At 40.8% G+C, this 288,358-nt stretch overlaps 1 protein-coding gene across 6 annotated transcripts; it reads right to left on the minus strand.

Annotated features, from left to right (window-relative positions):
• Positions 1-81,641: 81,641 nt before the first annotated feature.
• Positions 81,642-225,568, minus strand: LOC118630279 (transducin-like enhancer protein 4). Of its 6 annotated transcripts, none has more exons than XM_036262108.1 (20): positions 225,437-225,568; positions 224,458-224,555; positions 223,275-223,338; positions 222,031-222,075; positions 189,208-189,270; positions 175,316-175,390; positions 152,334-152,535; positions 151,056-151,072; positions 101,918-102,037; positions 100,675-100,728; positions 100,046-100,198; positions 98,727-98,859; positions 98,298-98,491; positions 97,518-97,594; positions 88,176-88,425; positions 86,862-87,109; positions 85,372-85,519; positions 84,820-84,970; positions 84,399-84,475; positions 81,653-82,364 (listed from the first exon to the last, which is right to left on the minus strand). In XM_036262108.1, the coding sequence occupies exons 1-20, from the start codon at positions 225,479-225,481 to the stop codon at positions 82,257-82,259; spliced, it is 2,322 nt and encodes a 773-aa protein (XP_036118001.1). In that variant the 5' UTR covers positions 225,482-225,568; the 3' UTR covers positions 81,653-82,256. The 6 variants fall into 6 exon arrangements, with proteins under 6 accessions (XP_036118003.1, XP_036118002.1, XP_036118005.1 ...); XM_036262106.1 differs by having other exon boundaries at positions 81,917-82,364; positions 152,334-152,538; XM_036262110.1 differs by lacking the exon at positions 175,316-175,390 and having other exon boundaries at positions 81,642-82,364.
• Positions 225,569-288,358: the final 62,790 nt, after the last annotated feature.

Here is a 288,358-nt window from a genome sequence, read left to right on the forward strand (position 1 = left end):
GCATTCATACAAGATCCCCGGCAGAATCATTTCGCAGATAGAAGCCACGTTCCACTCTGACTTGAGCCGGCAGTGGATCAAAGCTGGGAGTTGGTGGAGGAAGTAGCACAGAGGAAAAAAGTATGAAGGAAAAAATCATTCTGTCTTTAGATTTGCCAGGATGCCAGTTACTCCATGCCAGCTGTCTGGAGTATACAACATGTTCACTCCAACTCAATGGGGGAAAGTTTCCATCGTGAGCTTCCACATTCTGCCATATGCTCCCCCTGAGCCTTACACGAGGCCAATGCTTCCTTGCCTGAGCCCGGGCTGTCAGTTTCTCCCTCAGAATCCCAGGGGAAGCAGACCTCTGTTTGCCACGTGCTTATCCACGACCCCCCACCCCAAACCTGCAGTAGCTGTGGATTCCTTTAGCTTGGTGTGGCTACCGGAATCCTCCAGACCTGTGCCGGCGTGATCTCTGACAAAACAGTGACCCCAAAAGTTTCGTCTTCTCAATTTATTTTCTTAATTTAACTGCTCAAGAGGCAACACAAAAGTCCCTTGTTAACCACCATTTCCTGGTACATGGGGGCCACCAAGCAAAGATCATGGCAATCCTGGCCACGATTAAATGTGGTGAAATGAATGTTTGATCCTCCAACCCAAACAGCTCCGCAGGCAAAGACTAGAAGTTTGCTGAAACAGGCAGGTGGTGGGTGCCACCCAGGTGTACATGCCTGGGCATGGGATTTGAAAGAGGATGCCAGTCTGTTTCCAATGACAAGACAGAGTAACTCTACCTGTTAGTAAAAGATGAGCCACTGAATACCAAACTCTGACTCTTTGGATTGGCTACTTCTCCAGTGGGGAATAGTAAGTTGGGGCGGGGGGGGAGTGAAAGGGGGAGGGAGAGAGAGAGAGACTGAGAGATTGAAAATGGGAGAACACCAAGTGTTTACTGTAACATTTCCTCCTTCATTCAGAATGCCAGATTGAGAAGCATGAGTGTATCAGTGGTCAGGGCTCCAACAGAGAAACAGCACCAGCAGGGTATGTGTGTGTGTGTGTAAAATAATATGTATTGCAAGGAATTTGCTCATGCGACTGTGGGGCCTGGCCAGGCAAGTCTGAAATCTGTAGCGTGTCATTAGGAAGGCCAGGCTGGAAACCGGGGCAGGAGCTGACGCTGCTGTTCCCAGAGAATGTTCTTAGGGAAAACTGTTCTGCTTCTGGGCCTTTCAACTGCCTGGATCCGACCCACCCAGATTATCCAGGATAATCTGCTTTGCTTAGAAATAACTGATTACAGCTGTTAATCACATCCACAAAATGCCTTCACTACAACACCTAGATTAGTGTTTGAATAACCGGGGACTAGAGCGTAGCCAAGCAGACACATAAGACCAATCATTACAAACAGTGAGGAGAAATGTCTCCCCTCCTCCGACAGCGGGGAGGGGAGGGGTTCAGACAGTGAGAGCAGCAAGCACAGCAGGGACCTGGGAGGAACTCAGAGTGAGGGAGGAAAAGCTCGCAGAGGTGGACTGAAAAAAAAAGGCAAAATCATAAGTTTCCTTGAATTTTAGAGCTGGAAAGTTTGAATTTTATCCAGAGAGATAAGTCTTGGGATTTTAAGGTAGAACGGGATATGACAAGAAATGTGTGTGCAAAGATCCAGTGGGTGACTCATCGGAAGGGCATTGAAGAAGCAAAACTGGGGACCAGATGGCCGGCGTAGAGAGTGGAGAGGATCCAGGTCAGAAATGTGTTTCTAGGGGCAATGCTGGAGACCAGGATATAAATTCATCATCTCTTTGGAATATCTAAGAAGTTGAATTTACAACACGTGGTAAGGATTGAAAATGGGGTTGGGAAACAGAGAGAAGTCCAGCTGTCTGGGATTTGGGTTATGCATTTGCCGAATTAGGGAATTGGGAAGGAGCACAACTGGTGTGTCCTCTGCTCACGAGTCGTGTGCATAACGGATTCGGTCTGAGGTGTCAGTGAGCATCCACATGTCAGTAGGAGATTCCGGAGCCCTGGGTAGATGACTGAGCTAAAAACAAAGATCTGTGATCTGTGAATATGTATTTGGTAGTGAGTTTTGCAACTGGAAGAGATTGGTTAGGAAGTCTATGAGCAGAAGACCCCACAGAGAATAGGAAGAGAAGAAATGAGAGAATACATGAAGAGAAAAGGGCCAATGAGCAAATCCTCGGGGACAGTCACATTTAATGGGTTAGACAGAAAAGAGAATCTAGTGAATAACAAAAATGAGATGAAGAAGTACACACTCTTTCCAGCCACTCTCTAAATGATGATGTGCAGTGAAGTACTGCCTTTCACCCCCTTCCATTCCACTCCTCCAAGGATTTATCAGATGCCCTCTGGTGCGAGACACTGTTCTGGAGACACAGTCATGAGCAGCTATGACTTCAGCCCTCATGTTCTCCGCATCAGGGTTCTCTACACGGGCACTACTGACGTATTGACTCAGGTAATCCATTATTGTGGGGGGCCTACATTGTGGACTGTTTATTTGCAACCCCTCCACCCCAACTGTAATAACTAGAGTGTCCGCAGACCTTGTCACATGTCCCCTGGGGATGGAGCAAAATCACTCCCAGTAGACAACCACTGCCCTCAAGTCAAATGGCAGAGACAGAGACACAAGCAGAATAAAATTACATCACAATTAACGTTATAACAGGTTTACTGTTGTTCAAGAGAGTTTCAAAAGATTGAATACATTCTTGCTATGTAAGCAGGAAAGAAATGATAAATATTACCAGATATTAGGTAGCTTATGGACTCCGTGGAAGACTGCCCAGAACACTGCAGAAACATCGCAGCCAGAAAAAAAAACTCCGAGGCACACCTCCGCTTCACCCCCGTGAAACGCTGCCACTCCACCTCCACGTGACAGCGCGCGAGCCGGGTGCCAAAGCCCCCGCAGCTGCCCGGGGAGCCACGCTTCTGCCTCCAGGAGCCCACACGATCTTCCCAGCTGATGCCGCTCACTCCCAAATTTTCCACAGCTATGTCTGATTGGCAGAACCAAGGTTACAAGCCTGGTTGTGGGAACAGTGCCGGTTCTGAAGCGAGGAAATGAGACTTTATTCACAATTTTAAAATATCACATCCCTTTCCAGCTTATAACCTTTGAAATATATGTTCAAATTCAAAGTCATAAATAAATCTCCTTATTCCTTTGCAGGAGCCTTCTATTTCTAATTGACTTCCACAGCCTGGCCGGTTTGGCTCAGCGGTTAGAGCGTCGGCCTGCGGTCCAGAGAGACCCCGGTCCGGTTCCCGCTAAGGGCACGTACCTCGGTTGCAGTTTGTCCCCGGCCCTGGTTGGTCGTGCGGGTGGCAGCCACTCGATGTGTCCCTTTGACGTCGAAGTTTCTCTCTCTCTCCCTCCCACTCTGAACAAAAAATGTCCTCTGGTGAGGATAAAAAAATAAAATAAAATTGACTTCCACATATCTTCACTGAATGTCTCAACCTGTGTTGCAACTTGAGTTCTCTTAGTAACCACTCCATTCTGCCAGGTGTCTAGTCAAGAAAACTTGGCAACAACTTTGAGTATCCCTTTAGCCCGTGTCTGTTCGGCTGTCACACTCCATTGACTCGACTGTCCCATGCCCTCTGTCCTCACTTCAGATTTGGGACACTACTCTAATTTATGTGAGTCTAGCCACTGTCCCATCCAAGCTCCTTCTCTCCCTCCTTCCTGGTGCAAAAAGAAGGAATTAAATTCACTGAAATTCAATGCTGTGTCAGATGCCATGGCAGGGACTTTGCCTAACTGATCTTGTTTAGAAGCAACAGGATAGTGTGAGAGGAAGAACTATAAAGAAAGATAATTCTAGCCCTGGCCGGTTTGGCTCAGTAGTTAGAGCGTCGGCCTGCGGTCCAGAGAGACCCGGGTTTGGTTTCCGCTAAGGGCACGTACCTCAGTTGCAGTTTGTCCCCATCCCAGTTGGGGTTGTGCGGATGGCAACCAGTCGATGTGTCTCTCTCACATCAATGTTTCTCTCTCTCTCTCTTCTGCCTTCTCTCCCTCCCTCTCAATCTGAACATAAATGCAAAAAATGTCCTCAGGTGAGGATAAAGAAAAAAGTAAGATAATTCTAAAAAGCACAAGCAACCAAAAAATAGATCAATTTGATTTTACAAAATTAAAGTCTTTTGTGCCTCCAAGGATACTATCAAGGAAGTGAATAAGTCAACCTACAGAATGGGAGAAAATACTTACAAATCACATATCTGATAAGGGACTAGTAATCAGAACACTTAAAGATCTCTTACAAAGAGACAAGCTCAGCCTTGGACAGTTTGTTCAGTGGTTAGAGCGTCAGCCTATGGACTAATGAGTCACAGATTCAATTCTAGCCAAGAGCATGTACCTCAGTTGCCGTTCATCCCCAGCTCTGGTCGGGGTCATGCAGGAGGCAACCAGTCGATGTGCCTCTCACATCGATGTTTCTCTCTCTCCTCCTTTCTTTCCTCTCTCTCCCTCCTTCCCACAATATATGAAGATAAATAGAAAAATATCCTAGGGTGATGATTAAAAAACAACAACAACAAAGAGACAAACTTAATATCACACAGACAAATGCATTAATTAAAAAAATAAAGATATAATTTACTCAATCTAGGATACCTGAGCTTTCAGATCTTAAAGAAGAGTACGCTCTTATAATTTTCTTTTTAAACATTATAACCAACTAATAACTTCACAAAATGATGAGGGAAAGAGAAATCTGTAACATATATTCATCCTGTGCTCTTGTTAGTAAAACAAATATGAGAAGAGCGTGTGTTTACCGCATCTGCTTACCCTTGGAAGTTCACCACTTTGTTCACGCTTGCTTGGGAGTTTTAAATGGCAAAGTCATTCCTGGTTTCATTTGCAGTCCGAATGAGTAATTCAATAATAACAGTAACATCTGAAATATTTGTGGTTTTGTGTAACATTCCCTCTGAGATTTTAAACAAACCCAAAATATTGAATAATGCAAAGACCCTCCTTAATAACCATAGAAAAAAACAAGACTCAGTGAAAAAGACACATTTTTTTTTTGCTGTGTAGCCTCATTAATAGCAGAACTCACGTGACCCAGACTTGTCTTTTGACCAATCAATTTATAAATAATAAATTTCAGTGAACATCTTCACTTCTGAGCTAGTAACAACATTTGCTCAGTAATAGTAAAATGCAGGCTTTTAAAAATTTTTAGATTATGTAAATTCTACAATATGATCATAGACTATAAAATGATTATAAGATATATTATTACACATATATCTATTATTATCCCCCTATTTAAGCTCAAGAGTCGGGCTCCATATGTACAGTCGTCCCTCGTTTATCGCGGTTAATCAGTTCCAGACTCAAGCGGTTGCACTGGCGATAGGATTCCTGGGGTGCTCGAATACACAGGCCTACAGTTCATACATACAGTAATTTTAATTGTAATACAGGGGTGTATAATTGACTCAGACAACTGAGTGTGCACTGTATCATTTTCACTGTCTTGACCAAATTTTTAATGAATATATTTGAAAAAACCACAATAGAGTGAAGCCTCGAAAGTTGAAGCTGCAGTGGCGAGGGACTACTGTAATGTTCTAGTTAAAGGACATTTCAGCCCTGGCTCGTTTGGCTCAGCAGTTAGAGCATAGCCCCATGGACCTGAGAGTCCCGGGTTCGGTTCCCACTAAGGGCACGTACCTCGGTTGCAGTTTGTCACCACCCCGGTTTGGGTTGTGCGGGTGGTAACCAGTTGATGTGTCTCTCTCACATCAATGTTTCTCTCTCTCTCCCTCCCTCTCTTCTTCCTGCTCTATCTAAAGATAAATGTAAAAAATAAAAATAAAAATAAAGGACATTTCAGTTCACTGAGCCTAAATCCACTCATACTATATGTAGGCACATTTTTAAGGTATGCGCACAGTATGAATTGATCTCCCAAACTGTATATGTTTAGATTGTAAGCATTTATAGTAACTAAAAATCCTTTATAAATTAATTAGACCAGCCAAAATATCAAAACACTTCAAAAGAAACTTCATAAAAAAAATACCATGCTTAAGTTTTCTCTTTAGTTCTGGCTAAATGAACTAAAGAAAGAAAAAAGAAAGTTCCCCCCAAGCCAACACATAGGCAGAAAGCAAAAGACTTCAGAAGTCCAAGAGGAATGACACACATTTAAAAAATAATATTGGATTTTAAATTAAAGTCATAACTAAAGGTGGTTCTAAAAATCAATGTGCTCTTCTTCAGGGCCAGAGGGAGAATTTCAACACAGTTCTGAGCACACAGTAGACGCTCAATAAATCATTGCTGATTGATAGAAAATCAGTGACAAAGATCTCGTTTTTCTACACGAAGAGGCTGAATCGAGGTTTCTCTTTGTCTGCAACTCCACTGTTACTCTGTGCACCGTGGATGTGCCAGCGCGGCATGAAGGTGGCCGAGCGAAGGAAGACGAGACACCTCTAGGAGGGTATGGAAGAGGGACTTTAGAATTGGCAAAGACAGACTAGCTTTTCGTTTTCCTACCCCTTCAAAAACAATTTTTTTAACTGAAGGTATTGCGTCTGTTTCTTTTCCATGATGTGGAGAATAAATCTGGGGAAGGCCTACATCTCCCTAATCAATTCATCCTCATTTTTCTAGAAGGTGGATAAGAAAAATATGGCTTCCAGTTTTAAGAAATTATTGATTCCTTCACCTCTCTAGATCCTCCTCAATACCCAAAAAGCAAACAAAATTTTGACAGTGGGACCATCTGGGAAACTCTCCCCCACTGTTTCTTTAATCTCCCATTGAACGACACCTTGCAGTGTCTAGATAAATATTATTGCTTAGGGTGTTTGCACAGAAGGTGTAACCCTGAGGAGACTAAAGTACAGAGACACTGAATGATTACTGTTCTGGACAACACAGAGGATGACAGGTGGCCCTTCCATGAAAATTAAGGAATATTTTTCCAAGCGCATTGGTCAAGCAGATGAACATTGTAGGCACATTCATCAATCCTATGCAAAAACACCAGTGCTTCCCTCTCTTAAATGTGTTACCATTAAAAGGGAATTATCCTACTTAGGAAAGAGGGCTGTGTGTATTTAACTTGAAAACAAGATTTGACAAGGTGACCATCTGTTTTCCCGTTCCCACTTAATTACAAAAAGAAGGGTATTTGAAGCCAACCAAAATACCCAGGGAGGAATTGGGATTATGACGTATTCATTTTCTCTGCAAAGTGGAAACCTCACACTTGCTCATATGGCCACGTTGCAGAGTAGCAGAATTAGCACCCCTGCGACTCATCTCCCCCACAGCCACCTGGCTTGAAGCCAATCAACCTGAAGACAGTGACATACTCAAACCACTGCTAAAGCCTTCCCTGGGGAGGGACAAATGCTCCATTGGATGGCGCATGCATGGAATCATCTTCACCCAAGGTCAGAGTTTCTACCAGCAGAGTTTGTTTGGTGTGTGTTTGTTTTCAAATAAAATATACTTGAATGCCAAAGTGGGGAAATAGCTTCTTGTAATGGAAAGCACAACACAGAAGTAATTACTTCAGAATATTTGCCCTTGTGTAGACATGACTTTGCAAGAGCCAAAAGTAAAATCTGTGTCCCTTAACTCTTTGGTATTTTCCTGAAAACATAGTGATTGTCATTTTAGTGCTGCAATCTCTAGCATGGGAGCCACCAGCCACGTGTGCCCAATTAAAGTGAAATTAATTAAAATCAAGTCAATGTAAAATTAATTGCTGGGTCATACTAAACACATTTCAACTGCTCTATAGCCCCAGGTGGCTAGTGACTACCATATTGGATGATACAGATGGAGAACATTTCCACCATCAAAAGTTGTATTGGACCTCACATGAAAATTTAAAAAGGTAATGCGTTGCTGGGATGGAAATGGGGAGGTACAGAGAGAATATTCTTTCAAGTTCAAGCTTTGACTCAATTCTGCCTTTTACTTGGACAAGTGACTAAAACTCCCTGAGACTCAGTTTTCTTCATCTGTAAAATGGGGATAATAACAGTACTGTTTCATAGGATAATTATGAAGGTTCAGTATAATATATCTAGGCAAAGTATCTAGCATATTATACCACACCCTATAAATGTCATTTATTACTGTATTTCATCAAGTCTAAGATGCAGAACTTTTCACATTTAAACATATCGCAAATTCACATGTAATTTATAGTCAGTGCCAAAAGAAACTTGGCAGAGGAGCGAGCTGTGACATAGATGTCATGCCTGCACGCGTGCACGCTAGCATGTGCCCAGAGGTTACAGATTCATCCGAGTCTTACCTACGCCGAGAGAGAAGCCTTGTTAGCATGAAACGTATTTGAACTTTATTTTAAATTTGGACCCGAATTGTTATTTAAAAGGTCTTCAAAAAGATATGTGAAAATTGAACAGAGAAACAAATAATAATTGACTTTGCAGAATATTACCATGCTCTATGCAGTCCAAATAAAGGCAGTACAAATTGCCAAATCTCTTGGAATAGGCATGGGTTTCTCAAAACGGTGAAGGTTTAATGATGTCTATTCTTAAATGCCAAATGGCTATCACTCTGGCACTGTTATCCATCAATCAGAAATCCCTGGCTGACTTTTAGGAACTCTTTAATGTCCATCAATATGTAATTCAATTAAGAGAGGAAAATGTAATGGTTATTTTAACCACAAAAGAACTGTCCATCAAGCCTGGCATACTGTGATATGCCTTGAAATTAGTCTTTTGTTCCTAATGTGCTAAAAAGGAACAGATTATAAAAGACAGACTTTGAGGTGCAGTGGAGGAGGCCACCATGACAATATGGACAGTGTTCAAAATAGACTCGAGAGAACATTTGGACTCTGAACATAAAATGGTTCAAACCCAAACAAAACTTATGAACTGGAAGATTTATGTCTATCAGGAAAAAAACTTGTGCAATTTTATAGGTGCTGTTTTTTCTAAAATGCTGTTACAAAATTCATGATGTATGCCACAACTTATGATATCTGGTCGCATGAAAATGTGGGGATTATCAACAAGAGACACATGAGGAAAGAGATAAATCCCTAAATCTCTTAACTTTAGCACCAGAACACAGTTTATTTAGTTGTTCTTTTTTGTTCTATTGTTGGTAATATAGTTCATCAAATTTGAAAACTTAGTTGTAAAACACAATTATTTTGACAGCCACTAAGAAAAAAAACACGCTACCTGGCTGGTGTGGCTCAGTGGTTGAGCATCGATCCCTGCACCAAGAGGTCGCTCGTTGGATTCTCAGTCAGGGCACATGCCCAGGTTGTGGGCCCGATCCCCAGGGGGAGCTTGCAGGAGGTGGCTGATCGATGATGTTGATGCTTCTCTCTCTCTTATCAATGTTTCTATCTCTCTCTCCCTCTCCCTTCCTTTCTCTCTAAAAAAAAAAAAAATCAGTAACAATTTTAAAAGAAAACATGCCAATTAACCTGATAAAAGTATCTTCTTATCATTTAGGGTTTTTATTTTATACTATTAAAATGATTTCTGAAAACTTTTTTTACAGAGATTTATGTCATTCATCACTCCCCTGTAGCCACACAAATGAAGCATTAACAAAAATGTCAGTGATTAAGATATTCTAAAAATTCTCCACCTAAAGAATCCAACAGGCCTTGTACTCGAGGCTCATGAGAATATTGAACCTGAATACTCTGGAGAAAAATTAACAAGGGTTGAACAACATCCATCGCCAAATAGCACTAAGACAGCTCTGCAGTGGAGGGTGGGTGGGGCCTGCCAAGCGGGAGAAGTCGGTCCACACAGGGGCTGCCAGGGGCCTCCGCAGTCGAAGCTGGCGCCGCTCAAGCAGCCAGCCGGGGAACAGCCTCCGCTTCTCTTCCACAGGCCACACCACCGTCTCCACGTCACTTTTCTGTCGTCGTGTTTTTAAATTTTAATTTTCTTTCTTTCTTTTTTTAAAAACTGCAGTCTTGCCCTGGCCGGTTTGGCTCAGCGGTTAGAGCGTCGGCCTGCGGTCCGGAGAGACCCGGGTTTGGTTCCCGCTAAGGGCACGTACTTCAGTTGCAGTTTGTCCCCGGCCCTGGTTGGTCGTGCGGGTGGCAGCCACTCGATGTGTCCCTTTCACGTCGATGTTTCTCTCTCTCTCTCTCCTTTCCTCTCTCTCTCTCCCACTCTATCTGTACAAAAAATGGAAAAATATCCTTGGGTAAGGATAAAAAATAAAATAAAATAAAAAACTGCAGACTTTTTTATTTTTATTTTTTTCTTTATTGATTTTTAGACAGAGAGGAATGGAGAGGGAGAGAAAGAGAACCATCGCTGAGCCAGAGCATCGACTGGCCGCCTCCTGCACGCCCCCCACTGGGGATCGGGCCCACAACCTGTGCCTGTGCCCTGACCGGGAATCGAACCCGCGACCTCTGGTGCATGGGTCCATGCTCAACCACTGAGCCACACTGGTCGGGCTGTCATGGTGTTTTTACAAAAATAATATTTACTGGATTTTCTCCCCTTCTGATTTTTAAAGGTTCGTTATATTCCTTGTTCGTTATAAAGAATTCAGGAAAACAACAAGAAGATACCGAAAAAAAAAAAGTAGTGTCCCAGAATCTCATCAGTATTGGTAGCAATTTAATATATTTCCTTCCAATCTTTTCCCTGTGCATTAATTATGATAAGACTGATTATGCAATTTTGCTTATATTCTTTTCACGTATTTCCCAAAGCAATAGATGTTCTACCAAAAAACGCAAAAAGGAATCCAACAGGAATCACTTTACCATTCCAAGTGATTGATTTCTGTGTGTTTCCACAGAGTTTATTGAAAGATAATGTGTATTTTGCATGGAACGTGAGACGTGCTTGACTGCTGACTGGAATTTTCTTCCAAGGGGCTGCGTGCTGTTGGCTTCCCCGTGCTCCTCGGACAACAACGGGACTCACATTCGTTCTTCAAATGTCTTTACTTGGTTCGCTGTCAGAGCCTCAAAGGACTGTAGTGGTCCAGTCATAAATAAAGAAAATGTACGCCCGCTGCTCTGTTTCTGTGTTTTTCTACACACACGGTGACTTTTCCTTTCAATGCACAATCACAGTATAATCTCTTTGAAAGAAAAAATGTTTCAATAAAGATTCAACTCAACACACGTAATAGCGACAGTGCCCATAATTCCATTGAGGTGGTAACAATACAGTCATGCCGCACGCGGAGGCAATGACAGCGCAGTGTGACAGTCACCTGAGACGTTACACAGTGCTTCTGATAGCGAGAATCACCCTGACTTCTGTGTGTAGAAAATGTCATCTTACAAATCAATGATTATCAGTTTATAAGGAAATATTAAGGACGTGCTAAACTAATACTGCAGGGACCCAATCAGCAAACCCCAGACAGCAGGAAACTCTACAGGTCAAACAAGCTGGTTTCTTCAAATAAATGACAAGGGGGTGGACGGAGAAGGAGGAAGAAACAGGGGAAACAATAGATTATAAGAAACGTAGAAGACATTTAAAAATGTTTCAACCTATCTCAATGTATTACTATATTCGTGAGACAACTGGAAATTTGAACACAGATTGGATATTTTAAAATATTAGATAATTATGAAATTTAAGGTGTTGTGATGGTATTATGCATATATACATATATATGCATATATATACATATATATATATATATTTTTTTTTTTTTTGCAAGAGCCTTCATCTTTTAGGGATACATGTTGAAATATTTACAGAGGAGATGATATGAAATCTGGGATTTGCTTCAAATAATGTGGAAGCTAGAAGTGAACAAGGGCATGCATGTGCAACAGACAGGCGTCTAAAAAAGCCCCCAGCATCCGCACCTTCTGGCAGGTACAGCCTCATGTAATTCCCTCCCCTTGCGTGTGGTCTGGGCCTAGTGACTTTTTTCTGGAGAATGGAAGTCAGCACGGATGAAGAAACACCTCTCTAATGATTAGGTTGCAATAGACTGTGACTTCCGATCTCGCTCGTCTCGCTTGCTCCCTCTCTTCGGCGCTCTAATGAAGCACGTTGCCTGCCATGTTGAGATGCTCTATAGATGCCCACCTGGATGTGGACGGAGGGAGGTCTCTCTCAGGGGCTCAGGGGTAAATGAATCCTGCCTGTAACCACTGGAGTAAGCAAGGAAGTATACCCCTCCCAGATGAGATTTGAGATGACTGCAATCTTTCGGGAGACCAGAGCCAGAGAACCCACATTAGCCCTATGGGGAGACCCATTCCACAGAAACCGTGAGATAATAAATGTGTGTTGTTTTAAGCTGCTAAATTTGTGGGTAATTCATTTTACCTCAATAGATAACTAATACATTATGTGACAAGACTGGCCATGGTTTGTTGACTTTTGAGGCTAGTGAAAAATGTATGGGGGTTCGTTTCCTAGTCTTTCTACTTTTGAATGTATTTTAAATTCTCCGTAATAAAGGTTAGTTAAAATGCAATTGGTGAAATATGGTTGTAACAATTCACTGCTTCTCCTGTGCTCCACCACTCAACGGCAGGCTGGTGATTTTCCAGATGGCTAAGGTTTGTCTGTTTCTTCTGTCTTTGTGTGTTTCCTACTCTGATTTGTCTACTGGGCTCTATAAGACAGTAAATATTTACCGAATATCTGCTAAGTACTAATGAAGACATGACCTAATGCACCAATTAAAAAAAAAAAAAAACTACGAGAAGACTCTTCTTACATTACTTTTATAATCAGCTTGGGAAATGGCAACACAATAAATGAATATAAACTGAAGTGATGATGAAAAGAGTGTATAAATAGCCCTGGCCGGTTTTGCTCAACAGCAGAGCATCAGCCTGTGGACCAATGAGTCACGGGTTCGATTCCAGGGTAAGGGTACATACCTCTGTTGCGATTCGTCCCGGCCCTGGTCTGGGTCATGCAGGAGGCAACCAGTTGATGTGTCCCTTTCACATCGATGTTTCTCTCTCTCCCTCTCTCTCCCCCCAACTCTATCTGAAGATAAATAGAAAAATATCCCCCAGTGAGGATTAAAAATGAATGTATAAATAAAAAGGGGGTTGGGAGCTCTGGCATTAAACTGAGGAAACATAGACGAGGGCAAATTTATTAGTTCAATTTCTAGGCTCTGGATTAATTGATATCTCTGCTTTGGTTTGGTTTGGTTCTATTTTATTCAATCTGCCTGAATTTTGCTGATTTCACTCGTTTTTAACCCTCTATCAGCAGGGCAAGAGAGAAAACATGTAATGCAGCAGTCAGATATCCCCCTTGTCAACACATGTAGGAAACACGAGAGAAGATGGGCTCAACTAGCAAAAACTAAGTATTGAGTTAATTAACACAAATTAAATATTGAGTGGGGACTTGAATTCCTACTGAGCACGCAGCTTGCCGATCCGTTCTAGGTCTAAGTTTATAAGGTCACATCTCGATAAAATTTAACAAGTGTTTTAGAAGAGACATAAAATGTTTTTTATCAAACCCACATGTAATTTTCTTATCTTCTTTTGACAGGGATAATTTTAAATGAGCTATTTGCCACTTTGTTCTCATAAAGCGATTATAGGCTATGACTCACTCAGGCCTAAATTATGTGAAAATGCTAGAAAGACATCTGCTAAGCATCAGCTATTAAGGGCAGTAACATGTCAGTCCATGGGAGCAGGTTTCCCTCCTTTGCAATCTAGTCCACACAGGGAGAAACTGTACATAAAGTAGTTCAAATTCTGGGTGGAATCACCTGGATTTAAATACGAGCTCTCTTACTTACTCAGGTACAAGCGTGGGCAAGTGCTTTAAATGCTCCAAGCTTCAGGGTACTCACCTGAGGAGAGCATATGATAATGTCATTAACTTATCTGTGTGTTGTAGGGATCCAGTGAAATAGCACATGTAGTGACTTAGCACAGAGTGAGTCACCATAACTGTCCCTCATTGAATGGCAGCTACTATTGTTATTATTACTGAAACCAACAAAAGATAATCTGAGATGCCTGGCTACCCAAATCCATACTCTTCGGATATAAGAGTGTGAATTATGGTATAGAACACAATAAACCTCCCTCTCCTCTTCAGTTAATATTTTCATGTTAAAACTGAGGGGGTAAAGTTAGGAGGATAGTGGATACCTATAATTTGCTTTTTTATGATACTGCGATGTAATATACCTATAAGATCCTAGTATTGGCCTAAACTCTGTGGTTCTTAACTGGGGGCAGTTTTTCTCCCTAGTCGGTCTCAGGGGACATTTGACAATTTGGGATATCTGAAGACACTTTTGATTGTCATAACTGGGATGGTGCTACTGTCGTGGGTAGAAACCAGAGATGATACTAAGCATCCTACAGTGAACAAAAAAGCACCCACCCACAAAGAATTATCTAATCCAAAATGTCAGTATTACTGAGGTTGAGAAACTCTGCCCTTGCTAAAGCCCAGAACAGATTTCTCCTTTAGTTGGCCTTTAAATGTTGGGAGTAAGCGTTTAACAACAGCTAAGACTGCTTTAACCTCTCTTGCTTTCAGCCAATGGTACTACTCATGGTTCTTTAATCACACTTACCAAGACTTCAGAAGGCCTCTCCTGATGCTGTTAGCTAAAACAGACTTTACTTTGTGAAAAGAAAGAGAAAAAGAATAGTTATGCCTTGAATAAACAAAAATATCATATTGTTCCTCATTACTGTGACCTGGAAAATCCGATGTATGTTATATTGTATACGTTATAAATATATGACATATAAATATATTGCACCATTCCGTACTTTCTTAGACTAAGAGTTTGTGGCCCAACTGGCCCACCCCACTGTATGTTGAGGATGGTAGAAGAAGGTAGAAATTGAGCACCACCTACATTTCTTCAGTAGCTCTGATCATCCAACCAACCCTCCTCTCCACTTCAATAAAAGCATTTCTAACAGTCTCTGTGAATATTTGTCCACTAAAAACCAACAACAGACCCCAACCACCATCAGTTCACACAGCATTTCACACCATCTATTATTATTTGAATAGCTTAAAACCAGAAGTCATATTTTTCCACACCGAAAATATTTGAATGGGCTGTCAAAAAGTCTCTCAGAAATGTGCCCCATCCAACAGCAACAAACCCTGTGCAAACAAATCAAGTGGTGCAGAAATCCTTTGCACAAGATGATAGGGGAGGCCTCCATGCTGACACTGTAGGCGAGCCAAGTTTTCATGTACTTGGATGGCTGACCTCCAACTTCTGACATATTCATTATATTCCAGCATGTCGGCTGCAGATTGCATTGAAGTGATGACAGCTACAAGACAGCCAACGAGGAATATGGCCATTCTGGCAACAGGTGGCCTTTCACTTGTACTGGGAAAGTTAATCTAGTTTATCATCAAAGTATATTATGTTCAAGGAGTGTCATGTTTTGAGAGCTCTAGTGACAGATCAAATAGAGAAAGCATTCTTCCGTGGAACATGACATTTTGAGGAGATCAACCCTTTCAAAACACTTCGTTGTTTATGCTTGATTCAGATCTGTTAAGTTACTCCATTGTCGTCAAGGTTTACAATACAGGTTCCAAATTATGGTTTGTGTCCCTGTCAAAGGCTTATGGAACACAATTTCACCTTAAACAATCAAATGCCTCTACTGTGAGGGATTTTTAATGGCCTTAATTTGTCAGCAGAAAAATATATTGAAGAAAAGGTCAGCAGCAAAAGTATATTCGTATCCATGCAAATGGACTATCACATTTCCAGATGAATTTTCAAACTGTAAATTGTTCAAAACCAGTTCTGCCTACCCCCATTCAAAATATAATTTCTAAATATTATCAATGACATAATGTCCTATCCAAGGCTCATAATGGGTAAACAATGGCCCCTGGAGGGTACTAACTTCTCTTGGGTTTAACCTTGGATTTTGGCAGGAAATCCCCCTCCAACCTCTCTTCCATTCCCACTAAAGCCTGAGATAAATGATGCTACATGGTAATATTTATTCAGTCATCCATTCCATGGCTGCCTTCCAACTTGGATGATTACGTTTTGCTGCACTTTGGACCTCATTTGAAGAACTCTTAATACTTATAATACATAGGGAAGCAATCAAACTGCTCATTTGCCTTTTGGAGAATAATTTTGATTTGCTTGAAAGTCTTATAGCCTATTTGGGTCATTCTTTATGAAGAGTTTTAATGTGGGGGAAATAGAGTAACACTTTTTATATATTTTTTTCAATCTATGTGAACTCTTTTTTCCCCAAGAACAGTTCAAAACATTTAATCTCTAAAAGCAAATGAGTGTTTCTAATCCACAAATACTTTCCTTTACTTAAAAGAATAGCAATGGCCCCATAAACGTACATAGAGAAGGCTACCTATTCATAATACTTTCTCATGATCTCGGGCTCTAATGAAGACTCTAAGAGAAGGCATCAGCTGACTAATCTCAAATGCTGATGATTCTAGAGCATTAACCTTTCATCCTAGAAATCTGGCTAGTGCTTCATTGAGGGTGGGTCAAATTGAGTACCTTCAGGCCAACAGTCTTGTACCAGGCAGTTCTAGCTACTGAACACTTTAGAGAGAAAAAGAAATATTGGCACATGTAAAGAAATTAGACTAACATGATTTAGTTCCATTCTATAAATACTCCATCCACCAATTACTTGAAACACGAATTTACTATTTTATTTTATTTTAATTTGGAACAATACAGGTTCCATATAGTACTTAGTATATGCTAGACATTGTCCTCAGTGCTTTTCGTCTATATTAAGATAGTTAATCCTAATAAAAATACCATGGGCTAGCCCTGGCCAGTTTGGCTCAGTGGTTAGAGCATCAGCCTATGGTCCAGAGAGACCCGGGTTCAGTTCCCACTAAGGGCACGTACCTCAGTTGCAGTTTGTCCCTGGCCCTGCTTGGTCATGTGGGTGGCAGCCACTCGATGTGCCCCTTTCACGTCGATGTTTCTCTCTCTCTTCCTCTCCCTCCCTCCCACTCTATCTGAACAAAAAATGAAAAAATGTCCTCGGGTGAGGATTAAATAAATAAATAAATAAATACCATGGGCTAGATACTATAATTATACAGGGTGTGGATAAAGTATGTTTACAGTTGTGAGTATGTGAAACACAGGGTTTATTTTTGTATTATTATTTATAAATTATTGTATCATTTTCCATATGAACAGCTGTAAACCTATTTTTGCCCCACACTGTGTCCTTTTTACAGATGAGAAAACTGGGGCACAAGAGGATAAGTGAATTCCCATGAAAAAAAAAACAGTAAGTGGCAGGCCATGTTTGCGCTTCAGTAGTTTTACTATAGGGTCCATGATATTAACCACAATGTTATGCTATCTCTACCAGTAGCATAAGAACATAATAATAACATCTAAAAGTTAATGAACTATTATAAATGACATAGTTAATCCTCACCACAATCCATTGAGGGAGGTACAATTATCATCCCCATTATACATATAAGGAAACTGGATTAGGGAGGTTCAATCATTTGTCTAAAAACTCACAGCAAGCAAGTGGTAGAACTTGGGCTGGAGGTTGTGAAGGTAAAAAAGTGAAGCAGAAAGTAGCTCTGTGTCTTAAGTTGCTAATAGTTTATAAAAGAAGATGCTCATTGGTCTGGAAGCACTGGGGGCATTTTTGGAAGGGTGATCTTCACTCTCCTTAGAAGTGGGAAGTGAAGTTGAGATTCTGATGTGCTAGCCATCCTCAGACATTGTAAGTACTATTTCTAAAGGACTTGGAGATTTACTTGTTACTCCATTAGGTTAATAAAACCCTAAATCTTTAATAATACCCAAAGCTGATTCACTTATAAAAGGAAAGTAAAAAAAAAAAAAAAAAGTGATTCCTTTCACAAAGGTATCATTACATTGCCTTTAAGAATCTCAGCATTGCCCTGGCCAGTTTGGCTCAGCGGTTAGAGCGTTGGCCTGTGGTCCCGAGAGACCCGGGTTCGGTTCCCGCTAAGGGCACGTACTTCGGTTGCAGTTTGTCCCCGGCCCTGGTTGGTCGTGTGGGTGGCAGCCACTCGATGTGTCCCTTCACGTCGATGTTTCTCTCTCTCTCTCCCTTCCTCTCTCTCCCTCCCACTCTATCTGTACAAAAAATGGAAAAATATCCTCGGGTGAGGATAAAAAAAAAAAAAAAAAAAAGAATCTCAGCATTATCAGGCTTCTCTTTATTTATTTATTTATTTTTATCCTCACCTGAGGATATTTTTCCATTTTTTGTACAGATAGAGTGGGAGGAAGAGAGAGGAAGGGAGAGAGAGAGAGAAACATCGACGTGAAGGGACACATCGAGTGGCTGCCACCCGCACGATCAACAGGGCCGGGGACAAACTGCAACTGAAGTACGTGCCCTTAGCGGGAACCGAACCCGGGTCTCTCCGGACCGCAGGCCGACGCTCTAACCGCTGAGCAAACCGGCCAGGGCTATCAGGCTTCTCTTTAAAAATAATAATTGAAGCATAAGACACTGACTTAGAAAATGTACTGACATCAGGAAGTAAATCATACTAGCAAATGCCATTGTTTTTGTTTGTTTGTTTGTTTTGTTTTGTTTTGGTACGTGCCCCTAGCAGGAACCTAACCCGGCACTCTCTGGTCCACAGGCCGAGGCTACAACCACTGAGTCAAAGCGGCCAGGGCAACGCCATTGTTTTATCAGACAGAATAGAACGCTTTCATGAAAAAAAAAACACAAAAAAGAAATCAGAATAAATATTAAGTTTAAAATCCACACATACTGGAATATTGTGTAATCACTTAAAATTGTGTTTACAAAGATTTTTATGAGCCTGAGATAATATTTATTTATGTTAAGGAACAGAGTAGCATAAAGTCTGGATGTAGAGTATAAATCCAATTCTTTTTTTTTTTAAACCTATTCTTTTAGTTATTTATATGCATATAAATTTTAGGTAGTAAATACACCAGAATGTTAACAAAGGATACCTCTAAATTGTAGGATTAAAAGTGATATTTATAGTCTTATTTACACTCTTTACACTTTTTAAACTTTTTACAATTCAGCATATATTACTTTTATAGTCAGGAAAGAATAGTAGCAATTAGAAAACCATGGAATAACTGTCGCACTCTGCAAGAGCCCCATCTCAGGCATCTATCCTGAGCATTTTGCTTCTGCAGCCCAGGTCACAGGAGGACTAAGATAAGTTCTCAAACCAAACTAAAACTTAGCTAGAGGGTTATTTAACTGAGGAAAGACATGGTATCAAGAAATCATGAGGAGATTCCAAATGGCGGCAGAGTAAATGAAAGCTACACAGACCATCTCCCAGGACCAAACTGGAATTAGAACTAAAATAAAGACAAATCATTGGGAAAAACTAACAGAAAAGCAGCTGGAGAAGACTGGTATAACCACACTCAGAAAGAGGACACCAAATCAAGCTTGGTAGGAACAGTGGAGGCACAAGAAATCAGGCAGGGAGCCCACAGACAGCAGCTGTTTTAGCTGTGAGCAGCTCCCTTAGGGTCAAAATCCCAAGCCAGCTCCACAGCACAGAGGGCCAGGACAGAGCACTAAAGTAGCTACAGTCACTCACCTTGGGCTCTGGCAGAAGGAGGCAGGACTGGACTGGAACTGTGTGGAGACTTGGGAGCTTGGAGAGTTGGGAGGGCACTGGGAGTTTTGTGCTGAATCACTCCCTCACAGGACAGTAAACATCTTACTCAAAGAGCCCCTTCCCAGAGCCCCAAGGAGAAGCAACAACCCCTTCCTCAGAAATTTAACACCACTCAGCTGGGCCAGAGAAATGCAAACTGAGGCTCATTAACAGCCAGCATCTGCCTTGCCCTCTGGAAAACCTCTTACCCTGAACACTGGAGGAATTTTTTTCATTCAGCTGAGGGCTACAACCCAAGGCTTATCAAATAAGTGAGACTAATAGCCTCCAGGCAAGAAGCTAGAGGATAATTGAACCTTTCTTGGGCTTGCAAATCTATCCAGGAAAGTAAGACTTGACAGTGGTGTTTAACATGGGTCCTCCCACACTCATCCAAACCCAGTAGAGGCAGTCACAACCAGTGGAACACCAACACCCACAGGAAAAATTTGGCTGGCTCTAAAGTCAACTGAAACAGCCAAAATGGTGAAAAAAAGAAACAAATCCCAAATTACAGAACAAGACAGAAGATGAAAGGAAATTGAGCAAGATATCAGAGGGAGAGTTCAGAGGACTAATCATGAGGAAGCTCAACAGCATGAATAAAGATATAGAAATATTGAAAATCAACCAACTGGAAGTGAAGAATGACATAGCAGAAATAAAGAACACATTGGAAGGAATAACCAGCAGACTAGATGAGGCTGAGGATCAGATCAGTGAATTAGAAAACAGGGTAGTAAAAATGACCCAATCAGAAAACCAAAAAGAAAAAACAATTAAAAATCAGGAAGACAGCCTAAGAGAACATTTTGTGGGACAAAATGAAATGTAACAATATCTGCATCATAAGAGTTCCAGAAGAAGAAGAAAATGAGCAAGGGTCAGAGAATATATTTGAAGAAATAGTGACAGAAAATCTTCCTAACTTGGTGAAGGAAAAAAAGTATACAAGTACAAGACGCACAGAGAACCCCTAGTTAAGAAGAATCCAAACAGGCCCACACCAAGACACATAATAATTAAGATGCCAAAAATTAAAAACAAAGAGAGAATCCTAAAGGCAGCAAGAGATAAGCAACAGATTACCTATAAAGGAACACCCATAAGGCTATCAGCTGACTTCTCAACAGAAACACTACAGGCCAGAAGGGAATGGCATGAAGTAATCGAGGTCATGAAAAACAAGGATCTGAATCCAATACTACTCTATCCAGCAAGGCTATCATTTAAAATAAAAGGTGAAATAAAGAGCTTCCCAGATTTAAAAAAAAAAAAAGGCTAAGGGAATACATTAGCACCAAACCAGCACTACAACAAATGTTAAAAGGACTGCTATAATTAGCAGAAGAAAAAGAAAAAAAATATATAATCACAATAAACAAAAATGTCAATAAATAAGTATATATGAATAATAACCTTAAATTTAAATAGATTAAATGCTCGGATCAAAAGACACAGAGTAGCTGATTAGATAAGAAAGCATGACTCATACATATATTGTTTACAAGAGACCCATCTCACAACAAAAGACTCACATAGGTATAAAGTGAAGGGATGGAAAAAAAATCTTCCAAACAAACAGAAAGGAAAAAAGAGTTGGAGTAGCAATACTCATATCCAATAAAATAGACTTCAAAATGAAGGCCATAACTAGAGACAAAGAAAGTCACTACATAATATTGAAAAGATCTATCCAAAAGGAAGATATAACCTTGGTAAACATATATGCACCCAAACTAGGAGCACCCAGATATATTTAAAAACTTCTGGAGGATTCAAAGGAGAAATCGAAAGCAATACAATCATTAACAGGGGACTTTAACACCACACTGACATCACAGGTTAGATTCTCTAGACAAAAAATTAACAAAGACACAGGGACTCTAAATGATGGACTAGATCAAATGGATTTAATTGATATCTAGAGAATTATACCCCAAAACTGCAGAATTCACATTCTTCTCAAGTACACATGGGACATTCTCAAAGATAGACCACATGCTGGTACACAACGTAAGTCTCTACAAATTCAAAAAGATTGAAATCATATCAAGCATCTTCTCAGATCACAATGGCATGAAACTGGAAAATAATTACAGCAAAAACATTTAAATACACAGAGGCTAAATAGCATGTTATTAAACAATGAATGGGTTATCAAGGAAATCAAAAAGAAATAAAAATATTCCTGGAAACCAGTGAAAATGAACACACAACAATACAAAATCTATGGGGCATAGCGAAAGCAGTCCTGAGAGGGAAGTTCATAGCAGTACAGGCCTACCTCAGGAAATAAGAGAAATTTCTAGTTGACTATCTAACCTCACAAGTTAAAGAACTAGAAAACAAACAAAAAGAAAAGCCCAGAGCAAGTAGAAGGAAAGAAATAGAGAAGATCAGAGCAGAAATAAATGACAAAGAGACTGAAAAAAACAACTCAAAATATCAATAAAACAAAGAGCTCGTTCTTTGAAAAGATAAACAAGATTGATGGACCCTTAGCTAGAATCACCAAGAAACAAAGAGAGGACCCAAATACACAAATCAGAGCCCTGGCCAGTTTGGCTCAGTGGTTGGAGCGTTGGCCTGTGGACCAGAGTCCAGGGTTTGGTTCCCGCTAGGGGCACATACCAAAAAAAAATCAGAAACAAAAAAAAGAAGTAACAACTGACACCAAAGGAATACAAAAGATTGTTAATAAGTACTATGAACAATTATATACCAATAAATTGGACAATCTAGGAGAAATGGACAAATTTCTAGAAACACATAGTCTCCCAAAACTGATCCAGGAAGAGATAGAAAACTTGAACAGACCAATAACAACTAAGGAAATTGAAGATGTAACCAAGAGTCTCCCAGCAAACAAATGCTCAGGCCTGGACAGCTTCACGAGGGAGTTTTACTGAACATTCAAAGAAGATCTAACACCCATTCTCCTCAAAATATTCCCAAAAATTCAAGAAGAATGCAGACTCCAAACTCGTTTTATGAGGCCAGCATAATTCAAATTCCAAATCCAGAAAAAGACACTACAAAAAAAGAAAACTACAGACCAATATCCCTGATGAACATAGATGCCAAAATCCTAAACAAAATACTAGCAAATCGGATCCAGCAATACATTAAAAATATTATTCACCATGACAAAGTGGGATTCATCCCAGAGATGCATGTATGGTACAATATTCACAAATCAATAAATGTGATGCACCACATAAAAAAAAAAAAAAAAAAATGAAAGATAAAAACCACATGATCATATGAATAGACACTGAAAAAGCATTCGACAAAATCCAGCACCCATTTTTGATAAAACCACTCAGCAATGTGGAAATAGAAAAATCATATCTCAACATAATAAAGTCCATATATAAAAAACCTACAGCCAACATCAAACTCAATGGGTAAAAAATTAAAGCATTTTCCTTAAGAATAGGAACAAGACAGGGATGCCCATTTTCACCACTCTTATTTAACATAGTACTGGAAGTCTTAGCCACATCAATTAGACATGAAGAAAAAATCAAAGGGATCCAAATTGGAAAGGAGGAAATGAAATTGTCATTATTTGCAGATGACATGATATTATACATAGAAAACTCTAAAGACTCCATCAAAAATCTATTATATTTAATAAATGAATATGGCAAAGTAGCAGGATACAAAATTAACATCAAGAAATTGATGGCATTTTTATACATCAATAATGAACTCACAGAAAGAAAAAGTTAAAAAAAAATTCATTTACCATTGCAGCAGAAAAAATAAGATACCTAGGAATAATCTTAACCAAAGAAAGAACCTATTTGCAGAAAACTATAGGACATTGAGAAAAGAAATAGAGGAAGATATAAAAAAGTGGTGGCACATACCTTGTTCATGGATTGGAAGAATTAACATCATTAAAATGTCCATACGTATAGATTCAATGCAATCCCCATCAAAATACCAACAACATATATCACTAGAATAAATACTTCAAAAGTTCATATGGAACCAAAAAATAAATAAATAAATAAATAAAAACCCAAATAGCCACAGCAATCTTGAAAAAGAACAAAGTAGAAGGGATCACAATACTGGGTATCAGGTTATATTGCAAAGCCTTTGTAATCAAAACAGCCTAGTACTGGCACAAGAACAGACATATAGTCCAATGGAACAGAACAGAAAACCTGGAAATAGACGCAAGACATTATGCTCAATTAATATTTGACAAAGGTGGCAAGAGTATACAATGGAGTAAAGACAGCCTCTTTAATAAATGGTATTGGGAAAGTTGGACACTACATGCAAAAAATAAAACTAGACCACCAGCTTACACCACACACAAAAATAAACTCAAAATAGATAAAAGACTTAAATGTAACTCATGAATCCATAAAAATCCTAGAAGAAAATGTACGCAACAAAATTTCAGACATCACACGCAGCAGAATTTTTATTGCTACTATACCTAAGACAAGAGAAACAAAGAAAAAAATTAATAGGTGGGACTACATCAAACTAAAATGCTTCTGCACAGCAAAAGAAATAACCATCAAAATGGAAAGAGAATCTACTATATGGGAGAGCATAATTGCAAATAATATATCGGATAAGGGGTTAATATATAGATTACTCACACAACTCAACAAAAGGAAGACAAAGAACCCAGGTAAAAAATGGGCTGAGGACCTAAATAGACACCTCTCCAAACAAGACATACAAATGGCCAAGAGACATATGAAAAAATGCTCAAGTCACTAATCATCAGATAGATGCAAATTAAAACAACAATGAGGTATCACCTCACACCTGCAAGAATAGCTACCATCAATAAATCATAAAACTACAAGTGCTGGTGAAGGTGTGGAGAAAAGGGGACTCTAGTACACTGCTGGTGGGAATGCAGACTGGTGCAGCCACTATTGAAAACGATATCGTGTTTCCTCGAACAATTAAAAATTGACCTGTCATTTGATCCAGTGATCCCATTTCTAGAAATATACCCTAAGAAGCCTGAAACACCAATCAGAAAGAATATATGTACCCCTACGTTCATAGCAGCACTATTTATAATCGCTAAGATCTAGAAATAGCCCAAGGGTCCATCAATAGATGAGTGGATAAAAATGCTGTGGTACAGCCCTGGCCAGTTTAGCTCAGCAATTAGAGTGTTGGCCTTTGGTCCAGAGAGACCCGGGTTTGGTTCCCACTAAGGGCATGTACCTTGGTTGCAGTTTGTCCCTGGCCCTGGTTAGGTCGTGTGGGTGGCAGCACTCGATGTGACCCTTACACATTGATGTTTCTCTCTCTCTCTTTCTCCCTCTCTCTCCCTCCCACTCTATCTGGACAAAAAATGGGAAAAAAATGTCCTCGGATGAGGATAAAAAAAAGAAAGCTGTGGTACATATACACAATGTAATACTATGCAGCTATAAAAAAGAAAGATCTCATATTCATTGAGATGACATGGAGGGACCTGGAGATTATTATGCTAAGCAAAAAAAAAAAAACAATCAGAGAGACAAATACCACATGATTTCACTTATTTGAATATAAGGAACCAAAAATGCTGATGAACAAAACAGACCCAGAGACATAGGAAGGAGTATGGTTCAGAATGACAGACCTCAGAGGAGAGGGGCGGGCGGGAGGGAGGGATGAGATAAACCAAAGAACTTACATGCACTTATGCATAACCAATGGACATAGACAATGACGCTTGCAGGGGAGGAGGGGTAGGGAAGAAGGTGTCTGTGGGGGGAAAGGAGAAACTTCTGTAACAAATATTAATTAATTAATTTTTTAAAATAGAAAAAAAAAGGAATTATGAAAATCAGTGTCTAAAGAGCCAGAAAAACAAGTGAAGTCAATTGATGGATGCGGCATGGTCATATGCGAGAGCACAATAGTATCTTCCCGGGAGGATGTGTGGAACAAAATCTGTGGTCTGGAAGAACAGAGCAGGAGAGGAGAGCTGCAGCAGAATGAAAGGAAAGAGGACCCTCCATGTAACCTCAACAAGTATGAAATCTTTCTTTCTTACAGCTGCATAGTATTGCATTGTGTAGTGGGAAGCTACAGATCTTGACTTCTGTGACTTACGTAGCTTAAGGAAGGTGTGCAAAGCTGGACTCAAGTCAAAGAGAGAGATACATTTTTTTTTCCCCTTTCCCTGGGCTGGTAAGTGGCTTTGTGGTTTGTTCATTTGTTAGTTTGGTACCCACTGCCCCCATACTGCTGTCATTTACGGTGATTCCTTTCAGGCTCCTATATGTGGTCACTTGCGGTAGAGTTAGTTTCTCTTCCAATTCCTCTTCTTACACAGACCAGAGAAACAGTTTCTGTTTCCTGTCTGGTGGCCATTAAAATACTTGCCTATGATCTTCAGAATCAGCACCTCACCCCCCATTGCAAGGCAGACAAAAATCAACACATACATTCAGTTTCATTTCTATTTCTTATCTATCTTTGGTCTCTATAAGATTTTTAAACATTTTTGAATGTTCAGGTCTTTATTTAAAAATATCTTCATTATATTTTACAAGCAATTTCAGTGATTCTGTAGCCCAAGATGTTGTTGCTTGTAAGTAATCTAGTCTCCTGTATATTGCCAGCAATTTAAATTCTATTATATTTAAAATACAGTATTTCCCTTCCCTTTATAATCGGTAGCTACTACGAATTCAAACACCCTTTCATGTGTCATTTACTATTAATCTTCTAGAAATTGCTCTGGGTTTGTCCATCAACCATGGATAGAGATTTCTCAACACCCAGGAAACTACAGCTCTTCGCAGAATTATATACTTAACCATATCCAATGATGTCAACATCTATCAGTTGCCATGAAGAAAGAGGAACATTTTTCTCCATGGGCCAGACATTTCCTCACCCACTCCCCAGGCCAATGGGCTCCAGTCAGGGCATACCTGAAGTCTTCTCCGTTCTCACTATCCAGCTGTCCCACACCTCTGCCTGCCTTGAGTCTGCCAAATGCAAGTGATGGTGGCTGACCCCTTTGTGGTAGCAAGCACTCAATAAATAGCCTTTGTTTTTCATATTTGACTGGTCTTCATTGATTTCCACACAATGGAAGAACAGGGGAAGTGCCATGACCAACTGGCAGAAGAATTCATTCAAACGCAACACTATCTAGTTACTGTTGTGGAATGTATACCTAAATATGCCATGCAATGTAATAAACATACCTAAACATTATTAGCACCTCCTCTCTGAGGTTCTCTGCATCTCCTTTTAATATGAATTCACACAGTGATTTCCAAGCATTTTTAATTCTGTATGCTATTGATAAATTTTGGCAAGCGTGCGCAGAAGATGCACACTTAGTTATACATTTATACATGTAGCATATTTAGACAAGTTAAAGGATGAAATAAAACTACTTCGAGACATTTCGTGAATCATGATAACTTCACACTATCAATAGCTAATCCCCTTGTTGTGGATGTAAATTCACATGTGAAAAGCCTCCTTGGTCACTTCCAAGCATTAGGTCCAATAAATCAGATGATTAGATTGGTATTGTTTTTCCCTCTTAAATCGTGCAATGTGTACTCACGTGAGGGGTGGCTTAAATGTCAGTGCTGCCATGTTCTTGATGATTGCCTGTGCTTAATCACTGCTGTTATATTTTATCTGGGGTGTCATTGCAGGAATCCTTTAGTCCACTTTCCATCTAAAGACCGAGATGCAAACAGGATAATATTCCCTATAAAATCGCTTAAACAGACCCATCTAGGCTATGAAAGGTTGCAAGATGCTGAAAGTAAACAACTGGGCAACCATCTGGCAACATCCCATTTGTGTGGAACACCCCAAAATAAGGATGCCAGTGTCAACCAATAAAGTAAATATTAGTAAATGTATTTTTCTTCTTTGGTAATATGTTGACAGAATTAGAAGATTAGTAGATAAATAGAACTTTTAATATTTTCCTTCTATAACTCAAAAGATACTTTCGTGGAGACATGCTTTATGGGCTAGACAGTCTACTATATTATTTTCCTACATTTAATCAAGGAACAAGTTTTTTCCTTTTTTCAAATAAATGTGAGAAGAAAATCAAATGGCAAGTGTGCTTACATTTCATTCGCGTAAATTCACATTAGGTAAAGGAATGTGCATAAGTTTGTGTGTTACTATTGGCCTTCTAAGCTAAGGAAGGAGAAGGTCAATCTGAAAAATAAAACCATAGAGCCTTCAAATGTTTGTTATTCTTGCTCTAGAAAATTGGCAGCTCTAGAGTTCAATGCATTTAGATACTATTTAGTTTATGTTATATCAGCACAATTGTCTTATAAAAATTATGCATCATAAGTGGTTTGGCAAGCACTTTAGCTGACTCACATATTACCCAAAGGAGACATGTCAACCAGATGTGCTGATATATCTAAGTATAAAATTTTCAAATACAGTCACTCACCTGCATTTTTAGTAGCCATGTTGGCAATTTTATTTGTTATTTATTCGTGATCTAAACTTCCCTTCTTTATTTCTCTTGGTAATGAGAGAATTTCAACACCCTTATCTCAGCCATTCTAGTGCTTCTCTCTACTGGTTACCAAACTTTTTAAAAAGTTGCATCTACTCCTTCCCTGATATTTTTGTGAAAATTCCATTATCATTATTTTCTTCTGCTAACAAACTCCATTTGCTTTTTGACTATTATCTTTTCCTTGTCAGTCATAACTAATGGGCAGAATCTTGCTTAATTTTCCCCCATCTCTTCTATTCCTGTCATGCTTTTATTTCCCCCCTACATATAGATCTTAAAACAAGTCAAAGGAACCAGTTCATTAAAAAATTATTTGAATGCTTCTCACAGCACACGGGCTTTCATGTGGGTGTCAGTTTAGATTTTTCATCTCATTCTTATTCTCCCCATTGGATCTTTCTCCTAGCACAGAACACAAGGAAACCCTTTAAAATGATCTCTCTTAAAGACTGACATCCACTGTTATGATCTGTAAAACTAATTTGTATGATCGTCAGCCTTCAGTTAGCCATGGTAACTGGGAAAATATTGGCCTGTTATAATTAATTGAAAGCTCTTAAAAGCATCCAGAATTCATGTAAGACACAGAGCTTTACCCTCCACCAAACCTGCTCCCATATTCGAATAAATTATATGCATTCGAGAGATAGTATCCTAAGCTCTTCCATCTATTTTCCAATAAGCATGCTAATAGACATTAAATTAATTGAAGACAGACTATCAGAAACAATAACCAAAAAGGCAGTATAGAGTACTGATACCAATTCTTAAAAGCAATTACTTCTTGGAAGGAGTGTGTGATTTAGGAGTGAGAGAGAGGTGACAAGACATTCAATTGCTTCTATAACCCCTTCTGTAGCAATTTGATATTTTATAACAATCATTTAAAATAACATGAAGGAAAGAAAGGGAGTGTATAAAAAATAATTACTTTTTAAATAAATAAATAAATAACTGTGAAAATTAATTAATTAATTGCCTGGATAAATTATTAGCTATTTCCAGCAAATAATATACCCTAAAGTTATAGACCAAACACTTTATTTTTCTGAGTTAAAAATAGCTATATTTATGCATATATGCACAACCAATCCACACGGACATTAGGCTGGGTAAGGCAGGGGGGGTGAATGGGAAGAAGGGGGTCAATGGGGAAAAAAGGGGGATATCTATAATATGTTAAACAATAAAAAATAACTATATTTAAAATTCATATTTATAATACATTATGTATACTTATATTAAAATGTATGTTTATAAGTAAATACCTTTATACATCTTGCATGCTATGTTTTAAGACCTTTCTGTGGTTCAGGTCTGTATGGCAGTAGTTAGATGTCCAGATGCCGATTCTAGCCCAGGCATTCTGTTCAGTTCCCACCTGCTCCACCCAGGGAAAGATGAGGAGCTGTAGCCAGAGCACTTAAGCTGGAGGCTGAGATTCATTGCTCCCAGTCATCGCTGATCACTGGGATCGTGCAAAAATCTGAAAAGAGAGCAATTACAGTGAAATGTAGAAACTAAATAGTGATCTCCTGGTCCCTTCCCTGGTTACCTTTCAGAATGCCAGCAAACAGTCTCCTAAGCTGCCCCATGCTAACAGGAAAGTGGAAACATTTGGATGACCCAGTGAGAGTGTCAGAGACACCACCCAGCAATTGCCACAGTTACTAGAGCCCCATCACCCCCCACAGCTTCCATTCACCTGGATCACCTTGTTCTTCCATATGACCATTTTGGCCAGAGATCACCAGGGTTCGCCCACAACAAACATAAAAATCCAAGATCAAAACAAACAAAGAAGAAAAACTTCCAGGAAAAAAAGAGAGAAAGAAGAAAATTATCATAACATTTTCAGGACATTAGAGAAGCTCATATCCATGGAACAAGAACGAAATGCTATTTTTAAAAAGGAACATGCAGAGAGTGAGAAAAATCTTATAAAATTATAAATATGACAGAAAAAAATAAATGATCTGAAAGAACTTAACCTCCTGTGCTCATTTTCTCAGAAATCAACTGATGTATTCCACCGAAATAAAGAAAACAACTAAAAATAAGGAGTACCTGTGAGATAATTCATTTTTGTCCTGATTTACATGACTCTATTTACCTATCTACCTAGTATTTTATGTACTATCTTGCAAGAATGATATCATACTTTGCATATTGTTTTATTACTCCTGTCACAAAATTACAACATCTTCTCATAGCAAGTAATACAGATTTACATATTTTCATCACTATTTTCAAACCCTGTCTAGAAAGGCTTATAAGCATTATTGCATTTCATTAATCCCAATTTCATTTACATATATAAAAAAACTAGCATATGGAAATATCTTTTTTATAAATATTTTTAATTGATTTTTTTAGAGAGAGAGGGAGGGACAGATAGAAACACAGATCAATCAGCTGCCTCCTGCACGCCCCCCACTGGGGATCAACCCCACAATCCAGGCATGTGCCCTGACTGGGAATCGAACCATGACCTCTCAATTCATGGGAGGAGGCTCAATCCACTGAGCCACACCAGCTGGGTGTAAATTGGGCCTCCTAATGGACTAGAATGTTTGGGGACACAGGGATCTGCAATGCCTCTGCTCCATGACTTCCATGGCCCACACGTTGGAAACGACAGCATTACAGGGGAAAATAAGCTCATACGCAAGGAATAAAAGTCCTTAGTCATGTGAACCATTTATTCATTCAACAAATACATCTTTGAGGAACTACCGTGTGGCCAAGCCCAGTGTACATACTGAGGGCAGCAAAGCACTGAGCGACCTCGGGCAGATAGAAATCGGAGAGCGGGGGCAGTCCAAGAAAAGCTAAAATAATAGCCAAAATAGCTGTGTCCAATTTTGTGACTTGGACATTTTACTAGTGGCCAACCAAACTTGAGACTTGCCACAAAGCCACGCAAATAGATATGGCATTTCCTAGACATCTTTCTTCCTCAGAGGAGCCAGCCAGGTGTTTAGACCAAACCGGGAGAGAGAGGAGCCACTTACTGCTTTGGCCAACAAGACTGTGCATTCACGGGTTAAAGCCGGGACGTCTACAGTTCCTTTGTAAATGTTTTATGGGCAATTGGTATAATCATCAATATCATGGAACGTGATTTTTTTTTTTTTATGCTTCCCCAGATGTTACTATTCTCTTCTTGGGGAAAATTTTGCAAAGCCAATTCGAGTGGCAGAGAATGGGTGAAGTGGGGAGATGTGGTAAGAGAAACTCTCCCGCTGATAGTTGAGCTTCTGGAAAATGTTATGTCAGTCCTGGCCAAAGTCCCAAGACAAAAGTGCTTTGTAAACTTATTTCTCAGCAAGATAAAATAACAAGAATGAAACGTAAGTCAGGAGCACTGAGCAGCAAAAAGGGAAGCACTCCTTCCCTCAAAAAAAAGTTCACAACATGTTTGTTTTAATGAGTGACAAATAACATGCATTAAAGCAGAAATGTATGTACGTGCTCCTGAAAATCAATCGTTCAGGGTAAAGTATATGAGAATGTTAAAATGTGCATCTCAGCACCATGCTCTTTATTAAAAATGCTGCTAAGTTTGAAAACAACGTGCTTAGGTAAAACAAAAGGAGATGGGGGATTACACAGACGTGCATCAGGGAAGGACAACAAGCAATGTGCAGGGCTACCCTGGTGTATATAAAATAGAAATTGGAATAATGCTGCCCGAGCCACAATAAAAAAATCCTGCGTATCCAATTGAGTTACCTAAAAAAGGGACACTCGGATGAATAGAACGACATTTAAAGTAAGAGTAACTGAAAGGGTCGAGAGGCAGAAACACTTGATGATGATCATTTGAATTGAGATCACTCAAGGAGTAAAAATATCTATCTAATGGGGTCCGAGTTCTGTGCCTTCTTTCTCTCTTTCGGTCAATCATTCAGTTAGTTGGTCAACATGCACCACACCAAGCATTTTATGTCATCCTTATAAGTAAATGTATAAGCTAGGTTTAGTATCCCCATTTTAAAGATATGGAAAATAAAACCAGAGGAGCTAAATGAGTAACTAATTTATTGGATGGAGCAAACTCAGAAAAGAGCGATAACACACTGTCAGCTTTCTTTCCCTTTCCCTTGACAGTGTTTGAGGCAAGTTCCATAGCTTTCCTGTCATTTTTAGGCATCAAAAGAGTTACATTTTTAGGTGTTAAGAAGTCCAACACATCACAAAAAATTAAAGAGTTAAAGACTTGAATGTAAGACCTAAAACCATAAAACTCCTAGAAGAAAATACAAGTGGTAAGCTCTTTGATGTGGGCCTTAACCATGATTTTTTGCATATTACATCTAAAGCATAAACACCAAAATCAAAACCAGTGGCCCTGGCCGGTTTGGCTCAATGGTTAGAGCGTCAGCCCACAGTCCAGAGAGACCCGGGTTCGGTTCCTGCTAAGGCCGCATACCTCGGTTGCAGTTTGCCCCTGGCCCTGGTTGGTCATGCGGGTGGCAGCCACTCGATGTGTCCCTTTCACGTCCATGTTTCTCTCTCTCTCTCTCTCTGTTCCTCTCTCTCCCTCCCACTCTACCTAAACAAAAAATGGAAAAATGTCCTTGGGTGAGGATAAAAAAAAAAAAAAAAAACCCAGTGGGACTACATCGCAGTAAAAAGCTTTGCAAAGCAAAGAAACTATCAACAAAATGAAAAAAAAGACAACCTACAGGATGAGAGAAAAATATTTGCAAATTGTGTATCTGATAAGGACTTAATATCCAAAATATATAAAGAACTCTTACAACTCAATAGGAAAAAAATAATAATCATGCTCAAAGAATCTGAGTAAACATGTTTGCAAAGTAGATATTCAAATGGCCAATAGCTACCTGAAAAGATGTTCAACCGTCACTAATCATCGGGGAAATGCAAATCAAAACCACAGTAAGATATCACCTGTGCCTGGTAGAGTGGCTGTTATCCAAAAGAAGAGTGATGAGAACTGCTGGCAAGGGTGTGCAGAAAAGGAACCCTGGTGCACTGCTGGGGGGAATGTCACCTGGTGGAGCCACCACGGAAAACAATATGAAGGATCCTCAAAAAATTAAAAACAGAGCTACCAATTTCACTTTGAAGTATATAACCCAAGGAAACTAAATCACTATGTCAAAAAGATATCTTACATGCTCATGTTCACTTTGGCATTATTTACAATAGCCCAGACGTGGAAACAACATTAAGTGCCCATCAACAGACAGATGAATGGATACAGAGCATATATTTTATATATATTTTGTTTAGATAGATGATAGATAGATAGATAGATAGATAGATAGATAGATAGATAGATAGATAGATAGAAATCCTTTTATTTTGCCATTTGTGAAAACATAGATAAACTTCAAGGGCATTATGCTAAGTGAAACAAGTCAGATAGAAAAAGATAAATACTGTATTATCTCATTTAAACCTGGAACCTAAAAAAGAAAACGAGATCTGTGGTTACCATAAGGGGGGTGGGGGTGAGCGGGATGAAGGTGGTCAAATGTACAAACTCCCAGTTATAAGATAAACAAGTACTGGAGATGGAATGAACAGCATGGTGACTATAGATTAAACTGCTACATGTCATATTTAAAAATTTCTAAGAGAGTAAATCTTCAAAAGTTCTTATCACAAGAAAAAGTAACATTTTTTTTAAGATAGGAAGGGATAAATGTTAACTAAACTTATTTGGTAATCATTTTCAGTATACATACGCCAAGTCTTGCGCTGCACACCTTAAACTTACACAATGTTGTATGTCCATTATATCTCAATAAAACTGAAAGGAAAAATTAAAAATTAAATTTAAAAAGGTCCAGCCCAGTCCAAATTAAAACTTCAATCTCTCCACCTATTAAGAGCTTCTGCCTCCTGCACCCCTAACCCTCACCTGTTACTGACCACGGGTGGAGACGGGAAGCCGCATGGTCTCCTCTCTTCCTCTCCTCAAGCCAACCCCTGGCGCCTCCATGGTCCAGAGCAGCAGGTGGAACAAGTGGAAAAGGAGCCAAAGCATCTTTCCTTAGTTGGTGCTTTTTATGGTTTTCTTTTCAATGTCTAATGACCTTTGCAAAGCAGTCATCAAATTCTGGCTGTTGTAGGGGGTTTGCTGTGACTTTTTCCAAGTCCTCCTCAGACCTCCTGTGCATCCTTCCCTGGAAAAAGCAAGGCCAGGCCCACATTTTACTCCACCGCAGCCCCGCCCCCTGCACACTGCCAGCAACCTCTCTCTGTTAGCACTTCATTCCGGCGCACACTCCTCCAGGGCGGGGTTGTTCCAGCTGAGTTCACTGCTGGCTCTCCTGTCCCTAGTCCACTCGGCCCCTGGGAAACATGGCAAATGCTCAGCTAGCAAACAACTGAAGTGCAGGTCTCTCCCTGTCTCAGTCTAGGTTCCTCAAAGTTCTGAGACAAAGGCTAGCACATGGGTCACTTGTGGTTAGGGTCCCAAGAAGCAAGAGAGCAGGAAGGAAGAGAGAAACAGGAGGTCAAGCCAGTCCAGGTGTGCCCAATCCAGGTGGCCCCGGTGAAGGGCAAGGGTGAGGATCCTGTCGGGCTGAATACAGACCTTTATGAAGTGCACCTCTGACAGTAGACAGCACTTACGTGTTGTCTCCCATACCCCACTTCCCACTGGCATTAACTGCCCACAATCACAAGCTGAGTGTAGAGTTCAGGGCCACTACCACAGAGGACCCCGAGGGCAGGAAGGCTAGGCTGCGTGGTATCTCAGGGGACCTGCAGGGAACAGCAGCAGTGACTGGAGTAAGAGGTGAGTGGCCAAGAGGACTCTGAGGTGATGCACGAGAGGCGCCCAGCACACTGTCTCTAAGGCCTCTCTCCTTTCCTGCATGAGAATGATGAAGTCACAGATCTCATGCAATATAATATGAACATGTGTCAAAGATTACCTTCAGCTCGTCAAATAATGAGGGAACCAGTGAGATGTTAGAACCAGTTCAACTAGGAACCCAAAGGGCACATTCCCACGCATGCCCTTCGGAAGACGGAAATGAAAGAGTTTGCTTAAAGGATGTGAAACTGGCTTCTTGGAGGAGCAGAGGGAGGACTCCACGGCACCTCCACCAGACGAAGGTCCCTGCCGGCCCCAGGAGCCCGAGTCATTGGCACTCCTGTCAGTTTCCTATGACTGACCAAGTCGTGAAGTGGCTCAAAGGAAACAAAGGCTACAGACCACAGAGAATCACATGGCCGAGGAGAACGTTCTAGACAATGCCAAGCTTCCATTAAAAAAGACCCAGCTGTCGTTTTGGCCCATTTCGGTCTTTCACAATTTTTCTTGTCAAGGCCACGATGGGATAGTCTAGTCTTTATTTTCTCATAAGCCCATCAGACATTCTTCCAGGAATTCACTTGTGATCCAACCTAAGAAGTAAAGGGTGAATCACTAAGTCAGAAATCAGCAAACTGACCCACAGGCTACATCTGACCAGTAAAGTTTTAAAGGTCAAGATTTATTGGAAAACAGCCACATTACCTACATCTAGGACGCCTTTCACTTCACAACTGCAGAGCTCAATGGTTGCTTCACCAGGACCTTGCTTCATAGTGCCTAAAATGGTTCTTTATTTTATTTTTTAAAATCCTCACCTGAAGATATTTTTCCATTTATCTTCAGATAGAGTGGGAGGGGGAGAGAGAGAGAGAAACATTGACGTGAGAGACACACATCGATTGGTTGCCTCCTGCATGACCCCCACCAGGACCGGGGACTAAACCACAACCGAGGTGCATGCCCTTGACCAGAATTGAACCCTCGACTCTTTGGTCTGTGGGCTGATGCTCTAACTGCTGAGCCAAACCAGCCAGGGCCTAAAATTTTTTTTAAGCTTTTTAAAAAAATTTTTGTTGAATTTATTAGTGTGACATCGGTTAATAAAATTATATACGTTTCAGGTGTACAATTCTACAACACATCATCTCACATCATCTGTATATTGTATTGTGTGTTTGCCGCCCCAAGTCAAGTCTCCTTCCATCACCACTTATCCCCCTTTTCCCCTCTTCTACCTCCCCGTGCCTCCCTTTCCCCCTGATATTCACCATACTGTTGTCTGTGTCTATGAGTTTTTTTCCCTAAAATGTTGACTATTTGGCTCTTTACGGAAAATGTTCACTGACCTCTGCTTTAGGTCATCAAGCCAAGAGTGGGTTGTGCAGTGTTAGTGCTCCTTCCCATCAGCTGGTCCTGGTCTCTAACAATGGGTCTCCAGGATTCGAGGCCAAGAAGGAGTACAGGAGCAACTCCTTGACATTTTCCAATCCTGTTTATATGCTTCAAAGAACCCTCTTCTTGTCTACCACATCATCTACCTTTCTCTTCCAGAGACTGGTGCTGGGCAGTGGGGGCAAAGAGTTCGAAGACTGTTTTACCACTTCCTAATCTAGTCTACAGAGAGATATCTAGACCTCTCCTTATAAAGTATGAGCCCTCACCACCCATTGCCTTCCATTTACGAGCTTTAATTAACACTCCAACATCCTGGGCAAGGTCCTGTTCTATGTTCTGTCCCATCACCATCTCAAGACAAAGGTGCTTCTAAATGATTAGGGCTGAGGTTCAAATCCAGGCGTGACCCAGGCTGAAGCTGTCCAGCTCTCAGGACTGGCATGATTCACAAGTTTACAGCCCCAGGGGCTCACCTTCCTCGAAGGCCATGTACATTCAGTGCTGTTTTCCTGTTATTTCAAAAGACACTGAATGTGGCAAGAGCACTGGGGTGAGAAAAAACCTTCCAGGCAGAATGCTTGAGCCCTCCCACTTTCTCTGCCATTCAGATGGGGAGGAGGCATGGTCGGCTTCCACACCAGCCTGGCAGAGGAAACAGACATCTGTCTCAGGACGGTATTTCTTACTTATGATAGCAGCCAGGAGTCCTTTCTGATCCAAAAGAAAAAATGTGCCTCAGCTCAGAAATATGAGATTAAAATTCAAGCATATTAAAACTGAACTTGAAGTTTCTCTCTCTCTCTCTCTTCTTTCTTTCTTTCTTTCTTTCTTTCTTTCTTTCTTTCTTTCTTTCTTTCTTCTTTCTTTCTTCTTCCTTCCTTCCTTCCTTCCTTCCTTCCTTCCTTCCTTCCTTCCTTCCTTCCTTCCTTCCTTTCTTGAAACTGTTTAAACAACAACACAAAAAAATCTTCACATTTCCAAAGCACCAGTTCGGATGTTTCTAATTAAGTCTTGAGGGAAAACATTTAGAAGCCAATTAGCAGATGGGGAGGGGAGAACTGAACCATCAAAATACAGCATTCTACAATCACCCATCTTATCTTCCCCTTCAACACAGAAAAACCAGTGTAATGTTCCCCTTTACTTCAGTTATGACAGGAAAAGAAGCAACTCAGATGTTGAGGTGGTTGCTTTATGGTGTAGATAGGGATTGTCGATCTAACTTCAAGACTGATTCTTGGGCTGGTGTCAGGGGACCTTAAATGATTTCCTTCATTTTCTGTGAATTAATCCCTCTGGTTGCTTCCACTGAGGGAGGTTCAATGTCACATTGGAAGCAATTGCGATGATGTCTTGGCTCACTCTTTGTTTAGGCTTCGTGAGATAAAATAGTCCATGGATACATACACAGTTTGGCATTCCTAATACACTGGGGAAAAGGAAAGCCTTTGGGTGCAGATTTGGGTTTCAACACTGTTGTTTTCATTTACTGGCTATGCAATCTGGCACAAACTGGTTCACAGTTTTATTGTTGTTTGTTTTGTTTTGTTTTTAATTATTTTTATTAATTTGTTTTTGTTACAGATGTTTCTCCTTTTTCCCCCATTGACACCCTCCTCCCCATCCCCCCACCTCATCCCCAGCTTTGTTGTCTATGTCCATTGGTTATGCATACATGCATATAAGTTCTGTGGTTTATCTCTTTCCTCCCAACACACCCTCTTCTGAGGTTTGTCAGTCTGTACCCTACCTCTATGTCTCTGGGTCAATTTTGTTCATCAGTTTGTTTAGTTCATTATATTCCACAAATAAGTGAGATCCTGTGATACTTGTCTTTCTCTGCTTGGTTTGTTTCGCTGAGCATAATACTCTCCAGGTCCCCCCATGTCATGTCAAAGGATAAGAGATTTGTTTCTATAGCTGCATAGTACTCCATTGTGTATATGTACCACAGCTTTTTTATCCACTCATCTACTGATGGACACTTGGGTTGTTTCCAGATCTTAGCTATTGTAAATAGTGCTGTTATAAATATAGGGGTACATACATTCCTTCTGATTGGTGTTTCAGGCTTCTTAGGGTAGTTCATGTTTTTTAACTTGAGCTTTCTCATCGGTGAGTTAGGTATATAATCATTTCCTAATGATGTTGTGAAATTTAAACGAGAAAGAGTATGAAAATCATAGCACAGTCTCACACACGGTAGGTATTTCCATGCATGTCTGCTCCCTCCCACGCTGCTGTACCGAGCGGTCCTCACAGCCAGAGAAGCTTTATGAGTTTTGATATTGCCGCTACCCAGAGATGCAGTCCACTCGGTTCTGAATCTCTCCTGTTTTCTGTCCCATCTGTATTGCACATAAATATGTGTTTCTCCTCAGTTTCACTGGCAACTTCTTGACCAAGCAAAACATAAAGAAACTCAAACAAGCTTGTTCACAGCAAAACCCATCACTGGGGTTGGGTGTGATTTCATAATTGGCCTGTAAGTCTTTGGTATAAAATACCGGAGATCCCCTCGGGAGACAGCGGTGATGTCGATGGAGCTGACTAGGAATGACTGGCTTCAGTGAGCAGTAGAACGCGGATGTAAGAACAGGACGCTCAGCGTTGTAAAAGGTAAGCACTCCGTGTGTGCAACACACCGGCCCGCTGTTTCGTGGGGGCCAGTTTCGGAGCAAAGCCCTTTGGTGTCTTGAATTCAGAAGGAAAAGGAGTCTTAAATGGCAGGGTAATAAAAAACAAAATAAAAATACCCAGAAAGTCTAGAAGCACATAGTCTATGAAAAAAGATGTTGGCTGTTTAATTTTATCGAGATGGGATTTTTTTATTTTTCAGATGAATTGTTTTGGGGTTTGTTTAAAACAACACTGGTGGGGGGGGGGCACCTTTATGTTGACTTTTAAGCTCCTCAACGGATTGACAGTAAAAGCCACATGACAATTTAAAATGTGCTTCTCTGCATCTTTCCAAACCAAATAACCTTGCAAATTACATTAAGGTTAGAATTTGCTGGAAGCCAAGAATATGACCCAAAATAAGGCACCGTCTACCCAATATAAATATCACCAAAGACGTCTGTTTTCAACTGCATGAATGATTTTGTGGTATTTTTCCTAGTTGTTCCTCTGGAAAGTCCCTATGAACATTACCGAAGAACTCCAGTCCGAGAAAGAAGTCGGTCGAGATCATCTGAAGCCGGGACACCTGGCTCACAGTGATCCAGCACACTCCGTGATGCGTGGGAGCCCAGTAGCCCGGAGTAAGACGACACGTCCTGGTTCTCTCCCTCCTGGCATCCGCCTCAAGCAGGTTTTCTGCCATTAGCAGCCGTCATCATCGAGGACTTCCCAACTGCATCCTACCCAGTGCAACATGTGTCGAAGGAAAAATTATTTTCTCGTCAGCCTTGCTACCTTACTACCAAGACAAACACACACTCTTTCCAGGTTGCGAGGTAGGAAAGTCTGATGGCTGAGCCGCGAACCCGTCACTCGCTCTTTCCTAACCACTCAGCATCCTCAGAACACAGATGATCTGTTCGTGTAAACTTACACAACAATATTTGAGCTTCATTGGTGATTCCTGCCAGTTGAAAATCAAATTTGCGAGCATAAAACCACTACAAATGTTAGGCTGCACTGTAACCCCAGCTCCCAGGAGAATGCCTGGCACAGAGGCACTCAGTAAGCGTTGAATGACTGTCCACGAGAAACAGCGAGTAAGTCAACAGAGGAGATAGGATGATGCTTGCGGAGTGGGGGGAGGGAGAAACAAATGGAAAATAAGGTAAGAAAAAGGGAAGAAAATGGAAGAAAAAGGCCTTCGAAATAACCACGGAAAACACCTGGACGTAAGGGATGGACAAAGCAAAAAGAGGCAACACAAACCTGAGTAGGAGAAGCCAGAAAGATACAGAAAAAAACTCAAAAAAAATTTTATGGAAGAGTAAACATTAGACTATTTTAAGGTAGAGTATAACGTTTTCCCCTTTCACCAGCCTTTTTCTTTCTCTAGAGTCTTCCTAATAAACAAATGGATCCATTTTCACCTTTACATTTTATTCTGATATTTGTACAAACCAGTGTCACATATTAGAAAAGTACTAATATTAGAAAAGAACTAATTTCAATAGAAGCATTTTTCTCTCATAAGATAAATGGATAGATAGATACAGATTAGATAGATAGATAGATAGATGATAGATAGATAGATAGATAGATAGATAGATAGATAGATAGAGCGAGCTATGTGAGTGGTTTAGTTAATCCCCAACAGTATCAATACCATTTTTATAGAAGGTAGCCTGAATAAAACAAGCGTGACCCAGCAAAGAGAAGCTGACTCACGTTCTGCATCTTGGAAATCACAGAGCGTCCCTTCTGCACATTCTGTCGGTTGAAGCGTCACATGTCCACCAGCTTCAAGGGGAGGAAAATTAGACTCAGCCTCTTGACAGGGGAGTAGACAGCCCCACTGTAGAAGAATGTGGGGAACAAACGATACTGCTGTGGTCCCCTTTGGGAAATGCCATCTGCCACCGTGACTCTCCGAAGCTCCGGGTGCGGTCAGAGGGCTGCAGTCGTCTTTGGCTGCTGCCTTTCCCTGGGCGTGCTCCTTACCGCAGACGGAGAACTCTTCAATTGCCACACACTTTCCTACTCAGCTGGAGTTGCTATATTCAGTACCATCAACTGAACTCCTCCATCACTCGTCTTCTGAACTCAGTGAGAAAAATTTTTTTTTTTCATGTACTAGTCTTGTAGAAGAGAAATATTGCCATAGGTCAAAACTCCTTCTCCTTGTGGAGTTGGGAGACTGGACGAAAGCAGTGAAGGGATTAAAAGCACAGATGGGTAGTTACAAAATAGTCACAGGAAGTAAAATACAGTACAGGGAATATAGTCAGTAATATTATGATAACTACGTATGGTGCCAGGTTGCTACTGGAAATATTGGGGCAAACACTTTGTACAGTATATGATTGTCTAACCACTATGCTGTATACTTAAAACTAATACAAAATAGTACTGAATGTAAACTTTAATTGAAAAATAAAATCTAAATTAAATATTAAATAAAGGAAAAAAATTTCTTCTCCTAAACACAAGAGCTTGAACTTCCTCCTCTCATCCATGATGGAATGAGGCCCTCCTTCCTCGGAGTTTCATTCTCTACCTCTTACTACTGTTTTTATCAAATTGCACTGCAAAGATCTCATGACTTGTCTGTCTCCCAGCTAAACCTCCCAGGTAGCCCTTGAGAAGAGAGATGGTATTTCATCCATCTTTGTGTGTCCAGGCCTCCTAACCCTAACTAATTGATTCTGTCTTGAAATCACAATGCTCTAATGTAAAAAGTCAGGACAAGAAGACAGAAAGCCTGGATTTCTACCAGCAGAATGACACAGGCCGGTTCACTCAACTTCTCTGAGCCTCAGTTTTCCCATCATTAACATGGGGCTGTGACAACCTGACCCGCTCATATAGCACAAGGAGTATTTAGAGAATCGCTATGATGATAAACTATGAAACTACTAGGCTACATTTTCTAATATTAGTTTCTAAATATAGATTTTTACTCTTTATTGCCAAAGCTTATAAAATTTCAGTACTTTGCACTAAATATTTTCTCTACTCCATCAACCATACCAGACTTGATACACTGTTGACTTTAAGTGTTTAGGGTCATCAATCTAAGCGACACAGGATGATAACTCTTAAAATGCATTTTAATGAACCAAGCAAGAGTTTAAAACAGATATATCAAGTGATGGCTCCACAGAGTATTCCAACTCAAAGCAGAAAAGTTCATTTCTGAGTAAATAAAGAAAGGATTCCTAAGGAGCATAAAATAAAAAGGGGCCCTGGCCGGCGTGGTTCCGTCAGTTGTACCGAAAGGTTGCTGGTTCAATTCCTAGTAGGGAGTGTGCAAGAGGTGGCTGATCAATGTTTCTCTCTCTCTCTCTTTCTCTCTCTCTCCCCATCCCTTCTTTCTCTCTAAAACAAAAAAAGAAAGAAACAAAAAACAAAACAAAAAAATCAATAAAAACATTTTTTTAAAGAAATGGAAAGTGCACAATAGATCATTATGAACTTACTAAAGAAATACACAACTTCTTCCTAAGATTTTGCTTGGCATTTTACACTTAGAAATAGTCTTCTCAAAAGTACTTGTCAAGAAAACACATATCAAAGCCTCATTCATTTTATCATATTTTTATAAAGTAAAATAATCCATCCTCAAGTCAATAAGTATTTGCTACTTGGAAAGCAATAAAAATTAAATCATGCCAATAGTCCTTCTTTTTTCAATCCTCAAATCTTATTTTCACAAACAAATGCATATAATAAAAATTGTGAGGTTACTGCATTTAACCAAAACAAGAACCAAATTTCGCATACTCCACACTGACACGAAATTGGTATGATTTTTTCTCTAGGGGAATTAGCATCTCAAAATGTTAAGAAAATATGTGATGAGTCAAATACAATTTTTCTATTTATCATCTCTAATGCACAGTAAATTGACAAAATATAACTGAGAAAAACAGACATTAAATAATATTTATGTGCAATTAGTTTTTATACAGAAATATTTCCAAACCAATCTGAATTCTATCAAGGGGCATTATCCCACTCATACAAACATGTATCTAGATTTCTGTCTCTAATGTTGACATGGATCAGAAGTTCCTAGTCTACACAGGAAACGAAGGAATGTAGAATATCACCGGGTGGTTCAGATGACTGAGCAGGCTCGGAAACCGTGACCTGAGTTCCGTTCCGTTTGCCAACTCCTTCCTGCCTCTCCTTACATCTGTCTTTCAAATTCTCCAACCCTCATTTGGCCCATTTGGCTCTGTGCCTCCTTACTCCAGTTCACCTTGTCATTCTCGCAAGTGATTCTGGCACTATAATATCCAATATTCACAGTTAATCATTGTGGTTTTGACTCTTTAGGACCATGAAGGGCCAAAAAAGGTGACAAAATTGGTCGTGTTGCCAAAGTAATACTGTGAATCCTCTGCATTACAATGTTTAAAAGGTCAGGAGTCATTTTAGGAGGAGAGAGTGTACCCACTTCTCAGCTTCCCCTGCAAGCAGAAGCCAGAACTCAAACAAAAAAAGTCAGTGTCTACTGCTAGTAATGCCGGTGAAGGGAGCTTGAAGAGCACTGTGAATGTGATGGTCCTTAGCTGGAAAATAGAAGTTGATAAAACAGCTCAAGTGGTAGGTCGACTGCATTACTCTAAACATCCCCGGATCCTGGCCCTTTTCCAAGTGACTTGGCAAGGCCTCCCACTGTGGGCAAGATGATCTGCTCTGGCCCTGCTCTGGACTCAGCCATGTGACTTGTTTGGGCCAGTAGAATGAAGTATAGGGTTGCCAGCTTAAGCAAATAAAAAGAAAACAAGATATGCAGATTGAAAAGTGGTATGCCAGTTCCAAGCCTAGGTCGCAAGAGTCCTTGCACATCTCTAGCCTCTGTGCCTCTACCTGCCTGAACTAGCCTGTTATAGGAGGAGATGTATGTGCAGCGGAGCCAGATCCCCCCGGCATCTCCTGAGGTCAGCCTAGATCAGCCAACACCCACTCAATCTCTAGTCAAGTGAATGAACCCAGTCAGATCAGCAGAACCATCTGGTGGATCCCAAAGGACCCCCTGGAACATGAGCAATAGGCACTGCTAGTCATAGACCAATAAGCTTGTGGTTATTTTGTAATACAGCATCATTACATAAATAGATGGCCGATACAGCCCATAAGGGGAAATATGCTATCGTGGGGTTTGGGAATTTGTTAATTAGAGATTGTGGTTAGCGATTAGAGCTGATTAATGATTTTCCTCTAAATGCTAATGAATATGCACCTCTCCCTTCCCACCTCATCATTGAAACACCAGAGGGAAAAAAATATCTTATTTTCTGTTCCTCCCCTCATGGAAATGAGCTGAAACCTTCCTACCTGTCCATTATCCTCCCCACCTCCACCCCCAAGAATTGGGTAGAAATCCTGGCATTGTCTAGGGCAATATAAATAGAAAGAACTGGTCCCAACAAGCTTATTCTATGTTTTCCGAAGTTGCCAGGCCTGACTGGTTTACCTGACATCCTTGGGCAGGGCAGAGTAGCGGCCTGAGCTACAGAGTAGCCAGTCAGAGCTACTTCCGGAGCAGCAGCACATCAGAATTGATTCTTCCAGCCTCAGTATCGACTGAGATAAAACAACAAATACCATGTAGCAAAGTGAGAGTAAGACAAGACTTTCACCTCCATGTACACATGGCCAAAGGAACTGGCCTCAAAAACGTATCCCCTGATTCCTGAACCTTTCAGCCAGTTCAAAAATATAAAAGGCGATCAGAGAGACTAAGAACAGAAACTGGCAAAGGTTTTTATTTTCCTTCTTATAAACGTTCCTTTTCTTTTCTTTTCTTTTTTAAGGGTGTTGTTGTACTATGAACCCCATCTTCCCTGTTGTGGGAGAGTAAAAGGGAAGGTACCACCTTCTGTCCTCAAGGAGGGTAAAGAGAGTTTTGAGGACCCTCCAGAAAATGTTGAGGCTCACTGGGCAAAGGATCCTGGGAAGTGATGTGAGGCATGACAGCTCATCTTGTCCTGCCCGATAGGGTAACACAGCAGAAGGAGATGGAAGAACACCACTGGATACCTACAGGCTCAGGGAGGAGTTACAAATGAGCAACTGAAGTAGAGAGGAGTCCACAGAGGTCATGGAAGCTGCAGGAGAAAGAGTTCAGTCAGGTACCTCAAAGAGCCCAAAAAGGCAGTCATGGCGAAAAGGTCTGTTTTAATCATCAGCCACCTGACAAATCTGGGCAGCTTCTGCCTAGTGAGAACCATAATGTCCCTTCTCGCTTCCTCTCCTATCTTTAACCTTGGAAAGGAAACAACAGGTAAAGAAATGTTCGTGGAGGACGAGGTGACCAAGGAGGGCAAGGTGAGCCGGGAGGGGAGGGGCCGGGGGAGGGGAGCAGGGAGGGGCCGTGAAGACAGGAGGACCATGCCTGAAGCAGGTCAGAGCTGAAGAAAGGCAAAAGAGTGAATGTTGTCGTAAAGTTTAGATTAACATCTTTAACATGACATTCTAATTACTGGATTGAGATTATATTTGCGAACTCAAATGACCTTGGAGTATCTTGCATATGAGACTGGAGGCGCGAGTGGAATTAATCTCAGGGAACCAAGCCGAAAGCCATGCTGGGTGAAAGACGGACCCTGGTGCTGTGTTTTGTTTACGTCACAAGTGATGCTTGTTAAACTTGCCTGTTACATACTGTGGAAGCTGAGTTTTCTACTCCTGATGCTATACTCATTCTCTCCAGTCACTGGATCCTGGTCGGGGACAGAAAGAGACCGTAGAAGGTGAAACTTGTTAGGGACCCACAATATCGGAGTGTAAAATATACAAGGTGGACTGGAGGGATGAGGTACATGTGTCACCTCCTTCCAGGTTTCTCCTGACCACATGGACTGAATGAGATGTGTCCAGTCCAGCCTCTTCTTCCAGAAACCCCTCTTCTTCTGTGTCTCCCACAGTCTGCATGGCCCAGCTGAGTTGCCCAGGCCCTCCTATTTTATCTCCACGTATTTTCATAAGACTTACTTACCACAGAAATCTGCTAAATAGCCAAGAGCCAGTTGCCTTGAGAAAGTGCAGATGAGAATTTATATCCAGATCTAGAGATTATCTACTACTCCATTCAGCTAGGGGCCATAACAGATGACATCCCCTACATGTTAAAAACATATTAGAAAATAATAAAGTGAAATTTAAAACACTAGTGTAGAAAGAGAAGAAGAATCCTCTATTCACTTTTTTTTTTTTTTTTAGTTTTGAACTATGGGGCCCTGTCTTTAAAATACAGAAAAATGATCATAGGTTATTATTTTATTTTAATTTATTTATTTATTTATTTTTTATCCTCACCCGAGGATATTTTTCCATTTTTTGTACAGATAGAGTGGGAGGGAGAGAGGAAGGGAGAGAGAGAGAGAAACATCGACGTGAAGGGACACATCGAGTGGCTGCCACCCTCATGACCAACCAGGGCCGGGGACAAACCGCAACCGAAGTACATGCCCTTAGCAGGAACCGAACCCGGGTCTCTCCGGACTGCAGGCCGATGCTCTAACCGCTGAGACAAACTGGCCAGGGCTCATAGGTTATTATTTTAGAAAGAGAAGGCAAGCTTTGCCCTGGGGCTGATGAGACTAATCTTCAATTGCGATTTTTTTTTTAGAGGTAAATTATTGCTTACATGACCCCATCATCTCCTCATGTGAACAAGTCCAAGCCTGGTGGCCGGGTCAGAACTGCCCTGGCAGGGGGAGAGAGCACCTCACACTCCAGGCTAAACCAAGAGAGGAGGAGGGTTGCAGCAATCCTGAGGGAACCCAGAGAGAACCCACTTCGCTGATAAACCAATCTCTCAAAAAAAGCAAAGGAGATGCTAGTGGGGCCTAGAGCAAGCCAGAAAAGAAGAGGAAGAAGAAGGAGGAGGAGGAGGAGGAGGAGGAGGAGGAGGAGGAGGAGGAGGAGGAGACGGCGGCGGCTATTTAGTTAATTTTTGAAAATGCTAAAAGGACTAAGAGGCCATCCAGGAAAAAAAAAAAAATTGAGGATTGATTGTTTAGGGAGAGAATATAGCTGACCCTTGAACAACAGGGGTGTGAATTTTGCAAGTCCACTTATACACAAATTTTTTCAATAAATACTGTAAATGTATTTTGTCTTCCTTATGATTTTCTTAATAACACTTTCTTTTCTCTAGCTTACTTCATTGTAAGAAGACAGTATATAATACATATAACATATAAAATATACATGCATAATCGACTGTTTATGTTACTGATAAGGCTTCCAGTCAACATTAAGCTATTAGGAGTTAAATTTGGGGAGAGTGAAAAGTTTTATGTGGATCTTCAACGGCACGGTGGGGCCGGGGTGCCCCTAACCTCCATGTTGCTCAGGGTTCAACTGCAGACCTAGACTGGCTTGGTGTGGAAACATCCCAAACTGCAGATATCTCTCCTCCTTTGGAGGACTCATCTACCACTGCCTCAATCCACCACACAAATCTTTGTTTCCAGAAACGTTTGATGTTCTCAGTTTAAGCTGGACTACGGAGGGTTTTTCATCTACTTCAATGCAACAAGAAGTTATTAAGCATCCAGTTGGTACAAGGCACTGTGCAAGGTGATATGGAAGCAGCAATGATACAGCCCGAATCCTAGCCACAGGGGGCTTTTGGTCAAGGTAAGACATGAACAAATGCAATATAAAGAACTACAAGACCATCTTGGGTGCTTGTTACAATACAGGAAGCACAAAGGAGAGAAAGAGAAAACCCAGCTAACACAGCAGGACACAGAGTTTGGGGAAGCTCATAGACAAATCGACCTGTGAGATGCGCACCGCAGGGGAGGAGGGATTTCAAGAGGTGGTGGAGGGAAGAGGCGTGGCAGAGCCTGAGGATGGAGGGATCACAGCATTTCCACGGTGCACTGGACCAGCCCATGCTCAGCGCTCATTCCTGATGATTCTGCAATGGGGGGTGGAGGGATTGGAAACACACAATGTATTGTTGATAAGGTCATGGGATGAGAACAGAGCAGGGAATCAGGCCCTGCCCCTTCTCCACCCTTAGAAATGCCACTTTTCATGGATAACTAAGCATTTCGTGGTTCATAATGAGCTAGCCCAGTGCCATCCAGCCTAGTTTCCTGGTGGCCCCTCACCTACCACTACAGTTCCGGCTACTGAGAAGAACAGCACAGTGACAACACTTGGGATTAACAGTCTAAATTTTGAACCACTTGCCTTAGTCAATTCCACATCCTTTCTTACTTTGATTTTCCATATCTGCCAGCAAGCTCCCAACAATCCCGGTTTCTCATGCCACTGCGGTATCACAGGTGCTTGGATGACGCCAGCATGGCTCAGCCAGCACCTGGCTCTGGGCCTCCCACCCCAGGCACGTCTGCAGGCAACGCTCACAGCAGATCCCACTGAGTTCAAAGAACAAGACTTCTCTGATACCATGTGAGAGCTGCTGTCATCCTACCCAAAGTATTCTTCATTGCCAATGAATGGAGCAATTGGATGTTTCATTCCAGTTTGTAATCTCTCTCTCTCTCTCTCTCTTTTGTTTTGTTTTGTTTTAAAGTGTCCATGACAGATGATACAATATACAATTTGGATTTTGTTCACAGATGTATTCAAACTAAATGGGCAATTGCAACTCCTTTAAAGGGTCATCCGAGAAGGGATGCATGTTGACGCCTTTACTTAGGCAAGAAATGTGGGGTGTTCTGTAGAACCGCAGGCCTAAGGTCAGAGACGGATGAGAGCTCTGAACGCTACAGGTGTCTCCTATAGACATAAGCAGCAGACCACCTGCTCCGGGGCACCGACAGGTCTGATATCAGTGACCCCCCCACAGCCTCGTCCTCACTCTGGCTGCACAGTCCGTCACTGTCTGAAATAAACATGGTCAGTGCTTAGTGAGAAAATGCTTCAGACCAGATCATTTAGGGAAAAAGAAAAATCTCTGGAAATTGCCACCTTCAAGTCAATACCTCAAAGCCAAAAGGATGCCTAGTAATAGAAATGCATGAAGAAAGCTTCGCCTCTCTCCACCTCAGTTTCTTCCTTTGTTTAGTGGGGATAGAAACGGTGCCCACCTCATAGAAGTGCTAAGAGGAATAAATGAGTTCAGACCGGTAGAGCTCAAAAACAGTCCACGGCCCAGAACAAGCACTCAGTAATGTGCCCACAGAATGATGAACACAGTGCCAGCCGTCAGTCTCTCTGTGGCAGCCGTGGGCGCGGAATTAATACGGAGCTCCCTGCAGAATGCCCTGCCTGAGCAACACGGAGTGACGCTGGCTGAGTGGGATCCCATTCCCACCTCTACTGCTAACCAAAATCGTGCCAAGGGGGATCGAAAGGGTTTCTAAAGAAAGAATCCTTCCTTAGAACAGCTTCAGCTCTTTCTCTCACATCCAAACCCATCCGTCTGTGCCATTCCAGTCTCAACCACAAGAGTGGTCATGTGGCTTTTTAAATGACCACATGCCCCACCAATCCTTCCCTTGGCTTAACAAGCATCTCGGGTGGTTGTGTGCTCCATTGTCTCAGGTCACAATCAATAAGGAGGTGTCAGAAGTTTGGAGAAGCCTCACGTAAGTCCGTTCGCATAACTTCAGCGATCACTCCCGAACAGAATTACATCAGTCGGACTTCCTGCTTGAAGCGACACATACCAACACGCCCAGGAGAGAAAATCCACCTTCCAAACGGCTTGCATGCGGGTTGGATAGTTTCACCCCTCATCCCCAATTTCTTAGGGACTCTGCCCAGAATCTGGAGGTGAAAGTGTGTCCATCAGGCTCTGCTATGAGGGAAGAGAATGACCTTGCAGAGTCTCCACCACGTGGCCAGCTCTGCTGAGCTCTCTTCCATCAGTGAATCCAACTAACCCGCAACACCACATTATTAGAAAATCTCTAGATTTTGATCCTAATTTCCATTTCTGCTCTCTTAAAGGAATCTGGCTTTTAGCTATTAAACAGAACATGTGTGGCAAATTTTTAAAAGATGTACGGAGACTAAGTTGCAGGGACATCCCGGGAGAAGGGGTTTCTGTTGGCTGCTGCTGACTCAGCAGGAGCATGTGTACATCCATTTTACAGACAAAGAAACTGAGTCTCGGTGAGGTCAATGCATCTGACAATCGCACAGAGACTATGTTTGCGCACCAGGAGGACTGTCTGCTTTCAAGTTCAAAGCCCTCTTCATTCCGCTCTGTGGTCCTCCAGTCCCACGAGCATCTTTGCTTCTTGCAGGAAGTAAACAAAAGGCGAAACAGAAAGTGGTTACCAGAGCCGGTAGGCACGGGTCTGACAGGCAGAAGAAACGGGCTGGCAGCACCTGGCCCGCGGTTAGATACAGTTCTGCTGGTCATTTCTGAGGCAGAGAGAGCAATTGTTTAAATTTTTCTCGTGTCTGCTTTATCCAGAGTGAAGACAGTGGGAGGCAGAAGATGGGCCAGCAACTCAGTGGCAAGAAGAAAAAGCCAAGCAATTCTGAGGAAGCGAATCTGAGGGGGTTTCCCCACTTCCTTCCTCCAAGTGGAGTGCACTGTAGTTCAGCACCCTACACGAGGACCCCAGAAACCAGGCCAACAAAACTGCCTGTTCCGACGTCTAGTGGAGTCTCGAAGGAGTTCCAAGGGGATCCTGGCCAGGTCGGACTTGGGAGTGTAAAAGCCCCAGAGGCAGCCTTGGATGAGGAGCCCGGGAAAACCAGCCTCCTGCTTCCCAGAGGCAGAGAGTCAGGAGAATGGACCACAGGACAGATATTCTACTCAGAAAAGAGTAGTTCCGATCGTCCTATATAGTCTCCTTGCATGTATGGTTTTCCCTCTGCTAGCGGAATTTCTTTCTACAACTTGCATTTGTAGTACTGGTAACAGATTTTCCCGTCCCTGCCTATCCAGAGAAGACGTTCTCTGGGACTGGAAGAGAGATAATAATCCTGCTCGGGCCCTGATAGCTGTTATGAATGTTTACCTTGTCCAGGTATAACCCAGTGGAGGGCACTCCATGATCTTCAGAAGCGCTGGTTTTCCCGCCTGCTGTGTGGAGCCTGCTGTGTGGACTGGGACGCGCTGGGACCTGTCCCCCCGCGAGCGAGCGGCAGCGGCTCTGCCGACCTCTGCAAGCCGGGCCGGGCTGCCGAGCTGCGAGCTCACTGCTCACAGAGAGCGGGCTTCCCGGTTCCCGGGCGAAGAGCGACGCCGCATTCAAATCCAGAAATCGTTCTTCCTGAAGAAAAAAGAGAATAGATCATTAAAGCCGGTTTGGGTTTGTTTTTTAAGAACTCATAAGGAAAAGACAGCCCAGATGAAAGGCTGGTTTCCCTTGTAGGCTCTTTTTGTCTTTCTCTGTGTTATTAGAGGTGAAAGCTGTTAGGTGAAGTCTGGCCTGCTTCACACGCTGAAGGTCTTGCCTTAGGGGGTCATAATTATTTTAGTTCCAACCTTCCATGGTATCATTGCCACGGTGTAAGGAGAGAAAATGCCTGGAGTTGAGGGTTTTTTTTTGTTGTTTTTTTTTTAAATGACATTAAAAATATACACAGTGTAAACTATGAAGTACACAAGGTATAAACTCTAAAATGTAGGGGGGGAAATATCAGAACTATGATACAATATAACAGAAAGAAACACAGAAGGCTTGATCTTGTGTAAACTGGAGCACTGTTGTAATTCCCTCACTACTTCTTTAGAAAATGTTTCTTTACTATTCCTTCGGGTTATTCAGACTGACTGTTAATGTCAAAGCAGTAACATCGAGAAAAGAATGTTACACTGACAAAATCCCATCTATTTTATTCAGACCCAGGGTGTATGAGCAGGTGTATCTCACTTTATGTAACAGATGGATTGTGTGAAAGTTGGAAGTAATTTGGGCACAGCATTATAAATGTGTACGGAAATGTCACTACTTAAAGGTATTGATGCATTCAGCAATTATTAGGTATTCACTAAATTATTTTGTAAAGTGATCAATCATTTTGTAGAGGCATTATCACTCTAAACATTGCTGAATTTTCGCATCCTGAGATTTCCTACAGTGAGGCAGAACTGGATTCTCTCACTTTATTATTTCTGATTGGCTTGATTTTTCTTTAAAGAGTCTTGTACAATTTGCACTGCTAGTATAAAAGTATACGAGGCCTGACCCTATAAGTGAGAAGAGAATAAATTGGAGGCCACTTGGGTACAATTCAGCATATTAACTCACCCCTGATTTAAATTTTAACCTAATAGAGTGAAGTCACAGCTGGGTGGAGAGAAGAATGGTTTTCCTGCCAGTCAGTGTGGCTGCTGAGTCAGGGGAGAGAGACCCCTGGTTCCTCAGTGGGTAATAACATGGGCAGAAGGGTTCAAGTTTCCTTCACTCACACATAGCCACAGACACACACGTGCACCAGCCCTATTGCATTCTTTAGAATCTAAGTTGTTATAACAAAGATCCAAAATAACAGGGCTCTTAGGAAAGCAACATTATTTCTTACACATAAACGGAAAATTCAAGACTGTCTGGCAACCCCTCACTTATCTGGGACTCAGTCTGCTTCTAGACTGTCTGTCCTCCATCACTGAGAAGTGGCTGCCATCCTTGCCGTCCAGAATAGGGGACAGGAAATCATTCCATCTTCCAAAAAGTTTTAAAGAAGGAAGACTGTGGAGGGAATTTCAGACTGTGATCTAAGATCTAGACTCCCTTTCCAAAGTAATGGAAACCAGATGGCGGCCTGGAACGGAATTCCGTTCCCAGTGTGCCTTGCAGCTAGAACTCTGGCTACTGGGAGGTGCGGCAAGGAGATGGGTGCCACTTCCTGTTGTGTCATTCAAGGCCGTGGCAGTGTATCTCTTCTTCCTTCCTTTCCCCCATCTGGGACAACGAGGCCAAAGGTCACCAGCACACACAATGGAGCCACTACGCCAATCTTAGCCTGCACTGCCTACGTGAAGACTTTTACATGGGAGAGAAATCAACTTCTGTCTTTTCAGTCCCTGCTATTTGGGACTCTGTTCAATGCTGCTGAAACGAAAGCTTACCTAATACACTCATCTTAGGGGAAATTTCACGAGGAGAAAAAGGTCAGTGTTTTAATTTACTCGGGTGCAATGGTTAGCTCCAAAGCCTCGCCGATAGCCCTTTCATTTGCACATTTAATAACATTTATCTAGCATCTGCAGTGTTCCAGACGGTGCTCCAGGCCCTTGGGGCAATGCAAAATGAATGTGTCCTGATCCTTCCCTCAAGGAACTTAATATCAAATAGAGGAAAGAATTAAGGGAGCAAATACGGTTGAATGCTAATGTGCCAGGCGCTGCTGTCGTTGTTTTCACGAGTTTTATATCATTTGCATCTCACAACACTTCTGTGGAGTTCTCATTTTATAGATGTGGACATGGGAGCTCCGAGCGCTTACAGAATTTTCCCAGGATGACACGGGACAGAGATTTAGGTTCGGAATCCTGACTCATGAGTCAGCCAGTCACCAGGCTGCTTCATGGGTGTGTATACAAAAAGCAAAAATGCAAGTCTCTGTGTGACAAGGACCAACACTTCAAATGTTCCAGCTAATGTGTAACTAATTTCTTGAGAGGTCACCAGCCATTAGAGTGTTCCCAGTGTCACTGTGTCCTGGACCAGGCACTGCTTGTTCTTCCCCGTCCGTGAGGAAGACTGAGCCCACACAGGGCCATCACACCTACTTCATGGGCACTTGCTTTTCTTTCTTTTTCTTTTTTTTTTTTCTTTATTGATTTTTAGAGAGAGAAGAAGGGAGAGGGAGAAAGAGATAGAAAGAAACATCGATGAGAGAGAACATCGATTGGCCACCTCCTGCATGCCCCCCACTGGGAATTTGGCCCACAACCTGGGCATGTGCCCTGATTGGGAATCGAACTGGCAACCTCTTGGTGCATGGGTCGATGCTCAACCACTAAGCCACACTGGCCAGGCGCACTTGCTTTTCTTAATCATTGTATCTCCCATACATATTGCTTAGTTTTGCACATTATTTAACTTTGTTCAGATAAAATTCTATCTTTTAGAATTGCTTTTTTATCTAACATTATGTTTCTAAGATTCACCCACGTTGATGCATACAGCTATATTTTATTCACTGTTGCTGCAGTTGTATGAATATAATATGAACCTATCCCTTCTATTAGAGGGCCATGTGACTTTTCTGTTGGAAATTTTTACTATTGGAAACTACACTGATGGGAATATTCCTGTGTATACCCTAGTGTACATATGCAAGAATCTCCATAGGGTACACACCCAGGAAGGGAAATGCTGGGTTGTAGCATTTAAACACTCTGCTTTACTACGTAAGATCGAATTGTCTTCCAAAGTGGCCATGCCAGTTTACTCCGCCACCAGCTTGTGTGAGAGCTCGTTCCGCATCACATCCTCACCAACACTCGGCAGTGAGACTTTTTCTCCCCACTCTGGTGGGTGTAAAATGACATCTCATTGTCGTTTTCATTTGCATTTTCATCAGGACGTGATTTCATCACGTGTGAATTCAAAAAACCAAGATGAGAAACCATTCAAAGCGATTTGTCATAAATATTCTTTAAAACAGGGTTGACTTCACAAACCAGGGCCCTTCTTGTAATGGAGGCCAAGTAATTGGAAAAGGCACAATTAATCCATTATTGGACCTTAGAAAATACCAAAGGGCTTATGCTACTGATTTGTGTTGTAGGTTAAACAGCTCTTCCTTAAATGGCTCCTTTTAGGGGGTTAATGATATTATCTAAAGCCATGGGAAAAGCAAATACATTTCAGGGACATTATAAACACTTCTTTTATCTCACCAGATAAAGAGACTTAGTATAAATCTTAATGCGCCCAGTCGGCCATACACAATTTATAGCAGATGAAGAGTTTGAAACACTTTCACGTAAACAATCATCGTTTTTTTCTGAAGGTTGCTAAAAGACTGTTTGACACTCTTCGTAAGTGGGGAGCATCTCAGGCTAAGAACTGGTTCTGGCTAATATCAGAATTTATTTCCCACCAGCAAAGCGGCTCCCTTACACTCTATTTTCATCTCCGAAGCCTTTGCTTTATGTAATGTTTACATCATTGACACCTTCTCTTACGGAATCCCTAATATAAACAAGAGATGTAAGAAGCCCTAATGTATTTTAACAAGATTTTAAGAAATGTGGCTATAGGATGATAATAGCCAAATGGAGCCCAGATTAAAGTGAACATTTTATAACACCCCAAACTCACGTGACAGAAACGACTCTATAATTTAAGTCCAGGAGAGAAACATTCTCCCTGTGTTTATTCATCAATTAGAATGTGACGGGCTCCACTTTCCTTAACACGGCCTTTTAGCAGAAAAGTAGAAACTCAGTTCTATTCGGAAGAGAGACATGAAAATAAATTTACTTTGCTCCATAATATCTACATACTCATGACAACCGTGAGTTTCATGAACCACAACAGTAATATGTGCAAAGCAAACCTTTGTCATTCAGCCTCTTAATGCAATAACTTGAGATGATCCATCCATGACCCAAATTTTGCCTGATTTATTTTACCTAAAAAATGCTTGTTCTGAGGTGTGTTTAGTAACTGTCTGACCAACCTAGATGGAAGGTGCTTTCTAATTAATTCTCATTGCCATGTTTCGTGGGTTTGTTTTTTTTTAATTTTTTTTCTTTATTGATATTAGAGAGAGAGGAAGGGAGAGGGAGAGAGAGAGAAACATCGATGAGAGAGAACATCGATTGGCTGCGTCCTGCATGCCCCCCACTGGGGATCGGGCCCACAACCTGGGCATGTGCCCTGACCGGGAATCGAGTCATCAACCTCTTGGTGCATGGGTCGATGCTCAACCACTGAGCCACACTGGCCGGGCTCATCACCAAGATTTTATTCTCTGGGGGGCTGTGTGTTGTTTGTGACAGAGACCCACAGATTCCAGGCAGCAAGGTGATCATTCTGGAGGGGAAGGCAGGGTGTTGGAGACACATGGCTCAGTGCTGGGATGTGGTCGGCAGACTGGGGTCAGCCTATGAACTCTTATCGCCAGTCTTCAATAAGGAAGGTAAGCAAGTGGAGAGAAAGAATTAAAAGTTTTATAGCTGTGGCATTGCTGCAGCCACCCAGGGAGTGATTGCTGGATTTGTCTCCCTGAACAGGACGTTTTACAAAAGAATGGGTTAGTGACAAATTTATAAAAATAAAAATAAATAAACAATTACCTTGCCTTCACTATAGTTTGAGAAGCATGTTTCTAGGGGTATTGTCAAATGCAAATTCCTGATCACCAGCCCCAGAGAGTCAGATCCAGTAGATTTGAGGTGAGGCTTGAAGATGCATTTCTAACGAGATCCCAGGTGATGCCGTTGCTGCTGGTCAGATCTACACTGTACGCAGCACGGAGCTGGATCAAGCACAATGCTAGATGCCCCCCCACCTTTGCCACTATGACTAACAAACCTGGACGTTTCAATATGTGATCCCAAACATCACACCTTTCGGATATTTCTATTTGCACTTCCTCTGCTTTTCGGAGAATGTGGAAGCTGGCATTTGTTCACCTCAGAGGGTTCTGCTTTTCAAGGCCTTTCCGTGGCCCCACCTCTGACCTCTTAGAACTGGATGTGATGACATGCTCAGAGCTTCCTCTTGTACTGTTTGAAAGATTTGCCAATGTGTTAACAGCATGCAGCACGCTGGGTCTCGTGACCACAGCAGGCAATGCTTTCTGGAAATAGACGTGATTGTAACTGGCATCTGCACAGACCCGAACTTTTAAGACATATTCACGAGAGAGGGAAGGCTTGACGTCTGTCCTGAAGACCGACAGCGCCGACCCTCCAAGCTGCTCATTCTGATGACTCATCTGAGTTTTTTTGTTGCGGTTCCCAGAGCACCAGCCAATTCAAGTTCTGTTCAAAACGAACAAAGTCTAGCACTTAGGACACTCACAGCCTCTGAATGCAGTGGCCACCTTCTCCCCTCCTGTGAGCATCTAAGAGGACAACCCGGCGGCTCCTGGGCTCACCGAGACCTCCTCGAGCAGCACTGCCGCAGCGATGCGGGCATCTTCAGACAGCGAGCCGACTCCTGCAAAGTCAGTCGTCGCAGGGTGTGGGGTCTCGCGGGTGTGGCCGGCTCGCAGGGCGTGGGGGACTCACGGGTGTGGCGGGCTCGCGGGCGTGGGGGGCTCGCAGGGTGTGGGGGCTCGCAGGGTGTGGCGGGCTCACGGGCGTGGCGGGCTGGCGGGTGCGGCGGGCTCGCAGGGTGTGGGGGCTCGCAGGGTGTGGCGGGCTGGCGGGCGTGGTGGGCTGGCCGGCGTGGCGGGCTCGCGGGCGTGGCGCGCTCGCAGGGTGTGGGGGCTCGCAGGGTGTGGGGGCTCGCAGGGTGTGGGGGCTCGCGGGTGTGGCGGGCTCGCGGGTGCGGTGGGCTCGCAGGGTGCGGCGGGCTCGCAGGGTGTGGGGGCTCGCGGGCGTGGCGGGCTCGCGGGTGTGGCGGGCTCGCGGGCGTGGCGGGCTCGCGGGTGCGGTGGGCTCGCAGGGTGCGGCGGGCTCGCAGGGTGTGGTGGGCTCGCGGGTGTGGCGGGCTCGCAGGGTGTGGCGGGCTCGCGGGTGTGGCGGGCTCGCGGGTGTGGGGGCTCGCAGGGTGCGGCGGGCTCGCAGGGTGTGGGGGCTCGCGGGCGTGGCGGGCTCGCGGGTGTGGCGGGCTCGCGGGCGTGGCGGGCTCGCGGGTGCGGTGGGCTCGCAGGGTGCGGCGGGCTCGCAGGGCGTGGTGGGCTCGCGGGTGTGGCGGGCTCGCAGGGTGTGGCGGGCTCGCGGGTGTGGCGGGCTCGCGGGTGTGGGGGCTCGCAGGGTGCGGCGGGCTCGCAGGGCGTGGTGGGCTCGCAGGGTGCGGCGGGCTCGCAGGGCGTGGTGGGCTCGCGGGTGTGGCGGGCTCGCAGGGTGTGGCGGGCTCGCGGGTGTGGCGGGCTCGCGGGTGTGGGGGCTCGCAGGGTGTGGCGGGCTCGGAGGATGTGGGGGCTCACGGGTGTGGGGGCTCGCAGGGCGTGGCGGGCTCGCAGGGTGTGGCGGGCTCGCGGGTGTGGGGGCTCCCAGGGTGTGGCGGACTCGCGGGTGTGGCGGCTTCCAGACGGCTGACGCTACCCTTTCTACTGGAAGACAAACGAATCCTCAGATAGGACCCCTCTCACCCTCCACTGGCTCAGCCACAGGGCACTCCTGTTGGCCGGTTATCTGGTGTGATCCACATTGTTTGAATAAACGCTTTCGATTCTGGGAAGGGACGAAAAATTTAGTGAGCTGCTCGTGCGTGAGGAAGGGGGAATTGTTCTCAAAAGTCTGAGAGAATGAAACCAAATCCCTAAATCGAAGCCATTTAAGGAGAGTTCTGAAAGACTATGTTTTAAATTCTGAGTATATCCACATTACTGTAGTTTCTTGACTTTGAATTAGGTGCTTTTAAATGCCTGTGTTTGGGCCTCTGTGCCTCAGTTTCCTCATCTGCAAAATGGGGATGAGAAAAGTACCTACCTCATAGAGCTTTGGTAAGCATTAAGTGAATTAATAAATGTCAAAACTTGAAAACAGCCCCTGGTATATAGTAAGTATTACATAAAATTTCCCAGGACCTCACAGTTACAGTCTTATTGATTTAGTGTGCCCCCAGCCCACCCACTCTTGGTAACTTGCATCCCCTAGCCTAAATATGAATGTCATCCATGCTGAAGTATACCCCTCAAACAGTGTGACCACACCCAGCTCTCCCAGCACCAGGGAGGGTGGCAGGACCCCAGAAGGAAATAGCTGTGGGATCCTGGAGAAGCTGGGCTTCAACCACCAGGCTCCCACGTCAGTGATAACTTAGAGGAGTCCCAGCTCTGCAAGGACGCTGCAGCATCACCCGCCTTCAGTGAGTCACGTAGCTTAGGACACCCGGTTTCAGTGATCTGTGTAAGCTTTTGGATTTGTTCTGTGGCCCTAGAGAAAGAGAAAGAAGAGACTTCCATCCTGTGTGCTCCTTTGTAATGGCTAGGTTGGATTTCCTTGCTGTCTAGGCTGTCTAGGAAAGGTAGAGACTCGGGGTGAAACAATAAGGAATATTACATTCATTAAGCATTTGAGATGATGCAGGAAGATTTATAAAGACAGAGGACAGAAAAGGGAAATAAGAAGAAGAAATAATCCGGCCAGTGTGGCTCAGTGGTTGAGCGTCGACCCATGCACCAAGAGGTCACCAGTTCGATTCCTGGTCAGGGCACATGCCCAGGTGGTGGGTCTGATCCCCAGTGGGGGGCATGCAGGAGGCGGCCAGTCAATGTTCTCTCTCATCAATGTTTCTTTCTCTCTCCCTCTCCCTTCCTCATTCTCTAAAGTCAATAAAGGAAAAAAAAAGAGGGAGACATAAAGGCGGAACAAAGAGAGGAGAGAGGGAGAGAGTGGAAAATGAGGGTAATGAAGGCAAAACATGGCCGGGGCTCGAACAGTGGCCCACCTGCCACAGAGCCAGACAGTTGTAAAACAAGTTAACAAGCTGCTAAACCATATATACTCTACCTCACTCCTTGACAAATCAATATTCACAATGGTAGAATGAACAACTTTGTTTAAAGCTATGGTTTTTATAACTGAAAGTCAACAAACTCTCAAAAATGACTGAGTTTAATTATATTGTGCATGTCTGAGTGTTTTCTTGATGGGCTAGTAATGTTTGCTAAGTAATAAAATAACTAATTAATTCACAGATACATTCCATGAAATTTGTTTTTCTGCCTTTGTTTCAGCAAAACACTAATTATGTTATAATCACCTCTTCCACATATTTCATATTCTGTTGACAGTAATGCCAAATTAGACATTTTTCTTGAAATATTATAGCTCTCAGGTAATTTTTTATTATTAATTTCTATATAGAGAACATTTATTCTACTAAAGCATAGCAACTGAAGTTGTTTATAAAATTCCTTTATATATCATGCTCAAACATTGCATTGGGTTGCATGTAATAGATTATTGACACCACAAAAATATTACACAGTATTTTAATTTCAATATATAGTCATCATGATTTCCACCATCTTTTAATACAATACATAGAGCCATATAATGATGTAAAGAAAACTACTTCTGCCCTGGCTGGTTTGGCTCAGCGGTTGGAGCATCAGCCCATGAACCAGAGATTCCGGGGTTCGGTTCCCGCTAAGGGCACGTTCCTCGGTTGCAGTTTGTCCCCGACCCCAGTTGGGGTCATGTGGGTGGCGGTCCGTCGATGTGCCTCTCTCACATCAAAGTTTCTCTCTCTCTCTTCCTCCCTTTTTCCCTCCCGCTCTACTGAAGATAAATGCAAAAATGTCCTCGGATGAGGAAGAAAGAAAGAAGAAAGAAAGAAAGAAAGAAAGAAAGAAAGAAAGAAAGAAAGAAAGAAAGAAAGAAAGAAAGAAAGAAAGAAAGAAAGAAAGAAAGAAAGAAAGAAAGAAAGAAAGAAAGAGAAAAGAAAGAAAGAAAACTACTTCTCACATCAGCTCTAGATGCACATCTGCACATATTTAGCAGTGATTTGGATCATTTTAGAAAATGGTCCTAAGATTCCCTGTGCTAGCGTTCTGAGTACTGTGCTAATGTATAAATACCTCTGGAACCACAAAGAGAAATAAGAAAACGGATGCTCAGTACTACTGGGAAATGATCACAAAAGACTCTATCTCATTCACATTATCAGAGAAACACGACTTGACGAGGTAATTAATTTGTCTTTTCTCTCATCTGAGCACTTCTGCTGCTCAGCTCTTTCCACACACAAGGCGGTGTCATCTCTGACGATGGCCGCAGCATGGCCGCCCTACGTGTTCACGGCCTCTGGAGTGGCTGTCTCTCCTTTAAGGACAAAGGGCTAGGGCAGAGAAGTGTTTCCTGGGGCCCTGAACAGTGTCATTTCTGCAGATGAGTGATTAGGGTTTCGCTGTCCCAGCACTGAACACTGAATCCCACGTGACAGAGGTGCCCATGTGTTCTCTGATTTATTTATGCCTCTTTGTGAAAAGCCGAGCTTTCTAAGGCATGAGGCCAGGGAAGGGCCCCTTTTATCTGGTCTAAGTTCAGTACTGAGAAGGACAAAGGGGAATGGAGAGAGGGGAGGAGACAAAAGAAAGTAAGGGAACAATAGATGATAAATAATCTGAAACTACTTCCCACACCCCCAAGAAATTAAAACCTCTGACCTAACAGGCTCAATCAGAAATGCCCCTTAGCTCTCCAGCAGCCCAAGGAAAAACTTCAGCCCAGCTGTGTTAAAGTATTTCTATAGACAAATATATGTAAATATATGATCTTACATACTTTATGGCAATTACAATACATGTAATTTAAACATGTAAATCTAGATCCTCTTCTTGTTTTTCTGTAGTGAATGGGACTATTTCCTTCTTCCCGTTTCCTTCTGCTTCACTCTTTTTAAGAATCTCTCCACGGATGGGAGCTTGGAGATGTGGGTGTAGGTGGTGAAGAAAATAAACATCATCTTTGTCATTACTGGCCCTAAATTTAGGACTTCAGGGAACAGTAGAATTTTTTAAAATTTAGAAATCCATAAGGAATTGACCATTTGCGGAAGGAGAGAGCAAAATAGGCCACTGAAAGTAAACATCAACCTTCTGTAATTTCCACCAACTCATGGAAAAGACGTTTCTAAAACACATGCACAGTCAGGGAGAATGTAAATGCAGACTGAAGACCTTTTCTTTAAACCGATTAAAAAAAATAACCTTAGTTATTACATTTATTTATTCATTTGTTGAAAAGATCTGGTGAAAAGCATCCTCAGGACCATGATGTTGTCCTGGGATCAACGTTTGGGATCCCGTACCAGGTGTATCCACCAAGGTGAGCCCATGAAGCCCTCGCGAGAGCTCTGCTGAAAGACACCACAGATCTGTGATGCCGCACGACACATCTTCTGTGAACAGGTTGACCAAACTCGGAGAAGTCTAGGAATCATTGGATATTTTCATTGCATTGTCTTCAAAACATCTCTACCATAGCGGTCCTGAAATATGAAGTCAAGATGTGTTTGGCTTATTTAGATGTTAAGCATAGGAAAGCCAGTAGTATATCCATCTACACTGAAGCAGGGACTAGGGAAGGAGGGACAGAGCAGCAGGTGTCGCTGTGAGAAACAGGACCAGGTGATTTGCGCTCTAAGTGCCCCAGCTGCATGACAACAACCCCAGAGGAGGGAATAAGGACTCTTTGCTCACCCTGAGCATTGAAAGGCTCACTGAGTGTTGACAAATGGCTTTTAATCCCCTCTGTAATGCAATGCAGGCGTGGTGCCGAACTACAATATCTAACCTCTCAACATGCTGCAGAGCAAAGATAGTCACAGCCCAGACTAGCGGCAAAGGCTCATGGTCTCCTGGGATCATCAGGCCCTCAGTGCCACCCACACAGTGCTTTCCTCCTGGGAGGAAAAGACGCAGCGGATCGTGGGCCGTCAAGCTCAAGCTGGGTAGATTGAACACACCACTTACTGGCTAGACTATGGGTCCATCGCTTCCCTTCCCTGAGTCTCCTTCTCCATGCAGTTCAGTTGGGCTGACGCCACTTATGTAACTGTGCTACTGAGGGAATTAAATAAAATGTTGTACATGCAGTCACCTACTCAGCAGATACCATTAGCTCTCTTCTAATGACATTATTTTCCTACCTGAATATGAGCATCCTACAATCCTCTCACATTTTCTATAGGCTCATCATCTCATAAAATGACTCCTGCCATCAAAAATAGAAGGAGGAGGACAAGAATGCCTGTCATCTTAGGGGAGGAGTTGTCACCAACGAGCTCTAGGCAGCCCTGATGCTCTGTGACACTTCAGACCTCCGTCGGCCTCCTCTGTGACCCCCAGCCAGCCCTGCATCCTAAACCAAGCTCGAAGGTCCCTGCTACGGAAACATCGCCTTCGCAAGGAGCACATTCAGAGGATGGCTACCCGCTGGGCCCTCCTTCCTTCTGGCACTACTCTCGGCAGCTGAGCCGTCCTGTCGGATACACACTGGCCGCCTTCACACACGTGCAGGAATCACAACGGCAGCTCCCCCTCTATGGCACGAACCGGATTCCTGCTATTTATAAGCAGCAGCCCAACAGGCAGCCTTTATTCTGTAACTTGCATTTCTCAGCGAGCGGCCCCAGAATAGCGATGTGTTCATACTTCCCAGTCCCCCAGATTGCCACTGCGAAAAGGGAGTGATAGACAAATACCGTGCAACCCGTTTGCAGCATTTTCCATGTTTAACTTCCAGATTCGAAGTCTCAAGCACCGTTGCCAAAAGCTGTTTTTCCTAAATGCAACTTTTTTTTTTTTTCTCCTTAGTCTCTTCGTAAATGATAACTGAACTTTTCCCCATACTGTTTCTTCTTAGGAGCCAAGAGTTTTCACTCCCGGCCTGCGATCCCCTGCCTGGGCTATCACCCAAATGGCTCTCACATTTGAAGTGGGAAAGAAGGAAGTTCTCCTGCAGGGGAGAGATGGTTCTGTCGGGCTTGGTGTCGCGAAGCTCTCCTGAACTGGGGGCCTCCAGAGCTTAGTGTGCCGAGGAGGCTAGGTGATGCCAAGGTGACCGAAGGAGAAGAACTCCCTCCGTAGCTCCATCTGGAGCACACCCAGGCATGGTCACCTAGTTTTCACCTACATGTTCTGGGGAGTTTTCACGCCTGTTCTCTGGTTTGCCTACAAATGAGTTTAGCACAACTCCAAGAGTTGTCATCTTTACGTCATTTCCACACAGTCGCAGTCTCGGCTGGTTGCCGACCACATTTTCTCAAGCTAGTGAGAGAGAGAGTTTACCTGTGCTCCTCCTGTGTAGAAGAAGCAGCCCAGTAGGCAGGCTTTACTCTGTCACTGGCATTTTAGCACATCATCACCTAATACGATATCATCTAATACGTTTCCTTAATGACGGGAAGAGAAGGCAGGTAAAAATCTCCATCAGTGATTATTCTCCCTGGAGGGCTACACAAATCTCTTCATCTCTCAGACGTATATGTTACCCTGTTATCTGTGGGCATCTTTCACAAAGCAAGCTTGTGAAGGAGAAGAAATATTTGAGTCGATTTTTCTTAAACATCTTTACCCAGTTCACTAAGCAGTACTTACTGTCAACCCCCTGTAATAGAGACCTTGTAAATCCCAGCCTTGGTTAAGGCCAACCTTAGAGCTGTCTAGCAAGTGTTTCAGGAGTTCGCCGATTCATAAAAACACTCCGGGCTTCAGTTCTTTTGTTACCTGTGTTTTCGTTGTTTAAAATTAACTGTAAATGTTCAAGTCATCATTTCCTTTAAGTGTGTATCCTTACATGACTTCTAAGTAAGCGTAATGATGTTTTTCAAAAGCAATTTTAAAAATTCGATGGGGACCGGTGAAGCCACAAAACAGCGGGGCGGGGGGGGGGGGTGGTGGTGAAACAATCTATATTTGAGAAAGGGATAGCTCTGGAAATCATAAAGTACTTAGTTTAGCTTTCATACCTTGAAAATACTAGAACAAATCATCAAAAAATCAATTTGCAAACACCCCTACGATCACAGACTGCTCGGTAATAATCAGCCTTGCTTTGTGAGGAACGGTCTTGTCAGAACCATCTAATTTCTTCTACAACAGAGTGACAGGCCCCGGAGATCAGAGGGATGAAAGAGACATAATGGAGCTTGACTTTTACAAAGCTCTTGATTCCGTCTTCTGTGACGTGCTCATGAACAGGTGACTTCAGAAGAAACGTGTGGCGAAGGTTTACTACAGAGGGCAGCTCTCAGCATTTCAGCATTACATTGGTGGGCAGGATGTTGGGGAGAAGCTATTTGGCCCAGAAATGAGTAGCTCCTGGATGGTTTAATAGGCCCATCAGTCTCGAACAAGTCCTAGCACGTGCTCAGTCAGCACCTGTCCAATGAGAGAATGATGGGTAAGAGAGCGATTGCTTGGTGAATCCCCAGGATTCTAACACGGATGGGTGGGTGGAGACCAGTCTAATTGAGAAGAATATTTGCCCCTCCCTATGCAGAACCAGCTCCCTAAGGGCACCTGGGACAATATTAGGCAAGGGATTTACATTGTTTGGGCTAGAGTTAGTTACAGATTATTTTGACAGGTTTTATAAATATGCAGAACTAATGGCACAATATTTATTTGGGGGGAAATCAAACACTATAAAATGCAAAAACAGTGGTAAATAAAATGCTGGGTAAGTAAAAAAAAAAACAAAAAAGACATGTCATACCCTTAAGACATCTTAGGGTGAAATTTTTGAGGAAGATTAAGTGATATAAGGAGCCACAGATAGGAGTCAGGGTTTAAAGACTGGCTTGTGGTTGGTTCCTCATTAGCAGTATGACTCTGAGTATCTAACCTTTCTCTGCCTTCTGTGTTCTTCCCTGTAAAATTGGCCTTTTAAATCTTGCAAAGTTGAAATCAGAACTGAGATTTCATTGTATCGTATATTTTATACACAATGTGTTTAGGTACATAGGTTCCTCCCCAGGGTTAGGCATACTGTAAGCATGTGATCAATATCAGTATGTGATCACGTACTGTAAGCATGTGATCAATATCAGTTCCTCCGTTCTACTCCCATGCAGGAAGGCCCACCTCCAGAAAGTAACTTACAGTAGATTCAGAAACACACCGACCAACTTCCTATCTCCCGCCCTCAATCTGAAGTCACCAGTGTCTGTCTGACGTTCACCCCATGTTTTCATTCCCCATCCCCAGTTTCCATATTTTAGACACCATGCTTCATCTAGTGTTTGGCTTATAACATATAAAAACAACAACAACAAATTTGGATATCTATGGGGTGGTCTTCCCAGTCATTGCACCCCTTCCCCTTCTCCGAAGCTACATGGCTCACAGAAATTGCCATGCTTTCTCGTGGCCTCCCCATCTTGGCCATAGCCCATCCATCAGAATCAACATTGGCCAGTCACCACCCTCACAACCCTCACAACCGATTGTTCCATGTGTGAGCTGCGAATCCAGGCTGGGCCTTTCCAGAGAATTGTCTTTGAACTAGAATTCAGAGGGTTTGAGATTAGTCAGCCTCTCCTTAGGTAGTGAGGCCCATCAGACCAATGGAGATATTGCCTTCCATGAGGCAAAGCCAGTCTGTCCTGAAAGTCGAAGAATGTTCAGAGAGCAGCGGGTGGCAGTGATGGGACAGACCGGGCACATTCAAGCCCGGGCTCCTGCCGTTCCCGAGACCCCGCTGCCCCCGTGCCCCTTCTGTAGCTCAGTTCTTCAAGCCTGTGGACCCCCCTACTCAATAAAGTCTCTGTTTCTGCTTATGCCTTTTCAGGTTGGCTTTCTGTCATTTGTAACTGGATTTTCAAACAAAAACAAAGAAGCACTGCAATGGAAACCCTTTAAAAAAAAAAATCTTTGACCACGCCCTCAGAAATTGTATTTTTGACTCAAAGCTTATGTGTATTAAGATGACTGAAGCCCATTTCCATACAGCCTTTCAGGAAAATTTTTATTAATTTTAATTCTCATCTAGAGTATATGAGAATGTCTGTTACCAACCACTCCCTAACATTGCATTAAATAATTATTTTTGCCAGTTTGATAGATGAAATGTAGTATCTTTAATTTTTATTTATTCAGCTATCAGTTCTAATAATAGTTATTTATTTCTCATCTTTGCTGACCAGTCCATCTGTGTCATTGGCCCAGTTCTTCATTGCTACATTTTCTTTCTTTTTTTTCCCTTTATTAATTTTAGTGAGAGAGTGAGAGGGAGAGAGAGAGAGAAACATCGATGAGAGAGAACATCTACTGGCCGCCTCCTGCATGCCCCCCACTGGGATCGGGCCCACAACCTGGGCATGTGTCCTGACTGAGAATCGAACTGGCGACCTCTTGGTGCATGGGTCTGCACTCAACCACTGAGCCGCACCGGCCCGACAGCTATATTTTGTAATTGATTTGTAAAAGCTATTTATATATATATAAAATATTAAAACTTTGCTCGTCATATATGTTGCGAATATTTCATACTTTCTTGGCATTTGCATGGTCTCTTGTGCTCTTCTCCATAAGAGTGAACGGAAGGCTAAGTGAAGAACCACGTCCCCGTTCCTTTTCTGAGGAACAGTACTGTAACGGCTCTTTCAGGGAATTCTCTGATGCAATAATACCCACCAGTTCTCAAGGATCATTCAATTATTTGAGTATAATGAGAACATAATCAACGCTTGACATTTTCTTAAAACTTCCAGATTTCATTGAACTTTCCACCCTCCGGGGAAAAACCACGGCTGCCTGTAGGGGACGAGCACTTTTGCACGAAAGAAATGCTCCAATACCAGCAGCAGGCTCTGTCCACTCTTGTCATCTCTCCATCGTGACAACTTCTCTTTCTTCTCTCCAGCAGGTCAATTTCCTCGGCTTCTCTTTTCTCCACTATGACTAAAGAAAATCTTCTGTGTATAATTTACTCCTTTTAGATGTAAAAAAAAAAAATGCATTCAAATAATAAAAATCCCAAGAAGTTACATTTCTGGGACTATTAAGCTTACAGAGAAAAATAAATAGATATGGCTATAAATGAACAAGCAACCTTGAAAGTCATTATTGGTTTAATAATAATTTGGAGGGAGCACAGAAATAAAAGGCGATGCACAGAGAACTGAATAATGGAACTGAATTGATGCAGCAGGAACATCAACAAGACCTGCGTTACAGGCAGCCAGTGTATTACATATTTATTGCTGCATAACAAATCCCCTCAACACTCAGTGGTTTAAAGCAGCAGAAGTTTATTATCTCACAGTTTCTGGGTCAGAAATCCAGGAGCAGCTTAGCCCGGTGGTTATGGCTCAGGGTCTTTCATGAATGTACAAAGTGTGGCTGGGGCTGGAGGGGCTGTTCCAATCTCACTCTCGTGAGGTTTGGCCAAAAGCCTTAACACTTAGCACATGGGCCTCTCCCTGGGTGCTCACAGCAGGGCAGCTGGCAGTGAGTGATCCAAGGAGACAGAGCAGAACAGAAGCCAGAGTCTTTCATAAGCTGTTCTAACCCGATGCCCATCACTTCTGCACATGCTGTCAGGTACACAGATCAGTCCTGGCACAGCAGTCAGGGGTCCTCACACAGGTGTGGACACCAGGAGGTGGCATCGTTGGCAGCCATCTCAGAGGCTGGCGACTAAAGCCTGGGTCCAACTTACTTTAGCTCTATTTCCCCTTGGTTCCGCCCATCTTAATTCTGAGGAATCAGCCCAAGCCTCTCCTGCCCCCGCCCCCCCACTGCACACTGTCCTCACCCCGTCTCCATTTCTGTGGGCTCTATCACAGTGTGAGCACTGAGGACTATTTCCTTAGCCTAGATATTGCTCTCTTGGATGTGAGGATTTTCACTTTCCTGCAAGACTTCATCATGTGTATGTCCAACCACTTCCTTCTCCTTTCTCAGAGGATGATACCAGCCAGGTGCCTCCGACGGAGACCTGGGTTGAACATTTGACTTCTCCCCCATCCTTCCCATAGTTGGGGCGACCTCTTTGGCTGGCCCTGCTGCACCTCCTCCCCTTCCCTGCTCAGAGAACACACCCACCCTGGTGCAGGTAGCGGGGGTCCAGCTGGCCCTTTCGGAGTTTCTCTCCTGAGACTGTGAGCTCGGAGCGAATCTACTGGAGAGAGAGGAGTGATTCATACCAACAAATTCTACACAGCACTCTAGCAAAAAGGGCCCCTCAGGCTTTTGAAGACTCTGAAGAGATGAAGTCTTCTGCTTGCTGGTCCCCAGACTGCTTTAAGCTTGCCCTTGGGTTCTGTGACCCCCCTCCTGGCCTTCAAGAGATCCTCCCTCTGCACCCACCCCCCCCTTTTTTTTTGCTGAAGTCCTTTGAAGTCTCCACACTCTCTGCCATCTTCGGTATCTGCACTCATTTACTCTGTGTTTTCTCCCATGTACAGAAGCTCCATGTCCGATCAACCCCTACACCTCCTTCACGTTTCCGCTCAGATGTCACTTCTTCCTAAAACCTATCCTGGCCCTACTTTCAAAAGCCAACCCTGACCCTGCAGTGGGTTATGATCCCTCTATGTGGTTGTAGAATGTCCTGAACTCCCACCGCATATTATCCATCCAACTACGTCTGAGTCACTTGATTACTTACATGAAGTCCTCTTTATCCCGAACTCTGACGTCAAGGACCATCTCTGTTCTGTGGGTGTGTCCCCCATGTCCAGCTCACCTCCTTAAGATTAAGGGTCTTAGAAAACACTGGCATAAGAGCTGAATTTTATTTTTAAAAGGTGTCCTCCATTTCATTGTAAAAAGGTGCGCACATTTTTCTTTTTCAACACCATTGCTCACCTGCTTGATCGCTGCCACCCGGCAACTTCCACACGAATGGGTTAGTCAAATGCCAGTCTGGAGAGCAATCCCCACTAAAAAGCTGTCTTGCCTAAGACCACAGGGGAGTTGGGTGGATCAGGGAAAGAAGAGCTAACATGTCTTACTGTGCCAGCCACTGGCATCATCTACAATTGCTCCCTCCGAAGAGAGGGTGACATGAGCAAGGCATCAGTGTTCAGTTCTGGACACAGTGATGTCACCGGGCCTATTGGAGATGTCGGGAAAGATTTTTTAGGGACCACAGATGAACAGGTTTATAGTTTTGCCACATCCCTAAACTATGATTCTGAAAACACTCGTAGCTGCTCAATTTCCTCTAGGGACCCAATTATGTACTTGCCTAAATATCTATGCAGCCCTTGGTTTTCACAGGAAAGAGATTCAGGTAGTAACTTGACTGGTTCAAGTTCTATGATGAAATCTTAATTTAAATTCTACTACAAAGTCATCTCTTCAAATACCCTTAGAGTTCCTCTTTTGGTGGTGGAGAGAAGTGACCATTATAATACAGGTGTGTGTTATCAAGTACTTAGTCCATAATCAAACTGTCCCTGAACCAGAGCAATAGATCAAAATACCTTTGTGGACCCAGAGTAGCGGCTCCCAGGACTTCAAGCATCCGGTGTCCTTTGCCGCACAGTTCGATCTGTCCTGTGAGCAGGGCCTCCTCACCTCAGTGCGACTTTAACACAGTGACAACAATTCTGTCTTAACCACCATGGTTGCGCCTTTATGACTCCTACATCAAAACACACTAGTCATCAAAGAAAAGCCTTCCAGGTGCCCCATCTTACAAAGTGCTTTTCAAAAAAGAAGAAGAAGAAGGAAAAATAAAGGTCCAAAACAAAACATACCACTTTAGCCAAAAATAAAAAAAAGTAATACAAAGTTAAGTTTTTTTTTTTTTTATCCTCACCCGAGGACATTGTTCCATTTTTTACTCAGATAAAGCAGGAAGGAGAGAGAGGAAGAGAGAGAAACATCGATGTGAAAGGGACACATCGAATGGTCGCCACCCACACGACCCAACCAGGGCCTGGGACAAACTGCAGCCAAGGTACGTGCCCTTAGCGGGAACCGAACCCGGGTCTCTGTGGACCGCAGGCTGACGCTCTAACCACTGAGCCAAACCGGCCAGGGCAGTAATACAAAGTTAAAAAAATTTTTTTAATTAATCACATTTAAAGTTTGGAATAGGAAAAAAATCAAGCATGAATTAGAATACTTCTGATCAGAAATGGAAAGATATTTTTGGTGCCACATTTTTTGCTGATGTTTTCGTTACCATTAACGCAGTATATTGCTTATAATGATGCCTCTTGACTAAAGACCAGATACATCGTTTTACTCACATATAAAATAGTATCACTAAGAAGCAGCTTTTCAGAGCTGAGGACACTGTAGCAAAGCCCAGGCTCAACTTTTTTTTTAAAGGAAAAGTATGGAATTTTGCTTGGACATGATGAAAGAATAATTGACAGAGCAACACAGAGGAGGGACCCAAAGGAGCGCTCTGGGCAGCCGTGGTCCTTCACAGACACGCTGACGGTGGAGGAGGCTGAGGACACAGGCTGCAGTGTGGTCCCATTTCTCACCTGTAAAATGGGGACAACACAGGTACATATCCACACATCCCTCAGTTCCAGTTCCAAGATGAAATAGTCAAAGAATACCAGAAGTTTTTTCATGATGCATTTGGGGCAAAACAGACCTGAACTGAGTTATAGATGTGTATAGTCATCACATCATTTAGTATGAAAATTCATCTTTAGTTCCAGAAATATTAATGTGCTTGCTTATGGAGTGCTGTTGAGTGGGATGTAATAATAAAAGCAAACTAACAAACGAACAAACAAAAAACACAATAAAATGCTTAGGAATAAATTTACTCAGGGTTGTGAAAAATCTCTAACACTGAAAATTGTAACACAATGAAGAGGACATAACTAAATGGAAAGATATCTATGTTTGTGGATAATATTGTTAAGAGGTGCATATTACCCAAAGTCATCTATAGACTCAGTGCAATCCCTATCAAAATGGCAATGACATTTTCCACAGAAATAGGAAAAACAAGGATACATTTCATATGAAACCACAACAGACCCTGAATAGCCAAAAAAATCTTGAGAAAAAACAAAGCAGGAGGCATCAAACTTCCTCATTTTAAACTATTATTACAAAGCTATAGTAATCAAAACAGTATGGTACTGGCACACAGACACAGACCAGTGGAGCAGAATCAAGAGCCAAGAAATAAATCTATACCTATATAGCCAATTAATATTTGACCAGGGACCTAAGAATACATAATGGGTTAGAGACCATCTTTTTCATAAACACTGTTAGGAAAACTGGATATTCACATGCAAAAGAATATAAACTCGAATTCCTATCTTAAACCACACACACAAATTAACTCAAAATGGATTAAAAATTGAAATGTTAAGACTTGAAACTATTAATCTCCTAGAAGAAAACAGAAAAAAAGCTCCTTGACATTAATCTTCAGATATGACACCAAAAGCACAGCAACAAAATAAAAAAGAAACAAGTGGAACCATATTAAATGAAAGCACAGCAAAAGAAACAGCGAAATGGCAAGGCAACCTATGAAATGGGAGAGAATCTTTGCAAACCATTTATCAGATAAGGGGTTAATATCCAAAATATATAAGAAACTCACACAAACTTAATAGTAAATAATCTAATTTAAAAATGGGGAGAGAGCGATATTTTTCCAAAGAACACATAACGATGGCCTATAGGTAAATGAAGTTGCTCAATATCCCTAATCATTAGGAAAAGTCAAGTTAAAACCACAACGGGCTGTTTGAATAGCTGTCATCCAAAAGACAAGAGATATGAGTTGGGGAGGATGTGGAGAAAAGAGAACCCACGTGCACTGTTGGTGGGACTGTAAATTGGTGCAACTACTATGGAAACACTATGGAGGTTCCTCCCAAAATTAGAAAGAAATGTACTGTACAATCCAGAAATCCTACTTTTGGGTATATATCCAGAGATGAAATCACTATCTTGAAGAGATATCTGCATTCTCATATTCATCGCAGTATTATTTACAATAGCCAAGAAATTGAAAAAATCTTAAGTATTCCATCAACAGGTAGATTTAAAAAGTGATATCTATATACACATATATGTACATATATATACACATACATAGATACAAACTGGAATATTAATTGGTCATGAGAAAGAAGGAAATCCTATGACAAGGGCTTCATGCTAAGTGAAACACATCAGGTAAAGAAAGACAAATACTATGTGATCTCACTTGTGTGTGGACTTTTTCATAAGCTATACTCATAGAAACAGTGTTGAATAGTGGTTGCCAGGGCCTGGGGGTGCGGTGGTGGGGGTGGTAGGAGGAAATGGGAAGATGTTGGTCAAAGGGTGCATACTTCCAGCTATCAGATGAGTAAGTTCTGGGGAAACTTATATACTGCATGGTGACTATAGATAACAATATGTATTATATATTGGAAAATTGCTGAGGGAGTAAATCTTAACTGTTCTAACTACACACACACACACAAATTGTAATTATGTGAAGTGATGGTTGTGTTAACCAACCTTATTGTGGTAATCATTTCACAATATATATGAGTGTCAAATGATCACCTTGCCTACCTTCAACTTACATAATATATGTCATATCTCATTAAAGTTGGGAGAAAAGAACAACCCTGTATAAGCCTGAGCATCACCAACTTGCCATATCTTATTCCCCTGCAGGTCTGGGGTCAGGTTACAAGTTTACATATTTACATGTAAGTTACAAGTTACTTGTAAAAACAAGTTACAGGTTACAAGTTTTACAAACCTAATGACATGTAAGGGGAAAGAAACATCACAATGCTGTTCTCTGTAACTCATGCAAAAACAAATCTTGAGCGAGAAAAAGACACAGGCAAACACAAAATTCCATGAGGTGGAAATGGTGTCTTCCAAATCTGAAGGAGCTGGACTCAAGTTTGTTTGGTACTTCTGGCTCAAAGCGCATCCACAGGTCTGCAAGGCCCAGCCCAACAACCCCGTGTCAAAGCAGGTCCACACCCTGAGACTAGAGCTAAATCCTTTACTTTTAGTCAGCTTGAGTCACCGCTAAGAATCTTATTAGAGGCACATTATGCTTTGTTTTTAAGACCATCTCTCAGGAATCAATGTCTGGGAACCAAGGCCACTGGCCTCAAGAAGCATCTTCACAACTGTCTGGCGCCCAGGAGGCTGTTCTTGTCCAGCTAAAACTATGATGCTGAATAATGTGTCTGTCCACAGTGGGGTGACTGACCATCACTGCGGAAAGCCCAAGTTTCCCATCTCAGTCATAAAGCTTGAAATTATGTTTCATTAACACTGACTACTTGAACAAAAAATAAAAGGGGCTGTGAAAATCAGAGATTTAAGAACCAAGTTGAACATGATTTCTTGAGCGAATCCAGAAACAAAGTCTTGTTTTCATTCCTCAGGGAACGGCTACCAGGCTTCGGGGTGGTGCTCTGTTCTCAGCTGCACCAGGCTTCTCTGCCCTGGAAGCATGATGCCAACACTGGACCAGACAGGCACTGAAAAGTGAATGATATTTAAGAAAGACTTCTGGGGACTTCCGGTCAAGATGGCGGCGTAGGTAAACGTGGTATCGCGTCCTCCCACAACCACATCAAAGTTACAACGAGCCCTGGCCAGTTTGGCTCAGGGGTTAGAGCATTGGCCTGCGGTCTGGAGAGACCCGGGTTCGGTTCCCGCTAAGGGCACGTACCTCGGTTGCAGTTTGTCCCCGACCCTGGTTGGTCGTGTGGGTGGCAGCCACTCGATGTGTCCCTTCACGTCGATGTTTCTCTCTCTCTCTCTCTTCTTCCCACTCTGTCTGAACAAAATATCGAAAAATGTCCTCGGGTGTGGATAAAAAAAAAAGTTACAACTAAACTACAGAACAACCATCATTCAAAACCGCCTGAAATCAAGCTGAATGGAAGTCCTACAACTACGGAATTAAAGCAGCAGCCACATCGAGACTGGTAGGAGGGGCGGTGGCGCGTCGGGCTGGTCCCACACTCACGTGTGGCGGATAAAAATCAGGAGGACACCTCGGCTGGGAAGGTCCTCCCTGAGGACTGAGGGGTCCCCGGCTCACACCAGGTGCCCCGCTCAGGGTTCCAGTGCCAGGAAGAGAATCCCCATAACTTCTGGCTGGAAAAACCAGTGGGAACTGAGGCTCAGGGAAGCTGAAGCGGCTGGAGCCCCAGGCAGCTCCTTAAAGGGCCGGCGCACGGACTTATCGGACTCTCTCCCTCTAAGCTCGGAGGAGAGGCAGTTCCAGGGGCACCAGAGACACACAGGGAAGAACTGAGCTGTTTGGCACTGGAGCGAGGGCTGGAGAGGGGGCTTTCGCGGGGACAAACGTGCTGTCAGAGGCCTTTGTTCCTTCGGTGAGCCCTTCCCTGGGGCGGCAGACAGCCGCCATATCTGGGACTCCAGCAACCTGGCTCACACTGGTAGCCCCGCCCTGGTGATTCCCTGAGGCCCCGCCCCACCAAACTTTCAGGCCCACCCAAGCTGTTGCCACTTGCTTAACCATAGGATTGGCCTGTCTTGGATCCTGCTTCAGGTTTTCCTAAATTCTTTCAAACAAGCAACATCTGGTCTCAGATAGCCCCATACCTCTCATTAAGTAATACACAGAAACAAACACAGAGAGGTAGCCAAAATGAGAAGACAAAGAAACAGGTCCTAAATGAAAGAATAGAAAACCCCAAGAAAAGAACTAAGCGAAATGGAGATAAGCAACCTAAGAGATGCTGAGTTCAAAACACTGCTTATAAGGATGCTCAATGAACTCAGTGAGAACCTCAGTGAACTTAGTGAGGGCCTCAAGAGCATAAAAAAGGACCAGTCAGAAATGATGGATGCACAGTCAGAATTGAAAGAGGCATTAACTGAAATAAAGAATAATTTACACAGATTCAATAGTAGAGTACGTAAATTCAAGAAGCAAACCATCGATTTGGAATATAAGGAAGCAAAAAACGTCCAATCAGAACAGGAAAAAGAAAAAAGAATCCAAAAAAATGAGGATAGTGTAAGGAGCCTCTGGGACAACTTCAAGCGTGCCAACGTTCACATCTTGGGGGTGCCAGAAGGAGAAGAGAGAGAACAAGAAATCGAAAACCTGTTTGAAACAATAATGGCAGAAAACTTTCCTAACTTGGTGAAGGAAACAGACATACAAGTCCAGGAAGCACAGAGAGTCCCAAACAAGATGAACCCCAAGAGGCCCACACCAAGACACATCATCATCAAAATGCAAAAGGTTCAAGACAAAGAGAATCTTAAAAGCAGCAAGAGAAAGGCAGCTAGTTACCTACAAGGGAGTTCCCATAAGAGTGTCAGCTGATTTCTCAAAAGAAACTTTGCAGGCCAGAAGGGAGTGGCAAGAAATATTCAGAGTGATGAAAAGCAAGAACCTACAACCAAGATTACTCTATCCTGCAAAGCTGTCATTTAGAATTGATGGCCATATAAAGACTTCCCCAGACAAGAAAAAATTAAAGGAGTTCATCACTACCAAACCATTATTATATGAAATGATGAAGGGTCTTTTTGAAGAAAAAGATAAAATATATGAACAAATAAAATGGCAATGAATACATATCTATCAACAGTGGAATCTACAAACAAAATGAACAGGCAGAACAGAAACATTCTCATAGATACAGAGAACATTTTGTTGGTTGCCAGATGGGAGGTGGGTTGGGGGAATGGGTGAAAAAGGTGAAGTACAAATTCATTGCTAGACTGACAAACTTCAAAGGGAAAGGCGTTGGGGGGATGGGAAGAAATAAACCAAAGAACTTACATGCATAACCAATGGACACAGACAACAGTGTGGGAAAAGGTGGGAGGGGGGCGGGGGGGGTGGAGGGGGTCAATGGGGGAAAAATGAGGAACATCTGTAATATATTCTTCATTCAACAATAAAGATTTTAAAAAAGAAAGACTTCTGGGGCAAATAGGCATTATACTGAAGTTCTTCAACTAATGAGAAGTAGTCCTGTAAGGAAAACTGCTTTTCTTGATGTGTAGTGGTTCAGAGGGGGTCTCACTCCATCCCTCGTGATGGTCCTGTCAGTGTCTCTTCCTGTCCCCACGATGCTGACCCTGGGAGAAGGGCACATGCTAACCTGGCTATTTTCTTTGCTGGAGCCCTGGTGCTACAGGCTGCCAGCATTCTACCTTTGACTCAGTTCCCAACGCTCACTAACTGCTACTTCCCCAACCCCGGGGATGAACAAAAATCTCTATCTCGCTCAAGTCACATTTTCTGCCACATGCTGCAGAATATGGCCAGGGTACCACCTACTGTAGTTTCTTTCAGAAGAGACCTGAAGTATCTGGTGAAGATTGAGAAATGGTCACTGCTACCTAGGTGTGGGGAGACAAGCTGGGCGCTAAAAACCACTTGGGTATTAGTTTGGACTCCACCTTGAACAGAGTCCAAAAATTTACTGCCTCAGTTCTCAAAACCCAAATACTTCACAAGCACCTTCTAGTGTGTGTGTGTGTGTGTTGCTGGGCCCAAGTCAAATAAAGCATGACATTTATGGGAGTTTAACTCTTCTTCCAAAATAACATTAAACTTGTTGGTTCTGGATGTTCTCAAGCCACAATATGAAGGTAATGAGGGCGGCTCCCTGCCTCAGGGTCACCAGGGTCATTCCTGGGGCAGCCCACTCACCCGAGTGGGTTTCGCCTGGTATGTACTGCATACAGTCCACAGTCGGTCCACACATCCCAGGAACTCAGAACACAATTCATCATAGATTTAAGGAGTTTTCAAGTTTTGTGACGCTGAAACCTCAAGCCGGTTAACTTGCTGAAACTGAGAAGCAACCAGCAGGGAGGTGGAAGGTCTGGGATTCACTTCGTTGTTCTCCCCGTCCGCCGTGTCGGGCAGCCAGCACAGACTTCTGACCGCAAGTTCGGAGCCTCAGGTTCAGGTCAGCTGGTTTTCCGTGGGAGGGCAGTTTGGGTAAATCGCTTTTCTCTAACTCTGATCCTTTGGTTGCTCTTGTGTTAATCCAGGATTCTGGCGTCCAGCCCGTGTAGGCCTGCTGTGAGGTCAACAGGGACTTTTGCAAAAACACTTGTGCTCATGGTTTTCTAATGGACCACAGGCAGCCCTGTGGGATTACTCCTTCCCTGCCGGCCCAATACATAAGATCCCAGCTGAGAATTTCCTTCCCTGGGGTAAACTAGAAATCAATTGCCCTACTGATTCTATCTGGGACCCAAAAGATTCTGTCACTTGTTGCCAAAAGCCCAAACAAAACGAAAACAAAATGTTAATGGCAGTTTATAAACAAATAGTTCCTACCATTATGATAGCATCATTATTAAAGTGTTGTAATACATGAGGTTTTCTGATGTGCTCAGGTTATGAAAAGTACGCCATTTCCACTGTCGGTTCTGAATGGAAGTTGGAATTGATGGGTAAATCAATGCAATTAGCTCAAAACAACAGGAATGGTTGCTAGCCTCTACAGGGCGGCAGGCCCCAGAGCTCATTGTTGAATGTCTCTCTACAGAAATGGGCAGCCGGCAATGTTAAAGAATGAAGTGTTTTTGTACCGACATCTTTGCAACTTTGTAATAGCTGATTTAATGCTGGGCAAGGAATTCCAGGACAGATTTTCTTACAACTGCCAAAAATCTCAGTTGACAAATACTCTATGTTGGATGTCTTTATTTCTGTCACACAAAGGTCAGTGCACCAATGTCCAGCCGAGGGCTCACTGATGACCTGGCTGCTCTGTCTAGTGTGTGTAGCCTTCTCCCTGGGGGATGTTAGTGTGGCTGCAGTGCCCCAGAATCCCAAGGCTCTGTGAGATGATATCAAGCGGAATTCCAAGCACGTGTAGGTGTTACCGGGCTGCAGACCAGGTTTTGGCACTTACCATTCCAGGGCAAGGCTGTTCTGTGCAGCTCACTGGCCAAGCAGCTGACCTGGCCCCAAAGTGAAGGGTGTATGTGCAGAAAGTTGAAGATCCTGGAGTTTGTTACTCTACTTTTGACTTGCCTGTCTTAGGAAGGTCTTGATGGCTTCTTTAATCTGGATTTTTTTCTATTTCCTGGTAGTTCTTTGTAAGTCGATCCTCCAGTCCTACACCACTCTGTTCTTTCATGGGAACTGAATTTTCCCTGGTTCACAGTGATTCCTCTCTCTGTGGTTTTTCAGGCTCTGCAAGATCACACTTGGAGTAAAAACTATGGTCAACCACGCTATAATTATAACATCAACAACATTCAGACTTCTGTGCAGATCAATCCAGGCCCCAGATTTACATCAAAGCTGTAACAATCTAATCTGATGCAACCACCACTATGAAGAGAAACATATGCCTATTTATTTTAAAGAGGTACATCTATTTATGTAATAATCTCAATTTTTATTCCAGTACAACAGACAGTGTTTTGAATCAGAGAAAACTGAAGGGCAGCACAGATGTGACCTGTCAGGCATCAGACAGAAATGTTAACTTCTCGAGGTAGGCACCTTCTCCTGGAAGTGTCAAGGCAGTATGCAAATGTCAATGATTCTTTTACTCCAAATCTCTCTCACTTTTTAAGAAGTTTTGATAAGGAAACACTGAAATTAATTGAACCAACACTTTTAAACGTTATCATCTGATATAGCAGCCCTCACAGTACTCACACTTGAAGTGCTGCTTCCAACCCTGTGTTGATGAACTCTGAACTCTTAGCACCTAAAGTCAACACCTTACAGCTGAGCACTGGGAACACTCCAGACCACCCGGGGGCTCCCAACACCCAGCCTCCTATCCAGTGAAACTTTAAGATGGCAAGTGTTTGAGTCCCAGGTATTTAGGATATTTTAAGCCTCTCCCACACCAAATTTTCACACCCACCCAGTCAGTAGCAGTCCAAGAGGCCTTGTGCGTTCAAGAATTCAGTACACTATGTTAGAAACGTTCCCCAAACCAAAGCAGCATTGATCCCATAGAACTTACCTGGATGATGAAAATTTTCTATAAATTTGTGTCATCCAATACAGTAGCCAATAGCCACATGTGACTATTGAATACGTGACATGTAGTTAGTGTAACTGATAAACTGAATTTTTAATATAAGTTTAATAAACTTATATTTAAATAAGCAGATGGTGCCCTGGCTAGTCTGGCTCAGGGGTTAGAGCATTGGCCCGTGGACTGGAGAGTCCCAGGTTCAGTTCCCACTAAGCGGTTCTCAACCTGTGGGTCGCAACCCCTTTGGGGGTTGAACGACCCTTTCACAGGGGTCGCCTAAGACCATCGGAAAACACAGATTTCCAATGGCGATTCGTAACAGTAGCAAAATTAGCTATGAAGTAGCAATGAAAATAATTTTATGGTCGGGGGTCACCACAACATGAGGAACTGTATTTAAGGGTCGCTGCTTAGGAAGGTTGAGAACCACTGCGCTCGAGGCATGTACCTCAGTTACAGTTTGTCCCCAGCCCCGGTTGGGGTCGTATGCGTGGCAACTGGTTGATGTCTCTCTCTCACATAGATGTTTCTCTCTCCCTCTCTCTCTCTCTCCCTCCCGCTCTATCTGAAGATAAATGCAAAAATGTCCTCGGGTGAGGATAAAAAAATAAAAAATAAAAAAATAATAAATAGGCAGATGGCTAGTGGTGACCACACTGAACAACACAGTTCTACAGTAATCAAGGCTTTGAGTAACATGACAACGTTTTTTTGGTTAATCCTCAACTGAGGATATTTTTCCATTCATTTTTCAGATACAGTGGAAGGGAGTAAGGGAGAGAAACATCGATGTGACAGAGAGACATCGATTGGTTGCCCCCTGCATGACCCCAACTGGGACAGGGATTGAACCTGCAACCCAGGTATGTGCCCTTGACTGGAATAAAACCTGCGACCCTTCTGTCCACAAGGCCAACACTCTAACTGCTGAGCCAACCGACCAGGGCACGTGACCACTTTTTGATGGACAGTATTTTTATACACCAATGAGGCACTCAATAAATATTTAGTAGCAACCTGTCATTGATAACCTCTCACTCTAGCTCTCCTCAAGTAAAAATAAAAATAAAAACAAAAACAAAAGAGCAACAATAAAAAACCCACATTAGTTTAACACTAATCTCCTGGGATAAAACTAGTACTTTTTAATAGCTAGACGTGGCATAGTCCAAGATAAAAATAAACTAACGCCAGCAAAACAAAGAATTAGAAATGAGCATACTAGAAGTTATTTATGTTTAATGCTTAAAAGTCTGAATGCACAAACAATCTACCATTATAGAAGTACTGGTGGTCAATACAATGCATTAAAACTATGTACAATGCACAGTTTAGTATCAAAATCTTTCTACACTGTAGAGTTTTACGAAACTGTTAATGACATCAAACACTAAGCACTTAGGACACCATTTTTTTTCTGCTACCACATTAGGAACGTCGATGGACAGCCCGTTTCAACTTGCAGCATCCATCCACTTCTAGTATGAAATTAAGTAATTTTCTACTTATACAATAAAGTTTATCTACACGGTTCTCTTGATTTTGATCCATAGCAGCAAAGGCACTGTACATCAGCAGATCCACAGACTTAAAAGATTTTTAAAGCATTCAAACAAAAAATAATAATAAAAAAAGGAGTCACATACCATAGTTTAACAGCAACAACAACAACATAAAAGATAACACAATGTTTCTGGCACAATGGCACAGCCTGGGTCCATTTCAGGGACATCCAACTAAGACATGGAAAGAACCGGAGGTAAGGAAAGCAAGTCCTCATCCCAGGTGAGAGTCCATTCTCTCTGGTTTGCAGAGGGAGGTCCTTGCAAATCCTCCTCTGCTGTCCTTGTTTTGCAAAAGACGTGAGTTGCACAGTGGGAGGAATCTGTGCAGATCACAAAGAACATGCCAAAAATAGCCCATAATCTCTCCTAATGACAAAACTGCCCAAAGATAAACATCTCCCTTTGCAAAGAAATGTGGCAAAAATACAGAGGGATTAGTTCTCTCTTTGAGGGCAAATTTAACTTGTTCATCTGTCTATAATACAATAAAAAAGGAATTAAAAACATATTACAAAGACACTTGCCAACAAGTAAAAAAAAAAAAAAATGAAAGAAAAAGAAAAAAAAAACAAACAAAATCCATTGACTTTTATCGAATATAATCTAAAGCTATAGATATACTGGTTAAAGTTGTCCAATAAGACTCAAATCAGTATGACGTGGCCTGTCATGTTCTAATTGCTCAATTTTCCAAACATCTTGAAAATAAGTAGAAAACAAATCTAACACAGCAACATATTGCTTCAATATGTAATTATACATTTCACATCTCTATACAGTCATTAGTCTACATTTAGTGACATTTTTAATCAATTATTTTAAACCTTCCTTTCCCCTCCTTTGCCAAAAAAAGGGGGGGAGGGGTATCAAATACAACGCATCTTCATTATCAATGCAGGAGCAGACAGCTTTATTTAGTCAGTCATTGTTAGAAAGCCTTCTTTAAACAAAATAAATATATTACAGATATAATACATAAAGATTCCGTTCACTGTTAAGTATGGTTATTCCATGGTCTTCCAAGTAGAGAGCTGAAGATTTGGTATCACAGGTTCTTAATGAGTATTCACAATTCAATAGCAGGAGGAAGGGGGAGCAAGGGGATTCAATGCCACAACTGCAATGCGCATTGAAAATCCTTGGTTTTAGATGGGGGGCGGGGGCAGAGCGGAGGGGATGATAGAACAAAGTGCTACAAGGAGGAGTCCAGTTCGCATGAAGATTTGTCCTTAATAAATAACTTCATAAACCGTGGCCTTCTTATCCCCAGAGCCAGTGACAATGTATTTGTCATCCACAGAGATGTCACAGCTAAGCACCGATGAGGATTCTTTGGACTGGGAAAGAAACATAAACAAAAAGGTTACACACTGAAGGAGAAGCCCATTAACACGGGAGGCAGGACTGGAGGACTGAGAGCAAAGAGCAGCATAACGTGCCCTGCTGCCCACACAGGAGCCCGAGCGAGGAAAGGCGTCAGGGCTTCCTTCACGTGATGGAGGCTCCGCCTCAGCTACAGGCTCCCGCCCCGGGGACTTCAGGGATCAGGCAAGTCACCTGAGGAAGGAAGGGCCTACTTCAAATCCTATGGTCCAGACAGTTAAGAGTCTTAGTATGAAAACCCTCAGCTTCACACTTGGATTTAGGTGGAGTTACAAACTCCAGACATGTCACTTAACTGCCTGAGCCTCAGTTTCTAATGAAGGCAAACAGGTAAAGACATCTGACCTGTCCGCCCTCTCTCGAGGGTTGCTGTAGCATTCAAGTGAGGTCATACATGGGCAAGAGCACTGAAAACACTGGGATTAGCCAAAGAACATATATGCATAACCCATGGACACAGACAACAGTGAGGTGATGGCCGGAGGGGAGGGGAGTGGGGGTGAGCAGAGAAGGAGAAATTGGAACATCTGTAATAGTGTCAACCATAAACAAAGCAAAACAAAACAAAAAAACACACTATATTTTTTTAAAATAGAGAATGTAAAAATATTCCTAATTTTCCTGTGAAAAACTGAAACACAAATTAGCAGGCAGGGAGGGATTCATAGTGAGAGAGAGAATGTACCACTTTGAGTTGCGGACACCTTGTTCAACTGCACTAACTACAAAGGGGTCAATGTTAACTTTTAACTGAATTGTGCTCAAAAACAAACGAAATGCCCACAGGGTTTTAACTAGGACTTTGAACACCTACAAAATAAATGTCTGATATGCAGCTGCTAACCCACTACTAGTGTTTCTCAACTAGTGTTTTTATGTTATTGATTTGAGAGAGAGAGAGAAACATACATTGTTTCTCACACGAGCCCTGACTGGAGATCAAACCCACAACCTAGGTACGTGTGTGCCCTGACTGGGAATTGAACCTGCAACCGTTTTGGTGCACTGGATGATACCCCAACGAACTGAGCCACCTGGCCAGGGCCCTCAAACTTTTTTGACTGAAACCTGAATACATTTTACTTTGCAACCTGGTACACACACAAGATATAATACTGCTATAAAACATGCACTCTAATATATATATTACGTTCTAGTTGGGATCATAGAGAAGGCTGTGACCAACAATACAAAAAACCCACCACTGTATTAATTATAAATTTTATAACAGCAAGAATAAGGTATTTTTCTTCTATTGGTTACCTTGATGGTAGTTTCACTTAATCTATATATTTTTAAATTCAATTATAATCTAGTCTAGACTTAATCTAGACTTAATAGACCTGGTAAAGAAAACTGCAAATTTGTTATGTTATTCCTAAAAGAAAAAAAAGAAAAAAACCCTGAAAACAACACCCTAAATATACAAGGTGAAAAAGAGAAGTCTTCTTTAATTTGCCTAAGAAACTCTCACATACCAGTAAGAGACTGGGGAGAAAGATTTCGTGTGTGCATCATGTCTAAAATTTAGTACTCTTACAAATTATTTCACTAAGTCAAGAATAAAAGTGTATAAAATGAATCAAGATTTACTAAACTTTTCCATAACACTCTTTTTATGGATGTAAAAAATTCAAAGAAATAGCAATACTATTAAGAGTAGTCAAAAAAATGCTCAACTATTAAACATACATTTTTTAAAAATCACAGAAACCAAAACCTCTAGTGCCGAGGCACGGAACGCGGGCGAGTGCGGCAGGCACCGCATCTTGGCTCTGGGCTGAGAGAGAACTGGAGGAGAGTCCCAGCTCCATGGCTTGTGCTGGGACACTAGGCCTCCTCAGGAAAAGTCTCTTTTCTCTGTGCAATAGGAATGATACTAGCTTCTACCTCCTGAAACACCCGTGCATCAGTCATGCACAAAGAACGCACGGAAAGTTTGGTGGAACTAGCACCATGCAGTGAGCACACGGTAAGGCTCGTGTTACCTGGAATATACTGGCTCCATACGGCGTTCTCCAGGCGTTCAGGAGGTTGTCCTTTCCAGTGCTCACAAACCATTTGCCTACAGGAAGAGATTTTGAAAAAAAGCAGCATTCATGACACTTTCTCAGACTCCCAGAGCTTCAACCTATTCACAGAAAACTCATCTAATTTGCAACAAACAAGAGTGTTTTTCAATAGAAAAATAAGCCCCACTCTTCTAGACTTAATGACTCACTTATACTTACGAGAAGGACAGTGGATTAGTGCCAGAAACTTCCACGGCGTTGGGGAAGCAGGCACGTGCAAGGAAGCAGCAGTTTGAAGACGGACACGTCAGTGAACTAAAGGACCCGACAAAAGTGCGGCGGCAGGAGGGCGGAAGGAGGGAGTCTGGTGGACAGGGAAGGACAGAGGCTTGCTTACCACAGTGGGCGAACTTGAGCGACAGCACGCAGCTCTCGTGCAGGTGCAGCTGGTACTTGTCGGGCTTGGTGACGTGCAGCACCTCCACGTTGCTGTTCTCCATGCCCACGGCCAGCCACTCCCCGGTGGGGCAGTAGCCCAGGGAGAAGATCTAGAATTAGAACAGGTGACCGTGACGCTGGCTACAGAGGACACACTGCCTTTAACTGGGAGGGCACTTTTCTTCTGCAGATGCTACTCATATTTAAAAAAAATAAAAAATCAAGATTATTTAAATTGTACAGAGAAAAATTCAAAGCCAAATGGATGATCCCAAAGTAATGAGATAGGTAATAAACTCTGAAGTAAAAACCTGCTAGAAGCATCTAATAAAAGAGATTTCCTAATGTTTTAATAAAATATATACTGCTCTATTTTGATAGAAAACTGGAATGTTCAGCTATCTAATCCAGAGTCAAAAGTGACCTTGTCTCCTGGTGAAGGAACCGCCCCTTCCCGCGCGTCCCGTTTCACAGGACCAGGGCCCCGCACTGTCCCGGCGCCGGCCCCCACCTGTGAGGTGAAGTCGTGCTGCTGCAGCTGCCGCCCCTCGCGCAGGTCCCAGGATCTGACCGTGTTGTCCAGGCCGCCCGTCCAGAGCTTGGTGCCATCGTTAGAAATGTCGATGCAGCTGGCCCCGTCGGTGTGGCCCTGGAACTGCCTGAAAATTTCAAAACAGGGAAAATTCTTGAAAAGTCAGTTTTTAGGTGAACTCACTTTAGAATTCCTCAGCACTCAATGTCATTCCAGGCCCTATTTGTGAATGTCATTTTGGTTTATTATGTTTCTAACTATTCAAAGTAAAGACAAGAGAGATTCAAGTTAAATTGAGATGCTGTGTTTCCTATACTTTTTGTTTATCTTGCAACACTAAGAAGTACTTGAAATTACTCTTACACTAGAACACACTGTAACTGATGGGAAAAAAGTCTCCAACAGAAGTGAACGGCAGGCATATGAACTCAGGAGCCTCAGTCCCTCACTGTGACAGGAAGGAAGGAGAGACCTGGAGGAAGTAAGGAGCATTCCCTTCACCAGAGCTGTGGGCGGGCGCAGGGAGCAGCAGAGCGACTCTGCAGGAGCAGCAAGGCCACTGCAGTGTCCCCGGAGCTGGTGAACTGTCAGACACGGGAGGAAGAAGGGATTACAAGCAGTGCCTCTTGAGAGCCTTACCCAAAGGGAACCAAGTAATGACTATTTTTGTTTCTGAAATCATACACAGAGCTTAGTCCTGCCAAATATCTTACAGATAGCAGAAGCCTCTTCTCCTTGCACACGCCCCACAACTTGTAGCCAGGCTTGATTACAACCTTCTCACGCCCATTAGCGGATCACACCTCTTGCTTCCTGCTCTCTCTGGTGCTGACATGTGGAGACTTGTTTCAGGGCCTTACAGATCAACACCATCCTGTACAATCTCATTTCTAAACAGGCATCTTAGTTATGTCTAGCCATCCTTAAAGGCGGGACTCCAGATAACCCAGACCTTTTCGGGTGAAGAGCACCAAATGCACGCCAGGGCCCCTGGTAGGTGATCAACAGTCATTTGCTGAAGGAATGAACGTGTCAGACTCGTATGGCACCCAGAACAGCAAGCTCTGTGGGTCTCCTCAGAGTGTCTATCGACAATGGCGGTTTGTTAGCAAGCACAGATGGCAAATTACAGATGTTTATTAACGAGCTCATGAGGTCATGGGAACCTTATGTACATTAATTATGTAAAAGTGACCTCATTTTAAAAAAAAACTTGAATTGATACTGCTTAGTATAATGTCAAAAGGGAAAAAAGACAACCTCTCTCATTTGCTAAAGTTCAAATACTGTAGAAAACAAGATTTTACATTAATGATTTGTTTTCTAGCATCTTAAAATGGGCCTATTCTAACACATTTAGTAAGATAGTCATATTTCATCCTTCTGGCTGACGACACGCTTAAGAGCTCTGGCTCAGTGTGATTCAAGCAGCTCCCCTCACGCCCTGGTGAGGCATCCTGCTGACCCACCTCACCAGCGTCTGGTTGTGCAGGTCCCACACGGCGATGTTGCCGTCGCTGCAGCAGGAGAAGCAGACCTTGGAGTCGGGGCTGATGGCCAGGGCGTAGCAGGCGGGGGCCGAGGATGTCAGCTCTGCCTTGATGCGTGGGGTCGGCGCAGCCAGGTCCCAAATGGACAGAGTGCTGGCTTCCCCTCCCACGATTAGGGTGCGACCATCAGGGAGCAATCGGCAGGAACGGATGTAGTTATCCCTGTTCTGTAGAGACAAAAACCATCAAGAGATTACTCATGAGGAAAGGAAAACGGCATTAACATGAGAGCAGAAATCCATAAAAGTACTGTTCCCTCCTGGTTTTAATGAGCCATTTTTACTTATGACAATGATAAAGTGGATTAATGCAAGAAAATTACATGAAATTAGGGAAGTACTTAAACTTGATCTACAAAATTTAGTACTGAGATATTTAATCTTAATTAGCATATAAATGCAAAGATCTAGACCCACTCCCACCACCAGTGAATCAACAGCTGCCCAAGTCATTTGCGCACAGGCGCACATGCTCATTAGCGCGTCCCGCGCAGTCCAGGAGCAGCCACGCCTAGGGACCCGGTGCAGCCCACTGCCTGGGAAGAGGTCCTGCTACTGCTGCCAAAATTGTTGGAGGTCCAGATACCCAACAAGCTCTTCCTTTCACCTGGCCCTGCATTACCTGGCTAAAGGCACTGTGGGTCTGATTAACTCAGCAGCATCAGCTGGAGGCAAGACAGGATTATGGAGTAGTTGACAACAGAGGAAAAAACCCCACCGATTTCCTCCCAGTTCATGAGGTCATGAGAATCTTGTGTGCACTGATTATGTGAAATTGACCTAGCACTGTACTGTAGCAAAAGTCCTACTGCTGGTCTAAGGAAGGAAGTCAAGCTAAAATTTCCTAAAACTTCAAGAACGAATACCCATGCAACAGCCAAGGGGGTCTGCAGTGCCTGTCATGTGAGGGACCGCGACACATTACGATACGAGGTGTACTCTCACAGAAACCACGTGAGCGTCCCCTCTTCCTACACTCCTTCACCAGATGGGAAAACAAGTGGTCTGCCTGCTCCCAGGCACTGGCCAGCTGGTGACAGTGTCCTGGAGCCAAGTCACGTGAAGGACTGGATACTCTGCCTTAAGGAGTTGAAAGAAGACATCCGTCCTCATCAGCGTTCTCCACCTCCCAGCGAAAGACCACAAACCGTGTGTGGTTCACACATCCTGGCCTAACCATCCCCTCCTATTTTCTGAATGACGGTCTAAGCCCTGTCCATCCAGGTTCCCTCACCAGACAGTCGAGCTGAGAGACGGGGCTCTTATTGCCGGGGTGGCTGATGTCCCAGACCTTGACGCAGCCCTTGCCACCCGTGTACACGTGTCTCGTGGGGTTGCTGATGGTGACGGCGCACACCACCTCCCCGTGGTTCAGGGTGTTGATCTGCCGTGCGTGTCGGGGGATGCCGGGTCCGATGAGGGCGTCAGGGGGGAAGGGGACAGGCTGCATCTGCCCATCGGCCGTCACGTGGAAGGAGTAGGCTCTAAGGCGGTGGAGAGAAGACAGGAAGGAGGGAATGTAAAAAATGGTACTTAACTGATCAGTGTAATGAGATGAAACATAAAACATTTTCAGTGCTACTTAACGATTTGCAAACACATCAAATTTACTTAGTACAGTGGAAAGAACATAATTTTCAGTCACAGAGCCAGATCTCTAATCAAACCTCAGGTCAACTCTTCAGTAGCTGCTCTGTGACATCAGTAGTCGCTTAGCTTCTCAGAACCTTTAAAATCATTAAAATGGAGAGAATGCTACCCACACTTCACAGAGAATTAAATAAGGAGACAAGAGTGGGACTGTCTGGGTACACCTGGAGGCAGAAGACGTGGGAGGTGGGTGGACGGGAGCTGGGTGTCTTGGGTGTGTTACTGGCAACAGCCCATTTGAATCGATGCCATTCTGCTTTGCACAGAGCTCTGGAATGTGCTCTGTTTATGGAAAAGTTTACCAAAGACATACAAAGGGAAAGCATTTTGTGGGTACACAAAGGACAAGGAGCATGGAGAGAACTTCAGAGAAGTGTTAGAATCAAATTAAAACAGTTTCTGGTTCCTTAATGCAAAAATCTACAGGATAGCCACATTCATCAAAGTTCAGCCCGTTACTGAGGGGTCCCATGAGGACGAAGCATGCACATGACTCCAGTGGCTGTGGGTACCAGAAGGGGAGGGCTTTCTCCTCTGCAGACTGCAGAGAAAGACTCAGAACTGGTTGTAGTGGAAGAAGAGTAGCATGTTAGACTTGCTGAGGGGGAAGGAGAGGGAAGCTATGTACTAAGACAACAGATGTAAGGTATTTTCTTTGGTCGAATCAACAGAACTTGGAGAGACTGTGAATATGTGACCTGAGACAGGGAGGTACTGAGAAGGACTCTAAGGCTGGGAACCCAGGCTACTAGGTAGACCGAAGTACATTAAAAGGTTTGATTTTCTTCAACCTGAGGGCCTAGGGGAATCCAATCAACTCGACCAGAAGATGAGCACTATGATTCAGGAGAGAAGTCAGACAGATCAAGATCTGGTCATCCACAACGAAGTGGTCGTTGAAGCTGCGGAGCAGCGCCCTGCAGCAGAGTGCGCCCTGCAGCAGAGTGCGCCATGAGCAGAACAGACGCAGAATCTGCGAGCATGCTTATTTTCAAGGCAATTCCAGCAAGAACAATCGGAGGCAGATAATCGGGACAGAGGATGAAGTGCAAAGAGGGCAAAGATGATTCACTATATTACAACTTACTCAGAGATTCATTCATGCAACACATTTTTCCTGGGTACCCCAGTGTGCCCAGCACCATGCCAAAAGGACTGGGGATACAAGAGAAAGAAAAAACCCACATACCCCTGAAGTTACAGCCTGAGGGAGAGGGAGGTAGCAGGTGGGTGGAAGGGCAAATCCGTCAGTGAGAGAGTCACATAAATAAATATAAAACTGTCAGATGGTCAAGTCTGTGGACAGTGCACATGCCAGGCCCTCTGGGCATTTGACAGGGAGGACAGGGAAAATGGCAATGGGGCTGCAATATAAGGAATGTGTAGTAACTTCCTAGGCAAGGATGGCACGAGGAGGAAGAGTATAGAAAACTAAAGAGGAGAGTGAGATACAACACTTAGTATCTAGTCAGAAAACATGGATTAAATGCCTAATGAACCAGGTTCTATCAGGTGCTGGGGAACCAGAGGTGAATACGATAGACAAAGACCCTAGCCTACAGCCTAGAAGGAAAAACAGATATCATATAAGCAGATTAACTACCTCTGTGGTGATTAAATGCTGCCTCTCTCTCTCACATACACATGCACACTTTCACTTTCAGATAACAGAGACCACAGATGCAGAGAGTCTGAGGTGGACCTGAAGGAAGGACACAGGCCACGTGCATGTCGAAGGGGACTGTGCCAGGAAGAGGAGCAGCAAAGGCAAAGTTCTCGAAGCAGAACCAAGGGAACACCAGGCCCAGAGGAGGGTGACCAGATGCAGAGGCAGGGCCATTTTAACAAGGGCTCTGTTAGGCTGTGATGAGGAGTGTGGATATTATTCTGAGCAGAATGGGGAGTCACTGAAGACTTGTGCAGGGCAGCGACACTCTTCAGTTCATGTTTAAAGTAAAGGGTCATTCTTGTTGCTGGGTGAAGAGTGAAATGAAGGTGGCGAAATGAAAGAAGAAAAATTAGTCGTGCCGCTAGTGCAGTCATCTAGGGGAGAAGCAGGGTGTCTAGGGCTTGGGAGAATGTAAGAAAGCTGGGAATAAATTTGCAATTCAAAAAATTACTCTGGCTGGGCGAAGGTAGAGGAAGCTGTGTTGGATGGGACATTTGAATTTTGAAGGTGGCGGTGAGGGGTGATGACAAGGTCTTCTTTGTGAGTCTGAGTAGGTGACAAATGTTGAGAAGGGCAGACGTTACTGGAGGTGATGTGGTCTAAGCCCCAAGGTGTGGTTATTGGGGGACTGACCTTGGGAACACCAGAGTCACCCAGGATGATGGTGGGCGCTGCTGGGAGGAAGACACCAGGCCAGTGCCAAGTCCTTAATAAACCGGGGGATTTCCCAACAAGCTGGAAGAGCAGGGAGAGTCCAATGGCATAAGGCTGAAAGGCACAGGGTCCTATAAAAAGGCAGAGGAATTCTGTTCTAGAAGAGACTACAGAAGCACAGGGGGTACAGGGGATGACGACAACATAGCCTTTATCACCCCACGTGGCCCAGAGGGCTGTGTGAAACAGACAAGAGGGCACCCCTTAGAGGGCTGCAATGGAGGGGTGTCCTCAAGAAAGGGTCAGATGTCAGCCCAGGCAAGGAGACGGTGGTGATACTTGCAGAGAAAGGCTGAAATTCTGAGGGATGGACTGAGAAAAAGCCTAACTGATTTAACAATTAAGAGGTCATGAAGACTAAATCTTAAAGGACGGAAAAGGTTATTCCACGTTTAGATGATATTATACATTCTTAATGATAATATATTTGAAAAGACATCCCTTTCTCTCCTCTCTAGAATTACTAAATGGCTTTTAAAACGCCTTGAGAATTTAAATAGTTAAGAAACTAGACGTATCATTTATTTTGAGGTTTTCAGTAAGACAGTCTTTCAGTTCAACCACAACCACTCCCTGAACGCCTACTATGTTCCTGGAACTCCTTTATTAAGAATTTCAAGAGCCTGCTTGCACTGAGGACATAATGCGGGCCTCCGTTTGCTACAAGCACATGTGAGATGAATTCAAGACTGAAAAAACATAAAGCTCTAGTACATACTGTCCATCAGGCTTTAACCAACTCTCTGATGTGCACATTGTAACAGGTTCTGGAATGAGTGTGAAAGTCAACCTTTCTAGAAAGCAGAGCTACCCAAGCTTGAAGAAGTCTTCTTTTCCCATTCAACCAGCTGCATCAGTAACCACCTCCCAGCCACATACCCTGCCATGTCATGGTAAGTATACAAAGTCAGGTGAGGCCATGGTCTTGCCTAAATGACTTATCATCTAGGAAGTGTGATGAGAAAAGTACAGAAGTGACTATAATACCAGGTGGAAGATGCAAAGTAGGAAGTTCTGTGGTGGTTCAAAAAGGGAAGCTAAAGCTTATGTTTCACAGAGACATGGTACAGGAGATGGATTTGACTGAAAGAAATGATTTCACCAAGGAGGAAAGAAGATGGAAAAACGATTCAGGGGGTGGGGAGGGTGGGGTGGTGAACAGCAGAGAACAAGGGCTCTAAAATGAGGTGAAATGATCTGGGTTTAAAACCAGAGATTCAAATATTCAAACAATATCTCCATAGTAAGTGGTTGGTAGAGCTGGCCAAGCACAATCTGAAAAAACATATCAGATATATGGCTCAATACCAGCTATAAAAGGGAAGGCTCAGAGTACCAGCCAGAGAGCATCACAAATGGATTTAATGTGGGACCCTTCAAGATTTCAAATAAACCTGGAAGGAACTGCAGGGAGATCAACCAATTCAGGGTAAATTGAACATGGATAAAATCAGAGTGGGGAAAGTTCTAAGTTGTCTGTCCTGGATATTAACTCCAGGGACCGAGACTGTGAGCAAAGCATTTCCAGCAGGGGTAGGGAACCTTCTATCTGCCAAGGGCCATTTGGATATTTATAACATCATTTGAGGGCCATACAAAATTGTCAACTTAAAAACCGGCCTGCCATATTTGGTCAGGCTAATTTGGTGAGGTGTGTGATGTTAGCTGGTACTGATTCTGTGGGACTTATATGACCCATAGGCTGGACGTTTCCCACCCCTGCTTTAGAGAGTTATAGGGTGGACAGATACCCTTTGAGAAATTGTGGCTTGATAATGATGAGTAAGAAACACTGCTCGCCCTGGCAGGTTTGGCTCAGAGGTTAGAGCATTGGCCCGTGGACCAGAGAGTCCCGGGTTCAATTCCCGATAAGGGTATGTACCTCGGTTGCAGTTTGTCCCTGGCCCCGGTTGGGGTCGTGTGGGTGGCAGCCAGTCAATGTCTCTCTTTCACACTGATGTTTCTCTCTCTCTTCTCCCCTCTCTCCTTCCCACTCTATTTGAAGATAAATGCAAAAATGTCCTTGGGTAAGGATAAAAAACAAACAAACAAAGGCTGCTCATCAGTAGCCCTCCTCTTTATCCCTGCCTCCTCTTCCTACTCTACACCCCCTTCTCCTTCCCAGTCTCCCTGCCCTTCCTCATTTTATTGCTGTATTCTCTTTACTTTATATTTCTCTCAACTTACTAATATTGCATTGATGTTGCAATAAATTAACACTTAGTGGTTAAGTGCAATTATATATATAAATAAAATAAAGGTTTTTGTTTTCCTTTGTTTCGCAAAAAAAGGTATGGGATATTGCTGAGCAAAGCCATTTCATAGAACATATTTGGTAACGAGTATGATGGTAGGAGAAATAAGCACAAATATTTCAATAATCTAGATGAGAGGTAATGAGGGTCCTGAACTAGGGAAGAGGAGGAGAATACACTAGAAGTAACAGATGCAGGATTCTGTAGGACTGAACTTACGAGATGTGAGGAAGGAGCCAATAACCTGAATTTCTGATTTCAGGGAAAATAAACAATGGGCAAATTGGGAGAAAGATCTAATCTGGGGAGGGATTTTGTGCCTATGATTAAGTTGAAGAGGAATACATACTTAAGATGCCTAGCTGAGATGACCAGCAAATAACTAGAAACAGGGCTGGAGGGAGAAGGTGTGGGGAGCCAGAGAAATACAGTGACCTGCTGTGCACACACAGGCAGGTGAAGCAACTAAGAAGAGAGATGATGAAGAGAACAGAGGAACTTTGGACTTTCTGACAGAACTGTACTTCAAACAATCAAGGAATCTGCAAATTATTCTTTTTAAAACATGTACATCACAGCTATTTTATTTGGATCATCACCTTTTGATGAAAACCCAGCTTAAAGAAGGTCCTTGGCCTCCCCCCACAGCCCACCTCCTTGACTCTCCCCTAAGAGGCCCAATTCTGTCATGTTACTCTCACCTTTCTCACACATCGCAACACCTTCTCCACGTTTCCCATGTCTCAAGAATGACTAGACCTTGAATTCACAAGGTCTGGTGATTATACTGCATAAAGTATGATAGAAATGCAGGTTCTGTAAGTAGCATATGAACCCACTAGTAGGTTAGCCAGTCCACTAACACTTGAGGGTTTACTATATGTCAAGCATTGTTCCTATTTTGAAAAATCTTTCTTCACAAAAACAAATAAATACAATAGCAAGAAAAGATTTCTGAATTGTGAACAGCCTAAACCCCATGAATCTGAGATCTTTGTTATGGCTGAAATCACATGCCATTGGTTATAATACAATTAGTGCCATGGTTTTAATCAAATATTTTCACACTATTTATAGAAGCCTCATTTAAGCAGAGGTAAAGGAGAAAGTCCATTTTGGCTTATGTTGAAATTAAACGATGTTGTCATTTCAATTACATAGTGAGTGGAACCCTTGCTAATTCACCAGAATAGACAAGAGGACCCATGTGAATGATCAAATAAATGGTATTTTATCATTAGTTTGGAACATGCATTTCATTATAATTTTTGATAATATCTAGCAATTCATTTTGTAAAGATAATTAGGACAGAGATGCTCAATGTTAAAGTCTTTCTAGAGAAAGACAGTTACTCTGTGTGTGTGTGTGGTGGGGGGGGTGCACCCTTAGGTGATTTATTATGTTTTATGCTTTAGCACAAAAAAAAAGTTTTCTATTGAAAAATATGCACAATACAAAGTTTCACATTCTGTATCTTATAATCTGAAGAGCCACATAATCATTATAATCATTTCTTCTGTAAAAACCTATCATAAAAGTATATTCTCTATATGCATAAATGAATGTGAATTTATGTCTTGATGCCCTGTTATATAGAGATGTACCAATAACAGGAATGTGAGTGTAATTTACTCAATACAATCTTCTTTGCAATTTCTGCACCTTACAATATGAGACTGAAAAACTGAGAAAACCCTTGGTGGTGGTGGTGGTGATGGCAAAGCTAAACAGAAAATAATGCTGCAATTGACTGAACAGCCACTGTGTACCACACATGGCACTAAACATGTAACACATTCTTGTTTCATCCTCGTGTCCTCCTTGTTGGCGAAGCCAGAGCTGGTTTACAGATAAGCCGACTGAAGCTCACAAAGTTAAGAAACTGTACAAAGTCTCTCTCTTCATAGTTGTCCATTGGCAGAGTCAGAATCAACCTGGGATCTGCCTCACTCAGGAACCCATACTCTGTGGATCACACCATATTCTCTTTGGGATTCCTGGTGTCATCTGCTGACTGCATTAGTTGTGACTCTATCACTCCCAGGAACAAAAATTCTCAACCATCCAGCAGCCCATCAAAACTTCCAAAAGGATTTCAAAATCTTTATAATACTGAGAGTTGAGACTGGGAGAAGGAAGGGAACCCAGCTCAAAGCTCAGAAGTACCACCTGCGTCAGACCAGCTGTGGTTCTTCAGGGGTCCTGCTGGCTCGAACCCCCAAAGCAAGGCTGTCGTTGCTTCTTTAACTACACCTCACACACTTTCCACCCTGTGGCCTCTGGCCAGCCTCTGACAGGAGCACAGCCTCATCTGCTCTGGCAGTTATGCTACAGCTGACAGTGCAACTGCTGATCAACTAACTGCTGGCTGCAGTGCCTGAACCCGGGCTATCGCCCTCCTTCCCTGCAGCTTCACATGAACTCACAGGTAGTTGAGTTATATGATTAATCCTTTGACCTTGGTATTTAGTCACTGCTTGCAATAGACCAAACTTTTCACCTTCAAATACATCAGAGTTCTTGGTCAATAAGACTTGTCAGTCAGTAAACAACTATTTGCAGAACACACATAAGTACACAGAATTTTATGATAATTGATTATACCTTCAACTCTCAAGAAACTTGAAGTCTAATTTGCCTTGCCTCTCTTATTAATCAGTCAAATATTTACGAAGCAACTTGATTATGGAGCCAGGATGTATCTGATCCAACAGAAAAGAGTCTGAAAAGCAGTAAGTTACAGAAGGAAGAACCAAGAGTTCAATATATCAGGTGGAAAGTGAAGAAAGGGTCAAGATCAGGAATGATTAACACTGAGGGGGAGGCACGTGAGGAGAGAAAGAGAACACAGAGGAAACAAAAAGGTGACAAGTTCCTGAGTGTATACTTAGTGAATAAATAAGCAATGGGAGGTCAGAAAAAGGAGAGATCAGCACATATTTTTATCCATCCACCTATCCATCCATCCATCCATCCATCCAACCAACCAACCAACCAACCAACCAACCAACCGGTATAAATTATGATCAACCACTATGAACTAGGTACCATTCTAGGCACAGAAGCTACTTCTGCAACTGAACAGCAAAGAGTTCGTCTGCTCTGCTATCATGGAACTTATATTTAAGTGGGGAGAGATAGATAATGGCTATAGACAAGTGTGAAAAAGAGAAAGAGCAGAAAAGAATGATGATGAAAAGACAGGGAGAGAAGGATGCTATTTCAGATAGAGTTGTCATGGCAGAACACTCCTAAGTGACATCTTGGAAGAGACCTGAAGTGGGACAATAGGCCACAGTAGATCTGAAGTGTGCAGGAAGGACAAGAAAGAGCAAATGCTCCAAGGTAGGCAAGCCAGGAGGGAGGCCTCTGAGGGAAGTGGACTCAGCTGCTCCTGAGGGCCAAGTCTGGAAAGCAGAGAGCAGGTGAGAAAGCACTAGAGACGGGAAGCAGCATGCATATGGCATGTACAGTGACAGACAGGATGCCAATGGAAAGAGCAATGAGAATAAAAAACATGCGACCGATAAGGCAGGGAGGATCTGAGGGGATGCTTCCTAAAAGAGAGGAGAGAGGAAGCAAGCTGGGATTTTAAAAGAAAAGCCAGTGTTATTTTATAGTCAATTCTTTGTATCTGGGAAGATGAAGCCAAATAGTAGACAGAACTGTGTATAGGTAGTAATCGAAAGGTACACTGGATTGAAATGAAGGATGTGGAATGAGATACGGTGACAGCAGAATGTACAAGAGGAGGCTAAAATAATGAAGTATATGAGTTTTGCCTTCATGACTCAAGGGGGCTATGAATACAGGGACTCCAAATACCCAGCTCCCAGACAAGAAGCCAACTGACAACTGAGCAAGCCACCTTTTCAGGAAACACAATTGAGCATAAAACCACATTTCTTTCTTTTCAGCCTTTGAAGTCTGGCATGTCTTTTCCCAACATGCTCAAATTTTGAGCATCCAGGTTTACATATAAGACTCTTTTTCAAGGCAACAAAAGAATTGCCTTGAAAACAGTAACAGACGCAGAGCAAACCTGACTGCTGGAGATGCCTCAGCAATTTGCATTGCCACATTAGCAGCTCAAGATTTTAAATTGAAGACACAAAACCCCACCTCATTACCTCTTTCCTTGTGCTAAGAGAAAATGGAAAATACTTTACAAGAAAAAAAAAATTCCAGCTTCGGAAGCTCCCCTGCACTGTCTAGCAGTGCTCAGAGTCTAAAAGGCCAGCAAGGGTCCAGGGCCGGGCCACAGTGAGCAGCGGCAGAGGTACTCACGGTTTTCCTCCTGGGATGCCTGTCAGGTTTGGAGGTATTGCTGGCACACGCATGTGATGGTGTGGATCAAATCCGACCTAAAATTTTTTGCAAGCAAAACAGTAAAAACAGACATAGTTACATGTACTCATTTTATCCTCCTCAGTACCTTTTCTAAAACCTGGGAGAACAAATTCTTTAAAAGTAAGATTTTAGAAATATATACAGAAGTATTTATTTATTAATGGAATGATGGGATGTTTATGATTTCATGGTAAGATAACAGGGAGTGGAACATACATAATAAATATACTAATTATTCATATTCATGATGCAAAAAAAAAAACATTCACTAAATTATTATACAACTTGTACTTTTTTTGAAATCCTCACCCGAGGACATTTTTGCATTTATCTTCAGATAGAGCGGAAGGGACAGAGGGGGAAAAGAGAGAGAGAAACATCGATGTGAGAGGGACAAGTGGGTGCCATCCACACAACTCCAACAGGGGCCGGGACAAAGCAATTGAGGCACGTGCCCTTGGCAGGAACCGAACCCGGGACGCTCTGATCCGTGGGCCAATGCTCTAACCGCTCAGCCAAACTAGCCAGGGCAACTTGCGGTACTTTTTTTATAGGCTTTAAATTTTTTAATGGAATATAAAATTTTAAAAATTATCTCACAAAAGAATATGAACCTCATGGTAGAATTACATACAGTTTAATTTACAAATACACACTAGGAGTAACTCACTCCCCTGTGCTCTGAGACGTTTATTTTGCAAAAGCCCACACACGCACCACTGGGGATCTCCCATAGGCGGCGGCTGCAGCGGCGGCGGCGGCGGCTGCACTCATCTGCGGGGAGATATTGTGTAGCCCTGCGTAGGCGGCTCCAGGGCTGGTCAGCTCCCCGTTCATCCCAGCATGGGGCACGATCCCAAACGGGGTTGGATATGGACAAGGAACTGCCATCGGGGTCCTTAGGCTTGAGGCTACAGACCAAAATGGAAAGAGAAAAGAGAAAAATTAAGAATACAGGAAACAATAATAAAGACATTGTTATATACATTGAAAAATAGGATCAATGATTCCAATAAGCTCATTTTTATATTCTCCAAAATCATTCAAGCCTTCATTAGAGTTCATTCATTCACCTTTTTATTGAACACCTACTATGTGCCAGACAAGCAACTTACAAATACGGAGAAAAACTTTTTTCTTACTAACCCAAGGGGTCGACGCCTGGCGGTTTTCCAGGTACAGGCCTCAATCCGGGAGTGGAATTACTGCCTGGGGTGGGTGCATCAGTTCGTGGAGTAGGGGTGTTGGATTTTGAAACAGGAGTGGTAGATTTTTCATTCTATCAAGAGATGCAATAAGATACACTAGCAATAAGAACACAGTTTTAATAATTATATTTAAAAACAATGTTTTACATTTACAAGGTCAGGGAAAAAGGAAGAAAAAATGGAAAAGGTTCTTCAGCATGGGCTGTTGTTTTCATTAATTAAAGAGAACTAAAAAAAAAGTTCCCCTGAGACCACAAAACCAATGTTCAGAAGAACACAGACTGAAGCTGAATTTAGGGTAGAGTAGACCATTTCTAGGAAACTGGTTAGCGTCAGATGGAGGATAGATCGTGCATTCTGACTATGACCGCCACTTGCTGGTGGCTCTGATTTAAGATTGAGTGGTTTGAATTGGGCTCTTGGTAGATTGTTCAAGTTACAAGGGACTTTCTGGTTAACAGGTCCCATTAGAAAAAATCCAAGCCTGAATCATCATACAGATCAGCACATAGGAGTTGCTATTACAAAAAGGCCAAAAGGCAAAAACTTAATCTAGCTCAGTCAGACATACCCCCCTAATTTGCAGACAAATTTTCTTTCCTTTAGTGGTGAATTTAAAAGATTATTTAAAAACGGGATTTGTGTTTTGTTGTTGTTAATGTCATGTCACAAGAAAATAACTGGTGAGGAAAAAAGAAGACACACCACAAAAAAATGCAATGAACTCCACAGCCACAGAAGGGGTTATGGGAGATCATCCTGACTTGCCAGCAGTTTCATTTGCATTTGTGATTTGTGGTGTGAGTCAAGGTGGATTTTTGTAAATGACAGATTACTTTTTAGATAGAAAGGAAAAATTATTACAGTCATATATAGCATGATAATTCAAACAAAGCTAGCAACAAAATTACATCCAAGCCAAAAACTAAATTTACCATAAACCACAGGTGATAAAACTATCTCTGTAACCCCAGTGTATATTTCTTCGTCGTCACTGAGACACGTTTCACTCAATTTCCCCATCTCCCTCCTCTTGCCTTGCAAAAACTCAGAAGACAAACATCCATCACTGACAAGTCAGTAAACCCATCTGTTCCAAAAATACTTTTGTCAGTTCAACTTGAATGCTGAACTTATACATAGGTTTGGAAATAAATGTCCTATAGAAAAATGTGGAAAATACAAAATGTAAAAAATTGCCCAACCCAACCATCCTGAAACAGGCAACGCTAACAAAGATGGTGAAGAACTGCTTACAAGGCTAAGTTCTTTGGATTTGGAGGAAGGAGTACTGCTGGAGGATGCAATTGAGGCTGGGCTGATTGGGGCATCTTTCTTGAGCAGGCGGGTCTTGTCCAGGCCATTCTCTCTGGGGGAATGTGCTGGGCTCCCTCGAGGGGAAGACGGATCCTACAAAGTAACATCTCGGGTATTAATGCAGCATAGCACATTCACAATGCCTAAGTACTTGGGTGTGGACGTTTCTAGCTGAAAGTATTTAATAGTTTAGAAATGCAAAATGTTCTTCTGATAATAAGACTCAGTGAATCACTGAATATTTGGTATTGAGGTCAAAGAAAATATTACAAATTTATAGTACTTACTTAAAACAAAAACAAAAACCCTAAAAATTTGCAAGTCACTTGTCAGTGAGATCTCAGGTGACCACAGGGGTCTGGTGTGCATTCATGGTGGTAGCAAAACACACTTGCACATCATAGAAAAGAATCACAACAACAAGAGGATCAGTAATACACAAAGTTTCCAGGTAAATATAAAGCAGTTCCCTTTGTAAATTAAGAAAACATGGCAGATACTACTTGTTAAGACACTAGTCATTGTTAGAGCTGGGTAAGAATAGGCAGTTAAATGAACCGTAAACATACCTCATTGGAAACGTCAACCACTAAGTTGTCATCACTCTTCTCACCATCGCTATCCTGCATTGACAATTGACAAGTATTATCTCCTCCCCCAGTAAAAACAAAGCCAGTCTCACCCTAGGTAAGTCCAGACTAATTGGTCATATCAGAAAAATAAACTGCACCTAACAGTGCTAAACACTCTACAGTGTATTGTTCTTTAATCCCCATACTGTAAGTTCTGCGGTAGGTAATGATGATTCCATTTACATACAGTCTGAAAACAGAAGCTATGGCTTCCTTGTTCCTCTACAGCAGAGGTGGGGAACATCTGGCCCGCGGGCCATGTAAGGGCCGCAAAATCAGTACCAGCTAACATCACACGCCTCACCAAATTAGCCTGACCAAATATAGCAGGCTAATTTTTAAGTTGACAATTTTGTACGGCCCTCAAATGAAGTTATGAATATCCAAATGGCCCTTGGCAGATAGAAGGTTCCCACCCCTGCTCTAGAGTATCAGCTGCAAACTGGCATACCCACATTGATTCTGCCTACACATGGGCATGATTTGTTCTGTCAGTGTTTTTTAAAAACCTGGATAAGCAGGTTTTTAAATTGGGAGTTTTTACATAAACATCCTAATTTTCAGCACCCTCTCCCCCCGCCCCCAGCCTGCAGTCTTGCTAGGCACCACCACAGGAATTGGAGTGGGAACTGTTTGCCTCTATACAAGCCCCATCCAGCTTGCTCCCATTACTATGTGACCTAAAAAACAGTCACTGAAGAAAACTGATTGTCAACCCATGCCAGGGACCATCCTGGATGTCTCTGCAAGTCCCAGTCCACAGACTGTCTGTATTCCTCAGCACAGGAATTCATCTAAATATAAACATTTTAACAGGCTTCCTATGATTTTGTATTTTTCCTTAACATTTCTAGCTGACCACAGGAAATTCAGCCATCTTGAACTATATGGAGGGAAACAAATATATCTATAGAAATAATGATATGGAACACCCAAGTCTTCTATTAGTTGCCAAAGCACTCTGTTCTCGCTCATATGCGAGTGTGCACTCACCTGCACCCACACAGGATGTCGGGCTAGCCAATTAAGACAAAGCTATGACTGCAATACACTTTTTTCCCTCCTAGGATCTTGTTATCCTGTATTCTAGTTTGGCTGGTAACAAGTCAAAGGGTAAAATGGCTGCTGATAAAAAGCAAGGTGAACTGGCCTCCACCAAAGCAAAGGTGAATGAACCTACATAACGAGCTGCAATTTCCTTTTCTTCAGTTTTCTGCTTTTTGCTATCAGAGGAGTAGTCTGTGGAGTTTCTGTGTTTTTCAGCACCTCGGAAACTGGCTGACGGAGACACCGAAGAGCTCTGAAATCAGAAAGGGAGGCAGGGTTGAGAAAGGATGAGTCATTCAACAGTGTGATTTTTAAAAACCATTTGAGACTTTATCTCCTTTTGTTCATTAGTACACACTTACAAAGCTGGTAAGAGAGGAAACAGGAGAGAAGAGAGGAGGTGAAAGGAAGAAAACACCAGATGTATATAGAGAAATACAAGGAGGAAAAGAAAGAGGGAAAAGGAACAAGAAGAAAGGAAAGAACAAGACCGCGGCAGAGGTGACACAGGGAACAGAGGAATACAAAGGGAGGCAGGGAATAGCGTGATCTCCAAAGACAGAATGGCTTTGGTCTAAAGGAGATGTTTATATTATACTGATAAAGCAGCTTTAGAGAGTTGAGAAAGGAAGCAGATACAAGAGAAAAAGTAAGAACGAAAAGGCAGGCTTCTTTTTTTGAAGCTGGCTGGTTAATGGGAAGCCAGTATTCTACAGAGAAACTGAATAATTTAGAGTCCAGCTTGAGAGACAATTAATAGTTCTTCAATGAAAAAAAGAGGAAAGGTACTCTTTGGGGATTTAAGGACCCCAAAATGATGACCATGTGCACAACAGTTATATTTACAGAATTTTGCTTCGTCCTGTACCTTAAGGGCCTAAAACATGGACAGTCACAGATTAAAACAAAACAACACAAGCACACACACCTGCAAAAATATACTTTATTCCTTTCTGACTCCTAGAGTTATCATAAGCCTGTTCTTTTTTCTCTCTGGAAACCATGGAACTCCACTAGGCCCAGGGAATGGAGGAAGAAGCTCCCTCCCTCTTGGGATCACAGTCAGGGGTGGTGTGTATGAGCTGAGCTCAGGCCACCTCTGTCATCTCTGCTCTTCCAAAGAGCTCTCAACCGGAGGAGTCCCACATACAGAAAGCAAACACTGGTGACAAGATCTGAAGCACAGAGAATGAGTGTATCTGCCATGAAGGCCAGGTAGTTACTAGACACATTTAGATGGTATGAGCACTTAAAACCATAGATGAAGAAGTAAAGCGCTGATGAAAACTGGAACTAACCTTCAGAACTGGCTAGTGACTCCATTCCAGAAAGACCAAATGGAGTTCTACATAAAGGTGAGGTGTAAGACAGGGAGGGAGCAGGGCCGAGTGCAGGGCTAACCTGTGGAGCCAAGTCCCTCAGTAGGGCACCAGGGTAAGACTCCAAGAGCTAAATTAGCCCAGCCTTGGGTTGGAAAGGGCTGATCTGGAGGGCAAAGAATACTTGGAGATTAGAAAAATAAGTTCTCGGAAGAACAAGGAATCACCACCAGAATATTCTTGCCTGGCAACTAAATCGATTCAGAAAGCTGTACAGTAAAGATCTTCTATAAAATTAATTCCTTGTACTTTTTTTCTTTATCTAAGCTTGTTAATAATAATTAACATTTATAAAGATATATAACATTTCCAAGGGCCTTTTAATTCCCTGTGTGAGGCAGTGTGCCAGCCAGAACTTTGGGCTCTCTATTCTGTGTTACTTCCACTGCACCCCAAAGCCACATTCTCTTTTTTTGGCCAAACTTTCAGAGCACATTGTTAGAGGAAAACCAATAAATTTTTTGCACACATGGGTAGTATAGCTACCAAGAGATCACCCCCTAGTGGTCAGTTGTAGTGATGGCGACTTCATCACCAGCTCCAAAGGCAAGGATATAGGATGGGAGTTTGGAGAATGATGAGAATAACCAGTGAGTGGGTTCCCACTGTTAGGAGCTGGATATTTCTAAACCCTTCCTGTACCAGTCCCTCTCAAGGTTTGGTATGAATACCCTAGATGTACACACCAAACCCTGTAACTATCCCTACTCAAACATTCCCCTTTAAGCTTAGTGGCAGAAAAAAATGGCAGGCACTATTTAGTAAGGCTGAAGACTAAAACAAAACATTAGAAGCCAAACAATATTAAAGAGTGGGCTGCCTCTTGACTTTCATATTATCTCCACTGAGTTTCATTCCTTGTTCCCAAGCCATAAGACCTGGTTCAATGCTTCTACTTTGCTTTCACACCATGACCCAATGAACTCAGGTTTTTATGACCATTACTCCACTGAAATCATGCACACGACCATCGTCTGTGAGCTACTACCATACTTAATGCCAGAGCCCCACATCTAGTTTTTCCCCTCTCCAGCCTATCCTCCACATTTCTGGGATTCCTATTTCCTACATATTCAACAAACTGAATTCCTAAAAAGCGACAAATGGTTTCCCACCATCCAAATTTCTGAGTAGTTATTTTCTAAAGCCCTTTACTTCATGCCCCAGTCCAGGATCCTGGCCTTGTCCCAGCACCATGAGCTTGTTGTTCCCCAGTGCTCAATGTATTTATATTATATTTGCATCTGTAACCTTTTTTTCTGGCTCACAAGAATGCCCCTTCCCTCAATATCTTCTGTTTGAAATCTCCTCGTTTTTAAAAACCAGCTCTAATATTACTTTCAAAGCTCCTGCAGACACTGTCAAGCAGAATTAATAACTCATTCCTCTTTCTTCCCTTAACATTTTGTTCACCCAAATCAATTTATGGCTATTTGTTTGCGGGCCAGCTCCCACTCCAGGCTGTAGATTCCTGGGGGCAGGGGAACCCCGCACAGTGAGCCGCGCAGAATTGCCCAGAAATGTTTCCAAACATAAATGGAAACATCCCCTCTGCACTCCTTTCACCTTAACTCAAAATTCCTGGGACACATGCCCTTTCGGGGGCCTCAAGGCTGAAGGGCTCCACGGGAAACATTCGCTAGAGTAAGATCTACAGTGCTGCCCCTGGAACTGGCAATACAGAAGCTCTGCCCCTTCTTCCCCTTTACTCCTTAAACTACTTCTAGACACCTTAATCCTACTGATTTGATATTTTACAAAAATAAAAAAAGTGAATGTACATGTGTATGATTAACAACTACCTGAGCCTTTTGATTCTGATACACTTTACCGAAAGTTATTTCCACTCTGTCCAAAAGGACAGACTGATTTGTAAACAATGATGAAATACTTAAAAATTAACACAAAATGGTAATGTTTATTTAGATTTTTATGCTTATTTATTGACACACATGTAAAAATAGCTGTTTTGTTAACTGGCTGTTTCGGGCTCTGTGAACAATATTGTGTGTGTGAATTTTACTGTAGATCAGAGTTACATGTTGGAGTTTCCTAGTGGAACGATAAAGTAGTTAATTATGACTAGCATTTAAAGGTTAAGCTGAACAATGGGCACAGGGGCTACAGCAATGCTTTCATAGCATAATTGCTCTGGAATCAAGGTGGGCTTGGCAGGGACTCGCATCGTGAATCTCAGCCCACCCCCCGCCACGAGAAGACCACCTCCATCTTTGCTGGGCATGTGGACCGGAGGAATTACATAAATACTGATAAAGACAAAGCCATGGTTTTACAAGAAATGCTTATTTTTGCCTGGCTGGTGTGGCTCAGTGGTTGAGCATCAACCCATGCACAAAAGGGCGCTGGTTCAGTTCCTGGTCAGGACACATGCCCAGGGACATTCTCTCTCATCAATGTTTCTCTCTCTCTCCTCCCTCTCCCTTCCTCTCTCTTTAAAATCAATAAAGGGGGGAAAAGAGAAATGCTTATTTTTATTTCTTTATTCTTATTTTAAAAGCTTATCTGGGTTAGCTATTTCCCTACTTTACTACATAAGAACATACTGGGGCTGCATCCTGATTTTGTAAAAATCTATAAATGTAGAAACATTAAACATAAATCTTTTCTTATTACAGTTTGACCATGTAAGTATACCAGCAAATTTGTTATGAACAGAAAGCCAATGGTCAATCCAAAGGGGGTAAAATAACCTTAAATGTGAATATTTAGTAAAAAAATCTCTGAAAAATAATTACCCAAAATTAACTTAAAAAAAAAAAATCTGTACTTTAAAAAAGAATTAACACTTCTATTGGATTATTAAAAAGAACAAGGTCGGTGTTTAATAAAAGAAAAAGAGGAGGGAAACATAGAGAAAGCAAGGAAAAAAGATAAATTTCTAAGTTTTATTATATGGAAAATCCTACTTGCTTTGTTGATAAAAGATAAGCTTTAAAGGCAGTTATAAGTAACATTACAAATCATGTTATCTAAAAATGAGAAAAATTCTAGATCCTAGTTCAAAATCCAACCTAGACTTGACTAAGGCTGTTTGATCAAGGCAACTGGAAAACGAATATATCTAGCAGTTTCAAGATGGCCTCGCCCCTTCACTTGACTCCCCAGCCACCTCAAGATCAAAGATGATCATGTATGAGAAAGAGTTCTATAAAGTATTACCACTAGAAGAGGTATAATGTTATATATAATTAGCTAATTTTAATAACAGGTAGCACAGACTTTACAAGCAGGCAAAAGCATCTCTCTGAGCCAGACTGCCTGGGTTTGAGTCTGGAGTCTTCCACTTATTAAGTGTGTAGCTTTAGGGATGTTACTCCGTTTCAACCAATCTGTGGTCAACAACACCCCACCCATTCCCTCAACTGGGCTGCTTTGAGGACTAAGTGTAAAAATCCACATAAGGCACAAGGCACAGTCGCAGGCAAGACAACTGAGCCCTCTACAATAGCAACTCAGCACTATGACTGTGTACTGCACTCTATTTACTACAGAGCTTGTGTGGATCTTCTATTTTAAGCCTTACACAGGACTATTCTAGGCATTTGTGTAGCACTACCTTTCAGCACAGATATACAAATGGTCCATAATGACAGGGCTTCAATAGATTGCTATTAACAAAAACACATCTCCTTTCAACAATCACAGTACGTTCAATACTGCAGGTAGGACTATAAATACCACCTCCATATTGGACTTTCTAATTTGATTTCAAATACATATCAAGCTGATTCTGCTTTCCCTTTGCATAGGTACAGTGCTCAAACATCCCTGCTCAATTACAAGATTCCAACCAGAAAGAATATGCTGAAGGCTGGGTGGACAACTAGGATCAAGAACTGGTACCATTTGTTTGCTCATCAGCTATGGCCTTCTAACACCCCATCTACTTGGCACCTAAAGGTAAATCCATTTCAAACAGATAATGGGGAAAATGATGGGCCAGAGGACACCACAAAAACCTGGCTAGGGTGACTGCAAGTCCTGGTGTGTCCCCGCTTTACACCTGATGTTCAGGCCGCTCCTTATTCTCAAAACCAGTCCACCAGGTTAGAAGATAATTATACTGCTACTCTACCTGTAGTTCATTCAGTACAGGAATTAGTTTGATCAGCAACCATTCAGGGGAAGTCTGTTTATGGCAGTGGGGATGGGGAGGACGGAGAGGGCAGGGTCAAGAGCTCTGTGGACCCTTTGTCGATGCTATAACCAAAGTCCTCAATCCCAATACCTAGAGCGGAAATGAATACTGGTGACTTTCTCGAATTCAGAAAGGCCAGGGTACTGTGGAGCTCAGCAGGAACTTAGCCCATTCCTCTGAAGCGGAATGCTTCAGGAGAAGGCCTACAACCATGAGCCATCCAGAGTCAACTCTGGTCACCAGTGCTCACGCACGTCGGCTGCAAAACACTTTCAACAAGTCCTGAAGTAAAAGGAATGTTGTGAATGAACCTATGTACACCAAACTAGTGTACAAACTAGTATGTACCCCATTCCCAGCGCGTTTCTGATTCAGATTTTATTATCCAGTAGTACACAAAAGGTTTACATCTTCCTGTTTATAGAGCTCTTTTCTTAACTGATAAAACATTTTTAAGTTTAATATAAAAACTTTATTTGGTCAAAATGCACATGTCTTACTGCCTCGTAACATGCAAATTTATGTAAATTAGCTTAAATGTATAACATGTTGGTGGTGAAATACTTGAATATGGTAGGACTCTGAGCCAGTCACTGGTGTCAGTTTAATGCTCATTACAATAAAGCTTTTTAGAAAAAAACTACTTGATTAAAGAAGTCATTAAAAACACAATTTGTACGTAATCCTCACAGAACTTGCTGTAAAACAAAATTCACCTTCAAAAATGACCGGGGCTTTCTGAAGACCTGTCCTTGCTAAAACAAGGTTTAATATAACCTCCATATAAAGTAATGAGCCTATTCTTAATAAATGTTTCACCTTCTATAACATTTTAGGAACAACAAATTCTTTAAAACTTTCTATTGTTATCTTTGTCTTTCAGTTAGCTTCTCCCCTGGTATGAGAAACTTGGTCTAAGATAAATTTCTTTTACAGACAGTCAAAATTCTATCAAACCAGACACAGTATCCACAATGGTCATGCTATGGGCACTCAAGTCAGAGAGCCCTGGGTTCAAGACCAGGCTGTACCATTTGCTGTAGGACCATGGACAAGTTAATGAATCTCTCTAATCTTCCATTTCCTGGGGAGGTAAAACGAGGATAACAGGAGCACTTCCTTGGAAGGTTGCTGCAAGAATCCTGTGTGTGTGTGTGTGTGTGTGTTGCTGTTGTTAAGCACAGTACCCAGCACCACAAAGAGCTATTGCTAATGTGGAACCTACCACACCATCTTAGATCATTCATGGGCTCACTCAGAAAGTATTTATAGAATACCCACCAAGTACAGAAACACAAAGACAAATGAAATAGACTCCTTGCCTTCCAGTAAGGATCTGTAAGTTGAAAATACTTAGAATACAGAAGTCCTTCTTACTTTTTTCCTTCATGTGGTAGAATATACAGTACTTCAGTATTCAGTCACTCATGTTTTGTTGCCATAGCCCCAGCATTATGTATTACTTGGTCAGGATAAAATGCTATAATAATTTATAAGGCATCAATAAAATTGATTTTAAATTAGAACATTATCTTAATGTCCTCTTGGGGTTTCTTGACTGTTATTTCCTCTTCCTGGAATAAAGCTTTTGGCTCCACCCCAGAAATTTCATTAAATACAGTCACTTTAGCCGGTGAAATGACCTGCTGGAACATGGTGCTTTGACACCAAAGATATAGGTTTAATTCTTGTATAGGCACCTTAGTTTCCTCTCTTGACAGCCACTGGCTGCATGTGGTCAAAACTGTGGGTCATATGAGAAAGCAACTGAGCGGAGACCAGTACACTTCCTGACCACTGATGGAGAAGACAGCCCAAGCACAAGCTAAATTAATCAAGTAATCTCACTCCTGAATTTAGAGATGGCAGAGTATGAACAGTCTCTCTCAATGTAGTAAGAAAAAAAAAAAAATTTCCAAGTGCACACAAATATAACACAGAAGTCACATCTTTTAAGATGTCTAATCACCCCAAAGCCCCCATATGCTCTTCAATCCAATGGACCTCCTCAAAGTCTGCCAGACCTAACGCTCCTAAGTGCACTTGTACTCCACCAAGAAATCTCTTCCCTCATTCACACATATTCGATAAATCTTGTATGCAGACTATGTAAATTAGTCACTTATACTCACCACCTTATTCTGGGATTGCTTTTTTTAGTGTAGTACCTATAAACTATATCCTAAACCATTCATTCATCTATTACCCTATGATCAATGTTACTAAGTCTCATTGACAAATATGATTTAGTACACGAGTTTGGCTGCCCTAAAAGCAAAGGGTGGGAGGCTGGCAGAATTTTCCTTTCTGAATTTCCTGGGAAGGTGAATTGGTGTCTGACTTATTCTTATACTGTGCTCTGTTCTTGAATCAAAATATATACATACTTTTTCTAACAGCTGTTTTGAAAGAAGCTGAAGTAGGGTGACTGCTCAGCGAAAACAAGTGACTCAGCCTGAAGACTTGGCAAGCTGTATCTAATGGACCAGAATCCTCATTTTAGTAACTATTAAAATTTATTGGAAAAGGAAGTCTTTTCATGTTGCTATTTTTTTTCCAGTAAACTATTTTAATCTATCTGAAAGGCTAAACACTTTTTTTGTTCCAAAGAATGTTAACTCTACAGAGCCTCATATATATTCTTATGTATTATGTATGCAAATATACAATATCGGAGGGTAATTCAGCAGGAACAGAGAAGGTAGGCTGCTTAACAGTTTTAAGACTGCTAATCCTTAAAATCTCCAGGTCTTCTTCATACCACCTCAAAAGGGTGAAATAGTTTTTAGTGATTACTTAAGGCCCTTCATTAAAGTCTTAAAGTAAATTGTATTCCAGAACAGAGCCAGCAAACAGAAATATTAAGTGAGCTACATATGTATTTTAATATTTCTAGTAGCTAGATATTTAAAAAGTTAAAAATAAACAGGTAAAACTTTAATCATACATCTATTTAACCTAACATACCCCAAAATACCATGCCAACATGTAATCAACATCTAAATTATTACTTAGATTTTTTGCATTCTTTTTCAGTACTAGTCTTTACCATCTGGTGTACATGTTGCACTGACAGCACATCTCCCTTTGGACTGGCCACATTCCTGGTGTGCAGTCACTGTGTGGGGTTTGTGGCTACCACGTTAGATGACACAGGTCTAAAAGCTCTTGAATAGGAATCAACACCTATTAATAGAAGCATCTAGAGCTTTATAGAAGTACAGGCCTGATATGGCTGCTACCTCTCTCCTCCAATCTCAGTTGAAAGCCTCTTTTTCTCAGAGTGCTGACACCCCATCTCTTTCACCCCTCAGCACATGCTTCTGCCAAGAACTCTCTTCTCCAGACTGAGTGACTAGCATCTTTTCACCTTTTATGTTTCAGCTTAAATGCCACCTTCTCAGAAAGGCCTTGTTGATGGTGCTATCCAAGAATTCCTCCTGAAAATCTATCACAGCCTCCCCCCTTTATTTCCTAGTATTTGTATCACAGCCATTATTTTGATTATTTGCTTGTCTCTTCTACTTGATTAGAAGTTCCTGGAAGGCAAGAGCTATGCCTAGTTTCATCACATGAAAATCCAGGACTTGGTTTAACACCTCAATGAACAGCTGCTGAACAAACAAACGAGTACAAAACTTGACTTGCTCACGCACCAATGCCTATGCATATGTCTTTTTTGTGCCCACATTATTTTCATTACGTTGAGATTAGAGATTAGGATTCTGAAGGACATGACCCATTGTGCCTTATTTCTTTGTATTCTCAGTACTCAACAGTCAGAAGCATGGTTTTGTGTGCATGCGTGTGGTGTATGCAGGTGCATGTACGTAGGAAAACCAAAGGAGGGAGACAGCCATCAAAAGTGATAATTTTGAAAATGATAAAGTGCCAAAACAATTTCCAGGACTGTGCTGATATTAAGAAGTAATGCAAAAAATAAAACTGAAACGATGATCAGAATGGTTCCAGACAGAGAAGAGGGTCAACAGTGGTGCCTTTTCCCTATTTGCTCCCCCAGTCGAAAGCCCCCGCCCCCAAGGTTAGCACAGGCTTGACCTCTGGGTAGGTATGCAAGGAATATTTGTTGTTGCAGAACTGTATTAAGGCCCCCAATTTTTCTTTGTTCTGAAAGAGATAAATCTTTAGCATAAGGAAGATATTTTTCAACTGGTTATCCCTCTTCTTCATCTCTTATCATGTACTCCTCAGCTATTTGTGACCAGGGAGAAATAAATCTCATTCAAGTCTGACCACTGGAAAGGTAGGATTTAAACTAATCCTGCCTGACCAACCACCATGTGAAGAATGCAGCATTAGCAGTTTTCCTGTGGTCCGTGGTGAAAAGAAAAACATCCTTACTACTTCCCTTTTTCCCCTGGACAGTAAGTCACCACCACACAGGTGATGAAAGAGAGAGCCAAAACATAGGGCAAACAGATATAATACTTTTGTTTTTTTAAAAGAGTTTTACATTGGCTGGTTTTTAATCACAGAGGACTATCTAGAGCAGTGGTTCTCAACCTTCCTAATGCTGTGACCCTTTAATACAGTTCCTCATGTTGTGGTGACCCCCAACCATAAATTATTTTCATTGCTACTTCATAACTGTAATTTTGCTACTGTTATGAATCGCCATCAGAAATGTGTGTTTTCCGATGGTCTTAGGCGACCTCTGTGAAACAGTCATTCGACCCCCAAAGGGGTTGCGACCCATAGGTTGAGAACTGCTGATCTAGAGCTTTATGTGAATTTTTTTGTATGTAAAGCAACCTAAAGCATTAATGGCCATTTAATAAAATAACTTCAGTATATTGAGAAATGAAAACAAATGAGACACAGAGATGTAATTTCAAATCATTCCAAAGAAATGATTTCAAGTGCCAGCTCTCATTTTACAACTAGATCTCACGATGCAAGGGTCTGAACCAAATAATATGAAACATTGGAAGAACAGGTTGATTCACCAACCATGTGCCGAGATTACTCTGGCCTAACCAGGAGACAGCATTCCACTAACCAGGGCTGAGATGTTGAGAGGGAAATCAAGTCAAGGTAAATCTCCCTGCTCCTCTCAAATAATCACAGGTCGGAGGGCTAAAGAAGAGAACTATGGAAACTATATCAGAGTTCGGTCTACTTGCCATTCCAAGCAACTGTGAGTGGCTGGTCTGTAGCTCCTGCTTCTCTGACCTTTCCCTCTTCCATCCCCGCAACACCTTACCCGACCCCCACCTGCCAGCAATACCTCTGTCAATACTTAGTCCTGCCAGTTGCACTATGGGCTAAAGAGGTTGTTGACCCTTATTCTAACATGTTCTTTTAGGTTAATTACTTTTGTATACTCAGTGTACCCAGTGACATTTAATCATTATAGTGCTATCCGTGTAAACAGAACTGAATGCAGCCAACTGCAATTTGGCATCGAGCTAAATGGTACGGTAATAGCAGCATGCTGAAAATGGACTAGAAGAAAATACTGTCACTCACTACACTAAGAAACGAGGTGAATACCATTCGATCAATCACTATTTTATTAAAAAGGAAGAACATCAGTTCAGTGGTGCACCTTTGCTACTTAATAGGAAACATGGCTGGAAGGACATCCTGCACTTTGTAGCATAAGGACAGTCTAGTAAGTATTTGCTGAAAGAATGAATGAAGATAAAAATAACTACAAGTGTAGGTATGATTTTTGTGGCATGTCTGTCTGTCTCTCCACATGTGTGCATGTGAGCACAGTACACACAGGCACACATGCATACACATCCTATCACAGGACAGCCCTCTGCTAACACTGCTAACAGTCTACTATCTTGCTCATCTTTTGGTTTCTAAGCATCCAGGGAACAGGCACCTAGATGCAAGATCCCACAACCTAGCATATTACAAAAAAGCATTTAGGAGCATAGGCTCAATGTCTTGTCACAGACCTTTGAGCCACTGACAACATTTGTTAAAACAGGTACCCATGGCCTTCCTTCCACTTGGAATAGAGAATGGGTCAGAAAGGCCACTAGCAGCCTTGACAGAGCCAGCCAGACCACTGGAAGCAGATGATTCTCTAGTATTCTCAATATTAGGTAGTAAATGGAAAAATGAGGCTTTACTCCTCTACCTGAAGAATAAGAGTCTTTGCAAGCTAAGTCTCATGTTGTGAGGCCAGTAGAATCCTGTAAGTGTAGCTGAATGCTACTCTGTTACTAGACACTAAGGACACAAAGTGAATAAGGCACCAATCTGACAGTGTTGTTGCAGTCTAGAGGGAAGGGATGAAATGGAATAATAATTACAGGCTCTAGAGCAGCCATTTTTCAACCTTTCTCACCTTATGGGACACATAAGTTAATTGCTAAAATTCTGTGGAACACCAAAACATATTTTTTGCCAATCTGACAAAAAAAAGTCTATAATTTCGATACATTCACACCAGAAGGTTACTGTTGTGTTGGCTGTTGTAATTTTTTTATTGGACAACCCAAGGGAAAAGAGGTCAGTGCCATGACTCAATAGTCAGCAGGTATTGCACGTTTTAAACATGCTTGTGGCATGGCAAGAAAACCACTGCTCTAGAGTGACAGCATCTGATCTCAGATCTCAACTCCAGCACTTACTGTGTACTGACACGTTAACCCCTTAAGGCCTCAATTTTCTTACCTCTAAAGTAGAGATAAGGACATTTATCCTACCAGACTGTCATAAAGACTAAATGAGATAACTACACGAAGTGGCAGGCATACTATCCTTCCTTTCATGCCTATTTCTGGAATCTGCCCTAGAAGACAAAGGCCAAGCCTTTACTAGCAACCCAATTCGATCCAGGCCCAGCAGGTGGCCCTGAAAGCTATGGTGAATGTGTCCTCTTGGCCTTCCTTTGAAAGAGGTCAACTGGCACTTCCTCAGGCCTTGGGTTCTGGGGGGAAAGCACTCTGCCCAGATTCAAACATTTCAGATAGCATATTCCTCCATGTAGGTATCTATCTGCCCTCTCGGCGTGGTGCCCTCTTTCAAAGTTCAGTTCTTTCTTCTTATCTGTAGAATTCATGTCAAACGTACCTTTCAGCGTGACCCTGAATTAAGAGTGACAGACTGAAGACTAGACTTGCAACCCCAACTTCACTGGAACTTGACAAATGACTCTAAAGTGAGTGAGGCATCAGGAATCAGGACTAATGGGGTGAGGGAACACAGCACGTATCCCCATTAATAACTGAACAGGGTCAGCTGCTGAACTGAGTCCCAGCTAAGTGCCAGGCATCTTGCTGGGCCCTTAGGCACTGAGATTCGGAACACAAAGGAAAGGGCGGAGGAGGATCCTGCCCTCATAAAGCACTCGTTCTAGTAAAGGAACATAAAAATAAAGTCAATTAAATTATTATCAATAAAATTATTTAACAAATAAGTACAAATGACAATGTGGTACATAGGACATAAACAGGTTGCTAAGACTGAGACTAACTTGTGACAGAGTGGTCAGGGATGGCCTCTTCAAAGAGACGACATTCAGTCTGATACTGAAAGCCAAAGTTGGAGCAACCATTTGAACAGCCAGGAAAAGAATCTGCGGACAGAGAAACAGCACATGCAGAGGATCTAAAGGGTTAAATGTGAGGGGACACTGGGGGATAAGAAGGCTGGCTGTGGCTGTGGAGGGAGAGCATGAGGAGACAGTGTGGGGAGGACGGAGGGCCCGGACTGTGCAGGGCCCAGTAGGCCATGGTGAAGTCTGTATTTTATGCTAAGTGCCACTGAAGGGAAGCAATGAGATGACACACATGTTTTAAAATCTCCCGTAAGATCTCCAGGAAGTTCTATGTGAGATGGGGGCCAGAGTCAGAGTAAGGCTTTTAAAAACACTTCAGAACAGAAAAGACTATATGTTGCCTATCTTCACCCAATAATAAGTTTACAATATGACTTTATAGGTGTGCTAAAATTGAAATAGCAAAATTCGGAATTAGATGAGCTGTCAACACTTGTGGTGTCCCTGCTTTCCAAGTGGTGTTAGCGTGGGCCAGAGTGGGCCTGCCAGGTAGCAGCTTCAAAGGGGAAGCAGTGGTCCAGGGCAGTGCTGGAGTCTCAGGGTGGAAGGTGAGCTGGAGAAGGGAAGATGGACTTGAGAGAGACTCATACAAATACAGGTGTGTGTGTGCACGTAAGCAAGCATGGGTGTGTATAAGTATATATGTCTGTGTTTAATTAGAATGGAATCAAGTGTGTCAACATACCGATGTCACATTCGTGCATCTGCAACCTGATATAGAGTCTTACTGGAAAAATAAAGGGCAAGAGTCTTAGGTATCCCACAAGAATGCTCCCGCACCCTCTGGGTTTATCACAGAAGACGGAAACACAACTGGGAGGTTTAGAACCGCTGAATGAATCAACCCGAGTTACATTTTCACAAAGTGGTAGACCAGGTATTTGAGATAGATGCTAAAGTATAAATGCTAATCCTTGCTCAAAGAAACATAGAAAGAAGGAACGGAAAACCCATTTCTGTGATCAACAGAAAACTGAATTATAAGAGCACAGGGAGACATTAGGAAACCGTGCTCAGGTTTCAGAAGTGGGATTTATCCACTGAGACTTCCATGGGAGACAAGTCCAGGAACTGCTTGGAACGGGGGGGTGAACATTGGCAGGGCCCACACCTGGACTGCAAAGCTGCAGGCACGAGAGGAAGCTAAGTAAGTCTTCGAGGAAATGAAGGAAGGAGAAAGGCACAGAACAGCAGAGCCTCCCAAAAGGTATCCTGTCTTTTGGGACAAGGTCATGGGCTGCGTGGGATAAAACAAACTGGCAGGTTTCAAATAAAATTCAACCCTAGCTGCTTGTCAGAATTATCTATGTAGCTTTAAAAACAGACAAACAGCAACAATAAAAAAACAGAGCAGCCTGGGCCAAGCCGGATTCTTTGGAGGGGTGGTGTCAGGGCAACTTTAAAGGCCCCCAGGTGATTCAGAGGTTGAGAACCTCTAATCTTAGGCATACTGAGACTCAGCAGGCACTGTGACTGCGGTTGGTTAAAACTCCTCAGCAACCGGAACTGCCTACCTATTAGCACCCATCACCTCTAGCCCTTTTGGAGGGGACACAGTTAACTCAGTGATAGTGACAGCATCTCAGACTTGACCTCCCTGTGGCTGTTCTCCTCAGGGTGAACCACATTTAATTTGTAAGAAACAATTTATTTCAAAATCAAAGTTTGGAGTTGGGAGAGAGAAAAACTCAATCACAACCACAAAATGAGGCAATATGCTCTTGACACATTTCTGAATGCCTGCATGTGGTGTTCCCATGTGTGACTCTACAATGCTGACAAAGTGATGTATTTCGATTGCCATAATTAAAACAATAATCTCAATAAAGTGGGCATTACAAGATAATTGGCCATCCTCAGGTATTAAGCAAACTGTGATAAAAGCCAAGGATACTCATCGCCAAGGTCAATTACAATAATTGCTTATCTGAATTACATTATTGCTACTGTAAACCCCACTTGATTAAAAAAAAAAAAAACTATAAAAACTGATCTAACACACACCATAGGGAAATGACTTGAGGATGAGTTCTTGTTGCTTGACTACTGGTCATTTAAGAATTCCTACACTCAACTTTGTACCTTATCCCTTTAAAGCATGTTTCCTATCAGACATTAGAGAAGTGGCTCAGAGGGAGACATGTGGTAACACAGGAAAATGAAGTGGTTCTAAACTAGTCATATAAATAGAGGTACAAAAGAACAACAGATGCCCGTTACTCCTTGAGTTGCATCCCGACCCGGCCATCGGCACCTTACAGGAGAGGTATTCACTGCCTTTTGCAGAAACGGAGTCTCAGTTATGCCGGTTTACAGCTTCTGGGAAGATACATGCACATGCCTGTCAGCTTGTCTACATGAACACTCAGGCTCCAGTAACCAATGGTCAACCGGAAAGAATCAGAAGAAGCTTTGAAGACCAGAAGAGAGAAAACAGAAATTTTGACCTTCCTTCGGGTAACTAGGATGTGTCTGGCAATCGAAGAGTATAAAACTTCTTTCTTAAGCTGTGATTAAACATCAAGACTTTGATGTTTTATACAGTATTTTTTCCCAATAATTAACTGCACTAATGAAGTTAATTAGTGGGGAAGAATGCCGTATAAAACATCAAAGTCTTGATGTTTAGTGTCACCATCAGTTCAACTAAACAGTAATAAAGAAATAATTTCTTAAGCGCATTTATGCATACTCAGCACTTCTATTTACAAGCTCAAATTGTATGACAGGAACATTTTTCAAAATATCCAAAGATGCTATCCACAATGCAATCCAACTGCACTGACAGCAACAACATACCATTTAATGTAGTGTAATTAAATGACCAAAAACGCCACATAAAGCAAAAGAATTGAGACGTTTAATCATAGTTAGGAGCACAGTTATAAACCTACCATTACTGTGAGATGAAGGAATGGGGAAACCCAAGGCAAATAGCCACGAGAAGAACTATGTAACCTGAAGGCTGATGCTAATTATGCATTAGATAGTGGGTTTAGCTTCAAACTGAGAAATAAAAATGGGCCAAACTATAAAACAAAAACTACAGACAGCAGGTCCTACCTAGCACTATGGGATGGCACCAAGTGTCCTTTGCCCTTTCCTCTGGAACACAGTATGTAGGGATGGTAAGAACACCAGAATGTGAAGACCAGCAAGCAGTGGGCCTTCTCAACGTGAAGGTCACAGCCACAAACAGGCCCTACCAAACGAGGCAGGAAAGTTCTCATCTTCAGCTGGGAGGGAGCAGAGAAATCATCTAGCCCCTTGTTACACTGATGCACTGTCCAGCAGCACTGAGATCTGAGCGCTTGTGAGAAGTTCAGTACCTCTGGCCCCAACCCCCAGACCTACTGAATCAGAATCTGCATCTTAACCAACATGTGTGCTTTTTATACTTATTAAAGGTTCCAGGAGCACCTGTCTACTTCAACCTCCTCATTTCTGATAGGAAGGAGCCTGAATCCCAAGGATGATGTAACACACAAGGTAACTTAGGGCAGATACTAGAAGACAATTCAATCCTCTGATTTTAGTAACAGGCACAGGAAGTGATGCCTGGATACTGTGAAAAGAAACCAACCTATTTCTAGAGCAGCAAAACACCATCAATAACAGAGAACACAGAAGAGGTCAAGGGAATGACAAAGGGATTTGCTTCATTAAGTCTGACAGATCTGAGTTCAGATCTATTAGACTCAGGCCAAGAACTCTATCAAACATGTATGAAGTGAAATTTGCAAATTCTGTAAATATGAAAGATGAAAAGGACCTTAAAATGTGTAAAACAACAGCAAAACAACCTCAGAGAAGGAAAAGCTCCACGGTCTCCACTTTATTTTTCTGAAGGGAGAGGAAGACAAAAGAGAAAATGTGGCAAATGTGGCACTCATGGGCCACCACCTGTGATGGCAGAACATGTGGACTGCACAACTCTGGCGCTGTGACTGCTCTGCACAACTGTCTGGGACCACTCAAGCCTGGGAGGGAGGGAGAAACATGGGCAGGTTTGTTGCATCACCTAAGGTTGGATCCAAAGGTCAATTAGGAATCCAGAGGATGAAAAATGGAACAAGAATATAGGCTACATAAAAGCCAACCAAGGCAATTTCATCAGACTTGTTAATCATATAATGAATGTGTCTCTCCCCAGTGAAACATGAGCTCCATGAGGGCAGACGTTCCTTTGTCTTTTTTACCACTACACCCCCACAGCTTAAGCACAGTGCCTGTATTTGGCTAACCACGGAATAACAAAAATTTTAAAACATTTAACACTTAACAGTTTTGTGGCTTATTATATACAGATGCTGGCAGATAAACTTAACTCTTGGGAGCTATATTCATTTCCTAGGGCTGATCTAACATAAGTCCAACAAAGCAGAAAGTTTAAAACAATAGAAATGTATTCTTTCACAGATCTGGAGACAAGAGGTCCGAGATCAAGGTTTCCGCAGGGCCATTCTCCTTCTGAAAGCTCGGGGAATCCTTCGTCGCCTCTCCAGCTTCTGGTGGTTGCTGGCAATCCTTGCATTGCTGGGTTTGTGGTAGCCTGACTCCAATGTCTGCCCCTATCTTCACATGGCCTTCTTTTGTCACAGTCTATGTACATCCTACCCCACTCCCAGTAACGATGACAATGTCACTAAAATGTCTCAGCAACTATTCCTTCTAGATGACTTTCTCGCCACATCCAGGAAGAGGCACTGGTTTTCTGTTTGTTTGTTTGCTTGTTTCTTTGTTTTTTAAAGCTAAGATCCCTATACAAGAGTTCTCCCATCCATTTATTTCTTTGGGACTCTTGCCTCATCTCCACCTCTGGAAGTACTAAGAAATTCAATCTGTAGCCCTCTCCACAGAACACTATTTATAATGCAGAAATGATAAACATTTTCTGACTTAACTTGAATGAGTGAGGGTGGCAACAAACAAGGTGTGACAGACCCACAAACACACTCCTCATGATATTTATGGTGGGTTCTTTGAGACACAGGCCTACTGGGCTGAGAATGAACTAAGAGTACATAAGCTTTATCCTTGAAAAAAAGTCTTAAGTTCAATGATATGCCTAAATAATGTGAATGATACATACATTTTCTTTGTTACTTGAGAGTCAATATCTGCAATCAAAAAAGTCTCAATCATGAAGTTACTTCTGACTTGAAAATACTTTTTGGGTAAGCAATACACAAACTCAAGACCTCTCCAAAATTCAAGCCAACATAGCTAAAAAGCAGAAATCATACTCTCTTACATTCTAATATTCTGCCAAGTAGTTAAGTGTGATCATTGACATTCAGACATATGACCTTTTGTTCAATTCACATGAGTTATCTTTAGATATTTTGTGATGACTATTCTTAGAATTTAAGTACTTCAAAATAAAATCCATCCTTCGTTTTGCTTTTGTTTAGAAACAGCTTGAATAATCTCCCTAAAACATTGTTCTGGCAAACACTCTTAAATTATGTAATTCACCAGGTTCAGCTCTGCTGGTACAATTCCTTTCAAAGAAGATGGCTATAATACATTATCATTACAGCTATACAACCCAAGTTGAATTTTCCTTGGCTGAATTCCTAACATTTTAATGATGAAATTGATCTGTTTTAGAAACATCATGTGAAGGGTTTTTAAATACCATACATGCCCAAGCTCTTTATTTTAAATGCTTTAGAAATGAGCTTGCATAAACAGAAAAAATATCTGTTCTCTAATCTAGCATTAAGCATATTTTAAAGAACAACAGGCATGTTTCCAAACAAACTACTGCAGTATACAAATTACCCAGCAGGGATGAGGATAACAATGCTTCCTATGTGGGTTTAGAACCTAGAGAAAGCTGACATTTCATCAAAGTTGTCTTGGAAACAATATCCTTTGCATCATCATTTATAACACGAGAAGTATATATTTGGACATGGGCTATTTCTTTCCAAGCAGTCTGATTGTGAGGCTGCCAAGGTTCTAGTCTAGTGATGTAGAATGGGAAATTATGCAAGGCGTGTGCAAGAACATGGGACCACCATGACTCATAATGCCAAATTACAATCAGGTTTCCATGTAGGCATATTTTTCTTTACCTATAAGACCACTTCAGTAGTGGCCACAATTTTCCACACCTCTCTGTATCTACATTTGGCAGTGCTCTGTCATGCCAGACTTGGTTATGTGACTTGCTTTGGCCAAGGATACAGTAACACACTTGATGCAAAGAGAGGCTCTCCTGGGTGCTGCCACTGTCAAAAGAAGGAGGGTAACGAGATCCCTGGGGGACAGCCAGGTTACCTGGGCTGAAAACATTCTAGAGCATCCAGCTGAAGGCAGACACATGAGCAAGTTCAGCCAAGATCAGCCAAGCCCAGCTCAGGGAGAAGGACTTCTCCTTACAGCTGACACAAAGACTAATGAGATATAACTAGTTTTCATTTTATACTACTCGGTGTTGGAAAGAAATATTACACACCAATTGCTAACTGACATAAGTATTTAATTGAGAATATGCACTATAGAAATAATATGCTCCCTCCCCTTTTTAAGCCATCCACATTAGGAAAAGATGAAAATAATGTAGATTATAAAGCAAGCTCATTCCTGGTTCTCACAGTCTCATGATTTCTAATACTTTAAGAAATGAATCAACATATATAGAAATGATAACCATAAATTCTAATTAACTAACATTTGAAAAACATGCTGTAATTTTCAAATCATTTCCAAATATATCACTGTATTTGCTCTCCCCCAAATTTTGTTAGGATCATATTATCACCACCATGTTAGTAGTGAGCAAACAGAACTCTAGCAAGATTAAGTGAAAGAAGTAAAGCTGGTATTAGAAAAGAGGACATCTGGCTCTAGACCTCAACTGACTTTCACTCATACCCTCACAAGAAATAAGAATATGACAAGGTCAGTGACATTACTCACACTTTATCAATTCACAGGGTAATAAAAGAAGACATAAAAAACTGTATACTGATGTAACTGAAATGATTTAGAGGGCGGGGAGAATGTTTCACAGTATGCAGCCTAAACTACCTTGATATCCCAGGATTATATAATTTATACATGTGTCATATATATGTTTTAAAAAATCATTTGCTTAAAAAACAGTGAATGTTTCCCCAAATTAGTATTTGTGCAAATATTCTCAGTATTCAAATTGTGTACACAACTTCACGAATCAAAGGAATTTTGAAGATAAAGGGACCAGAGTAATGACAGTCACCATAGGTACTGTGGAAACTCTATAACTGGTTCTCCCACATTTTATTATTAAAATAACTCTCAACTTCATGTTTATGCTCAGCTTAATTCACATATCATCTTCATTTAAATTTCTTCCTGAAGAGATTTTTAAAAGGTGGGGGGGAACCCTGGCCAGTTTGGCTCAGCGGTTAGAGCGTCAGCCTGCGCTCCACAGAGACCCGGGTTCAGTTCCTGCTAAGGGCATGTACCTTGGCTGCAGTTTGTCCCCAGCCCTGGTGGCGGCCACTCGATGTGTCCCTTTCACATCGATGTTTCTCTCTCTTCCTCTCTCTCCTTCCTGCTCTATCTGAATAAAAAATGGAAAAACGTCCTTGGGTGAGGATAAAAATAAATAAAATAAAATAAATAAAAGGGGGGGGGACCCCCACGTCTTTAAGGGTTATCATTTCATGAAAAAAAAAAAAAAAAGTACCACCTAAGCCCTAGAAAAATGACCATGAATGGAGTCAGTAGACTTGAAGACAAAGGAGAAGAGGAACAGAGAAGGAAAGAATTCACCCTAAAGACAGGGAAGAAAGTTGGCCAACTTTTTCCCTAAGGGCCTTGTTAGTAGTAATCATTTTGTTTCTTGTTTACAACCCTTTAAAAATATAAAAACTAGTCTTAGCTCATAGGCCACAAACAAACAAACCCAGAAAATGGATTTGGCCCGCGGGCCATAGTTTGCTCACCCCTCCTCCATGAAACTACAACAAAATCTGGTGTATTCCTACATTTTCTATAATCTTAAAACTATCACCACAACAATCTTATCAAGTTTCCAACATTCTCTCCTCAGGGTGCACTCCATAGGAACCCAGAAAGGAGAGATAGAGTCTGCATGATATGATCTCCAATTCCACCCAGGAGTCATTTCACCACTCTGAGAAGCTTGAGCAATTTAATTTTCATAATTTTAAATGAAGAGGAAAGGTCATTAATCATGAACTGATAACTTCAGTTATTAGTCAACTCAGTTTCACGGTGTTTAACTTATGCCTAGGACACTCGATGAGAAATGTTGGCTGACTGATTTAGGAGAATAGGCTAAAGCTGCCTGAACATTTCTCCTTCTTCACTTAACTTGTTCAAGAGTGTAACAAATGACTACTATAACAGAGGCACCCTGACAGGAATACAGGAATGTTCAAAGCTGAAAAAGACAAGGTCTTTGCCCTAAAAGATTTTTGAAGGGTTAGAGATAAGATAAGCACATAAATTCCAAGGCTGCAATTAGAGACTGCATATCAGAAAATCCTTTGGGGTCAGATTTGCTTTGGAATTTAGTGCTTTGATAATCTGAGGAAGGTAATGATACATTTACTGTAGCAATGTGGGAGATAACACCCCATAATCAAACATTCATATTTCTACAGTCAATTCAGTTTTGTTACCAAGTGAGTTGCAAAAAAACAAAAACAAAAAACAAATAAACATAAAATTGTTTTCAGAGTTTTTTGGGTTTCAGAGTAGTGGATAAGGGGTTGTGAGCCTGTCTAATCTTAGTAGAGTCTGCAAATTTATCTATCTTCTTTAAAATAAAATTTTAACTTAAGAGAACAGAGTGTAGTGATTTCAGATCCTTATTCTAAGTAATTTCCAACCCCTGCCAAACTACTGTAGTCTTCTTTATGATCCCAGATCCTTACAGCAACAGGTTACCTTAGACACCTGCGAGGTGAGTTCAAGCTAATTAAGATCTGGCTTTTAGTAGCATTTTTTATGCCACACAAGAGTCACACAAAAAATCAGATTAAAAAACATATATCTAGGAGACAGTTAAGGAATCTTTGGGAATTATGTAGCATAAGCTTTCTTAATAAATTACCAATCAAATCACTAAGTACCCAAGAGAAAGCCCTCAAACACCCTATAACAGGAAAAAGCCAGAGATCTTCTGACCTTCTCAGAATGTATGTCCTGTCACTCCATGGGGAAAGAGTCTGTGCCCAATTCACCTTTGCTTGTTACAAGATGTATATGAAGTAAGCCCTTATCAAAATCTAACATATATATGAAAGCCATTTTCATTGGTATACCTAAACACAAAGAACAAAATATGCCGTCCATTGAATTGACAGATGGTGAGTGCCTTTCACCACAGCGGATAGACTATATCCAAGACTCATTCTAATTCATCAATACATAACTCGTCCCAGATTGAACCTAACTTAATTTTTAGATGTAGACATAAGCTTAGAGAGCTTTCAGTCCAACTACGTTGATGTTAATACTAAGTAAAAGCAAGTGAAAGGACAGGTCTGAAGTCCTATAGCTAGTAAGAAGCAAAGTGAGGATTAAAATAAGGTGTTTACATATGGTTTCCAATTCAAGCAGGCAGTAAAATTCTATTGATAAACAAGGACATTTATCGAATGCAATATATAGAGATTAAAGCCTACACGTTTTTGTTTTTTTTTTTGGTTTTACTACATTAGGTTCACATAGTTAGAATTATGAGGAAACAAAGGTTCTAATCATCAAAGAGACAGTATCACACACATAACTGGATGAAGCTCATCATCTCTGGACCTAAATATCCTGGATCCTTGGTAAGGCTGTACATAATTTCTTTTCTGCCTCATTATAGTTCACATACTCCCTACTAATTTCTATTATAGCCACAGGGACTGTATTTAGTATTAAATAGTTCCCTGAACTTGTATAGTAATTGTATCACTACTTGTTTTGCCAACAAGATACTGATTTCATACTCGCCTTTAGACACAAACACAAAAACAGTTTTACTAAGAGTACCTGGGGTAAGGTTAAGCTTTTAGCAATGTTCCTTCTGAAGTTTCTGAGTTTGGTAAACGTAAAAAACCTTTCATTGCCCATTTCTCATTCTATAAGTGAAAGTGCACCCACAATTGGACCATTTATACAGATATAGAATTAATGACAAGCTTACAAAATTCTGAAGCTGGATGGTTGGGAGGATGTCACATCTTGAAACTTCTAGGATAGCGCAGACTCAATATAAATTTGTTTTGGTTATATATAATTTCAGAATACAGAAGTGTCTTACAAAAGAGATTAATGAATAAATAACTATATAACAGGTTATCAGGACGCACGATATCAATTTTTTAAAATTTAAAAATTTCTGCCATGTCATCTTGTCCCTGCTGTTATAATAGTCCAGTACTTACAGGTAATTAAAATTACCATCTTAAAGAAAAAGGAAAGGACGCCCTAAAATGCAACAAGGCATGAAAAGCACATGGACCAAATGCCTGATCCACATTCTCCAGATGCTTAGTGGGGCCATTACTATCATTTCTACTGTACACATCTTCGAAAGAAGAGAAAATCGTGAAGATGCCATAAACTGGATTAAATCTAGGCACTACTACTTTTAGCATGCAAAGAGTGTTTTGAATTAGCCAGAACACCATTTTAAATACACGATGTTACTATTTACTGAGAACTGACTGGCTGCCAAGTACCTTGCAAGGTACTTTACACACGTCTCATTTAATTTTGTAATAACCCAATGAAATGAATAATATTATTACTGTTGTCATTACTATAAAGAATCTAATTGGGAGAAATAGAGTAATTTGCTAAGTCATCTCTCTCTAGTGTATGAAAGACTGTGATTTGAACCTAAATCTATCCAATTCCAAATCCAGTCTCCTTCCATTACACCATTATTTGATTCATGGCTAAATCCATAATTCTCACTGAATTAAAAAAAAATACAGTTTCAAACCAAGTAAAATAAAATTTCGAAAAAAATCTTTTTTTACATGTCTGAGTCAGCGCCAACATTTCATTTATAACACTTGAATGTACAGAAGAATATCACCTGGCTCAAAAACACTAGGGCTTCTGCATAGTAAAATATTGCTATTAACTAAACAAAATACTTCACAGGGCTTGTCATATAATACACCGATACCCTAGGTTCAGAAGAACCTGAGCAGTCATGCAATATCATGAGAAACCTGAGGCTGAGTGAGAACAGAGGGGTATACCCAAGGTCAGATGATGGTGACAGATCCCGATTCCCAGTCCATTGCTCTTCCTACAATGTCTTTAGTTGGCTTTTCTCCCTCTTTCTACATATTTATTTTAAAAATGAAATAAACTCAATGAGTTAGACTACTGAACCAAGACAGTGTCAGTGGTGACAAAAGCAATAATTTATTTACTTTATCCATTGTGCCCTTTGCTGGAACGGTCTTGGGGAGCAAAAACAGTGAAGATTCCGTTAACTGGAGTATCTAAAACAAACATCAGTGGCAATGAACAGATCATCAAATATGAGAGTGGAATAAAATTAACTTTAAAATAGGTTCCCTTACTGCCATTCTACCAGGGCACACTAGCTTAAAGCATCTTGCATGATGCCTACGATCTGATCAGATCAAAGTGGCTGGAATAGGATTCTAAGCTGTCATTTCTTTCACCTCACTTTAGGTCCCTAATGGAAGCTGAAAATTGTGTTTAGAAGAGAAGCAAAATGAGTAATCACTATGGCATCAACAGTGCTTAGTTAACAAAAGAGGAATATTGAAAATGATTAGAACCCCCCCATCACAAATAGCTGTTAATGATTATACATTCTGGATTTACATACAGGATAGCCTGGTAGCATGCTTTATTTTTATTTTTATTTTAAATAAAGGTGGCTTGTTAAATGTAGAATAAATGAGATTTAATTTCTATGTCTTAATTCTTTTCAAGTAGATTTACAAATCACCACAAAAATGTGTCTGTCAAACCATGGTGCCTAATTTGGTATTCTAAAAGTATGAATCACCGTCACGTGCAGCCTCAATAAGATTCCTCAAGTCATCCTCAACAAACTGACATGGCACTGTGATCAAGCATTCACCTCCTTGACTCCTACCCAACTACCCCATCTGTTTTATTCTAAAGGTGCTTAGTTGTTGGTCCCCCCTCAATCCATGCCATAAATCTCCAAAAGTCAGTTGATAGGATCAGCAGCCAAAATATTGAAAGCATGACCATTTGTTCATCAATTAAAGAGCAGAAAGCATAGCCCTAGCCGGTTTGGCTCAGTGACTGGAGCACTGGGCCTTGGACCTATGAGTCACGGGTTTGATTTCAGTCAAGGGCATGTACCTCAGTTGCAGTTCATCCCCGGCCCTGGTCAGGGTTGTGCTGGAGGCAACCAGTCGATGTGTCCCTCTCACATCAATGTTTCTCCCTCTCTCTCCCTCCCTCCCACCCTATCTGAAGATAAATGGAAAAATATCCTCGGGTGAGGATTAAAAAAAAAAACCAGAAAGCATAAATAAACTTAAAAATTATATGACATTTAGTTAAAAATATCATTAAATGTAGTGTGTGTGTGTGTGTGTGTGTGTGTGTATACATATAAAACTACCCTTGCTTCTCCATGAAATGAAAATGACAACAAACTATAGAAATAGAGAATTAGAGAATTCTATTATTGTAAGAGTATTCATATTAACCTCCAACAAAGTGATGAGGCTACAAGTTAAATTCTTTGTCAGATTTTTTGAATATGCATAAATTTTAATTAACTAGATAACAGATTCTGAGCTGTAAGAGGAGGAGGATACATCTGCTAGATATGAGACATTTAACACAAAAACACACACAGAACTGTGTGTGATGACATTCCAAAATGCTGTGAAATAAAATGGCCTCAAATCACCATTTTGAAGGTATACAAAATATGAACTATTAAAAACACATACCACCTTCCCCCCACAGCCTGTGGATAAGGCACACAAAGAACATATCACAACAGTATTACAGATACACAAAATCAGAAACTATTTTGTTTGGATTTTAGTGGGTTTGACAGACAAGAAAGAGAAGAAGCTCATGTACCCTTTATTAACGGACTTCCTACATGGCAGCACTTGGCTGGGTCTCCTCATCTGTCTCAATACTCATCCTATGCCAAGTAAGGTACATCAGATGAGGTTTAAACTGACCCTGGTATAGAGATGAAGAAGGTGGGTTCTGGAGGTTAACCTGGTTCTAAACAGCTCGTCTGACAGGTTACATTCTGGGTGGTCATGGGCAAGTTGCTTAGCCTGTTGCTGTGTCTCACTTCCTCAGCAGCAATCTAGAAATAACAGCAAACCCCACCTTAGTGGGCTGTTATGACTGAACAGAAGGATGGCTGTAAGGACCTGCCAGCACACAGTAAATGCACCCTTAGTGCTAATTATTTTTATTATTATTGTCCAAGGTCAAAAAGCTAACAAGTGGCAGAGTTGTCTCTAGAACCCATGGCATCAGCTACAAAGCACATGCTTTTCATTCTGTACTAAGCAGCCACCGCTCAATTCTTCTTATCTGGAAAGGAAAGCCTGAGGCAAGCGTCATATGAGAAGACTAGAGAAGTTGAGGGCAATTATGAGGAAGATTCCAGGATGATGGCCCAGGGCCAGCCAGCAGCAGAGCCACATGGCACCACCTGAACTGCCCCTCTACAAAGCCATTACTGTGAAGAGGGCATACATAGCCAGGACTGGAAGCAACTGGGCCCAGGGGCACCAACTACTCATACATGCAGATGACCCTTCACTATTAACTGTATTTTGAGCCTCTGTTTTATTTCGCATTTATTACATTTGAGCAAGTTGTGTGTGGCCTGTGGTTTTGGTGGTTGACAATGAGTGAAATGTAAATTATTCTTTTTAGGGAAAAGTTATACATGAAAAACTTTCTAGATATTAAAATGACAGAAATTAAAATATGCAAAGTAGGGAATTGACAGCAGCATTTTATTTGGGGTAGACTCTTCCCACAAAAGCAAATACTTCAATATGGAAAGTAATCTGTAAGGGAAACTATGTTTTAAAAATCATATAGTATATTCCAAAGGTAAACAAACATTTTTAAAATCAGTTACCGCCAATCCATGTACATGGATTCCAGGAGGTAAGACAACATGAAGGAAAAACGTCCAAGACCAACCTACGCTGTTTTGACTTAATGGAATTGGGTTTCACTCAATATTGTTTTAAGTAAGTAGACTATATTGGTTGGGGGTCTAGAAAATTTTTGGTTATAAGGATATTTTTGTTGTAAAGATATTTGTTATAATAAAATTTGATTTGTGCACCACTCAAAACAAATGTTGTGATAACCATTAAAAAAATTTCAGAATCTTAGACCAAACAAAACCAGATCTTTAAAAATTTCATTCCTTGTAGAATGTGCAATGTAGAATATATAATTTTCTGTGATATTTATTCTGAATATTTCAGTGATGTAGCTTCCACGTTTCTGAAAGCCAGGGCAGATAATTTATAGCAGGGTTTCTGAAACCGTGCCCTTTTCACTGGTTGCTGGCATTTAAAGCATGTTTTCACACATCTTGCAATGTTCTAAGACTATCCAAATTGATTAGAATTACTTTTTTTGTTGTTAGTATTCACCCAAGGATATTTTTTCCATTGATTTTTAGCGAGGGTGGAACCTGGGGGGGAGGAAGGGGACATCGATTGGTTGCTTCCCACACTTGCCCCAACCGGGTTCTGAGATTAAACCTGCACCCCAGGTACGTGCCCTTGACCGAGAATCAAAACCTGAGACCCTTTGGTGCACAGGCTGATGCTCTAACCACTGAACAATGGCCAGGGCTTTAAAGCATTTTTAACTGAGTCCCCTGGCTTAGAGTGTCCTATACCTCACCTGCACTTGTTTCTTTAACAGAACTCTAATGGTGGCACAGAAAGTTTCCCCTTCATCTAGTCCTTTCTCTATGGATTTTCTACGCTATAGAAATGAATATTCCTTTTCCTTATCTTTTCAATAAAGTAAATTTCTACCAAAAAAAAAAAAAATGCCATTGGTGTTTAGTTTGATAACCAGAAAAATCTGAACCATTCTTGATCAAACCTGAGCTAAAAAGTCTTCCAAAGTGGCATCCCAGGCAAGAGGAGAAAGTAAACAGACACAAAGACCCAAGAATTCTCAAGCATGGTTGAACCCAGAAAGGCTTCCTGGACCTTAGGTGGAGACACCATTTTTCTAAAAACAAAGGTTTGGTGGTGCTTAAGAACGAGCTCCCTGATGGTTCACAGGTCCTCTTATTGAGAACATCATCTAGGGCCATGGCACTAAACATCCAGATGAGGTAATTCTATACAAAAGGGTCCCTTGAAAGACACTTCTAAGGCCCTGCCAGACTGGCCCTGGCCCCTGAGAGCTGACACTACCTGCTCAGATGCCCTTGGAGGCCTAGCCCCAGGGCAAGCACAGTGTATCCTGCTTTCCAGAGCTCTGGCCTTTAGCACCCTGCTGGTATGCCTCTCTGAGTAATGTGAATTTACATTCTGGACAGCCTCTCCCCAGGACAGGAGGGCTCCCTCATTTTGTAAGCGCTGAGAAAGACAGCTTACATGGAGCTCTGATCACTGAAACGGCACACACCAAAAAATAAGCAAAGGAAGGTAAAGTATAATTTCCACAGCCTAAAAAGCATAGGCAGTATAAAATCTTTCAGATGACATTTTTTAGAGAAACTGAAGCTAATGTCTCTACTGAAAACAGCGACCAGGCATCATTCCATGGGAACCTTTTTCTTCTCGCCAGCCACCTAAGTTAGAGAACACCTCTCAAACAGGCTGGGGCACCATCCTCACCCTGACCTGCTGGGCCAGGCTGGCTGTCCTCCAGAGCATTCTGAATATCACAAATGTCCGCTTTTCCTCAGATACACCCCTACCGAAGTATGTGCCTGGACTGCCTGTCACTGCCTCGTGAGACTTCTGTTAAGTCAGCCTGCAGGAAAGTGAGGAGCTGCACATAAATCAGTGTTCCAGTGCAGGGCAGCGTGTGGCTTCCCCAAACCACCACCCTATGGACAGGGATTAGGCGTCTGAGTAGTGAAGTAATGGAAAACAGAGTCTCTCGACAAGTATCTGTTGGGTATACTCCCTTCCCCCACACAATTAGGGGGATGCCAGAATTGTTACAGCTTACAAAACTGGTGGGAGAAGTCCATTTTACAGATAATCTGACATGGAAATAACAGAGGCTTTCTGCAAAACACAAGGCACGCTGGGACCAGGTCCTCAGGCCACTCCTCCTCCCGACAGAAGCACACTGTGCCGAGCAGCAGGGCAATCACTTTTAAAAGGAGGATTTAGATTCAGACTGACAGGAACCCACAAGGTTCTCCCTGTTTGGTCTCCAATTTCATCATTAGGAACGGCAAGTGGTTTTTGCTGTAAAATACATGAAAGTCACGTTCTCAACCGAGGCTGAACTATCCTGAAACAAGAAATCCCCTTTGGAATTAAATATGTGCTCAGATCAGCTGAAGTTAATTCTCAACCATCTGCACGTACAAGATCCATTTTGTAGATTTTTTCGCAGCAAAATTTTAATCCCAGAATAATTTTCCCCACAGACTGACACATTTCTAGTTTACTTCTTTCTGCTATCAGTCTGGTGCTTACCTGTGGAATGAATGCAAGTTAATTTAAATATTGAACCCCAAAAGAATAAATGGAAACAAGTTATTTTCAAATTATCTCTATTGTGTACTTAAAAATAGTAAAATTCATTGAGTACCTAACTAAGTATCAGGCACCTTTGAAAACTTACCTTTACTGCCCTGGCCAGTCCGGCTCAGCTGTTAGAGCTTTGGCCTGCGGACCGAAGAGTCACAGGTTGGGCCCTGGTCCTGGTCAGGGCCCTGCAGGAGGCAGCCAATTGATGGCTCTCTCTCACATCAATGATTCTCTCTCTCTCTCTTCTTCCCTCCCACTCTATCTAAAGATACATGGTAAAATATCCTCAGGTGAGGATTTAAAAAAAAGAAACTTACCTTTACTACCCCTTGTTAGACTAAACAGAACATGAGAGAAGTAGCTCATCCAAAGGTACAGGTTGGTAAATGCTGAAAGGCAGGGCTTGAACCCAGACCCCCTGACTCCTGAGTTTGAGTTTCTAACCAGTATCCCAGCACTGCCTTTCACCTGTAAGCTGGCTAGAGTTCACAGCATGTCACATGTACAGATGTGGACAGGTCACAGCACACACCAGCTTTTCCCAACATTAAGCAACATGGTTCAAACAGAGTGTACAAAGAGCCACCTTGAGTCACCCTTTACGAGCGTGTTATTTTAGCTTTAAGAGTACTTCGAACATGAATACCCGCCTGAGTAGTGGGAAAGGAGGAGGAGGGAAGACGGAGACCCATCTGTCTATAAAACAGGCCTCTTCCAAAATGTGCTTACCCTTGTGGCTCTGGCCACTGCCCGAGGGGTGCAGTGTACCAATCTGTTTGTCTTGGCTAAGTCAATTTCTCTTTAACTCATTCTTTTCACTTGTGAGCCTTTTATTGTGTTTTTGCCCACGGTCTCTCATAATTTTAGAGTCATGCTGAGTCAAGTCTGGAGTGTCGGCTCAGTCTCTCTTTTCTTCTTCTAGCTTGTTAACAATGATAAACTTCTTGCTTATCTGTCTTTTCGAGTTTTCTCACTTGCATGATTTCCCCACCTCCTCTCCTAAGGACTAAATCCCAGAAGAAAAACAGCAACTTCTCAGTCACACAGACGCATTATCTCCACTCAGTACCAGTGCTTTCAGAGCTTCCTGCCTTGCGAACTCCGGATCTAGGTCCCTACACTCGATTATCTAGTACTAAACAAGCAAATGTCACTTAGGAGCTAAAACCTGGGAGCATTCATTTTGCACTTCGTTTTAGCAAACTACAGAGCACAGTCACCCAAAGTACATTTACCATTTCTACTTACCCTTAAACTCATCCCCACCCGCCTCTCAACTCATTACTAGTCTCTAAAACTAGAGATGCTGCAAAGATTAAAATAATCTACCATTCCCACTTTTAACATAAACCGTAAATTCCTATAATTCCCCCATTATAATTCCTTAAGGTTTAGTTATATAAGGTACTAGAACCAAAGAACAATGGCACAAAGGTACAAGCCGTTTTTCTCGTCACTAGTAGGGGAGGGGATGGCAACAGATGAGGTTGGAGAACAGCACACGAGAGGGAGCACCAGGCTCTGCCTTGCTCGGGTACTCCCCAGTATTCCAGTCCTTTCCTTGCCCGGGAAGGCAATTCTGTGACAGCTCTCCATCCACTGCACTCTGGTGAGCTGTGCTGCTTAGTGTTTCAAGACAACTCCCATAGACCTACTTAAATGAATTCTGCAGAGAAACCTTCCTCCAAAGCCTGCCTACCTCCACTGACCATCTGTGCACTGAAAACATACGTCGCAGCTTTTAAGTCAATACTCAAAGAGAACTTTCACTTCAAAAAATTTTAAAGGGAGAAATATGCATACAATCCTCAGCCAAGAAGACTTTATATTTTGCTTTATACTAGGGGAAATACATACACAAATGAAGCCTGAGGAAAGACTAAATGCAAAATGAAATCATTGAGCAGAAGGACAGCGGCTTCTCCGACACTCAATCATTTTCAGTCACACTGTGTTGTCCGGTAACCTGCATTGATAATTCCTCATGAATAAAATGCCAGCATTATCATCTACAGCTATGTTGTTGACATGCTTTTGCTATTTCACTAAAAATACCATTAATTTTCTGGCTTCACAACAGCTGAGCTACTCCCCATTTGAATATACAAAAGAGTATTTTGTTTAAACCAAATTAAAAGCGTTCCAGTAAATGACTTCCATTTTGCTAGCTATACTATTTTAGCATATACTGTTTTTCTTAATCCTCCCTACCTCAATGTCATGCCTGTCATCTCCCCAAGCCAAAATACTTCCATTATTAAAAATGTTTTTTCCCCTAAGTTGGGGAGGGGGAACCCAGAAACTATTTCTGTTACAGCATGCCCAGCCAACAATACACCTGAAGGGCATAAGTATAATGTAGCTTTTTTAAGGTTATAAGACATGGTGGCTCCTCAATTTTCTCACCTTTTTGAGCCAAGGTAATAAACAGCGAACTACTTTCCAGTTTGGTACCTGAAAAGGAAACAGCCACACACACACACACACACACACACACACACACACACTTTACACCTTCCATTTCCCATCTAGATAAGCTCTGACATCCCCCATTTAAGTCAGAATGAAAACCATGACTGCTGCCAAGCCCTCCTGGCATCTCACCACTTTATTTGTTCCCATTTGTATCTAATGCTTTTGTCAACAGTTCAACAAAAGTCAAAGCAAACAACCCACTGCAAACACTGGGGGTAACAGCAACAAGCATGAATTCTTCACAATTATCCAGCCCAGCTGCTCCTAGCCTGAGCTGTCTGGGCTGCTTTCATTTACAACAATGTCAACAAAAGGCTGAAACCCAATAACTAGATGGGTCAATACGGCCACTGTATCCCCTCTGGAGGAGGAAACTGTGCACCTCCTCTGCTGCTTAGGCAAACATGCAGAATAATTCAGTAAGATGGACAAGTGCTTGTCTACTCATTTGTTATGTGAATTATTCAACGACTTTCCACGTAAACTACTAAACAAGGCTCTTGAAATATTTCTGCAGCACTTCCAGCTGTCCGACTGCCTGTGCGGAAGCACGTGAAAACAACAAAAACAGATGAAAACAAAAAATCATGACCTGAGTTAGTTCCCAGTGATAATCTCCAGTCTAAGAGAGCCGCGTCTTTACAACTAATCTCTTTAGGTCTAACCTTGCCTGGCGCTGTCACTACAGGCCAAAGCTTCACTGTGGAGCCCACTGAGGATGGGGCCCAGAGCAAACAACCCACAACCATGGCCCTTGACCATCTTTTACCTTGTTTGACTTTAAAAGCTAACCCCTCCCTTTCACAAGCACTACCAATAGGTACTGTATGTGTTTATGATTTTGTATTTTAAAAGTATAGTTAGAAATGTTAACAAGTAACAAAACACAGTTTTAAAATACCTGTTTCTAAAGACTGCATCTTAGAACATCAATTACCTAGCCTAATTTTGATTAAAATGTTGATGTTTATTTAACAAAGAATTATTTTGAGATGTAGTATTGGCAAATTCCCACTTTCCTCTCTTTCCTCTTAAATGTATGGTTTGTGAAACTATATACAAGCCAGCCTGGCAAGAGGGGACCCTAACTGGGGTCTGGGCCCTCATCCAGCTAAGTCCCTCCTCAAGACAGGGGACATGCCCACATACTCTCTGCCCACCAACTCTAGACCATTCGATGGGTCCCAGGACCCTGAAATCCCCTGGTCAAAGGCCTAGGTTCAGGACTGACTCAGTCCTTTTTCCTGGGGCCTTTCAGGGGTAAACTAAGCCGCTGGTTTGAGAACACCTAGACCTAAGGTTAGGCATTGGGATGAAATGAAGCTCTGAAGTGAGAAAGAAAAAACGTGAGGGCCCACGTGGTTCCAATAATAAAAGGCAAGGGGCCTGAGAATTTAAAATTCAAACCTGGCCTTTCAGATCATCATGAAGGGATATTTATAAACTGGATTTATAACTTTTAAATACTCAGACATAGGATATGAGGGCCTTCACTTCTATTCTTTTTCAGGCCCCACAAATGTCAGGGATGATCCCACAGGAAGGCATCATGTACAGTTTTGGGAACCCAACCTTCTGAGACAAGTCCACCACCAAATGCTCCACTGTAATACTATAAGAAAACCATGCAAGAACTTTCCTCTTAAATGCTTTTTGTTTTTACAGATCTGCATATCCATAACAGTAACAAAAATATTCATTTTATTTCTATAAATACTTTAAAAACACTGTACTAGTTAAAAAGTTAAAATAAAATTCAAGGATTACTGCTGTTTACTGAGCTAGAACATACAGTAGGGATAAGATGCTAGAGCCCTTTTCTCCTCTGGATTACTTGGCTCCCTTTCCTTACCCAGCCTTCGAACATCCAGATTACAGAATTACTGCTTTAACATACTTAGTCAAACAAGATGAAGGAAACAGCCATGAGTCAAACTCATTTCCACTCTTCACTGGAACCAGTTTACTCACTGCCATGTATCACTGTGGCGGAATTTTCACTTCTTACAAGTGTCTAAACATTTTTAGTTTTGGGCATAAAGAACTGTGTTTTCAAAAAACAAATACTGGGACTTCCGGCGGTGAAGATGGCGACGGCGGTGTAGGTAAACGCGGTATTGCCTCCTCCCACAACCACATCAAAGTTACAACTACACCATCCTCGAGAACTGCCTGACATCGAGCTGAATGAAGTCCTACAACTAGGAAAATAAAGATCAGCCACACCAACACTGGTAGGAGGGGCTGGTCCCACACCCACGTGTGGCAGATAAAAATCAGGAGGACACCTCGGCTGGGAAGGTCCTCCCTGAGGACTGAGGGGTCCCGTCCCACACCAGGTGCCCCGCTCAGGGTTCCAGTGCCAGGAAGAGAATCCCCATAACTTCTGGCTGGAAAAACCAGCGGGAACTGAGGCAGAGGGAGGCTGAGGTGGCTGGAGCCCCAGGCAGCTTTTTTTTTTAAATCCTCACCCACCCGAGGACATTTTTGCATTTCAGATAGAGCAGGAGGGAGAGAGGGAGGCAGAGAGAGAGACACATCGATGTGAGAGAGACACATCGACTGGCTGCCACTCACACAACCTCCACCGGGGCTGGGGACAAACTGTAACCAAGGTACGTGCCCTTAGCGGGAACCCAACCCAGGTCTCTCTGGACCTCAGGCCGATGGTGAGGCAACCACCGAGCCAAACCAGCCAGGGTCCAGGCAGCTCCTCTTAAAGGGCCAGCAAACAGACTTACTCAGGCCCGCTCCCTCTGAGCTCAGAGGGGAGGCATCCTGAAAGGCATCAGATACATATGGGAAAGAACTGAGTTGTCTGGCATCTGGGTGAGAGCTGGAGAGGCAGCTTTCTCCTGGACAGACTGCTGGTGGAAGCCTTTGTTCTTTTGGTAAGCCCTTTCCCCGCCAGATCTAGAACCCCAACAAACTGGCTCACACTGTTTGCCCCACTGGTGATTCCCTGAGGCCCTGCCCCACCCAACTTTCAGGCCCACTCAAGCTGTTTCCAGTGGCTTTACCATAGGAATGGCCTGTATTGTCTCCAGCTCCAGATTTTCCTAAATTCTCTCAAATAAGCAGCATCTGGCCTCAGTGAGCCCCATTCCTCTAAGTGGCCTCAGGCCAGGCATTAGAAGCAGCCAGCCTTGGTTCACAACTTGGCTTTTCCTGGGCACCTCCAAGCCCAACACAAGCAGCAGCCATCTGCAGATCACTTTGTATCTTATGTCTGGTGGCCCCAGATAGAACACAGGCAGTGGCTGACCTTGCCCCAGAGCCAGCACACCCAGTGGACAGCTTTAGACCAAATCAAAGCACCACCACCCAACCACCTCCACAAGTGACACATTCAAGGAGTGGACTCAGTGCGTACTAGAGCCGTGCTGAAGTAAGTCTTGCTCTGTGTGGCGGGCCCTTGCACAGCTGATCCTCTAAGGTACACAGAGGTCAGAGATCAGTTACCACAGCCAGTCCTTGCAGCTGATCAGACTGAGTGAAATCCCTCCCACTGACATGCTAACCAATCAAAGACTCAACTACAACAGAAGGGTGTACAGTCCACACGAGGGGTGCACCTCGTGGGCCCAGCTGGGGTGACCAGGGAGGCTGTGTCAACTGGATCCTACAGGACACTTACTATAATAGGTCACCCTACGAAGCCTAGGAGACATAGCAACTCTACCTAAAACATAGAAACAATCATAGGGAAGCAGCCCAAATAAGGAGACAAAGAAACATGTCCCAAATGAAGAAACAGAACAAAACTTCAGGAAAAAAACTAAAGAAAATAGAGATAAGTAATCTAACAGATGCAGGGTTCAAAACACTGGTTATAAGGATGCTCAAGGAACTCAGTGAGGACCTCAAGAGCATAAAAAAGATCAGTCAGAAATGAAGGATGCACTAATTGAAATAAAGAATAATTTACAGGGAATCAATAGTAGAGTAGGTAAAGCTGAGAAGCAAACCATCAATTTGGAGTATAAAGAAGCAAAAAAACCACCCAATCAGAATGGCAAAAAGAAAAAAGAATTTAAAAAAATGAGGATAGTGTAAGGAGCCTCTGGGATAACTTCAAGCATACCAATATTCACATCACGGGGGTGCCACGAGGAGGAGAGAGAGAGCAAGAAATTGAAAACCTATTTGAAAAAATAATGACAGAAAACTTCCCTAACTTGGTGAAGAAAACAGACATACAAGTCCAGGAAGCAGAGTCCCAAACAAGATGAACCCAAAGAGGCCCACACCAAGACACATCATCAAAATGCAAAGGTTAAAACAAAGAGAGAATCTTAAAAGCAGCAAGAAAAAAGCTGATAGTTACCTACAAGGGAGCTTCCATAAGCTGATTTCTCAAAAGAAACTTTGCAGGCCAGAAGGAAGTGGTAAGAAATATTCAGAGTGATGAAAAGCAAGGACCTACAACCAAGGTTACTCTGTCCTACAAAACTATCATTTAGAATGGATGGAAATATAAAGTGTTTCCCAGACAAGAAAAAGCTAAAGGAGTTCATCACCACCAAGCCAGTATTATATGAAATGTTGAAGGGTCTTCTTGAAGAAGAACAACAGAAATATAAACAATAAAATGATAATACATATCTATCAATGACTGAATCTACAAACAAAATGAACAAGCAAAACAAAAACAGATTCATAGATACAGAGAACTTTCTGTTGTTTGTCAGATGGGAGGGGGTTGGAGGCATGGGTGAAAAAGGTTAAGGGATTAAGAAGTACAAATTGGTTGTTAGACTGACAAACCTCAAAGGGAAGAACTTCTATGCATATATGCATAACCAGTGGACACAGACAATACTGGAGAAGGCAGAAGGGGGGTGGGAGTGGGGCGGAGGAAGTCATGGGGGAAAAAAGCGGGGACATCTGTAATACACATTCAACAATAACATTTTTTTTTTTTTTAATGAATTTTTATTTATTTTTTTTGTTACAGACATTTTACCTTTTTACCCCGTTGGCACCCCCACCCCACCCCACCCCCACCCTGTCCCCGGCTTAGTTGTCCATGTCCATTGGTCATGCATACATGCATATAAGTTCTGTGGTTTATCTCTTCCCCCCCCCCATCCCCTCTTCTGAGGGATGTCAGTCTGTGCCCTACTTCCATGTGTCTGGGTCTACTGTATTCCTCAGACTGTTATGTTCATTATATTCCGTATATAAGTGAGATCATGTGGTATTTGTCTTTTTCTGCTTGGCTTCTTTCACTTAGGATAATACTTTCCAAGTCCCTCCATGTCGTCTCAAAGGATAAGAGATCTTTCTTTCTTACCGCTGCATAGTACTCCATTGTGTATATGTACCACAGCTTTTTTATCCATTCGTCTACTGGTGGACACTTGGGCTGTTTCCAGATTTTAGCTATTGTAAATAGTGCTGCTATGAACATGGGGGTACATATATCCTTCCTGATTGGTGTTTCAGGCTTCTTAGGGTATATTCCCAGCAGTGGGATCACTGGGTCAAATGGAAGTTCAATTTTTAATTTTTTGAGGTAGCACCATATTGTTTTCCATAGCGGCTGCACCAGTCTGCATTCCCACCAGCAGTGTATTAGAGTCCCCTTATCTCCACACCCTCGCCAACACTTGTTGTTTAACAATAACATTTTTTTCAAGTATTAGTTAAATGCATGATAATGAGTATTCAGTCACTGTGGAATATAAAATTCAATTTGGAAGAGTGTTATAATAGTTTTATATTTTGATATGCCAATATTTACAACATGCTGGAACTTTTATTCTTTTCAACTATTAAACTTACATTTAAAAATTAAAAACAAAAAATACTAAGACATGAAAAACACAACTTGAGAATTCTGCTTCCTTCTAAGGGTCTCTAAATAATGCCTGTAACTATTGTATTTGTGAAGCTGTATTTCTAGAAAGTTGGTACCTGGAAAGAATAAAATTTCATCTGAATAGAAATGGGGCTATTTACTGAGAGCAGCAACAGAAACCTGTTAAGAACAACCACCTGAAAAGCAAGTGAGGGGGTTCAAAAACACCCACAAGTCCAAGATTAGTATTTTGCTTTGTTGATTCCTACAAAACACTATTTGAATGCCAGTAAAAGGCACCATCGAGGTTGGGAGTTGAGAGAATGTTGCTATTGGTGTTGCTGTCAGTGTTTGCTAAAGGTTCCCTGTTTGCATATACTTGCACATCAGCCCTGACAGCTTCCTGGGAAGTCTGGCTTCAGAAGCCAGTCCTCCAATCATCATAAACTAGTTTTATGTGCACATTTTAAAAGAATTCAGAACTAATCGGAAGCTCAGAGAAATGAAGAACAAACAATCCATTAATATATTTTACTCTATTCAGAAGGCAGCATATCTCAGTTCCATACTTTAATAGGAAAATGGTTTTAAGGAATGAATTATATCTAATCTTTACTATGTGCCCCCAAGAACACAGTGCAAGCCTGTGTGCCCTCCAAGCTGCCAAATCAATACCTACTGACTAACATTAAATAATTTATTTAGACTTCATTGCTCAATTTTTTTTTCCCCATTGATTTTTAGAGAGAGTGGAAGGGAGGAAGGAGGGAGAGAGATGAGAGAGAGAGAGAAACATCGACATGAGAGAGACACAGATTAGTTGCCTCCCACATGACTCTGACTGAAGCCGGGGTCAAACGTGAAACCGAGGTATGTACCCTTGACCAGAAATCAAACCTGAGACTCTTTGGTCCTCGGGCTGACAAACTAACCGCTGAGCCAAACTGGCCAGGGCTCATTGCTCAATTTTTTTTTTTTTTATCCTCACCTGAGGATATTTTTCCATATTTTGTACAGATAGAGCGAGAGGGAGAGAGAGGAAGAGAGAGAGAGAGAAACATCGACGTGAAAGGGACACATCGAGTGGCTGCCACCCGCACGACCAACCAGGGCCGGGGACAAACTGCAACCGAGGTACGTGCCCTTAGCGGGAACCGAACCCGGGTCTCTCCGGACCGCAGGCCGACGCTCTAACCGCTGAGCCAAACCGGCCAGGGCTCATTGCTCAATTTTTAAGTTCACCTACCAACACCAACAGGTTTCAAAGTCAGAGACCATTAAAATTATCACTTTTGACTAGTTGTCTAACAGAAAGTCAGGAAAATCTCTCAGCTACAAAGGTACAGCTATGTCCTTTTAATATCCAAAGGGAAACATGTGCAGATCAACAAGTAGTTCTCTTCCTACTTAAGTGTCCCTCAATATTAATCACAATCAAGCACATCAAATCTACTAGCATGCAGCACACACTTTTGTCTTAGTACATTTATCAAAGAAATTTCTCACCCTAAATATTAAACATAGGAACTACATCCAGCATGAGATGTTTCCAATGTAATCCTCTTTCTTTGTTCCCCAGAAAGAAAGAAGGCTGACCCTTAAGGAAGAATGCAGGAAGAGAAAAAAAGGGTAAAGGAGAAAAAAGGAAGAGAAGAGAGAGAAGGAATTGAAAGTAACAAGGGTGAGCAAAACAGCTGACAAGTGAGCATCTGGCCTGACAGGAGGAACTGAACACAAAGTCTGTGGAGTGGTGCTGCAGTAGGAGGGAGGGGTACCAGTCTCAAATGGGGGCGGGGCAGGGGCAGGAAAGGAGAAGAATTGAGGACAATCCTGTTAGGAATGAGGTTGTAACTAACCAAAGGACTGCTTCTGGATGCTTCTCTATTTAGTCATTGTCTGCTCTATTCTCCCTAGGGCAAAAATGTCACTAGTTTAGTTTAAAATTTCTCTAAGTAAGGTCAGACTAGGATACTACCAGATTTATCAAAACATCCCCAGCCAAGGCATCCAATTCAGCAGTCTCAGACCCATCCAATATGGTTTGGTGATAATCCCCAGGGCAGAGGATCCCTGGGGAGGAGGCTGGGCCTGGGTTTCGGGCTGGACTATAACTCAGAGACCTTTCAAATCCTGATAACTGTGGTATAAACACAAGTGATTATTTCAATTTTCTCTAAAGATTATTTTTTCAGGGCAGCCCAATAAACCCAATAATGCTCAGATTTACTAGAAAAAATTTTATTCATTTCCCCATACACCAGAAAGAAAGCTAATAATGTCCCACTGAGAGTGCTGTCAGGCCAAATCCTCCACTGCTGAATGCACTAGCAGGATAAATCTCCCTTCACTTGCCATTCCACCATCCACTTGAGGACAAGGCCCTGGGGACTGCTCCAGATTACCCCTCCACACACGGTGTCACAGGCACAAGCCCGAGTGGCCCAATCAGTGCCAAGAAAAGAACAAACTAAAAGAGATTAATTCACAGATGTTCATGCATTTCACATACACTGTGCCCCATGGTCCGTTGCTAGGGCAACGGGAGACCACCAGTGCGCGCTTTATTGGCTTTATGAAGTGCGTCGCGGGGACTATAGTCCGAGAAATGCTGCATAATAATAGTGTAGCTTTTCTGAAGCCTTGTTTTGTGTTTATCCACATTTAACCTTCTGAGTATTATAAAGAGCATCGTTATGCATAGCCTTCAAACACCCTACCACCACCGCCACCACCACTACCTCTTCCTTCTCCTCCTCCTCCAAACTGCCTCAACTTCCTATCTAGAAACATTAAAATGCATCTCCTGGGGGTTCATTTTGGGAAGTTCCATGTTAAACTGCTCAACCAGTTCCACAAGGGGAAAAAAACCTACAACCATTTAAAGATTGCTGTATTAGTGCAGCCAACCGTATACACCATGCCTGAGCAGTATAGAAGCTACAAAACTGAAATACACACACATGGCCCTTATTTTCTAGGCAGCGGGACCTTGCTTTACAATATTGGTAGTCAGTTTTCACCAGATGGAACAGAACCAGCAAGCTTATCAGGCCCACGTCGCTCCCCATCCAACAGCACTTCCTGCAATGACAGGAATGTTCATATCTGCATTGGTATACATATGGCAGTCACCACAGCCACATGTGGCTGCTGAGCACTTGAAATGTGGCTAATGCAACTGAGAAACTGGATTTTCAGATTTTATTTCATTTAAACTAATTTAAATTTAAATAGCTTCATGTGGCCAGTAGATACCATATTGCGTAGCACAGTTTTAGAGGCTTACCAAGACAACTATGCCGGTTTTTAAAAGTTCATAAAAAGCTGTGTCTCCATGCTTTTATAGTTTCTGCTTAATTCATAAAAATGTAACTCCAAGTAAACGTACACAGAACAGTACTCAGGACAGCGGCTACTGCTGCTCACTCTGCCAGCTCCAAACAGCTCTCAGCACTAGGCCTCAGCAGCCTGGTTCTTTGTCCAAAAGGCCCAGGGATGAAGGCTGATTTCCCCGCCTCCCCTCCCCTGCTCCACCCAGGGTGGGAGGTTAAAATCACAAATGTCACAACTCTCAGAGCAGTAGCACAGATCAAGTGTTAGTCTGAAGGGGTGGGGTGGCTGAGGGGGAGAATACAAGCTGACAGGGCAAAGGAGGATCTGGAATGAAGAGAAAAATGAAACCAGTGAATAGATCAGTAGAAGCAACAGCTTACATTCAGGTTCACAGGAGAAAGAACACACCAAGACAATCATTTCCTGGGAAAAGCTCAGGCCTAATGAGAATTTACTCTGCTCCTTTATGTGACAACCAGCCCTTTTGTGGCATGGGCTTCCTGACTGACAGGAACTCAGGGCCCCTTAATAGGATTTCCATATTATTTCCAACACCTGCCCAGAAGTTATTTGTTTACATTGAAGGAGGCAAGATTCTCAAATCAGACATCTGCTTCTAGTTCAGGCATATCTTAGGAAACCATCTAGAAAGCAGCTTTGTTACCATGGTGACATTTTTATTTTCCTCCTTTAGTTGGCTCAAAACATTAGCATTTCCAATTTTATTTTGTTTTTCAAAAGGCCAAATGTCGCTCAAGAAAACAGAAGTTTAAAGAAAGATAAATGAATGGAATACTTGAAAATTTCTAATAATTAAAATGACCATAAGGAAGAATAAATAAAAATGAGGTGGTATTATATTGCTTCTCTCATTGGGTGGCATCACTAACCTGTTTACTTCCCCACCTCATAGGTCCTTACATTCAAGCATTCAGCAACTTGAAAAGTACCGATTTTGGAAAAATAGTTCAAGAATCCTTAGAGTGTGATACAATTAATTAATGAGTCATTTCCATAAAAACGAATTCCTCAAGTTCACCCTATTGCCACATCTTAGAAAGTTCACTTACAATACTTAAGCCATTTTACAGTCCACCTCACTGACTGCAATTCAGTCAAGGAGAGGGTGGTGAAGGACAGAAAAGAGGAAGCTTTTCATGAACATTTAGTGGTTGAAAGGGGATGGAATATCAAAGTGTGAGGGAAGAAAGGCAGACTGTGCATGAGTGGGTTACGTACATGTGCATGTTGTTGTTTTACTGGTTCTCGGGAAGCAAAACTGGAGGCATCACAGAACCTAGGGGACCGGCGGTTTGGCCACCAGTGACAACGATCACACATAAACACAAATTAAACGTATAGTACTAATACTTGAAGCTTAAAATGTTTTTTAAAGCTGTAGAATTTATTACATACAGAAATAAATGGATTGGTGCTGAATAATGAATCTGATCAACTTAAAGTAATACTTTATTCAATATTTAGGTCAATTCTAAGATTTAAAGTTTTTATTTGCCATATCTAAGCAGCATTATTCAATCTTGAAATATGATTTTATTACTTCCATTTAAGAGCAAGCTTATTTAAAAGAATTACACAGAAAGTATTACTCAGCAAACTTCTTTCTAGTCCTCTTTCATGAAGCCAGAATTCTGTTCAATCCTGTCCCAAGGCAGTTACCATGGTAACAATTTGATATGACTCTTCTTCATGTCCACAATTATAACTCTTATTAGTATTGGCCTCCGCATATAGAGTCTTTAACCCAGAATATATCGGAATTACTTTAAACCACTGTAGAACAAAATATATAAGTTGGATAGAGGTAGTTGTTGCAGCAAAAATGATTCAAGAATGTAAGAAGTGAGAGTAATAAGCTTCCCCCTGGGTGATTTTATGATTTTTCCAGAATGGGTTATGGGAAAGTGTTAGTATAAGAATACAGAAAAGGTGAACAATTCTTTTGGAAGAATTATCTACATTTTGAAAAGCAAATGTGAAATTCAAGTGCTAGTTATATAGAAACTTTATGGTGTAATATTTTTGCAAGAGATGAAATGCATTCTAATTAAGAAAATTAAAAACATTAAACATCAGGATGAAAACGGTTCTTGTAAGAGTGTCTGTTTATGGAGGAAAATAATTAAACCAACCTTGCCAAAAATCAGCTGGAAAAGGCAGACCTCACAACCAGCCCGCCCCTGTTAATTAATATTTGTTCTGCTTTGGCGACTGGTGCAGGAGGGTGCAACAAACGAGCACTTCTCCCCCAATCACATCATTAAGCCATTCACACTCACCATTTGCGGACCAGCTATGCCCTAAAGATATTTATTCATCTGTTCCACAAACAAACAATTATAACATATTTTCTGGAATTAAAGTACCTGTTACATTTCACAAAGCTTACAGGCCTAGAGGCAGGTATCAATTAATACTGAACACGAATACTGCATCATAAACCCATAGCATAAAACTTCGTGATTATTCTTTGATAAGGTAACTAAATAGTAAAACACATGACAGAAACAAATGCCTCAACAATGAAAAAGCAACAGTAGTGTGGAAAGATTTAACTCCAAATTACCACCTCATTTTGGAAAACTGAAGGAGTTAAACATTAAATGCTTAAAAGGCATAATTTCAAACATTAAATATTTTCCTACAACCCAACACCCAAAATGAAATATAATTACCACTGTGCTATTTGGCTAATAGTATGGCCAACTTTATTGCTGAAACACACCCTTTGGTATGAGATTTTTATTGTAAAATTCATTTCTAGGATGGGATTGAATAACATAAGAAAACATCTACCTTCCAAATGCCTTAAAAAATGCCTAGTGTAGTAGCTTTGAGACCCAGGAAGTTGTGACTTGCCCAGTGACACACAGCTTGCCTAGAGGGAAAGAAATGATTTCTAGCACAGACTCAGGAATTTCCTAATTCTATGACTATTCCCTTCTCAAACTAATCCTTGATAATTTATCCTTCGATGCATTTACACTAAGAAGATTGATTCTTGGCCTGATGGAGCTAAAAATTTAGTGGGAGAGAACTTTTACTCTGTGGTAAATGGGCACCAAGACACCACCTATAAGAAAATAATTTTACTTAATATAATGTAAGTATTAAAAACCCTACTTAAAAATGTACTTTAAAAGCATATCTTAAACCATACTTATGTTTGGAAAGTGGAGCTGAATCAAACACATCCTAGTTTGTATGGAAAGGTTAAAGGATGAAAAAGAATTATATGATCAGCATACATTTCTAGACATTTTACTCCCTTAGTTATTGGTCAAGTTCATTAAACTGTTTCTCACCAGAATATACATGCAAATCTAGACTTAGGTCTTCTACCCACATGGCTATCCCTTGCCCACTGGCCCCCGCTTCCTCCTCAAATGGTTTCTTTTGATACTCTCCCACAGAGTCCATGCCAAGGGGTTAAACATATTAAAGGCACACTCTTTTTCAGAATAATATTCCTTTGAGACAGGAAAAATGGGGGTGGGTGGACCAAGTCAACAGGTCACACAAGATCCTGGAATACAACCATGACTGTTACATCTTGATTTAGAAAGTGAAGAGGGAAACAGAAGTAATCCTTCTGTTAATTAAGGCTAAAAACCCACTTTCACCTGTAACACCCAACTAATGAGAGCAAAAGTTCTTTCTTAGTCTGAATCATACACTTCAATTTGAATATAAAAAACAGCTTTAGTCTAATTCCCCACTGATAAACCTTTATTGCCAACAGAAATTAACTGAAGAGACACAAAGAAAAGGAATGCATGTTTTAGTCATCTACATAGACTATTATGCCAAAATATAGCTGGGGCAGCATAAACAGACATTGCCTTAGAACAAGTAATGTTTAGATCATTATGAGAACTCTGAAACATATACAAAGAATTCACATAGGAGGGGGGAAAAGTTTGGTATACACACTCATAGAAAAGTATTCAGCTTGAAAAAATAACTATATACAAGTAAGGCAAAAGTAGGTTTACCATTGAGTACATGAAACACAAAGTTTATTCTTGTATTATTATTAATTCTTGTATTATTTTCCTTATGAACAACTTAAAACCTATTTTTGCCCCACGCTGTATTTTAATTTTTTAAAGTACACCATTCATACTATACTAGCAAAAATAACAAAAACTATAAAGTTCAATATTGGTGGATTGTGTGGAAACATACTCAAACATTGCATGCAGCATTTTGAAATGGTAGTATTTCTGGAGATAAATTTGACAATGTATAAGTCACTAAAAATGATCATATTCATTGATGACCATACAGCATTTTGGGGAAGATATTCCGATGAAATAATACAAGTTAACACCACTTTTGAGGTTAAAAAAAAATGTCCTTACACTATTTTTACAAATGAAACATGGCAAATCCTCAAACCTGACTTGAGGAGGTTATTGCGTTCAGGTGGATTATGTAGATACATACAAAGGGCTTATGAAGTAATAAAGCCCAAAATATATTAAGTTGGGAGAGGCCAGGGAGGTAACCAATAGCTGGCGATAGGGAAATTTGCTTTTTATAGTGAAGCTGGTCTTGATTTTGATGCCTATTTTATGCTAGAAGGTATGAGAACTGTGCAGACATTAGGTCGAGGGGGGGAGGAGGTAATTAATTAGACTAATTTCTCAACTTCAAATTCCTACCAAGTTTTAGGCAATTCATCCTTCACAGCTCTGAATCATTACCCTCACTCCAGCAATGAAAACTGGCAATGATATGAGAACCCCTTTCCTCAAGCAGCTGGTAATGTGCTGGAATGTCCTCTCTGCCCCACTTTGTGGCCAACCAACTTCTTACCTCCCAGCCCTCAGGAGGAGTGATGGGTAGGGGAGAAGGGCCCATCACCTCAGAACACATTTCCTCGATTTCACTTGTATCTTTTCATGGAATGAGAGAAATAGTTCTGAACACTCCAGAAGGCTGGGAGAAAGCCCCCACCCAGAAAAGAGAAGTGGGAACCTATTTGGAGGCCTTTTACGGCCTTGGGTTTTCCATCCTACCACTAAGCATGAGGATGGGTCATGGTCTGTTTCTTGCCATTTCCAGCCCCCAAATCTGGGGCTTACTGTTGGGCACACAGAGTCACTGGACAGACAAGGACAAGCAGGTATCAACAGTCGTAGAACACACACCATTCTGGTTTCTCATCACCAAATAAGTTGATTCTTGGGCTCCCCTACAGTGCTTTCTCCTTTAGGTCCATATTTACATTCTCCACTACTGTTGAAAAACTTCACATACAGGTCTGCAAATAAGAGGCTTAGGAATGAACTTGGCTACTGGAGACACAGAAAACAAGATCGATAAAGCCAATAGCATGTGGTTAATAATGTCCACTGAACTTCCAAGGAGGAAAAAAAAGGAGGAAAAAACCCGGCACTTTAATAGGAGAATTTCTTTCATTGTGACACCTAAAGGTAAAGCACTTTAATTACCTGAATCTTTACATTAAGTTTAAATTTATATTTTATGAGCTATTCTGAAATCTACCCTGTTTAATAATCTGTAACATCCAGAAAACATTTTAAGGTGTCTTTCACAATTAAACCTATCCACAACCTTGCATAAATCAAAATTTTGCTACCCTATCACAATGTTACACTGGGGCTGTATAACACTGCCCACATCCTCATTACATGCAACACTAATTACTACCAGCAGATTCAGAATTTTCTGCACATTAGAGGCTTTTAGAGGAGCTATAAAAAATTTCAGGCACCATTAATTTAAATTTGTATTGAAATTTCCTTTTGACAGATGGCCAAAAATTACTTATTATTTAGAGTACCAGAGCTGCCTGTTTGCACATTAGAAGAGGAAAGGGAAAATTAAAAGCAAGAAGGAAATTTATGTCACGTTCATTACCTGTTAAATGTTAAGAAGCATTATCCTGCATGAATAAATTATTTCATACTAGCCTGACTCCAGCTGCAGGCAACTAGCTGGTAAAAACCATCTCAAGTCACACAGCAGACAATCATAAAAAACCTCTCTTAACCAGGAACCACTTACAGGAGGACGAAGACAATAGATGGAACATGCAACTAACTGCTTCTCTGAGCATCACAGAACACAGAGACGAATATTAGCAAACTATTTCACCTTGCAAAGCCACAGGACGCCCCCAAACATGACACAACTTGGAATGTGAGAATGGTATTCCCCCCTCCAAAATCTATTTCTAGCTACCATTCCATAATAAATCAAGCCAAAATCATCCACCTCTATTTCTTTTTTGTTTTTCCCCTAGCTTCTAGCTATATAGAAACTCACTCCCAGATTCGTACTGAATGATTATAGATGATTTCAAAATACACCCTACTCTGGCCTGAGAGAATACAAAATGTAATTAACACAAACACTGTAAATATTTTCAGTCTTCTGGGAGTAGGGTAGGAGAAGAGGCTTTTAAGTTCACTGGCCTGCCTAAAGGTATGTATTTATCATAAGAAGGCAGGGAATGTTTATATTATGGCCTCAGAATAACTAGACAGGCTTTCCAACGGCTGCTATCAGCTAATCCTGGTCAATGCATTTACTTACTTCTTCCTAAATACACATGGGTGGAACACTTAGTACACTCTAAGAATGGATTAGGTATTCATATGCATATTGTACAACAAAATATGCAACTGTAAGTGCATAATTAAATAATTCAATGTGTGCAGTTCCAATTGTAAATGCTGACCTTTCTATGTGTGTGCAGATGCCCTTTCAAATTACAAAGATTCTTGAAAGGTAAAACAGATTAATTTTTATTTTCCATTATTTAAGGGCTTTGGGGAAAAAAGTCACTTCCCTTGATTGTAAAAGGACAGGAATAAAGAGGCCTTCAAAGTGACAGCACAGGTGGTTCCAGGGGAAGATTTTAATCTTTATACAGAACTTCATTAAAAACTGCCAGAGATCTAACTGCCTGTAACTCCAAAACATTCGGCTGTGAAATACAAGAAAAGGAACTGAAGCATCTGTACTTTGGCTAATGCTTGAGACCTGTCCTTTCCTTCCTAATCTATACAAAAACACAATGGCATACATAATACAATTATGCATAATCAGCAGCATATTTACACTGTGTCTGGCTCAAAAGTGATCAAGCAATTTTCATCATATTTTACTCTCTTCCTGCCACGGTAGCCTGTTTTTGTTATTTGCTCACTATATAAATTCAGACATCCTTAGCATATCCCATTCTGGTGTTACACAAGCATATCCAAATCATTAGGCTTTCAACACTCTCCCTCTTTCCTGAAAACCTGTCTAATAAAGAGATACAGAAGGCAGATAAGGCAGATGCAAAACTTGAGAATAACTTGCTCTACTGGAAACCAAGATATTATTTAATTAAAAATAATTATCTCTGGTGAAAAAAAATGCTTTTAAACAAATGTTTTGATAAAGAGTTTTGTAGGATAAAATTATTTCCCAAAATATGAGACTAATGTGTATTTTCTGATAAACTAATTTATTTACTTCCTTTTCTTATTATTTATTTATCTTATATCCATAGCCTGAAGAAAAGCAGTTTATTTTTTTTCACATGGCAAGACATAATAAAATGAGCAATGCAAGCCAGATCTTATAATTCAATCTTGGTCTACAAATCTAATTCTGATCGAGAAATGGAAACAGTATTTTTAAAAAATCTCAACCACACAACTGAAAGTAATCCAAAAAATGCAGTTACCTACCATTTGGGAAGGCCCACCAAATCATTCTCTAAATCTCAAAGAATCCATTACTAGATATACTAAGATCACTCTGAGCCCCTTAAAGCCATTCCTTCACCTGTGAATTTGAGTCCTACCTTGATGGAGTCTCTGTCTACAGGCAAAACAGCAACAACACACGCAGATCAAGTGGTGGAAAGGGAAAAAGAAAAGTACTAGTTAGTTTACATAAAATCATACATGCATCAAACCTGATCACTGCTAAATAATAAATGGCACAGAGGTCACCTTTGCTGTGAAGCTTATCAATATCAATACTACTAGGCCAGATTCACAAAGGCCAATCTACCTTTGACACAATTTTTAAAACCCAAGCTGGATATCCCTATTACTCACATTCCTTATCAACTTCCCCACTTATAAAAGTGCTTATAATCATGCCTCAGCTCTGAACCATAGCATTAAGATAACTAGATGACAAATATTATATGCTTCCAACATCAGAGATGGGAAATTTATTTTCTGTGATAAGTATCTCTTACCCAGGATTATAATTCGTGGTAATGACACTGCAACAGGAGTAGATAAAAGGTTTTAATTAGGAGCCACACCCTTCCAACCAATGAACCACCCATGTGCTAAGTAAATTCCCACAAAGGAATGCTAGGGAAGACCTTTTCATTTTCTTTTCTGCCATTAACTAATAAAGATTATTAGTAAGCATCATGCAAACATAGTCACATCAAAAGTTCTCTGCACCACCATCTACTTTAGTGGAGGGAGGAAACCAACCTTGAAGGAGCAGAACTAGCCTTTAAATCAATTATGTTGCACAAACAATTGTTTTCTTATAGGAAGAAATTAGTTAATTTCATGCTTGTAATCAGACTGGGTGAGAGAGGTAGTTAAACCAACTAATCTGGGTTATATTTTCTCAATTACTAAGGCTAAAAAAAATTGTTTTCTTACCTTTGAGATTTTTACTGCACTACATAGGCTGATCTGATTTATAAATAATAATTGATTCTGTCAAACTATAAAGTGAGCCTTTATCAGTAAGTCTTTACCCAAAATAGATTTTATCAAAATTAGCTATTAATGACACTCACTATTTCAAACACAGAGCATTGTGGGATTTCATTACTGATTTAGACTCGGGGAACATAGGAGGTAGTAGCAAGGGATCAAAGGCAATAACCAGGAAACAAAACCCCTTGCCTTTGAGGAGTGCATTAATTTTTGCCAACCATTAGGGTATCATTTGGCAAAAGACTGCTTCAAATAATTAATTTACCTTCCAGCAGAAATCCTTTGTTTAGTCAATGGCAAAATTAAATCCAGACAGAGACAGAACAAACAATGGCATCAGCAGCAGGTAGGTAATATCAGGTTGACATCCCAAGAGACTCGCTCACCTCTTTGGTGATCATTGTCATGGTGCTTCTTCTCATCTTTAATTGGAAGGTGGGACTGGCCTCCCAGGGCACTGGATAGGGCCAGAAGACCGGCACTGCTACCAATGGGTGGAATGGCAGGAGGCTGAAGCCCCGAAGGGTGTGGGGTCAGAGGCACAGGCAGACCATGTCCATGTGATAAATGCTGGGCCTGGAGTTGTTGCTGCTGTGAGAAATGAGACAAAGATATTGAACGTGTTCCCTATATCTGTACCCCCCCCCCCCAAATAAAAGGAGAGAAAAGACATACAATGAGATCATGAAAAACCCAGCACACATGAAGGAAAGATTTAAAATATATATGGAGGTGATGTGATGTGTGTGTGTGTGTGTGTGTTTAAAAGAGAAAGGAGGGAGATATACAATGGAGAAATGCTATTTTTTTTTACTTAGATTTAAGGGTTTTGCAATGCGCTGTAAATAACAATTTTTAAATAGTGAAATTAAGTAACTTTTATTAGCTGAAATTCAGCTTTCTTTAATAAAGCATCTGTATTCTGTTCTCCAAAACATAAGGCCGTACTGTCATGCATTTCTAATCAAAACACATACGTGACTAACTGTTAAAGCAGTTATGTTGAACAAAAAAAGCTGAAAATTGAGAAAATTAGTGCTAAACAGTTCTCCCAGAACCGCTGCACAGCATGCAGCGAGAGTTAATTTGAAAGAGAAAACCTGAATTAACAACCCAGAGAAGGAAACTGGTTGCAGCCACCGTTTTAAGCCCCTTTAAGTGTCCTCAGCGGTACTTGAGCAAATTACTAAAGAAAATCTAATGTAGCAAGGCTTGGGTCCTCCTGTAGGCTTGCTCAATAATGCTGAAATAATTGGGCACTCTGTGCACGTTTAGTGATGCTCGAATGAAAAGCTAGAGGCCTGCCCTTGTACTCTTCTCCAGCAGCCGCCTCTGTGTTGTGACAGGTTTATCTGAGTGGGACTGTGATGCATGCACCAGTAACTGTGCTGACAAGAGTTTAAAGTCATTTTTACCAGCACACTGGCAACACATGGAGAAAGCTCTCCAGAGGCTGGAATGGGAATGCTTGACCTCAGCAGAGGCTGCATCAAGCTTGGCTGTGGGCAGGCCTTGATGCCTTTCAGTGCAAGGGGGTGGGGGAGATAACAGGAGGATGCTGAGTTAATGTGTCCCTCAACAGAAATCCCTTCAACTTGAGACCCTGTTTAATAATGTTCTATGAGAACAAGTGCTGAGAAATTCTCTAACTTCTGTAGTGATTACATTTTAATTAATACCTTTAAGTAAATCACTTGTCAGGCCCATCCTATGATAGCCCAATAGTCTCTTCTATAATTTTCTAAGCAGGATTTCACAAAATAACTTACTAAAAATGTGCGGGGTGACAAATTCTGCTCCTCTTCACTGGTAAGGATACTGACATGCTTTTATTTTTAAAGAAAGTACTTCAAAGACAAAAGTGAAAACTTCTTTCTGCTCCTCTAATTCCTTTTATTTCCCTCCTCGCCCCTCGACATGACTTCCTACTTCAGACTAGAAAAGTCAAAGCATAGCACTAATTACTGGCTCTTTTCTCCAACTGACCTGCACCTATACTCTGGCTACGTGCACTTAAAATGTTGTAATAAAGTACTAACACTTTAAAGGCACATTGACATACAGAGTATCAGTGCCGAGATCCAGATATGCGCCCAGCAATGCCCACGCCCAAGTCCTGCCAAAGCATTGCCTACCTGCCTAGTTCAAAATAATGCATTTCTTCATTTGTGTGGCCAAAATCATGTTCATAATTTTTTATGTACTGTTATTTAGTTGTGACCAAAAAGTATGAGCACACAATCACATTTTCTAAATGTGTTGAAAATAATGTCTACGAATAAAACAAGGCCTTCAGGTAAATATATGGCAAATTTATTTCAAGACCTTGTTCAACTGAAATTGTCAGAAAATTGCTCCAATTCTTTCTCCTCTAAATCCCCTAATACTTTGTGAGTATGGGTTGGGCACGAAGCTACTTTCTATCTCCAATCAGAGCTCAACTGGCAGGCATTTATTAAGACCCTGTGTGTATGTCTCTCTCATACCTTTCCTAGACTGTAAAGCTCTGTGAGAATCTACACCTGACATAAACCCTGAGTTAACTAAAAGGCACTGAGACGCTCACATAATATCTGAGCAATTTAAACATATATGTCTATTTCTTTACACATTAAGAAAAGAAAAATTAAAAACAAAACAAACAAACAAAAAAAACCCAACCTCAGCCAAAAGCAATAGCTTTAGAGATGCAGGTTTCACTTTTATTTTTCTCTTACAGGACAAAAGATAAGCACCAACAGCCCCATTTTTCCATCTGACCAGAAACTTTTCAAAGGCAGAAAATACAGCCCTAGTCTTCCTGTTACACATGCCATTCATAGAGAAGACTTTCTGGGATCCTCACTTGTGTTCTATTCCACCTCAAAACAGCTCTCACACTACCTTACCCTCTTGTTCCCCTGTGCCTTGAGGAGGAGGGGCCCCTTTCCCACCCAGGCTGTCCCCTTCAGCACCTCCACAAGGAGCATCATCTTTCTTTCCTTGTTGTTTCACTGCTGGGTCAATTCTACATCTCTCCTCCATCTTCAATGGTTCTGTCACTGATTACTGTCCTTCTGCTTGCAAGTTTAATACCAGGGTCCCTAATACGTTGCTTAAGATAGATGAACTGCCTATCTAATGCCAAAAGAACTATAGGTATCATTTTTTCAGGAGAGGGAAAAATAACATTATATTTTAATCACTTTTTATGTCCTCCACTGCCCCTAACAGTGCCTTATATATTAATTGGCACTAGATAAATGCTTTTAAAATTAATTAAAATCTTATTTTGCCCTCTTTAGCTACTGCCGTGTGTGTGTGTGTACAAACATATATATCCTTGTCTTCGCACAGCCAAACTTCTTATAACAGCAGATTTGCTGTCTCTACTTCTCAATAACCCCCTTCTGGGTACACACACACACACACACACACTCTCTCTCTCTCTCTCTCTCTCTCTCTCTCCTTGCTCTTTAATCCCCTGTAATCTAGATTCCAGGCTCACCATTCTCATAAAACCAATGACCATTCAGACAGCAAGTATTTCAAGATTTCGGTTTCTCTCTCTGACCAATCTGAGCATCCACGTCCTCCCTGTGACACTCTCCTCCATCTGCCTCAGGGGCACTGCTGTCACCAAGGCGGCACTTACCCTCTCTGTCTGCGTTCCTTAGGTCCCCTTCCCTTGCTCACTAACAAGGAAGAGTCCTAAACCGTTTGCTCCTCTCCTGTGCTCCAGTATCCCTGGTCTAACTTCTTGCCAGATAGTTCTACTTGGCAGTAAAACATTTCCAAAAATGAAAATATTTAACACAAATCTCCTAGTAACTGCCACTGGGTCAAGAGTTCTATCGGTCACCATCAACTGGTTTTTCTTCTGTGCTCCTCTATACATAATCACCGACTCCTGTCAATTCTCAAATAACCCTTTTATTTCTACTGCCACCATACTAGTCAGACCCTTATCACCATAGTTTCCACAGGTTCCTTAGCTCACTTCCATTCCGATGAACTCATCCTGCATCACCATGGTTAATTTCTTTTTCAAAATTCATGCCATCTCCTGCCTCTTAGACTAACCTCTCCATCACTTCCATGAGTTAAGCTGCACTCACCCAGCCCAGCCCAGCTCCTGTTCCACCTGTTCTGCAAAGACTTCCCCAAACACCCCAAGTGTCTCTATCTTACAGGACTCCCTGTATATCTCACTGGTATAGGCTGCCTTGTAAAGGGACATTTATTCATCTTTTTATGAATAAGAAGACCTGACTTTCCAATGAGTTTGCAAGACTCTGGAGTGAAGAGACCAGCCTCAGGCCTCTTTGTACCCAGGGCACCTAGAGCACCACTATCTAGTCACATGAATATGTATTTAAAGTGTTTGATGAATTAAATTCCTACTAAACATTAAGAGAGTTTGTATATACCCTTTACCCAGCTTCCTCTAATGTTATCGTCTTACATAACCATAGATTTATCAAAACTTAAAAAATTAACATAAGTACATGACTATTAATCAAATTATAAACTTTATTCAGATTTTCCTAGTTTTTTCCCACTAATATCATGTTCCAGGATGCCAAACTGCATTTTAGAGAGGTTATAATTTTTCGCTTGTTATCATACCAAAATTATAAAGCCCTTTCCAGATTTTATGAGTAGCAACACCCAGATGATAGTCCAATTGTTTAATAGACTACTCCTTGAGCTTAGGTAAGGAAAAAAAGAAACATGAAAGCGAGCTACCATAAACCTATTTTACAAATCATCCATTATACATACAAAATATCAAACGAACAAAAAAAAAAGAGCACACTCAGTAGGGGGTCCTATAGAAAGGAGCAAATTTTATCATATAGAACTATAAGATTAAATAAGTCACCAAAAGGTATATGACAAAAATTAAGACAGATATACTGAAATACTATAGGTTTTTAAATGTTTACATCAATAAAACAGACCACTTTCTGTATTTAGTGGTCATTTTTAAGCTTCTTTGTAAGTTTTCCCCTTACAAACTATCTTAGCAGCAGAGTGGCAGATGTACTTATAATTGATAATGACTTACATTAGTCAGTAAAACCAATGTTGTGAAGGCAATCTTTAAATAAAAACACCAATGTCACTAACAGCTAACCTGAATTTCACTATTTTAAATAAATGCCCTTAATTTATCAAATTTCAAAAAGCATTCAAGAATTCAATATTTTAAAATTGAAATAAATTAAAATTGAAGGCTTTATCAAGTCTTCTCATCCACAGAGAGAAAAACGCAGAGCAGACTCCCTGGAAAAGGAGTTGGATTTCTGTGGATATTGTTCAAGGAAGAGAGCAGCATCACCTGTTAGACTGTCCTACAACATAGGAAAAGCTTGCTCACTTTTCCCAAGAGCTTTAACACAGGGTCCTCAGATCTCCACCCCATCTATGTTAATTACAGAGCAACTAACCTGCAAAGAAGTTTGCTACTTTCTCCTATATCACACACACACACAAAGAAACAAAGAAGGAAAGGAAACGGGTAAGAGCCCATACTTCAACACTGATTTGTTACTAAAATAATTTCAGATAAATCACCACTGGAGATAATTATAATTCAGCAGTTTAAAAAATGTCTTCAGAAGAAAAAGACAAAACTCTCAAACCAAAGAATCAAAGAAGAGGGCAAAGACCAATTAAATATTTAAATAAAATATACTCTATGTAACCCAAACTGAGAAATCAGGCAGAGTTTTTCTTTCCACCACCCTACATTTCTTCTACACTATCAAAAGCAGAAGAATCCTCAAAAAAAGCATCTTAGTTAGAAGCAATGATACCCAGTAGCAATAAGCACACTCAGTGTCATATCTTAGTTGCTTAAAAAATAAAAAAAGGCAATCAAGAAAGTTATGGAGACTAATAATGGGGAATAACAAATAGGACAACAAGCAAAATAGAAAGTGTCCTCAACTGGCAAAACTTGAGACAGCTTTAAGCATCATAAAGAATAATAATTGTGCAGGGGCACGTGCCCGGGTTGCGGCCTCGATCCCCAGTAGGAGGTGTGTGGGAGATGGCCAATCAATATTTCTCTCACATCAACATTTCTCTCTCTCTCTCTCTCTCTAAAAATATCAGTAAAAACATATTTAAAAAAAAAAAAACATTAAAAAAAAAAGAATAACAACTGTAATAGAATATAACACATTTTTTAACTTTCCAGGAGTGGGGTCCATGATACCCCAAGAAAAGGGGTGAAACTGTGGGGCATTCCAGAGCCAAAACCTAGAGAATGGCTCCCAAATCCATGACCATTCTTCCAATCAGCTGGGTGCACTGAGCTTGTATGTGTGCCTTGATCCAACCAGCAGACACTGCGCTGAGCGAGAGATTAGACGGGCTGGAGAGGAGCCAGTAAAGAAAAGCAATAGACTGAAATGGAGCAACAAGCACAGGGCAGGGCTCAGGACCAGGCTGGTATCCACCCTCCTTGGACTGAGAAGTGCCCTTTAGTAAGGACACTAGGGGTTGGGCAGAGTCTAAGAAAGAAGATCCTGAATGGCATTGAGCGATCACAGGGAAGTTACATCAGAGTTACCTGGCTGGAATCCTTACCATTTATGAGAGTAAGAGCCAGTCACTTAAGTTTTCAGGGCTCAGTTTTTTCATGTAAAAAGTGAGAACAGTTATAAAATCTTCTCCAAGGATGTTAGAATTATGAGACCTTGCATATAAAACCCTTAGCACAGTGCTTGGCAAATAATAAACACTCAATAAATGGTAGCTATTATTGGAAAAAGGTGTCCAGAAATCCATATTCTCCCTCCCCCCTCCCTCCTTCCCTCTCTCCTCTCCTCTCTCTCTCTCTCTCTCTCACACACACACACACACACACACACAGAGCAAGGAGAGATAGGAAAAGCTCTTCTTTACAGAATAATGTCAATTAAAAAAAAAAAGAATTTAAAATGTACCACTTCATTGCTCTTAATGTATTAATAGCATCCATACTACAACCCCTGGTTAAAAAGTTGTTGGGGAACAGGTTAGAGTGCCAAAGTATAGCTTCACCAACAGTGTGATACAACTGAAATACACATCACCTAGGTAGTATTTTCAACAAAAATATTTATTCTGAATCTACATGAGTAAACAATCAGAAAAATACAGATTGTGGGACATTCCACAAGACTGGCCTGGAGTCTTCAAAATGCCAAAGTCATAAAGTAAAATAGTTTGGGAACTGTTTTACATTAAAGACTAAAGAGGCAGGACAACAAAGGCATTTTTTAATGTGAGTCCTAAATTGGGGGAAAACTGCTATGAAGAAAAAACTACCACAAGGCCATTCTGTGTGCACTTGGAGAAATGTGAATGTGAACTATAACTGGATATACAGATGTGTTCACTGTATCGTGCTTACACAGGAAAATACCCTTGTTCATGGAAGGTACACATGGATGTTTTAAGGGGTGAAATGTCATCACGACTCTCTTACCTTCAAGAAGTTCAACACAAATAAAAAAGTGTATGTATGTTTATGTGTGTGTGTATATATATACATATAGATATAAAGCAAAAGCAATGAACTATTTAACTGCTAAGTCTAGGTAATGAGTACACAGTGTTTGCTTTATTATTCTACTTCCCTGTACTTGTGGGGATGGAGAAAATAAGATGTGCCCTTCTAGCCAAAAGATTGAGAGTTCTTGCTTTTAATAAATATCTCTAGCAAAAGCTAAAAGTTAAGTGAATATATACAAAGAAACAAGAATAAAAAGAACAAAGGAAGGATTTTTTCAACTTAAGCTTGTCTTCAACTCATTCCTGATGACTTAAAACAGGTGATTTACCAGGGGAAAGACCTGCATTTAGAGCAAACCAAAACAGATTATCACTGCAAGGATACTTCTCACACAAAAACCACAGATCTCTGTGGTCCTCAAGATCCCTGGACTGGTCTTTGAGGGAAAGACAGGTAACAAGCGAAGCAAGCAAACCCCATGTGTCCTGTGCCAAGGAGTCCACTGTCTTAACTTGCAGTTAAACTTACAAAGAAATAACAGCAAGAAAAGGGAGTAAAAATCCAGAAAACTTGACTAAATTAACTTTCCCACTGAAAATCCCATAGTAAGCAAATTAATAATAAAAATACAATTTCCTAGAGGTTTGTTTAAACTCTTTGAGAAATCTTTTTCCAGAAATTTTAACATTATCCTACTGAAATCAACACTTCATTTTGTATCTTAGTCATCTGGTCACCAAGCTAAGGGATCATGCTCAGAAAGACTTTCCTCAGTGACTTTGGAGAAGTAAAAGAAGAAAGCTGCATTTAAGAAGCCTATATCCACTTTAGGTTCTTCAGTAATCCTATACTTGACCTCAGAACTTAAGAAGTAGAATGAACCTCATATGATATCTGGATGAGTTGTTTTCCAACATTTCATACGTGTATCTGCATAAAATATACATGTAAATGAAGCAAAAGTTTAACACTCTAAATATTATGTGCAGCACACTCTAATACATTCATTCTCTTTTTTCTTAATCCTCACCCGAGGACATTTTTCCATTTTTGTTCAGATAAAGTGGGAGGGAGAGAGAGAAACATCGATGTGAAAGGGACACATCGAGAGGCTGCCTCCCGCACAACCCCAACCGGGGCCAGGAACAAACTGCAACCGAGGTATATGCCCTTAGCGGGAACTGAACCCAGGCCTCTCTGGACTGCGGGCTGATGCTCTAACCGCTGAGCCAAACTGGCCAGGGCATTCTCTTCTATTTTCTAATAAAAAATGTTGAGTATAGCTCACTGAATTGATTTCATTGCATGCTCCTAAGTCTTGTGGACTTATAATTAGAGGAACAATGAACCAGGCTATGATATTGTGACCTATGAGAAACATACACTTGGCCACTGTCCACTGTCTAGTCAGAACTCCTAAAACCCTTCAAATTTCCTAAGAGAACAGATGTCTTTTGTTATGTAAATGAGGTGTTTTGGGGAAACTGCCTAAGAATGGGGGCTGGTTGCTAGAACCAACCATGTGATTAGAGGGTTGGAACCTTCAGTTCTACTCCCAGAAGTAAAGGAAGGGGAGAGGAGTGGGAAATTGAGTCCAGTCACCAATGGCCAATGATTTGATCAAACATGCCTAAAGCCTCCATAAAACCCAAAAGGGCAGATCTGGAAAGCTTCCAGGTTGGTGACACGTGGAGATCTGGCAAAATGAGAAGAGGCATGGAAACTTGGTGCCCTTTCCCCATACCTTGCCCTATGCATCTCTTCCTTCTACCTGTTTCAGAAGCACACCCTTTCATAAAAAACAGGTAATCCAATTAGTGGGGTGTTCCCAGGTTCCGTGAGTTGTTCTAGCAAATTAATCAAACCAAAAGAGGGGGTTGTTGTTGGCAGCACAGATGACAATCTAGCCTGCAGCTGGCATGTGACGTGTCTTGTAGGGCTGAGCACTTAACCTGTGGGATGTAATGCTATCTCCAGATAGACAGCGTCAGAACTGAGCTGAATTGTAGGCTACCCAGATGGTGTCAGAAAATTACTTGGAATTGGGTGCAGAATTTTACAGGCAAACACCAGCCCATGTGAGGCTCAAGGCAAAGTCATTGGAGATTCTAACAGCATCAAGAGTGGAGCACAGTCCCTACCATCCAGTCCAGTGGTGTACTGGCTGCACCATCAGGACCTTTCCTAACTGGGGAGGTCTTACCATAGGAGGTAAGCAATCTTTCATTCATAAGAATCAAGAGAGACAGCTATTCTGGGAAATGGGTTTTGAACGGAGACCTGAAGGACGAGAATGAGAGCACCTTGCAGAGAGCTGGGAGAAGAGAATCGGAGATGAGAAAAGCAGCTGAAAGGCCCTGTAGCGATGAAGGAAGGAAAAGGAGGTCTGGCGGGAACTCAGTGGGCAAGGGAAAGAGCGGTACAACGCGAATACTGTGGAAATCACATCATGATTTCAGACTTGCGTCTAAGAACACTGAGACCTTTGGTTTTAAGTTAGACTTTTAGTTTGTACTTACTGGTATAAGCTGGATCATAATCATTTGCTGGCTATACGTGTTATAAATATCTTCTCTAGGTTTCTGGCTTGTCTTTTCATTTTCTTTAAGATATCTTTGACAAACATGTTTTTAATTTTAACTGAGCAATACTATCAATCTTTTTTCCTATAGTTTGAGCTTTCTATGACCCATTAAGGAATCCTTTTCTACCCCAGGATAAAAAAAAATTATTTTTTCTGAAAAGTCTTATCTTTTTGTTTTTCAGATTGACTTCTGCACATGAGATAGGTGGATTCAATTTCACTTTTAGCACAAGAATAAGCAACAATCCCCCATTCCCTGTACTATTTACTAGGGTCCATCTTTCCCCCCAGCTAATATGCTTGCCCTTCTGAATGGATCCGAGTACTTTATTTCATGGGCCTACATAAAGACTAGTAGGTCTTCAGCTGTGAGGAAGGGCTGAACAGAGCACCTGGAATGTTTTACCTTCCACAGAAGGTAAGCTCTGCTCTGCCTGTAAGAAAACACACCCCAAAGCCTGCCGTGACACCTATCTTTGCTCAGAAGCCATTCTGACGCTGTTAGCTGAAAGAAACCCAAAAGCAACCTCTAAGCTTTCAATCTGAGTAGACGACAGCTTAAACTGTTTTTCTCCCCCCAACAGTTACTTCCCCTAGATATTATTTTGTGCAGAGCTGTGTCTACAAATTGCTTTGGGTCACCCCAGAAACACTCTGAGGAAATAAAACAATATACAACGTGACTGCCATTTTGCTGTGGGACCACAGTGGCACTGCCCTTATTGGTCATAGAAGACAACCTGGGCCAAGAGAAACTTTCCCTTTTTATGAATCTACCAAGGGGAAAAAATGTATGAGAATCACAAAGAGCAGACGAGCTGTGGAGTTAGTTAGAACCCTACAAAGGGTTCAAGAATGTGCCATTTTCAGTTTTTCTAAAAAGTTTTGGGCAGGGGCAGGAGGGTTAGCTCTAAAGTCTAGCTAATTATCAGGTCTACACTGTTATTTAAGTTTGTAAGATTGCTATATTCCATGAAGCAGTTGTTATTCACAAGCAGGATAGACAAAATTTTCTTAAGATGGAGAAATAGAAACAGGAAAGTACAGTTTATCATAATTTTAAAATAATTTCAAAAATAGACTGGCAATGCCTATGGTTCAAAGCGTATTTACAATCCTTGACTGGACTCGGGCGTGAGCCCCTGACTGTCCCCTCTCCCTCCCTCCCTGCTGTCCGCAGTTAGCTTACCCTTACTTTTGCTTTCACTGGGTAACTGCTACTCCATACCAGCTCCCCTTGTCCTTGGTTCATAACTTATCCATCAGTGGATCTACCCCTCCCATGAACCATAACCCCGAAGAGGCATGGGCCAGTCTCAGTCAGCATTGTGCCCCAGAACTTTTCAGCAGCAATCTTCATCCTTTTTTCATCTCACGGCACACATAAACTAATTACTAAAATTCTGAGGCACACCAAAAAATATATTTTTTGCCGATATGACAAAAAAAATAGGTATCAATTTTGATTCATTCACACCGGATGGCTATTGTCATTTAATTTGACAATCTCGGGGACAAGAAGTCAGGGCCGAACTATACAGTCAGGTATTGCATGCTTTAAAAATTCCTGGATCACACTGGTTGAGAAATCGCTGATTTAAAGGATGCTTCCATGAACAGAAAACAGACAAAAATAAGTAATCTGAAGGAATATTTGCTTTCATGTCTTTTCTTTTGATATGACTACACGAGCTGGTGTCTCCAATTATCTCTTCTTAACATAAGTATAATCTCAAGCAATCATTATTATTGATTGTTAGTTAAAGCTTAAAAGTTTAATGTGGCTAACTTATTTTCTTTTTTTAAAATATATTTTTATTTATTTCAGAGAGAAGAAGGGAGAGGAAGAGAGAAATACTGATGACAGAGAAACATGGATCAGCTACCTCTGCACACCCCCTACTGGGGATCAAGCCCCCAACCAGGGCATGTGCCCTGATGGGGATGTCAAACCAGTGACCTCCTGGTACATGGGAAGACCCTCAACCAACTGAGCCACACCTGCTGGGTATTACTTTGTTTTGGGTTTTTTTGTTTTTTAACTTGTCAACAGTTCAAGAAACCCCTCCATCCCCTGGGCAATATTTAGAAACAAAATCTGTGTAAACTCCTGATTTCCAGGTTTCTGAACAACTGTCCTTATACACTATAGAAAACTGTTTTCCGTCTACATGTATGTACTCCATCAAATATTTTATTATTTCATATCTAGATCTTGTATAGTTCTAGTCCTGTAGGCATGGCCTCAAACATTTGTGTGTGTCATGGAATTATAAATCTAAGACCAAGATTTCTTCTTCAGACAATGTGCATAACCACCCCCCACCCCCACCCCGTGCGCGCGCGCACGCGTGTGCACACAATCAATTTTTCAAACATTTCAGGAAGCTAATGGTCAGCCTAATTAATACCCAGGGCATGAAATCTGAGAAGATCCATGGACCTAGGTTTAAAACACCTACCTTGTAGTGGTGTTTAAGACAGCTTTTGATTCTTACATATGAGAGTAAGTTACAAAACACAGAAAGAAACATAGTATGATATGAGTCAACAGTATCCAAGTGAACTATGGAACTAACATAATTCAGACAATTTATGCTAACCAATTAGTATGTGAATCAGGCACACTCAATTTCCATTTCTCTTGATGAGTGCTGAACACTAAACACTGGACAATCCTATTAGTGGACAGGGATAAAGAAACTACTGATCTGTGTGTTAAAGAAAAAAGAACATGGAGTCAAGGAAACAAACAAGGGACAAGTATAAATGTGTGAGCTCTGAAGTTGGTCTAAGTTTAGATTCCAGTTCTGCCACTTTCTCCCTGTGTGGCCTTAAGAAAACTGCTTATCCCTTCAGAGCCTTGGTCTCATTATTTGTAAAGCTGTGACAATAATCCTATTGCCTTCCACATGGGGTTGATGTGAAGATTAAACAAAACAATACATGCAAATGCTCAGCAGAGTACAGTAATTGACAAATAGCAAGTGCTCAATAAATATTTTCTGTTTTTAGTTACCCGTTTGGGGAAAAAAAATGTAAGCCTGGGGATATGATAAATCTAAAAAAATAACTGACACAAAGGCACCTAAGCTTTAAACCAAAAAAACTCTGTAGTCATTAAAGAAATATGTTTACAAAACCATGCAATGTAAGAAAACTAGATAGCACTTCATTTTATTTATTTTAATCATCACCCGAGGTTATTTTTCCATTTATTTTCAGACAGAGTGGGAAGGAGGGGTAGAAAAAAAGAGAAAGAGGGAGGGAGCGAGGGAAGGAGGAAGGAAGGAGGGGGGGAGAGAAACATTTATGTGAGAGAGACACATTGATTGGTTGCCTCCCACATGACCCCATCCAGGGCCCAGTCCAGGGCCGGGGACCGAACTGTAACCGAGGTACATGCCCTTGACCAGAACTGAACCCGCAACTCATTGGTCCACGGGCTGACACTCTAACTGCTAAGCCAAACTGGCCAGGGCTAGATAGCACTTTAGAAGCTATCAGCTCTGCCTGGATTCTACAGGTTAGAAAATAAAATTCCTAAGATCCTACTGTAAGTGACACCTAAATAGTGTATTTGCTACTAGTCCATGTTTCCTCTCAATCTTGGCTCAAAATTGTGGATATGAAAATAGCTCAAAACAGAATATTTGTTCCTTTAACAAATACTTATGAACATATCTTTATTAAACATTATAAATAAATTATTGCATGTTTACTGAACAAATAGTTACTGAGTACTCAGTATACAAATATTTATTGAAAATAATGAGGTACATATAGTTCTAGGCACCACGGCTATAAAAGTAAGATCTCACCTGATAGTGAAAGGAAAGGAACACACACATCAATAAGTGGTAAGTGCTATAAGGAAAATAAAAGAGGCAAATGGTACAGAGAGTGAATTGGGTGAAGGAGCTACTCAAGTCTGCTAGCCAGGGAAGTCCTTTCTCAGGAGGTATCATCTGAGCTAGGACTTTAAGGAGGACATGAAGAAGACTCTGTCAAGACATGGAGGACAAGTATTCCAGAGGTGGAATACCTAATGTGCACGCACCCTCAGTCAAGAAGATTCCTGGGGGGACCCAGGGACAGAGGGAAAAGGCCAATGTGGCTTAAAGGCCGTCTCATGAAGAGAGATAGTGGTATGTGAAGTCAGAGAGGTAGGCAAAGGGTTAGCTCACCCAGAGTCTTGAAGGCCATGGTATGAAACTTAAGCTTCATTCTAAGCAAAATGGGCAGCTATCAGAGAAAGGTTTTAAGCGGGGGGGGGGAGAGAAGGGGGCAAGCAATTTATATTTCAGAAAGATTACTCTGGCTACTGTGTGCAGAATGAAATATACAAAGACAAATGCACAAACAAGACTTATAAGGAGGAGGCTACTAGATAGACTAGAAGAGGGTGTACCTGGGGCCAGGGGAGCCAGAAGACATGCTCACCCTTAAGAGAACAGTTCGGGGTCAGAACAGAAACCATTTTTGACAAAAGAAAAAGTTTTTCTTTTGAAACTGGACTCTTTCCCTTCATCCATCAGTAAGTCTCTAGGATACTACCAATAAGGACCTGAGTTCTGAGGGGTACTGGAAATAGGACGAGAACACTAAAGTACTCAATAAGCACAAAATGGAATGGAAAATAGCAATAATGAAAGCTACAGAACTCAAGACACTGTGTTATTGGCAAAAGGATATCCAGTTTACTGGAATAGACTAAAGTCCAGAAATGGACTCAAACACATGTCAATAGATTTTCAACAATGGTACAAAGGCCAATCAATGGAGAAAAGATAGTCTATTTAACAAATGGTGCTGAACAACTGAATCAGATGTCTGTCTGGAAAAAGGAAGGAGAGAGGGAAAGAGGGAGAGGAGGAGAGGAGTGAGTGAGGGAGGGGAGAGGGAGGCAGGGAGGAAGAAAGAAAGGAAGAAACTCAACCCGTATTTCATCACAAAAATTCACTGAAACTGGATCATGAACCTAATCATAAAATTTCTAGAAGAAAACTGGGGAGAAAAATCTTTGTGGTCTTGAATGAGGCAAAGAATACTGAGAGATAACATCAAAATTTAAAACTCATAAAGGGAAAAAATAATCATAAATAAGAGTTCATCAAAAATTAAAAGGCAGCCCTGGCCGGTTTGGCTAAGCAGTTAGAGCATCGGCCTGCGGTCTGGAGAGACCTGGGTTCGGTTCCCGCTAAGGGTACGTACTTCGGTTACAGTTTGTCCCCGGCCTTGGTTGGTCGTGCGGTGGCAGCCACTCGATGTGTCCCTTTCACATCGATGTTTCTCTCTCTCTGTCTCTTCCTCTCCCTCCCTCCCACTCTATCTACAAAAAATGGAAAAATGTCCTCGGGTGAGGATAAAAAAAAAAAAATTAAAAGACAACTATAGATTGGAAAAAATATTTGCAGAATACATAAATGAGTTATATTCAGAATATTAAAAAGCTTTCAAAACTTAAAATAACTGACAAAAAAAGAGGTAAAGATAGTTATCAAAGATGATGGCAAATAAGCACACACAAAAAGACATTCAACGTCATTAGCTGTTATGGAAATGTATAAAAACACCACTACTAATCTATCAGAAATGGCTAAAAACTTATTATTCCAAGTACTGATTAGGATACAGAGCAAAGGTTCTCTCTCCCACATAATAGTGAAACTGCAAACTTTGTGGTCACTTTGAAAAACAATATGTCAGTTACTTAGAAAGGTAAACACAGACTTACCACATAACTCAGCAATTCCACTTCTAGGTAATGACCCAAAAGAAATGAAAACTTATATTCATTTACAAAAACCTATATGTGAATATTTATTGAAGTTTTATTCACAATCACCAAAAACTGGAGATAAAGCCAACTGTCCTTCAAATGGCTAAACAAAGTGTTATATCTACACAATGGAATATATTATTCAGTTATCCAAGGACACTAATGACATAAGCGACCAAATCATGCATTGTATTTAATGCAAGATGAAAACTCAAATGGCCAAGAGGTATATGATTCCATATGTATGACATCCTCCTAACGGCCCACTTTGGGCCCTGGCTGGTGTGGCTCAGTTGGCTGGAGCACTGTCCTGTACACCAAAAAAAATTGCAGATGGATTTCAGGTCAGGGCACTTCCTTAGGTTGCAGGATTGATCTTAGGTGCATGCAGGAGGCAACCAATCAATGTTTCTCTCTCACACTGATGTTTCTTTCTCTCTCTAAAAATCAGTAATATTAATTTTTTTAAAAAGGCCCACTTTGGAAGAAAAATACATAATGGATGGTTGGCCAAAGTCTAGGATAGCAAAAAGAACTGACTGCAAAGAACGAGGGACTTTGTGGGGTAGGGCAGGGCAGAGGAGAAATAGTCTAGATCTGGATATTGGTGGAGTAGGTAGCTACATGACTGTATTCAGTTGTCAAGTCTCAAAGAACTGTATGCTAGAAGTAAATTTTACTTCATGCAAATTATAACTTAATAAATCTGACTTTAAAAAAGAATATTGAATATATCAACAATGAATGTGTATGCTAGATTCCTAATTTCACATACTTACACATATAAAGAAATATACAATTTTGTAAATGTCTGCAGCTTCATTTTTATTATGTTTTCTATTATCTGTTTCCCTTTACTCTGCTATCTTCAGAAACTAAAATGTTATTGAGATTAAAATGTGTTAATTTAAAGTTGATTAGGTGTAGTAAAAAGTAAAACCTGAAAAGCTTAAACTACCAAAACCTTAATAAGATGATTTCAATGTAATTTGAAGATCATTTCAGAAAACATTTAAAAATATCATACAAAGTGAAAATAAAATGTGCCCCTTTAATAGAATTTGGTAAAGGTACTCAGATATTTGGTGAATGAACCAGTAGATGTAATCATTACATCACTCTTACTGTTCCTAAAAGGTTCTGACCTTTTTGCAAAGGTCCCTAGAACACTGAAGAGCACAAATCATTTTTAGGTAAAAGAATTCCCAGACTGATTTGCTAGGGAGCTCTGAGGACATACACCAATCCTCCTTAAAACTTACCTTAAGAATTGTACTTTAATGGCCTGTTTGGAGTGAGCCTACCTCCTCTCTCCCTCCCAGCTTTGAAGGACACAGGGCAGACTGGGTCCAAAAGGGAAAAGGTCTGACTAAATGGAAGTTGGTGATGTAACTTGTAGGAGCACTGCTGGCAGTAAGAAAAGTAAAAAAGATGTAGCAAAATGAAAAGAACAAACAAAAAATGCTAACCAACAAAAAGAATAACAATGTACAAGCTTGCAAATTGATTTGCTTGTGACCTGCTTCTCTGTGTAACATTTCCATCAGGGTCCCTGGGCCTGGAGTGAATGAAATGCAGATTCACAGACCAGGAAAGGGACTTTCTTTATTGGAAGCCGAATGCTCACATACATTAAGCAATGTCAGATGCACCCACCCGGACACATTCTGCAGCTCTTGTAACACTACGTGCTGAACTCTACCCTCAACTATGGAAATACATTTCTTAGGGGGAAGAAGGGTGAGAAGGGCCCCTTCCCTCAACAGAAATCAAAACAGTAGCACTTCATGTTAGCAACAATTTACAAAAACCTGAGAATAGCTTCTAGAAATTTCTTCTAGAGAAACTTTGCAAAAGATATTAATGGAGTACAAAATATAAAGACATATTAGAAATCCTGTTCTTTACCTAGGTTTTTTTAGGGAGTTCTGAAATAGATGGAGAGCTTTAAAATGACTTAAATATATGAGTCTTTGTTAAGAGAGAAGGGAAAGTATTGCCTCTTAGAGCCTTAATGGATTGTAGCACAAAGATTAGATTATGACTACATCACTCAACAATGTAGTCCCCTGATCAAAGGTAAATGAACCTAGTTTAAAAAACAACAAAAAAGGTGAGGGGCTGGCAAACCAGCATGAGATACAGAGGAAGGTGCAGACTTATGATGCACAGTGGCTTTGGCTTATATGGAATCACAGCTTTATCATACTCCGTGAGAGCAGGTGAGCAAAGCCCTACAACTGCAAAAAGACTGACTTTTGTCCCCAACCCCCACCCCAGCAAGCCATGTACATCAAGCAGCCAGTGGCCAGAATATGTTATAAAGCCTTTAAGCTCCAGGCTCATTGTTCAGTATAGACAGTAACAAAACTGGAATAACAATCTGATAAAATGTAAGTCTATGTTATAGCTCATTTGTTTATCCCTTACAATATATATTTAGAAAACAGCAGTAGTAATCAGTTGGGAGAATAACAAGAAAGGGAAGCTCACCTACATATTTATTGAAAAGTATTTATTTTAAAAATAATGTAAGAGCTGTGCTGTTCACAAATCATGATTCTAAACCATGAGAACTGCCTACCTATACCAGAAAACCCCCCCTAGAGAGCCTGAGGCCGGTGAAGTCCAATCCCCAGTGTCTCAATTCCTCCAGGAAAGCAGAGGAAGTACAGGGCTTGGCTGCAGGTAATTTTGAGAGAATCCCAGAGTAGGAGTAGGAGTAGGGGCCTAGGAAAAACGAATCAGAGGAGGGAAATACAAAAGGATGTATTCTTGATCACTACACCATGAGCTGTTCACTACTCTTTGAAGCAACTGAAGCTTCCATCCACTGGGACCCTTTGTGGAGGAATGTAGACAGCACCTCAAATTTATCCCCCCAAGGGGCAGGAGGGGGACATTCTACTGACTTGCCGCCTGCAGGCCCAGCATTATCCCACAGGGTGGTCGCCACTCACCCTCAGTGCTCCATAGGCCTAAGTGAAGAGTGGAGTGCCACAAAGCCCACAGAAAGCTCTGGGGAATGCAAGCACCTCAGTGCAGCTGAGCACAGCTGTCCAGCCAGGACCCATGCTGTGGAGGCAACAGCTAGAAAGGGGTGATGAGGTGGGCCCAGGAAGGACATCTGTGCCCCGCAAAAAGGGAATAGAACTACTGCAAAATGAACAATACCTTTGGAAAGCCCTTTATTAACAAATACAGAAGAAACGAAATAGGGCTCTTGGATACTTAATACATTTTTGCTGTTGATAAAAAAAGCAGTTATATCTTTTATTTTTTTTTCAAATTTTGTGTTATTGGAGTTTGTGTTATAAGGGAAGGAAAAACACACACACACAAGTTTTTATGTATGCCCATATATTTATATCTTTCAGGGTTTTGTTTTCTGCCTAATGCTAATTATATTTAAAAGAGGCTACAAGGGAAATTACCACAATGGTGCATCTAAATGCCTCTGGAACCTAAAATGGCAGTTTTTAAATCCACAATGGAAAAAGAGGAACATATATTTGAAAACTGTCATACTGCAAAACCTTCTGCCAAAATGCCAATCTGAAATGTATACATCTATAATTTAAGAGCCAATCATATGACAAGGACAATAAAACAAAATGCTAAGAGGAAGAAAAAACCCCTAAGGTATTGTCTTTCTTTCTTTTTTTTTAAATAACTCGAACACATAGGATAGTAAAGGCAAAGTCATTTAAATCATTTCCTTAGTAATACAAGTAATATTTAAATAGATTTAATAGTGCTGCTCCAAACCAATGAATTATGGGTTTAAAACCTATTAAAATGTAATGTTTTTTTCCTGAGCTGAGAGGAGAGAGATTTAAATCCACTGAATTTTAATATTTCAGCTTGAGCTGCAGGAGGTAGAGAAAGTCCAAATGAACTATTCCATCAGCACCATTCAAGCATGAACATTTTAATCAGTTTTACTTCCTTGGAGTTCTCTAACACAGTTTACGCTGTCATTCTGAAAGCACTTAACACAGAGAGTGTGAAAAACCACCAAGGCTTGTTATTGCCTTCACAATTGATGGCAAATAATTTTGCAGACTTCCTATCATTAAAATGTCACTGCTAAAAATTGAAGTTCAGCATTTCTTGTGCTAAACTGCATTTTCCTACAACACCATAGCATACCTGCTCTGAAGGATTTTTTAGGGGTTGTGCTTTTTAAAAAAATCCATTATTTCTATCATGTTTTTTTCTTCTTCAAAGAGTTAGGTTTTAAAAGGGGGGAATCTACAGGAACCTCATTTTCTACTTTTACAAGCCGAACATTTTCTTTTCCAATGTTTATACAAATGAAAGTTTTGTTTCTTAATGACAGCTTCTTTGGTGAAATTTTATGAAGTTCCTAAGTCAGCCTCCTTTATTAAGCATAACCACATTCACACAGCATGTGCTGATTATATAGTGAATGGATTTAAAAAGCATTTTAAGATAGTCAGATGACTCAATTTAATAATACAGGAAATGAAAACATCATTTCTAATTAGATCACATTACTGATTTAAAACTACAATTTGTGTGTTGTTCCAACAGTGTGATCTCGCAGAGATTCTAATTTAAAAACACAGTGGCTAGTAGGACACATGACAGGATCAAAAGAGACACATAACATTCCCTCAGCCATTTGGGGGAACTCCTAGAAGGCTTCAAGGAAACGTGAAATACAACCAATTCAAAACAAAACACAAAATATTAATTGTAGAAAACAAAGCAGGAATATTCCTATTTTCCCCCTTATAAATAAAAGATAAATGGTATTGAACTTATTTCAATCTATCAACAGTTTTAAACTGAACATGACCTGTGAAAGAAATCATTATAACTATGTTTCATTCCATTAAGCACAACTAGCTTATTGTCAGGAGAACAAGCAGCCTCTCCAGGTTCCAGGCTCACTTCAGCATTTTGCATTTAAACGGCATGGATCACTGGCTTGGCTCATTTACCAATGAAGGTAGAATAATATTGCAGAGTTAAAAAGGTGCTTCATCAGATTTCATTAAATCTGGGAACACTTGCACTTGTCTGGATGGTGTGCACACATATAAAAAAGATATATACATAGTGATAAATAAATGAAGGTCTGCAGGCGCTTGGATGGGTCTTTGCTTCTTGGGAAAAAAATTTTCATCCCCTCAGTGCAGAAAGCCATTGTTACTAAGACTCAAGTAACAATCTAAAATTGACCCTTCATCACTTTGGTAGCAGGTCAAAACACCATCACCTCAAAACGCAGCCATGCCCAAGGGCAACAGCAGGTGCATATAAAATTCCACAATGTTACAACTCTGAAACTACTGGACACAAGGCATTATCAGGGCTGAAACAAAGACCAGAGAGACAGAACAGCAGCAGCAGAATGCATCAAGTGAGTTTATTTTCTAGCTCTTTTCTCCTCACTTGGTTTGTGGCTCCCTAAAACTGTGAGATTTGTTTTTCTATTTCTACAACCTATTTTTCAGAAGTCAGAGTACGTGATTTTGACTTCATTTTCTGCTCAGATACAAATAATTTGGAATTGCCACCAGATCCACCCACTGTAGCACATGCTGCTTTGATAGCATGCAGTTCTACTGAGTTAGTTCTTAAATAAGTTTTTAGGTCACAAAATTAAATTAGTTTTATTTTAATAATTAAATCCATACATACACAATCTATGTCAGTTATTTGGTTACAGTCTAATAAATCACCCTTTCCCTGAGAAAAGGCAATCTGCCACCCCATTCAAAACAAAGTATATAAAATGAAATAGATACAAAAAAGTAATAAAATATACTTGATGTGAAGAAAAGGGAACTTGTTCTGATTTTTATATCTTCTTTCATATTTTTAAGCAACATCCAGCATAAAACAATGTGGTTTTGATTTAGATTAATCTCTTCAATGTGCAGACAGTAACTAATAAGACTAGAAAAAGAAAGAAGTATTCTGTTCCCTAGAAAAGACTGCCAACCAGACATAAGGTAGGATGGATACCTACATTTTAGAGGTTCATACAAACAATGAACACTAAGCCAGAATGACGAAGCATGCTCCCACCAGCAGACAGTGTAGTGTAGGGTATGACAAATGTGGGTTCTATCCCTAGTGACCCTGGGAGAGGAGGTGACCAAAATATATCCCAACATGAATACAACACACATTTCAAGCAAAAATATCTGGTGTTTTACATATAATACTAACTTTAAAAATACAACTCTGGAACTTTAGGAAACAGCTGATTGTGAAATATATTCTGCTCTCCACTCTTCCCCATACCCCCAGCAAGGAAAATGTATGACAAATGAGTCTGCATGGCTTATGGCTTGTTCTGTTTCAACCTCTTCTTTCCAAGGGACGCTTCTGAAGAAGGTAACTTTCCCATTTACTACATCTTCTAATTTACTACCAGCATTGTCCTGTGGTCACAGGGACAGAAAATAGAACTCAAAATAGCCCATTAAAAAACAAGCTACAATCAGACTATTTGCTCCACCACCACAGCAGTCATCCCAGAGTTCTGATTTCCTTGTTAAAAGACAGAGGCATAATTGAAGCAATATCTTCACTTCAGACTGACTATCAGGCGACCCTTATCCACATCTTCACTCAGCAATTTGAATTTTAATGGAAGTAAATGGAATAATTAGCATTTCAAAGTGTGTTTGATACACTGGGAAAAAAGACGACTTTTGTGTATAATCTACACACAAAAGAAAGTATTTGGGAGGAGGCAGAAAGAGGCAGGTACAGTTGTAGTGTCTTTATTACAACAACCCAAGGAACTACTTGTACTAGCTACATAGAGACAGGAATATTATTGTGCCCTTTTTCTCTACGATTTTTCATTTTATTTCTGTTTTACCACCTTATTGTATTACTTGGTACCTCATTCTGAGGGGAGCAAAAATGTAAGTGGGGTTGGAGTGACAGCCCCAAACCATGAATTCCAGCCGAGAGTTCTCTGCAACATTATCCATGCTACTGTCACCAGAAAGGATTTTCTCACTGGGCCTCTGAATTTCAAAAAGGTGTTATTCACCTATCATTTTTACTACAAATGGACACTAGCCCATAAGAACCACACTCATCACAGGACAGAGTAGCAAGGTGATGCAAAAATGTACATTTTATTTCACTAAAATATTATGATACTCTGTATAGAGGAAAGATAAAAGAAATCAGGTCAGTTTAACATCGGAGCAACATGAATCTTTTTCTGGCACAGATTAGCAACAGAGGCAGATTGCAAAGGAAAGAAATATTATGAAAACTACCCAGTCTTCTTAGGGGATAGTTTTCAGGAACATGTCGACCTGAATTGGTGAGAATACCATCCAAAGTATCTGCGGTAGCCACCAAAATTCACATGAGATTAAAGGCAAAGTGCTTAATTTCACTTTGTGATCCTCTACTGCCTTTTGCCCTTTTGATGGAATGAAATTTAAAAGAGAATGAGAAAGCTGATGACAATCATCAAGATCAGAGCTAAAATGGAAAGGCCACGTACCCCAATGATGGCGTTCAGTTCTGCCATGGTCACCTGCTTGGCCCGTTCCACAGCCTGCACCACTTGTTGCTGGTGCTATAAATGAAGATCAGAAACAGAATACAATTATTTGTTTTCTAGTAGATCAAGAATAGCTTTTCCTAATATGTCCACTAACTTCAATTACATGCAAAACAGGATATAGGGGTCTCCATATTTCAAAATAAAGCCCCAGGTAGCGGATGACTGACTAAATGTCTATGGTATATCTGGGTCTATAATGCTGAGAAGTAACTGGACTTCCAACTGCGTCCCCATGAAAGATGCTCCCTTACAACTGGTAGATGCCACTTAAATTTTATTTTCGTCAGTGATACCTTTTGACTCAACCTCTTCCCACCAACACTAACAGACAAAATAACACAAGCCATTTCACCTGATTTCTTTGTACTCCCTCTTCTTTCCACCTATATAAAAAAATTCAAAATATTTCCTAGAAATATTTATTTTTAAAATTTCTCCTGATGTTTGTTAAACACTAGAAAGACATATAGAATTAAACATTTATGTTTCTTCTATAAATGTGAAAAATGTTCATCTTAATTCCAGTAATGAATGGCTGCATATTTAAAAGAGATTTAAAATGTACAAACTCTCGCTACTAATCAAGTTTGAGGACTTCATGCATTTCTTTTAAATGCAATGGAAAAACTAAAACCTACAAGTTCAAGTCATTTTTCTTTGGGATAAATCAGGATGGATAGTACAGAGTCTTCTCTCTATTCATTCAGGTCTACAAAGAATGATCAAGAACTGCTATTAGTAATTTTTGTAACATTAGAAAAACTGAACAGAAGTCTCGGCATGGAGGCAACTCACATCTGAACATACACAAGTGCCCCCACCTAAACACACTTGAACATTCTAGTTTCTGTATACTCAAATTCAATATAAAATAGGTCTCTTTGGGACTTATTTTAACTAGGTTTAGTAAATGAAGAGCCAGAGGGACTGTGTTGTGAAATACAGTGTTCCTCTGTGTGCCTGGGAAGAGCTTTGGTTTGGCTGATCCCAGCTGAGATATGTAGCTAAATTTCTCCACTACTCTACAGTGAATACAAAGTTCAGCTATCATACTACTAATACATACAAAGAGCTAAGTGATCAGTTAAACACAAAATTCCCCTTGAGCTACCTGGTACTACACATTCCAAAACCTTCAAATAAGTCATTACTGAGATTAACTAGGGTGACTATAATTTCTACCTCCCAGCTGTGTAGGGGTGGTAGGGATGGTGATATGGGAGAGGAAACTGCTTTAAATCAGTTACCTACATACGGTGTTTTCACTCTTGATTTCCTAATACTAGTATGTATTTGGGGCCTACTACTAATGGAAAGAAAAATGTCAAACAACAGATCACTACATTTGAAGCTTTTAGTAAACTCTGAACATTAAATATACCTTTGATTTTTTTAATTGTAGAGTTTTAAAGCAAGGGCTTAAGAAGCAATTCCAAAGTCTTTATAGATATCCCTGTCCATTCTCCTACTGTTTAATAAAATATTTGCCAAAGTGCAGTAATTCTCCCTTTCTCTAAAGAAAGTAAAAATCCTAAAGATTTATGGAAACACTAGAAGGAATAGAGAGGCACAATCAATAAAATGACCAGTTATAGTTATTTTCCCTTAAAGCCAATCTGACCATGTATGTTTACTGAGCACCTACTATGTGCCAAGTATAGAGCTCATGTTTAGACTTAAGGTAATATGGTTGTCAAGAGTAGTGAAAATGAGACTATTTGAAAAGCAGAGAAAGAGACAACATGTAGGATGACTCCGGGATCTACCTAATACTCAAAGTGAGTACACGAACAGAAACTTTTATGAACTTTTTCACCTTTTCTTTTCAACAGAATTCTTGAAATTCAACAATGGCTACTCAAAACTTCCAAAAAAACTGAAAGCCCAAGGACCACATGCATACATCCAACACGTATATCACTCATTCTCACACATTCATTCATTCGTTCAACAAAAGCTTTTAAGTGTGTCTTACTCTCTGCTATTTCTGTATATTACTGAACTATCTTCGTATTACTAAAATATCATCTACTTTATATTGAGCATTCAAAGAACGCTTCCGTAAGACAGAGATGCAGGCGATCCATCTAGTTAGGGCCTTTCTACCATAAAGATCATTCAATCTTGCTTCATAAACTGGATTCCAACCGCCAAAATAGGCAAAGATGCCTTAGGCAGTGGAGATATCTTTCTGGCTCAGCATTAAAATCAAAGGCATTTACTGAGAAAACCAGAAACACACCAGTGAACCACAACGTTGACATCTGATGTTCTACAGAAACTGTTAAGCTAAAATGACAATAGAAGTCACGATTCAGCTCCTTCCTTGTCTCCCATGGCAATGGCCATGTTATGCCATATCTGAACTTTACCTACAGTTCAGGATTTTACTTCCCTATTTCTGCTAACAACTATCTGCTGTTTAAGGAAGGACCTCTTAAAGAAAAGCTCCCTAAGGCAAAGAATCCCTCCTCCCCCCTCCCCCCATGTGCTCTGAAAGCACCAGAAACACCCCAACATTGCTTACTCAGCAACACAGTACCGTTATACCACAGACTAAAAAAGCATGCAGCAGATAAGGGGTAACAATTAAAATGCAGAGAAGGGGCAAATGAAAGAGAAAAAAAAAAATCAAACACAGAAGAAGCCATAGTACTCTCATAAACTGACCTAGAGGAGACACTTTTTTCCCCCCAAGTTCAATTTTTAATAACCTCTCTGAAACAGAAAATACAGCATGTTTTTCACATCTTCTTAGGAACATGATGGCTTTCCCATTATTTCTGTCATCTCTTACCTTTTTCTTCCCCTTCCCATCTGTTCCTCTCCTCCCACTCCACTCTCCATCTCATTTCCTCTCCCACTTCCTGCTTATCCCCTCTGCCACCTCACTGCAAGTGGTGACAGCCACTCTAGACCCAGTAAATCTGCATAAGGCAACAATCCTTATGGCCTCTTTTATTGCTCAGGCTGCTCATTCAGATATAAGCTCCTGGTCTGAACTTTACACCAGCACCACCCAATAAAATACCACTAAGAACATATTAATAAGCCAAAGGTGAGAAGGGGTGCTCCTGTAACTGGAATTTGGAGAAGAGACAGAGAAAACAAAAGCCCAATTATTCTTTAAAATACTGTGATTTATAATTTTTAAAGAATCCTTTCAAAAAAACCTACATTGTGGCTATAGTTACACAACTTTGCAAATTTACTAAAAATCATTGAATTGTACACTTAAAATTAGTAAATGTTATGATGTGTAAATTACTGTGATTTAAGGAATACAAGCATGGTTAGGGAAAATGGTCAGTAAATGAAATTCTATACATTAAATCAATTGCCTACTTACTTTCATCATAAAATTAATTTTTACATTTGTTCAGGAAAAGTATTAAAAATATAAATAATATAAGCACCTAAATCCATCAAAGCTTGCTGAGAAACAGGCTTTAACAAACCACGAATATGTGTACAACAGGTGTTTAATACTTTCTAGGTATTATAATAACAATACCTGCCATGCCAGTACTTTTGAGCATGGCAATAGATACGGTATTTCTAATAAAAAGAGTAATTAAAAAAAACAACAACAACACTCTACAACAACTTAACGTTTTTTAATACCCCCTCTTATCGACAGGGAGAGTAAAGAAGTAGTAAGGGCAAAGATATAAAATGAAGTAGGCTTCTTATAATGAACAACAATAAAGTTTCTGACACATGGAGATCCAAAAGTGAACAACAGATAATGGCTCCAACTCTTCAAATAACTCCCAGACACACAAGAATATAAGATATAAAATACTAAGGAATGTTACAGAAAGAAATGACAAAAGCACATTTCTTGGGGCATCAGGAAAGGCTTCGTTCTCTTATTCATTCATTAAATATGTATTTGGTACCTACTATGTACTAGGCATTATAGTAGTAACTGAGATAAGAGCAATGAACAAGACATTCAGGGAATTAATACTCAAGAGGCTCTGTAATTACAATTAGAGGATAATTTCCATGAAGAAAATTACAGGATGCTATGTAATCACTTATCGGGGAAATATCTAATTGAATCTCAGGCCTGGGGGGAAATTCCCTAGGGAAGCTGACCCAACAACTGAGACCTAAAGGATTTGCAGGAGTCCAGGGTAGAAGAACAAGGAGAAAAGAATTCCAGGGAGAGGGAACAGCCTGGCTAAGGTCCCTGAAGGAGAAAGGAGCCTGTCAAGGAATAGAAAGAATGTTTGCTTGGAGGAAGACGTAGGGTAGGGGAAAAGTTGGGAGAAACAAGACTGGTTGGATTTGAGGGCCTTCTTGAGAATGGAAAGACACAATGCCAAAGTCTTTAAAGTGGAAGAGGAATTCCCAGAAAAAAACAATAAAGGCAAGTGCATAAAATCATCTGAGTATGGCGTACACATACTCTATAGAGCCACGTACTAGCAGGAAGTGGAATTTTGAGGCGGGGAAGGTCAAACAGAGAAGGGCTTCACACAACTTGCAAAGGTAAACTTTTCCCCAGTAAAGACATTTTTTATTAAAAATGTTTAAGTAGCTGAGTGCTATCAGTTCTGCATTTTAGAAAGATATACCTGGTAACACTAAGAAGATGGATGGCAGGGAAGGGAACCAGATTGAAGGGAGCACAGTTAGAAGACTAATCCAATATTCCAGGGTGAAAGATACTTAAGCCTGAACTTGGACCAAATGCCCTTCCTGCTAACAGGAATCACTAGCCACATGTACAAAAAGCCACTCACTTAGAACAACAAAGGACCTTTAAAAATCATGAGACCCAGAATGCAGTAGTTACCAAGCACTATACCAACCAACCAAGTCTCTCCGTATTTCCAAATGCCTACACATTTCCAAACACTGCCTGGGCTGAGGGGTTTGGGATGGTGGCATGCCGTACCAACCACAGGCCAAGGGCCACTGCTATGTCCAACAGATCAACCTCTGCTATCATACCCTAAAAAAGTAGTCAGTCTGTCTCTGCTTGATCAAATCCTTTGAAAGGGAACTCACTATACTTCATGGATAAGCTTTTTCCATTTGAGAATAATGGACCCTAATACTGAGTAGAAATCTAGGCAGATAATTTCTTCCCACTGGACCCAGTCTTTTGCTTCTAAATTCTCAGCCTCAAGTATTTGAAAATGGAATAATACATGTTCTCAATTATCTGTATTCCAGATTGAACAACCCCAGGTCACTGGCTCAGGCCGCTCATGCTTCTGGCTACTCCTCTGGTTGTGCTCAATGCACCAGACACAATATGGCTGAGCAGATAAGATAAAATCTGAATGAAAGTGACACTCCATATCTAGTAAGTTAGGCTAAAATCATACTAAGCGTTTTTTCAGCAACTCTACCAAGTTTATTGACACAAATAAGCTTTAAATTTTACAAAACTCAAGTCAGCCTTTCCTAAATGGTATTCCAATAAATGCTAGTCCCACAGAAATTAAGTATTAAAAAAGCAAACTACCCCACCAGGTTTAATTTGGCTAATACCTGGCAAACTGCAGGTCTTCCCTGAGCTTCAAATCTCAAAGAGAGTGAGTATGTATGCAAGACTTTCCAAACTATTTCAGCTCTGGACCGGGGATTAAAGCTCTCAGGAATACACCTTGGGATCTGGGTTTCACTCTCACTCACATGGGGGCAGGGCATTCTTTACTGATATGTCCAATAAGCTCTACAAGTCTGTGCTTCCAAGAGTACTTTCTGCAGTGCTGAAATGGTCCTAGATCTGCGCCAATAATACGGGAACTACTAGCCACATAGCAGTTAAATTGTGGCTACTGTGGCTGGGAAACTAAATTTTTAATCTTATTTAATTAATTTTAATTTAAATCTAAATAACCACATGTGGCTATGGCTACTGTATTGGACAACTCCAGTAATAAACTAATCACTACCTAACTGAAAGTCAAAGAAATGAGTCAGTTTCTCAAATGGACGTTATATTTTTTAGACACACAGGGATAAGAATTGGCTGCCTTTGGAAGGAGGCCTACATTTAACCCCCTCCTGAGAATAATCTTTCACTTACTAAGGGCAAGAAGGCCATCATGTCATTAAAAGGATCTCAACAAACATCCAATTGTCACCATAATAATGCAGAACAAGCCAATTTAGTCAACCATGAAGCATGGGACAGGATTATGCCCTCTGATGCCTCATTCAGTATTGGGGAGGGGGGGGGGGGGTAAACGAAAGGTTATCCAATTCTAGAATCAGAAATCTGGACCAAATACTCTAAAATCCCAATCCAGGTGCACTTAGTCATTTTCTGACATCCTTAGATACACATTAACCAACACTGACAAAAAGGACCCTGACTGGAAAGCAGATGACACTGTGAAGGCTGCTGGCACCTACTGAATGACTTCTGAACATGGTCCTCCAGGTATCACTGCATACTTATCAGGGGATCTCTGGCGACTTCAGCCAACCTCTCCTACACCAAACCAAGTTATCACAAGCCATTGATTTCCTTACAAAGTGAACAAGCGATAAGGCGAATCAGCCTGCGCCATAACAAGGCGCAAACACTGCCACTGGGGCCTGGAACCTCTCTGTTCTGTTCATCTCCTCCCTGAGGCACAATAGGAAAGTGACTGATCATATTTTTCAACTTCCATTTTACAATTATTCTATACATGTGAAATGTGGTTCAGAACAATTCAGTACCATTCTAAATTAATCCAGATGCCAAATATGTAGCATTTGAGATACACCCCTATCTCATAATATAGAAGGGTGTTTTCCATCAAATTAAAAAGACCAAATCAATGCCCTGCCCCAAATAGAAATTTATATATCATTTGATTTGACTAGTTATTCTAGCCAATTGGAATCAGAATTTATTATCAGGATTATGTAACTTTGTATTATTTTCTACTATTTAGATATAATGTAGAGCACCCAAATAAATCTAGAGAATTCTAGAGCAAAACTCTAACTACTTGGTACTACTCACTAGAAAAGCTAACAGGGCAACAATACCAAGTTCTGGGTTAAAATTAAACTTGCACCAGAAAGCATTCAAAAGCTGTGATATTCTCTCTCCCTGGGTAAATATAAGAATAAAAGTAGAAAATTTAATATTTTCACTTCTAATTTTCCTTTTATACTCCAAAACTTCTAATGATCGTAGAAGTATTGTTAAATGGTCAAAAGAATGATTAGGATTATTTATTTTATTTGTTAAATCAGTGTTTACAGATGCAAGGAAAAATAGCTGCTTATGGCAAGCCCGGGCCCCAAGGCGGGCCCCACCAGGACTCTGCCAGGCCCTACTGGCCTCTGAGCAGCCCTGCTGCCGCTTAAGTAACTCCCGGAACAAGACAACTTACAGGAGAGAGAGAGAGAGAGAGAGAGAGAGAGAGAGAGAGAGAGAGAGAAAGTAATCCATCCTCCTTGGCAACTCCCGGAACAAGACAACTTACAGAAGTACGGGTATGTGTGAGTGTGTGTGAGTGTGTGTGTGTGTGAGTGTGTGTGTGTGTGTGTGTGTGTGTGTAATCCATCCTCCTTGGCACTGAAACCAGTTGTAACATTCTGCTGAAAACAAGGTTAAAGACGAATGCCATTTCTCCGAAGGTAACGATGACCAGGGGTTTAATAAATGGGAATTAGGGAAGCCACTGGTCATAAGGAACTGCTTTTATGTTCTCTCACTCTCTCCATACAGTACACACATTTCAGGTTACTTCAAGCTGTAGTCTGGAAATTGTTTGAGGCCCAAGACATTAAAATGGTTTAAGTCTGATGCTGCAAAACAATCAACCTGAGCTAATTTGTCTGAGCTGTTTTATAATTCATCAAAACAAAAAATGACTTATCCAATATATCTAACATGATTTCTGGGGGAGAGAGACCATCAACATTTTTTATCCCATTTCTCCAGATCAAAGACAATACATTATCCACAAGAATGCATCTGATGTCTGAGATAGGTGAAGGGAAAAGTTCTAAGTTAAAGACTTGCAAAATGTTCCGCTCATGAGAAGAGATTTTCTTAACAATAAATTCTAGCTTCAAGTAGCATTTTCCTTCCAGCCAGTCTGCTACATAGCACAGGCCTATGTGTGATCTGCTATATCCCACCCATCAATTGAGAGGTGTCTTTGAGAATCTCTGTACCTTGAAAAATACAGGCACAAACATACAATGTGCATCTAGACCCAGACAGCCCACGGGACCCATAACTGTTCATATGGGTTTCTTTCTATCCCCTGTGATGGGTGTACTTTTCTTTATAATTCACATTTGGAAGAGACTTCTATACCAAGAACTATGTATTATTTATATTTTATGGCATAAATTAAAATATGCGTAGTACTGATCATAAACTCGGAGCTAGAGTTTTCATATAAAGACACACCACTGGCTCAATATGACTTCTCTTCATATCAACAATGGCAATAATATTAATGGCCACTATTTTTATTTTAGGCGCAGCATGATATCTAGAAGAAACTGCTAACTGTCCCCTGATATCTCCTCTCTTACATTAGTGTAAGGTAACGGCCTTATAGAGCATAACCACCGCTCAGCTAAGACTACATTTCCAGTCCCCCTGCAACTAGCTGTGGGCAGGTAACTAGGTACTGCTCACTGCAAAGTAAGCAAAAATAGAAACATCCTCCAACATCATACCCTAAAAAGAAAAAAGACGCATGCTCTGTCTTCTTCCTGCTGGCTGGAGCAGGATATGATGGTGCTAGTGATGATGAGCATCAATACAAGAGGAACTTGAGTTCACAACATCATGTTGTAATCAAATTAGCTAAAGCTGTTTCTATGCAAACTGTTCTGTGAGAAAAAAAAAATTTTTATCTTGATCTGTTAAAGCAGTGAAGTATCCAGGTACGTTCTTTACACTGTCACTAATCCATATATAACAACCCAGTAGGGCAGGTATACACAGTGCAGGTTTCCCATCACACGGATGAGGAAACTGCAACCCAGGAAGTGAAGGATTTTGCCCAACATGATAAAGGAAGCAAGAGACTGAGCCAGGATTGGGTTCCAGGTCTGTCTGACCCTCAGGCTCTTATCACACACTGCGTCTCATGTAACATAACTTTTCTAATGTTCTATGTTCCTTGTTAGGGGAGCAGCAAGTTTCTGAAAAATACAACTGTACCCTGAGCAAAAACGATTTTCAACTATAATGTAATACATTTTCAACTACAGCCTATCAGGGGTTTGAAGTTCTCAAAGGTGTTAGGAACACCTGCTGATCACCATGAAAGATACCCTGTTTGTCTCAAAAATAAACCATTTTATAATCTAGGAAAAGAAGAGTACAAAAAACACTGTACTCCAAATCAGGTCCTCAGCTACTGGTTAATATTAAATGCTTAATCTAATAGGTTAAGACCGTACTTACTGGTTTCCCAAAAAATAAAGTATCCCCTTCCTTCTGAAAGATAATCTGTGTGGAGCTACCTGCCAGCTGCTGGAAGAGCCCCTAAAGCTTCAAGGCCCAGCTAACGTCCCAGGAAGACCACAAGCCATTTCCCAGGAAAAGGAAAACAAAATAAAACTGGCATTTACTATCCCAAGTGCTTTACATTTCAGTACATATAGTTTACATTATAAAGATGGGGTTATTCCCACCACTCTAGAGGAATGTTAAAGGCTCAACAGACCAACTTTCTTGACACAAAGACAGTTAAGGGGCAGAGTTAGACTGATTCCAAATTAGCAGAAACACTGCACCTTGCTGCCAGGATGTAACAAGTGGCATACAGTTTTCAATCTACATTAGAATCTCCTTAAAGGTATGTTCTTGGAAAAGGAGGAAGGGGACACTGGCAGCAAGTCTACTGGCATCCTTCAACTTTGCTCAGGGCACTAATGTCCAAAAGTCTACAAAAGCTATATCCTGAAATCACTGATGAAAAAAAGAGACTCTATCCCCATAAAGTACTTGTAAAAACAAAGCCAACTTCAGCTAAGCAACCAGGTATATTTTGAAAACAGCCAGATCCCAACTGGACTGAGAAGTTTGTTTTTCTATCTAGCTTTGTGGGTAAAACACAGACCCCATCCAAAACCACAGTTCCTTCTGAGGGGAGTGCTACAAGGTTGAGCACCTTGAAAAGCTGTCACCTTATGGATGGATCTTTGCTTGCTAAGTGGGGAGAGACAGGCATTTGCTAAATGGAAAAATTAATTTTTGGAGTTAGAAGAGAATCACTTTGGAGGCTACCAAATGCCTCACTGAGATTTTCAGTTAGTGTCAGCCCTGGATTTGGTTTTAATTTGCACTTTTCCCCTATATTAGAAGGACATTAGAGAGGAAGATTACCAACTCACAATTTCCCAAAAAGAAATGACTGAAAGGGGGAGGGAGAGCTGACCCCAGGTCCTCTCATGAAGAAATGTCAAGCTTTGCTGCGCCAACTAGTACTACCGCTAGTAAACACCAGCAGGTGCTTACTATGTGCTAAACTGCATGTGTACAATCCCAAAGAATCCCAAAGTGATCGAGTGTGTTCCATGCTAGTATTATTTAACCTCATCATACAGATGAGAAAACTGAGGCTTAGAGAGGCAAGTTGCTTGCTAAAGGTCACCCAGCTTAACTTGGTTATAGCAAGCCACTAAATTTGTAATAGGGAGGCCAAGACTTGACCCAGACCTAACTGGCATCTCTTGCTTATGGAACTGCCAACAGGGAGTTGATTATTTACAGTTCCTTCCTGCAAATGAGAACCAAGGTGGGATAGAGAAGAGCTTCCCATTTACTACTTTGAGATTTGCTTTTAAAGAAGAAATCTGAGGGGAGCAGAACATAGACTTAGTCTTGACCCATTCCCAAAAGACAAAAGAAAGGGGGAGAAAAGCTAGTTTTAGACAGGTAATGACACAATTATTAAGTTTTCTCTAAATTCTGATATTAGGGATACTATAAAATTTTAAGAACTATTACTGATAGTTACTCACTCTAATGACAAAAGCTGGCAATATCTTTGGTTAATGCCTGGGACTTTAAAAGTAGTCATATGTGAGTACAAGCACATCATTAAAATATACACTAAAATTTTTTTTTAATTTTAATGTTTTTGTAATATCTAATAACAAAAATACTTTTCTCTGTGATTATTATATCCACAGAGACACTTCAAGTACTTCTGATCTGCAATTATACAACTTATTTCTAAAACAAAGTCTTGCAGTATAAACTAAATAGTTTCATTCAGTGCTACATATTTTTTAATTTTAGAAAATGTGCTACACTAGACACAAGCAACATTAAGTAAGTACATCAGTCAGCTCATGGGGGTTAACTTAAAAACAGACTTCATCTAGATGTAAATTTACCTCTTATTCCTATCTAATTCCAAAAAAATCTCTACAACCACTGTCCTGAACCTTATGTACTAGTCTTCAGGGAAAGTTTGTTTTTCCTTTTCTCTAATACAATCATTAATTTTTAAATAAAAACATTTAAAAATAAATTCTAATACCGCAGCTGCAGTTTTGGCAGTGAGGCTGTCACACAGAGCCAGTGTTAAAAGATCAGATTAAGAGCCTTCAGTCCTGGCACCAGTGACTCTCACAGCCATGCAAGAGTGATTTTCCATGCCTCGGAAGAGACAGGAAATAGAATTCATCTTCCTCTAATAACCTGCCTCCTCCCCTCCCTCCAGATTACGGTCCATCTGGCCTCAGGGTGAAGGCGAGGAGTCTGATGCTCACAGAATGCCCAGAAGAGGAAAGAAGGTGGGCAATGTTCAGACACAAAACATCAGAGAGGGCTGGATTGGACAGGAACAAACACGTCTGTGGCCCACACATCAGAAGATATAAACACACCTTAGGAAACTAAAAAAAGAAGAGCCGATTAAATCCAAAGTAAGCAGAAGAAAAGATATACACAGAATCAGAATTTAGAAAACCATGACACAGGTCATTCATTACACAGGAATCAATGATTTCAACCAAGAAATGTCAAAAGTAGTGGGGAAATAAATAGTAAGTGGTGAAACTATGATGCTCCCCTCCCACCTAAAGCAGAGAAGGAGCTGCCAGTATATCTCCCCATGGCTTTCCTCTACAGGGTCCAACTTTCTCAGCCAATTAATTCCAGTCCAGTCTTGCTCAGCGCCACTACCATTACATGTTCTGTTCCTACTGGACCTGCTTACACAAACAACATAACTCATATGGGAAAACAACCTACTGGCAAATCACCCCACTAACACCCCCAAGACCTCCTTCCACTTCTAAACAATAACACCACAGATCCTGCAACAATGCCATGGGAAGAAGCTGTCCGGTGATTATATAGAGGTCTGTGCCTACAGAGGCCCAATACCACCCGCCCCAGGGATAATTCAGACATTTCCTTCTCCCTTGGGCTATGACACCTCAGCCTGTTACTGCTCTGTGGGTTACACATTCTTCCCATTCTCCATCTCCATAAAGCAGAGCTGCTTGAGTAAGGAGACACACATTAGTCTGGAGTGGGCAAAGGACACCCAGGTTTCCTAAAAAAATGCAAACAGGCCCCTTGACTCTCCTTCACCACTCCATATAATCTAGTCAACAAACAAATCCTGAGTGGAAATAGGTACAGTAGCATAGTGAGAGGTGGTTTTGTGCTAACAGCTAAAGGGGGAGAGAGACAATACATCCTTTACTGTTTGTGATCCAGAAGAGCCTTTAAATTCAGGATTTTAACTTAGGTCCAGGGTTTGTGAATATGAACACCCAAAGAGGATATATACTCAATGAAAGGTTCCCATGGTTACTGAGGTCTAACCCAGTTCAGACCAAATAAGAAGTCACAGAGAATCCACATCTCTGTAACACACACGCATGCATAAACACCGGCTACACACTAATGTCATCAGCTCATGCCCACTGGTAGGCAGGCAATGAACCGCTTCTCCTGCAAAGCAGACACACACACACAACTGAAAGAACTGGAGAGTAGGAGGAAAGAGCTCAGTGCCTTCTATCCCATAACACATAGCACTGTGGCTGTGCAGGTACTTCATTAGCTTCTTCCTTCTCACAACAGATCTTCCCTGATCAATGAGATTCCTTAATCCAGAAGCAAAAAGTATCCCTTTCCAGCATGCTCACCTAAACTTTGTAACTACCAAAAGCAAACAAACAAAAAGAAAAAAAGCCACATGGAAGCCCGCACTAGAAATGCACCCCCTCGTTCCAACATTTGTGCATTTGCGAACAGTGTGCACTCTCACAGGTAGTGAGCGAGGGAGCTGCACACCCAGCCTTGGCAACACAAAGTCCATGCAGCTCAGAGCAGTCAGTCCACTGAGCCCATCTTGCGTCTTTTCTCAAATGCACAGGCAATATAAAGACTTCATCAGGTAATAAGTAACTTTTTAAGAGCAGCTAGCCAAAAATTACATTAGTTTGTTTACTATATAAAGTACTTTCTATTTGATATGTCTTCTGCCAACTCTTACTGCCCAGTGACACAAATGTAGAACAAACAAGCTTTTGTCTTCTGGGCAATTTTTCAATCTACCCTATTAGATGCCATTAAGACAAACAGTCATAATTCTGAGCAACACTACATTGTCCGATGACAGCAAAATATTTTAATAACTGAATTTTCCTTCACACATTAGAAAATATTCCATTATATAAACACAATTATATTCCACTGAATGTTAATAAAGTGTAGAAGTTGGAATACGAACACTGTATCTTAGAAATGTGCAATACAAACACCAAGAAGCTGACAAGGCCGAAGAGTCAGTCCCACAATCCCTTTTCTGCAAAACCACTAAAATGGCACCTTCTAGCCCAGTGCCTGGAACCAACTGCCTTACCTCTTGGGACAGGAAAGGAATGACTTGTGCACAGATAGCATTCAGCCTCTTGACAATCTCTGCCTGCAAAAAACAAAAAACAAAAAAAAAAAAAAGGGAAAGGAAAGCAATAAAGAGAATAGTCAGCAGGTTACAAATTCCCGAAATATTAACAGGATGATATTAAAACACACTTTATATTCTGGCTGGTGTTTTTCTTAAGGAAGAGGAAAACTCTCATCAGCAAGCCCATTAACGGGAGGCAGTGACAACAGTGCCACATTAATAGCACAATTTATAACCAGAATTCATCTTTAAAAAGTCAACCTTCAAGAACCAGGACAATATAAAAAGGAATTTAATTCATAATTGGAAATCAGTTTTCAAAAGTCTTCAATAGGACCCTTATTCATTCTAATGTGGTTTTCATAAAAACTTGAGTTTTTAGAATTTAGATAGTAAATATACACTCTTCCCTACATCCCAACTTATCTCAATTAGTATTCACTGGGATTTTATAATCAAGTCCCCAACCTCCCAAAAGAATAGCACCTAATAACCCCAAAATGCTGATTAATCCAGATCCTTAGTAATAAATTTCTGAATGGCATGTTTTCTTAAACCATAAAATTTCACAAGTGTATTCACCAAGATTTTCTGTGTGAAGAGGTTTAGATCATGCTAAAATCTTCCTACACTTAGCAGGAAGCAATTTGTGTGCATATGGAGACTAACCCTAGAACATTATCATTGTACTATATATCTGTAAAAGTCCCAATAAAAGATAACAAAGATTTTTCTCTAATACTTTTTGTAAGTATAAAAATTTTACCATAGGATGCTACAGTAAGTTGGAAGGAAGGAAGGCCACCACTACGTTTTCTTTAAAAAAACTTCCCAAAGCTTCACCGATGTTCACCTTAATTTGTATTATCAGATGGCTCTTTTTTATTTTGGCATGTGCCATGTAAACATGTTTTTTATACACATATAAATAAAATAGCTTATATTTTAGTGATGGGGTGAGCAAAAGGAAAAGGGTGTTGAGAGGCAGAAAACATAAAGCAATTACTATTCTTGAAACATTCTTAAAATACATTCCATCAGGGTCGGTTCCTCATTTTATAAGAGGACAAAATGCTGTCTTTCTTATAACTAAGTCATTACCAGAATGACAGCGACACTCTTGTGCATTCTAGGTTTCCTTCTCTCATCAGCAACCCTTGTGAGAGTTTATAGCTAAGCAATCTTTTTAAATGCCAGCGCCTTAAAAACTTTGCCAGCCAAGAGAAAACAAATTCACCATGAAGTTTTAAACCTAAGCTTTCCATTCCAGTTCTGCATTCCTAACAGGATGGACAAAAACCCAGCACCAACAAGCTGCAGTGAATAAGGACCCAACTGTGCTGACCTGATTTAATTTATGGCACTGGCCCCATGGAGCATTTAGCTATCCTTTAAGAATGCTTAAACCACCATGAAAAGCTGCAATGGGAATCACCAAACCACTCTCCACCTGGACGAACATACCACAGTGGTTACGGGGTGAAATTCCAGCCTGAGCTGAGAAAAGAGAGTAGCATTCACCAGACTGAAAGCACTGTGTCTCAACGGCATTTGGTTGTTAAGCTTTTTGTAGCAAGAGGTGGAGGGGGAGAGAATAAAAGATAATGAGACACTTTGGGGCAGACCAAACTGATGATTCTAATGCTTAGAACCATCTGCCAGGCATATTTTCCTCATTATGTTGTTTACATAAATAAAATAGTCCCTTGCTAGGAGGGTTGAAAAATGTGTGGGCACATAAGAAAACTGAGTTCTTTAGTTTGCCTACATAATCTAGGCAATAAAAACTACTCTAAGGAAACTTACTCAGCTGGCAAAACAAAGACCAAGAGATATTTATTTGGTTTCTTTAACTTTGGACCTAGGCTATTTTAAGTCCAAGCAACTATGAAAGAAAATTTGTATTTTCTCAAAAATAAATGTAGAAAAGTCATTTTACTGATTCATGTATGTTAACACACATACATCACAGAAAAATGGGGTGGAGAGGCTTCCAAACATTTTCTTTAAAGGCCTCCTTTTGTTCAAAAGACTTCTTAATTTCTTTAAGTTGTCATGCCAATGGATTTTCATGGTCAGGCTAATTGGCAGCAGGGGGGTAGGATGTGTGTGTGATTTCATAAAATTAAGCCGGTCATTCCTCACTTTGAAAGCTAAAGTTGCCTCGGAAACACTGCTGCTTCCATGGTCATCTAATTTTTGCTTCTTTTGTCCCACAGGACCCAGCTTTAGGGAGGCATCATTTATTTACAGGCCTTTCCACTGGGCTTCAGTGATCAGCCAATAATACTGTGGACACACACTTCTAATGGCCTATGTTTTGAAACTGAGTCTAATCTAATGGCGTGAGGCCCAAACTCCTTTTCCAGCACAGCCATTAAAGGATGTAGGTTATTGCTGTTGTCACCATTGATATTTGTCATTGTAATGTAATTAGGGCCCTAAAATGATGCATTACAGCCCTTGGCATAGCTTCTATTAAAATCTTTTCTTCTGCTCACTGAACTGCGACCTGCTTTCTGATGAATAACAGACAGACAGCTTTAGGGTAAGGAGCAGATTCATCAAAGAAGTATTTTTCAGCTTTGGGAAAAGAGGGGAAAAATAGGCAACCTAGGAGGAAAAGCACTAGGGGAGAAAAAGCCACAATACACATTTGAATTTCATCTGACCACTTGAAATTCTGATTGCATCTGATGAAGCCTGCTTAGACAATATATTCCCAGTCTTCGAATCACATGGTTAATCAGGGCTCTAATCTGCTATCCATCAGCCTATGCCAGCACTGTAGCTTCCAATCAAATTTATAGGTGATGTGGCTCATGCATCCCTGAGCAAGTACATTCACAGATAGCCCATTTAAACAGAGATTCTGAAATACTGCTGTTAGGGTTACTGGATGTTATCATGCTATTTAATGCTTTATGAACACTGCTAACCATTGTCTTCAGTTGCCCATGATATACCAAAATAGCATTAACGGCCCCAATAAAAGAACAATTGTTCATGTCAAAATACAACAAAAATATTATTTTTGCAGCCATAGTTTGTCAAATACATTAACAATTTTTGACACTTCTATTACATCTTCCTCTATCCATCAAAATATTTATTAAAAAAAGTTACACATATTTTCTCACCCTCAACTCACTACCATTCTATATCTTCCTTCTATAATTTCCCACCATTATGCCACCCCTCCAATAAAGAGCCTATAAAAATGAAAACCATCCTCCAAATAAAAAAAATAAAAAAAAATGAGCAAAATAGTGTAGAAAAGGTTAACCTGAAAGGCATTCTATGAAAATCCCTTACCTATACACTCAACACCTGGCACATGAACACTGACAGGCTAACTCCAAACCAGTGATGGCCAGTGGACTAGTAGCATAGCCAATCACAGTAATGAAACAGAAAAACCCCAAGAAGAACCTTTTATCCCTTTTTTTCTTCAAACTTCAACTCAAGAACCACTGGAAATTATAACTACCTTGCATCATGGAAAAGCAATGCCATGCACTGAAAAGAATGCCACTATTCAATCACTAGATAAAAAAGCAACAAATACTAAAGCACAAAGTATCAAAAACATATTTACTTTATCACTTATAACAAATTACACTAGTATTTAAGACAAAAAACTTGTTAAACCTGCAGTTAAATTGAATTACAACCTCTCAAATAGTTCTAACACAATAAATCTAAATTTTATTTAGATTATTTCCGCTTAATTTCCTTTAAAAAAATTAAACAAATTTTATTTTAACCACATAATAAACTTGAAAGTACAGATAAATTTATTTTAGCAACCAAAGAGATGTATTAAAATGAATTGTTTTAAAAATGTTTTTTAGAATTTTTAGCCTCTCACTGAAAAAGGAAGAACACTATTACACATTATTGAAATAAAACAAAATAAAAAAAATTATTAGAAAACCATTTCAGCAGCCGGATTTTAAAAAAAGCAAAAAAGAAAACAACAAAAACCCAAACAATTAGTTTCAGAATAAAATTCCTGAATAACATTTCATGATTAATTTGTTTTCTACAGCAGTTTCTTCGCCAAAACTTTTTTTCAAAGATGAATCTATTTTATTCTGTTTATCAAGAACATTAACACCCATTATATATAAACATTTTTTAAAGAGCGAAGAATATGCCCATCCAGTGTGGTTCAGTGGTTTGAGCGGCGTCCCATGGCACTGAGAGATCCCGGTTCGATTCCCAGTCAGGGCACATGCCCAGGTTGTGGGCTCCATCCCCAGTAGGGGTTGTGCAGGAGGCAGCCAATCCATGTTTCCCCCAATACTGATATGTTTCTATCTCTCTCTCCCTTCCTCTCTCTTAAAAAAAAAAAAATCAATAAAAACATTTATAAAAAGAAAAGAAAAAGTGAAGAATAATTCTTTTTTATTCCGTCTCAAATCTTTTTTGGAATAAGTACAAATAAACATTGCAATTCTCTCCTTCACCCTCCTTTTACCACTATGGAACCAAGACTGTAATTCTTAATTCAATCAGAAAATAAATCATCTTGATTTGTTCATCAATCTACTCCAAATTTTCTGACAAACAGTACAACTTCTGGAACTAATCTTGCCTGCCCCTAGATGTAAAAACAAAAACAGACGACTAAATGAAAATATTTAAGTAGTACTACATCTCTACACTGATAACTCAATTTTCATCTTATCAAAATTCAACTTTACAAAAGAGATAAGAATATGTAACGGATAACTAATTACATGTGTTTTTGTTTTGTTTGTTTTTTTTTTAAAGCCAGGCTGGAATAAGGCTTAGAGATTTAGATCAAAGGTGTTGTCAGCACTGCTAGTAAGCTGGTAAACCAGGTGCCTAAGTTAATTTATTTCAGATGCTTATTTTTTTTTACAGAATATTTTATATTACTTAATAAAGCAATAAAAAAAGTAATAATGTATTAACAATCAATTTAATAGGACATCTATCTGTTCCCTAAAGGACTGATTCAAACTACCAAGATTTTTTTCTACAAAGTATTAGGACTTTTTAAAAGCTCTCATCATTCCACTTCCTCCAAGGAGAAAGTGGTACTGTCTAAAGAATGTTCAATTAGAACTAAAGTGCCGTTTTTTTAACCCCTTACCCCAGGAGTTTAACTAAAGCAATGATTCTATTGATGGTAATACCGCAAGCAATGTCAACCTGCTTTATGCTTTGAACTCATGTGCATGCTATTTTCCTGTGCGCTGAGTATGCTATAAAGTACCCGGTGCACAGTTGAGCTAACTGCACACACCAAAGTGCTCCATTTGTCTGTCCTAACAAGATAGATGGGCGCTACAGTAGGAATATGCAGAACAATGTCTTTCCCAGAGAGTATCACAGTACACCTCCATTTTTATGAAACTATTCCAATCTGTCCTCAAAGATGAAGTAATAGTTTACTAAAGCATTACTGCAATGGTTAGAAAAAAGCACCCCTTTCTCTTACCTCCTGAGCTTTTTAAAAAGTCTTTAAGGAAATCCCAAATATTTAACCATTATTGTATCTACAACTTCTGGGATCCAGTTATTGTGTTTAAATACTGCTCCAAATGTTAACAGTGATATAGTATCAAGGCTGAGAATGATGATCATTGTGCCTGACGTTCAATTACTCCTACAAGGTCAAATCATTTCAGTTCTCAAGTCTGAAAAACACTGTACCCAATGTAATCATAGTTATACTCAGCTCCACGAGAGAGGTGAGGCAGGGAAAATGGAAAAAAGATGGGAGGGAAAAGTGGGATGTCAGGAGTAGGGAAAGAAAATGTCTTTTTCTGATGAGCTTAACTTCAGCCTTCACAGAACAAGGTGGGGCTGGTCACAGACCCTGATTACTCTTGAGTATTAAAACACCCACACCCCAATTGTGCAATGCTCATTTACTAAGCACTCCTGGGCCAGAAAGCCATGCCAGCCACTTTTTGACTTCTCTCCTTCCATCTCTGTCTCCCTGTCCCTGTCTCTGAATCTCTATTTCTCTCTTTATCCCCCCCCCCCCTTTATCCCCCTACCCTTTCCTACTGACATAAATGTACAGGAGCTTTGGAATGCTGACTGACAATTAAGCATTATGATACTTAGCCATACAACCTTGTGCCCATTCACAGGTGAAGATCATTCACCTTGTTTTTTCCTCAACATGATCTATGTGATTAAAATGAAATACCTAAAAGACGAAGCAACTCTGGATACTGGAAAAAAACCAGGAAGAAAAATAAAACCACTAACTTCTTACCAAGTTCTCATCAAGGACAGCCATCATCAGAAAAGCAACAAGACACCTTTCACACACTGAGAGCCAGGCTGTATTTCTCACTCCATTCTCACAGGTTAGACTAAAGACTTCCTTGTCTCTTTTTTTTTTTATTTACCTCCATTTTTCAACAAAGCTTCAGCAAACCTACATCCCTCAACACCTCCTTTCCTCTTGTCCTTTCAATTCTAGTCTCTATTGGCCTTCCTCCTCCCAATTTCAACTCTCTGAAGCCATCACTGCCAAGTTACCTTTCCATCCCCTTAGACAGTGTTCTCACCTTGGATAAATAGCCAGCTCTTATTAAACCAAAAGTTTTGCCCTGGCAGGTTTGGCTCAGCAGTTAAGAGCATCGGCTGGTGGACCAAAGGGTCGCGGGTTCAATTCCCAGTCAAGGGCACATACCTGGGTTGCAGGTTCAATCCCTGCCACTGGTCTGGGTCGTGGAGGAGGCAACCAATTGATGTGTCTCTCTCACATTGATGTTTTCTCTTTCTCTCTAAAAATCCATAGGAAAATATCCTTGGGTGAAGATTAACAAAAAAAATAAAAAATGAAAAAACTTTGCTATTCTGCTGTTTGCACCTGTACTGCTCTGCCAAATACTTCCAGTGCCAACCAGGTCCAGGCACATCAGACAAGTGAATCCATGCACAAAGCACAAAGAAGCCAAGGTCTGACCTGACATCAAAAAAGATAGGCGTGACCAAAGCATGGCAAGGATGAAGGAAGGTCCCTGCCCTGAACTGTCTTCCCCAGATCTCCCCATGGCTAGACCCTACTCATCACTTCAGTCCCAGCTCAGGACACCTCCTCAGACATCTTCACCCACCCTCCTCTATGACTCCTTCTCCCACTCACTCTGCCCCAGTACAATCTTTTCTTCACAGTATTTATAGTCATCTGAAATTAGCTGACATGTTTTTGTTTTCATGAACTAGAGCAGTACTTCTCAAACTTAATGTGCATACTAACCACATGGGAATCTTGTTCAAATCCAGCCTGCAGTGAGGACTGAGAGTCTATACTTCTAACAAACGCCATGGGTCTGCAGACCACACCCTGAGAAGCAAGGTTCCAAAAAGTATAGGCTCAATGAGGGTAGAGTTATCTTTGCCTAAAGCCCCAATGCCTGTTATGTAGAAGACACTCAAAAACATTTGTTGAGCCTTTCCCTGTCTGGTTCAGTGGTTAGAGCATTGGTCCCAGGACCGAAGGGTCTCAGGTTCAATTCCCAGTCAGGGAGGGCTGCATGCGGGAGGCAACCAATCAAATCAATGTGTCTCTCTTGCATCAATGTTTCTCTCTCTTTCTTTCTCTCTCCACCTCCCTCCTTTCCACTCTCTCTAAAAAAGAAACATCAGTGGAAAATATATCCTCAGGATTAGCAAAAAAATAAAATAAAATACAGTGATACCTCGGTTCTCGAACGCCTCGGATTTCGACCAAATCGGTATTCGACCAGGAGATTCGAGAAACTTTTGTCTTGGAATCCGAACAAATATTTGGAACTCGAACTTCCGAGATGAGCCGAGTTGAGCCGAATGGCGTTCATTCGGCCCAGCGCGCCTTGCTTGCGGCATCAGTGTGAGTGCAGAGAGAGTGTCACCTTTGTGGAGAGAGTCACGCTTTGTGGAGAGAGTCACGCTTTACACTGAATTTAACCCTTAGACATACTGTACACTTTTATTTCTTGTTGAGACTTATGTTTTTCTACATATTATATACAAATTAGGCCAGTAAATAGGCATTTTCTGGGGCTTGGAACGAATTAATCCAGTTTCCATTATTTCCTATTGGTTTCATTGCTTCGGTTCTCGAACAATTTGGTTCTCGACCGTCCTCCTGGAACGAATTATGTTCGAGAACCGAGGTATCACTGTAAAATAAAACGTATATGTTGAATGAACAGAAGAAACTGCAGCTCAGGTTAGGATAGAATCTCCTGAAATCTTTGTAAGCATGATGAAATTGTTTGAGAATAGTTAAAGCAAGAACTGCTTGGAGTCTGATTTGGTTTGTTTACCTGCCTAACACACATCTTTTCCGGCATTTAGGATGCCAAGGAACTCAAAAATAGTAAGTAATCACACTGGATCCCCAAAGGAAATGCAAATTCACTCTGGACAATTCCTCACTGATGAGTAAATGATTAAAGCTTTCATTCTGAAACCTTTGCAGGACATGTTTTAAAAAACTATTTTAGAAATATAATAAAGGAGATGCCTCCTCCTTCCTGAGATTACACACCAGACTGACATCACCTGACTCACTGGAACTGGGGTAACAGGTAACACGGTACAATGGCTAGGCACCTTGTGTACTGAGTCACGATAAACCTCCACAATGGTATCTCCAGAGTGAACCAGCAGGATGATTCCAACAGCCCAAAAAAGGCCCTAGACATGCACCAGAATCCCTGGTGCCAAAAGTAGTAAAAGGATGGTCCCTGATAATTTAAGGTGTACTGTGTCACAGGAATTATACACACTGCCACACAATCAGACCAGATCACACATATCAACCCCACTCAACACCTGGACGGTCAGAGACAGGCTTGGGGAGCCAGGGACACAGCTGGACCATGAAGACACCGAGAGAGAAACCATGGAATTCCTTCTGAACAATCTAGGAATGCTGCAGCTCCACAAGGATGGGCTCCCAGGTACAGATTAGGATGCACAAAGCCCTCCCCACTGGCCCTGACAAACCTGTTTTACTTAGAAACTCCTAATACCTTGCCTGTTTTGCTTTCTTGTCTTTGGTACTGGATGTCCCACACAAATGTACACTATTACCCATGATTCTTCACCTAAACTTTTTTAATGATTCGCATAGGTGTGACTCCTCTACATTCGTTAAACAATTGAAAGAGAAAAAATAAGCCCCATACCACAGACTGAGAACTCTCTAGCATCAGAAAAGTAATATTATTCTCTCTACAATCGGGTTCATATATTTTTCTTCTTTTTTTAATACTTTACAAGGTAAGCTGAAAAAATTAAAGGTATAGAAAACAACTGTCATCTATTTTTGCTCCTATATTCCTAGTTACTTTTAAAATGTATTTCAAGCTTTTAATTAGATTATGCAGGCAGTTTAAAATATTTAAACACATTTACATTAGTAAAAGACAAAACTATGTAGGTACTGCTTTCTGGTCATTCAAATATTAAGCACCTACTATTTATCAGGTGTATTTTAGGGGATGAATGGAGACACAGGGGTGAACAAGACAAACAAGTAAGTTCCTGCTGTCATGTGGTTCACATCATAGGAGCAGGAGAGAAGCAAACATATAAGTATATAAAGAGGAATTTTAGATACTGAAAAAGGCTAAGAAGATAAAATAGAGGGTCCAAGAGAGCAGGGGGCAGTATACTTTAGATAAAATCAAGGAAGGACAAATAAAAAAGTGAGTTAAAAGCTGAGATATGGCTGGGTGCAGTATCGCCCAAAGCAGGTTCTGTACCAACTTTTGCAGACGTTATTAACAAGTATTAGACACATAAAGAGGTCCCTGAGCAGATGACCTCACAGAGCTTAAACAGAGTCAAACAAGTTTCTTTCTTGTTGGACATCTCACAGTCTCTCTCACTTGATAATGTTAGTTATAAATCTTTAGAAAGGACTACATAAAATGCAGTCCTAATCAAACTTCTTTGACTATAAAACCCTTTCGCCTCAAAGCTCTTACAGATTATATTTCATGGGAAACACTGAGCTAGTCGATGGTTTCCAGCCCTGGCTTTACACTAGCCATTACAAGCGGATCTTTCACAAACACCAACGCCCAGGCCTCACCCCAGACCAATGAACTCACACTCTCAGAGGGTAGAACCCACCCATTAGTATTTTATTTTAAAGCTCCCGGGGTGATTCTAATGTACAGGCAGGACTGAAAACCATTAAGCTACAGCACAGGATGCATGCAATAAAAAACCAAGTGGGAAATAAGAATAGAAAGGGTTCACTGGGGTCAGACTGTGGAAGGTCTTGAATGCCACGCTAAAGAGCTTGAACTTTATTTGGAAGGCAGCAAGGACCTATCAAGGACGATTCCTAGGAAAGCTATGACAAATACCAGACAGGAGGTTAAGACACTCCAGTGCATTTCTGCCCTCCACTGCCCTTTCTTGCCACTGATTATATTTGAGTGGCTGTGGAAGGACAGAAGAGATTTATAACCACAAAACATACCACAAGAGGAAAGATGGAGGATAAAAGATAATTTCAGAATAGAAACAATATGAATTCCCTAACACCACAAACTTAGAAAATTCAACAAGATCTTTCCGATATCAGCTCATCCATTCACTCCTACCGTAAGCTAGCAGCTATGGTAGAAACAGCAGTGAATGCCCAGTTGATCTGGGTCCTTGAAGTGTTTATAATCTAGTGCAGCAGAAGAGCAAATGGAAATAAGCACAGTTACACACACCATGTGGTTCCTAGGTGGCACACAGAGGAGCCCTAGACATGCAAACTTGAGGATGGCAGAAACCCCTTCTAGCCGAAGTCATTACAGTGGCTTTGGGGAGAGAGGAGCATGTAATCCATAGCAATTCCAGTTTTCAACAGTTGTCTGCAATACTGTCAGGCACAATATTACAGTCTGAGAAAAGAGTAGGTGAACAAGAAAGATTTATAGAGCTCATAATCTAGCACAGGAGACAGACATTTAAATAAAATGTAGGGTATTTTTAAATGCTTAACAGGGGACTCTGCTTCCCTGAGTAGCTGAAGGTGAAGTGAGTCTGCTAGACAAAGAAGAGAAGGGTAGGGAAAAGGGCAAAAATACCCCAAACAGTGAGGGACACTCTTATTGGAAAACGGGCCAAGTGACAGAGAACAAGTAGTATAAAATGAGACTGAAAAAGCAGATCCAGAAGTGTACCAGGGTTATCTCCACGTAGATTAGCCCAGCACGATGCATGACGAAAGTTATCTTAAATATGGTGTCTAAGTGTGCCTGTCATCATCATCGTAGTCATCATCACCATTATCCTAAAATTCATGGAGACCTCCTTAAACTCAGAGCAATTTTAAGAGTATTACTTCTGTCCCCATTTTACAGATCAAGCCAAGGAAGAGTCAAGTGTTAGGTAATTCACCATGATCAGACAGCTGGAGAGAAGTAAATGAATTCAGGAGTAACTGGAAGTAGATTTCAAGAGGCCAGATGATGACCTGGGTATGTCTGAAGAGTGAGAGCAAAAGACAATCATTACCTGCCGCCTCTGGATTTCTGGGTTGGGAAATTGGGTGGATGCTGCTAGCATTTCCTGAGATAGAGATCACTGCAGGCTTGTGGAGGAGGGTGTCTTTTTAGGACATGCTGAGTTTAAGTACCAATAAATTCTCAGTTACATATAATGGTCTCAGAGGAGACATCTAGGCTACAGAAAAATATAGTGACTCATCTACTTAGCAGCATGAACAAGATCACCTATGTAAAGGGTAAAAGGAGCAGAGAAGAGCATAGATGCATGCTGGGAATATTGACTGGATTTCCAGGAGTAGAGAGGGCTACTAAATAATAACCCAATGTGAACAGATAGAGAAGTGTACCCTGAGCTCCTTAAGCCCAGAGAAGGGAGCAGAGAGGGCAAAGGCTTCAGATGCAGCAGTCCAGGCATAACAAGAGTTTGGTGGAGTGATGGTGAGGGCGAGGAAAAGACACGCTACACAGGGAGAATCAGCAGCAACAATGAAAGTAAGAAATCCATGATTCCAATGTGTAAAGCCTGGATAGGAAGTCACAAGGCTGGTTTCAAGGTTTGTTTTGGGGGACAGTTATGGAAAGGCAAGGGAAAAATACAGACTAAAGTGATAAAACAATTTGGAAAGCACACCAGATATTGTGAATGATGCAACTGTGGAGTCAATTCCCAGACCAACTCTAATTACTAACCAAGCTGAACCATGACTCTAAACAAACCCCTAAGTGATTTGGGGCTCCATTTCTATAACCCTGAAATGGGAAGAATAATAGCTGCCCCATATCTGGTTGGCAGAAATATTTATGAGGGTAGACTTATGAATAAAATCCCTTAAGGTAAATAGTTCTGTTCTAAGACAGAACTGAGATTAGACAGTGCTACCGACGGAGTAGCTGTGTTGTTAGGTATCGATTCAAGCTTAGGACTCTTCCTGTCTCTCAATTTAAAAACGTCCCTCACTGGGGTGGGGTAGCAGGTTCAGTGGCACAACAGAGGATGGTAGGATAGTGCCCCCAGACTGATTGGAAAGAGAAATGAGGTCATAGGCCCGGTCCCAGAAAATTTGCTATTTCTCCATTTTCTGGAACTATGACCCAGAAAAGACATTCTCAGTATTTATGTTTTGCTACTGGCAAAGGATCTCTCTCTTCCTCTTTTCTTGGTAAACAGATACTTGCCCTGGATGCAGTAAATTTTATATATAGTAGTAAAAAGTAAAGAATAGAAGGCTGGAGGGAGAGGAAGAGAGGTGGAGGGAAGTCAGGCTTAATTTCAAAGCTTCTTGCAATTTAAGACTACAGAATAACAGTTTTATGAGACTTATAGAAATATGTGCTTTCCATTAAATAGATGGCAAAATGAAAAACAAAAATTCTTTCTAAGGCAAGATATTTAGAATTCAGAAGTACGCAAAAGAATTTAAATGGGTTTTGCATTAACCTAAAGCAAACTGCAGGGTCTCTTACTGAGTCCTACTTGTGGAATCTGTGCCAACTGCCTTGACTTAACTTACTATTTTGCACATGTCCCCACCACTTTGAACTGAATCTTACCTTTAACCTGTCTTTGAACATACCTTTTATTTTTTGGGTTACATTTCCTTTTCTTTTATGAACTTCAATTTCAGTCTATTCCTAATTTATAAAAACACCCGTAATAAAACCTTTGGCCGTGTAAATATTCCATGGCAGTACTACTGAAAGTAGTCAATCCCCAAATTGTTATCTATTGGCAAGAAGATAATGGGCTTGTGCTGGAATTAAATCAACTTATATTTAGTTCAGTTAGGTGATTTTTTTAATTCTTTTGTTTTCGTTGTTTTTAAATGAAGACATTCTTGATGAAATACTGTGTTGATTTATAGTCTGGTACAAGCTCCTTATCATATTCCCCACTTTTAAAACATAGTTCAGAGACCTGCAGCAGTCCACAGACCACTCAGTAACACTGGTCTAAAGCAAAACTTTTAAATCATAAATTGTGTTCTTATTGCCTGGGACTTTAGAATAGGTGATAGGCATATTCCTAAGGGCAACAAGAGGCTTCAACACAGCCCTAATAAATGGTGTGGCCCATGATCCCATCTGCGTTACGCAGAGAAGCTAAGTGTTCAGTTATACTGCAGGGCAGCGATGGCCTAATGATCAGCTCTGCAGACACCCACACCAGGCCTTCCCACCGGTCATGTTGCCTGCTGGTCTGTTGCTGTGCTACAACAAAGAGAAGGGACTGCACAGTTATAAACAGTATTTTCTTATTCCCAAATGATAGGGTTAAAGAAGAACATGAAAAACGTTACAGCTTAAGAATGCCTGTGCGTCTCCCACAACAAAATATATTGCAAAATTGGAGTTTTGCTTGTTTTAAATTATGTTTAATAAATTTTCTGCAGAGAATGGGCTGAAAGAGAAACCAAATTAAAATAAAATGTACTACTTCATGATTCTTTTTGCTCATTTACCTAAAATATTGCTCAGGAATTAGACAGCAATAGGGGCAGGGTAGCCATTGAAGGACAAGAAGAAAGAAGACAGAATTTGAAAGTGCAAGTACCTATTAGAGTGGGGTCTCAGTGAGCAGAGGAGGGAGAGAGGAAAAGTGCCCCTCTCCTATGTAGCAATGTGCTAACCCATCAGCTGGAGCTCAGACAGGCTACCTAAAGCAAGGTACAGTGCCATTAAAATTACTTGAATTTACTGAACTATTGCAAAGATGCAACAAAGGTTATGCAGATTATACTATTAATCTTGACATCCTAATCGGGGGTCTCATTCAAGCTGCACATGGACTCCCATGTACTATATAAACTACACCATGGAAATAAGAAATGACATAGATATGAAAGAAATTTTGGAAATTTCTGGCTCCTTGCTACTCAAAATGTGGTCAGTGGACCAGCAGCATCAGCATCACCTGGGCATGAGAAATGGAGAATATCAGGCACCACTCCAGACCTGCAGAAATAGAATCTGATTTTAACATGATCCCCAGTGGCTTGTATGCACATTAAAGTTTGAGAACTAGAACTGCCCTAGTTCACTGGCTCTCAGCCCTGCTGCATTTTAGAATCACCCCTGGAGCTTTCAGAAAAATAGTGATGCTAACCTGGGACCTGGACACTAGCATTTTATGAAACATACTGATTTAGTCCTATCCCTTCGTTTAATGGATATGGATAAGGAACTGAGACTCAGAAAAGCTAAACGATTTACCAAGATTATAGGAAACTATTGGATGAATTAAGACTAGATCCTAAAAAATATTTAGGATTGTGCCCTGGCAGGTTTGGGTGAGCAGTTAGAGCATCAGACCAAAGAGTCTCAGGTTCGATTCCAGTCAAGGGCATGTACTTTGGCTGCAGTTTGTTCCCTAGCCCTGGTTGGGGTCGTGTGGTAGGCAACCGTGTGATAAGTCTCTCTCACATCGATGCTTCTTTCTCCCCCCCTTCCCCCACCGCGAAGATAAATAGAAAAATGTCCTCAGGTGAGGATTAAAAAAAAAAGGTAGCCCTGGCCGGTTTGGCTCAGCGGTTGGAGCTTCAGCCCGCGGTACGGAGAGACCCGGGTTCGGTTCCCGCTAAGGGCACGTGCCTCGGTTGCAGTTTGTCCCCGGCCCTGGTCGGTCGTGCGGGTGGCAGCCACTCGATGTGTCCCTTCACATCGATGTTTCTCTCTCTCTCTCTCTTCCTCTCTCTCCCTCCCGCTCTGTCTGAACAAAAAATGGAAAAATGTCCTTGGGTGAGGATAAAAAAAAAAAAAAAGGTAGAATTGTGTTGCCCATAAAAAATGTTACCAATAAATCAAAATTAATTTTAAAGATCTAAAGTTTCATTTTACTATACATTGTGCAGTACATTTCTACTGTTAAAAAAAGTAAAAGCAAATTCATGTTTATTTTATGTACTACCCTTTGAACTTTGACATGTATTTTTCCTTGGGGGTAAGGGGCATAATTCTCCATCTGCTACAGCACAACTGGTAGAGACAGGGTCAAGCCTCATCCTTTGGCCTCTGCCTAGGTCAGCAGTTAGGTCAGAGTAGTAGGACCATGGGTATTTTTTTTTAAATTTCTTTTGCTTTCTAAAATTTCTTTAATGTGAATATATTACATTTTTAGCAAAAAAAAAAAAGCACTTCAAAACTACCTTTTCCAAAAATCTCAATTTAACTTAGATTGCAAAGTCCAAAACACAAGGACAATCACTGTATTCTGATTATAAAAGTTTCAAAGCAGAAAATTGATATTTAGCACACCTAAGAGGAGAAACTTATGCCACAACTGTTGACCCTTTTGGTGGTTGATGATTATGTCATTACATTTAAATTGCCCATAAATTAGCACTAGATACATGGGCATGTGGTGGGAGGTGTGGGTGGAGTGAAGGAAATTAAAAGCTGCGGTCGTACTTGAAAAAAATACCCCATAAAGCAACGTATGTTTCTGACAGTTGAAACAGACTGCATGACAGACAGCAAAACCACATTTCTGCATTTTTTTTTTTTTTTGGAATGGATCTGTGGCTTCATGCCACCAAGCAATATTTTGGTTTACCAAAATGTACTCTTATGGCCTTTTTAATTTCATGTTTACTTAACTTTCCTTACTATCACTGCTGTTCTCACTCAATTACAGCAGCTTAAGACTAGCATCTAAAGGAGGGAAAGTTTCAAATACAGTTTAGAATGCCTCACACTAGGAAAAAAGGAAGAAAATTAACCACACACACATAATTCACAATAACTAAAGCACCTATTGTTATTTCAGTATTTAGCTCATATGTAATAAACAATGAAAAAAATTATTTCTTTCAAAATATAGCAGTCATTTCTCAAGAAAAATATAAACTCAGCCTCATGTTTACATGAAATTTCTCAACACAGAAAGGATAAGGAATCACTGACCTATCCACAACTCTTGGCCAAATAATATAAAAATTAAAAGGAAACAAGAAAAGAATGAACTGGAGCAAGGAGTCTGCATAGCTGATGAATAATTTAGAGCATTGTATGTCCATTTTCAATGTAAAAAAAAAAGTGGGGGAAAAAAAGATAATTTGCAAACTCTCACTATTATATCTATATAAAGATAATGGCAGTAAACAAGCAAAATGAAGAGAAACACTCTCTCATACACTGACACAAACACCGTCCTTAAATTTCTAAGTTCCTAAAACCACTCCCACAAAGGACTGAATCCTAGAGGTTCTTGGCAGGAATAGATTTGCCAGGAGCTGAAGGGAAGGTGAAGACATGAATGTAAAAGAAGCAACAAACTCACTTTCATTCCCTTCTCTTCCTCCTATCACTCCTTAGGCACCTCACCCCCCAGCATAATCAAAACCGAGTTTCTTTTTCTATTAATGCAGTGGTTCTCAACCTTCCTAATGCTGCGACGCTTTAATACAGTTCCTCATGTTGTATGTGAGTGTATCCGCATGTGGGCGTACCCGCCTGGAGACATAGAGGAGCGCTGTCTCGGTTCCTAAGACCATCAGAAATATGTGTTTTCTGATGGTCTTTGGCAACCCCTGTGAAAGGGTCGTTCGACCCCCAAAGAGGTAGCGACCCACAGGTTGAGAACCGCTGTATTAATGGTACTGTGATTCTGCCAGTCTGCAGAGGTCACTGTCTTAGGCCTTTTTCCTGTGCATTTATACACCATCCAATGAGCTGGCTGGGTCACTTGGGTTCCTCCTTTCAAGCTACATGTCACCTGCTCAACTTTGTCTCTCTCCAACATTTATTGAAAATTTGCTGTCAGGTCCCATACTAGCTGCTGAGAATGAAGATTCTTCCCTTCGCTCTCCTTCAATAGTCCATGTAGTAGAACTAACATTTAAGGCCTATTACACTGTAATGCACCCCAAACCTACCTTCTTAACCATTCTCTCCCTTATCACCCAACCAATCTGGAAATGTTAACCACAGCCAGAATATGCACAGCATTTTCCTTTCTCTGAGACTTACACTTCAAATCTTCCCCTTTCCTTTCTTCCTGCTTAAGTGACCCCCTGCTCTGAGATCCCACTAAAATGTCCCTATATCCTCTGTAACCATATCCTTACTTACTCCTGAGCCACAAGGACTTCCTCCTCTTCTGCCTGTATCAAAACAATATCACCACCACCCACTGCCTCATACTGTTCACACTGGTCCAAAAGCCATAGAAAAGACTGGAATCTCCATGGAGGCAAGTGTTCTAACCTCTCAAAGCACCCTGCATATAATATGAGGTCAAGTAGCATTAGTGGAATGAATAATAAAAAGCCATCATAGCCTTTGCCTTCCATCTGAGGTGTCCAGCACTACTCTCTCTTAACCAAGTCACTCTCTCAATGAAGGAAAACTACAACAACCTCAAGAGGATTAAGTTCTTTTTCAGGTTTAAGTCTTTAGGTTATAATCTTCTTAATCTTTGTAGGTCTAGTTCTACGTATTTTTCAGTTTGAGAAGCTGGATATTTTAATTTAGAAAGTTAATTTTTGGGGTACACCTCAAAAAAACAAACAAGCATGACAAAAGCATGCCCCCAAACTATAAAATAAAATATCAAAGAAAAAGTGGAATTTATAAACCTAACCTGGGAAGCTGGTATGAACACCATCTCACAGTCCAAATTCAACCAAGATTTCACCAATTATTTTTTTCTGTATGCATCCTAAACTGATGCAAAATATCCTAAGAGTTCTTGCTTGGATTATAAGGAAATCCTATCAGCTCTCCTTAAATCTGGTTAAAGCAGGTATAACTAAGGGCCCCCTTCTTAGTCCAGCCATATCAAGCATTTAGAAATGAGCCACAATGTTAAAAAGCAAGGTTTTTTACATACATGTACTATGCCTCTCATAGCACATGTGAGCCAGCCTCTTCTAAATCTCATGAATATAAGGAGGGGGCTTACAAGGAAGTAGAGCTGTCATCTCCACACACCCAGAGCTTATATAAAAGAAGAACTGCAATTTTGTAGGACACAATTTCTCCATTAAGAAGCCCAAACAAGCATTTTGTCTTCCCCAACTTAGCCAAAAAAATGTTCAAGTGAGTAACTGTGGAATTACTACCATGCTTTTTATTGGCCACTTTAGGTGAACTATAATATTTTTTGAGGTTAACCAAGGCAGACATACTTAGAAGTAATAAGCCACACTCCAAAACAGTTCTGTGTCCCCCGCAAAAAAAAATCAAAAGCCTTAAAAATAGTTACCCATATTCATAGCACAGCACAACAGAATATGCAGGGGGGAGAAAGTAAGCCCAAGTAAAACTGAGGTTCACTGATCAGTGCCCACATTCAAAAATAAATGAACCCACTTTCTACACTCACAGGATACTTAGCAAACCCAAAGTTCCATTTTGTTTGTTTATTACAATGTGATCAGCAGTACACAGAGACAAGCACATTTCACTATGACCTAACCATGAAGCTAAGTGAAAGAGCAGAAGGACTATTTTGCAGCAAGATCTGCCCTGATCCCTCAGCTGGGGCAGATGAGACCAAGGTGTCATGTTGAATTCTAAGGTGGCCCAAACTATCATATACATCTTTTTTTTTTTTTTATCCTTATCCGAGGACATTTTCGATATTTTGTTCAGATAGAGTGGGAGGGAGAGAGAGAGAGAGAAACATCAACGTGAAAGGGACACATAGAGTGGTTGCCACACACACGACCCAATCAGGGTCAGGGACAAACTGCAACGGAGGTACGTGCCCTTAGCGGGAACCGAACCTGGGTCTCTCTAGGCCAACACTCTAACCGCTGAGCCAAACCGGCCAGGGCTATCATATACATCTTTCCTGGACACCCATACTAACCAGACGGGTGTCCAGGAAATTGACTGAAATAAATGAGTGTTCAGCATGGACAAAAAGGTTAATTAAGGACAACACTTTGGAAAAACTGTTACCTAGAAAAGAACTAAGACTAATTCTGAGACCCTCAGTGGGTAACCAGGACAACTAAGCCTGACTTCAAGCAAGAAATTTCTGCTAGTACAATAGTTCCAATAAAAAAGTCTATTACCCTTCCTTCTTCAGGAAAAAGATGGTTATAGAACATCCCCATTCTGAATTTGAAATAAGAACCTATTACTATCAACTCTACTCTGCTCATCATCATGAGAAAGGGAAGAGAAAACCTAAAATGACAAGTTTAGTTTGACAGGTTCTCTCAAAATGACAAGAGAAGCCAAACAAAACTGATTCTTGTTCTCTACCCATTAGATGCCAGCAACACCTCTAAGTTGTGACAACCAGAAATATCTGCAGACAGTGCCAAATGCCCTTGGGAGAAAGCAACTGCCTTGGTTTGAGACCACTGTTCTAAATAAATAGTTCTCAAACTCCTCTGTTTGGGTCCTGGTCTCTTCGCTGGATCAGTGAGTGCTAAGGACTCCACCTCACAGAAAAAGGCACACAATTTTACATGTGAGTTCGGAACTATGTGGATCCTTTAAAACCTGGCCAATGACCTCCATTCCCAAATTCTCCCCCCAGGTGGGCATTCAATGGTTTTCCAGTTCTCTGGACATTCCATGTGGTTATAAAAGGCACTGTGCCTGTGTTAGAAATTTCATGATAAAAAGTACAAAAATCTACAGGCTTGTGGCCGGCCATCAATCAGGCCATGAGCCAGCAGTAGAATCTGCAATAAAGTGAACCAATTGGTTCACTAACCCAGTGTACGTGTTCAGCAAAAAATAAAAAATAAAAACAAAAAAATAGTTTCCCCCAGCCTGGAATAACTAACCAATTCATGGCCGTGTGTGTGACTCTGCAGCTCTGGAGCCCTGACTGAAAATACTGCCCTGATATTTCCACTCAACAGTTACACTAGTAAAAAGTCCTGAAGCAAAAAATAAAGGAAATGTTTTATAAATTAAAAACTAAATCTGAAGACAAAACCAATTCCACGTATTAAAAAACAACAGCAGCGTTCCTTCCGCTTGCACGGCTGGTGAAGCAGAGCCAGAGCAGGACTGCCCGCGCGGCCTGGGGTCCGCAGCTAGGGACAGAAAGCCACTTTAGTTTCTGAGAGGACTGCTCCCCCACTATGCCACACTTCTCAAAAAGGACTAGCACCCTCTCTCTCCCCTTTCATAAGAAAGGACTAGCAGCAAAGAACGTGATTTGAGAATTCAAAAAGCATTTTATAATACAAGCATATACCTAAAGGAGACCCACTTTATTTGTAACATTTAAGCTCTGTGTACAAAACACAGCAGACTAACAAGATACATTTAAAAAAACTATTAAAATGTTCACTTAGGAGGCAGGTACTGCCAATGGTTCGTAACATGGGCTCTGAAGCCAGATCACCTGGGTACGAATCCCCACGCTGCACCTCACTTGCCGTAAAGCCCTGGACAAATGTCTTAGCTTCTCTTCACCTTAGTTTCCATACATAATAGGAAAAACCAAATCCCCTCCTCAAAGGGTTATGAATTAAACACATTAATATAACTGAGGCACTTAAGGCATTATCTGATATCTAACATTTATGCTCAATAAATGTTAACTATTATTATCATTAAAATTCACCAAAGATACACACATGGAAAATCTGTTAACTACATGTAGTCGCCAATATGCTCAACCTAGAGAAGGACATGTAAGATGTTGCCACACCTGTGAAAGAAGATGGCACATGGTTCTATATAAAACACTACCAAGGCAGTATTAGGACTATTTTTCACCCTAACTGCTCAAAGTAAGGTTCTTCATATGAATATATTAGCATTTCCTCATAAAGAAAATTGGTTATAAACCTTAACTTACTGAACTGGCATGCCTCTAGTGTCAAGCAATGAAACTAGGAACAGAGCTTTAGCTAACATTGGTCATTTTTAAATCATATGATGTAAGAGCTAAAAAAATACCCTACATAGAAATCATCATCTGGACATACCTTCAATCCTAAATTTTAAAAATGCCCAATTGCCAGCTTAAGGACCTGTGGCGGAACTGAGATAAGAACTCCTAACCAGCCCTGGCCGGTTTGCTCAGCGGTTAGAGCGTCGGCCTGCGGTACAGAGAGACCCGGGTTCGGTGTCCGCTAAGGGCACATACCTCGGTTGCAGTTTGTCCCTGGCCCTGGTTGGTCGTGCGGGTGGCAGCCACTCGATGTGTCTCTTCAGGTCGATGTTTCTCTCTCTCTCTCTTCCTCCTGTTCTGTCTGAACAAAAAAATGGAAAAATGTCCTCGGGTGAGGATAAAAAAAAAAATTAAAAAAAAAAAATACCTCTTAACCATGGATGGCCTTCCAAAGCCTTTTTTGCTCATCATACAGCTGAAGAGCTCAGGAAAAAAGCTTATTCATAGGTGGTTGACACTCAAGTGTAGAGTTCTATAGCACTGATTAATTCAATTGCTCTACCAAACATTGTTTCAGGTGCTAGTAAGAAAACATATTCTTCCCTTTAGAAATGTATGCTTTAGTGAAGAAATCTGATCTCTACTATGTCCTTGACTCATCAGCTCAAAAATGGTCAAAACTAAATATTCCCCCTTTTTTTACTTAATTAAGATTAATTTACTATAAACCAAGTTGAAAAATCCAAACCATCCCTAAGTGAAGGATCCTGGTGGGACAATGCAAGAAACCTCAGAACTTAAGACAGCAAGCTCATTATATGCCAGTTTACAGACATGCTTTTTTACCCCAAGCATCATCAGATAAACCTTAGCTAGAGAAACTGACATATACACCAGATTCTGGAAGGGTAACTAATACCGAAAGCTAATCAAACTACAACAGGTAACAAACTACTACATATCCCCTTCAACACTTTGGGAGAAAATTACTAGATTACATTATAATTCATATAGTTTCAGAAGTTCTATAATTAAATTTTCTAATATATGCCAAAAAAAAGGCATAAAAACTGATCACTTTAAAGCACCAATCGCCCCTGGCTGCTTTGGCTCAGCGGTTAGAGTGTTGGCCTGCGGACCAAAGAGTCCCGGGTTCGATTCCGATCAAGGGCACGTACCTCGGTTGCAGTTCATCCCCGGCCCCAGTTGGCGTTGTTTGGGAGACAACCAATTGATGTGTCTCTCTCACATCAATGTCTCTCTCTTTCTCTCCCCCGCCCCCATCTGAAAATAAATATAAAAATATCCTCGGGTGAGACTTAAAAAAATAAATAAATAAATAAATTAAAGAACTGGTGTTATAAGTGTTTTTTATTACATGTTTTACAATAACTGCTCTAGTTCTGCATCAACATTACTTTAGCCAGAATGCTGGCTCTGAGAGAATCAATGAATTCTAAACATCTACTAATTAACTATGGGACTTTGTCATTAACATCTGAGTCATTTTATTTGTCCACATGAAGGGGGAAAATGCTTTAGCAATATTATTATATGAATGAAAAAGTACCCAATAAAATATAAAGTGCCATAGATAGATAGATAGATAGATAGATAGATAGACAGACAGACAGACAGATAGAGATATGTACAAATATACAGGGTAAAGCAAAAGTAGGTTGTTCGTATGAAAAATAATACAATAAATAAATATATAATACAAGAATAAAATCTGGTTTGTGTACTTACAACTGTAAGCCTACTTTTGCCCCACCCTGTATAAATAAAATATAAAGTACTATATATATAATATAGATAGATTATTTTAGATAGATAGATAGATAATCCATTCTACTCATAGCATTATTAGGTTAATTTTGGACTTAAGAAATAACACCTCTAAAAATAACTGTTAAAAGGGACTTTCTGAGACTAAAAAGAAGTAATAGAAGTCTCAATTTCTGTTCACTAGACCATCGAAAATAAACTAAAACCACACAGTCATCTTAGACTGAAGGAGCCATAAGAGATCTTGGTCTTCACTTATACTCTAATTTTAAGTTGAGAAAAGTAGTCCTGAGAAGTTAAGATACTCAACAAATATTACCCAGTTGGTTATTGGCAAATTCAGAACAAGAATCTGAATGTCCTAATGCAATCAAGTATTGGGGGGGGGGGGAGAGACACAGTAGAGTATTCCAAACACAGCATTTGTAATATAGCAGAAAAATCTATCATACCAGTGATCTGAAACTGAATGAAACCTAGGACCTATTTTACTAGCTGGCTGATGTCAAGAAGTTATTTAATTCCTCTCTGTCTCAGCCTTCTCATATATAAAATGGAAATATAATAATATTATAATTTCATAAAGTTGTTGAGAATAAGTAAAATATTACCTGCACAATAAACTCTCTAAAATCATTTTCTGTTATAATTATTATTCACTCAACAACTATCCCATCTTTAGTATCCCATCTTCACTAATAAAAAACACAGATATCTTCAAAGTTCCTTGTCCTTTGAAAAGAACTAGAAGCTTGCATTTTTACTGATTTGGAGGGAAGTTAGCTGAACACACCACAGTGTAGTTAAGATCAGTATCTCCCCACACTCACTCAAACCACATGCACACTGACCTATTAATAGTACAAGAATTCTTCACATACACACTGACTAGTGATAGAGTGATTTTCAAACTGAATTTTAAATTCAGTTAGGAAGGATGCATGTTTGCATCTTCAAAAAGGCAGATTCCTCATGCTAAAATACATATATTCTACTTCAACTAACCCGGCTCTCTCCTTAAAAGCACACCACGTTGAGTTGCTTTTATTTTCCCTTTCTGCCTGGCATTTTTCCACAAACCCAACAAGCAGGCACCACAGACCTACCTAGGCTTGGAAGCTCTGTATTTTTTTACTTGCAACCTATATATAACCTTAAAATAATTAAATCACACATATTCTTGGCTAGCTCAATCTGAATGCAAGTATTCCCTCATTCACCAAATATTTCCTGAGCACCTACTGTGTGACAGGCACAGTTCTCAGCACCAGGGACACACACAGAGAACAATAAATAACCCTGTTCCCACAGAGCTTACATTCTTGTGGGAGAGGGGAGATTGGCAAGAAACAAGTTTATATCAAGTACAGTGTGTTTGCATAGTACACTTTAGGAATGCAGGAACAGCCAGTTTTATTAACCACTTTGCTAAGAGGAGATTTAGGCTCCATATTTTAAATTGCGGATCCTACCCTCCCTTTGGACAAGGCCCAGGCATCGAAGGGTAGAGGGAGGAAGACGGAGACTCTGTACTCACACACAAACACACAGATCAGATCTCTAACTAGAGATGATACCATTAACACCTCCTGGACTGCCAGTAGTATCCCTTGCTCCTCATGTTGCATAGAGTCAAGAACATCATAGAAACAAGCACACTATTTGCTGTTTCAAAACAGCATGGTCCGTAAAAGGAGACCTGGAAGGGAAGTCGAGAAACCTATTTCCTTTTCTGCCTGGAACTCTGGCTACAAGAGCTCGGGTCATTTGCAGACCTACGTACACCCTGGTCTCCTCGCCAGCATGCTGATCCTCCAATACTGTGACACTGGGCTAGTCTAAGCCCTTAAGCCTCAGTGTCATCTGTTCAAGAAGGCCAGTGGAATGACACTGCTTGGCAAACTGTCGGGTACTCCACTGACAGAAGCTATTTAAATAAATACATGGATCCAACCTTGCTACTTACTTTACAGGAACATCAGGAAGCTTAAGGAGAACATATAAAATGCCTTAAGCTCTCTGTAAAGAAAGAGTACTAGAGCTCATAATTTCTATGATTACTATTCTTTCAAGTTATATTTCTTTGCATTTTCAAATTCTTTAACCAAAATAATCCACAGACCTTCAGAAGCAGACTACATGGTCAGAAAATAAGAACAGAATCCTAATTAGAATAAGTGAAATAAGCTTGCTAAAAAAAATCAGAAAGTTAGTATCCATCCTCCGTCCCTCATCCTCTCAGGGCCCACGCTGCAGCAAGCATCAGGTCAGTGCAGGGCCTGAGGCATACCGTGACCAGCCAGGCTGTGGACGGAGCCCAAGTCCTGCGCCAGCACAGCGGCCATGCCCCTTTCCATGAAACACAGAAGCTCCCTTTACAATACAAACCGTAAAGTATTTGTGGGCAAAACCCTCAAAAATGATGACAAACTGACCCACTCACCAGAGGACAGAGTACCTAGGGAGTGTCAGGAAGTATTTCTCTTCTGCTTCTTTGACAATCCAGCTAAGTAAATCCACACCTTGACCTTAGTCCCCCTGGATAGAGTACAGGTTACACACTGCAGCTCTCTGAGGAAAGTTTTGGCTTGGTAGTAAAGAAATAGCAAGAGCTTGGCATAAACACTGGGTCAAGGCCAATGAAAACAGAGAGGGTATACAGAGTTGTGTTGATGAATGCCAGCTAAATCCCTCTTTACAGACATAAAACTACCATGAACAGCTGTTACTAAGTCAAAGTCAAAACAACTCCAATTTTTGCTTTTGACTCTAACTTCTGAGGCCCTTCCCCCTTAAAGTAGAGCAGTAATTTCAGGAACTGTTTGCCATGCACTTACTCCATACATGTCCTAAGCCTTGCAGACTGTTACCACCAGTGGAAAATACTCAGTTGCCCACACCTAATCATGCTGCCTGCTGCTTCTCTCCACAGCCGTGCTCGCCAAACTGATCACTCCTTTGCCACAAGACCACTGACTGTGCTACCATTGCTGAAATGCTAGAGCTTTCTAAGAGGAAGTGTGCGGAGGGATCAAGGAAAAGTACCTTCTAATATCACATCCTTTTCACTCACTCCATAGCCATCAAATATATTATTGCTGTACTAAAGTGATAAACCAGTCTAACCAGTCAAATCAAAATCAATAAAAATATTCTCATTAAAAACAAACACACATAACTCCTAAGTGCACATTTTAAACATTTAATTCCCACCTGCCTTTACCTATTCTATTGTGCAAGAAGATTTAAAAAAGGCTGCAACAGTACCTAAGACTCATCTTTTTTTTACAGATTTGTATTGATTTTTTGAGAGAGAGAGAGATAAAAACATCAATGTGAGAGAGAAACATGGATCGGCTGTCTCCTGCACGCCCCCAACTGGGGATCCAGCATGTGCATGTGCCCTGACTAGGAATCGAACCAGGACCTCTCAGTCCATCGGACGATGGTCAATCCACTGAGCCACACCACCTAAGCATACCTAAAACTCGCCTTATTCTCAGTCCATTAGTCCAACATAGCTTAAAGAAATATTATTTAGGATACAAAAACTATGACCAGAAAAACAAAAAATAAATAAACAACAGGGAATAAGGGGCAGTGAATATTCATTTGCTTGAATGCTGCAAAAAAAATCTTTTTTAACAGTAAAAGCAAAACATTTGCCTTCATTTAAGTTTGAGTTACGTGTGATTTCCTGCCTCTATGAACCTCTTTCTGAACTACAAAGAGGCCACAAAACATCACATTTTCCCCTCCCACTTTCCCCCCTCAAAAACCCACAAGATGGTGATTAACAAACAGCCCCTTGTCTTCAGGCACAGTTTTAGAAGCCACGAGAAAAAGATAAAAGTTAAATGGAAGAGTGAGAAATAGGTTGCCCAGGGAGGAAGCAAACCAAATCTTGATAAGCAAACAGCTCTTCACCCCATTTGTGGGAGACTCCAAGTCTAAGAAAGCAACCCCCGCCTTCTTACCCACTAAAACCAGTCTGGATGGGGCATCCAGGCCCGGCTTCCAGGCTCTCACTCTGTTTAGGCAGAGTTGCAGAGAATCCCCATCATCCCTGGAGTTCTGGGTGTGAGCCTAAAAGTTCAATGACTCAAGGACAAAGCCAAGGATTCTCCCAGTCTTCCAGAGGCTCTCCATTCCAAACATTAACTGAGGCTGAATCTCCAACCCAGTGCAGACCCATCTCTTAGGAGACAGCCTCCCAGGTAAATTCATCCTAAATCCTGAATCCACCACCTAATAACTATTATCATCTTATGTGGATCTGATCCTGTTTAATCATTCTTTGATTGGACATAATCCCTTTCTTAGAATCATTGTGAGACTTAAAGAATTTTGGCAATGTGCCCAGATCAGTGGTAAGCATGAGCCAGATATACAATAAACATTCACTTCCATTAAAAGGAAATTCCAATTCCACTCTACAATTACTGCCGCAGGTGAAGAAATACTTTCGGATATCCTACAAGAACTCAAGCAACAGAAAATTTTAAGAAGAAAAAAGTGGAATCCTATGCCATCCAGAAACACTCCTAATTGTGCACATACCCTGATAGGAGAAATTTCCTCCACCAGATCTGTGCACTGGTTCCCGCCCAAGGCTCTGTCACTTGGTATCAACTGTCCTAATGCTAGATTCTCTCACTGTTTTGTAAAAAACATAACTTAAAATCTACATATATCTAGATTTACTAAACAGAACTGAAGCTTCCCCATCCCCAAAATGTCCAAATCAGAGCAGCAGAGCAGCCAGGGGGGGGAAAAAAAGCCACACACACACCAATAACTTCCATATGGTTACTATTAATTGTGGAACACTATCAGAGTATGAATAACCTTAAATTTAAAAAGGTGGTTTTAAACCTTAATGAAACATAAATAATCCCCCATCACACACGTGCATGATCACCTAACTATACCTGGAGGTTTTTTTGCACAGTCATCAAAATTTCACTTATAATCTCCTCTTTGGGATTTTCCAGTTTTGTAGTGTCCACCCACTCACTGTTCAAACCCCTCTATATTATTTCCCAAAATTTATACAGCAAAAGAAAGTTCTCTCAGCAAATTTTTTTTGCTTTATTACTTTCAGATAGAACACCTGAGCTCTAATAGTTCACTTTCATTATTATACAAGAGTTTAATCATATCCATTTCTAAAAAACAGTTATTGTGTAAGAATACAAGACACATTTTTGCCTACATTCTCAAACACCTACTCCTCCAAATCTAATCATATGTAATCTAAGAACAAGAGATGTGCAAGAAATTAGTAATGCTCAAAGGAAAAGTTTTCTTATGGGAAATCTGGGCTAAACAGAACTTTAAACAAACTGGCTTCCATTGCAAGCACTGTCCCCAAATAAATTTACTGCATCCTAGAATCAAGTACACTCAAGGCTGCAATGTCATGCCAGTCATACATTACTTCAACCTCAATAAATCTCTTTCTACTCTCCAAATCTTTGGCTGCTTTCTAAAATAGTTCACGAAAAAGCACCAACCTAATTAACAACAGCTTCCTCTGCAACTGTGGCCTTGATTTCACTTATTTACACATTAACTGCAGCCTCCTTTTGGCCAATCCAGTCTATTCTCTTTACCATGCCGAGCCTTTTATCTGCCCTGGACAGCATTTTCTCCAGCAGATGAAGTAGATGCCGATTGATTTGCTGTCGAGCATGGTAAATTAATAGCAACAAATTGCTGAGGGCCCGACTCGCTGCTCCACCATGCTTCGGCAGTTTTGCTTTATTTGCTCCATGATGGGCAGCAGTCGGCCTCTTCAAGTCAATTTCTTCTTAACAACCTGCAATACTTTTCAATGGTGAAAATAGAGCTGTTCCTTGTAAGTCAGAAATCAATATCCTATTGCCCTTAGAAAATGCTAAACAAGCAGTATTGGCAATCCACTTGGTACTAGAGGGTATCAGATATAATGCAAATCCATACTGCTTCCCTCCTTGTAGTTATTACAGTTTGCTAAAAGGTTCCTAATGTCATTTATCATCATTTACCATCGACCAGAGAGGCTACGATTATGATATCCTATCAGTTGGCAAGGCCCTTTCATTTCTATTCAATTAATATTTTAGCAGCACTCAAATGGTTGCAGCCCAAATCTCATAATAAAATTTACATGGCTTAGAGTGAAACAGGAGTTTTCTTGCTCGGATTTTTAAAAAGGCAATTTTATGTATACACACATATCTATGCATACACACATGCATTTATGCACACACATATATAAAAATATGCAGTACTCACTTCTTTTAGGTTCTAAATGTTGCAGATTTCTCAAATGTTCTAATTTCTAAAATTCAAATACTAAGCTAATTTTTTCAGAAGCAAAGAGAGCTTCAGACTACAGAATATTAACTATGAGGAAGTCACGAGATGTTTTCAAAATGTGGTATTTTCATCCCTATGTACAGTTCCTAGAGGATGAATTCACCTACTATCTATTTTGCCTAATCTGTATCCAATATTCACTTTTTAAAGTTGTAACCACTGCTATCAGATTAAATCAGGGCAGTCTTCTTTAATTACAGCTTTACAGGTGAAAGTTGGGAACAAGCAGTGTTTAGCAACGTTATCAGCTGCATGCATCACCCTGTTCTGCCCACGGTCACTAACCCATTTAGAAGCCACACTGTATTTATAAAGAGAAACAATCAGCAAGAAAAGTAACGACTTAAACTATCTGTCAGCTACCCATCCAAAACAAAACACAAAAACTCCACACTGAGAAAAATCCTTACAGAATAAAGGCCAGTGTTTACTCATTTTTAAAAATTCTTTTATGAAGACATCACAATAAAACATGTGCCATTTCTAACCATGTTCCATTTGTCACCTTCACTTTCATGCTAGAACTTAAGACAGTGGCAAAGTATTAATTCACATTACAGCCTAGAACACTCCTAACTTTTCTGGGGTTTTTTCCAGCTTCATCTGCTCAGCTCTATAGATCCTACTAAAGATTACCAGAAATTAGAGTCATATTTATGCTCTCATTCCATGTCATGTCACCACGTTCCCCTTAAAAAAAAAAAAATTCAACTAATTCTACCAGACTAATGCTATTTACTCAGTTACCAAAATTTAAATTAATTATGTTCTCAAACATAATTGTTAAAAATTGGCAACATTATGCAGGCTTAATTAAGATTAAATCCAATTTACTAAATGTACTTTAATTGGTACTAATTACATTAGCTTTCATTTCAGAATGACAAATTCCCTATAGGTTCACTTTATAGTCCTCTATCAGAATCAACACAGGGTGACTGATGATGAGCATCATACAGAAAGGGGAGGGGCCATAGTATCAGACCCCAACCCTTTTGTCATCGCTCTGTGCTTTTATCCTTTTATCAATTTGCTAAGTCACACAGTCATGACTCCATCACAGCCATCATTTTCTGTTCCAATGAAAAATTTCTCTAAAAATAAATACTCTGTGGCTGGCAGCAGCCAAGAAGAACAGGAGCGTTAACCAAAAAAATACACAAAGGTTTCAAATATCAGGGCCACCAATTACTAGGGTACTTCCAAGGACTCCGGGGACTCCTACTCTTGAACCCTTCAGAGACACAAATCTAATAAGTGAGTAAACCTAACCCGATCTTGAGAACTCAGCCCGATTATGCCGCAGGGCAACTTCCCCGCATTATTGTTGCTTTCCATTACGAGGGTATCCAGCGAGTGCATCTGGAAGAGAGGCCAAGAGGAACCAAGGCTGTCTGCCTAGGAAAACAAATAAAGACAGATATGCCTTTGCGCTTAAGGGGGAAAAGAAAGAAAATATAATAAGTAGGTGGTTTGCAGGGCTGTCTGTACTTCATAATGTGATAAACTGCCCTCAGGATTCTTGATATGATTGAATTTAAAAGCAAGAGAAAAAAAAAGGGAAAATGTACTCCATTCTCAATTTTAAATAGGTGGCATTTGAGGCCAGCTGGACAAGAAGATGACAGAATTACAAAGGTATAAAATGTGCAAAATTAAGGGATCTCCCATACAGCCCCCCACCAAAAAAAACATATACAGCCAAATACTATCAACTTTGTGCCTCCTGTAAATGGTACAGAAAGATCTAGAAACTAACTGGCTATGGTAAATAAGATAGAGAAGAAATAAAGGAACATTAATTATCTGGCCCAATCTTTAAAAAGGCTCAATTAATCTTGAGTGGTGGGGTGAGGACAGAAAAAAAAAAAGACAAGTACAAAATCCAGACCTAAAATGACATGCAATGAGGGTAATTAACAAACAGTATCTCTCATGTAATTAATTCCTATAAGGTAGAGCTAAGGGGAGTCCATCCATAAGCCTGATAAATTTTATTTAAGCAGGAGATATTTACATTACTAATCTAAACAGAAATGGCAAAGATGCCAAAATAAGAATCTAATTTTAAAATGGAACAAACTATATTATAATGTTAATATTGACATAACCAAATAGCATATAAAGTAAAAAAGGTCTCTGAAATAAAAAAAACTCAGTGAAAGGAACAACTCATTTTTCCCCCAACTTTTCCAAATATTGCCTATCCGATCACTTTTATTATTTAACAGTCACCTTTTAAAGCTCTACTGGGTATATATTCTGAGTATATGGTAATTAACTACATCCAAAAAGAAACCCTCAAGTAATAAAAGCCTAATGTGATCATTTCAAAATTTTTAAACTTAAAAGGTAATGGCATCCACTATGAATATAATAAGAGATGAAAAGAATTGTTTTCCCTCATCTTTTCCCAGCAGGTAAATAACATACACACCTAACTCTGAAATGGTTGACACAGACCTGAAGCACTTTCACTAGGCAATTACTAAAAATGAATGCCTCCTAGAGGAATAATTATTGCCAAACAATATTTTATATATATATATATATATATATATATGTATATATATATATATGCGCTATTTTTTCTATCTAGGAAACTTAAACCATTTTATTCAGTCTCCAACCAAAAAAAAAGGTGTCTGAATCACACTTCTCAATGCTTTCTGACTACTGATTATCTTTTTTTTCCTTTCTTTTTTTGGCTGTACTAATTAATAGATTTCAAGACCCAGTGTTGAATCTTATCACATCTTCCTATCAGGCTCATTTACTCTGTTCAGATTTTGGAAGTAACAGTTATAGTTTCTGGTAAGACCCAACTAAATAGCCTCAGGGGAATCAGTACATGGATTTTACATCAATTTCTTTTGTAGCACCACAGATTTCATTTTGATCCTCCCAGCTCACCCTCAATCCATTCTTTCACACCAGGCCAACAAAGTCTCTACACAATTTAGTTTTCCTTTTTAATGTTTTCCAAAAAAAGCTCTTTCATAAGACAAGTTTACAATGCCCGAAATACACAAATTAACTCTTTCAAATGAAAAATAAAATCTATTTTAAAATTTAGCATCATGGTTTTGAAAGGGTACAAAGTTAAATATGCATTCAGACATTTTAAATCACATTTTTAAATAATTAAAATACTATAAAAAAAAAAAGGAAAAACCACACCTGAAAAATAGCATTCTCATCGGCAGTCTTTTAAATTACATGTAGTCACAAAAATGTGCATAATAAAAATGCAAAACATACAATTTTCTTTCCAAAATGTCATTTAAAATGGTCATAAAGAAATAAATAACTCACCTGCTTGTGCATTTCTATATTCAACCCATAGGACATCTCATAATACTGTCAAAGAAGAAAAAGCAATTAACTTTATTCCTTTCATCAAACAATCTCCCTTGTTCAAAATGCCCCCAAGTATGTTTAAAACAAACATAAAAGCCTCACCTAAACCAAAATATCCATAACACCTATGCTGTTAAATGAGGAGAAACATTCTACCACTACCTTCTGCCTAATAAACTAGAAGCCACCTTAAGACACAGAATCTAGGCGAAACACTCACAAGACTAAGAAAATCAAGTTCAAACAGAACATTCTAAACATCTCTGGTTGTGTTTATACACCACAAGCAGGTGAATGAAAATGGTCTGATGAAAATTTGGTGCCACTGGGCCTCTCTAATCCCTAGGCACAGCAGGCAAGTTAATGGCAAAAATATGTCTCTCACAAATGCAGATGATTTGAAAGAACTGTTGAAAAAGGTGATGCTACTTCAGAGTTCAGTTTCTCATATGCGGTGTACAGCTAATGTTCATACATTCAAAGGAAAAAGGTTTGACAGGAAATAAATGAGTTATTCTGGAGCCTTTATGAACAAGCACAAAAATATGCTTGGTAATACTTTGAAAAAAGCAGATCTGATTTTTTTTTTAAACATGAGTATAACTGGCATTATAGAAATCCAGTTAAACAGGAGACAGCAACACTCCTCAAACCAATGTAACACTATAGAAATTGAAAATGCACAACACACACACACACACAAATACACATGCACTGATAACACAGAGTGGGGGAAATTTGAAAAGGCATCTGGTGTCTTCTGTTATCCATCATTCTTTAAAAATAAAACATTAACATTTTAACACTTTCCAGAAAAACTGGTTAAAATTGTTTGGAGCTAAAGCAATAAAACAACAAAGAAAACCACGAACACAAAAACATTTTGCTTATGACTCTAAACAAAACATAAATGAGGTTTTGGTGTTTTTTTTTTGTTTTTCTTCAATCTGTAAAAACAAAGCACAGAAAATTATACCCCATGCAGCTGAACTTTTTGAAATTTCAAATCAAAGCTGGTTGTCAGAGGCAAGATGTAATATCCTGGAATTACAGGTTGCTAATGGTCACATTCCCACAACCTCAACTGCACTGACACTGAGACTGTGATCTATCCTGCAGCCTACAGCAATCTGAAGGTATTCTTGCTTTCGGTATTCCAAACTAATAGATACTATGAATCTATGACACAATTTTCTTACCATGACATAATGCCGCTGCATCTCAGTCTTCTCACTGGCCAGTTTCTCACATTCTAGCTTCAGGCTGTTCAAGACATAAGGAAATCTAAGTACAACACAGACCTTGACTTACATCCTTTAAGTGTAAATACACAGTCTCTCCTCTAAATCATCACCTACAAAACAGCAAGTCAACTATCTTAAATACCACCCTCATTATTCAAGGAGAGGTAAGAGAGAAAGGGGGTGATTGGAAGCAGCCTGGACTTGCCCTTTCAATGGGAATCAAATGTGGGGTTTTTGTTTAAGAAAAAAAAAAAAACTTCCAGCCAATTTAATTCCAGAACCTCATCCAGACCTGACTATTCACTAAATTCACTTAATAAAATAAGAAAATAAACATCAATATCTACATATCTAAGCACAAATAAGTCCCCCAACATTCACAAGAGAGTTTTTTCTTTAATGCCCCACAAAGAAATTAATAAAAATATGAATCAAGTCATGTCTTATGAATGATGTCTTATTTTTTTCCCTCCAAAACAGAGACAAGTTGAATACCACCACCCAGGGGCAAAGTGTGGACTGGGTTCAGTGGCTTGTTTTGGTTCTTGCATTTATGAAATAAGAATTACACGTCATTAAAAAGCCAGTGAAAGAAAAATATTTCAAAAGCACTAAACCTTCCGATCGTTTCTAAAACAAAAATATTTTTTTCAGCATAAAAGTAATGAAATCGCTCACTTGTGACTTCCCAGGGCTCCAGGCTCACGGTATTTCAGTGAAACGGCAGAAAGAAGTGAGAAGGAACCAAGCCCGGAGTAATAAAGAACCAAGGAAGTTAAAAGGCCCCAGAAGCTTCCCAACCTTCCATTCTCCTGGCCCCAATAAATCAATATCGAAAGTTTGGCCTCAGCGTTTTTCAAGTCACCCCAGTTTCGATTGTATTGCCTCTTTTCTTGTTTTTTGTATTTTTTTTTTAATTTACGGGAGAAGGGAGGAATGCTTAATTTCTTTACACCTGCCTAAGAAAAAGAGGCCTTTACTTGCTCATTCTGCCCACAAGGAAAAATTGTAATACCTTTGTACTGGGAGGGGGGAGGGGTGGGGGCGGTGTGCGGGGAGGGGGGGTGTTTGTGTGTGTGTGGGGAGGGGAGACAAGAGCTAAGCAAACAGGAGAATCAGCTAAAGTCAATATAGTTACCTGTGGTATTGAGCCTGTAAAAACTGAAACTCTTCCTTAATCCGATCACAGGACTCGGAAATGGTAAATTTAAAGGGTTGAGCTGGCTGATGTGGTGCCTAAAGAACAACAATAAAATATTTAATTAGCCCACATCACAGGCGAGGCAGGGAGATGGAGAAAACACACCACGCGGCGCTAGCTGGGGGGAGGGGGGGACGACGACGACGACACATCGCGCAGGCAGGCAAAGAGCGATGAAAACTCTCCTCCCGCCACCCCCACTTCGCCGCACAGCCCGGCAGGGGCTGGTTTCGGGTGCCCCCCGGCCCCCGCGTCCTCCTACCCGCCCCGGACCCCGCGGATTTGAGACCCCGCTCTCCTCCCTCGCTAACTACGTGCGCCCAGGGACCGGCGCACCCAGCCCACTCCCTCTTCCCACCCGGAATCGAAACTGGCCCGTCGGGGGGACTCGCGCCATGGCGTCGGGCCGCAGCCCGGCCAGAGGAGGGAGGGCCCAGGCCGCCACCCCTCCGGCTGGACAGCAAGCTGGCGCGCTCGCTCGTCCTCCGGGCCCGAAGCGCAAGGGGCCGGCGCCCCGCACTCCCCAGCCGCCGCCGGACCAGCCGCGCCGCCGCGGAGGGCGCCCTCCCCGCCCCGGCGCGGAGTCGCGCCTCCTTCATCTCTCGCCCCCCCACCCCCCGAGGAGTCGCGGCGCGGGGACGACAAACGGCTCCGCACAGCTTCCAGGGGCTTCAAAGACAACAATAAGAAAATGGCTACAACTCAATTGCCTCTCCGCACCCCCTCTCCGAGAGTGCCACCGCGCGGGGGGAGAGGGGCGGAGGGGCAGAGGGGTGGCGGGCTGCTCCCCAAGCGGGGAGCGCGGTTCGAGCCGCCCTCCACGCCCCTGAGGCTAAAGACATAACTCCGCACGCAGGGGGCGACGCGGGGAATCCCCCGCCGCCTGGCGAGCCTGTGCCCCGCCGCCCGCACTCACCGGGTGTCTGGTCTGCGGGTACATCTTGCTCAGGTCGCGAATCATCCAAACCGATTTAGTTGGCTGCGCTGGGCAGAGGCGCGCGGCTCATTGGCTTTAATGGCCCGGAGGAGGAGGCGGCGGCGGCTGCGGCCGGCCGGGTCCGAGGGGCGGCTCGGGCGGTCCCGGCCCCCGCCGGGTCTCGCGTGATGCGGGCGGCAGGAACGCGCGGCAGAGGCGACGGCAGCGGCGGCTGAGTGCGGGCTGCCGGGCCGCTCCGCATTCCCCGCGGGCGTCACTGGCCCGCCGCGGGCATTGTCCGGCGCGCGTTTCTCGCGGCAACGCTCCGACGTTCGCTCCGCCGAGCCCGGCGCCGCAGCCGCGCTGCTCACCCGGGCCGGTCAAGTGCGAGCTCCGTGCCCCAGCGCCCGCCGGCTGTGCCGCCCGCCTGCTCGGCTCGCTCGGCGTCCCACTCCAAACTTTTTTATTTGTCTTTTAATTGGTTGTTATTCCTCCGAATGAATGATCTCTCTCTTCTTTCCTAAAAGCAAACACAAACTCCTTTGGTTCGGAAGAGGTCTCGGCGGTGCTTTTTGGTTTCTCTGGAGATTTTTTTCACTTCACAGCAACGATCTTTTTAAAAGGCACCTTTTAGCTTCTTTTACCACATCTCATTTCCTTATTTTTCTTCCTTCCTGTTTTCTTGTCTTTTTTTTTTTAACCCCAAATTGAAGGGGATTATAAAAATAAGAGTGAAACGCTTGCGGCTTTTAAAAAAAATTTCTCTCTCCTTTCAAACTCTGCGAACACCACCTCAAAATAATATACAAGTGTGTGAGAGAGGGGAAAGACAGCAGCCAACAGCCCAAACACCCGCTCAGAACAGCTCTAACAACACGCTCTGTGTAGGTGACTTCTTTGACCAAATTTAGCATCAGCTAATCATTAACATTCTGATACATATTCACAACCGTCCGTAGAGGGACCGCGGGGCATCCCGGGAGATGTAGTGCGCCCCTGGCGACCACGGCTGAGGATTCGACCAGATTGACTACAATCACCGGCCCGCCACGCGACCGCTCTGGGGCGCTCTCCAAGCGCCCCGCCCACCCTCGGCGCAGTAGGCGTCTCCAGCAACCAATCAGAGATGGCTGAACATTAATCGCCGTTCTGTGTTACTGCCCATCATTTCACTGCTGACAAATGGCGAGCCAGGGGGGTGGAGCTGGCCAAGCTGGAACCCACGTGGGGGCCGGGCGTCGTTCGTAGTTCGGACCAATGAACAGAACCGAATGGGGTTGGCGTAGGCGGGGCGGAGATGGCCCGCCCAAGGCGGAGCTGCGCCCTGGCTGACGTTCCTTAGCGCGAGCGTTCGAACCCGGCAAACATTTGTTCAGCTGTCAATCAAAGTAACGTGGGCCTTGGAGAAGCGGCGGTGGCTGCTGCTGCTGTTGCTGCTGTTGCTGCTGTTGTTGCTGCCCTGGCTGCATCTTCAGAACTGGGTGTTGGTGGCGGTGGTGGCTACAAAATGAAGAGGGTGGAGGGGGCGGTGAGACTGGAGGCTAGTCTTCTTCCGAGTCTCGTCCTCCCACCCGCCCCCTCCCACCCAAACACCCTGTCCCCACGTTCCGCGGCCCTGCCAGGAATGCGGACTAATTAGGGTCCAATGTCTCCTTAAAGAGACAAGCTCGGCCTTGTGTAACGCGCCGAAACCCCTGTTGAGACAAGAGAGGGAGGATCAGGCTGATCCCACTTGGTTCGGTTCACATCAATTTTACGCGCCGCTGGAGCCGGCATAATTTTCCATGTGAACGCGGACTCGGGCCCCTGTTCTTGTTTAGAGCCGAAGACCGAGCTGTAAGACGCCGACCGGGGTGGGGGGTGGGGGGTGTGCTTCTCCGAGTCCCGAGGGGGCTGTGATTGCCGCTTAACCCCGAAGCGGAGCCGCCTTCCCCAAGTAACTCTACAAGGAAGTGCCCCAGGACGCTACGCCGGGGGTCGCGGAGGCGTAACAGAAGAGTGTCTAGGAAGCACTGGAGGCCGGGGGCAGGGGTCAACGGATTCCCAAAGAAACTTTGTCGTGGGGGCCCCACGCACCCCGCAGACTGAGTCGGCCCGCACTAAAGCAGTGTCAATTGAGTGCCAGCCCCAGGCACTGGGAAGCAAACGCCCCTGAGCACCCCGAGATGCTCCCTCGCCCTGTTCAGTAGGAAAAAGACTGCCCCTCTTTTTCCCGCTTTTTGAAGGAACGAGTCCAGTTTGTCGTGGTTGAAACGGTCTGGGGACCATGCGTTCAACGAGAGATGGGGGTGGGCTACCGCGGAGACCAGGGCTGGGAAGGTGGAGGTTGTCTGGGGGCAGAGGCTGGGGTGGGGGGTACGTCGGAGCGGGGCGGAGGAGGGGCATCCTTAGGGAAGGAGCTAAAGAGGTGGGCCAGGACTCGCTGGAAAGAAGGAGCGGTCTGAGGCAGGCACACCCCCACCCTTAGTCCTCGTCCAGCTGGGGGCAGCTCCGGGGGTTAAGGGGAGGCCCTGGGCTAGCAGCCTTTCCTAGTGAGCCTATAACCCTTGGGAGAGGGAGCAATTTGGAAAAAGTTGGGGTTTGGCTAGTTTAAGAGTCTGGGTTTTGCACGTTCATTTCTGAGCGTCCTTTGCCTACTGTTGTAACTAGAAACGTTGGCTGAGATGGTTCATCATTAGTGGAAAACCATTCTTCTTAATGATGTTCCTTAACTCAGTGGACAGATTAAACAGTAACCTAGCACATTCTGTGAGTCTTTCTCTGTGTTGTGACTATGGAGGGCTGAGGCAAAGGAGGGCTATGGTATTCTTCAATTATTTGGGTATATTAACCCAAATCCTGGAACTAGAGATCACAAAATGTTTCAGTTAAGCAAATATCTTCTCCATCCCCCAAATAAGAAGATGGAGTACTCCGTGGGCAGTTTTCTGAACCTTCTTTGTTCAATACCCCACACATGGCTGGCTGGCACTTAAAATGTGACCAGTCCAAATGAAATGTGCTATAAGTACACATACATCAATTATGAAGAGTTAGTACAAAAATAGGAAAGTGAAATAGCTCAATAATGGCATGTTGAAATTTTAATATTTTTAAATATAATTAATTAAACAAAATATATTACTAAAATTAATTTTGTATATTTCTCTTTACTTTTTTAACCCAAATACTGGAAACACTATTTTTTTTAATCCTCACCTGAGGATATTTTTTCATTTATCTTCAGATAGAGTGGGAGGGAAAGGGAGAGAGAGAGAGAGAAACATCCATGTGAGAGTGACACATTAACTGATTGCCTCCAGAAGGACCCTGATCAGGGCCAGAGACAAACCACGACTGAGGTTCATGGCCTTGACTGGAATGGAACCCGTGACTCTTTGGTCCACCAGCCAATGCTCTAACCGCTGAGCCAAACCAGCCAGGGTGATACTAGAAAATTTTAAATTACCTTATGTGCCTCACATATTTCCATTGGACAATACTGTTTTGAAGTTTTTGCAAGAACCAAACATTAGAAGACTTGAATGATCTCATTTCTACATTAGGACAGTGAATTTTCTAAGAACATCAGCAAAGACCGTGTTTTATTCTACAGTTGGTAATTTGTTTCCACTGGAGCTTTTCAATAGTTTGTTAAATGACCCACAGTGCCTCTGTAGGAAGTTCCATGTTATCTGTTCTTGCCAGAATCTTAGTAAGTTCCATGAGAAGAGGGACCTGGTTGTGTTCATGGCTTCATTCCAAATTCTAGAATGATGTCTTGCACATAATTGGCACTCAGTAAATATTGTTGGTGGATGGCATTCTGAGTGAATGCCACATTGTGTCAATAGGAAGCATCCTCATCATTTGGGCCATACTTCTTGAAATTCTCTGCAGTCATTTCCCAGGACTGGGAATGAGAATCCTAATAACAGAAACTGAAGAGCTATTGAAAGGGTCCATGGACAAAGGGGAAAACTTTGCTCTGTTAAGAAATATCAAATAGCTTGTAGCAGGATCATTTCTCCTAAACTCTCTGGATAGTTTGTGTGAACAGAAGAGTGTCTAGAGAAATTAGGATGTTTCTTTATTATTTTAAATAGAAGTTTAAAACACAGCACTTGGATATGTTTCACATTTTGCCTACAAGGCAGATCTACATAATTCACAGTGATGTCTCAGAAAGATGCCAAGTGAAGCGACCAATGACTCAGCCTGGGCCTAAACAAAAAGTGGTGCTCATGGCTGCATTTGTCTCTTCTCTCTGCTTGTGGTTCTCTCATTGTGCTTCTCACAAACTGTTGTGCCAAGATGTGAAGTCACTTGGGTGCTTGTTTTATCCCTACCACACAGTGGGGAGCTCCAGAAGTTTCATGTGGGAGGAGCTCAGCACCAGCATTCATGTTGGAAGCTAGGCCTGAGGGTTCAATCCTAAAGTGATATATGTAAGCAAGCACATTATTTTCACTTAGGTTATATGTTAAAAATAATTTATTGGACCGGCCAGTGTGGCTCAGTGGTTGAGCCTTGCCCCATGCACCAGAGAGGTCGTCGGTTCGATTCCTGGTCAGAGCACATGCCCAGGTTGTGGGCCAAATTCCCAGTGGGGGGCATGCAGGAGGTGGCCAATTGATGTTCTCTCTCTTCGATGTTTCTATCTCTCTCTCCCTCTCCCTTCCTCTCTCTCTCAAAAATCAAGAAAAAAAAAAGAACCTTAAAAAAATCATTTATTCTTCTATCAAATATTTATTGAGTGCCCAGTATGTGCCAGAATAAGGGAATCAAGCAGTAAATGTGGCTATTTTTATTTATTGTCTCAATTCCAAATGCATCCTCTTTGCCTGCTCTGTGAAATGGATCTGGGCCTTTAAAAGTAGTTTCCTTTGCCAGTTGGTACCAAAGCTTTGTCAATACAGAGCACTAGAGAAACATTACAAGAGGAAAGGGTTTTGCTTCCTGGTTCTGGTGTGCAAGCCAGACAGGTTCCTACAGCATAGGTGGTGATCAGTAGGTGGCCTAAGATTAAGAAACACCCTTCTCCATATTAAAAAATAACTATTATTTTTGAGGGGGCAGTGACCCTGCCACTACCTACCCCCACTAATGAGTGATGGGTAAGTTTTAATTTGCAATTCAGAAATGTCAAGCTCTGCTTTGAATATACAACTAGAATAGCAATGATCGTAGAGAATCAAGGACATGATCCATTTTCAGATCAGCAATTGACTTGCTCAGTATCTGATGAACACCAACTTGCCTTTTATGAGAAGATGGACGTAACTGTACAGTATACTCCTTATTTTAAAAGCTTTAGTACATCAGTGCCAATGAGAGTGCCAAGTTTCTGAACTTGTCTGGTTAGACTGACATTTATTTTTGCCAACTGCCTCTATGTTTAGTGGTGGGGATTGCCAAGCTGTCTTTTTGTTGGGATATCCCTTCTTAACTTGATGGATAAAAGGCAAGTGGACACCCATTGCTTTTTTAGTTGTTATTGTTCATCCTCACCCAAGGATATTTTTCCATTGACTCTTTTAGAGAGAGTGGAAGGAAGGGAGGTAGGGAGACAGAAAAACCTCCATGTGAGAGAGACACACCAGTTGGGTGCCCCCCATATGACCCTGACCTGACCAGCTAGATCGAACCTACAACCCAGGTGTGTGAGCCAAAGCTCTAACTGCTGAGCCAGACTAGCCAGGGCCACCCATTGCTTTTTATTGAGTGAGGTCACTTGACTTGGGAGTAGGGTGGACAAATCTGCATAGGAACTAAAGAGGTTTCTGGAAGAAAAGAACTCTATTTAAATGCTACATTGTTTGAATCCCTTGAGATGGTCCCTAATGGAGTCGGCTGACGAGAAGGAACACTGATGCCATGGCCGGTTTGGCTCAGAGGTTGGAGCATCGGCCTGCGGACCAGAGAGTGCAGGGTTCAGTTCCTGCGAGGGGCACGTACCAAAAAAAAAAAAAAGAACACTAAGGCCTTTTTCTCCTCTCCCATGGGTTGGGGTTCAAACAAGGAGGGGTGTGGAGGGTTGTCTAGACCTCACCATGAAGTTAGAAGAAGGATGGACCTGTTGACCAAGTTCAGCATCAGTAGCTATAGGCAGGGAGTTATGGGTCTTTCTCATTCTGAAAACTCTTGGTTGGAGACAGGCATCCCCTTTGGGGGCTTACTCATCCTGGCACTAATTGGGTGCTTTGGAATAGATGGCTGAGTGCGTAAGGGTGATATAGGTCTGTATAGAACCCCTGTGTTCAGTAGTCATACCCTGTGTCAGCAATTGTCCTGAGCATCTGAGAGGAATCCAGGACTTCTAGATAGTCTGAACAATTAAGTCAATATTTTAAAAGCATCATGAAGTTATTTATACTCCAAGCTGATAAAGCAAATTATATTTAAGAAATACACTATGAAAAATGACCCTCTCGCTCAAGAAAAACTCATGTTATCTTTACTTTCCTTGAATCTAGAAGGGACCTTTAAGAGTTTTCTTTCTTTCTTTCTTTCTTTCTTTCTTTCTTTCTTTCTTTCTTTCTTTCTTTCTTTCTTTCTTTCTTTCTTTCTTTTCCATTCTCTTGCCTTTAAGTAGACAAGATAGTATTATTCCCACTTTGAAGATTAATCATCTGAGGCTCAGAAAGAAGTTTCTTGCCCAAGGTTATATCGCTTGTAAGTACTGAAGCAGAGATCAGAACTTCTGTCTCCTACCTCCTTATTTCGTTCTTGTATAAAACCGGAGTTCCACAAGTGGATATTCAATTAAAGTATGCAGTGTAGACCAACTCACCTGCATGCTTACTCCTTTTCAAGCAGATGTTTTATTGCTTAAGTGGGGGTGGAGGACAAATCAGGGAGATGACTGTGTTGCAGCTGCCTCTGGGCAATAGCTAAACCTGAGGACTCCCAAGCCTGCAGGAAGCAAACCTGGCCCCCTCCCTCCTTCCCTCCTTTCCTCCAGCCTCCAACCTGGGAGTCTCTGAAGGTGTGATAAGCGCAGTTCAAGAGAGATGAATGGTTCGTAAGCTCTAGTCCTTTACTTTCCAGTATCAGCAGGGTTCACACCTATTCAGCTCCTCTCTCCATGCCTTCACACAGGCTCCCACTCCTGCTAACGATCACAACAGCCTACAGGGCAGGTATTACAGGAGACAAACTGCGTATTTACTTTCTGAAATGGGTGGCGTGGGAATGGGGTAGGTGTAGGAAAGAATAACTAGGTACCACACTGCTTTGTGTGAGAAAATTCATGTAAGTCCAGTATTATTTTCCCTGAAACCGGAGCTCAATTCATAATCTACCATGATCTGGTAAACTTTGATTAGTCCCTTTAACCATTCTAATTTCATTCATAGGGCGGTGTCTCACCCATAAAGGAGGCATGATCTCTAAACCCGGCTCCGCTAAATGCAAGTACTTGCAGCTCTTAAAATGTTTCATTTTATAATCTGAGAGTTGCTTTGGTCATAAAGAATAGATCTTGATTCAAGGTCATCTGTTAAATTTGATCCCTCCCCTTACCCTCCCCCTTTTTAATAACTCCGAAGAAATGAACTTCTGGAATGAATATTTGGGGAAAGTGGAAGCAGACACATTTTGTTGCAAATTGATTAGTTGTCTTATAAAGTGATCAAAACTGAAGGGATCAATAGTCTTGATGCTAGTATGTGGGTTCCCACTGCTATAATTTAATTCAGAACTTGTCCTCAATATTCTGTCTCCTAGAACAATTCTGGTAAATCACATGACTTCCCTTAATAGAAATCCTTGTAAAAAGAGTGTGAATGAGCCATCATTTACAGTATAATATCTAGTCCAGTACACTACTACTTTTAGAAAAGACTAACATCCTGGGAAATTTTCATTCATGGAGATACCCTGCTGCTTCCACTGCTTGACTTTATATAGTACAATATTTGAAAACTTTTATTGTAGATTTTTATAAATGTGTTCACAAAAGAGACCATTCGATACCTTCTATCTATATGGACCATGAGTGTTTATATTGTGCTGTCACGTATTACTACATCTGGTAAAATGTAAAGGCACTGAGAGAGAAGGATGGGTGTTAAAATCCTTATTTTACAGATTAGCAAACTAATGTTCAGAGAGACCAACGGTCTCCTCAAACAAATATACAACTAGTAAGCAAGCGAGTTGGAAATCAAAGTGAGTCCCACTTCTTCCCACTGCGCTACAGCTTCCTTTTAATGACTTACATCAGTTAGAATGCTTTGTGCTTTACAAAGTGTTTCCACGTGCCTCTTCCTTCCTTACAAACTCTGTTTGGTAGGGAGAGCAAGTATTGCAACCATATTACAAACGTGAAACTATAAGTCAGAGAAAAGTGACTGGACTGACTCACATGTGTATTCATATAGGTACACATCAACTTTATCATCTATATTTATATGTATAGTGATATAAAATAATACTATCATTAATATCCTAAAATATATGTAGTCAGAAAATATATAGAAAGGTTTTATCAGTATAACCCATATGTTAGCTAATTGGATGCCCTCCTTTCCAGCCTGCTGGATTCCTTGCTCTTGTATCTTCCAACAGGAGTGATTCATCATCAACCATGTACCATCAGAGACCCAACATCCTTCTTTGTAGCTCTGGGGATTCTGGAGGGACTCTATTTCTCTGACTCATCACTGGCTGTGATCTCTTTCTTCTGATGAAAGCTTGATCTCTGCTCTAGGCCTCTTGCTCATCGGTCTCTTTTCTATACCAGGCTACACTTTAGGACATTCTTCACTCTTCTGAAGTCCCCTTGGTACAAACTGTGTATGATGCGCACTTTCACTGAAGGCCTGGATGATGGAGGGAGTTGACACAGGAGGGCATACAAATGAAAGTAGACTATTAAGCATCCCTGTCCCTTGGTTATTTCTGTCCTCTTGAACTGCTCAGTCATGGACACAACCCAGCTTTGTTCCATCTGGCAACTCTCCTTCCTTCATCTCCCCTCATTTCTCAGGAAAGTTCCCAGTGCTGTGGTTGGCATACCTCTCTCCTATACAGTTACTGCAGTGAAGCGTTTTTGTAGCTTAGGGTTGATTTCTGAATCTGATGAATTTTTGCAACATCAGTATGTGAAAGACAAATGCAGAAATAACTCACTCCTACTCCATTCTTGACTTGTAACCTAAACCAAGACATTTTAAAATAATGTATCCAGTTTTTATAATTTAAAAAGAAGTTAAGGATTTTAAAAGGGAAGCCATGCTGAAAATAATCATATAATCTCCAGGAATGACATTCATCAAGGATTTAAATAGCAGCATAGACTCTTTTTCCTTTGCAGGCTAAGAAATTTGGCACTTATGCTTTCTTGAAAGGAAACAGTTTGTTTTTAAGTCCTTGGAGGATTTTATAGCCTTTGAAAATTGTAAGATATATAATTAATCATGTGGAAAATGATTTATTATGATGGTAATTGTCATGTATAAGTATAATTTAATAAGACATTGAAAATGTAAAATGAAGAATTGTCAAATGTTTATTGCAAATTGTATTTAGAAGCCTTTTTATAACATTTAGGTTTCCATGCAGCAATCAATGTTCTCTAACAACTTGCTCCCCAAACAGTCAACATGTGAATCATGTTGTAAAAATTAGATTCAGAAATGTACTCTAAGCTATAAAAATACTACATAGTAATAACTGTACTGGCAAAAGGTATGCTAACTATACATTTTCTATCTGTTCTAGAATGTTTGCAATAGCCTAACACAAACAGCCATATTTCACACTTAGCTTTAGAAAGTTCACTTTTTGTTGAATGAAGTATGTTAGTCACATACATTTTGAATTATTTATGCAATGCTTAGGAAAATTTATAATCAAAGTTGCATCAAAGTAAGTTTAATTAAATTTTTATTATCTGTAAAGCTACTGCATGCACAACTAGAACTTAACTAATTATTAAAATCAAATAGATGGGAAGTCATAGCTTACCGAGGAAGAATTGCCAAATAAAGTGCTATCTAGTCAATTGAACTGGAAATCTAAATAGAGGTAAAAAACAGATGTGTAATTTTGTTCTTAACATTTTGCATATCAAGACTTAGGGTGCTGGAACGCCTCTGATTTCCATTATGAACCTTGACTCACAGCCTCCTGTTATATCTGAGGAATGCCCTGTACTTACTCCCAGCTACGTTACATCTAATCAATCCCACCGGTAGCTAACATTTAGTGAGTGTGCCAAACACGTCATATAAATGATCTAATACAATACCTTCCTCTCTTCATCTTGACTTTAAAGGTGAGTTCATGGACTCTTGGACAGGCTCCCTAACTTTAAAAAATTTCCCAACCTACAAATTGAAGAGTAAGATTTAAACCCAGGACTGTTTTACTCTAAAAGGCTTTTTGTTTTGTTTTGCTTTGTTTTTGTTTTCAGGGCGTAAGCTGTGGTTAATGATACATTTTATGTATCTCTCTACACTGTGGGATCTTCTTTAGAAGGGTTTTGATATGAACCAGTGAGTCAACAAATGGTTGCTAAGTTTATATTTCCTCTACTGAACAAGATTAAATCCTGATTCATGTTCTGCTGAATAATCAAATGACCCACTCTGTAAGCCCATCTTTTTAGTTTTTAATTCTCAGCAGAGGAATATTCACTAAAATTAGTGTTTAAATTGTAGAACTAAGAACTGTACTCAAGTAACTATCCAGAGCCTATTGTCAACATGCTAACCTGGGAATTTGGAAATATTTTCTGAGTTTCAGGCATGGTAACATGAAAAAATCCAATCATAAAGAAAGTTACCATGAATAGCGGACACACACACCTATGAGTACCAACATTTGATTTCATAGACAATTTTCTGCACTCTGATGACTGTGTCCCCAAATCTTTAATTACAGAAAAAAAAACTGATAATACTTAATAAAATAGTTTAATTACCTATATATCTTATATTTAGACCTATAAACAGTGTTCTAATGTACTTGTCTTGATTAAGTGAAAACTAAAGCAAGAACAAGGCACCTTATTGTTTGAGAAGAAGATCCTTGACACATTTTAGGTTGACCGTTTTATCAAGATCCCATTTTCTTAGCAAGGTTCACTTGAGATAGTAGTCTAATGTAAAAAAATATATAAAAAAAGGAAAAGAAAAAGAATATCATATTAATAACTGTTGTTTTTTTAAAAATTTTTTTGCTAACAAACTTAGATTTATGAGAGCTATGAATGTCAGAAAAATCAAAATTTCATATCAGAGTCAAGGACAGAAATAAGCTGAATTCAAGTGTTTGTTTTCCAAAACGCTGCTGAATACATTGTCCGGATTGTACCACGGAAGGCTGAAAGCAAAACACGGGTGGGTCTATCAAACAATCCCTGACTCTGTTTATAACAACTGAAGCTGTGCCTTTCATATCGCAGTCCCATCAGAAAGGGGAGGGAGGAGGAAGAGATAAGCCCATCAGTGAAATAGTAGCCTTTAACAACAACCAGTCACTTCCTGCAATCAAAACCATGCTAGCATGTGGCTTGTTCAAATAAAAATAACTGGACTGGAGCCAAACAAGGAAAAAGTAATTGATAATGTGGTTTTTCAGAAACCATCCATCCATCAAATGTGTCAGTCCTTCATAATACTTTATTTCCCTTCTGAACAAAGATCTTTAAAATTCATTGTGTGCACTTAAAAACAAAGTGTCCTTGTGCTGGTTTATAAAGATTCTCTTTTAGTTTGGGTTTGTTTTGTTATTTGATTACATTCCCTCCCATCCTGCATTTTTTTCTTTCCAGATAGTTGCTGGAAATTTCTGCCATTCTTAAACAAAGCATCTTTGTGCTGGATCAGCTTGCATTTTCCTTGGATTGTATTTGGATGATGCCTTTTCACTGACTTCAGCACTGGAGTATTGTAGCCACAGCTTTAGTAAGTAGACTGTAACAAACAGATTCACTGGCCCTTTTTGTGTGTTGCATCCTATTAACCTGCTGGTGGGAAATGCTACCGAGAGTAGGGCACAGGCGCGATTGCAAAGAAAAAACTTATGAGGAAATACTGGATCGTACTTGCAGCCAGAGAAAGCCATTAACAGCTACCATCTCTATCTACATGTATATATACACAAGATGGAGCAAAAGTCGGTTTATAGTTGTTCATATGGAAAATAATACAATAATTAATAAATAATACAAGAATAAACTGTTCCGTGTACTCCACCTCCAACAATCCCTCCAATATATGTGAAAATCTTTTAACTAAAACATTTCATTCATTTTAGGATGCTAAAGATCAGTTTGCAAAGCTGACAAGAGTTTAGCTTACCATCAGAATCCTAAAGAAATGTCTGTAATTTTAATGTCAGCAACATTCATTCCCAGTCTTGATGACTTCCATATTAAAGTCAAGCATTCTGGAGATTAAGTGCTACACACACACACACATACACACACACACACACACACACATACAGTTTTGACCCAAAATATGGTAAATATTACAACTTAAAATGCATAGTTAAAGAAATATGGTAGTTCCCCACAAATCATATTTTAAATGATGGTTATGCGATCAAAACACTGCAACTGAAAATAGAAGCAATCATGATGTTTTGGTGAAGAAAAAATATAAGGGAAAAAGTCTGTGTGGTTCTGTAAGTTTTTCACTTCTATCTGCTACTGATTTATGGGTCCAGGCAATCATATTATGGCCTCTTTTATATACTTCTAGTACTATCGACTATTGACCTGCCAATTACTTTAGGTTTATATTAAGATTTTGTCATCAGTGACGAAAGACAGGCAAGCAGGAGAAAGGCCCTTACAGATCATTGTTTCTTATGCATCCAGCTAAGTCCTGGTCCAAGAGACCTCTCCTGTCACTTCACCAGGAATCTCAGTAAAGTTTCTTTATAGGAATGCCACGAAGAAAAGGCCTCAGTAGTAGCACAAAATTTCTACATTACAAGTCCTGCCCTTGGAATTTCTCTTTTGGCCTGCTCTAAAATAATAGTTTTAGAAAGATACATTTATATAAGAAAATAATAACAGTTTTCATGTGTAACCTCTATTATGCCTGTGAGATAATAATACTAAAGTTGCAAAAAATAAATCAATCAATCAAATATTTGCTCCTCATCCAATGGTTGCAACACGAAGAAATAAAAACTCATATAGGGCTCCAGAGTTATTTTTGGTGAGATTTTATCAACTTGAAAATGGCAAAGAGGTTAACTACTAAGTCAACATCCATAGTTGAGTCCCTTGAAAACTAGACATAATTTATTATTTTTTGGGGGGAAATGGCCAAGAAAGTCAATGATACAAATTTGGCCTTCAGAGGTACTCACACAAAAGGGCTGTGGGAACGAGTAGAAGTAGTTCCTTGTTTTTCTGCTAGAATTTGCTACAGGTCGATTTTGCCCATTGCTCCAGGCTAGGCCCTGTGGGGAGAGGGAAATGAAATGAGATCTTTTTTTGGTAGTATTTAAATGTGCGTTGATTTTTGTCTGTTTTGTATTTTCTTAAACTGGCACCCCATTCTGCCAGAGGCATCCAAAAAGGAAGCTTCCTAGAAGTTTAAGATTTTTATAAAAATGATTTAAAAAGAACAAAAGGGCTAATATTCAATTTCTGATATCCAACAGGATTTTGTCATAAGTCAATATGGTCTTGAAAGCCAGGTTTTGTTGGAACAAAAAGGACTTTCCAAATTCTTCGTATCCTGGTGTGGAGAGCAAGGCCTGGCTGAACAGCTGAGTTTCTTCCATGGGGAGGGGAAGCTCGGTGCGGAGGTTCCCTGCCCAGGGGGTAACAGGAGGATGATGACAGGAAACAAAGAGCCCAAAACATATTCCTCTCGGCTTGAGGGATTGTGGACACAAGGACGTGAGAGAGGACGCTTAGCCCTGGCCGGTTTGGCTCAGCAGTTAGAGCGTCGGCCTGCGGTCCGGAGAGAGGACGCTTAGTGGTGGCTGTGCCTATGTCTTCATCCATCTTGAGTCCAACTTTTGGTGGACAGGAACATAAGTCATTCACTTATTTGATATACTCATGTTTTCCCACATTCACATCCCTGAGACCAGGATTCGTCGGGATGTGTCATGATTTCCTAGGCACTGTTATTTTCTTTTTCAGCAGTATATTGAACGATGGTATATCTTTAAAATCAGCGGCGTCTTTGATTCAATGAAATGTACTAAATTGAGAGGGAAGGGGAATAGAGGGGCTTCTGCAATCCTTTCCACGTGGGGCTCCATGAGGATGGAGCCTGGTCGACCACCCTAGCAGACAAAAATGGGCATAGCAAAGTGAACCCACAGATGCCCCAAAGTGAGGCAGAGGGCAGACCTCCTGTACTACTATCTGCGTCTCCATGGCATGACTGAGACCCATAGGACCAAGGAGAGTCTAGAAAGTTAAGGGAGGGTCTGACAGGAACTTTCTAGAAGGAAGACAAGTCACTGCATTAGGGGTAGCAGCTGGGGACGGCCCGGCAGGCTGGTTGGGCCCGGTCTATTGGGAGTCCTCAGCACCAGCAAGGATGACTGTGGGACTAACTCACCAAGGGAATGGCCAGCCCTAGACCAAGCTGAAAGAGAAACCTGACCATCAGTTACACTAGCCCAGGTTACAGGATCAGTTCCCAGAAGAACCTTCTGGAAGGAGAGCCACTAGTCCTTTGTGGGCTCTGATTCCTGGGCAGCCCAGGCCATCCCCTCTGTAGCAGACCGGAGGATCTAGGGTGGACCTTGCTGAGTGGAGGATCCTGTCACCCCTCTACCTCTTCAAGGCCATGGAAGCCCAGCTCTTCCCATGTACAAAGAGGCCATCTTGGGAAGACAGGGAGAGAAAGAAGAAATCTAAAAGATGGAACATTTCTTCCAAAATAGACTGAACATTTAGGTAGAGGAAGTATAAAAATTAATAAAGAGGATGAAATATCATGGGTTGTTAAAATAAATTGTTTTTCTTTTCTTCTTGATGCCCAATTAAGCATTTATAAAGGGGGTCAGTTAATAGAAAAATGAAAGAAACTACGTTTTCTATCGATATCTGATTTGTACCGTATGTGAAAATGTAACTCCAGGATCCCAGAATAATGAAGAGACTACTCTCTAAAAGTCTAGAATCTAAAGAGTAGTAATATGAGAAGCTATATAAATATAACATCAGATACCCATTAATCTAAGAGCCTATGAGAGACAGACCATCTTTCCACTATGCATAAATTAGAAAATTATAATTCTGTGGCTTGTATTATAGTATTAATGGTGTTTTAATTAAACCAAAGGATACTATCATTATTAACATTGTTTCTGCATCTTAATAGTATTCCTTCATCCTGGTTAAGAAAGAAGCAGATGCTATGGTTGGGTTATCAGCCTTTGATGGTCACAGATACATGTGAACACAGAAGTATTAGGAGTTAGAGCAAATCTGCTTGCCAATGGGCCTTTTTAAGATACAATATAAAATAGGAAAAGAAAAGATGAACAGATGTCAGGGACATAGGGAGATGCGCATTGTGAGGGCCTGACAAGACAGGCACAGAATGACTTCATTGGAGGAGGTGAGCAGTATTGGGAGGGGAGTAGAAATGGTACCCTGGTTCCCCCCTGGACATGTCTGGGCAATGGATTGCCCCTGGTATCTTAAGTCCTCACCTGTGCCCCCCCACCCCCGTGGCTGTGGTTCAGGGAGAGGATGGTAGCGGACAGCTCCCACTCTTGCTCTGGAGTTGAATAGCAGGTTCTCCCCAGCCTCAGCAGGGTCTCATCAGCTACTGGGAATGCTTCCTGGGTGCTGAATATCTGCTATATTCTTCCTTCCGCCCAGTACTCTAGATTTCTCCAGCCCTCCTGCAGCGCCAAAAGGTGGGGGTGCTGGGTGAACAGAGTATCCTCTGAGTGGATGGACCATTCTGTCACAATGAGAGAGAATACATTGAACATCCCTTTTAATGCAAATAAGTCCCCTATTTAGAAAGCTTGGCTTATTGACTAAAGACCATTATCACGGTGAGACAGTGAGACCCAATGAGAGGAAGCAGTTAAACGTGCTCTTTTCCCCCTTTTGTGTTTATAGCTGCCCAGAAATGAACATCAATATTTAAATGTCTGAATTATCTTAGGCTTGTAAAAAACCAATTAGCTGCTCCCTGGGCTCAGTGTTTGGGGCTTCCTCTGGGCAGAGTATGGGATTGTTTAGTTCTTGTGGTCAGAGGCAGGGAGATCGAGGAGAGGTCAGAATGGCAAGGGTCACTGCTGGGTTAGTGGGGTCTCCTGGGACCATCTATCCTAAGGGGGCAGGCCAGGGCAGGGTCAGGAGTCTGTGGCAGCCCTTGTAAGGCTGTCAGGAAGGATTTAGCAGGACTGTTGGCAGCGCAGGGAACACTTGGCTAGCCTAGCTGCATGACGAAAACACATCACAGACTGGAGCCTCTCATTCTGGGCAGTTTGGGGTCATCTCTGCCTCGAAGTACAAACCTGTAGTAATTCTGGTTCCTCTGAAGAAATAAGCCCTCCTCTCCAGCCAGAGCTAATGCATTTGTATCAGAGAGTAGCATCCCATATTCAGACTTAGCATTTCCTCTGCAGGGACATCTCACTTGGCAATGGGGCAGAGGGGCTGGACTTCGGGGACCCAGGCTCATATTCGTTAGGAAGGTTTCCCACTTCCTTCGTGGTCCAAATTCCCATGGACTCTCACTCTCAGGGGCCCTGGTTATTGTCTCTTTTGTACTAGATCCTTTTCCCCCCCTGGCAGACATCACTATTTGTCTACCCAATTCTTCCTTATAAGGAACCCCATATCCGTTGATGGCAACAAAAGACCCAGTCCCAGGTGGGATACGTGATTTCCCAACCTCCATGGCAGCTGGGAATGGTGAAAGAGGAGTAAGCAGAAGATTTCAGGGCAGTGGTTTCTGGGAAAGATGTACCTCCCGCATCAAAGAGGACAGGTGCAGTGGGCATGGCTGTTCCCACCTTGACCTCAGACTCGTTGTCTGGGGCTGTGATGGGAGCAGCATGTGGCTGATTGGAGTACACAGGTCAGAGGCTCATTCTATTTTTCACTTGCTCATTATTCAACAGTTATTTACTGAGCACCTGCTACATTTCCAGCTCAATGCATAAGACACAGATACACGGTCCATATTCATTACTCCTATCAGGTATTACATCACCTAGGACTCCTGTTTGTGATAAAAATTACTGGAATAAGTATCTTATATGTTATAGAAGATACTGGATATAGGGAGTTTCACTGGGAGATGAAAATTGTGACTTAGAAAATGGACAGAAGACAAGGAGGGAGGCCAGGCATCAGGAAGCAAGCCATGGTCACTTCCAGAAATGGTCAAGTTAGAATCAGGTCAAGACCACTATCATAACCCCAAAAAGGTGCGGGCCATGTATATTGCTGCTGCTGACCTCCACTCATGTTCTAGAGCCAATGTCTCAGAAGCAAGCATCCAATTGGAATGAGCTTTCTCACATGCCTGCACAGGGTCAGTTTCGGAAATGGTGGAAGCAGCATCTGATGCCTCCGCTCTTGCTTTACGTTTTGTGGATGGGAATACTGGAATCACCCTCCCACCAAGGTCACACTACCAGTGCCCAAGGACAACCTCCAGAGGAGATAGGAGCACACTGGGAAGAAGAATCAATGTCAAGTAGCCAAGATAAAAAAGTGCATGATAGCAAAAACAATTTACTTAGAGTATAATAGTTTTCAAAGTGGAAAACAGTGAAAATAACTTTCATACAGTATTTTAAAGGTTTCAACGCCCATCTGATTTTCACAAAAATGAGATACAGGCAGAGCAGGTATATCTGAGCCTCAAAAAGATGAGATTATTTTTATAGAACATAAAATGTGCAGTTATAATCTGACTTTTTATTTTATTTATTTTATTTTTTTTCTTTATTTTTAGAGAGAGAGGAAGGAAGAGAGAGATAGAAACATCGATGAGAGAGAACATCGATTAGCTGCCTCCTGCATGCCCCCTACTAGGGGTTTGGCCCCCAGCCTGGGCATGTGCCCTGACCAGGAACCAAATTGGTGACCTCTCGGTGTATGGGTTGACACTCAACTACTGGGTCACACCGGCCAGGCTATCTGATTTTTTATTTAAACAAGAAAGAGATGTATAACCTTAAGTCTGTGGCAATTTCAATTGGGGATGACTTTAGCATATTTGGGGGGCAAACACATTTTCTCTCAACAGTGTTGATTTATATCTATAAATAAAGTAATTTACCAAAAAGGGAAGGTATTCTATTTGAAAAAGTTTAGGTGATTATCTTTCATATTAAGCTCTTTTGCAATTTTATTTCAAATGCTTATCAAATTATCAAGTTCTTATCTTATAAAGACAAAACCACCTAGCAGACCTAATCTATGCTTTCTTTTTCTTTTTTTTTTTTTTAATCCTCACCCGAGGACATTTTTCCATTTTTTGTTCAGGTAGAGTGGGAGGGAGAGAGAGGAACAGAGAGAGAGAGAAACATCGATGTGAAAGGAACACATCGAGTGGCTGCCACCCGCACAACCGACCAGGGCCGGGGACAAACTGCAACCGAGGTACGCGCCCTTAGCGGGAACCGAACCCGGGTGTCTCAGGACCGCAGGCCGATGCTCTAACCGCTGAGCCAAACCGGCCAGGGCATCTAATCTATGCTTAATTGGTAAAGAACAAAGATGAGGAAACTTGCCATATGTCTTGTTACTCTTCTCTCTCTTGACCTTTGCAGACATAACTAATTAATCATGGTGTTCTCTCTCATAGAGCCCAGACGTGGCAACACTGAAAGCAATCGCTGCCCATCAGTCAGAGTTGGCAACGCTAGAAGAACTGTGTTCTGTATGGAGTTACAGGAGTCACGAATGTCTTTTGTTTTCCCAGAATGTTGATGTTCTGGGAAGAGCACCCTTCTTCCTCTGGAAAAGGCTTCCAAGCATGTGATTCAAACCCTGGGCTGTTCAGCAGATTTGAAGTTATTGGTTAAACTGCCGCCTGTGGTGTTTTGGAATCCAAAAGATGTCTGTCCAGGCTAAGGTGTTGAAGGACGTGGTAGAAGAATGTCAGGATAGTAGAGTGAGGGGCTAGCTCTTAGGCATTCAGTATGGTGCTACTAGAGGAAGATATGCTTTGCCCATGTTAAAGGCAGACCTTCAAAGAGAAATGACTTTTTTAGGAGAATCCCTATTTATCCTTCAGCAGTGGTCCTCTACTGCTGAAGGTCGAGCATTGATGCGAATCACAAAGTCCATTTCTCAGCCCAAGCTAAAGTGGGGTACTGGGGAAAGCCCAGGGTCCTCCCAAGCATTAGTTAGGGTGAGAGGAGAAATTAGTTTTGTCTCCCTTTTCTACCCACCCTTATCAACCACAAGACAGAGGCAGAGAACTAATACTTTAAGACTAGGCTGATAGAGGCCAGAAGAAAAAAGTGACAGTGGTGTTTAGTTCAAATATCAGTCTGGACCACGTTTCTGGCGCTGGTGAATAGGCAGTTACGATGCTGCCAGAGAAATGTCAAACCTGGACACAGGAACCAGTGATTGCTTAAGCCCCAGGGAAATCATTAGGCCTCTAGATCGGCAACAATTGTAGGTGAGCTGAGTGGTTAAAGTGTTCAGACTTCCCAAAGCCTCTGTCCCTTCTCTCGGGGTTGCTGCTGAAGATAATGGAGGAGAAAAATCACCCAGCTGGCAGAACCTGAGCTACCAGATTGGCCAATTAAAGAACTCAGTATACTGCCAGGGAAATGATTCAACAATGAAACCTACTAAAGTAATCATTTATCTTATTATCCCTGACCAGAGGATTTAGGAGGGGGGTGGGGATGAGGAGTGCTGGAATCTACCTCCTGCCAAGGCCACATAGACATAATTCCTGAGGGCAACTCCCAAAGGCAATTGGAACAACGATCATAGCATTTGCCCTTGTGTGTGGCTTCTCTACCCCCCACTTCTAAGTGGGAAGCTTTGATTGGCATCATTCTGATTTTCTGCCACATTAAATATTAATATCATAAAAGTAACATTTGTACCTAATGGACAGGAACAGACACCACTCTGTGACACTGGACTTCAGCTATTGAGGTGGGCTGGATATAACTATGTGTATATGTGGGATTATTGCATTTGTAAACTGGTGGCTATATTGGTTCTCTATTTCCACAAAAATTCTATGAACATGCAACCACAAAATCCAGTGGCTTAAAACAACAACCATTTACTTAGCTCATGAGTTTGTGGGTTGGTTGGGTAATCCTTCAGTCTTGGCTAGGCTTGACTGATCTTGGACGAGCTCATGTGTCTATGACTCAGCTGGTGAGTTGGCTGGGGGCTGCCAGGTCTAAAATGACCTCACATAGAATGATCTGTCTCCGGAGTTTTTCATCCTCCATCACACTAGCCTGAGCTTGTTCTAATGGTGGCAGGGTTCTAATGGAAAGGACAGAAGCCTAGGTTCAGAACTAGCCCACTGTCGCTTCTGTCCTATGCTACTACCATAGCAAGTTACAGGCCAGCCCATATTCAAAGAGTGAGGAAATAGACCTCTTGATGGAAGTTGCTGCAAAGTCACATTACAAAGGGTGAGGGAGAGGGCAAAGTGGGGAATGGGAGCCATTTTTGCAAACAATCAACCACAGAGGTTTGGGGGAAATTACCTAAAGTGTATGAGAGAACAAGGTGGCCAAGAGAGGGGCAGTGGTGGAGATTATCACTAAGATCTGCCCAACACTCTTCTATTCTTTTACAGGCAGCACATACCTCCTGTCTTCTAAGAAATGTGTATTTTAACCATAGGCCTTACTTAAAAGGAAGCTGGCATCTTCCTATTGACTCTGCTTCCTTGGCCATAGTAATTAGGCGGGGATGGGCACCTGACCCAACCTAGGTTAATCAGAGTACCCCATCTCTTGCCTTAGTGCTTGGTCTAGTTGTGGATACAGCCTCATTCAAATTAGTCAAAATGCTCCCACAGGTGAGAGAGTTGAGAACTTGTGCATCTAGGAATTGACATCAGCCATGGCAGCGTGGACAATGCAAGACTACAACAATGAAATTGACATCAAGAGAGAAACAGAGAAAAGGAGAAGAATGAATGTGTGGAGGCACTCCAGTGCCTCATACAGTTATCCCTGAAACATGTCACATCCATCCTTCCTATCAGTTGATTTAGGAATACAACTCTCTCTCTCTCTCTTTTTTTTTTTTATAAAAAAATATTTATTAAAGTGGAAAAAAACTACAATATAGTATATTCATTGTTTCCTCTAAATTTTATTAATTTATTTTTGTTACAGATGTTTCCCCCTTTTCCCCACTAGACTCCCTCCTCCCCATCCCATCCTCCCCCACCCCCCTAGTATTGTCTATGTCCGTTGGTTATGCATACATGCATATAAGTTCTTTGGTTTATCTCGTCCATCTCCCCCCACCCCTCTACTCTGAAGTTTGTCAGTCTGAACCATACTCCTTTCGATGTCTCTGGGTCTATTTCATTCATCAGGCCACCTTGTTCATTATATTCCACAAATAAGTGAGATCATGAGGTATTTGTCTTTCTCTGATTGGCTTAGTTTGCTTAGCATAATACTCTCGAGGTCCCTCCATGTCGTCTCAAAGGATAAGAGATCTTTCTTTCTTACAGCTGCATAGTATTCCACTGTGTATATGTACCACAGCATTTTTACCCACTCATCTATTGATGGACACTTGGGCTGTTTCCAAATTTTAGCTATTGTAAATAGTGCTGCTGTAGGGGTACATATATTCTTTCTGATTGGTGTTTCAGGCTTCTTAGAGTATATTCCTAGAAGTGGGATCACTGGGTCAAATGGCAATTCAATTTTTAATTTTTTGAGGAAACACTATAGTGTTTTCCACAGTGGCTGCACCAGTCTGCATTCCCACCAGCAGTGTGCTAGAGTCCCCTTTTCTCTACACCCTTGGCAGCACTTGTTGTTTGATAATTTGTTGATGGCGCCATTCTGGCAGGTGTGAGGTGATACCTCATCATTGTTTTAATTTGCATCTCTCTGCTGATTAGTGATGTTGATCTCTCTTTTTTCTAAAAACTCAAGTTGGGCATTGGTCCATTGAAACCAAAGTAGACTACTATAGGTAATTTGGGAAATAGTCCTCTTGCCCCACATCATCCTTTCATGTTCTTACAACCAAGACGTGGGCAGGTAGAGTTGGAGTTTTTTTCTATCAGCAGTGTATTCTTTGGGTTAAGGAGGTGTAGAGTTAGAATGAGCTATGTGCTTCCATATATGGCCTGGAAAGTCTTCCCAACCCCGACCTTGCAAACCTTTTCTTACCTTTCAACACTCAGCTCAACATGACCCACATTTTGAAGCTTCTTTTCCTCTTCTTTTTCTGCCACCTCCAAATTACTGAGCTTTTTGCCTTTGTTCTCCCAAAACACCTTAAATATATTTCTAGAATATCACTTATATACACAGTCTATGCTCCTAGCTCTATAAACGTCTCCCTAGTTAAAGTATAATTTCTTCCTTTAGGTAGACATTTTAAAAAATCTTATTGACCTTTGTCTTCTTGGGGCATAGTATTGCATTGCTTTTAATAAAAATGCAAGCATTCTAAAGGTTAATCCCTTGATATTTTAAGCCATTAATATCTTAGCTTGAGTTGTTGATAAGTATTATTTAAAAACAAATTCAAGTCTCAGTAGTTCTAAATCCTGGTTGCACATTAGAATTACCTACGGAGCTTTTTAAACATAGCGATGCTTGAGCATCACCCCCAGACCAATTAAATCGGAATTGCTAGGATAGGGGCCCAGACATCAATATTTTTAATAGATTCCCAAGTGCTTCTAATATGCAGCCAGGATTAAGAACTACTGCCCTATATGTGGTTTCCAGCTGTTACAAAGAGCTAGAGCTGAAGGAAAGGTTCCATCTAGTTAGAAGGAAGCCTTCATAGAAGTGGCAACATTTGAATTAAATCTTAATGGATGGTTAGAATTTCAGTAGGGAAAGATAAGTGTAGAAAATAGAATGTATAAAGATGGGGGGTACCAGCTATGTATAGGAAGCAGTACATCCAGCTTGTCTGTAGTGCAGGGGTGTACTGAGAGGTAGTATGTATTGAGTATTTACTCTGTGCTAAGCGTTTTACACACTTTTCTCAATTCATCCTCACCATTACCTTCTGAGGAAAGAATTACTTTGTGGATGAGAAGACTGGGGCATAGATAATTTAAACACTTGCTTAAGGTCATACCACTAGCTGGTGGTGGATCTGGGACTTAAGCCCAGATCTAAGTTGGTCTCCAAGCCAATGCATAGAACCCCACCTCAGTGCTGGAAGGTGGGCTGCACCTACCGACAACTTCCTTTTTTCTCTGCCTCTGTTTTCTTCAGATCAAGCTACTGAAGGGCTTGTGTGGCAGGCTCAGGACCATCTGAGGATGTCCTGAGCAACTATCAACAGGGTGAGTGCATTTGGTAGTGGCCTGTGGTCCCCTGCCAGGCTCAGCATGGTTGCTTTCCAGAGGGAGCTCTGGTGGCCCAAACATGGCTAGTTGCCTGCCTGCAACCAGGCAGCACCAGTGGACTGAGGGAAACTCACTAGCCCTTGAGCTTCAGTGTCACTGCTATTCCTTTGGATGACTCCGATTTCCCAGAATGATGACTCTGAAATATTCGTTGTATATCTCCAATTGTCTATGTTTATTTTACTCCTGATTTTAGAATTGACAATAGGGCACTGTTCCCAGACACCACAATTGTCTTCTCTCAAGCAGACCACAGGCCCCTGATTACTTCTCATGAAGTTCTATTTGTTCTTTTCCCAACTGGCCTCATGCTGCTAAGCTATGTACCTGTCCCAGCCAAGGTAAGGCAAAGACCAGATAGTGCCTATCAGGCTAAGCACTGAAGCATCACTGTTAAATGGTCTTTAACAGGAGGGTATTAGCTCAAAAGGAAGATCAGTAATGGGATTTTTCTAGAACTAAAAATCGAGACTAAATAGAGTAAGGAGATATATTATTTAAAACTCTCTTTTGCATGTGATAGAAAACTCAATCTAAACTCCTTTAAGCAAAACAAGGATAAATTAATGAATATTGCTAAAAGTCCAGTACTCATATCTTCAGGCATGGCTTGGTCCAGGGGCTCAAATAACATTATTAGTCATCAGTTTCTTAGCTTTGTCTGCATTACTTTCATGGACTTCATTTTTGAACATCACACAGGTGCCCTATAACAATAAGATGATATTGTTGTTATGCTAGTCATTCCAGCAGAAAAGACTCTGTCCAGTGTAGCTTCTTAACATTCCAAGTTAATTGTGATCGGGTTAATTTGGGTTTATGCCCATCTCTAAACAAATCAATGTGCCCAGAGGGTTGGAATTTTGATGTTAAGGCAGGCCTGGTTCATGAGCTCATCACTGATACAACCAACGTGACTTAAAAAAAATTTACTATGTTTAGTGCCTAAGCATGTGTCACGTGATCCACCTCAAATCACATAATCTGAGATTTGGGATGGGGTAGCTTCCCAAGAGAAATCTGAAGTAAGCTGGGAAAAACATGGACTGGATATCAGAGAGGCAAAACAAGAAACAACAGCTACAAAAGCTATTTCGGAAGTCCACGTCTGGCTCAGATAAAGTTTCCTCTAGTATGTGGCAAAGATGAGGGATGTAAGAAGATTGTCCTCAGCAGCTTACAGTTCACACATCTGCACTCGCACAGACTGGCACACAGCCACGAGGCAAATCAGATCAGTTTGGAGCCAATGCATTCTTCCTCTTCTCTTTTGCTCAATATGGTTTAAGCTATGGGGCGGTCCGAGCTTGAGGAAATTTACAGCAACATCTTAGCCTTCCATGTTAATGGATATCATGGATAATTGAATCCCACTGTTAACCTCAATATGTCATCTTACATAGATATTTTAAATTCATCACCAACCTTTTTGTCAAAGCTGTTAACAAGTCATTACATTAGCTCACCGAAGGGTTCTATTTTTATGTATTTTTCTGGACTGTCATCTGATAAATAGAAAACTGGGTCAAGTAGTCCAAAGTTGGAGAAGTATCAAGCCTCAACAATATACAATAGTCTATGCATCCCTTGATATTCCTAAGTGAGAACTGTTATTTATTTCTTTATACTGTTTTAATTTTGTTTTATCATATACTCATTTTATTTTATTTTTTCTTTTTAAAAATTATTTTTATCAATTTGTTTTTGTTACACGTTTCTCTTTTCTCCCCCATTGACATCCTTCTCCTCATTTCCCCCACCCCATTAATTTTTGAGCATTGAAGCCAATCAGAACTTTATTTTGCTGGTTTGTTTGACCAGTGTGTTCTGCAGAAGCCAGTGCGTGATGCCGCTGTGCACTGCCAGAGGCTGTGGCCACGGGCACGCCACACGTGGTTTCACATCTCAGAATTTCACCGAACAGAGCTGACGTGGGACGTGTACAAGGCCCGTGGCAAAACCATCCACTTAGAGCTTTGCAAGTGGGATTTTTATATAGATTCAACACAGTGATCAAACTTGGCACCAAGTATTCACTGAAATCATTTAGGAAGGAGAAAGACAAATATTCCAGTTTAAATGGAAAGGCCCATAAGAAAGAACATTCATGAATGGCAAAAGCCGGCAAGTAGACAGATCAATTTAGAACCTTCCTCATCTGACATTTCCTTTTAGTTCACCTTGCCTCTGATATCTCTTTTCATATTCTTTCTCCATCTTTGGCAGTCTTGCATTTTATTTGATTAGTTTTCAAGTTTTAAAGAACACCAAGTCACCTTTTCCAAAAAAAGTGGACGGTGCACTGTTGAGAGAGAGAGAGAGTACACAGTGCTTAAAATTTGGGGCTCTGTGCTCTCCGCTCTCCAAAACCAGTCGTTTATTTCTGGTGGTGTGGCATGAAGTTAATAAACATTCTTTAGCCTCAGTTCTTCACCAACACAATGTTAAAGTAAAGCCAGTGATCATACCTACCTCAGAGGTGCTTTGACACATAGAAAGCATTCAATAAATGATAACTATTATTATCATCACTAATATACACTTCTAGCCAAAAGAAAAAAGTATCTTTGTGGGGAAATTTGGAAGTCAAATTTTCAAAAGTTGCAATGAGGTAATAAGGGTGAAATATGTAACATACATACTGATCAGGAGAGAGTTTTAAAACAAAGGTCTGACTGAGGTTGACTGAGGTTCTTATTTTCAGATCCATTAGCCCTTACTTTTAGTGCAGAAGAGAGTGCAGGATGTCTTGGAACATTTTATTTCAGCCAAGCAAACACAGCGTGGGCACTCTTGCACATAAGGAGAAACAAACATATTGATGCAATGCTCCAGGTTTTCAGAAATGCCTTTAGTCATATTTTCCTCATTAGCAATAGCCTGAAGCACTTGGCACGAGCTCTTCTGTGAACCTGTGCAGAAATGCACAGATCCCGTTCCTGCCCTGTGGTATAGCCCCTTGTTTATTCTCTTCCACTTGTCCCTCTAAATCCTCGGTCCACCTTCTCTATTCCCACTCTGGGCCTGGGAAGCTGCCATGTACCACTCAACTCCCATGGATTTGGTTGGGGTCTATGGTTAAGATGCATCAGAGGGGATGAGAGGGCAAGAGGCATGTGAGGTTGGGGTATCTATTTCTTGGGCTCCTCCAGCCAGGATGCTGTGCTTTAGCTGTCTCCCTTCTTTGGTGGCCCTTTCCATTCAACTAACCAGCCTGAGACCCAAGGTCTACTCCATCCTTGGTCCTCAAGCCCAGTGGTGCCAACAGCTCATTGCTCACTACCTCTTCCCCACCTCAGAACTTCCCTAACATTATTGGTTTCCCTAAACCCTGCCCATACCTTTTTAAATAGTCTATTACACCTTCCTCAACTCTTCACTTTGTGGGTGCTGTTTCCCACTGAGTTTCTTAGCTCTTCCCTATGTACAGCTTAGTCTTAGATACTACATTGACGGAAAGTTCTGATCAGTCCACATTTCTCCCACTCCAACATGTTAACAAAATTAACAAAACAAACATGGTATTTTTCCAAGTCTCATTGACATAACTAGTACTGTTTCCACAGACTCATCAGCAAGAGCTGTCTTAACAGACTTATTTTAAATAACACAATGTCTACTAATAGTGGAAATACAAAATTAGCAGGAATCGAAATGAAAGAAAAATACACTTACGATTTATCACCCCACATTCTATTTTTTTCTTTTTTTCTTCTTTTTTTATGAATTTTTTAATTTATTTTTTTGTTACAGATATTTTACCTTTGTACCCCATTGGCACGCCCCACCCCACCCCACCTCCACCCCGTCCCCGGCTTAGTTGTTCATGTCCATTGGTCATGCATACATGCATATAAGTTCTGTGGTTTATCTCTTCCCACCCCCTCTTCTGAGGGATGTCAGTCTGTGCCCTACTTCCATGTTTCTGGGTCTACTGTATTCCTCAGACTGCTATGTTCATTATATTCCATATATAAGTGAGATCATGTATCACCCCACATTCTAAACTTCTTTCATTTCCTTATCGTGCGCTTATAGGAAAAAAACACTTTGTTTATTATTTTTTCACATAATGTTATATTTTCTGTAGATTCTTACAATTTAAAAAATTTTTAAATTATTTTTTCATTGAGAGCTTGCAGTGTATCATCTTTGACATTTTTCCTCTCATGAAGTTTGCAAATTATTTTTACTTAGGAATTGGTATGAAATTTTATTATAGAACCAAATATGTTACTTTGGAAACAGGTTCAAAGAACTCATTATTGAACCCAGATCTCATCATTGGAAACAAATTCACATATATCAAATTCCTTAATTAGCACATGCCAAACTTTCTTTTGTTTTTATTGTTTGAAGTAACTTCACTGACATTAAGTTTTTATGCTCCTATAAACTCATCTCCTTATAACCTTTCTAGTTGATCTCACATGACTTTATATTTTGTTTAAAAAGTCTGCTATAGAATTGTTAGAGCAGCGTGGGGAAAATGATTCTTAAAGCATAGATCCAAGATTGTCTAATCTGAGCAAGGAGAGAAAAAAAATTCTGAAGAGAAAAATGTTTAGTCATCTTTAACCCAGACCATATCGATAACACTCTGATAGGATTAATCCCTTCCCCTGAGTTGAATCACAAATGACTTGTTAGTGTCTTTATGAAAGATTCTGACCCTGTGTTCAAACATTTAAATGGGGAATAGGCTACATGATGATGCAGAATCCCAAACCGATACCCATACATTTTTCTAGTAAGTCAACGTGTCCCTAAATTCATCAGGTGATTCTCAGAAATTCTGAAATCACCCCAAGTTGTCTAATATTAAACCCCAAATTCAGTCCTTTAAATATGTAATAAAAACTTATTTGCAGTAATATATCCTTACCTACCAATTTGCCAAATGTCTTAAACAATCATTATGTGTGACTGTTATTTTTTTCAGATCTTACATTGTCTAAATCCTTGCTACTCCACAGAATTGTCAATGGATCTGTGGCATTGATATAACCCGGCAACTTGTTAGAAATTCAGAATGTCAGGTCTTACACAGACCTTCTAAATCTGCATTTTAATAAGCTTCCCAGGTGTACGTTCAAGTTTAAGAAGTGTTGAGTATACTCACATTTGTTTAATAAATGAAGAAATGTGTTTCTTACTTGTTTTTTAGACATTTAAATCATAGATGCGTAAAGGGATTTTAGAAATGATCTAGCCCTGCATTCCCCTGTGCATTCCATGGAACTCTCATTTCCATGAATGTCAACAAAGGTTATGTTGAAAAAATTTAGGAAATACTGCTGGTTAAATAATGCAAATAATGTTCTTTGCTACAGTATTTCTCAGAGTCTTTAATAAACTTCTGTGCATTGTGACTCTCCAGGGAGGGAGGGGGAACAAGATTTAAACACTGAGTGTGTTGCAAACATATTTGAATACAGAACATTATTTTCACCAGATATTGGATAGGACTAGTGTACACTTTGATACATTTTGAAAATATTTATCTCATTCGATGCCTTCGTTTAACAGATTCATATCCTTTATTTTTATCACCTTACTTGACAAAAACAAGGTAATTTATTCTAATATCTTATTGATTTTTCAATAAGAATGTGACTGCTGCTGTATTGGTTAAGGCTGTAAAAATCAGGCTGAAATGTAATGGTTTGCTCACATAAGAGCCCGGGCGTTTTCTGGGGTGGGAGAGTAAGTGGGCATCAGAAACAGTGCACATCTGAGGTCTTACCCTACTCTCAAGCTCATGAGTTAGCCTGGAAACTAACTTACATGAGTTTCATGGATGTTGGCAGAAGACACAAAACATCTGGGTTAGAGACAAATGACTGTTATTACTCACGCCACAGCAACAGGATACGTTTCATGTTTGTGCCATTTCTCCATGTCCCCCAAGTCCTGCAAGGACTATGTGCAGAGTTCCAAACAAACACTCCACATGGAGTGGGCTTGAGTCAAAGCTAAGGATCCTTGAGTTTAGGAAACCCTGAGCTGCCTTTTGCCCCAGAAGGGAATGTTGCCTCTACTCTACTGGACATGTGCCCTTTGCTTCTAAGGGAAATACTAGGTCTGTCTTCCAAAGTTGTCCATTATACAAGCATCCTGGAAAAGATAGTCTGAAACAAAGGCAGCCAAAGCCTGTGCTCACAGGACATGCAGAAACATGCAAGACCCTTGGAGAACTGCCTACCAACATTTCTGGGATGAGAGAAGGAGCAGGTGATCTGCTACACAAAGTTATTCAAAGACCCAGAGTTACGATGACGACGCTACTGTATTCAACACATGGCGTCTGAGATGGGGCAGGTCACTGTCACAGGCAGCTGGAAGGGGGAGGACTTGGAGGAGCATGCATGGGAGGTTTTATAAACCAAGCTTGAAAGTGGTGCACACCGCTTTCCATCCCTAGAACTTGGACACATGGCCACACCTCACTGTAGAGGAGGATGGGAAATGTAGCTTAACCTTGTGTCCAAGAAGAAGGAAAGAATAGGTTTTAGAGGACACCCAGAAGTCTCTCTACCACATTGCCAATTTTGATAGTGACAAAGCTACAAGTTTCTCTGTTTTTATCTCAAGTAAAAATGTATAAACATACACATATGTGCCTGAGGGTGGGCTTTATATTTCATAGCCTAATAGAAATTTAGAGTTGGAAGGACGCTTAGAATAATTCAGGTCAGCCATCCACTCTCCCCCTTCATGTCACGGGTGAAGAAACGAAAACTTAGAAGAGTTAAATGAATTAGGTGTGTAACTTGCTAAATAAAACTGGTTATTCCACCGAATGGAGATTTCTCAGCTCTCCCTTCCAAGTTTGACCTGCACCAAACTTGCAAGCTCACGGGACCCTGTTGTACTTTAAATAATAATTCCCCAAGCAGTAGTTTTCTAACATTTGGAATTTTGATTATTAGGATTTCTTAAATCACAGAATGTCAATGTAAATTGTTCATTCATTCATTCATTCATTCATTCATTCATTCATGACATTTATTGAGCCCTACTATGGCAGACATTGTCTAGTTACTAGAAATACAGCCATGAACAGCCAGGCAAGATCCCGCTCTCAAAGAGCTAACATTGAGGGGATATTCCATCGTATTTAGAACATGGTTGACTTTTCATCGTGAGAGACACTGGGGCTACTTTATGATATAAGCCGCTCCATATGGAATCCAAACAATTTACATTTTCTATTGTCAGTTTAAATCAGATGGCACAGACTTTACAGCTTTTAAGTTTCTTTACAATTAGTTTATGGCAAGATTCCCTTTGTAGTCCACATAACAACCAAGCTTTTAAAATAGGCCTTATGCGTTACTTCTGTAACAAATAAGTTATTATTATTTTATTGTTGCCTTTGGGTTAGCAGTTTTTATTATGTTAAAGACAGAGCTTTATTTCAAGTCTCAAAACAGATTGGAACATTTTTAATAGAATTCTCATTCACATGTTTTGATTTATCAAAGCAGTTTATGTTTACTTATAAAAAAATTTCTTCCTATTCCCTAGAGAGGTCCATAATATGCTCAGTGCAAACTGAACCTCAGAAATATAATGCAGTCAAATGACAGAATAAAATTCAAGAGAAACTGCTGAAGCTTTGCTCTTTTAAAGAAAAATCTGTTTCAACGTTACAGTGTGTGTATGTATTATGGAAATATCTAAAAGATACACAGCAACCCATGCACAAAACTATTGTTTATGAATAAATATATATAATGCAGTTTGTTGAAAAGGGGTTCGATTTAAAGTAATAGTGCATGAAATAAGCATAATCCGGCATGTTGCAAAGAGGTCTAGATTGTGAGCCTCAATACTCAGGATCTATTCGTGATGGTGCTTAAAAAACTATACAGTATAAATATTTGTATAGCATTTTATGTTTGAGAAAGCTTTATTCCCCCCATTTAACAACAAGTAATATTTATTGAGCACCTAACATGTGCCTGATGTGGTGATATAAGTTAATTCTTATAATACCTCTATGAGGTAAGTGTTTAATGCCGCTTCAACACCCTATTCTCCAACCTTAGCCTCCTGGGCGATTATAAGGTCAGGATGACCTGATCCGCTGACTGCCTGGATACTCTCACCCAGACTGGGGCACCAGGGACGGCTTCTGCCTTCTCCTTCCAGTATATGGTTCCTTCCTTCTGGCACTCAAATCTGGTACCTGGTATTGATTAGTTGGTGGAATTTGGAAGGCAACCTGGATACACAATCACAGTATTTTTTAATTTTTGTATGTCACCAGGATCAATGGGAGAATTAAACAGGCTCAGAGCAGAGTTCCCCCAAAGCTCTCAGGGATTCAGGCTTAGATTGCTGCATTTTACAGACCTCACAAAAACCCCGTCTTATTTTGTTGCATCTTTTGACATTACCCAGCTGTTGTCCCAGAGGAGGTCTGTAGTCCTCACCCAGCCTGGGTGGTCCCCAGCACTGCCTACTTCCATGCCCAACTTAGAATTGCACATCTGTGCCTACTGTTCAGCTGCCTTTCAGTACAAGACAGGGAATGGGTTTCAGTTCTTGGCCAGATTATTGGACACCAGTGCATGTCTCTCTGGGAAGTTACTCCAATTCTATTTTGTTTATGTTTTTATTTGTTGTTTACCTCCACGTGTGCAGACGGTCTATGCTTTTTGATCCAAACTGTACAAAGCTTGAGGCATTTACTTCCCATTATATCTTCACTTGGTTTCTTCCCCCATCTTTCTAATGTTGTTTTCCAGTGGCAACCTGATTTTCTTCACTTATGTCTGCTGATTTTTCAATTACCATTGGACTACCTTTTCTAGTATATATCTTTTCCCTTTGGTAAATACTCTCATATTACAATGATTCTAAGATGCATATTTTTAAATATTTTAACATCTCTGAAATCAGCATGCATCTGATGGCAGTTGCCATCTTACAATTAATTACTTTTTAAATTTCATAATGGAATATGAAATAATAATGTATTTTAAATAACCAAGTCTTCTTATATTTGATTAAATAAAGCAAATACAACAATAATAAATGAAGAGTCTGAAGTATAAAGAGGCCAGTCATATGCACTGGAACAGGGGGAGCTGGGCAGGCTTGTCCCTGAGCAAGCTGACTTCCGAGTCTTTGCTTTGTGCTCTGTGGTCCGGTGGGGAAAGTGGGCGGTAGAGAGGCGAGTGAACCTCCCAAGGGCACCAGGCAGCCATGGGATGGAATTAGGGTCTGAATCCAGAGCCTTATCTTTTTCCACTGGAACGCACTAGCTGGTCTATGATCTTGAAGTTCACTTAACTTCTCTAGTCTTGGTTACACTGTTCTAAATGCAGGAATTTCGCTTAGAAAACTCTCTAAGGTCCAAGTAACCTCTAGCCAATTCTATTTTTTTTAATGTTTAAATATTTAAAAAATATCGTCTGGTGCAGGTAATGTGAGCATGTGGCACAAAAATTTAAAAGTAACGAAGAAAATATAAGAAAAAGGTTAATTTTTCCATGTCATGCCCCAGCCACGCAGTTCTACTCCCTAGATGTAAATACTACTATAAATCTCATGTGCATATTCCAGAGATAGTCTATATACTTATAGGCATATAAAGTACATATAAATAATATATATAACATTTTCAGATGGTCAACCAAGAGTTCGCATTCATATCTCCAATCCCAATCTCACAACACAGGGCTCATTCTAGTTTCCTCCTTTCCAAATTTGTAACACATCTCCAACATAATCCTTAATATATTTATTTGATCAATTTCCTTGTATATAAGCAACATCTTGGGCCATCATCCCTCTACTTTAGGGATGTCCTTATCATCTCACTCTGATAGCCCGTGCTGACCTGCTTCCCATATGGCCCCCTCCCCCATGTCAATGCCCTCCTCATCTAGGCTGGCCTCTGACATCCCACACTGGTAGGATTGGCAGATAAAATATAGGACATCCAAGTAAATTTGAATTTCAGGTAAACAATACTTTTTTAGTATAAGGATATCCCAAAGATTGCATGGGACATATTTATACTAAAATGTTATATATTTTTCAACTGAAATTCAAATTTATCTGGGCTTCCTGCATTTTTATTTGCTGCATTGGACACCCTCACACACTGAGCCCCCCACCAGGCCCCAGGGTGAAACCTTCCTCAGCTCACTGGAGTTTTAACACGCCAAGCTGAGCAGTTCCCCACCCCCACTGCGTCTGCATGATCAGTGTGTGTGAGAGATTCTGGACTGAACTGTTGAGAAAAGAAAGGAATGGAAGGGAAAGGGATGAGAGGAAGGAAGGGAAGGGAAGGGGAGAGAAGGAAGAGGGAAGAAAGAGACAAGGGAGGGGAAGAGAAAGAATGTATTAGACATTAAAAATTCACATTTATGATAATTAATTTTTCAGTTTACCTAAACTATATATAGTCTGATGATTAAAAAACAAAATCCACATGGACAAAAATGCCACCTAGAGTCTAAGAATACTAAACTATGTCCAGCCTAAGTCAGTTAATTAAGTTAATAAGAACTAAACTGATGAGGTATGTTTGGAAGTTCAGGAGGATTATCAAGTCCTGTTCTGGACAAAATTTATTGTTGGTGCTTGGTACCTTCCTATTCAGAGAAAAAAAATTTTATGCAGAAAAAAGTATTTCAGGTCAATGAGCCTTCTTTGCATGATGGCAATAAGGCAACACACACACTGTAAATAACACAAACAGAAAGAATTAAAAAGTCCTCAAGCCAACCTTCCCTATTTTACAGATCGAATATTACTGTTCAGAACACAAGAATGAAACATTGGGTTACAATGTTTTTGTTTTTGTTTTTTTGGCCCCAAACAGTCCTTTTGGCTTTTTACAGACTTATCAGAGAAAATAGTTCATTCCAAAGCATAGGTACATTCAAAGTAAATGCTTTCCCTGCTCTGTTTTTTTTTTTTTTCTTTCTCTCAGCCCAAATTAGACAATCAGCAAGTGAAGATGCTCAAACAAATGATTCAAAGTCAGAAACAGGGTTTGGCAAGACAGCCATCTCATGTGAAAATATTTTAAAAGAAAAACAGGGAAGACCTGCAGAGAACACAGTGGGCAATTCCATATAAAACCACCTGGTTGTGGTTGTGCTGAGGGGAAATAATGCAAGCACAGGGGAGGCTCGGATTTACTGAAAGAAGGCATCAAGGGCAAGATGCACGAGCAGATCCAGACTTTTAGGCATTATGTTGTCTGTGGAACAGTTGGAGGTTCATTTTGTGCCTTCATCAGAGGAAATGTTCTCTAAGCAACTACACATGCAATACCTGGATATGGCCTTTTGCGCCAGAGTGAGGATCCACAGGTCAAGGAGTTGAACTGGTTTTTGGAGAAAGAGAAATGCTGAGAATGCAATATATTCCTGTATACTTCACCCTCGTACTTGAGTGTTGTGGGCAATTAGGACTTGAGGGAACGCAAACAGCCAGGGGCTCCCCATGTCCTGCACAAGGTCTCCAGGTGCCTATGGAGGGGAGTCGTGTGAAGTGGGACATGTGGGCTTTGGAGTCGAACACAAGCTGGCTCCCCAGTTTCACTTCCTACTTACTGGTTGACTTGGGCAGGAGACAGTTTACTCAGTTCTGCAATAACTGTTTCTTCTTCTGTTGAACTATCACCTGGCCAGCTTATTGAGAGGATCACAAAAGATCAAATGGGACCGAGAATCTCAAAGTGTGGACGCTGGACCCGCAGCATCAGCCCCACATGGGATCTTGTTACATTTGCAAGTTACTGGCTCCACCCCAGGCCCACCGAATGATAGTCGCTGATTCTATGGTTTAATGAGCCTTCCGGGTGATGACGGTGATTTGAGAACCGGGGAATTAGGAAAAGCCCCTGGCACGGAATCTGTGTGCTAAAGTGGTAACTGCCTTGATAAGTACACTCCTTCATTTGCCATCTTCCTCTGCTTTTCCAACTCTCTCTCTCCTTTTTCATTATTGAAATACACTAGTGTTGCCTTCTGTCTGCTCTGTTATAAGGGAAGGGGGCGGGGCTGAGAGCAGAACTTGGGCAGAGGCCGGGTTTCCACAATCAGACTTGTGCCAAAGGGATCCTGACACTCACCCCCTGAAGCTTTGCAAGTCTCCAAGCCTCCTGTTAAATGCCACCCCACTGGGCCCATACATCAACCCGCCAGCTCCTGAAACCCTGAAGGAGAGGCGAAGGAAGCTTGCAGGAAGAATTGTTCTCATCGTCTGGCAGGCCCCATCTGGATTTGTGACATTTCCCTCTCTCTCCATCTATCCTCCTTACTGCAGACAGGTCATCTTCCTAATTTAAAAAGATCTGAGCCTGTCACTTCTCTACTAAAACTGTCTGTAGCCTCCATCCGATGCTGCCCTTAAGATTCAGCCAAACTCCTTAGTGTAACATGTAAGGCAATTCCCAATCTGACTCCAAAGGATCTGGGCAGCCTGACGCATTTCTTACTTCCTGTATACCTCTTCTCTTCCACTCCCCTCATCCTCTGCTCCACACCCCCAAGCACACACACACAAGCACACCTGCATGTTGAGGGGTGGGAAAACCCCTAGTGAAGCCAGACTTCCAGGTGGATGCTACCGTGGATGCTACCCTTGAGAGGATCATGAAGAACATAGGGTATTCCAGGCAAGAGGAATAGACACGTGAAACAGCATGGGGAACTACACTGCCGGCTTGTGGGGTTTTAAATCCTCACTCGAGGATATTTCCACACTGATTGGGAGAGAGAGAGAGAGAGAGAGAGAGAGAGAGAGAGAGAGAGACATCAACGTGAGGGAGACACATTGATTAGTTGACACCCACACTACCCCAGCTGGGGCAGGGGAACAATCACATCCGACGTACGTGCCCTTGGCCAGAATCGAACCTGGGACTCCTTGGTCTGCATGCTGACGCTCTAAGCACTGAGCCAAATCGGCCAGGGCGTGGGGACTATTTCTAAAGTGTGAATTAGTAGGAAAGGGTGTGAAGACAGGTGAGGCTGACAAGCAGGCTGAGGGCAGATCTTTAATGATTTGCTCACTGAGGCACCCAACAAAAGCGAATCTGCACACATATACACATTTCAGCCCAATGCTGAGGGGCTACTAGTTAGATTAGACTGTTTTTGTTTAGGTCTTAGATAAAAGTAGGTTTGTTATCTCTATTAAATAGCTGGAAAAAGTGAGATTCAGAGAAGGTAAACCATGATTCATGAGATGCTCACACTATAAAATACTAAGGATATGCTTCCAAGCCATCCCTGAGCTCCCAACCATTGCAACATTCTGCATCTAGTCTTTGCCTGGCCCTTTAAAAACCAGGGATTGACTTCATATTTGGACTATAGCTCTAACTCCAACTCAAAATCTGTACACGGAGGTCCTCAATTACATTTTGACTGTAAGAGATTTCCTTGTAATTGGAGTCTTAATTGTTTGTTATTATTTATTCCTTAACAACATTGGCTAGGAATGGCCTGAGATTTACACAATTATTTATTTTGTGGATCTCCTTGATAAATTCCTGACTGAGAGCCTCCTCTGTCTGCACAGCTGGTATCAATATCCATAAAAGGCCATTTATGCAATTTGTCAGCTCTGTAAGTGTCCATTTCCTAGAGTGGGTGTCTTTAGTGGCCTCCACTTATGTTAGAAAAATTTTTATGAATGTATTTACTTCTGAATTCTTTTCTGAAAATATGTGGAAAAAACAACCTTGAAAATAATATTTTGTTCTTGAAGAGATGGCTGTTTCTCTCCATCTTTCGGGAACTGATTAACAAAACTTACATCTAAGGAAGCATAGTACAACCTTAAAATGTAGGAAAAAGAGAAATCAGTGTGTCAAACTGCCAACTGGACTTAATTGAAATGACCCTAATAAGGATGATGTTAATATAATATTAATAGCAACACTAAGGTGATGAGTGATTTTAGTGAAGTATACAAAACTTATTAACGGCGTCCTTTCCATGTTGGCAAAAATTTTACATTCATCTTAGGGGGAAAAGGGCTACCAATTCTTTTTGTCAATATTAAGACATATCTTAAATTGGGAAAAAAAATTAAATCAATTAACTTCAGCTTGCTGAATCTTTCAAACTTTTATGCCCTTTGAAGGAAAAGATTGTGGTTGTATTCTACGATCAATATACAGCTTACTCGAGAGTATCAAATAAAAAAACATTTGCTCAAATATTATTATACCAGGTCAATCAGCATGAAAATACTTCAGCAAATATTTCATCATTTTGCATTGTGCATTATATATCTTGCAACATGGCTTCTATTAATTATTTTTTTAATCCTCACCTGAAGATATTTTTCCTTTTTTTTTTTTTTTTTCAGATAGAGTGGGAAGGAGGGGTAGAGAGAGAGAGAGAAACACCAATGTGAGAGAGACACATCGACTGGTTGCCCACCACACAACCCAGACCAGGGCCAGGGGCTGAACCACAACCGAGGTACGTGCCCTTGACCAGAATCAAACCTGCGACTCTTTGGTCTGCAGGCCGACATTCTACCACTGAGCCAAACCGGCCAGGGTGAATTTTAAAGTTAAAATAATTTTTATTTCTAGATATTTATTTTACAGTTAAAGTGGCAGATGTGCAAAGTAGTCTAAGTACAGAAATATTCACTGCAGCATAGGTTGTGATATAAAAGTCTAAGATTGAAGCAATCTAAATGTCTGTCAATAGAAAACTAGTTACATTGGAATACTATGCAACCGTCACCAAGAACTGGCATCTCTATTCAGGCATACCTGGGAGATACTGTGGGTTTTGTTCCAGACCACCACAATAAGGTGAATATAGCAATAAAGCAAGTCATAGATTTTTTTGTCTTCTCAGTGCATATAAAAGTTATATTTACATTATACTGGAGTCTAGTAAGTGTGCAATAGCATTATATCTAAAACATGTAAATGCTTTAATAATAAAATACTTTATTGCTTAAAAATGCTAGCCATCATCGGAGGCTCTGATTAGTTATAATCTTTTTACTGGTGAAGGGTCTTAGCTTCAATTTGTATATCCCTACGTGAAAACAGCAGAAGGGTTTTTATTTTGAAAGTCTCAACTTATAGAATGCTTGCATGGATAATCCAAAAGTCTTGTTTTTTGTTTGTTTTTTATCTTTTGAGAGTAAGTAAGGTGCTGACATAATGCTCTATCACATCTGACTCCAACTCAAAATCCTACAAAAAAGAGCATTCTTCAGCATACCATTAATGCAAACATCAAAATCAGGAAATTAACATCAGTATCTTCCTGCCATCTAATCCTCAGATTTCGTTCCAGTTTTATTAATTGTGCTAGTACTATTTTTACAGCAAAAGGATACCGTCCAGAATCATGTGTTGCATTTACTGTCATCGAGTTTTAATCTCTGTGCTCCATCCTGAACAGTTCCTCTTGGTTGTCTCTTAACTTTTATGCCCTTGACACTTTTGATGGTTACAGGCCAGTCAATTTGTAGAATACCCCTTATTTGGGGTTGTCTAATGAGTCCTCATATATACAGGGTGTACATATGTGGCAGGTTATTCTTCTCGTTACATCCTATCATGGTTTCAATTTATCTCATTACTGGATATTAATTTTGATCCTTTGATTAAGGTGATATCTGCCAGACTTCTCCACTGTTATTCTTTTTTCCTTTTGTAATTAGTAAATATTTCTGAAGATAGAGCTTTGACATGTATATGTTTATTTACATCTGTATGTATTGTGTAGTGTGGGATAGCCTTCATAGAGCACAGGTCTTGTATTCTGAATAACCTAGCTAGGGATAGAAGCCCTGTTTTCCCTTTCTTGAAGAAACAAGCCTACCAATTCTTTCCTTTTCTTGTTCTCATGTAATTTTTCCTTTTAATTTTTAAAAATCTACATTCTTGCCCTGACCAGTTTGGCTCAGCTGTTAGAGCGTTGACCTGCGGTCCAGAGAGTCTTGGGTTCGGTTCCCGCTAAGGGCATGTACCTCTCTTGCAGTTTGTCTCCAGCCCCGGTTGGGTCGTGTGGGTGGCAGCACTTGATGTGTCCCTTTCACATCGATGTTTCTCTCTTCCTCTCTCCCCCTCCCACTCTATCTGATCAAAAAAACGAAAAAATGTCCTCGGGTGAGAATAAAAAAAAAAATCTATATCCTTGAAAGAATATGTTAAAGCAAGGACACATAATAAAACAATGGGTGGGTTGTGAGAAGATGTAATATACCCTGAAAAAACACCTCCACTTCTCAAAATATTCAATTTCAGAATACTACACATAGTATCACTACTTTTGGCAATAACTAGTGATAGGCACTGGCTGTTCCCGACCTAATAATCATTCCTGACCCCCTTCTTTCTTGTTCAGGTAGAGGCCAAAGATCTCTGGGAAGATAGGATCCTACCCTTAGCTCATAATGTGGTGAGTTTATATGGGCCAAGGTGACTTTCCTCCCCTTGGCCTGTGATTGGTCCATTGGGCATACGACTCTGTTCTGGCCAATGGGGTGTAATGGGAGGAGTAGTAGGGAAGACTTTCCTTCCTGAATAATAATACAAAGCTGCTTGAGAACAAGGTCTTGTAATCCCCCTTCTCCCAATGTAGATAATACTTGAAGGCACAATAGCCTTTGACAACTGCGAGGAGAAAGACGGCAGGAGGATAAAAGCCAACTTGCCAGAATGAGAGCATGGAAAAACAAGATCCAGGTCCCTGATTTATTGTCGAGCGGCTGACTCAATGCCAGCAACCACCTACCTCAGGGGCTCTTGTTATAAGAGAAGAATAAAATGTCTATTTGTTCCCGTTTCTGGAAGATAGGTTTCTGTTATCTGCAGTCAAACCGCAGTCTTTTCAACTGAAAGCCTGATTAAAGAACTCTGTTCCGTGGTCCCAACTTCTGCTAAGAAAAGATCACTGATAGTATTCTAACCTCCACTGAAAGACAGAACTGGAGAATTGAGAGACATAAGTAAGGGATTTCTTTAGAACGACAGTGGAGTAAATGAAAGCACAGTGTAGTGTCTATATGTTAGTTTTGTATTTAAGGGATTAAATAATGTATTCATATTTTCTTGTATTTACATAAAAACCCCAAACACCTAAAGGATAAATACACACACAGTCAGTCACATAACTAAGAGGCAGGGCAGGAGGGAACAGGGGGATTGGGCATATCGAGGAGATGAGGAATAAAAAGCAGACAGGAAATAGAAGGATAGACTTGTTATAGAAAATGGTGTTTACAAAAAAGACTATTTATGGGGGGGGGGCGTAACAGTTTTTATTATGTTAAAGACAGAGCTTTATTTCAAGTCTTAAAACAGATTGGAACATTTTTAGTAGAATTCTCATTCACGTGTTTTGATTTATCAAAGCAGTGTATGTTTACTTATAAAATATTTCTTCTTATCTGAACTACAACATTGGAAACGCTAACATTTTTTTCTCATTTAAATCCTAGGTTCTATGACAATTCAGGGACTATAGCAAGTGTGTTTTGGGTAGAGGACAGAACTCCTAATTCAACATGTTAGGGTGGAAGAGACATACTGACTGCGTTTGGAGGCTGGATCAATTTTTTGTTGTTGATTCAGTGACCTCTGGTGACTCACCTGCCTCTCTGAAACTCAGCTTCTGCATTTGTAAGGTGAGCATAGTGATAGTACCTACCTCACAGGGTTATTTTAAAGACTATGTCAAGGGCATGTGAGACACTTAAAGGAGATGCCTTAAAGGAGGGTCTAACTAAGCTCTCAAATGTTAGCACTTATAGTCATTATCATCATCATTTTATCTTCCTCCTCCGTCTTCCTACACCATAATCATTACCATCACCACCACTACCACCATAATAAATACCACCATCATCACCATTACCACCATCATCATTACATCATCATCATCATCATCACCCTCCTCCTCCTCTTCTTCCTCCTCCTCCTCCTCCTCCTCCTCCTCCTCCTCATCTCAGATCTAGCTGGGACCTCGGTAACACTAGGTTTCTATCATAACTCAATTACTGTATCTTCCCAACACAGCAAACATACTCTTTAATTTGTTTTGGAGGAGAAGTTTTTAACTTCCTAAAACACAATTGCTAATTTACCAAGAATTTGAAAACTTAGAAGAATATGACTGAGAAGATACTGCTTATTGTAGTCTATAATGTAAATAAATATTGAGACTTACCAAGATTTCCTTTTAAAATTATTATGCCTAAAAAATAATTAGGCAAAAAAATAATCTTGAATTTTAGTCATAAAACTCAATATCTAGAATTAAAGAAAATTACAGAGAAAACATGAAATTGGCTGTGTTACAAAATTCTTATTCCTAAAAGAAACAGAGGGTGTAGATATTTAATATTTTTTCTGCTTGCCATCTAAGGTCCCCTCCTTTAAGTCCAAACTCTAGGGGAGAAAAGAGATACTTTTGAGGCAAAATATCCCGAATTGAAAGACTAGGTATTGTCTAGGAATTTAAAAATCTCTCTGTTTTTCTACAGGGGAGAGATATGACAGGTAGTCATATTGAGAACATCTATAAAGCTTTAGACAGGATATTTGGAAGAGGGCCTCACTGAAAAATATTGGAAAAGGATGCGCTTTGCCAAAATGATTCTCTGAGAAACTAAAAATCAATAAATTGAAATAGAGAAAAGTGGACGTAAATTTGGAACTCAAATTTTGATATCCATCTTCTGGAAGACAGAACTGGGTGAAATAGATAACAATTTTTCCTTGTTATATTTTGATAGTTTTATACAATGCTGAATTATTTTTTGTAGACTCTCTGGACCATTGCTTCTTGTGTGTGTGTGTGTGTGTTGTCAGTTTTTTTTTTTCTTTTTAAAATCATGGCTTTATGCCTTTAAATTGAGGGGTGGAGAGAATTAAAATTTTTTCTTAAATTTTTATTTTGAGATTATTTTGAATTTACAGAAAATATACAAAACAATCAAAGATCTCTGGTATACCCTTTAATCAGATTTCCAAACATTGACATTGTAGTACATTTTTTTAAACCACATTCTCTTTCTCTCTCTCTCTCTCACACTATACATAGATATGTATATTACAATATATATTTTTGAACCATTTGAAATAAAGTTTCAGGCATGACACCCCATTGCTCCTCAACATGTCAATGTGTATTTTCTAAAGATGAGGACACTTGTCCAGCCGGTGTGGTTTAGTGGTTGAGCATTGACTCATGCACCAAGAGGTCACTGGTTCAATTCCCAGTCAGGGCACATGCTCAAGTTGTGGGCCCCAGTGAGGGGCATGCAGGAGACCAATCGATGTACTCTCTCATCGATGTTTCTATCTCTCTCTCCCTCTCACTTCATCTCTCTCTAAAATCAATAAAGGGAAAAAAATTGAAAATGAGGCCACTCTCCTACAGAATCATAGTCAAATCTTTAACTTCGGGGAGTTGACAATGATAAAATATTACCATCTACTCTACAGATCCATTCAAAATTTGCCTATTGTCCTAATAATTTCTTCTATAAAGTCCAACATCTAATCCAAGATCACATGTTGTGTTTAGCTGTCATATTTCTTCAGTTGTCTTCAATCTAGAACAGTTCCTTGGTCTTTCCTTGTCCTTCATGACCTTGATACGTTTGGAGTACAAACCAATTATGTTGTACAAAGTTCCACAATTTTGTTTTTCTGCTGTTTTCTGTAATTTATGGGTTTTGGGCAGAAGTATCATTAAAGTGATGTGTGTCTTCTCAGTGCGTGATCACTGGGGGTGCACTGATGTCCATAGGCTTCATCTTGATGCTGTTAATTCTTATGCTGTTAATTCTTATCATGTGCTTTAGATGGTATTTTCTAAGTTTCTGTATTCTTAGGTTACTTAATATGCATTTTCTATCTATTAATTAATGAATAATTAAGTAATTTGATACCCATACATATGCACCTAAACACATACCCACACATGCACACATATAGCTATACCAATTTCTGTTTATGTGTATTTAAGACCACGATTCTACACTGACACTTCTAGTTCTAACTCAGGACTACATGGTTAAACCTAGCATCCTCTTTTTATATTTGTAATTCTCTCTTCCTTGGTGAGAAATCTGCTTTCTATTATCCTCCTTTATTTATTAATGCATTTGTTCAATACCCCTAAATAGCAATCTTCTGATCTCTCAGGCTTTTCCTTCCACTCTAGCTCTGCCAACTAACTCTCTCTGCCCCACCGAACGTGCCAGCTGACTGCCTAACTCCAACCGAGGAGAATAAAAGGGAGGTTGGATATTTTATACTCCTGTATTATTAATTAACATTACCTAGAGACAGGATGAAGAAAGAGAAACTTGAAATGCTAATAAAAACTGTTCAGGTGCATCGAGTATTAAACTAAATATTTTGCCTGATTTGTGCTAAGCATAGTATTTTCCCTGTGATAGAGGCTTTGGTGCGAGCCTGCATTTACATAACTCCATTAGCAGTACAAATGGCAACTTAAACACATTTAAATTTATTCTAATAATGCTATAATCCAATTTGTCATGTATGGTTGACTGATGGACTTATTTGGGACAGATCTAGGATTTCATTGTTGTAAGTGATTATGAAAGCTAGGCAGTGTAGGGCACGCCACTGCCTCCCAGAAATGTGGAAGGGCCGTCAAAGTTGCCTGGTTCTTTCTTCTCAGAGGCAAAGGTACTTATATCATAAAGCCGAAACTTGAAATTTTACCCTTGTCTCTCCCCCCCCCACACAAGGGTGTCTTTCTTTCTTAGCATATGATGTACTTAAGAACAGAAGATATCTCTGTAGGATATCTGGATCACACATATGCTTCGTGAACCCCTCTCTCACTCTCTCACTGGGAATGAGGTCGGTGTTTGCTGAAGTTGGTAAAATATTTTTAAAAACTTTCTATTTTTCCCTTTCCCCTTCTTCATTTTAGAGTGACATTATCAGGGAAATGAAGATGGGATATAGAAATTTTCAGGGAATAAAGGATTATATTACATACAAGGGAATCCATGAAGTAAATAATTTCTGCACCACCCCCCACCTCTTTCCAAATCATAGTCAAAATGTACTGAAAAGCTTAAAAACATTAAAATAATATGATGATCAAGGGCCTCTAAGTAAAGAATCACTTTTTGGAGAATTTTATACAATTCTGTTGACAAAATTTATATTCATGTGTTCATAGTCCTTAACAACAGAATAGTTACACTGAAATAGTTTCATCTTTTAGTGTCATGAGTTTTTAAACCTTTATTAACAGTCTATTTCAAGAAAATGTAATAATGATTCTACATACTCACATTCATTAAACATTATTTTCTAGTCAAACTTGTTCAAATAAATCGAGTCCTCAGAATAGGAATGACAATTATAATTTTGTTATTCTATTGCTAAACTTTTCATTTTTTCTCCCTAAAATTCTGAGAACACAATTGGTTCTCTGAATTGAAAAATCTAGCTCTGGAGAGTGTATCAATGAACTCAAATAAATTAGAATAAGTAATTTTAAACATGATGGTGAAGTTTGGTCATTGTCTATTATAACATCTACAAACCACTGTTTTGTTTCAATATTCAGGTATATAGAAGAATGCACAGTATAGAACTTGGCTAATAGGGAATCTTTATGGAGTAGATTAATTAGTGTCCAACAAGGACTTAGAGATCTTAAAATAGAGAGGGCTCCAGATTACAGATTGATTACTTGATAGCATGTACTTAAAAGGGTCAGTCGAGAAATGTTCCATTAGTCAAGAAACAAGAGGCATTCTTAGGGATCAATGGAGGGGGATTGGGTAGAAATATTGCCAACAACTTTTATTTAAAGAGATCCTTCCTTCCTTCTTTCCTTCCTTCCTTCCTTCCTTCCTTCCTTCCTTCCTTCCTTCCTTCCTTCCTTCCTTTCTTTCTTTCTTTTTTTCTCTCTTTCTTCCGCTCTTTCTTCCTCTCTTCCTTTCTCTCTCCCTTCCTTCCTTCCTTCCTTCCTTCCTTCCTTCCTTCCTTCCTTCCTTCCTTCCTTCCTTCCTTCCTTCCTTCTCCTTCCTTCTCCTTTCTTTCTTTCTTTCTTTCTTTCTTTCTTTCTTTCTTTCTTTCTTTCTTTCTTTCTTTCTTTCTTTCTCCTTTCTTTCTTTTGCTTTCTTTACTTCCAATACCAATCTAGTATATGAATATACATTTTTATGTATAAAGCACTTTTCATGTACATTACCTCATATAAATGTGCTTGGGCATATTTGCAACAGGAAAAGTCAGAACCTTCCAAAAGGTTAAATTCAAACAGAAGGATTCTCAAAATAAAACAATAATTTCTGCTTACAGTATGGTACAAATATAAAAGTTTTTTATGGTACAACACATTAAACAAGGCTATAAGTATAGCCCTCAAAACCTGCCAACTTAATATATTTTGGTGTTTTATTTTTTTGTTGGGGTACTTTCTTTTGTTGTTAGATTCTTCTAGTTTAGTTTCAGATACAGCATAAAGTATATATGATTTACAAAGAGAAATAGGTGAATTTTTTTTTTTGGAATGACAAAAATTAGTTAGTTAGTTTGTAATAAATGCTGAAGGAACATTGTCTCCATAACTGATCTCTTATGGCTGATAGTTTCATCACTTTTAGATTTGCCAGTAAAAGTGAAAATCAGACTATAGTACAGTGGAGATACTGTGCCATGGTGCCCAGGGAGCAGGCAGAGGTGTGGAGTGATTGAATGTTTTATGGAGTTAAGCTTGATCATCTTAGACAGTGGCTGATCAGTCCTGGTGCAAAGTAATTGGGTCAGAGAGACCTGCAGGCAACATTTAGGAAAAGATTTCAGAAGTTTAAATCAAAGAGTTGGTTCTATATTTATTTTACTTACGAATGCCTGGTTTTCTATCCCTTGTGCTAAAAACAAGATGTAAATTTTCTCAGTTAAAATAAAAGATGCTCAGGCTGGGTTTATGAGGCACCAAATAATTGAATAAGAACCCTCTTCACCAGGAGCCCTACTCATGTTCACTCAAATACCCAGAGAGCTTGGTCCATATCCTGCTAAACTTTGAGTTTATAGGAATATTTCAGATGTTTGACTGAAGACCTCAGTTTCCAGGCAGGTACCGTTATTTTGTGTCCAAAGTTGGATCATTTGATATATATATATGTCATCTTGGGTATCCACTTCCTCTATTGATCGTATTTCTCTTACTGATGTGAATTCTACCAGATAAACCTGAGGTTCTTAAGCATTTTGGTCTTAGGACCCCTTTAGACTCCTAAAAATGTTTGAGGACTTGAAAGAACTCTTGTTTATATGGGTTTATCAAATGATATTACTATATTAGAAATTAATACCCTGGAAGTTTTGCTCAGTGGTTAGAGTGTTGGCCTGCAGTCCAGAGAGACCCAGGTTTGGTTCCCGCGAAGGGCATGTACCTTGGTTGCAGTTTGTCTCTGGCCCTGGTTGGGTCATGCGGGTGGCAACCACTCCATGTGTCCCTTTCACATCGATGTTTCTCTCTCTCTCTCTCTCTCTCTCTCTCTCTCTCTCTCTCTCGGTCTCTCTTCCTCGATCTCCCTCCCACTCTATCTGAACAAAAATTGGAAAAAATGTCCTTGGGTAGGGATAAAAATAAATAAATAAATAAATAAACAAATAAAATAACACTATAGCCCATGTTAGTCCATGTTTCTATCTCTCTCTCTTCCTCTCTCTCTCTCTAAAAAAAAAAAAAGAAATTAAAACTATCCAATTTTAAAGTATTTGTTAAATTATTACAAAGTGGCAATAATAAACCCATTAAATGTTAATATAAATAACATTTTTATCAACATACCTACATAGTCTAAATCAAAATTAGTTAGTGAGAAAAGTGACATTGTTATACTTTTTTTCAAATTCTTTTTATTTGGTTTAATAAAAGACAGATTTTTCAGTCAATCTATTGTGACACCACATTGTATAGCCTGCAATTGCCACCATATTCTCATAAAACAATGAGTAAAAGAGGCAAAATAATCTTAGTATGATCTAAATATTATAGTTTTGACCTCAAGGCTCCTTTGAAAGGGTTTTGGAACCCCTGTTGGTTCTCGGACAACACTTTGAGAACTGCTGAGATAAACAAAAGTGAATCAGTTGTGAGCAGGTTAGGTATCCTGGTTCACAACCATATAAGGCTAAGCACCCTGCCTGATTCTTGTTCTTCAGAAGTTAGCTTAATTGTTACCCCTCTGGAGAGGTTTTCTCTGAGGAGTCTCTCTGAAGTGAGCCTTACCCACTCTTGGTATTCGGGAGCTTAATACCCTGTTCCGTTTCTTTTCTTTATGAAACTTATTCCAACTTGTAATTTTAAAATTTACCTCATTTTCCCCTTCATGTAAACTTGGCTGTTGCTCTCACTAGACTATAAACTTCTTGAGTTTTCCTGTCTTATCCACTGTTGTATTCCTCATACCTAGCATTATGCCTGGCACAGAGTCAGTATTCAGTAATTTAATAACTATTTGCTCCCTTAATTAATGAGTCAATTAGTGGCATTTTTGCTTTTCTTTTGGTCCTCTGTTCTTTTACAGAGATGATCAGTGGACAGAGGAAAATTGTAGTAAATACATTTTTATTTATTCATTCAACAAACACACAGTGTTTCTAGAATACCTTTAAGTGCTGGTCAAGTTTACAGAATAAAAAAATGAGTAAGACATAGTACCTATGCACAGTCATATCTCTCTATAGTAAGTCACACCAAGAGAGGGAACTTTTAGCTGAATCCTAAATGGAGAATGTAGGTGCTATCAGGAGAGGAGCAAGTCACAGTCTCCAAGATGAGTGAAAGCCTGGCATATCGAAGGAACCACAAGGAAGTGAGCATGGCTGTAACACTGAGACTGCAAGAGGATTGCAGCGGGGAACGAGAAAGAAGAGTGATATGTGAAGCTGGAAAGGTATGTAGACCCTAGGACCCCATTTGGGTTCTGTATTAAGGAGTTTGGACTTTATCCTAAAGGTAGACCATTAAATGAATTCATCATACCCAGCTACAGGAGAAAGTGGTTGGCTTACAGACATGTCCAAAAAGTACAGAGCCTCCAATCACCCTCCTGCTATGCAGATCCATAGCCAAGGAGGACTCAAAACTCTTAGCTGCATTTGCCCATAGACATCTAAACCTTAGTATTTCATAAGAGATGCAATACCAGGTACCAACTTTTTAATTAAAGAAGCCATTCTGCTTAACAAAAGATCTGTAGGAAGTTATTTGATGCTACTAATTCAGAAGTAGGAACTGCTTATTTTGCAAATATGTATTTCTTATTATCATAGAGGCAAACATTAAATACAGAAACATATTAATAGAATAATGGACAGAATTTTCCAGCAATAAAGGTGGTTTAACATTTGAAAAATGAATCACTGAAATTCACTTCATTTATAGAAAAAGGAGAAAAAGCATATGATCTTCTCAGTAGATGTATTAATGACATTTGATAAATCAACATTTATTTATAATAATTACTCTTAGTAAACTTGGAATAGAAAAGAACTTTTTAAATCTGATATTAGCTATCATAAAAATACATAAACAACAATCAGCTTTAGGTTGAAATACAGAAAGTTTTACTCTGAGTTTGGAAAAGTATTAAGATGCCAATACAACATTTAACTGAAGGTGCTAGTCAGCAAGAAAAATAAAGGTAGAAGAATTAAAAGGAGAGAGAGAAAACCATTTTATTTGCAGATGGTATAATTGTGTACATAGAAAATCTAAAAACAGAGTCAATAATAAATTATTATATCTATATATTAGAAATAAATTATTAGATATTAAAATAAAAATACATGTACAATAGTATAAGAATATAGTATCGAGGGATACATTTAACAAAGAATGAACAAAATTTCTGCACAAATAGCTAAAAATATTACAGAGACAATTTAAAATACTGAAATAAATGAAAGGGCATACCATTATTAAGGATTAAAAGACTTACTGTTAAAATGTGAATCCACTCTAAATTTATGTAAAGATTCCATAAAATCCAGTTAATATTTCAGATACTTTCTTGTGAAAATTGACAACCCAATTCTAAAATGTATATGGAAGGCAAATGACCAAAATTAACAAAGATAATCTAAAGAAGAGGAAGAGAGAGGTTTTATATAGGTGTTTATTAAGAGTACGTTACTCAAAATAATATTGTTGCAAAGATGGACAAATGGAAAGAATAGAGTCCAGAAACAAATTCACATAAATAGAAATTTATAACAAATGTAACACTTGGATACAATGTAAAACAAGGTTCTTATTAAAAACAATGCTAAATCAATTTGATATCCCTATGGGGAAAAGAAGAATCTTGACACTTAACAACTCACACCATACACAGAAATCACTTCCAGAAGCATCATAGAACTAAATGGACAAGTTAAAACTAAACTTCTTAGAAGATATAGAAGAGGTGTAGGATTTTTTTTTTTTTTTTTTTTTTTTTTTTACCTTCACTTAGGCAGTTTTCTTAAATAGAATGCAAAGAAGAATAGCCATAGAAGAAAAGATTTATTAAGTGAACTGTATTAAAGTTTATCAGCCCTGGCCAGTTTTGCTCAGTGGTTAGAGTGCTAGCCCAAGGACCGAAGGGTCATGGGTTCAATTCCTGGACAAGGGCACATACCTGGGTTGTAGGTTTGATCCCCAGCCCCGGGGTTGAGCAGGAAGCAACCAATTGATGTGTCTTTCTCACATCAATGTCTGTCTCTCTCTCTCTCTCTCTCTCTCTCTCTCTCTCTCTCTCCTTCCCACCTTCCTTCCTCCAACTCTAAAAAGAAATCAATGGAAAAATATCCTTGGGTGAGGATTAACAAAAATAATAACAATAATAAAGTATATCAGGTGACATCATTCAGGTAGCGAAAAGACTAGTGAAAGAAGATATTTTCCATAGTTATATATCTATAATTATAAAAAACTCATATTTTGTATAAGAGAAAATAGACAACACAATATAAATTGGCAATACTTTGAACAAACATTTGGTGTAAAAGCATATCTAGAGATCAATAAATGTGTGAAAAGATGTTTAACACCACCAGGTGTCTGGAAAATGCAAACAGAGCCATGCTGAGATGCCATCACATACACACAAGAATGGCTAAACTAAACCCAAACCAAAGAACTCCAAAATACCTCAGTGTTTGTGGAATGTAGAGTAATTCGAACTCACACACACTTTGGGAAATTGTTTGGTAGTATCTTCCAAATATTGAAAATCTGCTTATCCTGTAACCTGATAATTTCCTTCCTGGATATATACCAAACAGAAATGTTATACATATGCATCAAGACAAGAATGTTCATAAAAATCCCAAATTGAGAAAAAATCCAAATGTCCATTAAAAAATGAATGGATCGTCCAGCTGGTGTGGCTCAGTGGATTGAGTGTTGTCCCTTGGACTGAGAGATCCAGGTTTGATTCCCGGTCAGGGGACATACTCAGGTTGCAGGCTTGATCCCCAGTAGGGGGCATGCAGGAAGTAGCTGACCGATTTTTCTCTCTCATGTGGTTGTTTCTATCTGTCTATAAGTAATTAATAAAAACATATTAAAAACAATGAGTGGATCAATAAATTGTGATACACTAATACAATGGAATATTATACAGCAACGAGAATGAATGAACGACAACTGTCTGCAACAACATGGATGAATCTCACTGATAAAAGATTGCGTGAAAGAAGACAGGCACAGATGAGGCCACACTATATAGTACATTTATTTAAAAAACTAGGCACACTGATCTTTGATAACAGATTCCAGGGTTCCTTTGCTGAGTGGTGGGAATTTGGTAAGTAATGATTAGAGGTAGGTAATGAAGGAGGCTTCTGGTTTGCTGGTAATAATCTATATCTGGATTATGTGGGGGTTATGTTTCTTTTGTAAAGTTCATTACAATGTTTATTTTCCATTTGTACAGCTTATGGTATGTATGCTATAGTGTAATAAAAGAGTAAAACAACAAAACTGTTGTTTTCTAACTAGAATGCAGGCATATATTTAGGACTCCCTCCTATAGTACTGATTTGCCATATTACTCTTTGTCTCCGAAATACTTTTTATTAAATATGTATATACTGAATAATGTAATTAAAACCTACTTTTCTTATGCCCAGGCAGCTAGTGCAGAAAAGAGCATTGAAATGCCAGGCTCTTGTAGAGGCTGATCCTAGACCATGAGCTACTTGGCTCACCATGAATGGTGTTTGTCAGACAGTTTGTTGACTCTCTTGAGTATCTAATTCTGCTGTTGCTTTGCATTCTGCTGAACAACAGTTGACTCAGAATAGCTAATAATAAGTGTATTTGTAAATATGCCAGAGGCGGGCAACAATGCAAGTAATACTATCAAGCAGGTTTTTAAAATGTGAGGTAGACAATGGCTTGAGGTGCCTTCAAGGGATGAGCTTGAAGGTGGGAAAAGAGAGGGTAAAGATCAGCCCTCTCCCAGGAGGGGGTGAAGCCCTCAGACAGATAAACATCCCTGCAGACAGGGAGACAGGCTGCAATGGTGTGGCTAGTACCCAGAAGAAACAATGTTCAAAGGCATGTGATGACTTCAGGGAAGCTGAAGTGAATGGACTATCCATTCACTCATTCAACAAATATTTATTGAGTGTCTGCTCTTGAACAAGGACTATTTTAGGCACTGTTAATGATTGAACAAATGCCATGCAGGGACCACAACCTCACAGGGGCTGCGCTATAATGACACAGAGGATACTGATTCACTGAGCATTCCCATCTCCAGGAATGCATTTCCTGTGCTAATGAGGGTATATCTATATTGACCTTAAACAATATAGTCTTTCTTTGTAAACATTATCTGCTGCTGACTTGTGCAGAAGACATGATGAAGGAGTAAGGGAGTCTTGATTCATCCCATTCTTAGCTAGTCCTTCTATGGGTGACATTATACATTTGTAAAAAATATTGGACAATAAGTAGTGGCCTTGAGTTGTAGTAAAATATGCATCAGCTTATAAGTGACCTGTATCAATGCCACTGAATGCAGGATTTGCCTATATAGCACAGAATGAATTATTTGATAATTCTGTGTTAAATGGCCTTTTTTGGAATCTGTATGTTTGAAGTTTTTGTATTTTAAGTGCATATCTTTGTATCATCTTGGTTATTATCTCTGAGAGGCTTAAATGAAAGCACATTTGTGTCATGACATAATTTATTTAATTGCTAAGTGAACTGATAAATAGATGGAAGGGGGTACAGGCACTGTGTTAAACGAAATATATATCTTATCGATGTCTTTGGTAGTCAAGCATGGAACTTCTTAGGAGCCAATTATATCTATATATTTAAAATGTTAACAATTTATTTCTTACTCAGGGTTTATAGTTGAGCATACACATATAATTAAATAATTAAATAAAATCTTTTTTTCTGGGGCTGAATTGTGTAACCCCAATACTCCATCCTATCTCATGCTCTTCACCCATGTACCCTTTGAATTATTGTGCCAAAGGTGTGTATTTGAATCCTAAGTAAAAGGAGGGGGATAGAGGTCTATTTTTAAAATGAATTCTCCTAAATTTATGTAAATACTTCTATCTATGTGCTTTTTGTTCAATATTTTAAATATAATTCCTCTCTTTTTCTGCTGCAATAATTCATATACTTCCTCTTCCAAATTTAAGATTGTTCTTTATTAAAGAGTTCTGAGAGCTCCTTGGCCATTGGTTGAAATCTGGAAACATTACCAAACTTCTCATCTAATTAAAAAAACAAAAGGTGGGGAGGGAGGCAATCAATAACTATTTTTGGCTTCTCTGAGAGTGTCTCTATGCCAACAAAGGTCATTAGGAACTCAGTTCATGTTGCTACAACAAAAATACAATCGACTGGGTGGTTTACATTTATTTCCTCAATTCTGGAGACTGAGGGGTCTAAGATCAAGTAGAGAAGATCTGATGCCTAGTGAGGGCCATTTCCTGGCTTGCAGACAAAGCCTTCACGCTGTGTCCTCCCGAAGGAAGGAGAGGGGGAGAACAAGAAGGTCTTTTTGCTTACAAGGGCACTAATGTGATCATGACAACGTCACCCATAGAACCTGATGATCCCCCAAGGTGCCATCTTCAAACACGTCACCCTGGAGACTTGAGCTTTAGCATATGAATTTGGGTGGGACACAGACAAACAGTCCATAACAGGAACATCATTGCCCTGCTTGCTCTTTTCATGTTTCCACTTCCCTCTGGCAAAATAACTAAGATTTTAAGCCATCCCATCACGAATACCACCTATAGCAAGACAACACAAGTTAATACAATTATTAGCAACACCTGCTTGCTCCCTACAGTTCAGCTTGTTGGGAAGTGGGGAAAGCAGGAGTAAACATAAGCAGATTATGTTTGCAATAAAACGGACTTTCATCTAGCCAAGCTTTGTCAAATTTGCTATATTTTTCTTTTGCTATTACTCATCCAGTTTTCTTTGTAGTCCGAAGGTTATCATTTGAAATGCAATTGGAGGCACATAAAGTCAACCCTGGGATCCAAAGCAGCTTTGATGTTTGTCAGGAAAACGCTGACGTGCTGGAGGTCTAGGACACATGGTTGCCCCAGGACGTGAACAACTACCAGAGGCAACCTTCGCAAAAACTCCGAGAGAAATTAAGTATGGAAAGAAATGCCACTGATGAAACAAAAAAGAATTGATAGCTTTCTGAAAAGGCTCATCTGGAAGTTTTTTTGGACCCCTTTTCCTTAAGAAATCTGTAGGCGTTAAATTTTGTTCTTATTTCAAACAGGACATTTACATGTCAATGGCAAGGATACGCCGAAGGGTACAGTCGACTTCAATATCTTAATGAACAATGTGACAAGAATTTTCAAATGTACAAACTAAGGTATGACCTTTCAAAACTGAAATGCATAGGTGTGGATGACATTTTCCCATTTAGTTACTTATTTTAAAATCTAAATTAAAGCACACAGCGCACAAATTAAATATCTCCTCCCGAGAGTGAATATTCCAATCATTTATAACTAAGCAACTTAAACATCCAGTAATCAACAAACATTAACATGTAAATACTTTGTTTTAATAAGCCATCAACATTAATAAGCACATGGCTGAGATTACTTCTGCTGAAATTATTCATCTGCACCCTGAAATAGCAAATAAGAAATGGAGAGAAGTAAAACTGTTAAATTTGATTCTGAAAACATTCATGTGAGTTTGAATAAATCCTCTTTATTTTCCAGGGGATGTTTTTTCAAGATTTTTTCCCCTCCCCCTGCCAGGAGACTTATGAAACTGAAATGTCAAGTGAGGGTTGCTTTATATCATGTTCTGTCAATCAAAGGAAGGAAGGCTTTATGCATCTGTTGCTAGTATATTGGCACTTTTTGAAGAGTGTTTCGGTGGGAACGAGAATAAATAAAGATTCTTCAGGCACTTTCTCATTTATGGATGAGGAATCAAAGCAGTCTGAAACTTCATTTTCAGCTTGATACCCTGAAGATTGTTGGCTGATAATTCTTGATGGAACAGCTTATCTTGGAGGATTAGGGAGAACATGGCCTACCTATTACTTCTGGCTTCAGCCTATTCAGCTGGGTAGACTTTGTCACACAGTATCTGGGCCTTTACATATGTCACTAATCTTATCTATATCTTTTCAGCTCCTGCTGTTGGAGCTGTGGTTTCCCAAGCCTAAACCTCCCATTACTTCATTACACCATCTGTGTAGGCATTAGCCTTCACTAACGGCCTTTCTACACCGTGTCACTCAGTAATGGTGAGTTTTGCAAACGTGCTGCTTTCACGAGCAGGTTGGGGGAGGGTTTCATCCTTGACACTCTCTCATCAGTCATATTAAAAAGCTCCAGGTAGTCCCCAAACACACTCATTTTTTCCCTCTACCAAATCCATTTAACAAAATGAAATAGTCTCCACAATACGCTATCTTTGCAGCCGTTGAAGATAATGACGCCTCCCTGTGTGCTAGTGTGCCCATACCAGGCTGTCACTTCTTTTCACAGGTATAAGGAGCCATCCTCATGGAACCAGTATTAAACCCTTGTGTGCACAAGGCACTGAGGCACAGACATGATTTCAAAGCTGACTCTGTCCTCAAGGTGTCTACAGTCTAGTGGGGGAAAAGGCGAATTCACACAAATAACTGGGATGCACGATACAAATCATGCAGACCCCAGAAAGGTATCTAGAGTGCTTGGATAGCTCATAAGGGTCAAATAAGCAAGAGGAAGAAGTTAGGAAAGTTAGGTAAAGGAGGGGGCATGTAAAAACAAAGGTTTGAACGGTTGTGAAGGGGTTTGAAGATTCTTCCAATGTCTTCCAGTTATTTGCAGAATAAGGGGTGTAAGTCAAAAGTGGGTGTGGTGTTAGTGACTGAAGCTGGAAGAGATCTGTATCAAAAACTGCTTCTTGCCCATCAAGTATTTATTCTCCAGTTGCTTTCAAATTAACCTCACATTTATCTGAGCACATTTCTCCCTGAATACATCTGTAGACCACATCTGTCAGTTTCCCTTGCAGCTGTGTGTCGCCATTTGTCTGGGTGTTCATATCAATGCGGTGCAAGCGGAGGAAATTGTCCTTAAAGGCAGAGGGTGAGGCCTGGCCAGGGTGGCTCAGTGGTTGAGTGTTGACCCATGCACCAAGAAGTCGCTGGTTCGATTTCCAGTCAGGACACATGCCCAGGTGGTGGGCCAAATCCCCAGTACGGGGCATGCAGGAGGTGGCTTATGGATGTTCTCTCTCATCAATGTTTCTATTTCTCTCTCCCTTGCCCTTCCTCTCCCTCTAAAATCAATAAAGAAAAAAATAAATAAATAAAGGCAGAGGGTGAGCCCTTCTTTTCTGCTGCCCTTTGAGTTTTTAAAATGTGGATATGAGGGCTGGACCTCCAGCAGCCATTCGGAACATGAGGATGAAGGGCACACCCTATGGATGGCAGGGTGAGAAGAGAAAGAAGCCTGGGTCTCTGACCATCGAGACTGCCCTGCTGATCAACAGCCTGTTTTTACACAAGACAGACATAAACTTCTGTCTTGTTTTAGGGATGAATTTTTGTTTTATTTTGGTCTCGGCTTATCCTAATCAGTCTAGTCTATATCCACTGCTAAAATCCACGTCTTATGTGCACTATTGTGTGATGCTACCTGATAAAGTTTCTAGTTTTCCAGAATAGCATTAACATGACATGAAGCATCAGCCACAACGCACGTGAGTACCTGCAATGTTCACAGAACCTCTCTAGGCAAAAAGAACAAAAAAGATCGGGGCTTATCCTGGCTTCAGGAAACTTTGATTCTGCTGGGGGGTTTGAAACGTGCTTGCTGAAAGACAATTACTCAAATACAGTTATCAAACATAGAACGAAAGGAGGAATACAACCCATAACATCACAGGAGGTGAGAGGAGGCAGCAAACACTTGAAGCTGGGGAGGTAAGGCTGCCACTAAAATGTAGGTAGCCAGTTGGAATTGAATTTCAGATTTAAAAATGAGCAATTTTTTCATATAGCTATATTCCAAATATCATTCCAAACATCCAACACATTTATATTTTTAAAAAATATTTGTTTATTTTAAAAAAATTCAAATCCCACATTGAAACTAAGGCTCTAAATTTGAGTTGTCCAGAATGCTGCACGAGATACACTATAAATTATTGTTTTTCTGAAATTCAGATTTAATCAGGGGATCCTGTATTTTTATTTGCCTCATCCGGCAGCCCGTAGCTTCCAGCTTCTGTGCCGTCTTCACAGGAAGAGGTGGGAGTTACGGTGGAGTCAGTGGAGGGGCAGGGATGGGGCCGTGCATTGCAAAGCATGTGCACTGCCATGGGCCCGAGCCCCGGCCAGGGCACCAGAGAAACATGACCTCATTTTCTTTTAATATCCATTTTATTCAAGGAAAAATACATATGAAATAATATTATTCCCAATATTGAGTAGAATACAAAATTTGCAAAAATTTTACTACAAACCTGGGCTCCTCAACCTCAGTATTAGTGACATTTTGGGGTGACTAATTCTGTGCTGTGGGGAACTGTCCCGTGTGTTACAAGGTGTTTAGCAGCAATGCAGGCCTCTACCCGCTAGATGCACACTCTTTCCAATTACAACACCACAAATGTCTCTAGACATTGCCAAATGCCCTCTGGAAGTCAGGTGCAAAGTCACACTTGGTTGAAAACCACCGATAGAAGGCATGACCCTTCCAAAAAAGGTTGTGGTTGCATGGACCATTTGGGGCATTGTCTCCAAAGTGTCAATGATATGCATGAATTCTCTTCATCACTGAAGTCCTTCTGTGAACAATTTAGAGATACACCCAAAGAGGGTATTTCCCATGGTGAGAGAGATAAGCACCTGAATGCCAATTTAAACCACGATGCTACTTTTCTTTCTAATTTGTTCGTTTTTCCTCTAATTTTCCCGATTGTACACTCCTTGAGGCAAGTACAATTCATTTCCCAAAGCACCTAATGCCTAGCCCATGACCGATATTCCATCAATGTGAACTGAATTATGGAAGTTTTTTACTTCTGTTTTGAAAATCCTGGAGATCAATGAATGAGAAAGGGAGGGAGAATAGCCCTTAAAATGACCTCAGGTAAATTGCTAGGTGTGGGCAGCACGATCAATATTAGCAACACAGAGGATTCATTTCAGCAGTAGGACTTTAACATTAACACAACCTTGCAAATAGATTCCCCGGACCCTCGCTGTGTGGAGTCACTGACATTGTCTGCTTATTTCCACAAGGAAATTTCTTGCCTCTCTCCACCTCATCAGGAGCAATATTCCCTCTAAGCTTTGTGCCACTGTGGTTGCACCAGCCCTCAATTACTGCTGCCTAAGGCCTCTATTTGTAATCTGCCTCCGACTCTGCTCTCCTGGCAACACACACACCTAAAATGAAAATCAGCCTCCAGGTCAGTGCAGCATACTGATAAGAAACAAGCTTTCAGCTCCAGGGCTCACAACCAATTCCTACATGGTGACAGGAGAATCCAAAAGAAGGATCATGTTTATAAGAAGTGTGAAGATCCATGTAGGAGCAACTTGAGTGGTGAAGAAGGACTGAGACACTGTGTGTGTGTGTGTGTACGTGCTTACATGTGGGTGTGTGTGCATGTGTGTGTATGTGTAGGACTGTTCTCACATCGAGAGACCGGTGCAGCTCCTAGATATTTTTTCCCTTAGACCTAGGTTAGTTAAGAACTATTCCCATAGAGGTCATGGGCCTGGGGAACGGATTTTACAGAAACAAGATGTCGTGTCTGAAAGCAGTTCCTCCTGCTGCAATGGTTTTCTATTCTTTCTCCTTCTCTGCTTCTTTCTCAAGTCTATGCCCATGCTTGTTTCCAGCCCATTCTTTGGCCATCCTCTGTCTTTCTTGGGTAGACTGAAAGGATGTTCTTGCTGGTCTGGGCCACTGCAGTCTCATGTCCTGGATTCTTGCTGTCTTACATTCTTCAGGGGCTGTAACACTGAGGGCAGGTCCTCCTTCGGAATGGGGAGGACCAAATGATACCTTCTCAGAACCACTGCGATGAGGAAAGACAGGTACTTGGCTCTCTTTAGGTTCCAGGCCCAGAGTAGGCATTGCTCACAATTTTTCTAAACACAGTTGGAGTTGGCACCCCAGATCAAACTCCTTGGTAATCCCTGTCTGAGGTCATAGGAGATGGGAAGGAGTGGACAGGGGAAGAAGTCACCAAGCATGTGAGGCATGGGTGGAACAAGGGGCTTCAACCCCGAGGCTAAGAGAGTGAAGGACACAGAAGCCTCTAGCTATGAAGGAACAGACCTCAGAAATTTGTCTGTAAATGAGCTTGCACGATTCTTGGTATGAATTATGCTGTGTGAGTACATGTGTCATTGTGTGTGATGGGGACAAAACTATACAGAATGTTAGCAAAGGCGCAACCAATGGACATAGACAACAAAGCTGGGGACGGCGTGGGGGGGGGATCGGGAAGAGGATGTCAATGGGGGAGAAAGAAGAAACATCTGTAACAAAAATAAATTAATAAAAATAATTTTAACAAACAAACAAAACCAAAATGTTAGCAAAGGCAATACACATTGACATGGTTATAGATAAGAGTAAACTAACAAAGAAAAGATAAATTGTGAAACTTTGGCTTTGCTACTTAAGATTACTAATAATTATAGCCATGTATATGAGCTGCTTACCATCTTAGTCTTTCTACTGTGCAGCATGATAAATAAGCATGTTACTGACGGTCTAAAAGATTATCTTTGTTGTACATTTTATTTGATGACAACATTGAACTTAATGCACGATCTCAAAAATTAGAAACCAAAGGCATTTATCGTTCTCTGTTCTCCTTATTTTACTAGAGACAAAGCTTTGCTTACCTAACTCATTGGGGTGTTGCCATCTGCTTGGAGTACATGGTCACCAACTCACAAGTTAGAAGAGACTGTAACACATTGTAACACAACTCTCATAAAACAAGGGAACAAAGATGAAAAACCTAATTTTCTGTCATTGAAATCTAGCTTCCAATGGTCACTGGTGAAGTACCCATACTAGGAGTCCATCTTCTCATTTTTACTGAAGTTTCTTTAAAATTTATTTATATTTCCCTGGGCCCTGTCATGGTGGGACACATGCCATTTTGGGGCTAACTCACTGGGAAGCACAAAGACCGGACCTAGCTCTCTCCAATCCACGGAGGCAGCAGCAGGACCCGGAGCTGTGGGAGGGCGTCAGTCCTTCCCACAGGGATCGTAAACAGTTAGGGTCACACAGGCTTCAGTTCATGAACATTCCTCTTTCTTATTTCTATTTCTTCCTCTTCCTCTCTGATTCAGACTCTCATTTTTTACTGGAAGTTTTCTTTAACTCTGTCTGCAAGTTCTAATATTTCAATTCGACAAGCATTCCCAAAGCCTACTGATTTGCAGACGTGTGCCGGACATTGAGAGCACCCTAGTGAATAAGGCATGGCCCTGGCCCTCGGCAATCTCGTGGTCAAATTATAAAATAGAAGTATTTATTGATACTTTCCATAGTACGCGGTATGTGGGAAGATAGAAGATTTTGTGGGAATACAGAAATTTCTTCCCACCTCAGCGTGGCTTCTAGCTCAATTTCCTATAAAACACTGCTGCTTTCATTAACAGGCAGCTCCTGTGAGTGGCATACCCAATAGTCATCACTCTACTTCCTTTTTGTTCATGGAATCCTAATTTTGTCTGGACCAACATGATAAATGATTACTATGGACTGCGTGTTTGTGTCCTACTCAAATTTGTATGTTGAGACTTAAATTCCCAGGGAGATGGTATTTGGAGGTGGGGCCTTGGGGAAGTCATCAGAATGGAGCCCTCATGGATGGGAAGGAGAAACACAACAGAGATCATCGCTCTCTACTCTCCATAACACAAGGACACAGAAAGAAGATGGCCACCTGCAAAATAGGAAGAGGGTTCTCACCAGAATCCTGGATCTGCTGGCACCTTGAGCTTGAATTTCTTAGCCTCTCAAACTGTGAGAAATAAATTTCTGTTGTTTATGCCACCCAGTCTATGGTATTCTGTTACAGCAGCCCGATGTGACTAAAGCAAACGATCTAAGCCAATAATGACAACGGCATTTTCCTTCGCTGTGCAAAGATAAGGCCATGTGGCCCAATCTTAGCCAATGGGTAGTCTGCTGAAGGACCTCTGAGAAAGCATCTGCTTCCTGGCAAAAGATTATTGATATGGGGAGATGGGGAGAGAGCTTGTTGGTGAACAACCTTCCCCTTCTTTTATGCCCGGGATGCTATTGGGAGGACGTGATGTTTGGAGCCACAGCAGCAACTTTAGCACTATGAAGTATCAAACGTAAATGTGGAAAACAACATGCTGGGAATGGAGGAGCAAAAGGCTGGAATCTGGGTCACTGATGACATGGTCAAACTTCTGAACAGATCCTGAAATTTCCACATTCTTGTTAAGTATATTACAAGATTCCTTATAGTCCAAGCTGATATTAGTCAGCTTTTTTTGGTTCTGTGTAGCCCAAAGCACTGCAAACTAATGTAGTCTGTAATCCTCTTGGTAATGAACTTTAGTGACTTTGTGTTGGCTACTAAATATTATCCAAACAAGTGAGTCAGCCGCTTCATCAGTTTTCATTGCTCTGGAGGAAATCTGCAGACTGTGCCCTGGGGGCCCACTGACTGTTTTCAGATGACCAGTGGTTTATTTTTATTTATTTATTTTTTTTATTATTTTTTTTATGACCAGTGGTTTAAAAAAATTTTTTTAAATTTTTGAATAGTTGAAATACAAATCAAAACAAGACCAATATTTTGTGATATGTGAAAGTTATATGAAATTCAAATGTCAGTGTCCATTAGTAAAGTTTTATGTGAACTAAGCCACACTCATTTATTTACATACAGTCCATGACTACTTTCACACAGAGTTGAATATTTGAGACAGAATGGATGGGCCACAAAGCCTAAAATATTTACTCTCTGGCCCTTTTAAAAAAATCTGCAGACCCCTGCTCTGCTACACGGATCCCCACTCAAGTTGGTGATCTTTACCATATTTTGGGTTTGTCACTCTCTCTTCCCATGCCCTTGACCATGCGGCTTCCGCAGCTGGAATTCTCCTTCTATTCTCTCTCAAAATTTCACATTCATTACTATCTTGAGTTTATAAAACACTTTCACAAATGCCAGTTCATTGATGCTTAACACAAACTTCTTTGAGAAGATAAAGCAGAGCTTATTACTACTATTTTATGAAGCAAAAACTGATGCCAGAATGCAGCTCAGTATCAAGGATCTTGGAGCTCGACTGAGCTATCTCCTGTTCAGTATTTCACTCAGTAGCTGTGTGACTTCGTTTTCCCCAGCCTCAGATTTTCATCTGTCAAGTGTGGATAAAATCCGAACGTGTTCTGTGTTAAACCATTATGGGGCTGGCACAAGTTCCCGGGACTGGAAAGAGCGAGGGCTAGAAGTTAGAATCCAGTGGATAATCTCAAGCTATGTAGAAATTCACAGTTGGCTTTGAGAAATAGTATTAGGAAGATAAATGCCTGTTCAAAGATGAATAGGAAACTACGTTGGAATTTCCTTTTCTTCGAGTGGAACTAATAAAGCAGTTAGGAAGCTAACCTGCTTGCCTGGAAAAAATAGCATCTTAAGAAAAAGAGAAAAAGGGAGCGAGGAGAAAGAATACAGTGTGCTCTTTCACCCGAAGTATGCGTGCCTCGTATTAATCAATCAGGGGCCCTTTGTGGGTTTCAAAATGGTGTGCATGCAAGACGCTCGGAGGCCTCCCACATCCCCTCTTACATGGTATTCTAGTTAAAAATACCACGAAAGAAAAGCATGAACTCCTTCAC

This window comes from Molossus molossus, unplaced genomic scaffold (assembly GCF_014108415.1).
Source record: "Molossus molossus isolate mMolMol1 unplaced genomic scaffold, mMolMol1.p scaffold_m16_p_14, whole genome shotgun sequence".
NCBI lineage: Eukaryota > Metazoa > Chordata > Mammalia > Chiroptera > Molossidae > Molossus > Molossus molossus.

Bases quoted from the DNA above. Each gene is read 5' to 3' on its own strand.
- LOC118630279 (XM_036262106.1), bottom strand. From the start codon at position 225,481: ATGATTCGCGACCTGAGCAAGATGTACCCGCAGACCAGACACCCG. The intron at 100,729-101,917 runs GTAGGTTCATTC...TTGTCAATGCAG, and splicing joins AGGAAATTGCAGCTCGTTAT to GATAGCGATGGTGAGAAGAG. The intron at 84,971-85,371 runs GTGGGGGCCGGC...TTCTAATTCTAG, and splicing joins AGCACGACTTCACCTCACAG to ATCTTCTCCCTGGGCTACTG.